General features: G+C 41.9%; 6 protein-coding genes across 12 annotated transcripts; 2 read left to right on the top strand and 4 right to left on the bottom strand.

Annotated features, from left to right (window-relative positions):
• Positions 1-3,727: 3,727 nt before the first annotated feature.
• On the bottom strand, positions 3,728-14,215 carry gpib (glucose-6-phosphate isomerase b). Its single transcript, XM_035160503.2, has 18 exons — positions 14,031-14,215; positions 13,707-13,797; positions 13,178-13,246; positions 12,841-12,960; positions 12,656-12,739; positions 12,416-12,562; positions 11,740-11,811; positions 11,600-11,644; positions 11,454-11,507; positions 9,283-9,343; positions 8,111-8,154; positions 7,814-7,966; positions 7,439-7,568; positions 7,159-7,235; positions 6,407-6,535; positions 4,909-4,984; positions 4,615-4,681; positions 3,728-4,158 (listed from the first exon to the last, which is right to left on the bottom strand). Exons 1-18 carry the CDS (start codon positions 14,147-14,149, stop codon positions 4,035-4,037), a joined length of 1,662 nt encoding a protein of 553 aa, XP_035016394.1. The 5' UTR covers positions 14,150-14,215; the 3' UTR covers positions 3,728-4,034.
• Positions 14,216-17,620: 3,405 nt separating this feature from the next.
• LOC118111678 (granule associated Rac and RHOG effector protein 1) lies at positions 17,621-50,487 on the top strand. Its single transcript, XM_035160490.2, has 14 exons — positions 17,621-17,707; positions 29,952-31,369; positions 39,266-39,478; positions 40,231-40,371; positions 40,594-40,689; positions 40,931-41,092; positions 41,413-41,571; positions 43,862-43,959; positions 45,778-45,903; positions 46,096-47,186; positions 48,104-48,269; positions 48,571-48,708; positions 48,827-48,902; positions 49,614-50,487. The coding sequence occupies exons 2-14, from the start codon at positions 30,866-30,868 to the stop codon at positions 49,959-49,961; spliced, it is 3,318 nt and encodes a 1,105-aa protein (XP_035016381.2). The 5' UTR covers positions 17,621-17,707; positions 29,952-30,865; the 3' UTR covers positions 49,962-50,487.
• Positions 50,488-52,416: 1,929 nt separating this feature from the next.
• On the bottom strand, positions 52,417-53,362 carry ss18l2 (ss18, like 2). The gene is made up of 4 exons (XM_035163542.1): positions 53,162-53,362; positions 52,926-53,002; positions 52,748-52,835; positions 52,417-52,665 (listed from the first exon to the last, which is right to left on the bottom strand). The coding sequence occupies exons 1-4, from the start codon at positions 53,228-53,230 to the stop codon at positions 52,606-52,608; spliced, it is 294 nt and encodes a 97-aa protein (XP_035019433.1). The 5' UTR covers positions 53,231-53,362; the 3' UTR covers positions 52,417-52,605.
• Positions 53,363-54,868: 1,506 nt separating this feature from the next.
• lsm14ab (LSM14A mRNA processing body assembly factor b) lies at positions 54,869-63,759 on the bottom strand. Of its 2 annotated transcripts, none has more exons than XM_035155375.2 (10): positions 63,418-63,759; positions 62,643-62,806; positions 61,173-61,338; positions 60,246-60,443; positions 59,828-59,908; positions 58,857-59,033; positions 58,377-58,533; positions 57,886-57,912; positions 57,314-57,554; positions 54,869-57,205 (listed from the first exon to the last, which is right to left on the bottom strand). In XM_035155375.2, the coding sequence occupies exons 1-10, from the start codon at positions 63,539-63,541 to the stop codon at positions 57,185-57,187; spliced, it is 1,356 nt and encodes a 451-aa protein (XP_035011266.1). In that variant the 5' UTR covers positions 63,542-63,759; the 3' UTR covers positions 54,869-57,184. The 2 variants fall into 2 exon arrangements, with proteins under 2 accessions (XP_035011266.1, XP_035011259.1); XM_035155368.2 differs by having other exon boundaries at positions 54,869-57,208.
• A 3,728-nt stretch (positions 63,760-67,487) lies between these two features.
• LOC118106253 (transcription initiation factor TFIID subunit 4) lies at positions 67,488-157,553 on the top strand. Of its 2 annotated transcripts, XM_035154652.2 has the most exons (15): positions 67,488-68,914; positions 71,288-71,448; positions 80,124-80,267; positions 82,109-82,261; positions 82,883-83,005; positions 83,493-83,582; positions 84,682-84,891; positions 90,293-90,368; positions 91,523-91,637; positions 99,489-99,658; positions 105,165-105,295; positions 109,370-109,492; positions 114,540-114,596; positions 130,914-131,036; positions 154,969-157,553. In XM_035154652.2, exons 1-15 carry the CDS (start codon positions 67,510-67,512, stop codon positions 155,134-155,136), a joined length of 3,249 nt encoding a protein of 1,082 aa, XP_035010543.2. In that variant the 5' UTR covers positions 67,488-67,509; the 3' UTR covers positions 155,137-157,553. The 2 variants fall into 2 exon arrangements, with proteins under 2 accessions (XP_035010543.2, XP_035010553.2); XM_035154662.2 differs by lacking the exon at positions 80,124-80,267.
• A 690-nt stretch (positions 157,554-158,243) lies between these two features.
• Positions 158,244-187,104, bottom strand: LOC118113378 (BTB/POZ domain-containing protein kctd15). Of its 5 annotated transcripts, none has more exons than XM_035163112.2 (5): positions 186,091-187,104; positions 183,233-183,345; positions 176,471-176,615; positions 171,004-171,309; positions 158,244-161,765 (listed from the first exon to the last, which is right to left on the bottom strand). In XM_035163112.2, the coding sequence occupies exons 1-5, from the start codon at positions 186,097-186,099 to the stop codon at positions 161,607-161,609; spliced, it is 732 nt and encodes a 243-aa protein (XP_035019003.1). In that variant the 5' UTR covers positions 186,100-187,104; the 3' UTR covers positions 158,244-161,606. The 5 variants fall into 5 exon arrangements, with proteins under 5 accessions (XP_035019003.1, XP_035018976.1, XP_035018967.1 ...); XM_035163085.2 differs by having other exon boundaries at positions 183,233-183,408; positions 186,091-187,103; XM_035163076.2 differs by lacking the exon at positions 186,091-187,104 and adding an exon at positions 185,732-186,012 and having other exon boundaries at positions 183,233-183,408.
• Between the last annotated feature and the right edge of the window lie 18,442 nt (positions 187,105-205,546).

The raw sequence follows: 205,546 nt of genomic DNA on the forward strand, positions 1-205,546 counted from the left end.
CTCCAGTAAGTGGAGGGGGAAAGATATTACAATACCAGATACTTTGAGTCACCTCACAAATCATTGCCCTTGTGGTGTTGAGCCACGAGAGATTGTTTTCAGTTGGTTTTCCAAAGTGATGAACTGTTCATCTGAGAATCTGCCTTCTCTTTACAATGGAGGAGATTGGATTCCTTTTGGCTCCTGAGACCACAAAAACAAATGACATAAAAACGGCAACGTGTTTTACTAGAAACAATGTCCTGGATCATATGGAAGCATATTTGGTTATTTGGTTCCATGTCAATGAAACTAAAGTTATTTTCCAACTACATTTAATTCAAAGATTTGTGTATATATATTATTAGGGATATATAGTGATGTCTTTATTACATGGTTGATGTTAGGGACATGACAGGGAATGAGGGGAGTGACAAATGGGGAAGGACATGCAACAAAGGTCCTCGCTCGACACGAACTGGGGACACTGCAGTTCATAGTCAGTGCACTGAAGAAGCAGTCCACTGACTAAGCATTGCACTCCTATCATCAATCAGTGGACAGGTTTGTAAAACAACTGTAATTTTTGTAACAGAAACAAGAGTCTAATTGTACTCCCCGAGATTTGTTTTCGTTTTCAAACTCGTAATCTTGATGAGCCTATTTGCAGCTCCCTCTGAAGCCACAAAAGGATTTATACAACTTGTGCTTTTTGTCACAGATACAGTACTTCTCCCAAACACATGAAAACACATACTAAACTGTCAAATCTGTGTATTAGCTGTAAAAAAATATAAAAGCTGTAAAAATATATTTATGCGAGGAGGGGTACCCCTTAGACAACAGTATTAAATTGCCAGACTACAATACCAGATATGAATAAAAAACTCACCTGGTCTGTGTCCCATGTATGGAGGATTGCGTCTTCCTGCAGTGACCCCATGTTCGATTCCAAACCAGCTCCCCACTCTCTCCCTGTTTTTTCTTTCCCATCAAAATAAAGGCTTGATGAAAAATATATGTAGCTGTTCCCCTTCATGACTGAAGTGTAGCAGTTTGTGGCCTAGTTGCTAATGTAGGTTATTGACATGAAGGTGTGTCTTTCAACCATAACAGACTATTCAGGTGCTACATAGAATAAAGCGATTATCAATTTTTGTCAATAAAAATGAGGAGGTGATTCATTCACTTGTTTTCTATTGGTCTGGAAGAAGCCTCAAACGACTGTGAAGGTTAAGACGTGTGTGTGTTCTTTGTCCACTGCTGCACAAAGAATACACTCATCAAAAAGCACACACCAGCCCTGTCTGACACCAAATATGTCTCCACAGCCAGAAACAGCCTTGATCTGAAACATGTGAGATACCAACTGTCACTCACAGTCCGAACTTTATGATATATTCATATCACCAGCAGAACAACATAGGCGGACATCAGTGTGGGAGGATTTCTTTGTTTTGTTGCTGAATAAGAGCCAGATGTTGGTCAGTATATCTGTACTTGTGCAGATTCAGGAGAGGCTGTACAGACAAAAAAGCCTTAACAGTGGATGTGGTCAGTATTGAAAAGCCCACACAGATAAGAAGATATGTGACCCGGAGCTGTGTCCAAGGAGCACAAACAAGTCCAGCTGTCTGCTAGTTTCCCCCAAGTTTAGGCGTTAAAAGAAAACCTCTGGCTGCTTTGTGAGGTCACATCTTAGAAAATTGAAAAATGCACATATTTTTAAGGTGACATCTTATATCAAAACAATAAAATGTAATGCTTTTCTTACTTGAGAATATTTCTAAAGTTGTTTTCCCTCGTTTTCCCTTCACCACGTGCTCACACGTCTGTTACCATGGGAGCTATAATGCAAAATCCATGTTCTTGTATTTGAATGGGCAAGGAGGTTTAATGTGTTTTGACTTCCACATGGATCCCAGCAAAAAATGTGTTTTAAGATGGATGCAGCTTAATGGGATCTGTGGATACTGAGTGGGGACGTGGAGCCGCAAGGGGTCAGCTAGAGCCCCCTGCAGCCTCCAGGGAGTACTACTGGCTTCCTATGCTGCAGTGTGACAACTTCTGCCCACGTACTTAAGATAATCTTTATATAACTCCAGTGGTCGTGGGAAAAAATGAAGCTGAGCATGACTTGGTGTCTGTTTTTTTTACAGCCTGCAGGGTTTCTGTGTCACTGCTGTCAATGGCAGCCTCAGACCACAGACTGGGAACTTGAGAGGCTCCATCCAGCGGGCTTGATATTGGGAAAAGTATGTGTTGTGTGTCGTGCTGTTGCAGGGCTAATATTTGTCTCAAGAGAGATATGTTCCCTGAAGGTTTCTGGGAGGAGAAAATACTTAGATGTGTGCATTATGAAAACTAAATCAAGTGAGAATCCAAACTGACTGTCGACCTGCGGGCTGCTCCTCCACCTCTGAGGCCAACTTTCCGAGCTTGTTGACATGCAAGGACGCTGACACTCACACTGCCTCCAGCACGGCACGGCACAATGAATGCAAATGTGTGGAGGACAAGCTCAAGAAGAAAATCCACATCACTTCTTAGCAACAAGGTGTAGTTAGTCAGTTCCTAAACCCTATCCCTAACCCTGCGTCTGTCTGACACAGCCATGACCTTGGGACTGCACAGTCAAAAAAGTGGCAGGGGGGGGGTGACGTCGTCATAGCAACCACCGGACCGGGGGCAGGTTGGGACCCCGATCGAGTCAGAGGGGCAGCTCTATAACAGGCCAGAGAGGCGGGGAGAAAAGAGTGACTGACAGTCCCAACCAATAAAGCATGAAGTGGAATGTGAGGGTATGCGATGCCATTGTCTGACAAACATCTCAGGAACGCACACAGACCTTTTCATGCTTTCATGCTACTATTTGATTCTTCCAATGAACCAAGGCAGGTCCTAATCACTTATTTCCCCATGCTGACACGCTGCCTGTTTATTCCAACCTCACAACTCAGGAGTTGGTTGGACTTCATTCAGAGATGAGATGTTGTTTATTTTGGACAGTTGTATTAATCATTTGCATCATCCTGACACTGACTGTGATGAGGCTCTCTGTCCTCAGTCAAACTCACGTTCTTCTGTATCTTGTTTCCAAGCCACAGATGAAAAGAGCAAGTTAGATTTGAAGTAAAGTTGTTGCCTGGCAACAGCATTGAAAACCCAGCAGTGTCTAGGGGTCTAAGATTTTTTTTTCCGAAACTTTCTCTTTGTCCTTATACACACTCTGAATTTGTACCCAGCAGCGAGTATGAAGAGAAAAAAAAGACGGTGAGCTATATTTTTGGTCGGCGTTGTTTGGTGCTTTGTGGTTAACAGCATCACATGTTGCCGTCTGCGATCTGTTAGTCTCTTGTACCGTGTGATTTTCATGTTTATAGGAGAAGTTCACACGCCATGTTTGGCACAACAGTACTAAAACATGAAGTAAATTCAGTTTGATAATATTAATGTTTAAATGTGCTGCCAGCATGGAGCGGCTTATAGTCCAGATGCTGTTTGTTTTTCTCTCTAAATGGATGATGTCTGGGGATTTGTGGGTAGGAACATTGCAGATGGACCGACCTTTGACCCTTTGTTCCACTGGATAAACAGGAGATAGTTGCTCCTAGTAACTAAATCTGGCTCATCGATGCCATCTAGTGGTGTCTTACTCAAACAGGCTCATTAAGGCATCAGCTCTTTGATGCACAGTGACACACATTTGTGAGCAGCTGTTGTGTTTGTGTGCACATGAGACACAGAGTATTGTGTGACGATATTTATTTCAGAAACTTAATTTCTTATGACAGTGGAGAGGCATATATCGTACGTCCATCCACGACACTCTAATACAAAAAGCGTTTCCCTCATAGTGATAAACTACTGTAACAAACATAGAAAAAAACATCACTGGAGACAGTCACGATATCAATAACGAGGCTGCAGCTCCCCTGTGTGGGAGTGACCGGCTGCCTCTGTGAGTCTCCTGTTCATGCAGCTCATGCAGCTCATGAGGCTGGTTAATGTTGTGGAGTTACGTGGACGTCATGGGGGGGAGACTGTGACTCAGCTCAGGAAAAGTTCTTCTTGAGGAAGTTGATGAGTCCGTTGGTGGAGGAGTCGTGGGAGTGGACCTCTGCCTTGTCCTTGAGCTCGGGCTCGATCTTCTTTGCGAGCTGTTTGCCCAGTTCCACTCTGATGATGAAGAGGAGGAGGAGAGCGGACACAGACAGAAGAGAGAGGAGGGGGTCAGTGATGTGGAGGCTCAAAGGACATGAAGGAGCTCGATCAAAAATGGATAGTTACAGCCACGTTAACACTGTGAGGGTTTTAATCATTCTGCTGGTCATGTGTCATGATCTTTCTTCCTCAAAATATGAATTTTAGAGACAACTTCACAGTTGAGGTGTATGATTGGATCTAAAATATAAAGTAGGGCACTAGTTTTTCAGCAATCATCATGCATCCTGAAACAGTTACTTACCTTTAGTCATACAAGTTCACGCAGTTTCTCCTTAACATCTTAACATTTGTGGCTATTAAACCTTCATATTCCACGTTTTCTAGCAGTATCGCATTTCCTGACTGCATAGCCTTGATATGAGAAAGCTGCTCAATGAAACCAGTAGATGTAGCTAAAACCAAACTCACCCCCACTGGTCAAAACTGTTGATCTCCCACATTAGACCCTGGACGAAGATCTTGTGTTCATACATCGCTATGAGACAAGACAGAATTATGGTTATTACAACAGAAATGTTACAACAGAGAGGCTTAACTAGTGATTCATTTTGTAGTTGTATTTCTCAGGTAACACAATAGTGCTGCACATAAACTATTCTCTTGTCTTACTGTCCCAGACACAAACAGACCTTTAACAGTAACTCTTATGAGACTTATGATAGAAGCCTCATAATGAGTCATGAGAAACAAACAGGACTTTACCTATAAGTGCTCCAAGTGTGTAAGGTGTCACTTTCTTGAAGATGATTGAGGTGGTTGGTCTGTTTCCCTGGAAGACCTGTGTTGAACCAGCAGACATGTTTCATTATACACAGTTTGCAGTGAGCATGTCATCATCACAGATCCTCTTCATAAAATCTGGATTACTGTGTTTGTTCACGGTCACTGGAGGGCACCAGTCCCCATGCTTGCTTTCTCCAGTTTGCTGGCTGCACTTCCTCATACCGGGCATGATTAATTTTTTTCGAAAAGTAACATGAGATGACTGCCTCTTGTCAAGTTCAGGTTTAAAGCTACACCTTGTTACGTCTACTGATCAACAGCGGCCTCTGCAGCCACAAGTGGTGATTCATTATTTTATGCGCTGAGGCCAAGGACTAAACACCGACTTGAAATAGATAAACTTGTGCCGCTTTTATTCCCAGTTCTCATCCTGAATGTCTGTTCTTGCTCTGTGTAACGTTGGAGAGGGGGTACGACCTCTGCGAGAAGTGTGTAACCGACTGATAGTTCAAGAGCAATGCTGACCTGTAGATCAGTTAAAAACACTAAAAACTAGTGTTTATCTCCAAAATTCAACAAGGAAACTTTTGAAATATGACGAATTCTAAACAGAGTTTGGTGTTTGTGTTACAGCAGCAGCTCTACTGGTTCAGGAAGCCGGGGATCGTGGGTAATATCCACCATTACGTTGTGTTTCAGTTCAGTGAGTGGGACAGACTTTGATTTTTCTCTACATGAAAACCACTGCGACACAGAGCCCAACAGAATGAATCACCATGTGTGGCTGCAGAGGGCGGTGATGCTCAGTAAAGCTGCTTTCAGACATGAAAGCACTGAACTCTGGAGATCCCCCGAACTTTCTCTGGAGGAGGCGCATGTGTGAATACAAATGTCCAAGTGAGAGCCCCCGGATTATCTGCGGACTTCCTCCATCTGGTCCCTAAGTATGAAGTCAGCAGAAACTCCACAAAGGAGTTAATACGTCACTTCCTGTCTCTGCCTGCTGCATCCGGCTGCCCCACCTCTCACCTGAATAATGTGGTGAATTTGTTGCTGTTGTGAACGCGTCTGTGCGGAAAACCTCCCGCTGTGTTGTGCATGTGTGAAAGACAAACTCTGGGTAAATTCTGGACCCAGTTCTTGCTTTAAAGTGCTTTAAAGTTACATAGTGTTGCTTTAATGATTTCAATGAATTGTTGTGACTTCCAGGTTGTTATAAATTATTTTGTTGGCAGTTTAAACCACTTAATTACCCGCTTACCATAGTTTCACACAGTGCAAGAACAGGTGTTGGAAAAGCAACATGGGAACGAAGTAGGCACCATTCTCCCTATTACGACTCATTGTACCATCATTGAAGCTGTTGTTTCCAGGTAAAACAGCTGCTTGGTTGCTTAAGGTTTGTTATAAATCTTATGAAAACTGTTGATTCCCTTCAAGTCAGTCACGTAAGTCATTGTCTCTTGATTCGACTCACTTTATGAGGCAGGATCTTATCCAGATCGGCTCCACTCACGCCGCTGGCCTCCAGCTCTTTCTTGGCCTCCTCTGTGGTCTTACCCTTCATCAGGGCCTCGGTCTGGGCCAAGAAGTTGCCCAGCAAGATCTACGGTGCCATCAAACACACACCTTCAGACACATTGCAGTGCACTGTGTGTTTTACAGTGAGTTATGTCATCTAGGCAAGGCATTAGACTCTATGTTGTACAATATGTTGACATTCTAAATTTCAGATTCTATTGAGTTATGCAAATCCCAATTTCTTAAATCATTTTTTTATGACTAAGAAAACATACTAAGTTAAACCTGTCAGCAAAAACATTGGAGCACTAAGGGAGTCAGATCACTGCTCCTGGAGCACATGAACACTCCAGCTGGCACCTGGGCGGAACAGCCTGTGACCTTTGTGATGATCCCTCAGGAGTATGTATTCCTCAGGTTTTCCAGGTCATTAATACACATGCATTAACACGTCCACACCACTGCTGAAATGGTGTAGGTCCAAATCACAATTTTGGGCCTAAAATTCCTTTAAGGTCACAAGAAGATGTTTTGCAGACTATGATTAAATAATATATACAGTACATTCTGTTATGATAAAGTGCTTTTAGTACCTGGGTTTTTCTACCATTCAATTAAACAAAGTTCCCTCAAGCTAGGAAACTGAACTCAGTATTTGCTGTGCCAAAGTATATATTTAAGTTAAATCGGTGTTCACAGCAGCGATACCTTGTGGTGCAGGTTGTCTCTGATGGGATGCTGGGACTGAGCAGGGATCAGGAAGTCAGAGGGCACCATACGTGTTCCTGAGGTGAACACAGACACACTGCATCAAAGACTCATGTAGACTCACAGCATGAGGTTAACCACTTAGCAAGGCTATCAGTAAAGCCGGGATAAGGGATAATAGAAGGATAGTAGAATATTTTGTTGGTGAATTCCAGTCACGCTGAATAACTGACTCACCTATATGATTCTGATATTGAACATTTATCTTTGCTGATTATACCTTGGTGGATGAGTTGGTAGAACGCATGCTGCCCATTGGTTCCTGGCTCGCCCCACACTATTGGCCCAGTGTGGTAGTTGACACGTGCTCCCTTGTTAGTGATATATTTTCCATTGGACTCCATGTCTCCCTATAGTAAACAAACGCATTTATCATCAAAAGTGTCTCAGACATTGAACTATCTCTGAGGAGTTTACACTAGTAACACAGACAAAGTGCCGCTCGATCAATCAATGACATATAACTATGTTCACAAGTCATTCTTCTCTTTGTCAAAGTGAAGGATTGTAGTGCTGAACAACTAGAATAAATAATACACTTGTCTTTTGTCGGAGGCCCACACAGAGACCTGAGATGCCTGAAGAGGTGTCAGACCTGTTGGAAGTAGGCAGTGAAGCGGTGCATGTACTGATCGTAGGGCAGCATGGCGTGCGACTCAGCATGGAAGAAGTTGATGTACCAGATGCCCAGCATAGCCAGCAGGACAGGCGCGTTCTTATCCAGAGGAGCGGTGCGGAAGTGGTTGTCCTGCAGGGGAAGGAGTGAGGCTGATTTACATTCATGTATTCTGTGTCTTCTCTACAGCAGGATGCAGCATATAAATAGTTGTTTTTAAATTAGAACAGTGGTTTAGAGAAGCTATTAGTTATCATCTCATTCTGCTTTACCCACCATCCAGTGAGCTCCTGAAAGAAGCTTCTCAAAGTTGTCGAAGCCTGATGAGGAGAGGAGACAGATGAGTTCACTGAAAACTTGATAATTAGCACAGCTTATTTGAATGTAGATGTACATGTACATGTAGAGCTGTACAGAAACCATCCAGCGTTGTATTGTAGCGCGTCAGGGTTGGATGGGCATTGTCTCCCATCATGCTCTGAGACAATGCTGTAGACGTATGTTAAATCGTGACCTTTTAGATTATAGATGTCACTTGGGCACCATGGGTGAGACTTTTGTTACTATATATAACACCCAGAATAGAAAAAAAATATTTCAATAAGAATAAGTAATTCTAAAAAATCAAAGGAAAAAATATATAAGTACTTCTCGTAATAATACATTTTGCTTGCATTGTCACTATTATGAAATTCCTGTTAATTTGGTAATCAGACTGTCACTCATGGCTATTATGAACTTTCAGAATTTCACAAAAAATTTAAGGTGTTCCCATTACATAATGTCGGATGTCTCATTATCTTAAGCTAACGATGGACATTTATCGGAGTAAAAATCTGTTCTGTGAACTTATCATAATCTTTTGTGCTTATTTAATAAATCTAAGGCAATCAGTTTCCTAAATTCTACTTAACAGAACTTGTTTTACTTAAAATGTTTCAACTAAGAACAGAAGCAAGATCAATGTGTCAGATTTTACAGTGAGCTAGCAGCACAGATCTAAGGATGACAGTGGTTGGTCCACCAGTTTAGTCCAGAATTATCACAACTATTGGATAAGTAACAACAAATCTTTGCACATAGATTTCTGTTCCTTTGGAGATTTGATTGTAAGGATTAAAATAACTTTGGTGATCCCCTGACTTGACATCTATCACCATCATTAGCACGATAGCATTGTGACGTTCTAAGAAGGTGGACATGGTGAATGTTATATCTGCTACAAATCAGCATTTTACTGTCATTGTCTTTTTGGCATGTTGACTATTAAGTATTTAGCACTACTGTGTCCAAGCACAACCTCAAAGAGCCACTGCTATAGCAACAGCCCCTTCTTCTTATGTCCCTATAGCATCTTTGATATTAGAAGTATGATGCATGAATTGCTGGAGTCTTTTTCATTCTAAGACTGGGAGGCACACGAGGCACACGAGGCTCACTGTACATACCAATGTGCAGGGCAATGGCCATGCCAATCGCAGACCACAAGGAGAAACGACCACCAACCCACTAAAAGAGAAAAATAAACAGAAACACTGAATATATACACTACCATTCAAAAGTTTGGGGTCACTTAGAAATTTCCTTATTTTTCAAAGAAAAGCACTGTTTTTTTCAATGAAGATAACATTAAATTAATCAGAAATACACTCTATACATTGTTAATGTGGTAAATGACTATTCTAGGTGGAAACGTCTGGTTTTTAATGAAATATCTACATAGGTGTATAGAGGCCCATTTCCAGCAACTATCACTCCAGTGTTCTAATGGTACATTGTGTTTGCTAATCGCCTTAGAAGACTAATGGATGATTAGAAAACCCTTGAAAACCCTTGTGCAATTATGTTAGCACAGCTGAAAACTGTTTTGCTGGTGAGAGAAGTTTACAACTGGCCTTCCTTTGAGCTAGTTGAGTATCTGGAGCATCACATTTGTGGGTTCGATTATACTCTCAAAATGGCCAGAAAAAGAGAACTTTCATGTGAAACTCGCCAGTCTATTCTTGTTCTTAGAAATGAAGGCTATTCCATGCGAGAAATTGCGAAGAAACTGAAAATTTCCTACAACGGTGTGTACTACTCTCTTCAGAGAACAGCACAAACGGGCTCTAACCAGAGTAGAAAGAGAAGTGGGAGGCCCCGGTGCACAACTCAGCAAGAAGACAAGTATACTAGAGTCTCTAGTTTGAGAAATAGACACCTCACAGGTCCTCAACTGGCAGCTTCTTTAAATGGTACCCGCAAAACGCCAGTGTCAACGTCTACAGTGAAGAGGCGACTCCGGGATGCTGGCCAGGCAGAGTGGCAAAGAAAAAACCATATCTGAGACTGGCCAATAAAAAGAAAAGATTGATATGGGCAAAAGAACACAGACATTGGACAGAGGAAGATTGGAAAAAAGTGTTATGGACAGACGAATCAAAGTTTGAGGTGTTTGGATCACACAGAAGAACATTTGTGAGACGCAGAACAGGTGAAAAGATGCTGGAAGAGTGCCTGACGCCATCTGTCAAGCATGGTGGAGGTAATGTGATGGTCTGGGGCTGCTTTGGTGCTGGTAAAGTGGGAGATTTGTACAAGGTAAAAGGGATTTTAAATAAGGAAGGCTATCACTCCATTTTGCAACGCCATGCCATACCCTGTGGACAGCGCTTGATTGGAGCCAATTTCCTCCTACAACAGGACAATGACCCAAAGCACACCTCCAAATTATGCAAGAACTATTTAGGGAAGAAGCAGGCGGCTGGTATGCTGTCTGTAATGGAGTGGCCAGCGCAGTCACCAGATCTCAACCCCATTGAGCTGTTGTGGGAGCAGCTTGACCGTATGGTAGCAAGAAGTGCCCATCAAGCCAATCCAACTTGTGGGAGGTGCTTCAGGAAGCGTGGGGTGAAATTTCTACAGATTACCTCAACAAATTAACAGCTAGAATGCCAAAGGTCTGCAATGCTGTAATTGCTGCAAATGGAGCATTCTTTGACGAAAGCAAAGTTTGAAGAACAAAATTAATATTTCAAATAAAAATCATTATTTCTAACCTTGTCAATGTCTTGACTATATTTTCTATTCATTTTGCAACTCATTTGATAAATAAAAGTGTGAGTTTTCATGGAAAACACGAAATTGTCTGGGTGACCCCAAACTTTTGAACGGTAGTGTATGTACGCCTCATTCAAAACCCCTTTTTAAACTAGAGTAACAAGCTTTGTGCACCATAAAAGCTGATGGTAACTACAATGCACTAAAATGTTAGCCACAAGTATTTCTATCATTAATTAGCAGAACATGAGCAGCGTAATACTCTGTGCACTTAACTTCTCTGGGTCATAAAGACCATAATATAGCTGTTACCCTTTAAATACCAACAATGTAACTGAATGCAGCTACCTGACCTTTGATAGAACCCAGCCTTTATAGTGACCTCTGCAAGAGAAAAGGTCGCTACCAATAATAACTGTCTGAGGAGATGGGCTTCTGGTTTCCCAGCAGCTGCTGTGCCAGAGTGTCTGTCCCTGCACCTACTTCACAGGTCAAAAAGCTTATTTATTTATAGCTGCTGCCTTCAGCCCCATCACAGACCAGGGGTGACGACTGCACAGTGTTTGCTGCGAGCACTCACATCCCAGAACTCAAACATGTTCTCTGTGTCGATGCCGAAATCCTTCACTTTGGGCTGAGGGAGAGAGAGAGGAGAGCATGATGGTCAGGATAGAGCAGAGGGACACCGAGGGAGGATTCAGCCTCTGATCGTGGGTTGTGACTTACAGCGTTTGTAGACAGGGCCACAAAGTGCTTGGCAACAGCAGCTTTCTGTTGAAATATGCAGAGGATATGTTTAGAGAACATGAATAATGTACTGTACATGAAGTCCAGTATCTAGTTTGCTGCTGTCTATTGACACTCACATCTTTGGCGTGTTCCAGGAACCATTCTTTGGCCGACTCAGCGTTGGTAATGGTCTCTTGGGTGGTAAATGTCTGTAGAAGGACATTCAGGTAAACACAATACATAGATACATACCAAATACTAATATCACATATACCTGAACTTATGCTGGAGAAATTATAGGCTTTCCTTGAAAAATGACATTATTTATATTTGCTAATAAAACAGGTATAAATGTTAGAAGTTAATGTGGTGAACTTTGCTCTGCCTCTTTGCCACGTCAGACGGCTGAAAGATGGACAATTTCACTTAAAGTTGGTTATAATAAAACACACCCTGCAGGGAAGTAAATCCAAATTCTACGAGGTATGGAGACCCTGTCTTACAGTATATTGATAAATTAAAATATATAAAGGATAGAATAATATAGAAGAATGCATTACAATTGAGATAAGTCCAGTTTGTATCAGGATTGTGTAAACGTAATTATTGTGGCATAAGGTGTGCTGTATGGTTTATTTATAATATTAGTTTAGATGTCTTGCTGTAGAGAAGACACAGAATACATGAATGTAAATCAGCCTCACTCCTTCCCCTGCAGGACAACCACTTCCGCACCGCTCCTCTGGATAATTTTGTAGTTATTTGCTTATTTATATTATGTTGGGTACTTATTAAATACCAATGAAAATCTACCTTGGATGCGATGATGAAGAGGGTGGTCTCAGCATTGAGGTGTGCCAGGGTTTTGGCGATGTGCGTTCCGTCAATGTTGGACACAAACCACACACGCGGTCCATCCTTAGAGTAAGGCTTCAGGGCCTCAGTCACCATCAGGGGGCCCTGCATGTCAAGTAAAGGTGTACTTCTGAACGGACTGTGCTGGGCAGCTCACAGGAGTGAATATGTAAAAGTGTGGAGCAGTAAAACACTCACAAGGTCAGATCCTCCAATGCCGACATTAACAACATCTGTGATGGCCTTTCCTGTGTAGCCCTTCCATTCGCCGCTGCGGACTCTCTGCAAGCAGATGAACATGATCATCACAGCTGGTATCAAACTGGATTTCGTCTACTCTTTTCTTCAAACCTGCAACAAAGCTGGTGCTGCGTTTGACTCACGTGGCAGAAGCCCTTCATCTTCTCCAGGACCTTGTTGATGTCAAGCATCACGTCCTTGCCACCAACCATGACGGGGGTATTGGAGCGGTTCCTCAGAGCCACATGGAGCACAGCCCGGTCCTGCACATGCACACGATCAAACACAGACACTTCTACTCAAGCAATTCAATATTTTCCAGCTGTTGCAGTCACTGCATTCAATGTTCACTTTCAAAAAAACTAAAATGAAGTTCATGTGTAGTTTTTAATGCCATGTGGTGTAAAAGGCACCCCTGGTGGTGTTATTATACCACACCAGGATACATGTGAGGAGACACTGTCAAGTTACAATGAGCACCTCAGTGAAGTTGATCTTCTCTCCTTTGAACATCTTCTCTCTGGCGGTATCAATTCCTCTGGACTTGGCCTGAAGAAGACAATACATGTTAGTCCTTCACAGGATCTTGTTCTAATTGGCAACCCAAGCTTCAAATTAAATTTGACCTAAATGGTAAATGGCCTGTATTTATAAAGCGCTTTTCTACTCTTGATGAGCACTCAAAGCAGTTTACAGTACAGTTTATTTATTGCCATTCACACACACATTCATACAGTGCATCTATGTGCAGCACTTTTCTCTACGGGAGGGGGCAATTTGGGGTTCAGTATCTCGCCCGAGGACACTTTGGCATGACTCTTCGGAATGGGGAAGACTGGGATCGAACTACCGAGCTTCTGGTTAGAGGACGACCGCTCTGAGCCACAGCCGCCCACTTAAGATGGAGTTATGAGTCAGATGAATGGGACGTTGATCAAAGGGAAGTATTAATTAAAGCCGTGGGGGCCATTTAAAAAGCCATGAATCATTAAGATAAACATGAATTTACCAGATCAAACAGCATCTTCATGACGTCGTCTGTGACCAGATTCTTGGAGTAATCCAGAAGAATGTCTCCATCCTTAGTGTTCAGTGTGAGGCTGTGCAAACACCAAACAACATCAGTGATGAAGATTTTAATTCTAAATATCAAAACTATAATTGGACAAACAGTGTGATTTGATTTGACTATTATATAATAAATTGTGTAATTTTAATGCATCTGGTAGAATCAGAGGAATCATACTAATAATGCAACCAATTTACTGACATGTATCATGCTCAGTGGTTCTGTGCATGCTGCATTTTTGCATGATTTGAATAGGATGTATACCTGAGCTTGTTGAATCTCTCCTTGTCGGCCTCGAACATGTGCCTCATGTTGAGTTGCAGGGCGTGGGCTTTGTACCACTCCTGCAGCTTGAGGAAGTTGGGGTCCTGTGTGAGTGCCATGCTGTCCAGAGGGGGTCTGCTGTGCTCCGCTGTGCTCAACAAGCCTGGCTGAGTGGGAGCGAGCAGGTCAGAGGGGAAGCTTTTTGAAGGGCGTCCAGTCCAGATCCACAGTAGCCCCTCCTACAACAGACACACTATACTCAGGACATGTGCTTGTCACACCTCCACACTGTCCTTCATGGCTGTAGTGCACGTAACCCCTGGGAGGGGCACACTGCAGTTTCACAAGTACTGCAACACCCATGAGTTCAGTCATGTCTTGTATTTGTCCTGTATCTTTGCTCTGTATCATGAAGCACATTGAGTCCATGCTTGTCATATGAAATGTGATATATATGTAAACTTGACTTGATTTGACTATAGAGCACTAGACTGCAGGTCATTTGCGCTAATTATAAACCTGTCTGAAATACACTGCTGCATGTGTACTGAAGTTGCATAATAATGTATGATACACTGGATAAAAAAGCATATAAATGAACAACTCTTACTATAATTAATATGGTAAGATACAATGGTAGTTTCCCATTTAAATAATATCTTTGCGGTCATAATGTTATATCCAATCTGGACTGACACACCCTCCTTCTTTGTGTGCAAACTGAAGATTTATTTACATGTTCATTTCATATTTTTAATGTGTTTGCATGGACCAAAGCTTGAATTCTCAAGTTGTATATACACTACCGTTCAAACGTTTGGGGTCACATAGAAATTTCCTTATTTTTCAAAGAAAAGCACTGTTTTTTTCAATGAAGATGACATTAAATTAATCAGAAATACACTCTATACATTGTTAATGTGGTAAATCTATTCTTGGCTTTTTAATGATGTGACGTTGTTTATGGCCAGCTGAAAACTGTTTGCTGTGAGAGAAGCTATAAACTGGCCTTCCTTTGAGCTAGTTGAGTATCTGGAGCATCACATTTGTGGGTTCGATTATACTCTCAAAATGGCCAGAAAAAGAGAACTTTCATGTGAAACTCGCCAGTCTATTCTTGTTCTTAGAAATGAAGGCTATTCCATGCGAGAAATTGCGAAGAAACTGAAAATTTCCTACAACGGTGTGTACTACTCCCTTCAGAGAACAGCACAAACGGGCTCTAACCAGAGTAGAAAGAGAAGTGGGAGGCCCCGGTGCACAACTCAGCAAGAAGACAAGTATACTAGAGTCTCTAGTTTGAGAAATAGACACCTCACAGGTCCTCAACTGGCAGCTTCTTTAAATGGTACCCGCAAAACGCCAGTGTCAATGTCTACAGTGAAGAGGCGACTCCGGGATGCTGGCCTTCTAGGCAGAGTGGCAAAGAAAAAGCCATATCTGAGACTGGCCAATAAAAAGAAAAGATTGATATGGGCAAAAGAACACAGACATTGGACAGAGGAAGATTGGAAAAAAGTGTTATGGACAGACGAATCAAAGTTTGAGGTGTTTGGATCACACAGAAGAACATTTGTGAGACGCAGAACAGGTGAAAAGATGCTGGAAGAGTGCCTGACGCCATCTGTCAAGCATGGTGGAGGTAATGTGATGGTCTGGGGCTGCTTTGGTGCTGGTAAAGTGGGAGATTTGTACAAGGTAAAAGGGATTTTAAATAAGGAAGGATATCACTCCATTTTGCAACGCCATGCCATACCCTGTGGACAGCGCTTGATTGGAGCCAATTTCCTCCTACAACAGGACAATGACCCAAAGCACACCTCCAAATTATGCAAGAACTATTTAGGGAAGAAGCAGGCAGCTGGTATGCTGTCTGTAATGGAGTGGCCAGCGCAGTCACCAGATCTCAACCCCATTGAGCTGTTGTGGGAGCAGCTTGACCGTATGGTACGCAAGAAGTGCCCATCAAGCCAATCCAACTTGTGGGAGGTGCTTCAGGAAGCGTGGGGTGAAATTTCTACAGATTACCTCAACAAATTAACAGCTAGAATGCCAAAGGTCTGCAATGCTGTAATTGCTGCAAATGGAGCATTCTTTGACGAAAGCAAAGTTTGAAGAACAAAATTAATATTTCAAATAAAAATCATTATTTCTAACCTTGTCAATGTCTTGACTATATTTTCTATTCATTTTGCAACTCATTTGATAAATAAAAGTGTGAGTTTTCATGGAAAACACGAAATTGTCTGGGTGACCCCAAACTTTTGAACGGTAGTGTAACTGTTTTTCATCATTAATCCATTAATATTTAATCAGAGGGATGTCGTGAAACATACAAAAGGGAAAAAGAACAAAATACATAAGAATTTAATGCTATATATACTTTGAGATACAAAGACAAAACTCTGGATAGTGAAAACAGAAAATCCCTCCAGTGATGCATGCTGTATAACTCGCTGCTATATTTTGTGCACATCATATTCTATGTGCAAGCCCATAATGAGAGAAGTTACCATAGACTCAGGTCATCTGAAGCAGCTTTCTCTGACTTTCTACCATTAATGTGACTGGCAGGAAGTGTAAGCTGTTTCTTTTAGAAACATCCTGGTCTTTGTGGGATCAAGAAAACTTTTCAGTCAGAGGTAGTGATGATGTCATTCAACTCTTTGTGCAAATCAACGCCCCCTATCGGCCATTTATCAAAATATGGAGCACAGGGTGTAATATTCTTTATCACACAGCAGAGGGCGACACAGCTTTAGCCTGAGACAGAAAATGAAATCTGTAACAATAACAAACTGTGTAAGAGATTTGACCAGAGATGGAAATCACCATAAAATTACCTGAATGGAACCAACAAATAAATGATGAAGATATTACTTACATGCAGCTCATATATTTTCTGTGAGTGCAATTTCACATCACGAGCAGGACAGTGACGAGTGTAGGACAAGCAAACCCAAGTAGATACTGTCTGATTACTTATACAACATATTGCAAGTACATATATTAAAAGACCTGCTTCCAATGACTAACACGTGTGTTTTATCAATTTTACCTTTGCACTGGATCAACTTGTATGCCGATATCAAAGACTCATAAAGCTTGTTTTTTTGAAGATAACTTAATGACTTTAACACCAAACACTGACATAAATCATAACTTCATACAGATTCATAAAGATTAATTTAAGAGTTATTAACCACCAAATAAATGTCTCAAATATGAAAACCATTTATGTTTTATTTTTTGAGGATTAAAGGGTTCCTATAATAATAATAATAAATATTAAAACACAAATATATATATATATAAAAAATACTAATACTAATATTATATTATATTATATTATATTATATTAAACAAATAAATTTGGATGTATTTATGGTTCCATTTAACTTGAATATGTTTTTTTTCGTAATAATCATGCAACAATTAAATCAAATAAACACGGTGTTAAAACAAAATATAAGGTCTTAGTATTATAAAGTCTTAATATTAAAGAGAAGCTGGCGCGTTGTTGTTTTTGACAAGTTCTTCACATATAAAAACAGTGAGTAGACGACGCCCAGCTTCCGTTTGTGTGGGGGGTTTATTGTGAAGGTCTCAGCGGAAGTGTCGGTGCGCAGTGCCGGACGCAGGGGATTCGCTGTCAGGAGGGTGGATGCCTGAAGCTGGTGAGCGATGCGCTGATTAACTGAACGTGTACTAACATTTTCCTTCAGTTTTCACGGACGCTGCTCGGTTTTCTCTCGGTTACCGGGCCCCTCGCCGCTGTTAGCCCGCACCGGAGCAGCTCCGGGCCGCTCACTCCAGCTTGTGCTCTCCGCCAGCGCTCACAACCGTGTCGCAGAGAGCTAGCTGTGAAGCTAAGGCTAGCTCACACTGCTATGTGGGTAGCTAGCCTGCTTAGAACCGAGGAATCACTGCTGCGCCCATCATCGGACGGACCACACTCTGACGTGATTATTACTCATTTTCCTTCGTTATTTAATCTGAGAGCCACATAGACAAGTGGCTACATGTTTTCAAAGATAGTCCGACATGCATGAGACATTTTTATGCCGTTACATGTCAGTATGTTGGAGTGCAGAGCCTGTGTGTGGTGTGGTGATGAAACGCTCCTATGGAGGCTAGCGGAGAAGGAGCAGCACTTGGCGGTATCGTCTATTTCTGCTCTCGTTGTCTGTCACCGGCTTGTGTCTGTGGGCGCTGCTTCAGATACAATCCACACCTTTTGTCAGTGGGCAGCAGTGTCGGTGCAGGTGACGGAGGACGTTCGTGGGCTACGAGCAGCGACCTGGTATGTCCGATAACGGAGCTGGGCGTTCTTGGTTTTTCAAGTTGCACGGCTGCAGTCCGTAATCGCTACGGCACAAAAATGGAGTGTGGGTTCATGTTAGCGACAGAGACGTGGTTTGCAGATGTCATGGCAGTGGGACTTATGGCTGTGGTTGGACTGCCAGCAATGGGAGGATGTTTCGGTGTTAGCTTGATAGCCAACAGGCGAGTGTCTGGCTGTCTGTGGCCGGCGGGCGAGCCTCGAAGTCAGGGGCGCAGCGGAGCCTGGATAACGGGGTGTCTTCCGTCCGTGTCACTCGCTTCTCTTACGTTTGGCGTGGTTTTCAACGCAGATGCCGGTGCAGCCTCACCGGCGACACCGCATTTAGAGCATTAAAAGGCCGTATTAATAGCTGCGACATAATGCTCCCATGACTCGGGCCATGTCATCCCGGAGAGTTTCGATGAAACCGGCAAACTGCGCTTGTGTGGATCCTGTTACGCCTTCCTGCTAAAGAGTGATCGGACAGTAAAATAATCCCTGTTCTAGCCCACTAATTAATGTTCTACCTTTATTTAAAGTTGTAATGTCAAGTAGCTAACATCGTCGTGTTATTGCATTAATAGTCAGTCACCGTGGAGCAGTTGTGTAATGTTTGATTGGGCATACAGAGTAGTAAAGCTGCCATAGAGGTGTTATTATATTATATCTAATACCATGGATCTGGTGATTCACTCCTTGGCTCATCAACCCCCATACATTGGTTGTGAAGCACCACACACAGCAGTGGGTCACACAGCCACGGTGATGTTGGAGCTTTCCTTTATCTGGCTCTACAGTGCACGGGAGGGATATCTAGAAGTGCATTAATAAATAACGTTGCCCCACTTCTCGAGAGGGGTGTAGGCATCTACAGTCTAGCCAGAGGTTTGTCTTTTGACATCCTGTGTAATGTGCTCCCTGTTCAGCTGGTGAGTAGAAAGTGGATCATTTTTTTGTTTGGTCATCAATAAGGAGATAGCTCACAGTCACAGGCAGGGATTGTGTGAGGGGAAAAAAAATATCCAGGGCTGCAGTGTTTGTCATAAACAGCTGATCTGAGAGCAGATCGAAATCTGAAAGTCAGCTTCCATTGTCCTTATCATATTTGATGGATCAAAAAGATGGATCTATTGTTAACAGCGTTGATACATTTAATGATAAACTATTACCTTTTTTTATAGGAAGTTGTTTGTGATGTTTTCATATCAGTTTGTATGTTCCTTATGACTGATGTTAAAATCTAAATCAAGAGGGATTTTTCAGACGTAGAAATTGACAACCACGTTACTGCTTTCCTGTTGAGTTTTGCAGGCTCACACTGCTTTCATTGAAACCGCCCTAAACCTACTAAACGTGTGTTGCCATCTGCGACAGCTGTGTCACTCTGGAAATTCATGTAGTGCTCGGCAAGGTACTCTAACTCTGTTTAAACTCAGTCTCTTCAATAGCTTATTGTGCCTCAATGGTCATCACAGTTGGCAGACTGGTACTAAGGCTCCAGTTGTTTTTCTTTCTTTTTCTCTCTGTTGTCAGTGTTTGTCCACATGTGATATGACCAGGAGTGACATTTTTCCTTAGTCTAACACTGAATCCGGATGCATGTGTGAGGAAGTCGACCTGCAGTCACAAGATTACTGTTTGCGCTCGCCTCGGGTGGAGTACACAGCCTGCGCTCTGCTGGCTCTACTCGATCTCCAATGTCTTGAAACATATTTCCTTCTACAAAGAAGCTTTCTAGTGTTTCTCTTGCTGCACAGTTGTAGACAACTCAGGCCACCACTGGGGGAAGGGATCAGTTGGCCCAGACGGCCGTGGTATTATTAGAACCTGGGAATTTAAATGTTTTGTGTATTGATTTTTTTTTAACTTTCTTCTCTCGTATTGGGCCAGGCAGATGGTTTTAAGTCAACACTTATTTGTGGGGTATCCACCGTCTACACCGGAAGCCCCAAAATATGGGCCTTTGCCCCCAGAGGCTAATTCATCGTCAGTTGATAGCTCTGAGATTGCCCCACAAAAAGTATAGGCTGTGACAATCCAATAAATGGATCATAGAACAATAACTTCAACTCAGGAGGAGAATTGGGTGACGCAGATTGAATACAAAAATTATTTACAAAATCAACAACTTAGACCTAGATACTGACTTAAGAAATAAACAGTATTGCTGTGTGATCGTAATGCTATGATGTCCATCTCTGTCCTACCAGTTACAATCATAGTATGGTTTGGATGCAGCTCCACCGTTGTGTGTTAGGTAATAAACACGTTTGGCAGCTCATGCCTGAGAGATATGCAGGCTTGTGTGTTTTGCGTTTCTATTGTGTGACAGGATTTTCATTTGGATGCACAGAACTAACACTATTTACACCGGTGTGAGGCGGGAGGCGAGGGTCTGTATTTTCTCTTATCCTGAGATGTTTCAGCTCCACATGTTTCAGCAGAGCTTATTTTGCACACCTCAATCAAATTTTGCCTGATTTCTAAGCAGAACTGAACAAGATGCCATTCCTCATCTGAAGGGAAATAGCCAGTGGGTTACCGATATGGGGGGAGAGGGCTTGTGTTGTGGCATGGGAAATCTAACCTTTGTTTCCTGGGAAACCAGTTTAGTCTTGGCTTTTAGTCAGTTATTTGCCCCTCAGTCAAATGTTCCCAACGCATGGATGCTTGAGATGATCAAAAGAACAAGAATCAAGGCTAACATGAAACTCTTGAGTAATGTGATGCCTAATCCTTGCAAGAAATATTTTTCTTGTGCTTTTCCATGATCAGGTCAGACACCAGGGTCCGCTACTAAACAGCATGGAATAGTGGAACTAATGCACCACCCAGATATATGTGGGTTAGGGGTATGTCCTGCCGGTTAACATATTTGAAACATACTCTCTTAAAGCCACCCCTGGTAAAGGAGACTTCTCTTTTGTTTCAGTGCAGTAGGTTGTTGTTTTGTTTGACTCATAATAACTTTCTAAGTTGCTACACTTCTTGGCGTATATGGCTCGATTTTTATTGCGGAAATCCACAGCAACAGTTCTGCTATTTGTGTGACCAAGCCTGACTGTCTGACCTCTGTGGCACCTCTATATCCTGCCTCATTGTGCCGAAAGTGGAGAAAGAATATATTCTCACTTTTGTCCTCGCTAAAAATACAGCGCCCTGGTGGCTGGCATGCAGCACAACCTGCAGCCTCAGTGTACAGCCTGCTCGATATAGGCTGAGGGAAGCTTTTTTATCCCCACAGGTTGCCACTAGCCTTTCATGAATGGAACTGACATCAGAGCCTTTCATCACCGCTCTCACTTGTTGAAAGCCACCAGTTGGGTACACTCTCTGTTGTTCACCGCTATTCTGGAGAGGATACCTGAGCTAATTTTGTTTGCGTACTGTCAAGCACTGAAAGGCATACTTTGTGCCACAGGCTCTGATTAGATCAAATTAGATGGGGCTTTTTTTAATTAACTAATGTGTGCATTTGGGAATAATTTTCATCTTGATTCCCTACAGTGAAACTTGATAGACTTGATTTTAGATTAATTAGTACAGTTGTTCTGGTACTTGGTATTGGCAGATATGCAAAGTCCAGATATCGGAATTGGCATTTGCATCAGTAAGGGATAAATGGTATCGGAACATTAATAAATTACATTGATGAGTAAATTCAATGTTTCTTTTGTTTCTGTGGTTGTTAGAGCACATTATCTGATGAAGACAAAGACGCATGTTGAAATGTGTGTTTGCATATGTGAGACAGACCTGTGGGGCCCTCAAGTATGTCCTTTGTTAGAGTGGCCTGTCTGCTATTTATATTGGAGCCATAAGCTACTTACAGTGTCTCTTATGACAGCACAGGTCAGCCTAATATTATCCAGCCCGGTCACCAACTGTATCAGCCTCTTGACTGATATGACTATTAGGTTTTGTCCTAACTTAACTCAACAGTGGTTTGCTTGAGCAGCAGGACAAGTTTTACTACTTCTTTAGAAAGTGCAGACTCTTCCAAGAACTGGCAACGATTTTACAGAAAAAAGTGAATATGAACAGCTTTTTTTTAATCAGAGTAATGTATTTTTAGTTTCAAACCCTCAGAACAAAAGTGGGACAAAACCAGGATTAGTTGTGTGAACAAAACCAAACATTACCCCCTAAACCACCCAAAACCTGCAGCTGCCTGCAAAATATTTCCCGGAGAATTGTATTTATGACGGAAAATCTATTCTTGCAGTTAATATTAAATCACAGCCAAGGCCTTTATTTTTCTCCTCCTTCCACAAAGTCATGCAGCTGCATGTGTGAGAGTTTTTTTCGGCCTGGTGGTATGAGGAGACCAGTGGCTGCCACAATACTCTCCTTGTGTTCTGTGGGCAAGAGGAGCCTGGCTCAGCTCCTGTCACACAGTTGCTCATGGCACTTGTCCTGTCATTTGGACTGACCTCCTCGACCTGTCTGCTGATTCTCAGACTTCTCTGCAGCTTATCTCCTCCGCGGAATGTCTTCAGGAGCCTCTCCTATCAAATACATACTGAACAACGTTGTTTTTACAAGTTGGATGGTAAATGTATCTGTCTTTCTGTCCAGCTGTTGCAAAAAAGCAGGTCAGGAATATTTATGTATTAATTTTCCTGACCTCCTTTTCTGCATTTGAACTCACATTAAGAGGGTTCTGGGGAAATGCATTCCTTTGCTTCATTGGCAACAGATGTAGAGGAGAGCATTTTTTTTTCTTCTTCTTTGAGCTGAACCTTTTGGAGTGTCTAAAAACAGTGCAGCGTGGACCGTAGGGCAGCTGTTTTGCCCATGGAGGCTGAAATAGACTTCATGAGCGAGCTAATGTCAGGCCTGTGGCTGGAGCGTCGCAGGGTCCCACGTTTGCCTCACAGTGGCAGATGGATAAGGAGCTGTCAGCATGGGTAACAGCTGCCCCATCCATGGCCATTAAGCTACCTTAGCTTGGATGTGACAGCCACACAAAGATGGCGGCTGATCCAAAAGTAACCGCTATTGGTGGCAGTGCTGTTCAAGTTACAGAAGTGGGCTTGTAACCGGAGGGATGGCTGGTTGAGTTTTATCAAAGCTGTTGTGGAATCTGTTTGTAGAAAGTGAATAAAATAAAAGACGAGTTCTTCTCAAAAACAGATGTGGAGGTGCCTTAGAGCTATGGCACTCGTATGCCTGAGTGGTGATGCTCAGAACCGATAGTAGAAGGGTACAGATGTACCGGGCCCCCTCCCAGGTGTAAATGTGTGTCACAGTATGAATGCAAAACAGTTTGTTGAGGAAAGATGCATGTTAGTTTAGTAAAGTTTCTCAGGATTAAAAGGGAATTTAGTTTTATTTTTGGGGGGGTTAGAAGATTTAGTCCTAATGTTACTGAAAGGTACAGTCAAATTTCATGCGAGTAACTGTAATGCTACCACTGTAAGAAAGGTCCTCTTGTTGTCTGTTGATTGCGGGTTAGGGTTAGTTCCAATTATTTGCTCCGAGGTTTGCAGGTAAATCCTAATCCCTATTGTGATTTACTACCCATACTCAGTGGCATACTTGGCCTGACGTTTTTGTTACTGGCGACAGGGAGCTTGCTCCAGGAAACCTAAACCCCCTTCCTGTTGCAGTGTAACAGCTGGCATGTACGGTGAGTGGGGAAGTAGAGCTAACATTAGCCCTGAGCTGCCCCTACTGAAGGAAGGACATTAAAGTGGGCTGGCACATCTCCAGTGCATCCGGAGGGACTCTCTTATCACATGTGTTTGTTTGGGTGCAACCTCTAATACAGTATGCCCTGCAACAGGAGGCTGGCAGCCAATAGAGTTACCCCAAGAAGCTTGCAGGCCTCATTAATATTGATGCCAAGTCTGCTTCTCTTGGAATAACCTTTGTTTACGGAGCATTATAGCCAGGAAGGAAACGTTGACCACTAACGCACTCTAATAACCCCACAGAGATAAATTATATCTGCCTGAAACAACCATGTAGACAACCATGTGAAAGTAGCCCACAAATGTCTCTACAAAAAATCTTTTTTTGTTGTTCAGGCTGAATGAACTGTGACTCACCTAATCGGTTCCAACTTCTGTTCCCTCTGAGGAGAGTGGAGCCATAAACTACATAAAACCATTGCAAGCTTTTCACCCTCAAAAAGTCAAACTCCACAGAACTAAAGCCACATGCCATGTTTCAGTAGCAGACTACATACTTATACCATACAGTATATCCTGTTTCATGAGGTTCTTTCAGTTAATTTATATAAAAATCCATTTAATTTAGCTTGTTTTACAGTTGATGCAGATGTCAAACTGTGAACACCACTGTTAATTAAAACTAACAAAAAGAAAATGTTTTCTCAGACTCAGTTAAGTGGACCAGCAACAGCTAATGAGGCTTGTCATAAATCTGACATGCAACCAGTCAACAGATAGTTCAAATAGTCTGAGCTACAGTACCTTTTTCCCAGAATGCCTTGCGAATCACCAGCAGGCCTGGAGAGAGACCCACAAATGTAGTATTTTCTCCATTAATAAGGATTTAAGAATTACGATAATTGTAATATTAATGTCGCATTTATTTAGCCTAGGATACTAAAACGAATACCAAAGCAGGAACTTTTTGGCAATGTGTGCTAAAAATCGACAAAGAGCTGGCAACCAACGCATTTCTGACCATATGATTCTTCTTCTTTGGGTCTCGCTTTGTGCTGGATTTTCTGAACCGCAATGTTCTGATCTCAACAAGTCCAGAAAAATTACTGAGTAGACACCAATCATAGGCTGCAAGCATTGATTTACATTTTTATGTTGTCATCACGTAGACGTCTCACAGAAGGTATTTAACAGTACAGTGGAAACCGCTTATAGTGATCACAGATATAATGATTGACCGTTTATATGGATTAAAAAGCTTGTGACACTTATTTTGATACAAAATATAAATACATTTTCTTCAAACCTATAAAATAAAAATTAAACAATACTATTTTGTATTTTAAATACATCTATTATCAATACTGCCCATCCCTGCTCACAGTGATATTATTTCCAGCTGTGATCAGATCCACTTTTTAACTCAAATGTCCGGACAAAGGGGTCCGGACTTTGTGCGGAGTTTGCCTTAAGCATATGAGGAACACAGAAGGAGATTGTCTGGGTCAGACGTGTTCACAATGACAGGAAAAACACTGGAGCGTTCAGGTGAGGGATGGCGTCTGATAGAACATCCAGGAGGGAGGACATTACGCATGAATTCAACAGTGGAGATCACATGTTTTTGTGTACAGCACATTGACACCAGTGTATGCCTTTATCAACAAAAGCTCTTGAATCATGTTGTTTTTTCCATGTTTACATTTTCGTCTGTGTCTTCTACACATATGGGACCTTTTTTTCATCTTGAGATGTCTATATTCTTTTAGTTTTTTATAGTTGTTGGCCGTTGCGTGTAAGAAACATCAAAAAGCCCACTAGTCCGCAATGAATCCTGCAGAGAATCTCTTGCTGTATTCTCACATGGGCTAATCCAGAGTTTTTACTTGGGGGCTGGCAGGAAAGCTACGGACATTGTCTGGAGGCTTGACTCGGACATTTATTTCACATGATTATTCAAATTCGATCAGATTTCATTGCATGTTCAAAAGCAGCTATAGAAATACAAAAATAGATGATTAAATATGACTATTTAAATAAAGTAATACAAATTAAAATAATATGGATAATATCAAGTTTTAGACCAGCACAAAGTTCGCTAATTTGGTTTCATATTGTGGTTTCACTGACCTGTTGAGTCTTCTCCAAACACTTTGATGCACTCACTGTGTTACTGTACCCGTCTCCTCCCTGTTATTTAGCCCAGCAGTGTGCAAGTGTGAGAACCTCAGTGGTGCTAACCCCAGGCTAGCTAAGCTCAGGTTTCCTGTTTACCTCGCACAAACTATTAACCGTGTCAGCTAACAAGCATTGTGGGCCACCTGGCAGGTTCTCACTGTGGCTTTAATCCCTGGGATTTAGAGAACTGCACCATTGCACTAGTTAGCTCAAACGGACTGAGTAACAAGTGGACAGTTTGTACGTGCTTTTCACACTATCACATGCTCCCTAAAGGAAAACTTTACTCTTGTTGAGCTGGCAATGTTTTGTCCCTTGAATGTGTCTGCCCAGTTTGTTAGTTGATGGTGTTTTTAGTTAACAGTGCAGAAAATAACTAATTTCATCACCTGATTGTTGCCATAAGACTATGTATGGAAATGTTCTCACTAGGTAATAAACTCATGACACCAGGATGCCTGATTGCACAGGACATTTACAAGGAAATACTTGTCAGCTCAAAATCTGCACAGCTCTTACTTTGATCTTTAATATTAGATTTCATTGCAGATAGGGTAGTGCATTTATAGGTGTGTGTTTGTGTCTGTGTATGTGTTACCTCCAGATGCTGCACATGATCTACATAATGCCACTATGGTTGTAATACTCCACATGTCTTGATATTGCTTATTCCGAGTATAACCCTATTCAACCCTATTATCTTTTGTTGAACCCTTGAGCAAGATAAATTCCCAGTAACTCTTGTATAAATGTGTATTTACACCTCTGTACCCTTGAGCACATCTTTCCATAGTAACCTTTTGGACTGTCCTGTAATGTAAGGGTTAAGCCTTTTTTGAAGCACGCCCCTTGATGAGGTCGCTAGTTTCCCTCAGCTCTGTCTCTCCACTCAGTGTTTTGGGACAGATGAGGATGGGATGATTTTTTTTCTGGGCGTACCCCTCTGTTTGTGAAAGGAAGTGAGGTTTGAAGGTCAGGACAATGTTGCCGGGATTGCGTAATGGAAGTTCTGGTTGTGAGGCCTCCACGCAGCTGCTTTGCGTACAATGTCAGCCGGCTGGATGGGGTTATCTAGTTGGGCACAATGTTTTTTTTCCCACAAGTTGCTGTTCCTGACTCATCCCAAAACACAGAAGCGTTCAGCATGGTGCTACAAGATAACACAGTGTGAATGTGCCGTAGAATGATAGTCCTGCTGTGTATGGAGCTGGTTATCTAACATATTAGTCTGCCATGTTGATGTTTGTTGCCCTGTTGAGTTTAATATAATCAGGAGTCTTTATCACCTTCAGTACAAACTAGCACGCTACATGTTGCAAAGGAGCAGGTTTGGTGATAAATTGTTTACAACTACAAGCCGCCAGTATAACATAACATTTTGAATATTAAATCCCTCAAAAAATGTTTTTATCTTTAGATAATTCAATATTATTCATGGCTTCCAATGTATAGCTGTTTTCTGACATAAACTCCAGGAAATGTCCGGAAGTTTGCCTTTCACATATGAACAACGCAGCAGGAGATTGTCTGGGTCAGATGCGTCACAACAACAGGAAAATGTCTAGAGGGTTCAACTGAGGAGTAACATCTAGGTAGACAATGAAGGTGGCAGGACATAATGTTATCGACAAAAGCTCCTGAATCTTCTTGTCTTTCCAAGGCGACATCCTAATTTGCGTCTTCTACTTTATGGCACCTCTTTTTCATCTTCCTCTGTCATCTGTATTATTTCAATTTTAACAATTGAAAAAAATTTAAATTTTCTTGTTACAAATACAGTATCTACACAAACAACTCGCTTGCTGGACAATCTCCTGCTGTATTCTCACATGGGCTCACTTGGACATTTTCTGGATATTTTACTAGGGGGCTGATAGGTAAAATTTAAACAATTTCATGAGCAAATGACTTGGGCATTGGCGTTCGCACAAATAGCCCCTCTGGAAAGTTTCAGGAAAATGTTCATTGCACGTCTGAAAGTGGCTAATGTTTCTTTTGGATGGATGGAAATTAAAAAAGACCACCAGCAAATTACTTTCTGGCAAAGTTTTTATTTCAAGTTCCTTTTAGCTTTATTGTCAGATGTTTGTATTGTTGCATGTTGCAATCAGTCATTTGCAGGTCATGTTTAGTATACCATGTTTTTGTTGTAACTATCATGTCACTGCCATCGCTTTACACGTGTCTTTGTGAAATGTGCAGTCACAAGCTAACCTTTCGCTGTCTTTGAGCTAGGTTACTTTTAGCTGTATTAAGAGATAAGTGAGAGGCCAAATTCCCTTTTGATTGTGACAATGTAAAATATTGTATTCATAATCCAGCGAAAAGGCCAAAGGGAGAAGGACAAATCACATAAAGTTTGGGTATTGAATGAGAGCATTGTGACTCCTACTATGTGCAGCGCAACAGAGTCTGCAGTGTCTTCCAACAATGGCTTCTTCCAGGAATTTCTCTGTGCAGCTGTGTTCTGCTAAACCAGACACTGCCAGAGATTCTTTTCAGAGAAGCGCTCTGTGAGGTATGGTGTTAGTAATCGTCTAGAAATGTGCAACTTTAAACCGCAGCTCTTTACCAAACTGTAGATGATATTACCACCAAGTTTTTGAGAAATGTAGCTGGAATCATCCTCTTCCAATCAGAACAGGAAAATAGCAGGTTTTTATCTGTCATGACAACAGATTATAAATCCAAAAACATCACAGATTTATGGTGGTTTTGGTTAAAAGTTGTCACAAGCACAACCATTTAATGTAGACTAAAACTGTATTTTAGTCTATGCTATACATAATTCACTAATGAGTTTCTCCTTTTTAAACAGTTTAATACAGATGTGACCTCAAATAATGTTGAACAACTCTTTCTTTCAAGGGAAACAGAATCAAGACAATCATGTAATACATAGGGCCTATAAGGTTTCTACATTCATTTTAAGTGTGAATTGCAGAATGTTAAGTAAGGAACACTGTAATTAATTATTAGAAGCAATTAAAAAAAAATAATTAGGAAGAGCAGGCTACACCAATACATCCCACTACCTCCCATCGGCCCTCTGGTCAAAGCTACGCTCCCAAAACACATGGGCAGCTGCTCAAAGCAGACCTTTCTGTGACTTTTCTCTAACTTATGACTATACTCTCTCCATTTATTGATGGCTATCAGGATGTGAAGAGGATTTCAACAAACAAGTGTTTTAGAAACAAATTACCAACCCTAACTTTAAGATAGTGGAATTGATGGCATGTCTTTAGTCTCGCATTGTGATGACTTTAACTTCAACATGTTCAGGCCTCATGTTCTCAAATGGTGTAATAAGTATCACTCAATTTCCTGCATGTCATTTCTCAGAAATGACAGTGGGGATACCGTTGGATTCTAGATGCACAGATAGATTCTTGTGTTGTGACATGTGAGACTGTGAACTGGTTTTACAGCATTATCTTACTTCAGGTTTCACTGTGAACAGCCAACGAAGTATCAATATTGATTATGCTAGGCTAATTATTGAAATTTTCAGTGGTGTATTGTTTGAATTCCTGTTACCCTCAATAGCATTCAGGCGTGTCACTAAAAACCTAACCATAGTGTTAACATGTCCTGATAATTGTATGAAAATGCTGAAGATCAAGTCAAGTATCAGTGTATCTGTTGGTCATGTGTAGAGTTACAGTGGGCAGTGCACTTTATTTTGGGTGTGTAACAGTAAAACAGTTGAAACAAAGCTCATCCTTCCTCTTGACATGATGTTAACCCTCATCTCTGTGTCTCTGCCCTTTCCTCCCTTAGGAAATGACCTAGAGGCCTTACAGATACATTTGTGCTTTTGTCGCTCCAATTCATGGGAGAACAGCAAGATCTGGAAGCGTACTTGGTTCCGCGGTGAGTAATATCTACCTCAGCCAGAAGACGAGGGAGAGACCAGGAAGCTGCTGGAGACTTGAGACAGGCAGACAGAGCTATCAGCTGGCCACTCGCTCACTGCCTACAGAGTCCTGCTATTTGAAGAGGATTTAAGACGGACTGGATCTGTCTGCCCTTCTCCCACTGCTCCTCTACCAGCCAGTGTTCAAGCCACATCCTCTGGTTCCAGCATCATTTACTCACTTGTTTTTTTTATTAGTTGTTTTCTCAGTGCTGTTGACCAGTTTCTCATTATCCTTGGATTCATTTTTCGTTTTTGGTTTCAGCTTTTAAAATTATTTTCTATTTTTATCAGTGCAGACTGGTATAGGTTTATATATGTGCTCGATAGATGCTCTATATACTGTATGAAGAAAGATTTTTTTTCTGAAGGAAAGTTAATGTGCTCGAGAGCTCAAATACTCTAAATGAAGTTGTGTTTTTGACTTTCCTTCCCTATTATGATAATTTTGTTTGAAGCTGGAAACAGAGAATCTGGAGGTGTGTCTGTGCTGTTTTTTTAAGCTGGGTCTGACGTATCTGCAGCAGGGCTGCATGTAAGAATTTCACTCAGCCTATCAGCCTTTTCCCATCGCCCCCCGACCTCACCCCTTTCTGTGCGGCCTCTCCACAGGGCAAACTGAGATGAGCTTCTGGCAGGTGGAATCCTTAGGCTGTCTTTTTACATAACTTGAAAGGTTTCAGGATTGATTGGTTTGGGTTTTTTTCTAAAAAGGACAAGAGCACTTTGCGGGGAAAACAAAGTAAAAACAGGAGCTTCCGGTGCTGTTGCACCACTTATGTATTGTTGTAGTGCACAGGAAAGTAAAATGGACTACAAGCGTCGCTTTTTGCTCGGCGGGTCCAAGCAGAAAGTGCAACAGCACCAGCAGTACCAAATGCCTGAGCTGAGCCGGACCCTGAGCGCCTCGCTGGCCTCCACTTGTTCGGCATCTTCGCCCATTGGCACTGGTGTGGGCATGCCTGGCAGCTGCCACCCGCCCCCTTCCGCTGCCACCACTGCGGTTGCAGACATCCAGCAAGGCATCTCAAAATATTTGGATGCCCTCAACGTGTTCTGCCGGGCCAGCGCCTTCCTCACAGACTTGTTCAGCAGTGTGTTCAGGAACTCTCACTATTCCAAAGCAGCTATGCAACTGAAGGACGTGCAGGAACACGTCATGGAGGCGGCCAGCAGGCTGACTGCAGCAATAAAGCCTGAGATTGCCAAGATGCTGATGGAGCTGAGCGCTGGTGCCGCAAATTTCAAAGACCAGAACGACTTCAGCCTGCAGGATGTTGAGGTAGGTGCTCGCACAGAACCATGCACCATCTCACTAATACTTGTAGAGCTTGTTCACACAGAAAACCGGTGTTGACTTAAGTAAAATGACTGTCCCATGTCTGCCACTAAACAGAATAAAGTATTGACATTGAGGTTTAGTGTTTGCTCTCCTGGAAAGAATTAGCTAAGCTCACAAGTTGAGGCGCTTCAGTTAAGCACCACATGACTTCCATCATATTCATTTACCGATGACTCGCCTTCTAACAGTGGTGCTAAGATGCTTTGCTGCTTTCTGTCAGGAGGCTGGCTCTATGAATCAGTGCTTCCTGGCTCAAATAGGATCCTCACGCCCAGTGTTAAGCTGGTGTCAGGATGTGAGAGTGAAGTGTGAAAAACACAGTGGTCATTCAGAATACCACACCAATTATTCCACGGGCGCCGGATTTGCTGATGTGTTAAATGTAGAACCCTGTAGCTGAAGTATTTTCTATGTCTTAATAGTGGAGGATTTGTAGTGGAGCACGAATTTAAAGGCACGGCCACGATGTTGGAAGAATTTTTTCTCTGACTATCTCCCCATTACACTTTAGATTTTGTCCATTTGTCTTTCTAGTTCTAGGATCAGACACAGGCATATACAGTATACACGTTTGTGTCTGAGCATTAGTTACAGGTTGGTTAACATGGGGTTGTCCCTGTTCAAACAAGAGGAGTCTGATATCTGCCACATCTTGTATACATATATTTGCTCAACAGAGCTGAGGAGAAGAAGGGAGAAGAGCAGAACATGACCATTATTAAGGAGAGTAGACATTATGGTTGAGAGAATTAGACACTACCAATAATCACAGCGTACTAATCCCATCATTGTTATAGAAACCCCAGCTCACTCAACCCCTGTCAGGGGGTTCATGAAGTCAGGCTACATAACTTGGGCCGACTCTGTCAGACATTTAAAAGCAGGTTAATTTCAGGTTATAGCTTAATTCTTAAAAAATCTGCACAAGGAAGAATTCAAAAAGACTTGAGTTTGTGCTTTGAGGAGTACTGGTCATGAATTGATAAATTCATTACATCATGATTATTATTAATACATTCGTGTTGTCAGTTGCTGTAATTGTGCTGTCCTAACTAATTGTCTCGCATGGTGCCATCAGCATCAAGTAGCATTCCAGCTGTGCCCACACCCAAACGGCCACCAACATGAACCCCTTATTTTCTTATGATTACGACAACTGCTTGTTTAGCCTGCATTTAATGAACAGATGAGTCTGTGGAGCTCCCTGTGAATCTGTCTACCCCTGTCTTCAACTGTTGTCTTGTGGAGGCAATGAATTGAGTATATTCATAGTGTGACTTGAGTTCAATAATTACTGGAATTTTAATTCAGTAAAAAAAACATTTGGAAGAATTAAAAAATTCAACTGAGATATATATTTTGCCTATGTACGTGGATAGTGCAAAATGTGAAGACGCAAACTAAATTCACCACAATTTTTCTGGATAGTGTATGACATAGAACGGGTTACTATACAACCACAAGAAACATCCCTTCTTCTTACTTCACATCTTAACTATTTATTGACTTACTTTTTATATGACCTCATAAATGTAATTGCTTGTTGGCATTCTGATCCAGATTTACTCACCTTTTTAAAATTCCTCTTTGCCACAGATTTATTTCTAGATTTTACATGTAATATATCTTCATATTTGTTATAGCAGGTTTATTTCAGGTTTTTTTGTTGTTTGTTTTAGTATTACATTTCATATCATGTCATATCTGGCATCAGTCACAGAACTGAAGCATGGTGCCACAGGTGGCTTCATATAGATCTAACACTGCAACATAAAGCAAAAACAATGGTCATCATCAATGCTTACATAGTAGTTATGTATGTAACAGGGAGCGGGTGCATGGCTGCAGCCAAGACACTGAAGGGACTGTCGGACCTCAGTGGATGTGGCAGAGCCCAAAACAGGAAACACTTCTGCACCACAGTCGGCAAATCTGACTCTCTGTGGTGGGATATGCACAGATGAATATTAGAGGAAGCCCAAGTCTGTGAAAGTTTAGACCGCACCGCTTGGCTCTTACATTTGCTGTCTGGCCCAAGGCATAAAGGGTTCATCTGTTAAAGCAGAGAGGGAAACACACTAATACTGCTTTACAATAGCCGTATTCCAACGTGTCAGTGGAATTAACCTGGGAGTAAAAACTGCATCAACACAAAAAATATTATGTCAGTCTAGTGTAGGTTGAATATGAGTAAATATGTTGGGGTTAAAGAGCACAGTAAGAATAATATGGTGATGGCAAATTGTAATTGTAGTAATTTTTAGATGCATTCAGACTAGACTCAAGTGGCTCAAATCCATTATTTTGTTTTGCTCACTTTTGACAGTTTTTTTGTGAACAGCACAGGTCACGTGGAATCTGATCTTTCATTTTCCCATTGGGGCCACTTTCATATCTGGTCCAAATCCAATATGGGTCAGATGCATGCGACCTTAATGTCACTCTAGAGGGACATTTCTCACAATACAGCACAGGCAAGAGTCTCTCGGTCAACATTGAAGACAGCAGCCTGTGCTAAAAAATGTGTTGACTTCCTCGGCACAATAACTTATACATGAAACCGAACATGCTGACTTGTTGACTTCCATGCAACAGCGGGCTGCGTGTGACGCAGTAGGATGTGTTGTTGTTCTTTTGTTTATGCTGATCAGTTCAGGACCGTTACCAATTCACACCAAAGTAGAGTGTTGTGAGACTGAAATGCACTGTGTGACTGTTTTGTATTATAATGGTGTTTTTTTTTTTTTAAAGAATCAACACTTATTAAGATATTCAGCGTGCATCCAAAATAATTCTAAACGAATGCTGGACAGAGCAAGTGCAGCGACAACAATAAAATGGAATATATTGGTTAAAGCTGACGAATCATCAAAATGTTGTTCACATGCACTGTAGTGAATTTAATCTACAACAGCCTGTATGCTTTCCTGATGACTCATCTATGACCCAGGTTCATTGAAGTGGTGCACTGCTTTTGATTCAGTATCTGAGCTGGTATCTCATGTTTTATTTTGGTAGACGAAAGCTCTGTGCACACACAGCTCAAACTTGTTTAGACCTAGCTTGTGATAATTGCCACTAATTCAGCCTGTCTCTCACGACGTGATGTATTTGTGACTGTAAAAGGTATCTTCCTTTGTCTGCATGAGTCGAGGAATGCTGTTTGGCAGCTGGATTTATTATGAGGTCTTCAAAAAGAACCAAATGCATTTGAGTTCGGGGAGTTGTGGTATGTGAAACTTTTCCACCTCCCCCCCTTGCTTGCGTCTCCTTCTCCTCTTTCTGTCTTTTGCCCAACCCCTTCTTATTCTTCCTCTTCTTTTTCTTTTAAGAAGAGCCCCCAGAAGTTCAAGTCAGTTCAGTCTGCAAAACAAACCACTTCTTTTTTCCAAATCAGCTCCTAGCTCCCTGGCTGCTCACAGTGACTCCTCTGCCAAATATACATTAAAAAAATGTCACGGTTTGTTTAGAGTCTGTTTGCCGAGCTTGTAAGTTTAACCACAGAGCAAAGACCAGTGGCAGACATAAAGGTCCCCACAACCAGAGAGACCTTCATGGCTGCTCAAGTCAGACAACTGGATAACCCCAGTGCACGCTGGAAAAACAACCCCTTGGTCTTCAGATGTTAAAAACACTTTTTTATACAGCTGTGGCCATATCATACATGGGCTTTATCTAATTACAGGGAAATATTTGATGTTTTTATCATGGGAGATATTTTCATTGGCTGTTTTGACTTGTGTTCTGTGGAAAGAGACACAATTAGAGATGAAAAGAGGCTAATATTTTTTAACTCTGTTAAATAAATGGACTTAGCTGGATTCAAACATATGAGATTTCCACATCTGTGGCTGACAACAAAGTGCCAACAAAATACGACAATAAAGTGAGGCTGAAGAGATGAGTAATAGTTGGTTTGTCATGAAGTAATTCCACTGGTTTTTGTAACAACATAATGTTCTTTCAAAAACAGCTCAATTTGAACTAAACTGAGATGTACTTTCCAATTTTTGACACTTTTATTCTCTTTTAGCTGATGAAGTGAATATAGAATATCTTTGTGTGCCACAGTAATTTCGGCATATGTAAGTGATTGGTTGGAAGACTTTAAAGGGTCAGGAGAGGTGTGACCTTCCTGTTTCAGAATGATGGTAAAAGGGAAGACCCAAAAAAGAAATGGAAAGAGTTAAGCAAGGACAAAGATTGACACTAACCAAACAAGATTAGGCCGCTTTTTGTTTTTCCCTCTAACAGCCTCACACTGGCTTTTCTTAGAAGAGGTGTGGATCTCAGGAACCCTGCTCTTAGAGATTTGGGGCACTGATACTGCAGGTGCTCTCAGAATATAAAAATACAAATGCTGATTGATTCACGATTTCGCCTTGTTTGGGCCTTAGAGGGACCCACTGTCGGCTTGGCTCTGCTGTGCTCGTATTTCTCATATTTTCCATGACTGTGTGGGGATACTGCACAGCCAATCACATGTGTTATCCATTATCTCGTGCTGCAGCCATGTCCTCATTTCTTCTCCCTCACTTGTTTATTGTAGTTGACTTTGTAGCATTTGGGTTAGTATTTGATCTCGTCAGCTTGTGTTCATGCTATTTTGCCATCTTCGTTAAGATTTAACACATTGTGTGATATCAGTTTGCAGTATTTGGCTGTATATGTTTCCTCCAAGCTTCATTATCAGGCTTTCTGTGTCTCCTGTTATCTATTACTTTTCTGTTTTGCACCGAAACTACGGAGCAGATCTTTCTCATCTTGTGTGCCCTAGATCTGAGTCTGTTTATCACTCGTCTCAGAGTAAGGTAGCCAGAGGAATAGGCAGCATGTCGGTTACTAAAGTTTGGCACTTTTGGCCAAATTACATATTTTGCAGAAAGTAGATAAAACTTTCTTTCTTCAACTATTAATACATGGTTCCTTTATATATTTCACAAAAAATATTCAAATAATTGCACTTACAAGAGTTTTGGCAACTTACAAAGTCTGTGCTATTGGCCACCTGTTCTTGATTATTGAATTTTCATCGACTCCTCAGAGGATAAATCCTACTGACTTTGAAAGGCCTGTTTTCCTGGTCCCACCTCGAGGTTTACATTTGTGGTTCAGAGTCTAATAGCTTTACAACTATGTCATCATTTACAATAGAATTTGCTATAAACTTTCAGGGCCCCCAGAGAATTCATTCTTTTGACTGTTTTTAAACTCTGACTTTTACTCTAGTGCCTCTTGCTAGTCAAACCTTTCATTTGTTCTGTGAAACATATTAACATCTACTTTATTGATTGGCACCAAAACTATGTGCACTTTTAAAACCAAAGACCTCGGCAGATATATCCCAGAAAAAGTATCCCACTGGCTTTGTTGATCCCCTGGCTTCTCTACCAGAAGGTTGACATTTTGTCTTTTGTTAAAATATCTTGACTACTATTGGATAGATTGCTGCAACAGTTGAGCAAAACAGTTATGATCCCCAAAGGATGAATTACACAAAACCCTACCTTTCAGCTCGGACCATATTTGGTCAAAATACCTGCAAAACTAATGGCATTCTCAGCTGTACTTTATTTTTGGTTCTAATTAGCAATTGTTAGTGCGCTAATATGCTTAACTAAGATAATAAACATTATACCTAAAGTTAAACATGCTAGCATTGTCATAGTGAGCATGTTGAATGGTGAACGTAGTGTTCCGCTCAAAGCACCACTGTGTACAACCTCATACTGCTGCTAGTGTGGTCACAGACTCTAAGTTTTGTTTCTTTCCAATCAACACACAAAACATCTCATTTCTTGCATTATAAGGAACTGATGAAATACAACAAAAATCACATGATACTTGGATTTTCTGAGAAACATACTGACTCAGAATCACTGAGGAGGCTGTTGTGTATTTTTTTTTTAACTTGTATTGCTTTCATTTCTCATGTAACACTGTCTAAAAGTATATATCTTTATGTCTCTTTAAGGCACGTACATAGATACTTGTATAGCACAGGGTTTTTGCACATTATGATGTTGACAAAGACGGTTGGTGTCAATCCCAAGACCTTTTGGGTTTTTGGGATAGTCTCTCTGGCCGGCTATCAGCAGAAAGAGAAAAACAACCTCATAGTTCTCTGCTCTGAGCTCGCTGCAATAAAGCTTTTATTTATCCGCTGGGCACAGAGGCTCAGTGAACGTGTTTATTTGTATAATCACATGTACAGTATATAGGGATCGCAGTCAGTAACTTGTTTGCTTCAAGTTCATACACACCTTGTTTACTAAAACATAGAGGATCTACTGAGCTACAGCATGATGAGAAACAAGAACTGTGAAGTCATGTTAAAAAATGCAACAAAGGACAACTCTACCTTTCAAAGATGGACTTTTTATATTCACTTCTTTTGAGCATTTTTCTTAATTTTCTTCACATTGAAAAGAAGAGAAATGACTGGAAATGAAGTGAGAATGTTGCAGCTACAGTTCAGTGTGTCTCAACCACTAGGCCGCAGTTAGTTTGACGTTCCATTATACCTGATATCCAGTACAAATAGTTTTTCAGTAGCCACTCACAGTGCTGCCAGGAGGTCAAATAACAAAACAGTGAAGCAGCCATCAAAATTCCAAAGTCATGGCTCAAACATTCCAGAGAGCAGCGACGGACTTGCCATCATGTCCTGATTTGTGGTTGTTATGAAACCAGTGAAACGTCCTACAGTCGGAGGTTTCACTGCTTCCGTCATTTCCATAGCGGACTTTTGGTTTCCATGAGGTGCGGAGCTGGAGAGTGAGAGTTGTGTCCAGTTGTTCCTGTCTGCCATCAGACAGCAGCAGCATGTTTCTGTCTTTACACCTCAGCCTCCCCCTTGAGATATTTTCAGCAGGTACCTGAAAAAGAAAACCCTGTGACCATGGTGGACCCTGTGGTGTCCTGTTGCTCTTATTTTGCTAACTGGACAACAAACAGCCTCTAAGCCTGGACTATTCTCCAGAGATGTTATTGGAGTATATAGGTCAAACTGAATCGCACATTTTCTTGTGTGTAAATATTTCTGACCTAATAAATGTTTATCATTTCAAAAATTACAGAATTTTGGGAAAACTGTTTTTTAAATTGATCATGGGATGTGGGAGGTACATGTATGCAGGTTCAAATATTTGATAAACCTGTGATAAATATTAGATAAACGATGACACAGGAATCATGTAAAAAAGGCTTTGACACCCAAAGACAGATTTGTATCTAGTCAATTCCCCTTTTATCTGGGTTACAGGAACTATATCCAAAAATAAAGTCTGGCCTGTTGGTTAAACCAGATTGTATTATGATCTCTTTGTTTTGTTTCGATGAAGATAACCAGAATAACCTCACTTGAATGTGCCTGGGGATCTACAGTCATCCCTCTTGAGCTACAATAGTCTTGCTTTTACTCCAGCCGTGATCACTTGGTCTTTTTTTGACTTAAAACTTTACGGAGCAAATGAAGTATAATGTGTAATTACAAAATATACAACTTACCCTAGCTTTGAAGAGAATAATATTTTTGAGATTTACATGTGTTATACTGCCGTGAAATAAATGCAGAGTTTTGTTAAATTTGTAATATAAAAGCTTAAAGGCTGCACATGCAGTGGAGGCAGCAGGTTGGAGTTGGTGTATCTCGATTCCATCATCCTGTATCACGATATGAGACTGTGGACATTATTCTCACAGTTTCCATGTCTGTTTCTGAATTGTTACATCCCTAGTATCCATATTGTTTAGTGTCTCAAACATATTGACTGAAGTATTCTAGCATGTTGATGATGGCTCTGTTATAAGAGAAATATCTGTCTGTGTTTCCAGGTACTGGGTCGGTGCTTCCTCACTGTGATGCAGGTCCACTTCCAGTTTCTATCACAGGCTTTGCAGAAGGTCCAGCCTGTCGCTCAGTCCTGCCTGGCGGAGGCTCTTGCCCAGGCCCAGGAGCGCTGCGCCAACGCCCGCTCCCAAGGCTCAGACCTCGGGCCCCTCACAGAGCTGGAGGACGCCTCCCGCTCATGGAAAGGTGCAGCTGAGGTATGCAGTCACAGGGCGCCCCAGGACTCTTCCTGGTCTGGGACTTTGTGTTTTTTTTTTTTTTTAAGGTTAAAGGCCGGCTTGTTACACATTCTTGAGAAATGACAGCCGTTTATGATTTCCAGCCTCAATTTCCTATTTCCTCTTTTTTGGGCTGCAGTTTGTCTGTGGCGCAGCGTTTCTGCACTCCTCTCACCACCACCCCTGGTATGGGAGGCTGTTTTGTAAGAGGACCTAACTAATCCCCAGGCTGATCAGTCCCTCTGGCCCATTTTGACCTTTGTTGTGTACAGTGAGGCAGAGAGGAGAATAGTGGGTAGATTGATCTGTTAAGCCCTGGCATGCAGAGTGTTAGCCCTGGAGGGGACTGGGCCTCGATAGATCCTAGTAGAATGTGCTGGGGGGTTGTTTAGGCAGAGGGAGGAGGTCAGGACTCTTTTCGTAAGCCATGTTTTTTCATCATCTAAAAAGTTTAGTTTCCAGTACATAGCATCTGTTGTGTTAAAACTTTCATTATTCCCTGAGATTTTTATAGCATAAGAGGAGAATATGCCTGTAAAACCTCAAGCTACCCACTATCCTTATTAACAAAACCCTTTATATGAGTTGTTAAATGTTGGACATCTAATTTTACAGAACAATCCGCTTATTCTGGAGTATGTATTGCTCTCTGTGAGATTGTTCTGTAGTTGTGTTGATGTTCCTGCTGTCGTTCTGACCCTCTGCTCTGTTGTGTGCTGCTGTGCCTTCAGGCTACGGCGAGGCTGAGAGAGAGGGGCCGGGACGGCTGCCTGGCAGGCATCCAGGTTCAGCAGCTCTTTTGCTCCAACAACACCATCATCCCTGAGCACCAGCTGAAGGATCTTAACATGAAGATTGACAATGCTTTACAGGTACAGTATCACCCTAATGACCACACCAGGGAAATACAGTTACTGTTATACCAATGGCTTGTAGATAGTTTGTAGATATAAATTCAAGTAAATATGGCAGTTTTAATTGAAGAATACAATGGAAACAGATGGTGTTATCTATGAACTTTGAGTACGAGACGAGTTTAAACCTATTGTTGTTGATGATTTCTTGATACTCAATCGTAATTTTCCCTTCTCCAGGCCTATAAAGCAGCACTAGAGAGCCTGGGCCATAGTGAGTACGCACTGAAGGGTGGCTTTCATCTTAACCCCAAAGCTGTGGAGGTAGCCTTACAGGTGAGGTCATTCTCAAAACGTCTATATTATGAAGGGTAATACAATCTTAAGATTCACTGATGTAACTAACTGATTTTCAAATTTTGGCTTGTTTATCGGGTGTTTTTTTCTTAAAATTGTGTGTCTTTGTAATTGTTTTAAGACGGTTATTCTTCCATTGCTGTGTATCGCCATCTCATCGCCTCTTGTGTCAGTACTTTTTGTTGTATATATGTTAAAATGTGTATGTGTGCATATGCAGGGCTGCTGCAGTGAGGCGGAGGCCCAGCAGGCAGGGAGGATGCAGACCACCTCCCAGCCTATCCAGTGTGAGCTGCCCACTATCCCCCTGCAGATCGGCTCACATTTCCTCAAAGGAGTGTCCTTCAACGAGTCAGCGGCTGAAAACCTTAAACTGAAAACGGTACGATCCCTGAACCCACTGGTCAGCTTCCTCACTTGCACCACCATTATTCTGCAGAAAAGATCAAATAGCCCTTTTAGTAATATCACCTCTGTTTCATTATTGTGTCATCAACATTCTCTGGGTCAGTAGTTTAAGTGAAAGATACTTTTTTAAAGTATATTTATAATTTTTTTTCATTGTGTATTAAGCAATAACCTGAAAAGATATGTGAGTTAGTTGAATTAATTCCTGTTGTGTTTGTTCATCTGTAGTGTAACATCAGCAGACACTGATGGCAGACTGTATGGTTGATGCTTTGTGTGTTTCGTTCTCCTCAGCACACAATGCTGCTGCTCATTAAGGAGGCGCTTGGCCAGAACGGAGTGACCCCAAGAGACGACTCTCCTGTCACTGAGGTCCTCAACCACGTCTGCCCATCCAGGTGGAGAGGAGCCTGCAAGACAGCTGTCCAGCTGTTGTTCGCCCAGGCTGGTCTGGTGAGTAATTTACTGTAGTATCACTACACTGTATCTTTTGATGACAGGACTTTCTCCCAGTCAGGTGAAATGTTTTGTTTTTTGCATGTCTTCATAAAATGTTAGATTCAGTAGAGTGCGCCACGTGTATCCTTATTTGGATAAGAAGAGATATATTTATTGCAGAATTAGAGTCTACATGTTGGTCATTTAATGAATGCTTTTAACCAGACCAGTTTCAAGTTAGCATAACAGTAGTAAAAGCCACAACTACTATGTCACTCAAATTTTTAGCAAAAGATAATAAGGTTTGCAGTCCTCAAAGGACACTCATGGAAATTAGATGGATTTGAGAGAAAAAATGTAAGAAAACTAAACTTTGAATGCCTTTTTGCCGGCACTAGCCAGGGCCGGAGACATTATTTTTTAGGTTGCCCATCTGTCCGTATGTACTTCACATTTTTGTGAAAGTGATGACATCAGGAACATCTGGATGGATTTTCATGTCAAAGGTTAAGAACACTGTGACATCACAAAAGAGGTTTTTGGCCATAGCTCAATAATTCATACGCTAATATATTACACAAATTACTCTCAATACCTTTTGATTAGAGTCCTTCAAAGTCTTTATTTACATATATGATGTTAGTGGAGGCAGAAATCCATGAGAAATAAGCTCAAGTTTCTTTGTTTCTTACTTGATTTTCCTTCCTTTAACTTCATGCTTTTATCAACTTAGACAAACTGTCAACAGAAACACTTGAAATGAAGTTGTGTTGTTAATTTATGCAGGTGAAATCTGTTGTTCTCGGTTCTTGTTACTGTCTCTTAAAGGAATATTTTAGTGTTTGTGTTAAATGAACTTATATAAACAGTTGTGTAGAACATGCTCTCCTTGATCCTCATTCAGTATTTTGCTCTTGTTAACGTCACAACACCACAGTGTAGTTGATGCTGCAGAGCAGTGGAAAAGGAGTTGGCATGCCAACGTGAACAGGCCTGTTGTACTTCACTTACACTTCTGCTGAAGTTACTGAATCCCCTCCCTTTGTGTGTCTTTGGGTTTGGCATCTTGGATCCCATTGTGTTTCAGATTTGTAATTGAGATGAGGAGATCTGTTCGCTTGCTTTGAGGCAGCCGAGAGCTGTAAACAAACACCGGAGAGACACAAAAGGGAGTAAACATGCCTGCAGCATGTGGCTGAAGGATGGGCTCATCTGGGTTGAAAAGAAGAGTCTGTCACAGAGAGGGGAAGGAGGGAGGGTCAGCAGCAGGACGCTCCTAAGAGTAACACCAGTGTGTTTATGTTTCAATGTTTATTTCCTCTGTGTGGTCTGCGTTGATTTGTGTGTCAAACCCAGGGAGGCTTCCCACTCTTCCCTGCCTGCCCCGTGTTAACTGTAAAGCAAGCCCTGGGTGATGGATGAGCGCTTTGCGTTAGCTCCTTATCTGTGCCTCTCGTCACATTTAACCCGAAATAGATCACACAGTGTGAATAGACATGGTATCTTCGAAATACTTTTTAAAACACATTTAAGAATATAAATACTCGTACACTCGCTGTCATGCACCATCCACACCCACATGTTCCTGGCTTTTTTCATACTCGAGCGAAGAAGTCAACCTCGGTTGTTTTGCTACTTGCTCCTCCTCCCTCCTGCCCCCACTGACCTTGTTATATGTGCTCCATAGTGCATATGTGCTCATAGACTTGATGTGTGTGTGCGGCTCTCACATGCGCAGCCCAAGGTTTCCAAGGATACACCTGCTTTTTAAATAACAATAGGGTAATTTCCTGCAATACAGGAAATAGACTCCTCCCACCTTCCCTCCTTCTTTGTGACCCAGCAGCATGAGGAGCCAAGGCCACTTTCAAAGAACTTGCAAATACATGGTAGCAGCAGGCAGGAAGGCCGGTCAGTTTGTCGTCACCGGCTGGTTGAATATGTTCAGTTTCCTCTCCTTGAACCGCTTCTTGCTCGCTTGGTGGGAGATTAATTCCAGACAGCAGTGATATTCTTGGTGAAAGTTTTTTTTTTCTTTTCATGTCACCTAGGCTGGTCAAAGTGGTAAATCTGACTGGTTTACATACTGTAGAGAATAAACCTATCAAGTGTTGTTGTAAAATAGATCCTCCCACTTGTTTAAATGCCTGTATGTGCACCTTAAATGTGTCAACACACAGCAAGCTATAAACTTTTGTGGATTGCTTGCACAAGCAGGATTCACAATAAACGAACAGATGGCTGTGAGGAAAGCTTTTCTGTCAGGACATGATGATGATGCAGGTTTGTTTCTGTGTCCCATCAGGTGGTTGTTGACACAGCTCAGATTGAGAACAAGGAGGCCTACGCTCCTCAAATCACTCTGGAGGGCTCCAAGGTTGTGGTCCAAGTTCCTTCTACATGGTGAGTACATCAAACATGTGGCAATTGGTATTAAAAATATATATTTTTGATTCGGCCAGTAGTGGCAGAAAAACACCTTATTCTTAATGAAATGTTTTTAATTATTGACTTAATATTTTTTGATTATTATCCAGGTACAGTTACATGCACCAATATACAATCATGTGGTTTTGTATACACAATGATAATGTGAAAAACACATGATATCATAAAGCATCGGACGTCTCGACGCTTGCTGGTGCTATTACCCTTTTGAAAAACATTTTTTCACCAAAGTGCATTGAATCCTGGCATAGATTTGAGCCGAGAAGGATCCGCCAGTTGGAGCCTTCGTCTCTGTGAAGAAAGGACACATTTGATGGCCGTATCTGGAGTAGCCTTCAAAATAGAGCAGTCTCATTGCGCTGCTGTGACAAAATTGGTCTTCAAATGTAAAAATAAGACACAGCTACTGAGTTTTTGTTCCCCTTTCCCAGTCTGTCATGCAATTCTTGTTGCTATGGCCACACTTTGCCTGCTTACACTGGTAACACACACGTGAGCAGATAGTGGAACCTTCTTCTTCTATTTTTAGATTGTTTCAACACAAGCAAAGTTTGTCACACACATAGAAGGCTAGTAGTGTTGTTAACTTTGACATCCACTGGAAAAGAAGTTGAAGCACCCGTGTTGAGTGCATGAGACCATTCTAATTAGTATTTCAAAATTTAAATGTTTGCTGTTTAGTTATTGTTCGGCCAACGTGACTGAACCCAGCCCCCGCACATCATTTCTAAATATCTCTCCGACTCGACCCGAGCCCGGCTGAGTATTAATAGAGCCTGAGCCGAACCCAACAGGTATTTAGATTTTTCTGGATCCTGTTGTCAAGTTCTTCTATACAACAGACTTTATGTGTAGCAGATTGTACAGACTGTATGTGAATCTACTGCACACAGTCGGATGAGGAAAAAGGCAGAGTAGACCTAAGGGAATGACGGCGAGTTGTTTATTCAGGGTTTAGTTGTACACTAATAATTTCCCTAAAGCAGGACATAAAGCTGTCAGGAAGTTCACAACACACTGAGGAGAATCTGGTTAATAAACTGGATTTAATTGACACTGATCGCTGCACCCTCTTAATGTAGTGTTGACACATTGGTGTGAACAATACTTCAGTGGTATATTATTAAACTGAGATAGTGCCATGACCACATCTTGAAATAGAAATGTTTTTTGTGATCCTGCTATTTCCTCTGTGTGGCATTTCACAGTCACTGCTCAGGACTGTTACAGCTGTAACAGTAGCACAAACATCCACAGATGACATCTTAATTTGGATCAGGTCAAACAGCCGCTGGTTTTGAACTAAAGTTGGGTTTGTAATGCACTAGATGACATAGTGAGCCAATATAGACCCTGTTTTGATGTGTTTATGACTTAAATCCACTTTAAATATACCATAAAGGATGCAGAAGTTTGGTGAAGAAACTACCTAATACCTTTAGCTGCTGAGTTCTTCCATTGAAATGGTTAAGTGTGATGAGCTGATAGATCTTAGGCCAAGGCAAATCAGTGTAATTTGAGAAACCAAAGTGTTTCTAGTTGTCATTTGTTTATGCTCAGTTCTGTGAAATTTGAATCGGCAGAGTCAGGTACAGAGACCAGAGCAGAAAGGTACCAGGTCACAGTTGTTTAGGTTCTTCTTGAATATTGCATGTCAAGTTTTCATCTGTTCAATTAAAGCTCTGTGGGTTTGTGTTAAAAACCTTGTATTGGAATTGTAGTTCATGTCCTGTCCGGTTTTGTGTTTTTTTTTTTGCCTGTGTGTGAGTACAGGTGTCTGAAGGAGGACCCAGCCACCATGTCCCTGCTCCAGCGGAGTTTGGACCCAGAGAAAACACTTGGTCTAGTTGACATGCTCTACACGGCTGTGTTTGACATCAACAGGTGGAAGGAGAGAAAGTAAGTGAAGGTTAAATAACATAACACTTGGTATTGTTGCACTATTCAACACTTGGTCTGAACCAAATGAACTAGATTGCAGGCAAAACACCCTGAATTCAGATTACAATATGAATATTTTTTTATACTCAACACAGTACTACTTAATTGTCAGCTAATAATATTTTACTGTTTGTCTCCTCTCCTCCATAGAGAGCAGGCCTTGCCCACTATTCAGATCCAGCTGCAGCGGGAGATCCCAGACTATGGCGCCCATGTAGACCTTCCTCTAGGCACCAGCTCCAAGACCTCTAGTGGATTGCCCAAAACTATATCCAAGCTGACTTCCAAGTTCACCAAGAAGGTCTCATCTAGCTCGAACAGTGGCGGCAGTTACTCCATCCCGAGCACGCCGTCTCGCAGCATGCTAAGCACCAGTAGCTCTGAGGATAAGGCCAAGAGTCTGGGCCACAGTGACGGGAGGCTACAGAGTATCCTGCAGATGGCCAGCCTGTCCTCCACTCCTGACCCTACACAGCAAAGCCAGCTGGCCAACGGCTTGGTGTCCGATGACCAGGGAATGAACTTGCCAACTGACCAAGAGATGCAGGATGTCATCGACTTTCTCTCAGGATTCAACATGGGTAAATCTCAGCAGGCCTCGCCCCTGGTCAAGAGGAGGAACTCTGTGGCATCTGCAAACCCGGCTGAACTGAAGCCGCCCAGTGGACCCCCACCAACGTCCCAGACTATCTCCCTACAGCCCCCAGCTCAGACAATGCCCCAGCCTCAGCCTCCAGCAGTGCAGAAGCAGCAGCAGCAGCCACAACCACAGCCACCTCCTCCTACTCCGCAGCAACAACAACAACCCCAGCAGCCTCCTCCTGCTCCTCAGCAGCCCTCCCCGCAGGCCCTGCAGTACTACCAGCACCTCCTGCAGCCCATCAGTCAGCAGCAGCCCCCTCCTCCTCAGCTTCCTCCTCAACAGACCCCACCACAGGTCCTGCCACAGCAGAGAGTGGCAAGCAAGTGGCTCGGCACATCCGGTCAGCAACCACCACCCCAAGGCCCCCCAGCAGGGCTGTCACCTCTGGGACCCATCGGGCAGTGGGGGTCCCCTGGACTGCCAGATCTGAGCTCAGACCTGTACAGTCTCGGCCTGGTCAGCACCTACATGGACAGTGTCATGTCAGAGATGCTCGGTCAGAAGCCGCAGGGACCCCGCAACAACACGTGGCCCAACAGGGACCAGAGCGAGGGGGTGTTTGGAGTCCTAGGAGACACGCTGCCATTTGACCCAGCAGGTGAGATCCACCTTCCTACATGTTTATGAGGTGTTTTGTGGATCATCCATATTGAAATGAGTGAAACATTTTTAAAACAGATTTAGTACAAAAGAAGATATAATAGAAAATATAGGTGAAAACTCTGTATATTCATGGATTACATCTGTAGGAAAATTGGTTTGAAACAATCTATCAATACTTTTGGAACCGTGATAAGATCATTTGTGCTGTAAAATGTTAATTTCTGGTTAATTTCCACTTCTGAGAAAGGTGATTTGAACTATATGAGTTAACTGTGTGTTAGGTTGGCCTACAAACTTTTATATTTAGAGACAACACTGACATCAGATAAGTAGATAGTGGATACATTGTAGTTGATTGTCTTGGTCAGCAAGAACAATAAAAACACATTTTCATTTTCGTACACAACAGTATTGTTGTTACCTCCTGGGTTCATATGACCCACGTGAAACATTCAAGATGTTTGCATTAGCAAAGCAGCTGACAAAGAAAGTTATTTATCTAAATTTAAATCCTTATCGACTGTGCAGAATGACATGCTGCCAAAATAATCTGATTAAGTATTTAGTTTTATTTATTATTTGATTACTATTTGAGCCATTCAAGCAGATTCCAGACAAACACATGGCTCTGATCTGAGTAAAATAATGAATATAGATAGTCTGAGCTGCTGGTTTCTCCTGCATTTGAGGGTTTATGCTGAATTTAATCTGTGTCGCTTTCTATTTTTACAGTGCAGCAGACTCTTTTGATTGCAGTCGAGGCCTATTGTGCAGAGTTGACTTACGGCCATTGTGATTTTTCTGCTTTGGTAGACAGTCTGGCTAAACGGATTGAGCCCCAGGGAGCCAAAGAGAAAAGCTGAGGGTGTCAGAAACTCATAGTTGTGTTTATCCTCCTCTTTCCATGCGCAGTCGGCTCGGATCCAGAGTTTGCACGTTACGTCGCCGGTGTCAGTCAGGCCATGCAGCAGAAACGGCAGGTGCAGCACATCCGTCGCCCTAGCAACACGCGCAGCAACTGGCCAATGCCCGATGAGCAGCATCGAACCTGGTCCCACCCTGAGTATTACAGTGAGGGGTAGGTATTCACACATGGCTTCTCCTTAACCTCTAATCCACTCAAGTACAGGAAACACACACACACACACACACACACACACACACACACACACACACACACACACACACACACACATACACACACAATAATGTTGTAGTTTTTGGAAAGACATGACATAACATGTTTATGATAAGACAGTTAAAGGAAATGATTTCATCACAGAGTGTAAGTGTCATCGGATTAATAATAGAATGTGAGGTTAGCACCATATTGTTGACCGTGTTATAGAAACTCACACCTCCTCTGGTTGTGTCCTCAGTGAGGCCGTGAACAGCAGCTGGTCGGCCAATCAGGGGGACTCGGCCAGCTCCAGCGATGAGACGTCCTCAGCCAATGGGGACAGTCTATTCTCCATGTTTTCTGGGCCTGACCTCGTAGCAGCAGTTAAACAAAGGAGGTAAGTCCCCAACTCGTCCTCTGTCGTAGATTTGTTGTTTTCCTTGTTGTGCTGGTTAAAATACCTTCTGGAGCTCTGTTTGTGTGATGAGGTTCATTGTGAATTTCTGTGTCCTCAGAAAACACAGCTGTGGTGAGCCGGAGGTGTGCACCCTGCCCTCCCCACCACTCCATCACATTGGCGATGACAGCCAGGTATGGACTTGATTATTTTTCTTTTGACCAGGTCACCCAACTTCTGATGATGGTTTTAGTCGTGATTATTTAGTGTCTTTATTTTTTTTAAAGACCTCTTTTGGGGAAAGATATTGTTCGAGATTTTTTTTAATTAATGATATTGTAGTGTTTCTTTAATTGGACTTCTAAAATATCTGAGAAGTTTGTTGAGGGTCTTTGACTGAAACTTTTGTGCCTCACATTTTCAGTTATAATCGTGTGATTTGTTTTTTCCTCCAAAAAATGTAAAGCCACAAAGTGTTAGCAGGTACACACTCTCGGACCAGTAGAGCTGAGGTGATAAGTCTGTTAACTGATCAGATAAAATAAACTTACAGTTGGCAACATATTTAATAATAGAATAATGACTAAAATAATATGTGCAATGCAATGCATTACTGCACACATAATAATTAATAATAGAATAATTCAAGTCTCTCAAGCAAAATTATAAAAAGTACACCGGCTTCCGCTTTTCAAATGTGAATTCTTCTGCTTCTGTGACAAGGAGCTTTCATTTTTTACCGACTGTCTGTGGACCGAACAACCCCAAACCCAGGAAACATCCAAATTAGTTTTACATTATAGAGTAACAGACAGAGCTTGTAAGGAGTTTAGTTTTTTATTTCTGTCTAAATTCTTGAGCATGACTTTCTAACTTGACTGACTTCTGTCTGCTGCGCTCCACAGGACAGCAAAACTAAAACCTGGCCTCCCAAAGCCCCATGGCAGCACTCCACCCACACCAACACCATGCCCAATCCCAGCTCTTCCTTGTATCAGATGAACATCCCTCCTTCCTCCCAGTGGAGCGACTCCATGCAGATGCTGCAGTCTCCTGTGTGGTCCACTGCCAGCGACTGCTCCCCCTCCACCTGCATCTCCTCTGGTTTTCCCAGTTTCACCCAGCAGCAGCAGCAGCAGCAGCAACAACAGCAGCAGCAGCAGCAACAGCAGCAACACAAACCCATGACTAAGGGCTTTAAATCCTTCCCCCTCAAACACGAGCACAGGCCCTCCTACCTTCACCAGTACTGACCAATCCGTAATGTTGAATGAGTCCACGGTGAAGTGCCACGGAGGGCCTGTAGCTCGTGTTCATTGAGCCACTGAGTGGGCCAAGCTGCAGCCTTTCACTCTCTACACCCACTGAATTGGAAGATTTCAAAGCCTCAGAGGCAAAAATTATGTTCACACACTGGCTCAACATTTTTGTATCTATATTTTTCCATATCAAACATCCCCATTGGAAAGAGAGAGAGGCGTATTTTGAAGTTTTTTCAACTGCCATGTTTTAACTACAGAAAAGGTGCATGTGTCATGCTGGCAGCAGTTAGTCTAAGTGGTTGTTTCTCTGTCTGTTGAGCTGACGTCTCCTCAGACAAGAGCTGGAGACGTGCACGGCCGTCACCCACTTGCTTCTGCAGCTTAACGTGTGAAAGCGTGTGTGTGAAAGCGTGTGTGTCTGTGTCTGTGTCTGTGTCTGTGTGTGTGTCTGTGTGTGTCTGTGTAAGGGCGCGTTTGTGTGTAAGGGCGCGTTTGTGTGTAAGGGCGCGTTTGTGTGTAAGGGCGCGTGTGTGTGTAAGGGCGCGTGTGTGTGTAAGGGCGCGTGTGTGTGTAGGCGCGTGTGTGTGTAGGGCGTGTGTGTGTGTGTGTGTGTGTGTGGTGTGTGTGTGTGTGTGTGTGTGTGTGTGTGTGTGTGTGTGTGTGTGTGTGTGTGTGTGTGTGTGTGTGTGTGTGTGTGTGTGTGTGTGTGTGTGTGTGTGTGTGTGGGAGAAGGAGAGAGGGGGGGGGTATTAACAAGGGGCAGGGGCTTGAAATGCTCTCATTTTGCCCACATTGATGAATATACTGTGTCTACATAGCTGTAACTGCCAAATCTCACGCTAGATGACTCAGAATACAGCTACCATCTACTGTTTCATAGCTTGTAAAATACTGAAGTAGAAATATAAATATTTAGTTCTTTTTATTAAGAGGCTTTGAGCAGGCTCAGCATAATTATAGTAAATCACTGCAGAGGTGTAATTTGAGAGAAATACACTACTTTTTTCAACAACTGACCAGAGTTATGAGTGATAGCAGTAACTGTGTGCCATGTTGGTATTGATAGCACTTGCAAAATAAAATTTCCAACCAAAGCGTTGTCGAGATGACGAGCGACGTTGACGAGATAGGAGTTAACACACCCCACTTCCCGAGACCGCAAGGGGGGCGTCTTTACACCCGCTAGCGCGTTCAATTCCTCCTCTCCAATTGGTGGTTGTTTGCTCCAGATTGACACTAACTCCAATAAACCTAAACCTTTCTTCTGTTTAATAATACAATATTTTTCTTGTACAACTATTGACAGTATTAATCTTATTTTTGTATTTTCTTACATGTTATACCATTACTGTATGTTAGTATTCTTGTAGCCATATTACATGAAAACATTTATTTTCCACCTCCCAATATGTGAAAAAAGCACATTTTTTTCCTACAACAGTTGAACTACACCATCTTATCTCTAAAGGTTACCAAATATGCCATTCTAAACACTAAACCAGTGTGTGATGAGGGTGTTTTCGAGCCCTTGTTTCTTTGGTTTCTATGGCGATGGGCTGCATTTAAAGAGCCCAGAATGTTATCTTTTTGTGATGTTTGCGGATGCCAATGTTGCCTGTATTTATGAAATGACACCATGTTTTCAGAAAACTAACATACTTAACATGTTTACAGAGAATTGTTTGCTGTATATACATATAAATATATATCTTTTTATAGTCAATGTGCTTTGCACAATCAAGATATAGGGTTTGTTGCTTTTTGTCTGTGTTATCTTCCTAACTCTTGCAGCCTTTTTTAAAGACATCATTACAGACCTTGGACTGTAACTGTTAGCTTCTCAGCTGTGTCAAATGGTTTACTAGTGGCTTCTACAAAAAAATAATAAAAAAATAAATAAAAACCATGTTGCCCTGATAGAAGATATGAAGGGGAACTGCTTGGCTTATGTTGCTTATTGTTCTCTTGAGCTGGCAACTGAATCTTTCCAAGTGTACCAGCAATGCAAAAAATAAATAAAAATGACTAGCAATTCAAAATGTCTCTGCGGTTATTTCTGTTAAAAATGTTGCTCACTATAATGTAAAAATGATCTCAGTTGCAGCAACAACTGTTTATGGGTCTGTATTAATGTAGCGTTCTTCTAGTCCTGATGACAATGCAAAGCACTTTACAGAACATTTTCACACAATTCATCACTTTATCCCACATCAGTCACGCACTGCTGGCACAGCCGTCAGGGGCACTTTGGGGTTGTCTTGCCCAAGGGCACTACAGCACATGGAATTGGGGAAACCGATCAAACTAACGACCATCTGATTTGTGGACAAACCGCTCTTACTCCTGAGCCACAGCTGCCCAAACTCCAAACAAATAAAATATTACTGAGCGTTTGGTGCATTCATACTGTTGGGTCTCAGAATTGTTTCAAAAACTCAACTCCAACTTTTTTAAAAAGGAAAACATTTTAATGTACATTTCAGTCTCAACACAAAATACTGATCTGAAACACCAGTGGTGATGAAATGTGTCACATTACTGAAACCAGCTCAGCATAATAAGTCCATGTCCTTGTCACATAGAAATTGTCTTGAGGGCGACACTGTCCCAGCTCGACTGACACCAGCTGCCTGCATCATGTGGGTCCAGCTCCATTCACCTCTGGTGTGGAGGCTGAAGCTTCCTCAGCTGCAGACTGGAAACACAAGAGTCAGGATCAGATCACCAGTTGTACCATCAGTGCAGAGGCAGCTTGTGCATCATGTGATGGAAATTACATTTGAGGAGGAGGGGGGCGTGTTGTCGGGGCTGGCGTCAGCTATGGTGGCCAGATAGACGATGTTGCGGTGCAGGATCTGCTGGTATCTGATGGGAAGAAGAAGAAGAATAGAAAAGGCCACATTAAACTACTGAGTCCCACAGTGTAATGAGCTGAATGAAGGGGCGGGGCCTCACTGGACACACTCCACCGCTCGGCCTTTCTGCATGTACTCTGCGATACATCTGATCAGCTGGTCGTTTTCATCCAGCAGCTGAGAGCAGACGGAACAAAAGGTAAACAAGTTCAAACAAAGCACCGTCCTCTCCTGATTAGGGCGTCAAACAGCAAGTGGATGAAGGGACAGCTGTGAGGGGGGGGCGAGCTAACAGCTAGTTAGCTGGATGCTAAACACCATTAGCTGGTCTCTCACCCTCTGTATAATCTCCTGGTTGATTTTCGCTTTTCCTCGTAGTTTCTTTGGCACAAAGACGATGGACATGTCGGTGAAGTCACAGTTAAAGTCGACAGCCTGTTTCCATTAGTTCTGTGTTTCCCTCAGGACTCTGCACTCACTGCTTCCGCTTCCGCCCGACGGACAACTGCTTGGCTGTAGTTGCCTTAGCGCCCCCCGCTGGAGAGTCTGTCATTTTATTTTATCACGGGTGGTTTTTATTCCAAGATAAACACGATGCTTCAATTTCAATGTTATTCATGATGTGGATGAGATAATAATAACAACATTAATTATAATGATAATAACGATAATAATGACATTAATGATATTGATAATAATAAAAATAATAAGTTCCTATCTCAACAAGGTTAGAAACGGTTAGATAAATAACACAGGACAAGACAAGACAAACATGAGAAAGATAACATAAAATTAAATATTTAAAAAAACAGACATCTGTTGAAACCAGTTAAAAACCAGGCCTTAAAAGGCTTCCCTATAAAATGTGTTTTTCTTAAGCCACTTTTTCAGTTGGCTACTACTGGCACATACTTCAAGTTCAATTTTCAACCATTCAAACAACCAAACTTTCAGAATGATTTGACTTTTTCTGCATTTTTTGATTTAATAGGTAACCTTTTTTATCACTCAGCACCTAACCACATTCTTTTGCATGGTGAAACCTAGATTTGATCAAATTATGAGTTAATTTTGAGTTTGAGTTGAGGAACAATTAGGAGGAGCATCAGATTCAGTCCAGCTCTTCTATTGTGAACACTTGTGCCCCCCTCAGGCCAAGTTTGTAAGAGTTGACCCAGGATCAGTCACACATCATTAAATACCTGCTCAGTTTAGTTAAACTTGATTTTATGCTCTCTGGGGGACATTTTGGACCCAAATGCTACATGTGTCCTCTTCCATTGTTTTAGCAGGAAATGTATTACAAAGCAAAGACTCTGTGATAATACTTTATTAAATGTGCATGTGTTTTATTGGTGGTAATGGGACTTTTCTCAGCAGGCATTATTCAATTCTCACAGTAAAGCAAGGTGTCAATAACATACAGTTCATCAGTCAGCACAATGCCAGGGACAAGTGGAGACCTTGTTAATCTTTATTGTTGATAACTATACCCACTAAGCAACGCAATACAAGCACTTTCTCTCACACTAATATGGTTAAGAGATAAACCCAGATTTACAATTGGGGACTTTGAGCGGTTTTTTTGCAACACGATTTAAAATATTTCTTTCAGATTTGTTATTAACTAAATAGACACTCAAAGAGCACATATCTCAGTTAATGCATCCTTAGGTCTCTTAAAAGGTTTCCTTTAATTCAGCCACGCGGCATCACATTTCACACACCCTTAGTTATCAGTCCTCTAAATGTAATAAAGATTCATGAATTATTCCCTGGGAAATAGACAAGAACTACAGTAAAGAAAGTGTTTCTGTTCACTGCCTGTTGTGCTTTAAGAAAAGTAACTTTTTTATGGTCAAACTATATACTTTGGAAGAATTGCTGTGTCTCTTCTTACTGTTACATCACCTGACGGCTGAAGGATCATTTAAACACATGACCAAATGCACAAACGCAAGGTATTTCTATATATGGCATTTCTGTAGGGAAAAATAAAACAAATCAGTGACATGTGGATTAAAAAGAAAACAGAGACATGGATATTGTACAACTCTTTATTTGATGTAAAAACTCAATTTTGCTGATATTCTCAAGAAAACGATTCCTGGTTTACAATTCCAGTGAAGCAGTAACAAACATATGAAAACATGTCAGTTTTGAATTGCTCAGTAATACTTATTGTTCCAAATTCAATGTTGCTGGTTATTGCGAAAGCCCATATAAAGTGGTGGCTCCTAAGGCTATCATGCAGTGATCTGCAATATCCAGTTAAACAGCAAAGATTTAACTGCGGCTGCTTTGTTTGAAACAGCCGCAGCTAAATAAAAGGTTCTAATCTCAGCGTGTAGTGCTATCATTACTTTAGTCAGAGTGTAACCTTTAAGTTAAAGGGAGCGCTGTAAAAATCGACCACTGTGAAGACACTCCCCAAAGTACTATCAAATCAGAGCCAAGAAGAAAAAAAGAATTATCCCCCCCCAACGCACTGGCACCTCATCCAGTTCTCGTCCCTTTATTCACATGTCTGTAAAAAATAATAGATTCACTCCAGAGAACAATCACATTGACGACAATGCAACAAGAGGAGCTACAAACAAGCCAGAGATCTGCTGTCATCTGTACCGAGACATCATTCCATCCATTTACAAGATTTTCTACCTCAGTAAACAATCCTCACAACACTGTAGGTACTTAGTGTTGCAGTGGATAACAACTGACTGTACAGACAACAAAAACATTGTACATGAGCCAACTGTAAGACGAAGGATGCGGTCAATAAAAAAGAAACAAGATGATGGCTCATTATGTTTGGACATAGATAGGTTAAGTTAAGAGGAATTCTGGGATTTGTCCACCTGGGCCCTGTTTATAAGTGTGGGTGTGCAAAATGAATGGTATTTAATAGATTAGCTACAATATAATCTTATTGGGCAACTGAGACAGTCCATAAAAAGGTCCACTAAAAGTTTCTTTTCAAATTATATTCGTGTGTCTTTGCTTTGGGACACAAGCAGGGGGACAGCGAGCTGCTGAAGTTCGAATGAAATTTCTTGTTCAGCGAGACATTTGTAATGTGGCCAGAATAACAATTTGGGCATTTTATTGGTTAGAAAAAGACCGTATTGGTTAACATTTTGTGAACTGTCGCAGTTGCCCCATAAGATGATATTGCAGCTATTGCCGCTGGGCCTTCAATCTTCTTTTCTTTAAGTTTTTCTAAGAAACAAATAATTTACACACCCACATTTATAAACATTGGGACGAGATTGAAAAATACCAGAATTCTCGTTTAAGAGTCACTAAAATGAGAAACTATGATATAACGGCCGATATTTTGATCTCAACCCTCATATTATTTTTGGCAAAAGTTGGGATCATTTTTTAATCCATATCTAACTTGGCCACGTTTGGAATAATTATCTCAAGGACATCCTTTCCTTATAAGTCCCAAAGGCGTTAATAGCAATGGATGATTTTCTTTTCAGACACAAATCATTGGAATGCTCGTTCTGTAGTCAACTATATAAACAGACCTGCTCAAAAAACTCTACAGTTAACAAATAATTCTAAAGCTATCACTGTTAAACCCCGTACACCATTTAAATGACTGGTTCCTCTTGATCTATGACGTCATCGAATGTGGGAGGTTTAAGGGGTCAAAGCATCAGCCAATGATTCTATCTACTGAGCACGTCTATAAAAACGAAGTGTGTCCGTCTGTTGAGCCATGATTGGTTGGGGGACCCTAAATATAAGATGAGCTAGATATACATTCATTTATTCATTACAGAATTCTGTTTAGATTTTTCTTTCAGCTGGTTTTGACCTCACTAATTCATAGAGAATAAACTGATGTAAAAAAGAAAAAGTCCTGCATTATGGACAAAACACTGAACACATGGCAACCCACCTAAACCTGAACAGAGAGAACTATGTTGCAACAGGCAATGCAATGAAATTTGGTGCCAACAAATATGATATAAGAGACCTGAAAGAAAAATGAAAAATAAAGCTATGGATCACATGAAGCGTGATCTGCTCACAGTAACAGTGGGCTTTCTGCATACAGCTTTCAATATCAAAGAAGCCTTCTATAAGAAATGAACTTGATCGATGCAAAAATACAGCATTACTCCAAAGCACGGTATTTACACATCATGTCCATCTGATGGCTGCTTATCAAACTAAACTTCTGCACTCTCACCCCCTGGTGTCAAACAGTTGAACCTTGTGCTGGTGACTGAGAGGATGTCTTCATTTTTCTTTCTGTCAAATGTAGAGACCAAATAAATTTCTTGAGCTGGAATCATTTCTTGATGAGGGGCTACAGTTCTTTGTGGATCCATCGCTGTTGTACTATGCAGCCACTTTGTTATCCTTCTGGAAAGAACCACTTCAGGTTAGAGCTGACATACTTCTTAACTTTCTATTGTACTTCAAGTATACTTAAATACTGTTCAGAGCACATGAAACTGATAAACTCACCCTGTATTCAAAATCGGAGAAATCCCGGCCTCCTCTGCCACCCCTGAATCCACCTCTGAAACCAGGTGGGGGACCCCGAGGTGGCCCAAAGGAACCTCTGCTCACTGGCCGCCCCCGGCCTCCACGGGGCCCCATGAAGCCTCGGCCACGGAAACCCCCTCTTCCACGATTGTGCCTGAGGGGGATGCCGAACGTCTCGGAATTCATTCTTCTCTCCTCTGCCCAGGTTGGCCTTCGATCCCTGACACACGTAAAGACTGATCAGCATCCATCTTTTTGAAACACTCTACAAAAATTGTTTTACTTGATGCTAGGCACCACTGGCTAAAATGACTATTTCGGCTCACCAATTTTACAAATCCTAAAAAAATTTGATATCGTTTTTAAAAAATAATATATATAGACCTTTACATTTAAACTATAGGTTAATTCTGATCCATAAAAACACTGTAAAATGATTACCCTGATGAGGCCAATATCCAAAAGCAGTTAATGTGTTTACTCTTCATGCCAAAAAAACTTTAGCATCCGAGATACCTCTTCAAACACATCAGAGAAAATGTGCAACTTACCTTGAAAATCCTCTTTCGCCCGATTTACTAAATTAGATAAAAACAAAAATCTTTCAGTGTCTTGAGTACAACTCACATGTTTAAATTCATGAACTAAAGCTTACTACCATGGTTTAGGTGATGTCAAATGTACAGAGATATCATTCAGACTGACAGTTACACTGTAAAAAAGGGAGACCTTAGGCCATAACAACCAGAGTAGTCGAGGAGAAGTTGGTCGTGAATCAGCGTTTCTGGCAACATAGTCCTACGTCATCTGGAAAAATTGTGTCTGCCAATCCCACATGAAAATACACAACCATGTGGAATAGACTAGTGGCAAATAATGTACAAATTATAAAATCCGGCCTTAAGTCTGATGAGGCTTCGAACTGGATTCTGGTTTTTATTTCATCTTCATAAACGGTTTTGTTAAGCAGTGGAACTATCAGTCCGAAGAAATCCCCCTGTATCAAAGGGGATTCATAGAAAACAACAACATAATGAGGTACCTTGGATCATCATTGGACAGGTTATCGAAGAAGGACTTGGACTTGTCATAGTAACATGAGTTGATCGAAGCCTCCTCCTCCTCAGTTGTCCCCTCAGTGACTGGATGTTCTGTGTCAGCAGTTTCCTCTCCATTCAGTGCCTTTTCAGTCTTGTCATCTGTTATGTTGAAAGAAATATTGTTAAAAACAAAACCCCTCTAACTTACAAATAAAGTGATCATCAGGGCTGACTGAAAGTTAATTTCAGCACTAATTCACTATCGTGTTACAGTTCATTCCTACCAGAGATTTTGCTTCATGGGATTTTACTGGCAGAAATGGTGACAGAATAAACACAAATGACATGAAAAGTATTGCCCTTTTAAAATTTGCACCAGTTAACTTTGGAATTTTTAATTTATTTTGGCTGATATAAACCGTCTCAATAAGTGGTTTAGAAAAGCAGTGCCTGTTTTGTCCCTTGAAGCGTTGAAGCCATACCTTTCAGTTTGAGCTTATTCTGAAGCTCTTTGTCGATCTCATCTTTTTGAAACTGGGCGTTGGCCGTCTCAAAGTCAAAGTCTTCTTCAAACTTCATGGTGCCATCCCTGCGCAAATTCACTCTGCCCCTGCTGCGGTTTCCTCTTCCACGGCCGCGGCGGTTGGACGGAGCACCACCTGAGAGACGACAGGGAAACCAAAATCACACAATGCTCGGGGAAGAAAACACACGTTGTACAACCGCATGTTGTATTCAATGCCAATGATATCGAAGTTACTTCATCTTTAAGTTGAGGTTGTTTACATCCACATATTGCACGGCTAATCAGTGTTTAATTTTAGCTTAATTAGGATTCTTACCCAGTTCAGCCACAAAAATCATCCTAATTTTCTTATATCTGTTACAACTACAGACCCTGTGCTGTTCTTGAGCACCATCGTTGACACTTTATTCTAAAGACAGTGTGCTGGTGCACACAACCAGAAAAGGAAAATAAACACCACTTCCAAAATTCATACTGACTGTGTAGATAGCAAACTAGAATTACCGCCCTGTGGTTGTTTATATCTGTTAAATGCTCAAGACTAAGTTTACAGTGAAGACTTAAACAATTTTTGTAATGAAAAGGTTTCCATCCCTGCTTCCCATTAATTACCTAGACTTTGGCGGCTTGCTATAAACCAATTTGTCATGCCATGCCATACTTCAAACATTTAAATGATTCTCATAATAACATAATAGGTGTTGCTTCATTGTAGAGCTGTGTGCATTGCACTTTGCAGAGTGGATGAGAAGGACTCCAACCACAATGAGGAAGTTGTACCTAAAAGCGGAGCTACTTCTGTCACACAAGTGTGATTTGGCTATGAAAACTGTTCTTTTGCAAACAGACACACCGTTATGAAGATGGCCCCAGTTTATACGGCTGAGAAACAGGAGGAGTAATGATATCAAAGTGCAAATGACTTACCAGCATGACGCCTGTTGGGATCCCTGTTTTCAAGAGCACCATGTTCAATATCAGGCTGGGACACTTTCAGGGCCTCAGGACCTGAACAGAGAAAGCATCTGTTTAACTCTGGGTAAATTGGTAAGGCTCTAATACAGTCAAACCGAGCAACACAAACATCTGAGCTTCAGATACGGTGCCGGTTCAGGAGGTAAGCAGGTTTCTCTTGGGTGAATATGTAAAGATTGGAACATAAGTGTCGTTTTGGGGCAATTTAGAGAATTTTGTGCTCAAGAATCTCCGATTAGCTCAGATATAAAACTGGAGTTACTTTTGTAATGTTTGAAAAATATTCATACACCTCTGGTCGTCAACACCAGTGTTTGGCAGGACTCAGAACATGATAATTTACCACAACAAGCTTGTGACATATCTTTACCTCTTCGCTGCTCCAGGAGGTCCGGGGGTTTTTGGCTGCCAGTGGCGCTGCTGGTGGGTCTGATGGGAGGTGCATACCCTGTGTGACTCCTCTGTCCTACAGGTGCAGGTGGAGCTGGGGCAGTTGAGGGTGGGGCCTGCATTACCGGCTTCAGGATGGGAATTTTTGCTAAAGCATCCAGCTGGGGACTAGTGCGTCCTGCAGAAACACCAAAATGAGATTTAGAGTTTAGGATTTTCTTAATAGCAAAGGCAGTTTGTCTTAAGCAGCAGATATAGACAATGTGAATTTAGTGACAGACCTGACAGATTAGGAAGGTTCTATTAAACTGCCAGTAGTTAAAACTGACATAGAATAGGGACAATTTCAGTTCTTAGTTTTTGTAAAAGAAATCTAAGAGTTTTTTTAACAAAGACAGAAATGCAAACTATCCAATTTGAATGACAAAATCTCTCTCTCGTGTTTTTATAACTGTCTCCTCCTGTGAGCACTTCTATATTCCCAAGCTCCAGCAGTTAAATAGAAATGCATTGTATAACTGTCTCCACTATTCAGTGGAGTTATATGGGGTTCAGGTGTACAAAAGGAAATCTGCACCTGTGTTCTATTCAAATCAGCAAGGATCAGGTGTTGCTCCAGATCTGCTCGAGAAACTCTTACAAAGCTTGTTTGAAAGATGGTGTTTCTGCAGTAAGTCAAATAGATCTAGACAGATAGTTATATTTAAAAAATCCCTGTTTCTCATTTTTACATGTCCCTCTGCTGACCTGTGATTCTTAAACAAAGTGATATGAATGTGGAATTTGAGCTTAGCAATACAGATTTTGTTTTGTCACACATGAAATCATTTTCACAGCTCTCCTTTAGAGTTCATCCTACAAATCCATACAGTGAATAGACATGTTTGAATAAGAAACTACTTCTTACCTCCTGCAGCAGCAGCAGATTCATACTGCTGAGCTGCGAGGGGTGTCACGCCAAACTGGCTGTAAGGTGGGACAGGGGGCCTGCTGAATGGAGCATAGGAGCCAGCAGACTGGAATGATGATGTTGGGGGTGCTGCAGTAGAAGCATTGGTGGATCCAACTGATGACTAGAAAAACAAACACACAGTCCACTGAAAAACGACGACAAGACCAACAAAAACAGGACTCTTTCCTGAACTCTCCAGTTACATGGGTGGGTTTTTTAGCTTTTCATTACACATCACAGACACCAGCAGCATTAATTATAGTTCTAAAACATAACTGCTATGACAACTTGTTGTGACTGTCACAGTTCCAAATGTTGTGCAGGGCTTCTACAAACAATATCCACTGTCATTCACAAGTTTCGTGAAAACCCTATTCTGTAAGTACGACCAACATGCAGGACAGTTTATAAATATTTTTAAAAAGTATGAGGTGCAAATATGAGACATTTAATTTAACCTACCCAATTTTTTTACACAGATACTAGACTCAGATGTGGAACAATGTTTTTCATTCAAAGTGTTGACTGCCTATGTTCCTAAGCTGTTGCGTGTTTGACTTAAAATTCAGTGTTTGAAATGTGTGTTTGTAGGCAGAAATATAAACATAGGTATTGTTGCAGCAAATATTTCTAATTTCATAACAACAAAAGCCCTGCAGTGATTAATAAAATTAATTATTGATTCAACTTAAGCCAGCCAGTTGGTTTACTTGACTTTAATGATGTATGTGTTTGGGTGTTGCAATACGACAGTATTTTGACAAAATTCTAACATTAAGAGATAGTGTGGTTTTGATTTGTCTTGTCTAACTAAATATAAAAATATAGTGCATAGTGCAAGATCTTAATTAGATTATATAACTTTATTAATCCCCAATGGGGAAACTCTGCTTCCAATTACAGACAAGGAGCATTACACATTAAAATAATAAAAACAATGAGGTGGTAGTGTAGCTAATTGAAGATAAATATTAAAAGATAATTGAAATTGCTAATATATTTGTGTTGCCCATCAGAACACCCCCCTTTTTTTAAATGTAAGCGGGAATCCTATTTGAGAATGGTAATGGTTTGTAAACCGACAGGAGCAGACTTTCTCTACAGCAGACATGTGTCTGGTGTGTAGGTAAAACACAGGTGTTACTAATAACATGCAACCAGTGTGCACGATGCCCGAGGGCTGACATCGAGCAGCTACACTGATTCAGTCATTAATAATTTATTCCACCTTCACTTTTCCATCTATGACGTCAACATATCTTCTGAGACAGGGGCTTTTTGCATCAATTAGAAACCATCTGACTGTGACCAGGCATGACCTAGGATGTAGATGTATGTAGTAGTGACTTTGTAGGGAAAGAACACCTTGGCTGACAAACTGGCACACGTGCAGCTAGTTTACAGTACAAAGACACAGGCGCTTACCTGAACTATGGCAGGGTCCTGAGGCAGGGTGCTAGTGGATTTGGGTGGCTCGCACACGGTTAGGTCTTTAATATCACTCCCTCGGAAGATGATGTACTCAAACACTTCCTCTCGCGGTGGAATAGGCCTGTCAGTGGGCCGATCTTCAGTGCCGAAGGAGCGGACTGTTGGGGAAATGCGAGGGGCAATGTGAATGACTCGACATTAGCCTTGTTATTGAAGCTGCTGTAACGATGCTATAGTTGCAAAGTCTGATGTTGTACAAAAGCAAACAGCCTGTGAGGCTGATCTATAACGGATTCCCTGTCCTAATGTTTAAAATGCTGCTTAAACTGCAATGTAATTATTTCATGATACTGATTTTTACCAAGCACTTTTTTCTCTTCGAAACAAACAAACATACATACAATCAGGGGGAGTATTAACGTCTTCGTACGCCGAGTTCACCGAATACGCGTTAACAATAAAAGCTAATAAAACTAAATTAAATTTTACTAATAACCAGTAGTTGAAACACAGATTCTTAAAATCAGGTGTGAAATAGAACAAGGTCTTTACTTCCTATTATATTCCATTCAGTACTAAGCAGTTAGCCCGAGCACGTAAACAAAGGACTAACTACAGCAACACTTAGCCGTTAGTTGGCTAAAAGGCTAGCAGGCGTTAGCTAACTACGCTCATATCGGTTTCAGTGTTTAAACGCTTTAGCATTTTTTCAAGCTAAGTAATAACCATTTGTGGTGAATGCAGATAATGTGTTGGTCATGAAACTTACCTTTAGCGAGAGCTACGGTCGAGTTCTCGGTATCAATGGTGTATAAAATTCCTTCATAGCGGATCTTGGCCTTGGAGATTAGGCTAATTTTGCTGCCGATGTACGGGGTCCCTCCTCCGCTCATCTTTACCTCCGTTTACTAAACTTCCTTCCACGAAATGTGTCTCCTGTCAAATGAAGCTGTCGGACGTGTACTATTCAGGAGCTTCAGTTCTCAAGGCTTCATTAAATGTGGCTGAATGTGAGACCGCGGCCCAGACTGTGGCTTCTTCCTCTGCTCTGCTCTCTAACACGACATGGCCGTTTACATTTTCCTTCGCCCGCCGCTAAGCATGCTGGGAGAGTATTTGGAGGAGTTGGGGGTGGAGCCTGACTGAGAGCTCAACGACGCTGTACACCCGATTACACCTTCCACCTGCACCGATTGGATGGTACCAGCTGTCAATCACACTGTATATTGATGGTCTATTTGACTCTAAATGGGACCAGAACTTACACAAGTGACAACTGACTTGAAAACTTCACCAAAAATCTGCCTGATATATGTGCATTCATAGATATTGTGACTCTGGAAGTTAAATAAAGTTCGACAGTACATGAACAAGTGCACTGTGTCCTTTGACAAGATTTTAAAGGGTTAGTTCACTGAAATAAATGATCTACATGGTGATCTTATCTAGCTCCTGTAGTGCAGATCCAGGTTTGGATATCTGCACACACAGATCAGATCTTTAGATACCAGTGTAATGTGTTGTGTTCAGATCCAGCAGGCTCGTCTGGAGGAGGCCTGCCTAAAGCTGGAGGTGTGGGAGGTGAAGGTGAACCTGCAGAGGGAAAAGGAGCAGATGCAGAGGGAGCTGCTGGGCCGACAGGAAGATAGAGCACAGCTCTGCCCTCTCTGAAGTCAGACACGAGGTACACAGCAGCCTGGAGGACACTGGATACGTATTCACAGGATGGAGCAGAGTTAAAAATCACAGGTCAAAAGCAGCTTGTTTATTGGGTCGAGCTTTGTCAGCATGTTTTTCAGGGGTTCGAGTCATTTTTATAAATTGGACTTCAGGTGATTTGGTTTGAATAGTTTGAACATCAGCAGACTCATCTCCTCCTTGCTGTGGCTGAGCGTCAGCATGATCAGCCTCCAATGATTCCTCTATTAATATTTTCATTGGGTCTTGTGTGAAAAGAGTAATCATTTCAAACGACCTGAAATTACCTTTGGCAGTGTGAAAGTCCTGCACTAACACAATTCTTTCAGCTTTTTTAGTACCATTGTATCATTCTTCATAGAACCACCAGAGGACAACAAAACATGATGTTTTCTTACTTCTTACCTGGATTAAATAAAACAATTTAATTTGTTTATTTTTGTAATATGAAAAAATCTTTAAAATTAAACATAAATTAACAAAGCAGCCCTGGTGGCACCTTTCACTGACATGTACGAATAACTGTAGGTATATTTATCATGGCAAAACTTACAAAAAAGCCTGTTGGACCCATACACTAAATTGAACAGGAAGTTGGTGATGTTGATTGTAATGTAAAATTTTTCCTTGGAATTTGCTATCTGTAGGCATTCTACTTTAATGAACTCCTCCAACAGAATAATCATATCAACTTCACCTTTGGTCAGTGCAACAAACAACGTGAACACTTTTACTTTAACAGCATGCCCGTGGCCGTATTGCCATGAAACAGGAAGTTTGACTACACTGTACATTGTCCAATCTGCACAAGACCTTACATGTTTGATGACCTGGCATGACCACATTTATATTTCAAAATTAAACATAATCATAACACCCGTTGACTCTCTGTCATGTCCTGAAAATTGAAGTCTGACTCACAATGGAGTAAATGAATATATATAACTGACAGGACTTATGATAAAGATCCTTAATAATAAAGTTTTAATTAGATATTCTCACTAAAATACAATTTACAAATTACTCGGGTCTGTTTTAAAACTTGGCATACATCTGATGCAGCAAAATCCTAGTTCATATTATAATGTTTATATCTGGGTTGGCTCAGTCACAGCACTGTGGACCAGGTGAAATTATTACATGCAATGCACACGTGCAGTATCTATCCTCATGCAATCATCCTGTACCACTGCAGTTTACCCAAGTATTCGTCTCTACCTGCAATAATTCTAGTATTGATACTCTCTAGTGTAAGGTGTATATTATGTACATGTTCTCTGTATTTTCTTATAAATATTTTTTATTGCCAATATTTATACTAATTGATACTTTCACATTTTCTCTTATCTACCTCGTTTTTGACTATCTGCTGCTGTAAAAAGTACATTTCCCCTCAATGAAGTTTATCTTATCTTATCCAAGACTAAGGGGGACAGAGAAATAAGAAATAAGAGCTTGAAGGCTCTGGAACCCCCACCTGATGAAGTACAGCAGACAGGGTCGGTAGCTTTCTTTAAATCAAAGCTTAAAACCTACTTTTATCCTACTGCATTCCCTGATTGGACCTAATTGTAGTTTTTATTATTGTAATAGGTGGTCTTGCTTCAATGTCAGTGTTTTGTCAAACACACATAAGCAGAACCAGCCCATCAACATGTTAAGGCCAGTTCACACAATTACATAATCCACATTAAAACGAATTCTTCAGGTTATTAATCAATTACACTCTTCAAGAACGCATTCTCAACACACGAGGGAAACAGTCGTGTAGCTGACGGTTAGCATAGCAACTCATGTAAACTCCTGAACCGTAGGACCCCACAGTATGAGCTGGGCTTACCAAAAAGGTGCCTGACTAAAATAACATTTAACCCACTGACAACATTAACAGGCGTTATAACAATAAACAGCAGGGACCTTACAACAGTCTTTATGGTAGTCTGAAACGACTCCCTGTTTACCCTGTACATGTGGGCTGTGTACCTGTTAGTATAACAATTAATTCCCATAGATTTGTGCCACTTTACGGGGAAGAAAACGACAGGAAACCAACTTCCGCTGCTAGGAACGTATTATGGTCTATTGCGCATGCGGTCGTGGAGTCCGGAGGTCCGCCATCTTGTCTGCAGCCAGGTACGGTTGGCATTCTTCAGAGGTGGACTCTTCTCCCGGAGCTCTTAAATGAAAAGGATTGCTTTAGTAAAAACAACACTACCAACAAAAAGTTTAAATAATAATGATAATTAATATTATAAATCTTTACGTTTGTTTTTTAAAAGGACGAAAATGAGCCAATGAATCAAGTGGCACTGGATAAAATCTTCACACGTTCGGTTACTACAAAGTGGAGAATACATGCTTATATGAAAAAACATTGACATTTCAAAAAACCCACTATGACCTATTAAACTTAGGGGAGAATACTTAGTAATTATATAATTTAAATTAAACCATATATTGATGCAAACATCTCCCTCCCACTATATTCATTCTTTTTTCTCATTGCGTGTACATATTTAAATTTTTTGTTGCACCTTTGTGGATGAAACATGTAGATAATAGATGTTTTCGACTCATTTTTATTTTCAGTCTAGTTCATGAACGTTTGTAGTAAAACATATTTTGAAAGAATTGTCATTTAATTTAGACTCTTTGAAGATTATTTGAAATTAGATTTCCTTCACATTTTATTTAATTACCTTTTATATTAATTTAACTTTTAAATTGTCTGACTTATGATTGTTGTGTCTGTATATTTAGATTACATTTTCTTTTCTTTTACTCTCTTGTCTGATATGTTTGATATATGTTATAGTCGTTTGTATTCTTCTATGTGTTGTGCATGTAAAAAAAGATGCGGAAAATTAGATATATACACACAATGTCTCCAACAAATTGAACATCATAGTTTTGTATCTATAAACTATGAGATGCTGACATCTAACGTGTTAGTTTGGGATGATTCTGAAATGACATGGTTATTACACTAGTATTAGGTGTTTTGTTTAAATTAAATTTGACTTGAAAAATATGATGGACGATACATCGATGGGGTACCCGCCCCTCCTCATCTAATGACGTCACAGTCATTCCCACAATGCCTAGTAACACGCAGGCGCACTGTAAAAAAATAAAAAAATAAGAAGGCTATCTGTGATCAGAGATGGCGGGCGCCTCCGACCCCCTGGAAGATATGCTCTTTTCAGAGGTGGACGAGAAAGCTGTGAGCGACCTGGTGGGCTCGCTGGAGTCGCAGCTCACCGGCCAAACGAACCCCGCGGCCAAGACGGACGAGAACGGAGGCGCTGGCTCCGAGACCCCCGCTAACCATCTCTTAGGAAAACCGCTACCAGCTCCAGTGGGCACCACAACACTGGAACAACAACAACAAGGACGGCGTAATAAACCCGAGATGCGCCCGGAGATCAACTCCAAAGACGCGAGTCCGGATAAAAGTGTCACAGCCGCTTCTCTGGGCTGCTCCCCGTCTGTCCGCGAGTCCGCCACCACCAACTCCTCGGCTGCCAGTGTGAGCGCAGCGGGCAGCAGCGGCTCGCAATCACATGGAGCATCCATCACAACACTGACGGCTCCTGGCGTGTCAACTTTGGCGTCTCCGCCCGCCAGCATCAGCACCACCCCCGCCACCAGCCGCGGCTGCAAGGGCTCCCCGGGCACAGGTGAGCCGTCCACGGAAGCCAGCCCGGCGAGAAAACGCTTCACCACGCCGCGGAGGAGCGCCGCGGCTCGGATAAAGAGTTTCAACGGCGCCGCTGTGACGACGCGGAGGAACAGCAACACGGTGGGTGGAGAGACCGTCAGCCCGGTGGATTCAAGTCCACCGAACCCCTCCACTCGGCCGCTGACAGCCGCTATCAACACTTCCACTTTCACGGTGTCTAACGCCAGCCTGCCCGAGGGTCAGTCCGCTATAGCCCTGGACCGGGGGACGCCCACCATCGCCCTGCACAGACTCCCCAGTCACATCGTGGCCAGTATCGCCCAGAACGGAAACGGGACCAGCGTCTCTGCCTTGGTCCAGCAGGGCACCCGCACAGGAGCCGCCACCTGCTCAGCTGCACAGGAGAACCACAGCAAAACGATCACAGACACTGGGGCTTCCAAAGCAGACGATTGTCAGTCCAAAATTGTAATGTCAAGCCAGCCTGTCAGTGTGAACTCTGTAATAAACTCCGTTCCCTCTGCACCTTCTGTTGTCACGCCAACAACAACAACAACCACCACCACCACCACAGCAGCAGATACAACAGCCACAACAGTAAAGCCGCCTCTGAGCTCTGCCACAGCCCCTGCTTGTGTCACAGGGGTGGCAACCAGTTCTGCATGTGGCACTGGTCAGACTACATCGGTGACCACCACCACCACCACTGTTTGCATGGTTAGACCCACTGCCCCCTCACCTGCACCCGCTGTGGCCACCCCCGCACAGTTTCAACCCCGTCCTGGACTCACAGCACCCCAGAGGATTGTAGCCCCCCAGCTGATTGTCAGACCACCTCAGCAGCAGACGACCATTCAGCTGCCCCCCGGGTTTACCATCCCACCGGGTAAGGTTTGCAGGAGGCGCAGGCGTGCAGGAACAAGGAGCTGTTGTTAGAACATCAACTGTTGCACCGTAGTTGTCAGACCTACCTGTCTTCAGTGTGATGGGTTTGTGTGTTTGTTTGAATGACATACTGGTTTCTGACGTTTGTGTGGATGTGCCAGGCAAACATTCCCTCTCCAAGTTATCCTGGTGCCTGCTCCCGAGGTGAAATATGGCCTTTTGATATATGCATTTATTCAAAGTAGCTTTACTGTGAGTTTCACCATGGGTGGTCCCAGGGAGAATCAAACACTTCACCCAGCAGTGTCGGTGCTATGATGTATCAACGGAGCTGCACAAAGTCTAAAACTCACAGCAAGCATGCTTGACAGCCCCAAAACATGACAGGAAGCCACATACTCAATAACAAAAATGACAAAACCTACACGAAGTTCCCAAAAAACAGTGTCAAATGGAATTTTTAGTTTTACATTTTTAGTAACGGATGCTGAACTCTGTGACTGCAGGAAACAAACTGTAATGTGTCCATGCTGTCACTTTTAGCTCAATGATTTTACAGGACACCACATACTACCAACAAAGTGCACATATACAAGCAGGCACTTAGAAGCATTTTCATCTGCAGCATAGTTTGTTGAATGTCACCAAAGTTGCAGACATGTGTGCTATTCTGAATAAGAGTAACCAACCCGAATCCTCTCATTAGCCAGGTACAAAACATGTAGAGCAATGTGTTTTTACATCAGTAGAAACACATTAACCAGAGTGGTACTGGGAGGAGTGCATGGCTCAGGAAAGGCTGAGCAACCTCACACATGATTGTCTAGTACTTATATTAGAATTATAAAAGAAATAGGAAATGGTCTGATATCCGAAATGATTTATTCGTCATAAAACATATTTATTTGTCATAAAACATAGTAAAAAAGTGTAATAAAAAAATAAAATAAACCACCTGACAAACCAACAGGGTGAAAACATCACTTCCCTAGTGGAGGTGGAGATGTGCACCTGTTGCACATACAGATATTTAAGTATGTACTGTGATGAGCATGACGTGCCAGGAGTTGTACAAAGTGGCAGATCTGAAGAGGGGGACAGATTTTTTACTTAAATCACTGTATTTCTCAGTACATTTAGATTTATATATAGTTCCAAGTCTATGAAGTGTATCAAAGTTCTTTAAACATTTATGGTTGACCAAATAAAGCACTGGAACTGTATTTTTTCAATTTTTTTCTCAGGGTGGGAATTTATCATGCAGTCTTGAGCCATACGCTGCAGCCATTGGGTATCCTACATTTAGCTGCCATATTTGCCACACAGCTTATATTCCTTAATGCAGTTAGAACCTACACACTCTCTTCTGATTAATCTCACATCAGGATTGACTGTTCAGTCAGAAAGTCAAGACATTTGTCAGAATGTGCTATGAGTCTTTCTACTGACCTAACTCATATCTTTTTCCCTTCCTGTAAAGATTAAAAAATGTGTAATAAAACGTTTTGTTAGGATCCTATAAAAGCTATTTGACGAAAAATGGCGCTGTTGTAATTTCAATTGGAGCCTTTTAGAAAGAGCAAGGACCCTGTGTATCGTGTGTCTTTATCTCATTATCACAGCTTCAATCAAATGTCTGGACCTCAGACTGTTTTCTCTACAGTAGTCTGACTTGCAACAAGGTCCTGTTCCTCTCTTGGGGGGTTAATATTATGTAATCAAATTGTAAGCACTGTTTTAGTTCAACTGAATAAGCCATGATACATGCCCTGATAGATGTTTTATATATACATATAAACTCGAGTGTTTTTCACATTTTAAATGCAGTGAGCACGAAAAAAAAGCCATGTTTCAAGTCCAGTTTGCCTGATTCAAAGCAGAATATCACACATGAAGTATGTTATATATCACAATGAGTGTGATCTCACACCTTAAACCATGGCCTCCCACAACAAATAAAACCCCTCAGATTGTTGTTTTGTCGTCAGTTTAACTTGTGGTTCTGTGTGTTTCACTTATGGTTAAAATGTGGTTCTTCGGTGGTTAACTGCAGTTTATTATTTCCTGATGTACCGATTTAAAACTGGTTACATGTGGGTCTAGGAATGATTGAGCTGTGTTGTAGAACTATTTTAACAGATCCTTTCCAACCAGTCAGATGTAAGCAGGCAAGGGCCCAACATCAGTCACCATCCAATTCCAATGCACAGAATATAACCTGATGAAGAGTTTCTAGTTGGTGTTTTCCATTTTAACTTGTCAGTTTAAAATTGTCAAACCTGCCTTATGAAGAGGATTTTGTCCGTGCAAGATACCCGAGTTTCAACCATATCCGAAACAGCTAATGAATGTTATGTTCCCTGTTGTTGTTCAGGAATGGTGTTGGTGCGCACAGAGCTGGGCCAGCTGGTCATGGTTCCTCAGCAGGCTTTGGCTCAAGCTCAGGCTCAAGCTCAGGCCCAGGCCCAGAACAACATCTCTCCTCGACCTGCGACCCCCACCACGGGAACATCCTTCAGAGTCACGACTCCACAGGTGAGACTCACACGGTTGCCTTAACCTGCAGATTGACATTAGCACGACCGTTACACACAGTAATCCTGCTCATATAATGTTTCTGTACAGCTAGACAAAGACAGGAGGAAGAAATGTGAGACAGGTTAAGGATTTGTGGTATTTAAATACCTACAGAATCTGGTTGTGTTTCATGGTATACCTGGATTCTGCATGTATTATAATTTACAGAATAACTGGTTGTGTTTAATTTTAGTTTCCAAGCACAATAGAAGATGGATCTTCCGATTTGTCTGTGTATGTGCACATCACACAAAGGGCTTCACTTCTCAAACATTCCTTTGCAGAGATTTAATCAGGATCAGAATTGGCTTTATTGGCCAAGTATGTGTACGCACAAGGAATTTGACTCCGGTTTTACATTGCCCTCAGTATACTTACATAGAAATAGACATACAGCCAAAGGGATGAGGACAACAAATAACTGAACAAATAAGTTAAATAATGGTACAAAAACAGTTAAATCATGGTGGTGGATGGTCTGGACTTTACTGAACAATAGCATGTGAAAAGAAATAAGGAGAATATATATTGGGAACACCTTAAACGTATACACCATGAGAGTATGTACAGATCAACTGGTTCTGTATGTTGTAAACATTACAAGTTTTCCAAAGAAGTAATAAGGTATTGATTTTCATGTTGGATGCTACCGTCTTCTTTGCATGTTACGTGAATTAGATGTTACCTTATTTTCCCTTACTAATTTTTTTAAGTAAGAAATCTCTGGCTGATCTTTGGATCAATTGTTTTGCTGCTTGTTGTGTAGCAACATTGCAGGACAGCAACATTTGTAAAAAAAAAAGATTTGAGATTATTTCCGAGATCAGTCTATTGCCCAGGCCACTTCTTAAAGCGTCAAAATTATGATTTGATATCAATTTCATATCAACATTTGATAATTCCACACATTTTATATGCAGCACAAACTTCGGGGACAGGAGCCTGTTTGGCAGAGCACATAGAAGTTTTATGTAGCCATTGCAATTTAATGAAAGACACAGGTCAGCGCAGATCCTGTGGACTGGCTCAAGGGATGTGTGACAGATCTATTAAACCAGTAATATTTATGCCACCTCTCTTTGTTTAGCCACCAGAAAACCTTGAAAGGAAGTGGTTGTCTTTTAAGAGGAATATCTCACAGTCTTAGTTTCCCTCCTCTCTAGTTGTATGCTCTGTTCCTAAATATAGAGTCAGATACATTTTATATCTATGATTTAGTTACTCGGTACAGCGGCTATAGCTCTATCTCCTGACAATAAGGTCTTGGGGCTCTTATGTGGAGTCCTTAAAAAAAGACACTGGCTTTAAATCGAAGTTGGACACTGTGTTGTAGTAGCTCACTGCTCCTAAATATATAGACTACATGCATTTCTCCATATGTATTAATAACATGTTACTGTGATGAGAACCTGTAACTTACAGACATCTGTAAAGGTGTAAGTCGTATTGGATGCCGAATAGTTTAGTTTGACGATAACTTTTTTCTGGAAGCCCCAAGTAAAAGAATATTTACCAGGTCCAGATGTTGCTAGTGAATGTCAGACAGGGAAGGAGGCATACATCTGTGTATCTTCAGCATGACAGTAAAAAGAGACTTTTTGCTGCTAAATAAAGTGGCCCAGAAGGAGCATGTATGAGAAACAGCATCACTCAGAAAACAAGACTGTTGTGGGACAGGATGTTATATTTAAGGTTTATAATTGGGGTAGAGTCAGTTTGCAGTGCAACGGAAAAAGTTCGATCGCACAGATAAGACTGTGAACAGCTCCTGGTGCTGAAATGAGGTATAATCCCACACCAGATGAATAACAGGTGAAAAAGTACATCTCTTAAATTGAACTAGGGCTGGATGATATGGCTTAAAAAATTATTTCAAGATGAAAATATATATTTCATATCTGTCAATATCAACAATTACAAGAATAAATGTCACATTATTATTTCTTTTAAGTTTAAAGACAGATTTTTGTTCCTGAGTGAAGCTTGTGCTTTTAAACTCTTCTTTATGAGCAGAGAATGACAGACACCTACAAATTTGAGGTAGATTCAACTATGTGTTATACATCCTCACTATGCCTAAACAATGCGTTAATCATATAATCAATATATACATTGGACTTTTGTTAAATTGCCATGATGAAAATTTTATTACGTTAATTATTTACATTATTATTGCCCAGCCCTAATTTATCAATACAACATTCTGTCAGATTTAGTTAATCAATATTAATAAATCAAAATATGTTTGTTTCAGTATATGAGAGTGAGATCACATTATTTTATAGCAGCAAAGTTTTGCTCTTACTTTGCAAAATAAGATGCACCTGTCTTTTGGAACAATTTCACAGCTTTCAAATTGCAATGTGGCAAATGTTTTGCCAAGTCAAATGAAAAAGAAAATAATTATAGATACAAAATCTTTTGTCTCCACTGCACCTGTAAACCAGTGCTGGTCCCAACAGCCCACTGTTCTACACCAGTGAAAAGCACATCAGCTTTTAAGGCTACTCCTGTCGGTCATGACCCTTTGGTAAGATGCTGCTCTTAGAACGGGACATCCCCCGCTGAGGAATCACTGCCCTGTGTGAGCTCAGTGCAGAAGGTGGGTTTTTACAACAAAATATTCTACTTAAATACAACAAAACTTAATAGAGTGACATTTCTTAGACAAGCACATGTTACTTTCTCAATTCACAAGTAGTTTCAGGCATCTCATTATCTTAAAGTAATGACGTAGAAGTTTCCAGTTCTTGTCATTAATAGATCTGGCAGTCGAGGGGGCTTTAGCCTCGGACCCGCTTGTTTGTGGAAATCATGACTGTGAGAGTATCTATGACACAGGACACAAATGTTTTTAAATTGTGCTTCAGAAAACTAACCAGACTGATGAAACTGGAGAAATCTGATCTGATCAACTGGATTTGTACAGTTGATGTTGGGCACGCAGGACCCCATTAAACGAATAGCTTAGTTTTAGACCCTAATTGGGATGTGATTGATATGTTTAACTGTGTAATTATAACAAATGAATAGTCTTGATTATTTTATGTATAGATTAAACTGAGATTAATAGGTGAATTAGTGTCTCGGGCCTTTTAATGACTCCATGGGGCACGCTCATCAAAATTTAATGAGCTACTGAAACATTAATTGGAATTTACTTATTATCACCTGTGGATACATCCGTCATGGTAAATGTGAGCGGGTGCTGATGGTCTGTGGTCCCACACCTTAATTGATTTAGATAATAAGACTACCAGACAGGTGCCCCCCCCCCCCATAGTTTCTCTGTAAGTAACTGAAATGGTGTTGACATTACAGTGCAAGAGGAGCACTAACAAACCAAACCTTCCACCACTATAGTGTCTCCCTTATTGATCTCAGAGCATCCAGTGCAGACATATCAGCAGGGTTCAAAAGTTCACCATGGTTTTATCGAAGAAGGCACTTCACAGTAATAGAAGTCATACAATCTCAGGTGCATGTGATGATTACATTATGAAGTATGGTAACGGTGAGCTTGAGTGTAAAAGTGTCAGTTTGAACATTGTGCAGTTGATGGATGAAAAAAAAAAGAATAAAATAGTTTTTTTTCTGATTTATTAATGTATTTTTCAGCAAAGGGGTCAAAATGTACATGACTTATGTGATGCTCATGATACAAAAGTATAACTCAACAAGATCCTTCATATTACTCATTTTAATGCAGGCGACAGGTGGATCTTCTGATATTCTCCACTTACATGGCAGTTAGCCCCAACATTCATATTCGACTCGAACCGGCGTCATTTACACCGTGTTTTTAGCCTAAATGTCCTCTGATATCCTCCTCTGGAGCCACATTCACGTTCGGAGGCACACACTGCACACAAGCTCTCACCCAAGGGCACGGGCGGGGTACTTGTTAGCATCACTACTTCCGGTAGTGGACATTTAGGCCAAAAACATGTTGTAAATGACACCGTTTCGAGTCAAATTTGAATGTCGGGGCTTCCGGACACTTGGATGACACAACAGGAGCAGTATATAGTATATACTAATCATAATAGTATGACTTTATTCTTGTAAATTTACATCCTTATCCATGTAATATTACTTGATTCTTGTAAAATTACAACTTTTTTCTCTGACTTTACAACTTTTCTCTTACATCAGTACAACTTTATTCTCTTTATAATACAACTTTATTTCTGTAAATTTACGACTTTTTTTACGCAACACTAAAACTTTATTGTTGCAGCTTTACAACTTTTTCCCTTGTAGTATTATGACTTTGTTCTGGAAATCTCAGATTTGTATCTCCCTTTTAGTGGCCTTAATATACTGGATCTGATATATATCTTTGAAATAAAATAATTTTGAGTTTTAATAAAGCAGCTAACCAGAAGTGGAAAGCAAATAAATAAATATATAAAATCCTGTTTACAATATTGAGAATTAGGATTCAGTGATGTTATTCTGTTCCCAACAGTGGGACAGGGGAGACTATGTCAGGTAGAGATGCAGCTAATGATTATTTTCACTGATTAATTTCTTGACTAATTTGACCATAAATATCGTAAAGAAAGCCCATTGCAATTTCCCAAAGACCAAACCAAAACATATTTACTTCATAATCACAGAAGGCAAAGAAAACCTTGGAAAGTTAAGCATTAAAGAGATGGGAAACTATTAATCGATTATATAATTAAAAATGTAAGTTACAGAAAAAGCACACAACTCTCCCTCAAAATCCCAATTCCCAGTATTTTGAAAGTCAAATTTGGTTTGGAAAGGCCAAGAGTGACCTAGGAGAAAGTCTGATATAGACTTTCAATTACTGTCCTGTCATCATCTACAGTAATCAATCACAAAGTATCATCTTCCTGTGTGGAAAATACACATATTTTAGTTGCATTTCCTATGCAAACAACTCAACATGAGTCAGATAATTTATTAAAACTTCAGCTCATGCATAAGGAAAGGAGGAAACAAAGTTTCTGCTCATAAGTAATATTATTCAAGCTGCTTGTAAACAACACTGAGTCATGTGGTCAGAATATGGAAGACAAAAAACCCAGTAATAGCTTGAGACAGAGGCCTGTTATTCATTCAAAGATCTCAAACGTTAACTTCTGTCAGCACAAATGTTTGATCTGGAGTTTGGAGTAAGAAAGTGAAGAAGCGCCCGTTTGTCTCATTACTTACTGCAATGACAAATGCCTGACACTAGAGGGAAGCATTTACTGTCTTTTTCAATTTGGCCAGACTTTAGCTCTGTATTATATAAACTGTCATATCTATTAGAAACAGTATTTGTGAATGTACAAAGAGTAGAAGAGCTGAGTTAAGCTGAAATAAAATAATCTAGATCTAATGATATATGTCCAAGAATTACAGCCTACATAATGGTATAATATATGACAGTGTGTACTGGATTAGTGTGTATCGTCATCTAGTAAACATGATATGATAGTGTGTATACCCTGTTAGTAGTAGTAGTAGTAGTAATAGTAGTTAGCAGTACTCTCTGCTATGTAATACTGCTTTTCAGATCCAAAATCAAGCTTTTGCTATTTAAGGAATTTTGTTTTTCTTTGAGTTACTTTGATTCTTCCATAGTATAAAAACTCAGGTGTAAATGTTACCAGTCTGGTTCTCAGACAGTCCATAGTCGCTCAGACTCCACTGTAGCCCACCAGCTTCCCTGATCCTAGTCCCCACCAGTTACACAACAACGCCCCCTCCCGCCGCAGCGCTCAAAGCCAGACAACCTGTTTCCATCCTGATATGAACCCCTCTCAAAAGAGACTCGCAGATTGTCATCGCCTTCTCACAAGTCACGCTGATGACAAATTAGCGGGCTGCGGCGTTGCCGTCTCGACAGGAAAAGCAGTAGCAGGGAAATGAAAGGGAATGGTGTTTATTCCCAGAGCTCAACCCCTCTGTCGGCCTGTCACTCTTCCCATGACCCTGAGGGGAGAAACGGAAGGCATCCTGAGCTTCCTTCCTTCCATACCTGTTAAATCATTCATCATCCAACTGCCTGATTATTTAAAAAAGCTAACAAGGCTTTGGTTCGTCAGTGTGTTTGTGTGTGTCTGTCTGTGTGTGTGTGTGTGAGAGGGTGAGAAAGGCAACGCTGGCGGTTGGATGCACCCCGTGGCTCTAACCCCCCCATTACCCCCTCCACCCTCATCCCTTATACACCCACTTCCTCCCAACTCCTCAGTGCACAGCAACATTCTTTTGGATTCTACAAAACTTTTGGAGGAGGGGGGAGCTCCCTCCGTCTGTTTCTTTTCTTATTTTTTGTCTCATTGCCTCCATCCTCCTGTCCTTGGTAGGGTTGTGTGTCTGTCTGTGTGTTTTCCATTTGTGCAATTTTTCATGTGCGTGTGTGACAGTTTTTTTGGCTTGTCTGTGAATAGACGGCTCAATGCCAGAGGTCGGGGTAGAGGCCCTCTTGGTTTGTCTTGGCCAATAGACGGGATATCAGCCAGGAAGTATGTATCTGTGTTTGTGTGCGTGGGTGTGTCAGTCTGTGTGTGTGTGCGAGATGAAACCCTGGGTAACAGTGTGGCTTTGTAGCAGTTGGCACTCATGGTCTTGCCCCCCCCCCCATTTGCTCTCTTACCTTTTACTGTACATGCTGATACAATAAGTAATGACAACTCTCACTGTCTACCTGACGTCTCAGAGAAAGACAATACTGTTTACTTTAAGTTTGTGCACAGATTACACCTAATATCTGAGAACCAGTATTTCCACACTATGCTCTGAACTGATCGATGAACAATACTACTACAGTACTACTTTGCATTATTACTATGTTACAGGACATTAGACACCTTGTCAAGTTGTGCATGAACTGCAAATTAGATAAATCACATCTGTCCAGGAATTATTTGATAATAATGGGCCGAAAATACTGGTGTAAATATCCTCAGATTATAGATGAATATCAACATTGAAAGCTCCCACTTGTGGAGTAAAGTGTTAGGAATACAATACAGAAAACTATCTGTCCCATTACTTGCACAGTTACAGTGATTTATTCTTTCTCATGCACGATGTGTTTGTACTAAATGTCTCTGCCATATGTGTTAATGTGTTGTTCTGTGAGGTGACAGCCTGAACCTGTTTTATCAAACCACATGACAGATGGTTTTCAGATTCACACCAGTGGTTATTATTATGTGTTATTCATACATCAGGTTATAACTTTCTTATTTTTGCTTTGCCTTGTTTTTTTCTGTGTTATTATTACGATGTGTTTTGTAAAGCACTTTGTAACCTTGTTTAGATTAGTGCTATAGAAGACATTATTATTATGATTATTATGATTATTATTATTAGGTAGGGGATTCTCCTTGATAAAATGTCAAATATTGCTGGATAAGAATGTGCAGTGGTGGCCTGTCCTGATATGCACACAATAACTATATATTTATGTTCAATAAAGTGCTAAATTAGGGACTTTATCACCTTCTAATGGTTCAACTAGTCTACAATAAATAGTGTTCGACCTTGTAATTTACTGTAATCGATGGGCCTCATTTTACAATACTTGTCTTTGCTCCAGTCAGGCAGTATCAGGAATAATACGTGTATAAATACATACAGTGCATACCGTATGTCTGGATAGAAGTGAGTCTTTTCAGACTATTTATTATGCTTATTTAATTGTATTATGATGTTTCAATAAAAATGCACACTAGAAAATGGCTTACTCAGAAACATAAACTTTATTTAACCTGTACAAACTAATCATCCTTTGTCTCTACAGTATTTTATAGAAAAAGCTTGAGACCTTGAATAACATGATTAGAGGCAGTAAAATTAAAACAATGTCACAACCCTACAGTCGTGAATGTGTTGCCCTCAGGAGTCAGTGGAGTAACAATCAGTCCATTTAATAGCTGGTCAGTTGACACATTAGATAATATATATAAGATCATACTCACAGGTTAAATCATGCAAAATCACGATTTGAAAAGTGGCATTTTATCAATCAAGTGACTCCCAGAGTTGGCCGCACTTTTTAGCCAGTACAGAAGTGGCCAGTTCCACCAGTGAGCCATATAACCTAATTTCTTATATGGTAAAACCTACTGGTTGGATGTGGCCAGAAGTCAAATAATTCACAGTGATTTTTCCCCCTTTGTCTTCCAGCTAATCACATTTTACACTTTGCAGTAATAGGAAAACAAGTGACAGGGCTTCACCCTCAGTAAAATCATGATTGTGACCTCACTCTGCCTCCCATCAGACTCCAGCACAGCCACCGTGACCCACTGCTACTAAACCACACGCCATGTTTCTGTGTCAGTCTTCAACATCACCAACATGCTGCCACATCCTGTCTTCTTTCCTGCTGTCATGACCTTTCCTCATCTCTCTTCAAGGCACGCTTCTCCTCCTTTCCTTCCTGCTCTCTCACTCCCACTGTCCTATATAGTCTTTTCTCTGCTCAACTCTGAAACAGACATGGTCTCACCTTTGCTGTTTTTCATTCTTTGTATCCTTGGACATCCTGTGTTCCCCCCCCCCCCATTCTCCCTTGCTTACCCACTTTCTTTGATGGCTTTTTGCTCTCTGTTTTACTGTGCCTTCTTCCTCTCTCTCTCGGTTGCTCTCTCTCTTTCCTGCAGTCTCCTGTGACCTCTCAGACCGCCAGGCAGTGTCCTGTGACCGTGACCAAGATGGCACCATCTCCCTCTCCCACTCCCTCCAGCCCTGCCTTACAGACCTCCTCCTCTTCCTCTTCTTCCTCCTCTTGTCCTGCGCTCCGCCCAGTGAGAAAATGTTCCTTTACATGCCAATTATTTCTGTCTTCTGTCTCCGACACCAAACTGGGTGCCACTAAAATGACACCCTCAGTCTTTTTGTTGTGTCAGCAGATTAAATAGGACCTCAATGTGAATACAAAGCTGTTCCGACTTAAAATTCTTGAATGTCACATCTCACCACTTGAAGATGAAATCATGATTAATTATTGTTATTTCTTTAAGTACCTTTTTAAATATATTATCTGATTTTAAAGATAAAATAGTGAACAGTTAAAAGATATAATATAAAACGATTCTTCATTAAAATGTCTAAAAACAACTGGACGTATGTTATATATTTTGTTGACTTGTTTTCAACAATGTTCAAACCCAGAGGAATCCCCAACTTTTTTAAAGATTATAGGACGTTCCATATTCGTTGACTTTTAATTGTGTCTTATTCACTTTACTCATGGCTTTGCCCGTCTCTGCTCTAACTTACATAGCAAATGTATGACGAAGGTAAAACACACCAGTGAGCCACTTAGGCAGTCGGCTGTTTGTCATTTCACTGTTTGTAATGGATCACGATTTGCCATTTGCTTCACATGCTGTTGCCAAAGCTGTCCCAGTAAAGTGCAAACGCAACGGATCCAAACGACCCAAGAAGATTATGGGACAAGAAATGGTGGAGACAACAACTCCCATGATCCCTCACTGCTTCATAAAGTCATCAAATTAAGTCTTTCGTTATCGTTTTGGTTGAGAGATCCTGCACGGCCGAAGTTACATACTGTTTCATACTAGAGTGTAATTAAAGACATTGATGTTCAGTAACTTGCAGAGAAAAAAGGGCATAATAAAAGTCCTGATTCCTGCCCGTTGAAAACAAGTAGAGCTGCTGACTATACATCAGAAAATCATGTCCAGGTACACTGACACTGCTGTTAATGATATTTTAACTTGAACTTGAACTAAAGCTCTGCAGGCTCATGGTCAGATCCAGTATTTCCTATCAAGACGATATGTATCCAGATTTCATTGAGGAACAGTTGAGTTGCTCCACAGATTTAATATCCCTGCTTGTATTTGTATGGGTGGGGAAGCAGTGATCATTGCTATACAGAAAGCATCTGCTATACTGTGTACATTTTGAAGAGGATTATTGTGGGTGTTTGGTGCCTTCTCCAGGCTTCAGTCTTGAAGCGCTTTACACACACTAGCCAGGCAGCCGTTCAGTGCAGATATATATATATATTTGGAACCACACAACACAGCACTGTGGACGTACATGCTGCCTCACGCCCTCCATCCATATGTGGCTTGATGTATCCTCTGTGCGTTGTGGGTGCGCTCACACCTGTATTTAGAACTGTCCACTTCATGATCGGTCACGTAAGATGTATTTTATGAATAGTGTGAACAGGCCCTGGGAGATTTGGTAAGAGGTCATGAGGGCTTCAGAGTGAGAGACTGCTGTTGGCACCTCTTCTCTAGAGCAAAATTTATATTTTGGATGTGAGATATTTTCTTGTCATTCATTCCCTAGAATATTATTATGATAAAAATAGACAATATGTAGCTAATGTTTAGAATCACTGGTGTCAAACCTCCATAGTTAGGTGGAAGTTTCCCTCGTCAGGTAATATGATTATTCAGTAAAAGCTTTGATGGCCTCCTGTCTTTCTCAGCCTCCAGCTTGTCACCACCTCCCCTTCCTCCTCCTTGTCTGTTAAGCGATGTCCACTGAAGTCAGGACACCAGATGTGACAGGAGCGCTGTGGCGCCTGCCTCCTGTTCTCTGTGGCCTTGCTGCGAGCGAGGCGTCACGTCCTGTTTATCTCCCTGTCTCTTCTTTGCTCTTGCAGAAGGGCCCCGTGGCACCGGCCATTGCTGTGACGGCTCCGCAGCAGACCCCCGTGGTTATGGCCCCCCAGGCCCCGGCCCAGGCTGCCTCTCAGCCAGTGCAGCCTCCGCAGACGGGCATCGCAGCGGCCCCCGGAGCTTCTATCGTGTCCCAGGTCCGTTCTCTCTCCCCCGACCGCCCACGCTTCACCCTCAAGGGCACGGGCACTGTCACAGCTGCCAGCAAGCTGTTTGTGTCATAAGCTCAGCCCTGGACCCACAGCCTCACCGCCGCACACAGCTGGACATGGACAAAGAGTCTCTCACATGCCCACACATTCATACATTCACGTGTTCATACATTCACGTGCTTAGCAACCGATGGACATACAGACGCAAGCATAAAAGCACAGATTTAGGGACGTAGAGATACAGCCATAGTTACAGCTATAGATACAGGTATAATGCAGACAGACATACAGACAAAACAAGAAATCTCATAGGGGCTACAGTTTGATGCCACCGGCTGTTTGAATGGACAGGTGCCATGTCTCATTAGGCTACAAAGATCACAGCGCAGAATGACAAGTGATAACTATGCACTGATAGTAATACTGTTAAGTATTACTTAAGAAAATACAAGACTAATACAAGCCACTCTAATTCCTACATCAGCGCAAAATATAATCCTTTGTTTACATAATAAATACTGTAGGATCTCACCGAGGAAGTTGTCAAGCCACTTTACAAAAATGTTTGGATGGAAGGTAGATCCTTTTTTTTTTGTTTTCTGACAGGAAATGCAAGAGAACGTAAAGAAGTGTAAGAATTTCCTGGCCACACTAATCAAACTGGCGTCTCACAACTCTCCGTCCCCTGAGACTTCCAAGAACGTCAAGTCTCTGGTTCAGGACCTGCTGGTGAGCTTCACAAACCAACACACAAACAAACACACACTGTTCAGATACCTGTTGACAGAATGGAGTTGTGCTATTGTTTGTGAAAAAGTTTGAGAAAAACTGTCATAGTCTTGACATGTTTTTATAGGACAACATTTCTGGATCATCTGAATGACGTGTTTCTTCTTATTCTTAGCTTTTTATGCACTTTGAAATATTCCCACAAGTAAGTCTAATTTGTCCCTCTAATAGTGTATTGCACTAAATTTTTTAAACCTCTAGATGGCAGCATGCAACTCTCTCCAAAACTCTCCCTTTTTGTGTCATGAATTTTCATCACAGAGTTATTATTGATGACTGGTGCCAGGATGAGAGTTGACTTGCTGATCATCGCCTCCGGTGATGGGATTTCATCTTTCTGTGTTTAGCTCACCATGGTTTACTTCACTTAACTTTCTGGCCTCTTTTGTAAAGTGGTGTTTACGCTTTACCCTTCTTCACCTGACAGGATGCTAAGATTGAACCAGAAGAATTCACCAGCCGGCTGCAGACAGAGCTCAAGTCGTCTCCGCAGCCGTACCTGGTGCCATTTCTAAAGGTGGGGTTCCTGTTCTTCTTTTTAAACTTCCCTCTGTATCAAATATGAGACTGCTTCCTAAGCTGACAGAATGTTATGGCTAGTCTTCTCCCAAAACACCCTACCTAACAATATAACCTACGCCTGCCTTATATCGTCTGAATCAAGGCCCTATTGTCTGATTACTGAACCCATAAGATAGGGCTGGACGATATGACTTCAAATCAATATCACGATTATTTCAAAATTTTACCCCGATTACGATTAATCAACGATTAATTTATTAAAATGTATAAACGTGGGTTTCGACAAATTTTCGGTTAATTGCCCAACCCTACCCTGAGCTACTTTCCACATTGACCCCTGAAATTGTTTCCTGAACTGCTCCGGAACGTTCCCCCTGAAATCATCATAGCCTATCCTGGCTGCTTAGGCTCCTCTCAAGTTATTTACCGGTGCCCTAAAGTCGTCCTGTCCCTGGCACCAGAGCCAGTGATGGCAAGGCCTGACAGCAGAATGATACACACACACACACACACACACACACACACACACACACACACACACACACACACACACACACACACACACACACACACACACACACACACACACACACCCCTCTGGTGCGACTTCTGACTTCTGTGTGTGACAGTGCCCCCCCCAGCAGTCTCTGTCACTAGCCAGCAGGTTTCTTCAGCAAACTGTGATGAGTGTCACATCAAGGCGCCCGACCGCCCAACTCGACCACAAACACATGTTGTCATGCAATGTTAGGTCGCTTACGTCAAAAAATCTGTCTGAAATATATGAAGCAACAGCCTCTCATCAGGTCAGCTGTGGGACATGTATGTTAATACACATGCTTGTCCTGAGATAAAATCAAACAAGTTTTTTTTTTACTAAAATTGGATGATCACTTTGTAAAAATTGGAACAGGTATCGTCACATGTCTCAGCAGGTGTTTCTTCAGCCGTGTGCAGCCATGCTTTTGTGATAACATTATTAAGCCAGTGACCACAGCACTATTTGTTTTTGCAGCTGTGTATTTGGTATTTTCTCATGCATATCTATTTGGCTCTGTGACTATAAACTCTGGCCTCTATCTGCCTGTCAACAGAAGAGCCTCCCGGCCTTGAGGCTGTCTTTGCTGAGTAGTCAGCAGTCCCTGACCCAGCCCTTGCAGCAGGGAGTCAAACCAGCACCCTGCGGGGTCCCTCCTGCCATTGTGAGTGGGCCAGCTGTCCGCATACGCCACCCCAACAGCGTCAGCACCACCACGGGTGCCAGCGCGCTGCCCGCCGGGACCCTCGGACATGCAGCTGCCATGGTATGTATGGAGCCACCAGCTGGAACTGCAGACTCAGTTACTACACAAATTGTATTTACAGTTTGTATTTAAACTTACTTTAAATATTTTTTTATTCCAGAACCAGTGCTGTTTAAAAAAAATATAATACAGATGTAAATCTCTAGATATGTCGCATTTACTTTACTGTTATTAGATAGTTGTTATTTACACAGAGATGTGTATGTAAGGTGAGGATGAAGCGAGTTCGAGCTAAACTGGGCAGGTAATATATGTGACAGATATTTACTTACTATATTCCTACATTCATGAAGAAGTGCTAGAATGTGATGGATGCAGAACTGTGGGGAGGGGTGGTGTGTGTGTGTGTGTGTGTGTGCGTGACGTTTCTTACACAAGGCTGAATTATCCGGCTTGAGAGTGTCACTGTGCCATGGCTGGGAGTCACACAGCCAACAGGGAGTTTGAGTCACACCCAGCTCACAGACTCTCTGAGGAAACTCACTTAGTTTACCCCCCAAAAAGGAAAAAAAGCTTTAGGGGACACTTAGGACTTAAAAACATGTGCAGTCATCTAATTGAGATTATTAAGAATTCAACCTGGACAGATCTCCATGCAGACACAGGAGGAAAACGCAGATTCCACATAGACTCATGGTTCGTCTTCAGAAACAAAAAGACTTCAATGAGACACAGACAAACCTTGGAGATGTTCACTCCTTGGAGATGCTCAGTGTCCTGTGCTACTGGCGTGGGACATCTCCACTGATCAGAACAGATGGTGGTCAAACACTTTGATGATAAATATTTCCTCTTGCTCATACTTTGACAGCTGATTAGAAGTATCTGAACGAGGAACTGTACTGTCTCTGCACGACACTACACTACATCACACAACACCACACCACACCATACTACACTACACCACACTACACTATGCTACAGTACACCACACCACACCACACTACACTATGCTAAACTACACCACACCACACCACACCACACTACACTATGCTACAGTACACCACACTACACTACACCACACCACACTACACTATGCTAAACTACACTACACCACACCACACCACACTACACTACACCACACTACACTATGCTACAGTACACCACACCACACTACACTACACCACACCACACTACACTATGCTACACTACACTACACCACACCACACCACACTACACTACACCACACTACACTATGCTACACCACACTACACTACACCACACCACACTACACTGCACCACACCACACTACACTGCACCACACCACACTACACTACACTACACTACACTACACTACACTACACTACACCGCATTACACTATCTAAACTACACCACACCACACCACACCACACCACACCACACCACACCACGCTACACTACACCACACCACACTACACCACACTACACTACACTACACTAAACTACACCACACTACACCACACTACACTATGCTAAACTACACCACACCACACCACACCACACCACACCACACCACACTACACTATGCTACACTACACTAAACCACACCACACTACACTACACTACATGTAGACTATGGCTAAGTATGATTAATAAAAATGACATCGTAAATACAAAGTTCACACGCTGTTATCAAACCCTTATGACAGAGACATGTAATTGAGTCTTGATATTCAAAGTTTACCTTCAACTTTATTATAAATATCTATAAAGCATGTTACTTAACTTTTCTAATTTGATATATATGTTCTTTTACAAAACAAAAGTGAAGAAAAACTTCTTGTAATGGAAATGTAGTTGCTGTCTTGGTTGATGCTCCAATGCTTCCAGCTAGAACATTTAAAATACTTCCACACACATTGTTTCAGGGTTTAAAATCCATATCCTCTACTTTAAAAAGACACTAATTGAATTCCATGTCATCTGCCCTTCATATTCTTGACATGCAAGATCACATAGTACCTGTGATCACATATAGGTTGTAAACTAGCATCAGTGTGGACATACAGCTGAAGTAAAGATAGATGACCTGCAGGGTTCAGCACTAGACACTCAGCAGCCTCCCTTAGCTCACAGCTGGGTCACATGACCATGGGTGTGTGTGTGTGTGTGTGTGTGTGTGTGTGTGTGTGCTTGTGCATGTGACCACACACACACTGCACAGGCGTGGGTCAAGTGAGGTCAGACTGTGGTCTGGTGGAGGCAGAGGGGTGGGCGAGCTAGAGGGTTGTCTCTTCTTTTACATGTTCTCTCTGTCGTTCTCTCAGTTTTGCGCCTCCTTACATCTCCCCCTCTCTATTTTTCTTTCTCACTCAATTTTTCCTTTCTAGCCTTTTTTCTTCCCCTTGCTCTCCCCCTTTTCTCTCCTTTCCCCCGCTCCTCTGCTCTCTCTCCATCTCTTTCCAACAGTTTCTCCCACTGTATCTACCCCCGCACACGCTCTCATCTCATCTCCCTCCCTCCCTCTATCTGTTAACTGTTAAAGGGTGAAGCGAGGTAACTAGGTCAGCCCCGGGTCAATTTTAAAGCAATGTGGCGGCCGCAGTCTATGTCCAGAACATGCCTCGGGTCTCTCTCACTCTCTCTAACTCCATCTCTCTCTCTTTCTGTCTCACGCACACACACACACACACACACACACACACACACACACACACACACACACACACACACACACACACACACACACACACACACACACACACACACACACCCACACACACACACACACACACACACGTGAATACAACACCAACATAAGCTATCACACAAAACATTAGTAAATGATCGCCCCTGGCACATCAACAGTTTGAAACCAGACATCTAGTTGAATTAGGCAAAAAAATCTGCTCTTACCACAGTAGCAGAAGTAAAGAAAATGTTGAGTTATATTATTGAAGCTTCTGCTGTAATTACACTTTCCACTGTTGCATTGGGATTTTTAATATATTATATCCATGGGTGTATGAGACACCATGAATTTAAGGTAACTGCAGTTCATTTTAGTCTGTCGTAAGACTACGTTGTCAAACACAGTAAAAAGTTGAAAATCTAATAAAACTGTAATTTGAAAATATACATTTTCATTTTAAAAATTCTATTAGGAAGAATAGACATTAGCACATGTCTTCATTTAGTACAACGTTCGGGTCAAAGACTTAATATATGTTATCACGAAACTGGATGTTAAACGTCCTCAGGCTAAATGATACATGGGATGAATGGACTTGATGATACAACAGTGAATGAATGGTGTGTAATAACTAGGCCACACCACTACACAGCCGTGCATTCTTCAATGTAACAATGTGTATAAATGTACAAATTTAATTACATAATTACAGTTATTTGTATATGAAGAGGTTACAATTATATTTTTATAGCAAGAACAAAAGTCATTAATTGCTTTACACACAAAAACGAAACGAAACAAAAACAAAAGTAGAGTGGAACTCAGCGGAGTACGTACCTCTACCCAACAGGAGATAAACAAAATGTTTCAGTTTGTTTATCTTTAACACGACATCTGCCTCTTGTCCGACACATCTATAGCCTACTCCTAATTCTGTACGATAAAACGAGTTGATTTAAACTAGTTTGCTTTGATTATCTGAACAAAAATATATTTTATCGACATTTTTATTAACATTTATAATACATGAATTCCATACTATTTAGATACATTTAAATGTTTCAATTTTAATTCATGAATTTTCACAGACTGCTTCAGATGCTTGGTCCATAAACTGCATTTAAAGACGGACAACATAACAAATATTAGTCTCTTCAAAATCAGATTTTCTTCACCAAGATCCATGAATTATTTTCTGAAAAATATAATTAGAATGTTCCATCTCGTGATGTTGAAGATCCGTCCCCTGATCTGTCTCTGCACCAAAATTGATTGGCTTCCTCTCTAACTCACACCACATCCTTCCACCAAGTTTTGTGCCAATCGGTCCAGTAGTTGTTATGTAATCCTGCTGAATAACAGACAGACAAACAAAGAAAAAAACAAACACAGAGAAAAACACAACCTTCTTGGTGCAGGTGGGGTTATCCACACAAAGCAGAATATAAACAGATACAACCGAATAGTTAAAATACATCAGTTAAATGTTACAGCATTTACACATATTTGTGCCAACATGTTTGTTTGATAAATCTTGATGTATACACAATACATACTTGTACATATATACTTGATTACTTTCAATAGGCAGGGTCACTGAGTGGCAGAAGCTTCTCTTCTCTCACCCTGGGTTTTGTGGGAAATCGGAGTAATGACTTTACCGCACGAGCCAACACTGCTTTACTCAGAATGAACGTGCTCTTTTTAGACCAAATACTTTCTGAGTTTCATTAAAAAAGCAGCGTTCTTTTGGAACATCACGCACACTCGCACAGTCTCACCAGTGTGTAACGAATGTTTTCAATCATTCAAAACATGTTTGCTGTACTTAAGAAAACACCTTGCATTTAATTTCACTCTTCTGATTAATGTTTAAAAGCAGGAAAATGTTACAAGCAGTGGGTTTCACTTTTTTTCTCATTTACCCCCTGATTCCCAAAACGTTTTTTTCCCCCCCTCTGTTAACTGTGTCGCCGGCTGGCCACAGGTGCTAGCTATCTCTGCCTGTGCTGAATGTGTTTCCCCCCCCTCTCCTTTCCATTCTCACAGGCCCCTGAAGTGGATCTCTGGGAAAAATGGCCTCTGTCTTTTTTTTCAGTGGCTTGAACAGTAATATAGCATGTGTCAGGGAATGGAAAACAAGGCTGAAAAATATGCAGCAAGTAGCAAACTGGTAGGAATGGATGGCTGAGCCCGAGGCCCGGCCTGTAGCTGCTACCAAGGAAGGAAGTGACTCTAATAGCCCAGCCCGGCCCCTTCACCCCCCTCTGCTCCTTCTTCTACTTCTTCTTCTTCAACTAAACTACTTTTCCACTGCGGTCTTGACTTCTTATTGCCTTTGTCTTATCTGGAAATGCACACAAATGTAGGTCACACGCAGTGACAGACATCCATCCTCCTACTGCAATTAAATTGATCTCATTCTGAGTACAGTGTGCAGAGATCGCCAGTGTCGAATTCATCATCCCTGATTCATTCTGCATCTACTTCTCCCATCTATCCTATGTTACAGTAGAATAAAAATATGCACACTGTTAAAACTCAAGTGGCTCTTGACCAGCGTGTCCTTGGATCTCTAAGTGGGCTCAATAGTTAGGTTCTCCTTGAACAATTTCCCTTGAAGATTGTGTGAAGAAAAATGGAGCAGTTCTCGAGCAGGCGCGCAATTTCATTCTTTCTAATCTCCGCTCTCATTTTCCAACTGTTTCATCCTTTGAAAAGCTATAGCAAAGTACATAATCTCTGTTTTCTGTTTATTTATTTATTTATTTATTTCCTCGCTTCCTCAGGGAATCAAGACAGCGGGCGCTGTCGGTGGCCAGGTGCGGATGCCTGTGGTGATCACACAGTCTGTCAGAGCACAAGGTAGGACATCTGCAGGCCCTTTCCAGACACTTTTGATTGAATCTCCCGAAGTCACTCACACGTACACTATTTGCCATTTTTGTTTTCGGCGTTCGTTTTTTTCTATTGTACAAAAACGTAATGCGCTTGGTCAAAGACAAAAAAGACCAAACAAAGACGTCTGTACATGTTTTTGGAAAGTTTGAGCTTCAGTCCTCTGACTCACACTTCTCTTTGGTTTTCTGGCCTGCCCATTTTCTTTTACACTTCTCATTGAGGCTGCGTTCCCAGTCAGGTTTTTCAATGTTTTCCAACTCGGCTTGATGTTCTGGTTAAATAAAAAGCCAGCGATAAAGGTTAAACAGAAGATAACTGTTAGCACAGCTCTAAATGTCCTCTCAGTCGGCTGTAAGATGTGTAAACAGGCAGGAGCCACAGAGAGAACAGGTGTTTTTTTCTCTGTCTGGTTATAAAGCCTTCTCAAACATTTGTGCTGCTGCTTACTCACACTGATTCACAAACACTCATCCCACAGAAGCCCACAAATATCGCCCCCAACACCAACCGGGCGTAACACTCCCCTAAGAGAGCTGTGTGCTCTCAGGTGGTGTGTGTGTCTGTGTGTGTGTGTGTAATATGTTTGCACCTGTTTGTGGATGTGTGTGCACGCTTGTGTGCATGTGTGTGTGTGATCGGAGGTGCATACAAATTTGATCTTCCCCCCATCCCCAAGATTGCCTGCAGTGAAGAATCTGTAGGTTGTTTTATGCCCATAAATTGGAATGCGGGGATAGTTCTAAAAATACTTTTCTTTGCCTCTTGGCGAGGAACATGCCTGTTAAAATCAAGTTTAAATTCACTCTGGCAGTCCTTGTGCCTCTCTGGAAAACGTGTCTCGGAGCAGGATGCGGTTTAGGAGTGTAAGGAGAGCCGGTGAAGCGCAGTGATATTGACAGAGCGACGCTCTCCGCACCAACCTGGGGAGAGCGACAGTACCGCTTCCCCCTCTCCCCCCCCTCAATCTACGCCTGCGAGGAAGACAGAGATGGTCGAAGGTAGTCGTTAGACAGGAGGATATTTGACACTGATAGAAAGGGACATTTCAATGATAACATTACTCCCTTCCTGTTTTGCTTAGTGTTTTATTTTTTGTTTTTTGTATCTGTTCTTATCAGGCACAATGGGGAAGGGAGTCGTCAACCAAGCGGGGAAAAGTCCCATGGGCTTGGCCGTTCAGATCTCTGGGAATCAGAAAAACAAGCTCAACGACCCCGGAGGAGGCTCTTTCAGGTACAACTCCACTCGCCAGGAGACCCAGCGACACAGTAACTGTTGTTCCCTGCAGCCATCACATGGGGGCAGCATTTCACTAAGATGCCTCGGCATGACTACAGGCTACACTCTCAGCTAAGGCTGTAAGTGTTTATCCCAGTTGCCTGCCCAGCCACCTGGCCGCCTGCCTGCCCGGCTGGTTGATCGGTGGTCCTCTCTCTCCGTGCCCACCACATAGCAACACACTGCCAGCCAATAGATCTCCCTCAGCATCGCCCTCCTTGTGTCAGTGTCACAACTCATGGACAGGATTAGAAATGAGCTAAATCTTAATTTAGCAATAAGTTAATTGTGTCCAGATGGCTGGAATTTCTGGATGTGGTTCTGAAAATACCTTTCGGTGAAGTCAAACATACGGTATTTAGCCCGCAGCTTCGCTTTCTGTCTTTCTTTCTTTCTCGCTCTGGTCTTGTCTCTGTTTCAGCTGGGCTTTTGTCTCAAAACATAAAAGGTTCATCGCCCACATGCTGGCCTTTGTGGTCCATGTTAGTATGAGTCTTTGTGTATTTATGTGTGTGTGTGCAGCATTTACATACTTGTATGTAAGTATAATGTTTGCAAGTATATGTATGCGCCTCTCCTCCTCTGTGTTTGTGTCCCTGCTTGGATGCACATGAACATACAGTATGTGTATATGATCCTGTCTAAGATTATTTGTGTGTTTATGGAATCTGTGTGTTTGTGTGTATGTGTGTGTGTGAACTGTTCATGCACTGACAGGAGCTGGGGTTTAGGATTGCCCCGGTATGACCGGGCTGGGGTAAGAAGAGTCTGGGTCACATGGGCCAACGGGTTCATGGTAATGGCTCCCATCTCCTGAGGGGAAAGGCAGCGCCCGGGGCTCTGATTGATAAACCGATAAATCTTTAGCTGCGTTGGTAATTAAGCTGTCAGGCTCGCTTGTTACTGACGACCTTTCCCCCCCTGCGGTGATCACAGTGGCCCTCCACATACACACAAAAGCACTGGTTTCAATATAAGTCCAATAACGCACAGCACCACTGTCACAGAAGAAACACGTCACTGACATTTTGTTGCATTTTTGTCCCCGTCTGTCCAGGTCAAGTTAACCTGCTCTGCACTGAGCACCATATTTGCCTGCATCCATGTTTTTGTCATGCGGGTAGTTTGAACTTCCACAACATGCAGTTTTAAGTCAAATGAGATATCGACGAACCTGACATTGATTTTAATGTTTAATGAGAGATGGACCTCTGTGGAGATTTATCAGCTATAAAAATGATGGTGTTTTATTCTTGGTATCTGCTGCAAACTCTTTGTTAAGGTTGCACCTCAGTTGGCTCCTGGCATCTGAAGCCTCTTAGCTTCCCTACACTGTTTATAGTTTGCTGTTGTTGTTCTTTCCTGAGGATATAAACATGTTGGAACAGAGTCCAGTGTTACAAGGCGATGTGTTGGGTGCCATTACAAAAAGTGTGAAAGTAAAAAAGGCCAACACATGCTTAAGTCAGGTCAGATTTGTTCTTAAAAGTCTTTTTAACAAATGTGGAGACGTACTCGCATAGCAACGAAGTTTGAGATGCAGAGGAAGAGAATATCGCAAAAATATTAAAGTGACTGTATGAACCTTAAAAATCAAATCAAGTTTATTTATGAAGCACATTTAAAAACAAAAATTAAAACATAGAATAAGAGAAGATAAAAAAACATATCAAAGAATGGTAAGGAGGAAAAAAACGAAAATCCACTGGCCGGACTGGTCAGTCAGATTCCACCAGCTCTCTCCCACCCAGCCTGCACTGTGCTTGTTCAACTGTAGTTGGGGACTGATGGTGTGTGTCTGTGTGTGTGTGTGTGTGTGTGTGTGTGTGTGTGTGTGTGTGTGTGTGTGTGTGTGTGGCTGTCACTCTGAGCCACTGGTCCCAGCGGGCCAGCTGTAGCACAACACACACACACACACACACACACACACACACACACACACACACACACACACACACACACACACACACACACACACTGCAGGGCTTGTGGGGTTTCAGTACAGCTACAGCCGTCTGTGTAAGTGCTTGTGTCAGTGTGTGCGTGTGCGTGTGTGTGTGTGTGTGTGTGTGTGTGTGTGTGTGTGTGTGTGTGTGTGTGTGTGTGTGTGTGTGTGTGTGTGTGTGTGTGTGTGTGCGTGTGTGCGCGTGTGTGTGTGTGTAGTTTACAGTACAGAGTGAAAGCAGCTGTCTCTGTGCAATCCCCCTCCTCCCCTCCTCATTTCTCTGTAAACACTCAACATCCGCTGTAATCACAGGCGAGCCAGCCGAGGCCCTCAGCCCTCTGCCAACCTCTGTGCTCAGCCTCAGCCTCTCAAATCCAGCCCCGTCTTACATGCTGGACACACATCTGTGCACCTAAACACACAAACACTTGCATATTCACGTGGAAAATACACACAAGCCGGTACGCATACAACTAAGGAACAAAAGTTTCTGTTCACCAAAGTGGATGTAGCAGTCCACCAGCCCTTTCCCATCATTTACCAGCAAAGGGAGTGCGTTCTCTCTTTGTGGTTACATCCTTTGTTGCTCTGTTAATTGCTATGTGATGTGCAAAAAAGGGGGCTTTATAAATACATTTGACTCAATTAGGACTTAAAAGTGACCTTCCATAAATTGTTGATGCAGAGACTTGGAAACACGGCAGCCACATGATTAGATTATGTTGAGACTGGGTGTTCCAAGAATCCACAAAGGAAACAATGCTGGGACTGAAATGTTAATGTAGTGTAAGTTATTGATTGACCACGTTAAACAAAGATATTTTGGTATATGCCTTCATCAGAACATCAGCTACATCCTCTTAAATTGAATTAAAAAAAGTAACTTAGTCCACTTCTAGTATTTTATTGACCCCTCTTGTGCCACCAGTGCTGTCCTCCATTTGGGTCATGAGCACATATCCCATCACCGGCCATTGGACCCCAGGCTGCTCTGTGGAAAATTCTCCTTCAGTGGGTTCATGTCTCTCGGTGTGGGCACAACACGCCTGCATGGCCTGGGTGTTAGTCACAGAGATCAATCAGGGGCCCCCTGCCTGGGCACAGAGACCTTTACCCACAGGGTGGGGGTGTGGTGGTAATGGGTGGTGTTGAAGCGGGAATGAGAGGGGGGTTGCTGGAGATCTGGATACACCTCCATCTATCCACACACGCACACACACAACAGCCTCTAAATGTTAAGTGCGGTCCTCCCCACCACCTATGGCGTGCCCTCGCTGAGACACAGGCTTGATATGGAAACGACATGCATATGTATTCATGTGACTGCCGGCTCCAGGTCCCCGGGCCAACCCAAACCGCCGCTCTTTTGCTTTCTGTGCAAGCTAATTACATCTCTGCTTTATTAGTGCAGAGGTATAGTCAGGGAATATTTTGCATTTCAGATCTCATTCCCTCCTTTTAATATCAGACCTGTCTTCTGCGTTCTTATTTGATTTGAGTGATCTTGAATATTCCAAGAAATCAGACCATCCAAGAAAAAAAACGTTATTACATATAATATTACCAGTGTTCTTGGATCCTGGTGGAGGGTTTCGGGCCCCATGCTGTTGTAGCTGCTGGATTCATATTTTGTCTCTATATTACTGCAGACGACTGGAATTTCTGTATACTGTAATTAAACGACACATAGTTTCGTCTCAGGAATTTATTTATTTTGCAGCTTCCAGTGCAATGTAAAAAGAGGATTACTTCTCCGGCTTCATGTAAGCTTTACCGATTATTTGATACAGTGACCTTCATGCTGAGATCTTGGTTTAACTAGAAATCACATAACAAAATTTACAGTAAATTACATTTATTGTGTTTTTTAGTTCCTTCACACTGGCAGCAGTCTGCGCTGGAGGGTTTATGCTTTCAGTTTGTCCGTCCTTCTGTCCCGTTAACATTAACTCAATATCTCAGGAACGCCTTGAGGGAATTTCTTTAAATTTTGCACAAAAGTTTACTCTGACTTTAGTGTGAGCTGATTAGAATTTATTGGTCAAAGGTGAAGATCATTTAACCTTGCAAAACCAGTTCATATTAGAATTCATATGCTAATTGATTTAATGTAAAAAATATGTTTAATATCTTTCATTTAATTTGTTCAAAGTCTTCTTACGTACAGTACATCATATGTATTATAGGTATGGACAGATATAGATGTAAACTGCAACTAATATGGTTGGCAGAGGTGTACAACTGCAAGGTGGCAATTTGAGTTATAGGAATACACTACCTTTGTTTGAAAAACTCATATACTGAATATAAAGATGGACAATGTGTCTCCACTATCCAGAAATGAAGCTTAAACATCCCAGGTACCACCGCTACCATCTTGCACCGATACACACGCTTGACTAATCTCAAATCAGTCTCAGCTGTCAATCATGAGGTTTCACTGTTTTATAGCACCAATTAATGAATTAAACAAAACATATTGGAAAATGAACACTTGAACAAACACCAGAATGATAAGAACTACCAAAATGACAGAAAGCATCTTTGCCTCCACCACAGAGGTTATGTTTTCATCTGAGTTTGTTTGTTTGATAATTATCAGGATTATGGAAAGACTACTTCATGAAATTTCCATGAAACTCGGCGGAAGGATGCAGGATGGATTAGGAGAGAACCCACTGAATTTTGGTACAGATCAAGATCAGGGGAGGGATCCAGGATTCTTTTTCCCCCCATTTCTTCCACCATTGCGAGATAGGGTGTTTTTCAACATTTTCATTTATTTCTCAGAGAATAATTCATGTATTTTGATGAAAAAAAAATCGGGCACATTTAGGGGACTGCTATTTATTAGTGTGTGCAATTTTGGTGCAGATCCAAATAAGAATACAGATCTAGCGAATTTAAATGACGTTTCATAAGGCAACTGTTGGGCCTTAGCAGAGGTATGCACTCGACTGAGTGCTAATCTATTTGAGGAAAAATGATTTAATGTGTATTTAGTTGTTTTAGTTTGATTCCAGCCCCATCCACTTACATGGAGGAGAAAGGGTTTATAAACTATACTGCAGCCAGCCACCAGGAGGCGATAAAAACGCTTTGGCTTCACTTTTTGAGAGCTGTCATGCCATCAATCTTTATTTACAGTCTATGGAGCAAGCAGGTCATATGTGAGAGAAAGAATTAGTTATAATAGAAACATTTGACACCGTTCACATACAAATCATGTAACCCTGATTTCTTGATGAGATTTTTTTTATTCAGATAATCTAAACTAACTTGTTCAATCAGGTTTTCATGGGACACAAGTTAGAGTATATGTAAAAAAAAAAGGCAGATGTTGTGCTCAATAGAAACTGTGAAATATGTTTGTTTATTTCCTCAGACCTGGGGAGATTTGCATATCTTTAAAGAAATTCAGAGACTTCCTGTTGTATTTCTTTAAAATGAATGTGCTGCTGCATGTTGGTTTCATAAAAACAGGGCTGTTACATTATATGGTAATTTTTGCTCCTGTTACACAGCCCTGTGTCGGTTCAGTATCACATAGATAATCATATTACTGCTTTAGTTTGAAGGGATCTTATGTAATCAATCACTTTTCCTTAATGCACATTATCCATCGAGGCAGTTTTAAGCTGTGGAAGTAGCAGCTTTTTTTCGCCTGAGCGAACACAGCCTCAGGCATGTTTCATTTCAGGACAGGTCAAGTTATCCATGAGGACGTGATGAAGAAAGTTGCACAGCCTGAGGTGCAGCAAAGGGTATAATCCTATGTATCCATGCTTGTGTTGTTGTGTAGATTCTCTCTGTGAAGTCAAGTCATAATTACACCGAATGGTAGAAGAGAGGGAGGAAGAGAGGAGAGAAAGTCGAGGTGTGCGAGGTTCAGAGAGCTGCTCTAATCGTCTTTGTCAACCTCCTGCCGTGGTGTCAAGTTTCATATCGGCTCTCTGCGGCCGCACCAAGGAGCAGGAGGGCCTCAGCAGGGTGGAGTTGCCTGACAGTGTGCGTCTGCACTCAGGCGCTCGAAAAGAACTCAGGGCCCCCGCACCGTGCACATGCACACACACACACACTAAAGCCCAAGCAGCACATGCACGTGCTCTGTCGCAACCAACAACGGTGGCACGGACGCAAATGACTGTGGAGGTGAGCCAGTGAGTGGCGAGAGGCCACTCTGTGTGTGTTCTGTGGTTCTTTGTTCCCTCCGTCAGAGCCACTCAGAAAAGCCGCTGCTCGCTCTGGGCCAGTCCTGTAAGCATGACACATCACCGCTCCGCTAATTCAGGCCAGAATCCGAATCATTACTTGCCAAGTACAATAATTGTGGAGGAATTTGTCTTTGTGACAGCTCCCACAGAAAGTCCCTGCCTTGAAAGGGTGCGCGGACCTTGTTGACTCTCAGATGCGATGACCCAATCACAGTTTCTGCATGTTTTCCCTGTTCTCCGCTAATATGCAAACAATATAAAGTCAACATTATAGCTGTGAGAAATGACCAGTGTATCAAGAAAATACATTAAGTGTGGCACAGCAGTGCGTAAATAGAATTTGCTGACATTAGTGTATAGCTTGATTCATCACAGCTCAGTGCCAATCCTCTGGAGCATCCTCGCTCCATCCAAACGCTCTTCATCTCCCCGCTTCTCCGAGTGTTGACACAAATAGACCCTGGAATGGGAATTTTGTGCCATTATGGTCAAAGCGTAGCCCACTGAAACAAAACCAATGGACAACTTCATCCAAGAAAACATTCATGAATAAAAACAGGATATCCAACACATTTTCACATGTTCGAAAGGAATATTTATCAGGATAATTTCAGGACGTGAATACTGATGTGAAGTAAATGTTTGAGTACAAGGCTCAATGTTGCTCCATGCCCAAACCAAGTTCTGAATTCTTGTTCTATGGATAAATTCTCTTTACTTAGAAAAATTAAAAGCACAAATGCACCCTTTGTGGATGCACATTTTTTTGCCGGTTTTCTTAAAGATTGTGATGAACATTTGCCCCTGCAGTGCAGCATTTGTTTCTGCTAATGAGGACAGAATGAGACAGTGTAGACGGACCAACCAGTAGGAGTCCAATACTTCTTTTACACCTACATTAGCAGGTATACGCAGGTTTTTAAACGTGGGTAAACCTGCCCAAAAAAGGCGATTGACTCCTTTCCAATTGCTTCCAGAGGAGTTTGCCCCTAACAACACAAGTGCACTAAAAACAGGTGCTCTCTTACCTCGTTGTTTTGCCAAATGAATGTGTTCATAAGGGTGCCTTTTTTCCATCACCGCCGATCGGAGCAGGAACCGATAAAAACCCGAGCCTACTGCAGAGTAATTTGACCCTTGAGTGAATACAGATTGCATCCATTCCCTTTGCAGACGAAATCCAGATGTTAGTGGGTGTTAGTGGTTTTTTTTGACCAGTTGAAAAGTTCCCCTGCGTTACCCTGGCTACCTTAACAGTGTGCGACAAGGAAACAGTCCCTAAACACACCTTCCTGAGTGTGCCTATGTTCCCCTTTGTTCCCCTGGCTCCCTAAACAGTGTGAGACGTTTTACAACTTTATCTTTATTTCAACCTGAACTGCAAGTCTTTACAAAAAGTACAAGTTAGTCTGTCTTGTAATCTATTGTTGCATGATCAAAAATCTCAAATCTCAAATATCAAATGTACCATATTTGTCTGTTTGGAGGTTTGTAAAAGATTTGAGCAAAAACTGGCCTAAACACCAACAAAACCCTTACTACACATAGACTGTGCCCTATGTAGGTGGCTTTATAATGTATTTTGTTTTAGTAAGTCATAATTTTCATTGTATGTATTTTGCTAATACCCTGTCTATGATGTTTCAGGGATGATGATGACATCAATGACGTGGCGTCCATGGCCGGGGTGAACCTCAACGAGGAGAGCGCTAGAATACTCGCCACCAACTCAGAGTTAGTGGGAACTCACATCCGCTCATGTAAAGACGAGGCCTTTCTCCACCCGGGACTGCTACACCGACGAATACTGGAAACAGGTGAAATATATCTACATGGCCAATTGAGCAATGTAGATCTTCAACATATAACTCAAGGACGTCTTAGCTGCAGTAATTGAAAGCTGGCCTTTCAGAAAACAATGTGGTTATTACAGCGACAGGAAGAATCTTAATGTCATCTCAATTTCTCCTCCACCTTCCCACTGTGGAAAAAAACAACAATCCAGAGCTGAATACCCAGGCTGCAGCAGTGATGAAATCCCGATCTGTTGTGTTTTGTGTGAGGAACATGTTGTTTCTGTGTTTATAGTGTCATCACTAAAGACAGTTTTGATTTTCTCTCCGTCAGTGGCTCGAGCCGAGCCTTTTCTTGTTTGGCCTCGGTTTAAATTTGATAACGCTTAACAATTCTTTCACCTCCTTTAATGAATTCTTCAGTGGCTGTCTGAACTCACTGGACCCCAGGCACACACATAAATACTTTATGGGTTTGTCTTTTGAAGGCTGGCTGTCAGATTGTCCTCTGGACTAAAGGAACAGAGTTTAGAGGAATGAGACATGGCAGCGAGATTTCTTTTTAGTGGATCTTGACACTCTGAGAGCACACGGCGTTGCACGTGCTAATCGATGCAGGCGGAAAGGTCTTGGCTTTTCATGATCACATGATAGTAACAATGTCTTCATTACTTCTTTTTGCTGCTGGCAGTCATATTTATTACTTGCAACATACTTTAGGCTCTCGCTGCATAGTGAAACCTGTGAAAACGGATAATGAGCGTTATTACTCAAAATAAACCTGTGCCTAGCTTTTCGCTCCTGTGCATCAGATCAAAAAACACAGCGTAATTCCACGTGACGGGGAGTCTAGCGCCCTCATCTCGTTTCATCTCAATTAAAGTATCCTCAGTGTAGCACGGAGACCTGCGGGTCATGTTTCGTTATGTGGACTCGTGGCGTGGTTGTTATCCCGTCACCTTGGGGCAGAGGGGTTGTTTAAAGATATAAATCTTTCCTGGGGGGGGGGTGCACAGCGTGATGCAGGGCAGGAGGCTAGGGCGCCCCCTGCTGGGGAAGTGGCACTTGTGCAGCTTTGTTGTGTCAGTGATTGGCCTCTCTGCGCTCCCAGCTGACAGCAGTCCGAGGGAGGCTCCCCCGGCCTGCCAGCTCCACTCAATCAGAAAGTGTTGGCTGCTCCTCTTTACTGTTCGGCCACCAAGTTTCCCTCCGCTCTGCCTTCTCATTTACCGCTGACCACCCTGCTCTACATCTTCACTGTGACCTCTCCTGCTCACTTAATGCTCTGCAAAGGGCTGGTCCTGTGTCTTCTTCTTTTTACTCAGGTATTCAATCATAGGACATAACAGTTCACTTTTTATTCATCTCTATCACCTTTTTTATTCTTAAGGAGACGTCCTGATTGCCCATTCTTCACCCCCTTTCTTTTCCTTTTTTCTTCTTTTTTTGAATTCTGATTCCAGGAGAGGATGTTTGCTGCCTCTTTCTATCTTCTTCTGCGTCTTGTTTCTCCTCCTCTCTTATTTTATCCCCTCCGAACAAACACTTGTGCCACCCTCCTCTCCCAAACCTCTCACTCCCCATCCCCTCATAATGCTCAAGGCTTGTCCTTGAGGTTGGGGGGTTGGTTGCGAGGTTGTGAAACCTTCACCCCTCAGTTTCAGGAACCAGGCACAGCTGGAGCTCTCTAGAAAAAAACTCCTCAATGTAATGATAGTCCGCTGGTACCTTTAAGTTCACAACACACGCTCACACACACACACACACACACACACACACACACGCACACACGCACACACGCACACACGCACACACGCACACACACACACACACACACGCACACGTCGGCTGATTACATATACATACGGTGCAGACACAAGGCGACAGATAAAACACAGGTTGTTAATGCTGCTGAAAATCCATACGGGGAAAATTACCTCAAAATTAATCACATATATATTCATAGCACAATTTAATTGAAAATAAACCTGGCTTGTTCTTTGGATTTGGATTTTTTTTCCTGTTTTCAAGTCACTGCTCAATTTGCAACCTTTTAGTTTTTGCTGTGTTTGCTCTTTTTTCGCTATTGCATCTTGAATACAGTTCCTGTTGGCAAATCAAGCCAAATCAAATTTATGAAGCCAAAAATATAAACAGTAAATGTAGGATTTAAAAAAAGACAAACAATAATAACCATACCATATACATATGCTTTGGATGACGTAGCATTTTAAATGAATGTTAGCAATATTGCCTTGCAGGGACTGGGGGAGGAATCATATTGCTCAGGTTGCTTGGGAGCGCTGGCAGGGAGCTTGAACGGAGCGTCGTCTGGTTATGAAACTTCTGGTTAAGGATCATCTCGGGGGTTTTTAGCATTTGATAAGTCTTCATACAGATGGGTGACAGATTTGAGTGTGATGGAGGATGTTGTCTAACATGTCGGTCCAAAATCCCATTGCGGTTCAGTTGGGTTCAGATCTGGTGACAGCGATGGCCACAGCAAACAATTCCCATCATTTTCATACTTAACAAACCATTCAGTGACTCATCATGCCCTGTGTGGAGGCAGCTACTCTGTTTCCCCTGGTAGTTGGTCCGTTCTGGGCCACATATGAAGGATCAACCACTCAGCTGATGTCCTCTGACCCGCTACAGTAGAATCATTTTTGTAGTTTGTAGCCAATGCCACAATTTTAACACTGACCAACACATACTGATTGATACTTTTCTTAAATTGGTCAAATCTTTCTTCAGTAAAACTGTGCTCATTCATTCATTCAGTCCCTCCTGACTCCACTCGCTCTCTCTCTCTCTTTCTCGCCCCGACACACACCAACATTGTCATCGGACATATCTGTAAACAGTCGTGATTATTTGCATATAGAGCGGAGAAGTGAGATCTGATCACATGATCACAGGATACACATCCAGGACTCATCGTAACGTCAGATGTGAACAGACGAACTTTGGATCAGATCTCTCATGACGGATCTTAATACCAATTCCTATCAGGGTCTAATTTGTCCAGCTTTTTCCTCTTATTTGTCTGTAGGTCGACATGTGTTTTGACTTCTGCAGAAATCTTATGATCATGTCAATCACCTTTGCTTTGGGAGTATGTGGTTGCTTTCGTGAGCCATTTGTTTTTGTTTGCTCAGAAAAAGAGCTGCTTTATTCTTGGCATCGTGCGAAGCACATCTACAGTAAGATGGGTGTGAACTGGAACAAAGATATGACCTGGGGCTTTGGCATTTCGGCTTTTTGAACATGAAGCGTGGTCCTTGTGGCTTTATTGGACCTTGACTCCTGATGTGCAGTTGATAAATTTACCATGGTCAGGAGGGATGAAGGTCAGGACCTGTATGTCTGAGATCACGGTGGTTTCTCAGGAAAAAAGGTGCGTTGCTTGATGTCGGGGAGAGAAAGAAGCTGCCCCCAAGTGGAGCTCAGTTATCTCAGGGTCTTGGGTTATTATACGACTGCGGGCAGAGCTTAAAGCGCACAGTGAAAGTTATGTGAAAAGCAGCAGCAATGAAAGCTACTTTAAGAATCACATAGTTAAAGGTATTGTAGACAGACACTCATTCAGACAGCTCATTCAGGACCTTTTCCGTGTTTACTGCCAGCTGCTCTTCAGGGGGACCCTTGTTGCTATGGATACCAGTCAGTTCAATACTAAATAAATATTCAAGTTATCAAGACTCAATGCAGATTGTGCCTCTCCATGTGATTGTGTTGGAAATGATGGGCAGGCTGCTGCATAAGAATGTATTTTAACATTATTTAACACTGTTTTTATATGATGTTTAAGCCACCATGCAGCAGAGGTGACCAAATAAACATTGACCTGCCTATTACCAACATTTCTTCCTCCAACTCTATGTGGTTCTTTCTTCAGAATGGACACAGTTTGTTTTCTGTCCTGGTATTTATGATATGATTTTTTATTTGTTCTTTGTGAAATGTATACAAGTGTACCTTAACAAGATGCTCCACATCCCTCATTCTAACGCAGACAGGCAGATCTTTGATGATATTTCCCCTCTCAAATGACACGGAGCCTTATTCTCTGAAATTTACAACTTCATTCCTCGAAATCTCTGATTCTTTTCCTCTTTAAAGGCCCCTGTTAAAAATGTTAATATTATGGGTATTAGTTCAAAATAGAACAAGCCACACTACAACACTACTCCTCTGTGAGGTTAAACTGATGCACAGTGGTAAATTAAGCTGAAATACAAACATCATTGTGCTAACATGGTCACAAGCTGATGTGAAGCAGGTATAACAGTATTACTAGTTTAGTGTGATAACATGCAAACATTCACTGTTAAAAAACTGCCCATAACTGGAGACGTTCAGCCTTTGATGAATGTCATTCCTGTTCTTTTCTCTCTTTCGAGTATGAATTACACTTAATATTAAAGCTGTCCAGCTCATTAGTCGGTTTCTAGCTGTGCCGTTTTTTTTCAGATTTTTTGTATCGTTGCATGTTGAAGAATGTGTTTTTTGCTCACAGAAATGTGCCCGTCTCTGGTTAAATCCTCTTAAACTTTCTCTGAAATATTAATGTCCCTGAAAGATCTTATTTTTGAAGGAGGCAGCAGCCTATTAGTGTTTTTCTTTGACCTTGTGACATTGCCACTTGTATTGCCACTGTAATTATAAGGCTAACAGGGCTCCCTCCATGTATTTCAAAGCTGGAGCTGGTGAGGAGTATATGTATTGTTCAGCTGATTTAAATAATTGGTGTGGTTTACTTAAAAGGGTGCCAGAGAGAAAATTATGTTAATGGAATAATTTAAAAGGAAGTTGGAAACAGATAGTAACACTACCAAAGTCTGTCCTCCTCTCTTTTGTTATGACTTCAGATGAGTTTTGCTCCAAGGAAACTAAATTATCCTTCTCCTCGCGAAAAAGAGATGGTCAATGTCGTTTACACACTCGAAGGAGCTCAGCTTGTAAAACCACTTTGGAATTTGCACTAAGACTGTGAAACAAATTAACTTTTCTGTGTGATGAGTCCTATTTCTGGGAGTTAATTGCACACAATAATCCAGACAGTTTCTCTCTGTGAATGTGTGTATGAGTACAGTAAGTGCGTATGACTGGAGGTACTGAATGACGGCCTTGGTATCCTGTTGGCTTGTTTTTATGAGTGGTATTTGTGTGCGCGTGTGTGTGTGGCTCTCAAAAACAATTACCTTCTACCTGCTTAGTTGTTGTTTTTCTCTAAAAGGCAAATTGTGAAAGCGAGAGAGGCAATAATGAAACAGTCACGTTCAACCTCTTTATTCCTTCAGGAAATCAAAAGTGAGGACAGATGCTATAAAACTTGCGGATGGTGAAAGAAGAAGAAGATCACTGTTTTAATCATGACACAATCAGTTTGAGAAGCAAGAGCACTGACTGTACCTGTTACATGAGAGAGAAGTGTCAAAACTAATGATGTACTGATTTCGAAACTGTCGTCTTGTCCTAAATGTGTGCATGTCTGTGTGTGTGTGTGTGTGCGTTAACTTCACAGCTAAGAAGTTCGGAGTCACAGAGGTCCCCATGGAGGCAGTGACATTCATCTCGCACGCCACACAGTCGCGACTTCGCACCGTGGTAGAAAAGGTTTCGACGATCGCACAGCACCGGCTGGACTCCTGTAAGGTAGGCTGAATGCATACACACATGCACATACAGACACAAACAGACACACACACACAGGGTGCTTTCAGACATGCACTGACATGAACTCCAGACATTTTCCTGAAATGTTCCAGAAGGGCTGTGTGTTGGAACGCAAATGTCTGAATCAGTTGCTCCGGACATTTTCCAGAACTTTTCCTGTCAGCCCCGAAAATGTCTGAGTGAGCTCAAGTGAGAACAGAGCAGGAAATATCAGAAAAATTCACAGCGAGGGAGCGGACTTGTTGATGACGTTTCTAACACAGACGCATAACTCAAAAAGACCTAAAGTAATACAAATATCTCAGGAAGAAAAAGTGTCTGACACCCAACTTAAGCTAGCTGATAGTTACACACTTGGGCTAATACTTTAAAAAAATAATTGTTCAACCCTTGAACTTGATGTGAAAAACGTTCATAGATTTAATTTGCCTGGCAAGTGAGTCCACTAATTGTGTAGTTTCCATTGGAATGAATTGAAAATAATTACCTTTGCCCTTGAGCTAACAGCAGCTAATCAGCATCCCCATATGTACTGCCTGTACTATTCCGTTATGTGATAATATAATCAACAATGATTAAAAACAAATTTGTGTCGCAGGTCAAGTTTCAATCCGATTGAACAGGGTCAGTTTGCGAGCAGCAGTGAATACATCTCACTCTGTTCCTCTCTGAAAGGAACAAGGAGTGAGATGTGGTGTTACTGCAGCCACACCCTGTGGGTTGCATTCAAAATATAACTTGGAACAAGTGTATTAGCTGGGACTCATTAGAAATTGATTGGATCATATAAACACATCCATAGTTAATAGCTTTTGTAAAGAAACACCATCAACAACACTTGTGATTTATGTTTCTACTTCCAAAATCCTGGAAACCTCTTCATTAGAAAGCCAACATGCTCACTTTCATGTACTTGACTCATTTATAAAGCCGGTGCTGTGCTGTTGAGTGTCATCGGGAAGCGAGTGCTGCCATCTTGCCCTGATGATGTTATTTTGAGCCAGAGTCTGCAGAGTAGTGACCGTAGAGTGGAGTCGCAATATCTAAATCCTGCTGATACACACATTCGACCAATCCCAAGTCAGTCTCAGCTGTTTCAAATGAAGTCAGAAAACAACTTAATTAAACCAAGCATGTCCCATTCACTAACATGGAGAAGGCAGGGTTCATGACCCATACTGCAGCTAGCTTCCAGGGGGTGATAAAGATGGTGTGCATGTCATTCCCCTACTCTCACCATTTCTTGTTCCACCTTTACTGACGCTATTATAAAATAAAAGCATAAAATAACCTTAGAAGTGAAATGTAAAAATATGAATCTGTTATTATGAAAAATGTGTGGCGAGCACTCATTTACATACAGCAGATATTTATGTGAGAAAATATACAGTAAATATTGGATTAAAACTTAAAGGGGAAGTTAAGTCACTCGAGTTGGAAAATAAACTTTATTACAGTGAAGCAGGCAGATGCATAAATACATAAACTGGAATATGGACACAGTTTTATGCTCCGATGTTCAAACACAAAAACACAGGGGCATGAAATCCACTGTTTACTCTCTCGCACATAAACTCATGGAAATGTACAACACATGAGAGTTAATATGAGAAATTGTCTTTACTCTTAAGTTGATAAACAGGTGAGCTCAGACTTTTCAGTCAGTCAGTCAAAACTTGAGGTATGAAAGTACTTCTGAGTCGCGCCTGTGTACACCCGCGCACTTTTCTCATTATCGGTGGCTTTATCTCTCATGGCTCTTGAATGTAACTATATAACCACATTTAATTGGCGTACATTAAAGCGCACATCCATCTCAACTACAAGCCTAAATCTTGACGTTGTTGGGAGAACTGGGGGGAAACTTTGAAAATGTGTTTTTCCCTGATGTTAAGGCGGGAGGAGGGGGAGGAGGAGGAGGAGGAGGAGGGAGGAAGAGAATCGCTCCAGCTGTCCCCATCTTGTTTTGTGCGTCTTCTACTTCCTTCTGTTCGTTCTTTTCCTCTTTTGTGGTTTTGTAAATGAGGTGTGTGTGCGTGAGGGAGACACGGAGCTCTGTGAAGCCACTCTGTTGACATCAGCGGAAAAAAAAAGAGAGAGAGAGAGAAAAGACCAAAAGACGAAGCGGCCTTAAAGAGCAACCGGGCTTTGGCAGCGGCGGCAGGATCTACGGCAAGAGTGCGGGCTCAGCGCTGCAACAAAGGGGGGACTGGATGAGAGAGAGAGAGAGAGGGAGAGAGGGGGTTGGAGGGTGCTGGCGATGAGACTCCTCTGATGTGTCTTTGTGTTCTGTGCCACCCAGCTTCTCTCATCCACACACACACACAGACCTGCCACACACACGCAGATAGAAAAGAGAGTGATATAGAAATCAAGCGCAAGGAGAGAACAGAGATGCGTAGGAGACATACACACACAAACACGTGAAATAAGCAATTATCCTATTAACTTTTGATGACCTACAAAAGTTGTTTTTACATTTGCCTTTCCTTTTCCCAAGTGGGAGGTGATGCTCCACATGCAAAGAGAAGCGTCGTCTGTAAATAGGAAAAGTTAGCGATCGGCTTGGGATGTGTTCAGACTGGTGATGTTCCACTCAACCTGTGTCCTACAGTTTAACCACATGTGCTCTTTATAATAAAGAGTTATTTCCTGTATTATAAATATATATTTCAATGTGGGTAGTAAACCTTTGTGCTTTTGTTGTCAGCCATAGGTGCAAGTTACACCTGTCCATTAGATAATGATGAAATGTAACAAAGTACATTTACTTAGTTACTGTACTTAAGTAAATTTTTCATGTATCTGTACTTAACTTATGTGGATTATTTTGAGGTATTTTTCACTTTTAACAAATATCTGTACTTTCTACTCCACTCCATTGCATCACCTTTTCACTTTTTTCCCATATTTTTAAAAAGCAATCAATCGTTAGAGTAGAATTGGTCCGTTGATCCAATCCGAGTGGGCAGGTCACTGCAGCAGCAGCATCACTAGTGCAGAAACATCTAAACTGGATTGAAGGATGAAGAGGCCACTGCCGAACCTCAGCCGTAAATGAATGACAATAAAAAAAGTTCAGTAGCATCATCTGCAGCATTTTGTATTAATATGAGTCTGTATTATTCTTGTATCAGACAAAATATACAGTCGATACAGTTAATGATGTAATAGACAGTTGCATTAGGATATAGGATACACTCTGCAGGTACTTTTAATACTTTAAGTATATTAAAATATAGTTCTTACTATTACTTGCTAACTAACTTTTACTCAAGTTAATGTTGTACTTTTACATTTTTATCTATTTATTTGAAGACTCAAATTATTGTCAAAAAAAAGAGCTTCTAAAGAAATGTCCATAAATGATTTTGTAGTTGTATATAAACATTTGTAAACCTGTAAAACAGAAGTTTGTTTTTGAAATGACATTAAACCTGTAAAATAAATTTTAAATTGTGAAGTCACACAAAGACACAGTGAAAAAAGAAGATGAACATTGTGTGTAGATACAAAGCAGAAAAGTGTGTCTGCACAAGTATATTGTGAATCAATTATTCTAAAAAAGATTCATCGATATGAAATAGAAAAGATATGAAAAAGAACAAATATGAAAATAATTACTAGGTAGACTTAACTTCTTATCAGAACTGTTTATCCATCAACTATTCAGAATTCTGATATTCATATACTTAAGTTGTGAGAGCAGCAATTACAATTATTATTATTACTACATACACTAACAAACCATTATTGAATGGACAGACTAGTCGGGATCACATGACCTATGATGTCAAATCAGTGTCCACATTTTCATTGTCATTGATGTCAAGCAAATATTCAACTATGCTCTGTTCTTTCTGTCAAACTTGATATTTTTTTTACAATAGGGTTACATAGTTTTTCTTTATTGTTTTTGATTGTTCACTGGGTATAGATGTAATAAAAGCTTTCATAAACTTCTGGGGGAGAAGCAGCCACTGAACAGGACTCTGAGCTTTTTTTTCTCCAACTGTTAGCGTTGCAGTGATGTTCTCTCTATCTGCCTGTCAGGATGAGTGCTACGAGCAGTCTGCAGACGTTCGCTCTCAGCTCCGCTTCTTCGAGCAGCTGGAGAGAATCGAGAAGCAGAGGAAGGACGAGCAGGAAAGAGAGATCCTGTTGAAAGCCGCTAAAGTAAGTTATTGTCACCTCACCATCCTGCTGTGTGTGTGCGTGTGTGTGTGTGTGTGTGTATGAGAGAGACTTGTTATGTCCCCACGCAACAGTGTGCGCTTGTGTACTGGTGTGTGTGTATGCGTGTGTGTGCATGTTGCTCCTGCGCAGGCCCTGACAGATGAATTAGAGTGTGACACCAGTGGATGAAGTGACCTCCCTGTGTCCTCCCAGGCTCCTGGCCCCAGGGCTCCTCTGTCCTGGCTCTTCCTCCCTGGACACAGCAAGGAGGGGGGGTGAGGGGGTGGGGCATACACTATACACAACTCCCATGCACCGCGCACTGGCCGCACACTCAACCAGCCCCACGTACAACCTGCAACACATCCCTGTATCACACAGCCTTGACAGCTCATCCGTTTCTAAAAAGAGATTTCATTTTTGGAGAAGCCAGCGAGTGATGTCTCTGTCCATCCATCTATGAGCTTACACAGTTGTCCTTATATTGTCCTCAGCATCTGGTATTGAGTTAACTGGAAAGTCCATTTAATAGAAAGGAAAACTGCATCATTGAAGTTGTGGAGTATGCAAAGCATTACCTTGCCTAATTTGCACGTTCACCTATTGTCACGTTTCCATCACTGCAGATCCGAACACAGATTGTATCCAATCACATTGCAGACAAAAGCCAAGGTTTTTTGACCAGTGAAAAATCTTTAATACCAAATATATTGTACGAATATTTTTTAAATTGAGAATTTTACAGATTTAAATGGTTAAAAAAAAAAAATTTAACGACATTTTCTGACACCATTTACCCTTCCTGATACCGATTCCAATACCCGGACTTTGTGTATCTGCCAATATCGAGTACTGATCTGAAACCAGTGCAACGACTCATATATGTATTTTAACAGTTACTAAACCTGTATGGTTTTTGGTATCGTTGTCATACTTTAAAGAAGTGGTATCGGATTGGTATATAGACTCATGTACTCGCAGATACCCTGACCCGGCATTTTTGTCAGAATTTGAGGCATTTCTGATGCTGGTATTGGTATCGGAACATCTCTTGAAAAAAAAATATCTTAATTTCATCAACAGATGCATCATTTGCCCAAACCTTGTTAAAGTAGGATGGGTGGGGAAGAAGAGGATAGATACTTGGTGGTAGTAAGTGAGCTTCATCTTCAAACACAGTCTACAAGCAATGCTTTTCACTGCACCCTGAACGATGGAGAAGGCTATTGAATGGACTCATAATTAGTTGGGAAATATGTGAAATATAACAGTCTGTCATCATTTCATCAGTTAGCAGCTGCTGCTAAGTCACTGAGTTATTTAAGACGTCTGGATTAGAGCAGGGTCTAATATCCAATATTAATCTGAAATCCTTCTTTTTCTTGGCCCCATGTCATGAGCTTTTTGCTGTTTTATTGTTATTTAAGCTTTCAGATGATTGTATTAATTATAGAATCTAATCATACTCAAGTGGACCTTACATGCAATGCAACACTATAACCTTTTTCAAGCACATAAAAGACCCTTTGGAAAATATCATAAATTGTTGCAGAGAAGTTTTTACTTATATACTGATCATTGTTACAACAAGCTCATTATAACTTGACACAAAAAAAAAATACAGTAAACAAATGGAGGGCATGAACAAGCTTTATAAGACAGTATTAAAACGACGTATTTCAAACAGCGTCTTTGCATTGTTACCTGTCCACTATAGTGATCTCAGTCCTTTGCATATTGAGACATTTGTTTATCAGTAAAAAAGAGGTCCTAAAATTGGAAAAGATAACCACGGACCAAAAATAAAAAGAGCGAGAGAATCTTTTCTAAATGAAAATGCCCCGCAGTGCAACATTAGCAGAAAGCTAGGTTAATTTAATTAATTTTGAATAGAGCCAATGTCCCACAGTAAAGATTCTCATTGCTGCACACCTCACCGTCTTAATTGCATTATTACGCTCCGGTCCTGCCATGCAGGATATTAGAAAATGGCCTAGTTGATGAACGCTGGCCACCGGACCTCATGACCTGTCTGTTTATTCTTTTAGGAGAAGCCACATCAGGAAACAACACTGTAATGTGTGTTGTTAAAAAAGGAATGCTGCAGCTTTTCAGATCCCCTCTGTCAGTTTTCAGCTCTGCATGGCTGAACAGTGTGATCTTTCTTTTTTTTTTTTACCGTGAAGAGCTGTTTTTAGTAACAGGATTAGTGGAGAACTTTTGCAAATTTAGCCAAGTTCCTGCAGGAAGGGCTCACCACGGGGCTATTTGCATTGCACAAGCCTCCATGAGGAGAGTTGGACTTCACCTCAGAGCCATGTCTGTGGCTTTTTGGCTCCTGTTGCCATGGCGTTTCAGGTCAAGGAGAAGTTTGGAAAGCAAATTTTTGCCTGATGAGTGTAAAGTTTATTACACCAACACACTGCCTGACAACATGCTAGTCACATTTCTATGATTTAACTCTGTGTGCTCAATCTTTTTCTGACTTCTCCACATTATCATATGTAAGTAAATATATTTATTGCATCTGTTGAATTACTACACATTGTTTTAATATCTGTCAATGGTACAGGCATATTGAAAGGAACACTATTTAAAATAACTGTTAGTGTTACTTATGATGCAACCGTAGTTCTACTATTTATTTAATTTTCTTGTTGTCCGTGTTAGACTTTTTTTAATTCCACTGCCAACTGTCCAAACCCTAAATTTCATTCTTGAATAAACTTTTAAATACAATCTCTATTTTAAACCAGTGTTCAACCATCATACAGACAGACATCCATCAATCCATGGACACTATTACTCTCATATTAAACCAGATGAGAAGCCGGGCTTGGTGTTGATGATTGGCTATTTCATGGTTATTTATTTTGTTTATGTTTATGTTTATTAATTTGTGAAACAAATGAAAAAAAACACATTTATAATTATATGTGTGATTACTACAGGAGGAATAACAGGTTTCAAAGGACTTGAGGATGGTATTTAGGAGAACATGTCGACAGAATATCCAATATTCATTTTTACTTAATAAGTTGAAATGCTGATTTTATATTTTTTTATTTATTTATTTATGTCCCATATTTGTGCCTCCACCAAAGAGGTTATATTTTCACTTCTGTCCATTTTTGTTTTTGTTTTTGTTTTGTAAGCAAGATTACGCAACAAACACTGGATGAAGCACCACACAACTTGGTGGACAGATGAAGTATGGGTCATTGAGGCCCTCATTAAATTTTGGTGCAGATCCAGGATTTTTATTTTACTTTCTCTAACATTGTGAGATGTTTTTTCACAGTCTTATTGATTTCTCAGAGAATAATTCAAAATTTTTTAGGAGACTGATATTTATGAGTTTGCCTAATTTGATGCAGATCTAACAAATAACAAATAAACGTTACTCTTTTCCCACAACTAAATGTAACAGAAACAACCCTCTGGTGGTTTTCATGAATCATTCTGGGCGACACAAGAAAATCACACTGCGAAGTAAAAGTAGACAAAACTGGTTGACGTAAAACAAAAAGTTGCACTTCATCCCCAAAAAACTGTAGAGGGCTGCGTACTTGAGTGAGGAGTTTTTCTTCATTATTTCAGTACAGCACGCTGCACCCAAACCCAGCAAAGCTTGTCAGTGTCTACTGCCCAGTCCCCCCCACCCTCTGTTCTCTCCTGTAAGTGGGAAAACCAGGGCAGCTGACAGAGGAGATGTAAAGCTCGCCAGTGGCACCGCTGCCCTTTGTAAACAGTCCATCTGTACCAGCCCCTCCCACTCCTCCGCGCCGCCGCCTCCCACCTCCCTGCCTGCCTCTCTCTACCGATCAAGCGGCTGCTTATTTGACCTCTTGAATAAGAAACCCACGAAAATAATCCTCTCAGTCTTCTTCTCTCCTCCTCCTCCTCCCCTCACAGCAGCACCTCCCCTCCACTCCGCCGTCCATTTCAAATATGACTCAGATCTTGAGGGATGCTCCGGCCGACCGGAGGGCAAACACATTAGTCTTATTTGAGATACCGACCAGTACGTGAACCGCCTGATATATTTAAAGCCAATTAGCAGGAAGAGCAGCTCTTGGTGCACAGGACATTGAGGAGAAGAAGGGGGAGGGGTTGAGGCAGGAGTGGGGTGTCCTGTTTTTGACGGTGGCCCTACACCTGACTTGATGGATTGATTTGATTCAGATTGGATGTAGAAGAAATTATTTATAAAACTAAAAGAGATTTTTAACTAGAGTGTGTCGTAAAATATTTTCAAGGCATATTTTTACGGTATCATCCTCTCACAAATTCTTCACACATAGGCCTACATGATACACCGTTTTAAAATGTATCCGTGAACAAGGATATGTTAGCACTAAGTGTTAGAGGGGTTTCATGCACCTGACCTAATTCTGGCTAATCCAGTAAAAACATAACTACACAGATTATGTCCAAATTCACAAAGTAACTGCGTTCAGTTAGTGTGCACAAGCGTAATCCACCGTATTGCCTGCAGTGGTCAGCCGTACATGTACATTTAGCTGTGGTGAAGGATTCCCAGGGACAAGTACATCCACCCAGATCTTGGCTGCTGATTAAAATAGAAGTGCTGTGTTGTTACGCCAGGGACAGGCACACACACACACACAGTAATGGGTAGCCACTGTGACACACACATATACACACACTCAGCCACTGCCACTGATACTCACCAACATCCTTTGCCCTGTGTGTGTGTCTGTATGTGTGTGACTGTGTGTGTGCTGGCTCGTGCAGAATTTTTAATAACCTCTTTTGATTAGAATCCCCCTCCAGCGGCTTATTTAGGGCTGGATCTGGAGCGGGTTTAAAGGCCACCACCCCCCGGGGGGCGCTCCATTGCACTTCTCTGAATTCAAATACGATGTCCTTGACACCTCTGTATCCTGTTCCCATTTTGCACTATTTTTGCTGCAGCAGCAACAGATGAGTGGCGAACGAAGGGGGTGGCGGCGGAGGCAGTGGGGTGGGCTCCCCTAAACCAGCTGTTAACCTGTGTCCCCCCCCCCCTCCTTTTACTCCACAGAGTCGCTCCAGGCAAGAGGACCCAGAGCAAGCTCGACTGAAACAGAAAGCTAAGGAGGTAAGCTGCTGCGGAGATCATTACCCTTGACATTTCCCCGACACTCCAGCGTATTAATTTTTCATGCCTCGCTACATATGTAATGCCATTTAAAGTCGGACTTAAAAAGTTTGAGGAATAATTTGCGCCGATTGATGCCCATGTGTGTAAAATGATTTTCTGCGCACTAAAGAGACTCTGCATTTCCTCCACCCCCTCGTTTTTTTCTTTTCCACATCTATTTCAGCCTCTTCATCTAACACCATCTTGGATTTTGACTAACTGCTGTTCATTTTGCTCTGCCTTATTTTGATAGATTTGCTATCAGGGGAAGGCTATACAGGGGCCACAGGAGTGGCCTTTGTATCTTTAGGCTACATCCATACTACGACGTTTAAACCCCAGTCACACACCTGAAAACAAATATCCCGTGACCACGCACAATGGGCATGTGCGAGCCGAAGTACGTGGGAAGCATTTGGTTGTCAGCTGCAAAATTGTTACTTGTCGAGTGCTGGAATAATAGCTTTTCTCCTACACATGTAAGCAGTCGTATTATTGTAAAATGCAGAATTTAACAGCACAACAGCTGTTCGCAAAGACAACAAGGTCAGCGACGCTTGTAATTGATTATCCATGTTGCGTTCTACACTGGTAGCTGAAGCTAATGCCGGTTGTTTTCCTCCGGAACGGGGTCAAGTTATAGGAGCCTGACCAATCAGCCAAGGCTAAGCCGTGACCGAAGAGTGTCAACGTCATCATTTCCAAGCATCTCTGTTTCTGCTCGTCCAGACCAAAATGTAACCCTGGAGTTTTTAAACCTAAAATGGGACCAGGAATGTTTTCAAACTTCTCAGTTTTAGCGGCTGTAAAACTTCTCAACTTCCATAGCAGAGTTGATGCCTTTTCAAACTAAAATGTAGTAGTATGGATGTAACTTTATTCAACATTATTTTTTTCCTCTCAGTTACCTTTTGGCACATCTCTTATACACATTGGTTCTTTTAACTTGGTACAACAACACATTGTGGCTTAAATGCGTAAAAGTCCAAATGCAGAAATACATGTGTTGCATAAAATTAGATGGAGAATGAGGGTTTCAGATGTACCAATCCATGCTCTGCATTAACTTTTACCACTACAAAGTAAAAAGGTATAAAAAGACTTGTTTTCCTTTTCCAAGTAATAGGCCGAGGCACAACACGTAGCTTTGCAAACTGTTTCATCTGATGTAGTGCTCTACTCTTGGTTGTGCGGTGCCACATCCTCCTTGTTTCAAGAGCAGGTCTTGTATATAATGAAATTCCCAGTGGATCTCAGAAAGTAGACCACTCGTCTTTCAGTGGTTGGTTAATGTTGTTTACGCAAATGAAATAGTTCTGTCACAGTGGAAGTTTGCATTTGTTTTTTCTTTGTTTACTCCAGAATAACTTCACGGGTGCTTTTAGTCCTTGGCTCGCTAACAAGGATCAAGAGGATTGTGTGGAGCCTTCATAGAGCAGTCTGTATAGGCAGGGGGATAAAACAAGCACCATTCACCTGTTGTTGATGTAGAACTTAAATACCAGATGTGGTTTCATCTCAGACACTTGCGCTTTGTAAAATAAGCCTTTTACTCATCCAGGTAAAGTTTACTGAGCAGGTCTGCACCAACGTTGTAATTTATTTCCTCACTATTCGACAGTTTTCAGCTCCCCACTGTCTTTTAATGTCGGCCACTCAGCCATTTATATTAAGGGGTAACTGTAACTGCTTTGCTGAAAGGCAATTCAGTGTTTTTGTTTGGCCAAAGTATTTAAATTTGAGGCTTTTCCCTAACAGTCTGTGGTGCTGAACTTGTAACCTTCAAGTGACAAGACCACTTCTCCTACCTCTGGCTACTTGGCAGCATTGTGTCTTTTCTCTGCTCCTCTCCCGGACATTTCTTTCTAGCAACAGAGAGCCTCGCTGCAGTTTAAAACATTCACACTAGATCTCAGCTTACCCATAAGCCCCACATATGCAAATGAAGCGGCGTAATAGGCAGCGCGATAGGTTCCCCCCCAGGGGCCAAGTGATCAAAGTGGATCTCCTCCCTGTTAAGTGGCAGTCCGCTCGTCATCTGGATACGGCCAGATTAGCGCCTCGCAAGGAGACGCGGCGTGTGCACTTCTGCACATTTTCATTTTCAGCTGGAATTTTAAGAGGGTGGTTTGGAAATTGTTACTTTATGTAATGCTTTCTCCCGCTAGATAGAGATAAGGGCTCGCAACCCACCCACAACTGCCCCCCTCCGCCGACCCACACACAACACAACGCCTCTTCCACCCTCCCTCACCTCTTTCTTTTTTGCTTAATGGCCGTCGTTTCTCAGCCCCCGTGCCTCTCCGGTTTTCATCACCTGACTGGCTCAAGGGGACAGAGCTGGCTGTTTGTGTCACTGCAGAGTCTGTCGGCAGCTCACACATCTGCGCAAATTTCATCAGGATAATGAGCCCAAGCGACTCTTCCAGGCAACATGCAGAGGAGCCGGCCTCTGTTTAAGCCCTTCTCCCTGAGCACGCATGCACACACACACACACGCACGCACGCACGCACGCACACACGCACGCACACACACACACACACACACACACACACACACACACACACACACACACACACAACCACAACCACCAAACCGTCACCATTTTGGCGAGATGGACTTATACAGCGTGTGTGTAGATTAAATTGAGCTGGTGCATGACTTGTTTTGAAAAAGGCAGGTGCAGTGTGTTTAAGTACCACTGAAGAGCTGAGTCTCGTGGGGAAGCTGATGATCAGGAATTAACTCATAAGCACTAAAGTAAGGTCAAGCTCAGTTTGAATGTCAAGTCCAGGCAATTTCTTTTACATAGCCCAAACTTTTTGCCTCAGAGGTCTCTACAGCGGGTAAAACACGCAACAGCTTCATCATCTTAAATCATCGGTTTTGAATAATTACACAAAAAACGGAAGAATCTCTCCTCTGGTGTCTCCATGATCCATCATCATACCCAGGTTAAAGTGGGTGATGGAGTTTTTGGTCTGAGAAGGTGATATCTCTATAGCTAAACATTGTTGGTGCTTGAATAGCCACAGTTAAACATTGCTCACAGGGTGTCTTTTTAATCCTGATAACATAACAGTATTATACATATGTCACACCAAAATTAGTGGGTATACATGGGTTTTTCAAGTGCGGGTAAATCCCATAAAAAGGCCATTAATTCCTTACCTATTGCCAGTAGAGGAGTTTCTTCCCCCTGTTGCGTCGAGTTTGGTGTCAGGAACATGACGAAAACTGAGGTGCTCTCTCACCTTGTCTTGCCAAATTTGTGCCTTCACCTAGGTTTCTTCTGTCACCCCATCCCAAACTGTCACAGGTTCTGATAGAACACATTCATGCTCCTTGGTGGATGAACCCTGTCCCTTTTTGGACAGTCCATGAACTTTCAGCTTGTGCCACCCTCAGGCCAAAATGTTAACTTTGTCCACATCTCACAATCTAACAAACACATTGCCATGAAAACTGCAAAGCAGATTTGTTCTGATGAAATGCTCTTTCCTGATCTCAGGAAAAACCGAACTATAATGTAACCTATAGACCAAAATACAGTAGTTAAGTACTCTAGGGTATAATATATAGCATATAGCAGATTTTAAGTACTGTATATTTATGTCACCATGCCTCTAATTGTGTATTTTTGTTCGCACCAGCAACCTAACCCACAACCGCTGCTCCGATAATCGCTGGCAGAGGTTTTGCGTGAGAGAGGCAGAGCAGTCTAGCGCCTCTGTTTCCTCCATTCACTACCATTTGGCCGAAAGGTCAGATGGGCTATTTCAGAAATGCCCCGAGTGAAAATCAATGGGCAAATCGTGGAGCTCAGTTCCTGTTTGTTGTTGTTGTTAGTGGTGGGTCTGTGTGTTCTGCCTGTTCCATCACAGAGGCAGGAGGCCAGGCAATGCCTAATCATTGGGAGTGAGAGAATGAGAGAGAGCGAGACAGAAAGAGAGAGACACAGAGGGGACGAAAACGAGAGACAGAGACAAAGAGACGGAGAGAAAAGGGGACTTGGGGGTGAGGGTGGAGGGGGAATGTAGAGAGAGAGAGAGATAGAGAGGGAGTTAAGGCCAGTGGAGATACATCACGATGTCAGACACACAGACGCACTGCAGCCAAAGATTCATCATCGCAGCTGCGTCTGCAGGCACAACTGGACGCAGGAATCAAGTGGAGTGGAGGGAGGACAGGCGAAGAGGGGTGAGGGAAGAGGTGGAAGACAAATTGGTCACTACAGTTGGACAAAAGCTCCTGTTAGGTTCTGTTCGGCTGCAGGAGCAAACCATGTCAGGCCGAGAACTCGAATATTAACACTGTAAACCACAGCTCATGTAAGCTGCTTTATCATATTGTCATCAGCGTGCACTTCAAGTGGTGCAAATTGGGATGAATCAGTTATGGGCCCCCATTGGAAAGTAAAGGAGTATATAGATTTGCAGCTACAGGTGAACAACAATGGCTACAGTGAGGATGAACTGTGTCAGCTGATTTATTCACCACCTTAGTCAAAGTAATGTCAGTGCCGGAGATTCTCTTGAAAGTGTCCGGAGGGACTGTATGTGAGAACGCAAGTGTACGAGTCAGTTGCTAGATATTATCCAGAGTTTCTCCTGTCAGCCCCCTAGTAAAAACTCTGGAGAATGTCTGAATTAGCCTATGAGAAAATACAACAGGAAAATGTCAGAAGAATTCACCACAAGTTAAGGAAGTTGCCAGGTGTGCCACACACGTAGAAGACACTGACAAAGATACCAACTTGGAAAGACAAGATTTGGGAGCTTGTGGTAAAGCGGGCCGTGTCAATGTGCTGTAAACAAACGCACATGATTTTCTCAGAGAAAGTCATGTCCTGCCTCCTGTGTGCTGCACCACCCCTCGTCTGAATGCTCCTCAGATTTTTCTGTTGTTGTGAACGCGTCTGATTGCAGAATCTCCTGCTGTGTTCGAAAATGAAAGTCATATTAAGGCTTTAGAAACCAGCTAGATTTGCCATTATGGGAAGTGGCACTTGTTGTGCAATTTTCTCCCTCTGCCCCCCTTATCTGGCTTTGAATATATTATAAACCATTTGAATCCACGTTTATTCATTAATTTATTAATTAATATATACTGTTTATATATATCCTGTAACCTGCAGTTTAGCACAATCAAACCACAAGATCACATGATACTGTATGATTTTAATGTTACACAGGAAGGGATCTCCTCTCTCTCCTCTCCTCTCCTCTCTTCTCTACCAGGTACAATTTTTTCACCTTTTGGCAAAAATCACTGCTTCAAATCAAATATAGGTCATTTGCGTCATTCGTGAGGTGGGGGTGTGGGGGAACAGAGTTGCAGGAAATTAATGAGAACCAAAGTGTCAAAGTTATATATATATATATATATATGTGTGTGTAACATAGAAATATTTATAATTTATCTTGGCACATGCAACTCACCTGAGAGGAGGGAGGACTGAAGAGGGCTGTCTCAGATCAGTTGTTGACTGCCTGCATGTAATCTCTATTATAATCTATGTATCTATCCTATTCGTTTTAGTGGTTGTGAAATAATATAATAAACATTATAACTGAGTTCTGTTTTTTAATTGAACATCCCTCACCACTCTCACCACCACCACCACCACCATGGAATGAGGTGGTATTGTTGTTCAGCCTTAAAGCCCGCAGTGGACAAAGATTGGGAGAGCTAGCTTGGTGCGTCAGACGCCAATGCTGTTGTGGTACACGTCACGCTTGTGATTCTGGGTTCCAGTATGTTATCTAACAGCACACATGAGGCAGACAATATGCAAGCTTGTTTGGTTCAGTGTCAACGTGGTGTGAACAAGTAAAGTCGGCACAATGAGGGTAATAGCAACAGCAATACGGCACAAGATCTCTGCATGAACGAGGCTTTTGTCACCTTTTCACTCCAATGATTGCAGCTCTTCTCCCCTCCTCTCCTCTCCTCTCCTCTCCTCTCCTCTCATCTTGTCCTTGAAGAAACACTTCACTTCTCGCTCAGAGTGATTCCAGAAGACTTGTGTGAAAACCTCGAGCTGTCTAATGGGATTCTCAGAGGTTTTGTCAGAATAATTTTCTTCAAATATTTTTTCTTCTTCAGGCATTAAGAGTTTTTTGTCCATTTTGATGCAGCAGCACTGAAATGTCTCGAACCTCTGTACTAGATTAATTCTGCTTGAGCTCAACTTTGACCCTTGTGTGGCTCCAATTAAAAGTCTGCAGTTATCGGTCCTTCCTTTCTCTACAAACATAAATGTTAGATTCTATGAATGAATGATGTGAAATATGCACAACCATGGTCAAATTGAACACACATAAACCTCATTTATACATGTTATTTATGCACCAGGCCTAAATGCTAATGTACACATTCCTTGATTGGCCCGACATCCTCCACAAGTGACCAGGTCACGGAGAGACTGGAATCCACCCACACTGTGAGCCCAGTCAGCCAGAGAGGAGCGGCTCTATGCAGTGTGTCAGAGGACAATGTAGCAGCCCCTTGGTTTTTTATCAGGCCAGTTATATCTGCAAGTTCATAGGCTCTCATCCTCTGGCCTTCCACAAACTGCTCTGCTCAAAGAGCCAGTCTCGCCCGCTAGGCAGGCCCAGGGGCAAAAGCCTGCTACCCTCCTCCACGTCCTCTCCCTTTCTGTGCTGACTTTCAAAGAGAATTCCTGCTGTTTTGTGTGTCCCACTTCATACTTGTTATATTCTTGTCTTCTGGCCTCAGAGACACACAATACCTTATATGAATAGAGGAGGCAGCATTCATGGTCAGCCTGTGAGTAGAACAACATTCTGCTTTTTTTTTTTACAAATTAGGTTATGCATTACTTTAGCAGGTGTCCTGTTATTTCATATATGTTCAACTGGATGTTTTTTGAAAGATCATACAAAGGGTTGATGTGAATAATTTAATTATCACTTAAGAAAGGTCTTTGTTTTTTAGGTCCTCAAGATGTTCGGGCTACTAAACAGTACAATGTAACCCTATTTTTATTTGTTGCTTTGTTGTCGGTAGTCTCAACTTCTGTTTTTTTCTTCACCTCAAGACATATTACAAGAAAAAAAAAATAGAAGCAGGCTTTAAAAGTACCTTTGGTGTTCCTGTGTGTTTTCGAATATTACAAAGTGCTGTAATGAGAAGGAAAACAACAAAAAAGGAGATTTTTTTTTGCCTCAGAGGGAGATAGCGACTCGTCTCCTCGCTGCAGAAGCCTGTAGGTTCACTTTTCTCTTTGTGCGCCGGAGCACTCCTTGGGACTCGAGCGACAGGGGAATTGGGCGTACTGAGCTACGCTGGTGGCGAGGTGCCAGCCTCCTGTGCCTGGGATGTAAGTGAGAAGGAGGCAGGTTTCAATTAGGCAACAAACACCACACACACACAGGATATTCGAAGGAGGGGAAAAAAATACCTCACCCTTACCAGCTATAACTTCTCCCTTCTGACCTCTCCCAAAAACACACTTCCCTGAACCACTCTGCCCCCTTTCTCCTTCCTTTTTCATTTTCGATTCTGAGGTGTCATTTTTGTGAAATTCATGTGGGAAGGACAGTAGTGGAGGTCTTTGTGAGGTGATGCTAAGTGTGCCAGCTCGGCCTGCATGTTTCCATTAGATTGTCATGTTGGCTAATTAGAGAGCAGCAGCATGATTCACCTTGTTAATTAGGAGGACTTGCACACCATGTGCCTGGGGGCGGTGTGGAGAAGAGGAGCCCAGCCTCAGAGCCTGCTAGTCGCCTGCTGCCTATGAAGATTCCTCCTTCTCATCTACCTTCCTTTCACTCCTCTTTTTTTTTGATTTGGAAATGAATAAATCATTGAGATCGTCCTCTCTCAGAGTGTGAATATCTGAGTTCTCATCTTTTCCTGGATGCAAATTAGACGTGATCAATAGAAGGTGACGAGCGGCGAATCTAAATCTAAAAAAAAAAGAGAGACAGGGGGAGAGAAGACTGCTAGACGAAGCACGGCAGCATAGAATGAGACAAAGCGAGAGAACATTTAAAGTAGGAAATTTTCCCTTAGATAAGCAGTATTTTTAATGATCACCGCTTTCCCCTCTTCACTCCGGTGTGACACCGTCAGAATCTGCTTAACACTGATTTCTGGCTCCTTCGTTAAACACAGTTCCTTGGCAAAATGCGCAGCGCAAATGTTATTATTTATCCAAAATAATACTCGCTCCGAAGCAGCGGCATCAAGTCTTTATTTATGCACATATTTCACACAGTTTCCCTCTACACGGTTTAATTCCTGCAAATAAGTTGCAGATGAAGAGGAACCACAGGGTCATGATAGTGACACTCACATAATGACCTTAGCTCCAGGGACGGCTGAGGGCTCGGAATAATTGGTCCTTGGCCCTGGAAACACTTCTGACATACTCGGCTTCAGAGGAAATGGAACACTCTGAGCCAAGACTATTAGCTCATGCATGTATTTTGAATTCATCTACATAGGTAAAATAATGTAATCACAAACAGATTCACTAAAATATTCAGATTTATGTGTTGGACAATGTGATGAAGCTGAACTTCAATCATGATTTGTCTCTTCAAGACACTTTTAAATATTTAATATCTGTCATTCTGTATTGGTAAAATAACGCAATCCATCAATATGTATATAGTCGATATGTAGATTCTATGCATATAACTGTAAACCATACACATATTAAAGACTGAATGCAATACAGTGTAACTTTATACCTAAAAGGGCAATGAAATATGCTTCAGCACAAAATATCATCTAAACATTACACATGTTTTTATATACAAATTAAACATTCAAACTTTTACTTGTGGAACACTGCCATATCTAATTGTTGGTGGTGATGATGTCATGCATGTCTCTTAACACAAAGACTTGAGTAGATTATCAGGTCGAGGCTGAACTCTTCTCTTTGTACTATATGAGTGCAGATGGAGAAGTGAAACCTGATTGGTTACTGCAAATGGCCTTTCTCCCTGCGGCAAACTAACTAGCAGGCACTTCAGATGAAGAAAGGCCTCAAGATGCAGCTCACAGATGTTCATGTAATGTCGGCCATGTGGGTGTCAGGTGAATGAGATCCATGGTTAACAGACACGCATAAAACACATACATAAAATGTCAACACACACTCATGTTAAGGGATAATTCCAGTATTTTTAAACCTCAGGCCTATTTCCCTTCTTTTTTGGTCTAAATGATTAATAAAGACAGAGATGTTTGGATTTATTGGTCAAATATTGTGTGAGAACAAGACAACCAGCATCCAAACGGCTGCAGTGTAATCCCATGGGTCCTTTGTCTGCATCAAAGTACGTTGACTGTTTGTTTTTGCCACTGACAGGTTCAGATTGTTTTATGTGTGCGAACACATTATGGATTCTAACCGAAATTGACGTGTGTCGAACCTGTAACAGAAGTCTTGCTGGAAAGTGAGTTGTTGCAGGAAGAAACATTAGTGAGAGTTGGAGGGAACCGGAAAAGATGGTTCGTGTTTGCTCATTTCAGAATAAAAGCAACAAAATGACGCAGCACACCTCACAAAGCTTTAGGAGACTGTGACACTCTGAAGTTGTGGCTAGTTGTGTTACAAATGGATGAAGACACTCCTGTCCGTACACTGTGTTTTGCAGACCATCGTGTGTACAGTGACGCTTTTGACAGGATGAAAACTGCCAGTCAAACAGGAAACGGAATCTTACACCAAAATACTTTTTCCTAAAGAAAAATTATCTTTGAAGATCGGAGAGACCTGCTGTAGACAGAGTGGAGATAATGATATAAGCTAAAGTTACTTTACTTTACAGACCTGGCATCAGCACATACAAAAGCATGGCAGGATAACGGCTAATGGACAGAAGTATCAATTGAGTCATGACAGATTAATATATGATCCATTTCCCCTTTTTCACAGGGTGACAGTTATAATTATGGAATAATTGATATCAACAACTTACACGATGTGAGTACATCGTGTAAACAAGTCATATATAATATTACATTGCTGCTGTTTCACAGTTGCTTATTATAGAGTAGGAATGTGCGGTGCTATGGAAACCTGCGACTGAAAATGGTATTTGAAATACAAAGTGAGAAAAAAGTATTGTCTCCATTCATGAAATATTTGATCTTAATTTACACCCAAACTGAGACATTTTATTGAGATTAATAATTTTTTATAATTTTTTCATGCATTGTCATCGACAATAATACTACTGTGCACACACCTTTTGTGTTTTGCCTAGTTCTAACTGACAAAAATAGTTAATTAAGTGTTATTATTGTGAAAACATGAGTCTACTACCTTACCATCTTTGAGAAAAAACATTTGACGTGTATTTTGACTTTTCATAACCGATACTGGAGCCAGCCACCAGGTGGCAATATAAATGCTTTGGCGTCACTTTTTGGGAGCAGTCATGTCATCCATCTTTATTTGCAGTCTATGGGCTGTACATATACACAGCTAACATCAGCATGCTAACTTTCTCACGGTGACAATGCTAACATTATGATATTAACCAGGTTACAAAGGATCACTAATGGTGACCAACTCACCATCTTAGTTTAATTAACTTCAGTATGCGAATGTGGATTAATTAACACAAAACAAAGTACAGCCGAGACTGATGGGAAATTTGCTTGAGTAATTGGTTTTGGACAAGTTTAAATTTTGACCCGATGATGGCTTTAGGGGGAAGGTCAAAGGATCACCAAAGACACAGGGAAATCCATCCAGATCTAAAAACAAATAAAATTAAATATACTTGTTATACTCCTGTGGTCCTAATAGACCTGATCTAATAAACATGTTTCTGGTTGTTCATACAGTGAGTTTATACAATAGGAGTGACACCCTTCAATCCTTTCTCACACACTGCTGACTATGAATACTATTATTACTGGTGTTTAACATTGTGCTAATGTGAACATTCTCCACGACAGTGTAGTTAGAGAACAAAATAATTCCAACAGTATTACTTTAAGAGACTGTTAGATTATTAATATATTTATCATACATTAAGAAAACTGTGGTCCTGGAGACACCTTTTGTAGTGAGAACTCAACAGACGCAGATTTGAGGTGGTGTTGGGTGTTATTTCTGTCTGATGTGGACCGATTTTTGTTGCCCTCAAATAGAACTTGTTATGACATGGTAAGTCGTGAGAACACTGCTGCTAGGCAAAGACAACATGGACACTAATATTGACTTGACTTTGGTGTCTAGAAGTCACAGAGGCTAACAGTTTAACAAGCTAGCAGTCACGTAACATAAAGCAGGAAATGCAAAGAAATAATGAGGGAAAAGACTAGTTTTGGGAAAATCAACATAAATTAATAAATAGAAACATCACATGTGACTGAATTTACTTCTGTGGCTACTGCCATTTCTGAAATGTCATCAATCACATCACATCTTGTGAGCTCTGAGTTTTCAGAAAACCAAGCTACAAGGTCGTGAATACCACACAGGGTGGCGTTGATATGGATTCTGGTAAACACGGTAAACACAACCCCATTTGAATGCAGCATTTGTCACTGGGATAACATCAACTGTGCAAGATGTAGTGTGCGGAACTTTACAGGTGTGTAAAATGAAGGCAGATTGCTCATGTAACAATGTAGTTATAATTATTGAATGCACGTCTAATGAAATGAGTAATAATAATGTAGTAATAACTGCTGAATACTTAGTGATCAGGCAATCAACACTAGTGTGATCCCATTGCAAGGTGGACTGTAGTTAAACTAATGTCTGCCCAAACACTAGAACACATCAGTAAAATGCAGAAAGTGCAATGTTCAGCCTGGAGACAGCTCCCCTCAGCATTCGGCCAATACTATTGTATTTATGTCCTTTATCTAACTCAGCCTATAGGCGAGCAGTGCAAAGGTTAAAGCCATGGTAAGGGATTTGATTTCCACTGGAGCCACCTTGCCTTGTTTAAAATGTATGAACTGTCTTTGGGGAAATAACGGCATTCACCAAAGTGACATATGTCATGTCTATATACCGAGAAGCTCCCTGCTGTGTCTTGTTGGACCAGAGCTGATTAGGGGGAGGGTAAAGAGACAGACCAACGCAAAACCCATGGTCTGGCTTTTATACTGTGGTCTTTGTAGAGCAGAGAGCCCTCAAGCTTCCTCCACTGCCCCGTAGCTACTTGTGACGTCAAGCAGAGCGTGTTCTGCTCTACCAAGGACATCTGTCTGTAAGCGTCTGGGGGGCCATGAGCAGCCCCTCAGGCCAGGAGGAGAGAGGGAGGGAGGAGGGAGAGAAAAGCCTTTGTTAAAAAAAGCAGAGATGGAGAATGGCAGGTTGGCCATCATGGCTCCCGCAGCTTATCCTCCTCTTCACTCCAAGCATATCAGATGGCTCTAAGGTTCTTGCTGTATTTGAGACGTTTTTGTAACATAAATGAACACGCTGCTCTTTCTCATGTTTTTGAGGAGAAAAAATCCTATCTTCAGTCATGACCGACATTTTTACCGATCTATTAGGGTTACAGAACTGTAAGTTAGACTTTTTATTGAAGATGGACATATTTTTTTTTATATTTAAATTTAATGAAGTGAATTGAGTTTGCATTTGCGACCGAATCTGTTGAGTCCACGAGGTAGCAACAAACATTACTAATGAACAAGAACAGGAAACACCATTGCATTAATGAAACATTATTTAACTTTTATTTTTATAAATAGTTTGTTAGCATCAGCTGTACTGATTAAGCCGCTGTTTTAAACAGGCAAACCAGCCGTCAACGATGCAGATGAACAATAACATCCATTTCCCTTTAAATAGAGGTTTTTGTCTTTTGACCTTAGCCAAGGAGTTTATGTTTTATTGCTGTTTGTCTGTCAGGATAAGGGTGGAGTGTGGAGCAAGGAAAAATCCATTCACTTTTGGTGCGGATTCAATAAAGGGGTGAGATCCAGGATTTCTTTAGCATTATGAGAGTGTTTATAGGTGGTTTTATTTTTAACTTTTTCATGATATTCTCAAGAAATAATGCCGATACCTTTATGGAAAGAATCAGGCATATGTATAGTGCTGATATCTATAGAAACAGGTGAAGTTCTGTGAAGATCTGAATTAGGATTTGTATTAGTATTTTAAGGGGGGTAATCTTTATTCAGTTACTGTACGATAACATACAGTATACTTAAAAGGACTTTTCATACCTGGAAAACAGTTACAGTATTTTTGGAGTAGGTGGCGGTTCATGTCACCTTGTATTTCTTTAATATTTTTACGTAAAACACTGTATAGTGTCATCGCAGTGTTAACTGCATTCAGCAGGCCACTCGACATCTGTTGGAGACATTGGTGCAACTGCTACAATCGCTTCCCCAGAAATGTACTCATTTCTATTTCCATACACGTCCCATTTCCACGCTGGCCATAACATAATCACCCAACACTGTGCTTTCTGCATTAAGATTAAATAAAACCCCATTCTAACAAAGCCACAGATTGGTTCTGTGGGTACCTGGAAAATGTTCTACATCTCCTGACCTTTGCTAATAATTTGACGTAACAAGTCCCAGTTCTCTGCTTCAAAAGGGCACACAGGCAGACTGGAAGCACTGGTATTTATGTGACTTTGGAGCAGCAGATATTTACTCATGTGGTACAATTGATCAGATCTGACAAATGTATGCATCCTGCCAGCCAGCTGGTTATTCTTCCAGTCTGGGATTAATCTCTGTAGTGACCTTTGCATTTCTCAGATATGATTGTACCTATTGCTGACAGGGGAATTCAGAAAGAAGAGAGAGATTCTTTGACGTGTTGGAAAGAGTTTTGATTTCTATGTCTGTCTCAGTGAGATCCAGATACCTCAGAACGATGTCCTGATGACAGATACTGCAAAATCATTTAATGTTGCAACAAAATTATTTCATTTAATAATGAGTAGTTTTACAACAGACAAAAAGATTGTAATGGGATTACTAACAGTAGGGTTGCTTAGCGCCTATATATACATTTGTATATATATATATATATATATATATATATATATATATATATGTATGTGCACAGAGTGAGAGTGACAAGAGATTATTACATTATACATAAACAAACCCTGTACAGTTCAGGGCAGTTGATAACAGTAATCTACATGGTTTTGAAGGCAACATGTGTCTATATTCCTTAATACTGCTATTTCTACTCTTGTCTGTGTCCACATAAATGCTCTCAATGACAATGTTTGAATTAAATGATAGTTGGAAAAAACATGGGAAAACAAATCTAGCAAAGTCTGGTCCAACTCTAGCTTGTATCAATCTGCAATCGTCAAAGGAAGGTGGACTTGGCGCACTGGCACCAGATTGACATCAGAAATCCGTCTCCCAGTGTCATGGCGGCCTCTGTACTGACAGGAAACGGAGACTGGAGGGTTGCAGATGGTTAAATGAAGTCTTCATTTATCATACAGTCATAAATCTGAAAATGCAGGCAGTTGCTGTGGGCGCTGGGAGCCCATGCCTGGTGCCAACTGCCAGGCAGAGATGCCGGCATCCTGGTGCCATCAGTGAGATAGCGGACATCTCTCTCTCTCTCTCTCTCTCTCTCTCTCTCTCTCTCTCGCTCTTTCAGGCCTGGAGAGATTTGTGTGTTGTTTGTAGCAAGGCCTAATAAGGTTAGCAATGATAACGTTAATGCTACATTTGCCATGAGGACAGCAGCAATATTCATCTCCACCCCAGTTGACCACATCCAGTCATGATCCCCAGTTGCTGACTGTATTTGCATCGTGTTAAGAGCCTGATGCTCAACTAACTCCCTGAATTCATGTCATGTCCGTGTCATTGTTATTAGTTAGCATTAGTTTAACAGGCAGCATCTCCATTTTTTACCAGGATCCATTTCAAAATGGACACGTAAATGTAGTTGAGGTATTCTGCTAGTTGCTACCACTGCTATTATTTCCCCTATACTTTGTGTTGTCAGCGTGTTTTAATCTTTCGACAGTTCCACCGTGCTAAATGTGAAGTGGCAACACCCTAAAGGGCATGCCTCGCCAGCAGGGTTTTAGGAGAAAATCAGAGCCAACTGCATGCTCATTTTAGAACAGACTTTGTACACCAAAGCAACCTTTTACAGAGCGCCATCTGAAAGTAACATGAAATTTTCCCCTGATCAGACAACAAACATGCCTCACACAAACACAAGCGCCCGGCGAACACATGCTGAGCGATAACATAAAAGAACATGAAAGACATGAAAGCGCACATTGATTGTCCCTGTTCGCTCCAACCCAGGCCCCTCTCCCCCCAGCGGGCAGGCACGCAGGCAGGCTGGTGGGTAGGCATTCCCTGTGCTCTGGCCGACATAGGCACGTGTGTGTGTGTGTGTGTGTGTGTGTGTGTGTGGACTGTGTTTGCATGTTGGAGGGAGTGTTGACACCCTCTGTGCCATGGCCCCGGCCTTCACACATCCAACCAATAGAAAGGGCAGCTCCAAGCAATGCTGGGTTCCCCTCAGCCCTGAGGCAAGACATGACATTACCTTGGGCAGTGCCTCCACACAACCTCCCCCGTATACATCACAAACTGCAAAAATCACAATGGGACCATGTGATTGCACACACACACACACACACACACACACACACACACACACACACACACACACACACACACACACACACACACACACACACACACACACACACACACACACACACACTAGCTTTGACAGGAGCTCTGTTAATGGCTGACAAAAGGCTTCCATTTTGTTCAGCTCAGAGAGCTTATACAACACATGAAAATATATTTACTCACTTACATTTGATTCACTTCTTACCATCGAGTCTTTTAAAATGTGACTGTAATTCAAATCCAGTATCTCTTGGATTAATTGTATGGCTCCAAATAACTGACATGGTGTTTGGTTAACACATTCAGAGAGAGGAAGTTGGGTTTTGAAATTTAAGACCATCACTGCTACCAACAAGGAAAGTTTACATGAAGCAGTTCTTTACCATAGATGGTTTTGTTTTATGCAGACTGAAGCTTTGTTATCCTCAAAGCCATCACATTTAGGGCGTAAGTTATGAATATGTATGTGGAAGAAATATGAGTATATAGGTGTGAAACTTCACTTTTTTCAGCAGATGTTAAATGTACATGAATCAGTGGTGCATACTGATACCTGATTTCCTTTCTTACCCAAACAGATGCATTTAATATTGGTGCTACGCTACACTACATAGAGCGTAGAGGGTAATTTTCTAATCTTTGTGTTCTTTTTTCTTCACCAGATGCAACAACAGGAGCTGGCGCAGATAAGGCAGCGAGATGCCAACCTTACAGCACTAGCTGCCATCGGACCCCGCAAAAAACGCAAAGTGGATTCACCAGGAGCCACGCCATCAGGGACCGAGGTAAGAACCAGACTCACGTATTGGCTATTTTATCTCTTTTTTTTTCTTCTTTTCCCTATCTATCTATCTATCTATCTATCTATCTATCTATCTATCTATCTATCTATCTATCTATCTATCTATCTATCTATCTATCTATCTATCTATCTATATATATATGTATGTATGTATATATATATGTATATATATATATATATAAATCAGGTAACTCCAAAAGTGGGAACTGTCTAACTGGCAACTTTTTATCTCAGTTTCACTGTGTTTATCTAGGAAACAAAATGGTGTAATAAGGAACATGTTTTACCCTTCCTGATAGTTTTATAGACACACAGAGCATATTGACAACCTACCAACTGGCATTTCCTCAGGAGAATACTGAATCCAAAGAAAATATTTCCTTGCATTCTTATGTAGGCAGGTTTCAGTAATTTTTCTTGTTCTGTCTTCCCCGACTGTGGTAAGTTCAAACATTCAGGGTTGTTAAATGGTATGCAAGAAATGACTCACTGGATATCTTTCTGCAAGACAGTGAATAAGAAATAGAAACGCATAACTGCAGGTGAGGCGATGGTCTCCTGCACCAGCAACTGGTCAGGGTACTTGTAATTCATCTTAATCAAACCACTTGACGGGGAGTTTGGTTTCAATGTGGGATGTTTGTTTTCCTCTTTCACATTTCTGTCAGGTAACACTTGAGGTTGTGCATCACTTTCCGTATAATGCTTCAAACTTGTGATGTGTCAGTATCAAGGTTTATTACATTACATTTAATTTAGCTGACGCTTTTATCCAAAGCGACTTACAATAAGTGCATTCAACAATGAGGGTACAAACACAGAACAACAAGAATCAAGTAAGTACAATTTAATTGCTTTAAAAAAGCCAAACTGCCAAAGTGCCACATGTAAGTGCCATTTTAAAAAAATATATAAACACCAGAGTTGACGGTGGTTTATTAGACATCATCTTCTTAACCAAGGTATAGTTGGAAGAAATGTGTCTTTAGTTTGCGGCGGAAGATATGTAGACTTTCTGCTGTCAATTAGGAGCTCTTTTCACCATTTGGGAGCCAGGACAGCAAACAGTTGTGATTTTGTTGAGTGGTTAGCTCGCAGTGAGGGAGCAGCAAGCCGATTGGCAGATGCAGAGCGGAGTGGACAGGGTGTAACGTTTGACCATGTCCTGGATGTACACTGTGCAGGATCCGTTCACAGCACGATACGCAAGTACTAGTGTCTTGAAACTGATGCGGGCAGCCACTGGTAACCAGTGAAGGGAGCTGAGTAGTGTGAGTGAACTTAGGTAGGTTGAAGACCAGTCGAGCTGCTGCATTCTGGATGGACCTAGCAGGTAGACCAGCCAGCAGGGAGTTGCATGAGATGACCAGAGCCTGGATCAGTACCTGCGTCGCCTTCTAAGTGAGAAGGGGATGTATTCTGCTGATGTTGTGCTGCATGTATGTACACGAGCGGGTTGTTCCAGTAATGTTGGCAGTAAGGGAGAGTTGACTGTTGAGTGTCACACCCAGGTTACTAGCAGTCTGGGTGGGGTCTACCACAGAGTTGTCAAAGGTAATAGTCAGGTCATGGATGGGAGAGCCTTTCCCTGGAAGGAAAAGTAGTTCAGTCTTGTCGAGGTTGATTTTCAAGTAGACAAGTACACCAGACTACTTTATTAGTAGTCAAAGATGTGATACTTGATAGTTGTTACACGCAGTGTCCAACTTAATCACTAACCATAAACTGTTGCATTGCAGTTCGTCACTAGGTAAATGTTTTCTTACTACTTTATTCTAGTTGTCTGCCTATGTTATTTGTTTGCCTGAGAACTATTGTCAGGGACTCTTGTACAACAACTTGTTGTACCTTTTCTTCTTTTTTTGATTTAGCAGCCGATGTGGCTCAGTCATCAGGGCCACTTTATGTTTTATTAAGGTTTTCACCTCAAGCTCTGATGTGATCGGTCAAAGAAACTCAGACATCAACAGGGATTCTAAGATTTCATTGTTACACTGTTCCTTTCTTAAAAAATCTCTAATGGTTTACCTCTGTTTACAGTTTTTTGGCCTCCAACACATTTTGTTTCTCTCTCACTGCTGATAGATAAAAAATTGGTTCAAGGTGTGATCACATCACAGTCAACCAAGGACTCCACACACATTGTTCAGTTTCAAGTTCAGTTAAATTCACCCAAAATCACATTTGCTCGTGCGTTCAAATCAATATAAGAAAATATAAAATGGAGATTGGAAATAAAAGTAAAACTCCCTGAGGGAGTATGACAATAAATTCCCTGGCAACATTCTTTTTGGCTGGATACTCAGTTTATATGTGGAAAAACCCTGACTGGGTGGCATATTATAGGCTCTAATGTTTACTGAGGTGAAAAATGTGAGATAATCAATGATGGAGATACCACTCATTTATTTTTTTATGTGACTGTGCAAAGTTGTTCCTCTACCAAAATACTTTTGTTTAAATCTTCAGACAAACAAAAACAACAAAAACTTCTCCCCTATTTTCCGTTGTATTCTGTTCACAATAAAAATGTGGACAAATGGCTGTTGATGAGTGATAGATTGACTTCATTTTTAATTGTGAGTTTTTACATAATAGATAATAAGAATCTATTAGAATTCAGTTTCCATTAAAAGCAAATTTGAGAACAGTATGTCCACTAAGTAGCACTGGAAAACCATTAATAGTAAAAAGCTAAATAAAAAAACATTTTTTATAGTCATAGATTGCGTAGGAGAAAAAAGTAATATGATTGTAGCACCCAAATAAAATGTAGATAAATAATATAAGAGATCAGTAAAGACAAAATAGATTGATGGTGTGAATGATTACATGATCTACAGCATTTGGCACATTGGCTGGTCAATGGGTTACCATCATTATGCATTTAAATATTTTACTGATATTGATGAACCGGATGTCTTGGCTTCATTTTATTCCATATACACGTTCTTATATTTACATTTTGCCCAATTGCCCCATAGCCAGGATTGATTAACAGTCCAGTTCCAGTGTGCACTGCATGCACAACAAAAAGGTTTTGGTGCTAAGAAATGCATTGCTGGTAATGAGTTACTAAGCTGTTGTCATGTTTATTCATATACCATGTGAGTGAAGATGATCAAATCTGAAATCAATGATAAGATTCATTAGCCAATACCTTTCTGTGGGCTGCAAGGAGCGGGTTTGTGTAGTAGAAAGGTTCTTTGTATGTCTCTCTACACCCACGCCTTCAGTCTTAGAGCCATTACATTCAGGATCCTCCTCATCCTTACCCAATTATTAGCATTATTCAAGTTTAGGAATGTATCTGATCACTCTCCCCAATCTAAGTCAGCAAACATGACAAAGATAGTACAAAATATCATGTGTCACATGTGCCATACACATTATGTGACCTGCGCCGTCTGTTCTCGATTGAACTGAACGTCTCCTGTTCCATAAGAAGTAACTTTAATGTTCTATTTCTCTAGCATAGGATCATACATGAACTCATGCACAGTTGCTGTACCGAGTCACATTTTCCTTTAGGCAGGGGAAACATTTGAATTCCACATATTCATCTGTAAATATGATGAATGTAAAATAAGCCAGAATTTTGAATGTCAATTGGTCATTTTAATAACCTACTTATCGAGTTGCATCTTCACATCCTTCGCTTAGCAGCAATATGCTGCAGAGGAGCATAGTAATGCACCCGGTAAAAAAGCATAAATAACAAAATAAAAGCATTACTTCTGGTCCTTGAGTACATTGCCAACCTCTTTCAGAATGTTTTACCCTGATGGGTATTAGCCTGCGACCTTCTGCTGCGCAAAAAAAAAAGCTTTCTGAAACCGCTTTCCCAAATACAGTTATACAACATAAACATTAATATACATTATGCTGGAGTTGTTGTCTTTTTTCGACTCCCCCCCACCTTCTTTTTAATGTCCTGCTCATGTTTAATTAGAGGGGCATAATGAAGTGAAGTCATAAGGTGCCCCTCCTCTGGAGTGATTGCAGAGGGGGCGGAGGAGGAATCTTAACTTATTTTCACTTCGTTTTCACCTCCTCACATTTCTTCATTTCACATGGGCTTGAAGCGCCTGCGGCGTTCTCTTTCCCTTCTCCAGAGCAAAGTGAATGTGACTTTTCTAAGGGGGTCACAGGATGCCTGGAGGCCTGTGGGTGTTACTGGACTGTTGCCTGCTCTCAGCTTCACTGAGGGGCTTGTCATAGATTTCATCTCCACAGAAATGAGCCGGGGGGCCCTGGCCAGGAGCACAAGCAGCCAACGTTATGAAGGGCCCATGCTGATTATTTCCCTCTGACATCGCATCCTGAGCTTTCCGCATTAATCCCAGACAAAGGCAGCCCTTCAGTGCTGTGCCAGAGCTCAAATTAGGAGCCAGATAATGGCCTTGTTGAGATCCTGCTCTGTTCACCGAGAGGCAGAGCTCCAGTTAAATTCCTCCTCTTCAATATTCCTTCCCTCCTGCTTGTTCTTCTCCTTGTTAGACCACCTTTCCACCATGTTCGGACTGTGACGGAATTCAGGTGACACAATTTGACTCCATACCCCCCGATCACAACCCCCGCCCCCACCCCCACTCACCCACATTTAATTTGATGGTGGCTTGGCCGAGCTAGGACCTGCACGTGGAAGAGGATGGCCACGGGCTGTGAAACTGATAGCCAGTCAAGACTGGGGAGTCTCTCTCCAGCCTGGTCTAGTCTGCAGGAAGGAACAAAGAGGGCCTTACAGGGCTCCGCAGGGTGGATTAGTTCCAAGGAGCCAATGGCTGGGGCTGCTGGCTGACTTTCTAGAAGAGGTCCTGCTGTGGTCCCAGCGGTGGGTCACTGCATAGGCACACTCTTCGAAAACCCCACTCCGGCTAACTAGTCCCCATCCTACTGCCCTCACCCTCCAATCAGCACACACGGGCTTTTGAAGTGCGGCACAAAAGTCAGGGATGGGTTACCTTGAAGAAGGTCGGAGGGAGCTCAAGGTGGATGGAAATATGACGACGGCACAAATGACCTTTGCCCTCAAGCCATAAGCTTGAAGTTGTGGACACTTCCACTTTGATGCCTGCCTAATAAGTGTTGAGTTATTGGAAAAGGAAATCTTAATTCCCAGTGAATATTTTCTTGTTAGGCAACACACCTAATTCACTTATATAGTAAAGAAGTATTTTAGCTCAGTGTGTCAAATTAGATCTTTATTGTCGAATTATTGTTTGATCACACCCTCAATATTCAGTCTTTCACACTTTTAACAGGATTTGACTGAGACTGTTTCATTTCCTCCCATCGATTTCGATGATGATCTCCTCTCTTCACGTCTGGTGCATCCTTGGCTAAATTGTGTTGCTACAGTCTCTTATGAGAGACTGATAGAGACTTCAGAACATCTAAGGTTAGCATTAAAGCTTCTGCAGTGTAAAAAATTTTCTCCGCACTCAATGTCCTGCAGTGTGAAACATGCTTAGAGCTTCGAAACATCCTTGACACATTTATGAGCACAGAGTTATCATCTAGGCACTAAGGCCATTTATCACATCAAAGCCAGAGCTTTGTTTGTTGACATAAAAATGACAATAGCCGCAAAATTGCCATGGTTTCGTACAGCCACGCCGCCTTTCTCCTATCTATCTCGACCAGGCGCAACGCTAGGGACAAAGGTAGGTGAGCGATTTAATAGTGAGCACAGTCTATTTTTCCATTTGAATTCATTTCACCTTCTTTCTTTGAGGCTGTAGATCAGAAAGAAGGAGTGAGGCAATAGAGTGAGAGGCATGGGGAGAGAGGGGGAAAAGCACAAGGAAAACTGATGCCCTTTCCTCCAGCTAAATTAACAGGAATCACGTGGAAAACAATCTGAGTCTCCAATGAAGGAGGGAGGGGAGGGGGACCATTAAAATTAGCCCCGAGCTATGGACTGCACCCAATATCACTAAAGCTGCACTCACTACAGATGTGGAGGCTGGCTTACAGGCAAACTATGCTCTGTTCTATAGCTACAATTAAAATCAACCTCGCTGCCAAAAAATAGGAGGGGGAAAGAGGGGGTAGAAAGGCAGACATGGAACATCAAAGACAGATTGAAATGTGTAGTCAGTAATAAGAGTGGTCTCCCAGCCCCGAGGTTCTCCACGGTCCCCTTGTTAATGAGAAATTTTGACCTCTGGTTTGTAAGTTAAACTTGTAATCTCGGTTAATGAAGTAAATCAATCCCAACTCGGGAGTGTTCAGTGTCTCTCCCTTTGCCTTCTCCCCGCCAACCTCCCCTCTGTCCTTATGTCTTGTGCTTTGCTCCTTCTCCTGCTTCTCCTTGCGTCCCTCCCAATGTGCCGCCTGGGAGTAAAAATCGGCCAGGTCTTCAACCAGACAAACAGGAAACTCGCAGACTGCGGTGGTTCCGGAGCCAGAGGGGGGGGCGTAAGGATTCAGAGGACTAGGACCAACCAGGCTGTTTGGTTAAGAGCCGACCAGCTGAATGCTAGTAGAAGGCACCGCGTGGAGGAAACCACTCACTCCTCCTCCTCCCCCTGTCTCTTCTTGCTTTCCATCTTTCCCCCTCTCTATCCAGACTCTGAAGAGAATATTATTTGGTTAAAAACTCTTTCCTGATTGCTGGTACAGTGGAAGTAATGTGCCTGTGCACAATTCTTACTAAAACTTTCTCATGTGTTAATTTGCATAAAAGCTCTCTTTCTCTTATTTTCTTTTACTTCTCTCTATATCCAAACCATACACTACACACAGTGTTTACTTTTCGCGGAAAAGACAGCTAACTTAACCTTCTTTTTTTTTTGTTTCCTCAAACAGCTACACTTTTGCTGTGAACCATAAGGGGGCCTCAGTTAACTCCACAGGGTGCACTGACATTAACCCCTGATTAGCTGTTGCGTTTATACATTTATTTCACCACTCAAGTCTTGCAGGGTGGAATATGAAGGAGAATGACTTATACCGGGCTGTAATGAAGCATAAGGATTCCTGTGTGGATTCCCTTCTCTACATCCTACATAAATATGATTAAAGAGGGCACAGAGAGGCTGCTATTGGTTTCATAATGTCAAGAAGATTGTAATATTAGTTTGACTTTACGTCTCAAGGCGATTGTGCATTTCCAGCGAGGACACAAAGGAGACAGAGTTGAGTCTTCAGAATGGTTGCAGGGGCTCCTTGGCCGGATGCCTTGCGTTCTTAGAGCTTTAACACAGTGCACTTTGCCAACTTTCCCTTCCCCTGCACAACGCAGAGCACAGTGGTACCCACCAGTGGTTACTGCACTATGGACTGTGGGTTAAAGCATTTAAAATGCAGCTATAGCATTAGCATGAAAAGATAAATACATTCCTTTTTTTCCTTCAGTTATGTGGAATACATTTATACATTTATCCACTTCCATTTCAGATTGTACTGAAATGTTAGACATTTTTTAAATTATGTTTTGTTAGTTGCTCTTTTAGAAAATATGAAAAACACATAAAGTAGCCGATAATGGCTTTGTCGCTTTTTCTCTCTCTTCTCATCTTCTTATCTATAATATTCAAACTGTATAGAATTAATAATCCATTCCAGACTATATGGTATAGAGTAGTGTCACCTTCAGGATCAAAGTGACGATGTGCAGTTGCGGAAGCGAAAGAGGATGCACTTCTGCTCAATGCTGCCTGTAGCATTCATATAATATTCCTTTAATATTTCTATGATCATTCAGTAGCATCCGAATTATACCCCAGAGAAAGCCATCTCTATAGTATTTTACAGAAGACATGACTGTAGATACAGCGTTATAGAGATTATAGAGTTCTAGAGATATAGACCTTTACTATATTTTAATTTAACGTGGAAGTGGAGCTGGTAACGTCTCTGAGGGAATTAACCCACACTGACAGCACCATGTTCAGCTGTAAAAACAGTTTGATAATTAAGGTTTAAACTGTCAAAATTTCAGTGTGTTTTGAAAGATAAGTTATAATATATAATTATTGTAATGCGTCATGTCCAGCAAAAAGAGTAGTCCTACATAAAATTTGTATTATTCTAATAGCAGTTCTATTAAAATGAAATTATAATTGCAATTATAGAATTTGAAATGTCATAATTATGTTTATGACGTCCTGCAATTAAGTCCTTTGTGAGTGTGTGTGTTAGTGGGTGTTGTGGGAGCAGGGGGTTGCTCTGATTGGGCCGTCTCCCCTGTTAAAGAATAGCAAATCAGCTACTGGATACGGTATGTGTCAAATAGCAGGGAAATTAGTTAGGCCTAAATAAGTAAATCACAGCTAAAACTGAAAATAACTTTAACTTCCAATTAAATGTTGACCTGAATAGTAAATACTGGTGTAAATAAGAGTCTATGGCCATACTAGCAGCTCTGTATGGCTCTTCTTACACACAGCATGCTAACTTGTTAATTGTGCTTTAGGCATTGTTAATTTTTTTAGGGTTGGTTGCTAACATAGACCTGAGATGTAGACAAATGTAGTTCAGCACATTAGTAATTTAGAGAATCACTGAGTAGCCTGAACTGAATGAACTATGTATAGAATGAGGGAGGAGAAGAGATGCTGGTAAGTGCATCGCATACTAAATATATGGTAACTGTCAAATTGACTTGCATCATGACTTTAATCCCTTAATTCACTTAAAATTGCTGAAAGGGTTTACACACACACACACAAACACCCACACACCCACACGGGCAGTCCAGCACTCAGGTCATTGAGGCTTCAGGTTCCTGTGAATCACACTCAAAGAGATAAGACAGTCTTTAAACATTGTCAATGAAGGAGGTGGATTCTCACCTCTCATACGTCGTTCCACCATATCTTAGTCAGGTCACACCATGAAAGAGAATGTATATATCACTGATTCTATATGGCTATATTTTGTAGATGGACTTCACACTGACATATCAATGGATATTGATAAATTGTTTATACCTGATGATGCTCCAATGAAGTAGAAGATCAGACGTCATAACCTCGATAAATCTCAAATTGCCCTAAAGAGACAACAATACACACTTACACTAAAGCCTAAACCCCAGCTGTAAGGACCATTGTTCCATATACATTTTTAGGAATTCATGCTTGACAGCATTTACAAACCTTTTTAAGGAAATAGCTAAATGGAATTTGTTATCTTTAACTTCCAGAACAGGTGTAGGAGCATTTTGGACTCCTGTCTTATAATTCAGTGTTCTGATCTCACAGAGAATTTGTTAGAATTACGTTTCATTCACTAGAGCATCACTCTTTCTTTCTTGTCAGGACTCCCTCCTGAAAGGGCTGTTGGTTCAACGCCTTGGAGAGCTTGGAGTTCAGGATGGTCTTGTTGTTAATTCAACCTTGGCCTCGACCTGGTACTGGTTCACTCATCTAGGAAAGGTTAAGTCAGAAAGATGAAGAGTTTAGCTGATGCAAAAAAAATCCTTAAAACTGTTGAATCCGTCCTCGTGAATATAGATTCAACAAATTATTTTAAATGTAGTTGACGCAGGCCATTTTTGAATAGTTCCTAAATAAACCGTACATTTATATATGTACATAAATGTGAACATTAGTATTAACACTGTAATCTCTTTATTTAGATAAGAAGCTCCTATATATCCATATTCATTGCAAAGCAGTGATCCCCCTCATTCCTGCCTCTAAAACTTTGCCCTGAAATAATGGTTAAATATACAGTTTTGACAACAAAGTTGAGCCCCAGGCACTTAAGAGATACCCATCTTAAAGAAATTAATTACCTCCCTTGTTAATCTTGATATAATTAAATTTCTGAAGAATGAAATTTGCTGCCTTTTTTTTCCCACCCTCCGCCTCGCTGCTACGGAGGCGGGTCGATCATGGCTGGCTCTCTAGCTAGCCTGCTGGCCAGGGACATGGGGACAGCCTAACATCCTGGGCCCCCATGCTGTGCTATATACCACACTGTGCAAACCCACTCTCCTCATCCTACGCCTTCACCTCTCAGGGATAGGCAGAGAAAACGCCTCGATCGCTGCTTTGCCGTTTGGCGCCTGCTTGTGTGTCCCTCCATCCTGGAGGAGATAGAAACTATGGGCCTCCAAATTCTTACTCTTAACATGTGATAATGTTGTCGAACGACTGGAGAGTTTAGAGCGCGGGCGCTGCTAATGAAGTTGTCAACACTGAGCCTCTGAAACGTACACGGCGGAGCCCCGGAGAGCTCTTTCTGTTATGGCTCACTTAAGAAACTCCTGTGTCTCTGTGGTTATTTATAGGACCTCCTGCAATACAGTTACATTTAACCCTGATTACTTTCAGGGAGCAGTACATTCTCTTATCGCTATGTGTTTAAAATTGTTTTCCTTTTGACTTTTTAAGTTTTATGTCAGCTCTATTGTCAGCTGTCAGGTCCTGAGCCTGGGGAAAGAAAGGAGGAAAAAAGATGGAAAAGATTTTTCATTAGGTGCTGGCAGGGGGGCAGAAGAATGCCAGGCAGGGTGGATGAGAGGGGGTAATATGTACAGAGTAGGCAAAATACTACAAGTCGATGGCAGAAATGCCAACACAGAGTAGTTTGAGTTTTCCAGAATCTGATTCAGGACTTTTCATTGTTGAGTAGTGTATCATGTAAGCAGCAGTTCTCTGCTTTCCACTAAATACTAAATAATTGAGCAGCATGTGTACATTTACTGCATCATGGCTGATCTTTACTAGTTTGATTTTTTTATGTTAAGTTGCACTCACGCGTTTCAGCTGCAATTGTCTGTCTTGACTACTACCCCTTTTTAATAATGTATGTAGGAATGGCATTGGAAGTGAATGTTGTGTATTTCAGTAATATTGTGCAATTTGTATTGTTGTAAATATTTCAAATGTCTATTGAATGATCCTGTATGATAGAATAATTATCATTAATTCAATTTTAAATTTAAATGTAAAAATCACTCACAAAATTAGCATCAGATTTAAAGCACTGATCTAAATTGCTTATTTATATTTGTTGTTAAGAGCCATGGTCAGTTTAAATTTAGCCACGGTTAAGGTGAAACTGAGCTCCGTTTACTACTGGATTTATCAGCGAGTTGATCATTCTCACCGTTAAAAACTACTGCTGTTAACTACACCCATTACTGCCCTCTCTAAGCTTTTTCCTACAGAGCTCAGAAGTTCATTTCATCTCCCGCTGGGAGAGGTCCTGCTTTGGCTTCCAGTTACACTTACGCTACCCCTCGTAACCTGGACCGACCACCATCTGCTTTACTGAGCAGAGACGGCCCATGTAAATGAGTTGCTCAAATAATAATACATTTCTTTTCTGCGATTCTGTCGAAAGACCATTTATTTAACTGTTTTGTGCAGAGATATTGTTGTGATACAGTGTCCTCTATTTTGTCTTTTAACAGAAAAACAGAACATCTAAAATTAGCTTCAGAAAATCGTGAAAGAGAACAAACAAGGCGATCCATTAGTGAGGATGGGTTATTGGCTGACTTGCCTCTTCTCATGGCGGCCCATTAAAAGTGGTAATGTCTGCCTGCAGCAGTGCCTGGGGAAGAAGAAGGAGGCCATGGAAGGCATATTTCACATGCATCAGACACTAGAATTAAATAGACCAATGTTCCCTAAAAAGACTGAAGTACATCTCTTTCTGATGTGCGTCCCGGGCAAAAATTCATTGATCTTAGAATGTCCCTTGGCAATTATAAAATATTAAATCCAAGTCGCACTTTTCGGCTCAGCTTAATTTTTTTCCCCCTCGCTTTCCACTGCTTTCCATTTGACCAATTTAGAAAAAAAAGTTGGAAACGGATGGCCATGAAAAAAAGGCACTGATAATAAAGACTGTGCCCACTTTTAGATATCTTTTGTTATGTTTCTGTATTGTTTTTGCAGAAAATCTCCGATCATTAAGTGGGATGAGGTCCCGGCAAAGCAGAGAGCGCCTGAAACATGTCGTGTCTCTGCGTCGGAGCAGTGTTATCCAGGAGCACAAAGCACCGGGAGTTGAGCTCACAAGGGAGCGGAATTTTGTGTGACATCTTTATTTCTGAACACAAGGCTGATGCCCGTTTCATTTCTCTGGGGGTGACAAATATTTGTCAGCTGCTTTCCATTAGGTTTGTGGCCCTGGTGCTCGCCTCCCTTTATGTCCCTCAGAGATTACGGAAGGGGTCCGCAGTTAATTGCCCGAATCATTAAATTTAACATATATCTCAATAAATATAATGAGCCAGCTGTTTGACAAGGTACACAGTTCATTAAGTGTCCTTGCTTGTTTGTCGTTTCACTAATTAAGATTTAGAATCGATCATTGAGTGTGTAATGTACAGTGCAGCTCGGCTTGCACGGGGAGTCTCTCTGCTCAAAACGAAAAAAAGGAATGGCATCCGCTCGCTAAAGCTTTACCATTTAGCACACTGACTGCAATGGGAATTAGACATCCTATGCTAATTAGGGAGGCCAATTAACTGTGAAATTCAGGCGTTTTTTGACAAATAATCTCAGCAGAATTCAGACATCACCATGCACATGAGTGTTATCAGTCCTGGTCTCCTACAGGGAGAGGATAAAGGCTACTGGCTCCCCTTGTGTTTTATATGTATATATAAATATATATTGATATGTGCTGTCAGTTAGAGTGCAGTCTACTATTGTCTCAAAGTGCCTGAATTGGCAGACTTGTTTCATGTTTAAACAATAGGGTCGATTTAATGTGACTGTAAGTGCGCTAAGAATCTGACCAATAATATGTCAGTGTTTTCCGAGAGAAGGATTACTGCGATAAGCCCAGATTCCTGTTAGTATGAGGTCTGGCTATTAATCACTAGTACAACAATATTGCATTTGACCGCATTTGACAGAGCAGCTGTCCAACATTTGACCTCCGTTCACTTCCTGAAACAAAGAATGGGCATCACCAGAAAACCTCAATGTTTCTGTGTCTCTCATTCCCACTTTGATTCATGATCACATGTATTTTTTAGATTGTATAAATTATGTATTTGTTGGACTAATGAAAGCCCTCCACTGATAGAACTTTGGAAGAGTTGTGAATAGCTAAATGTGGCCTCTATCACCCGCATCATGTCACGGCAGCTCTGAGCAATAGATGTGGTTTGGCTGGGGAAGAAAAGTCATGCCTGGCCTTTTGGAGCGATCTCTATGTTTACATACAAGGTCCAGAGAGCCACAAAATGTAAACACACGTCCTCGACTGGTCTCGGTCCCCACACAATGCTGCTTTTTGTGTGTGTTGAGATGCGTGCAGCGAAGCAGTGTGTGTGTGGTCTGACTCGTTGACAACTATAAAACAGGCCCCTGCTGTCTGTATAACCTGTATAACCTGTCCGACCTATCTCCACTGCTTTGTTCCTGTAGTATAACACATTTAACCGTGCTCGGGTTGGCGCTCTCTGTTCAGTTTCTCATAGAAAGCCGCCATTGCGACATGGAAGGCAATGGCTTTGGGTATGTGCTGAAGCTGTTTGGATACCAGGCAGCGCCGGAGGTGTGTTTGCTGGGCGCCGGTGGGCAACTCCTGCAGCTGCCCGCCTCAGGTTCAGGAAGAATTGAGTTCTTCCTTTTACAAGATGTGTAATTATTATGGCAGACAAGGGTGTGGATATAAACCAAGTCAATATGTAGATAAGCGTTATACACACACACTCACACACACATGCACACACAGCTGCCTGGAAAATAATGCTGTTGTATGTGGTATAATAAAGCAGGTTGCCAAAATGCTGTGCAGGTAGGAAGGAAGCCTTCTGGGCCTGTGGAGGAGGAATCTGATGGGAGGAATGAGGCCTGCAGGAAAGTGCCAGCCAAATCGTAATGAAGAACTCCTTCACTGAGTCCAAATTTTACAATGCTGCCTGCCATTTTTACCCCAACCCACCCCAGATCCCTAATTGACAGCATGTATTGTGCCATTTTAATTTTGACCTTGTTGTGCCAAATGTGCTACATTTTGTAACAACTCGACTCCGCTCTGTTTTTCAGCAGAGCTGCTTGTAGTTGTAGCGTAGTGTGTTTTTATAAAAGTTGAATTAACATCATCATTTTCCCAGAATGCTGAAGGAATCATTTATTACTGAATAGCTGTAAAACCTCTGTCATCCGTGCAGCTTGTTGGATGAAAAACTGTGACACTGGGGGTCACAAATGCTCACAAAAGCTCTCTTTAAAAAAAGAAACTCCTCCAGTGAAGTTATGGTTTCGTCTTTCTGGGCCATCTAAATTTTACACTTTCCCCAGAAGAGCCAGGATCTTAATCAGACCTGCTCTTCAGACAGCCGTTTTTCCTGCCTCTCGTACTTAGCAGGCGTCGCATCAGGTGCGTGGGGACCAGTGACGGCGCCCTGGAACGGATCCTGTGATGGCTAAATGATGTCAGAAATGGCCCCATTTATGTCAATTTGAGATCAAGGACCAATTCATGGTGTGATCCCGCTGCCGTAAATGTGCTTTCTAATCTCCTCCATCTGCATATCCACTGTGGCCCCTTGGTGCGTCTCTTTTCTTGTGAGGGGAATGTGTGACTGCTCATATGAGGATTTATGTGAAGACTGACAGTTCAGGGTACTGTGTCTGCGGCGGGTGCCTTTTCGGTCTCTTATCTCATTCTCAAGTCAGCGTGTGTTAGCGCCCGTGTTGCTGTGCTATTCATTGCCATGCTATTTTGCTGGATAGCCTACTCTTTTCCCTAATTAGGCCATTTGTAGGATGCGTTCCCCTCAGTGTGGTCATTTATGTTCAATACCAGTCTGAACTGATAGGCTTTTGTTAACTAGTTGTTCCTATTTGGAACGTTTCACAAAGACATCAAAGCGTGGACCACAAGCCTCATTTGGCAACTTCTCCCAGCTATCCATCGGCTGCAAAACACCCCAGTGCCTTGATTATTAACTCAGTCACCACCCTCTCATTCAACTTGAATTAAAAATTAAAAACCGGCAGAAATGACAGTGCCACACCATTGAAAGTAAAGCGTGCAAAACCAACAAGGGCTCATTAGTGAGTAGTTCTGAAGACAAGCATTCTGACTTGAGACTCATTACACTTCTCCTATTTTAACTCTAATTGGGTTCATTTTATATATGAAACGCTTTGAATATTTAATGTCGAAAAAGTTCTACTTCTGGTACTTTATGTAGGCAAAGATACTTGGCCCACGTTAATTGTCCAGGTTATCGGGGAGGCTGTTACGGGTCCCTCATTTCCCCTCGCTCTCTCTCTCGCTATAGAAAACACCAAAGCAGAGAGAGAAAGACTCTGAACGCATGGCGGCATGGTGGATTGTTGATTGGATCACAATCTTTAGACAAATAAAGCCGATTAACAAGTCCCAACAACAACAAAATCATCGTCTGGATTGTTGTGATATTGGCCAAATGTAGACAGTTGGATTTATTCAATAGCCAATAATAACCAAAATGTTATTACCCACAATCCTAAATGGTGTTGCCAACTTATAGTAACTTACAAAGATCCAGCTAACAAAGCCTCTGCAGTATTTTGTTGTAGTTGTTCAACTAGCCAGGCTCGGAGCATTTTAATTAAACAGATTAAAAACAATGTTATGGTTTCTTCCTCTGCTTGCCTTCACATGATCTTTTGTTTCTCTCAGGTTGAAAAGAAAGAGAGGAGGGGGTGGTGGTGGTAAGATTGTGTTCCCAGGCAGGAAAGTTTGAAGTTCTTTGTTTGGAAGCGAGGTTCCGGGTGCAGCACACTGTTTAGCTCGGTGACCCTGTGACTGTCTTCTGAGGAATTGTATAAGCAGCCCTGCAGAATAGTGCTCCGGGGTCGGCTTTCATCTTCGCAGTAACCTGTGGACTTTGAAACTCAGGGCGATGGAATTGCAGCTTTGTCAGTACACTACTAATTAGAAAATTCCTGACCTCGAGCAAGATGTTTTAATTATGTGTTGTGTCAACGAGTTTGCAGATTTAATCCACCGTTGATACACACTCAAGTGTGCAAACTGTGTCGCACATTGTAGTAGACAAAGTGAAATGGTGAAGGGGCATCTTACTCCACGTTTCCCTGCCCCACATACCCTTACGCCTTCACTGCAACATGTTTGTTAAGAGCCATCACATGCTTAAGTAGCCAAATTAGACGTGGAGTTAATGTGTTAGCTCGTGGAAAAGCTGGTCTGATTTGCCTTGGTTTGTGGGAGGCTGAACAATGTGACAGTATTGTGCTGGGTGTGAGAGCTCTCTGTTGCAGTGAGTCAGTGTGAGGGAAGGCAGGAAGGGGTTAAACAGAAATTGAGCGGGGATGCTGGGGGCAGCAGTGCTGCAGAACATAGCAGTGTTCGTGCGAAGGCAAGTCATTTCCCGAAACACTGCAGACACATGGCCTGCGGCACTCTAAAACCTTTGGAGACCAAAATGGCTTGCAGGAGTTAGAAGTAATAAGGTGTTTTTTTGCCTTCTTTCTCCTTGACTGAAATTCTGCACGGTTGCTATGCATTGCCATGGAGCTGTGTAGCTGTTTTTATGGTTTATGTGGGTATTAAGATGCTCTGCAACTGGCCATTTTTGAGATTTGTTGTTCTTTAGTTGTGAAGCAAATGGAAGTTGTTTGTTTGGAAAGTAATTCCCTAATTTTTTTTTTTTTTGCCATGATCAGAATGCTCGACCTCACTCCCATCTCTTTGTATTTTCCCCTTTTTTTCTCTTTGCAGTACAAAATGACAAATTAAAAGAAGCACATATAAGACTAGTAAAAAAAAACTGGTAAATGTGATACACTGTGCTCCATTTTTTCTAAAAACACAGTCACTGTAGCAGCTTCTTGTTTAGAGTTTACCACAGAAAAGGAACCTGCGATAGGAACAAAGCCGTCTGTGTCGGTGCATGAACCTAAAGCTGTGGTATTAGTCCATCTTGACCTCCCTGATTATCGGTGGACTGAACCAAAACCCTTTTCATCCTCTCCCCTGGTTCTGTTAATCTTTGCTGCCTTGCCTGCTTCAAAGGGAGGCTCCGGCATATAATCTGGGTATGTACATCTGTGAATTATTATTCTAATTCTTTATACGTTTATTAGAGCTGAATAAACTCCACATCAAATACATCACTCGGGCGATGTCAGAAAGCCCGGGGCAAATCAGCCGACATCTGTTAACTCTTTCAAAATGGCCTCATCCAGCATGTCTGTGGGCGTAGAGCAGCGAGAGAAAGGAGAGGCGAGAGAGCGCGAGCGAGAGAGAGAAAGTCTCTGTTGCTGATTAATGGCGGCCGTAGGAGATGCGTTTCAGGCCGAGTGTGGAGATGAAGTGGGTCTGCACTCCCACGGCTGGGCTCCGCACTGTAAACACCGCAAAGGGACGGGGCAACGTTCCCCGACTGAAATGTGGCGTGGAGGAGAACATGTGGGAAAGCTTTGCTTCCTGGCACCTAGTCAGTCAACCAGGCAGTCAGTCAGTCCTTCAGTCAGTAAATTAGTCAGCCAGTCAGTGAGTCAGCCGGGCCCTCAGCCAGTTAGCCAACAAGCCGTTTTTTAGTTAGTCCATCAGTCAGCACATCAGGCAGTCCTTCAGTCATCCAGCATGTACTCCAGTTTGTCTGTCAGGTACTCCTGATGAGAGCACGCCCGTCACGTGTACCTGACTAACCACACGCCTCTTTTTTAAGCGTCTACCAGCCAGTTTGCACTCAGCAAACACAATCATTGCCTGCTACCTGCCAAATTGGTACACAGAATCTCTGACTAGTGGCTGCTGTTAATTTCCACCCTGGCTTTAACTTCATAAAACAGCACCTGGTTCAGCTTTTGCTTCACTTCTTTGTTTAGCTTGTCAACAGTCTGTCTCTGTTGTGCTATATATGTCGTCCTTGCCTGGAGCGCAGACATCAGACTATAAACGGATTTTTTCGGCATCAAAGTCCCAACAACAACAATAGAGTAATGTTGCATCACGAACAGCTTATCTGTTTCTCAACCAACATGGGGCTAGCCTCTATCTTTCAAATATGAATGCTGAGCAATGCTTTTACCCCATGTTGCAGTTTTAGTTGACACAGTGTGTTAGCTGCTGTATCGTACACGTGTCTGTGTGTGTGTGTGTGTGTGTGTGTGTGTGTGTGTGTGTGTGTGTGTGTGTGTGTGTGTGTGTGTGTGTGTGTGTGTGTGTGTGTGTGTGAGATCTCCCACTATGTCTGCAACTTCGGCTGTGAGGAGTTGAGTGCTGAGACAGCAGCTTGGCCCTGTGCAGGGGCCGAGCAGCTCTGTGTGCCTGGCAAAGTGGGCCATTAACCCACCGCCCTGAGGTGTGACCTGGGCCAAATCCAATATTGGCTCCGGCATCAAGGCACAGGTGCCATTCAGGGTTCAAAGCCACAGATCAGCAAGAACCCCAGCACCGCTCCTGCCCCACATCCCTCCCCTCGTTCTCAAAGAATAAAGGACCGAATGTAAATTCCTCAAGACACAGGCATCGCTGCTGCCGCTGCACATTTTGAAAACAAGGAGTCAAAAGCTCGAGTGAGAGAGAGGGTGAAAACATACATTATTAATCAGAAGTGAATTTAGCAAAATACCAATTGTGTGACCTGCCAGAAAATTCTGATTTATTTTCTCTACATATGAGTGTCATAGATGTACTGAACAATGGATGAAGTGTCTAAACATAGTGGATCAGCCATTCCAGTATAGGATAATGTGACTATTCACAATGTGGTTCTGAATGTGTGTGATGTTCAGCAGCATTTCTTCATATGAGCCTCACTGGAATCATGTAACCATGAATTTTGTCACAAAACTAATATATGACCACCCATAAAAATACTGTAGGTACCGTATAATTTTTTAAATACTCACTAGAGCCTCAACTGCATATCAATTCACTGAAAATATAATAGTTCAAGGGGGGGGCTTGAGCCAATCCCGTGTGACGCCAGGTGAGAGGCAGGGTACACCGGTCAGGAACATACAGAGACAAACCATTCATACTAATGTTCAGACCATACGGTCAATTTAAAATCTCCAATTAACCTAATCCCCAATCTGCACGTTTTGTGACTGTGGGAGGACGCCAGAGAAAACCCATGCACATAGAGGGCACACGTGCAGAACTGGGATTCAAACCAGGAACCTTCTTGCTGTAAGGCAGCAGTGCTAACCACCACTGAGAATGAGTGGGCTTGGCGGTTTTTAATGGATTTTATAGACAGTAAGGAAAATAAAGGATAGTGTTAACCTTCTCCTTTAATTTGATATATGTTGTGGATTACCTCTCTATTGGCAAGTTCCATCATTTATAAATAACCTTATTAAAGTTGCTTATATTATGACTACAATACTGGTGACACATGGTTAGAGTTATGTTCAGTTCATGCACACAAGGGGTTATTGACACTGGAGTATTGTATTTGTCTGATAATGTGAGCATGGGCGTAATCTGTCACAGGTCTCTGGTTTTCTTTAGAAGTGTGTCTTTTATTCCATTCTATTGTTTTCCATACACTGTGTTACACTAATTGTCTGCTACACAAAACAGACTCACGGCCCCTGCTCTTGTGTGCATGGACATGTGTTTGTAGAGAGTGAAATAGTGTAAAACAATGTCAGGCCCATTGGCACTTTGTCATGGATTTCAACAGAATGTGGCTGAAGACCAGAGCCAGTGAAGAGGCCTCACTACAGATGAGCCTCTCCTCTCCTCTCCTCTCCTCTCCTCTCCCTCTCTCCTCTCCTCTCCTCTCCTCTCTCCTCTCCTCTGTTTTTCTCTCTGTCCCTGGCTCCAAACAAGTCAAATGTCTGAAGAGATGTATCGAAGTATCCCTGTGCGTTCTGTACGATGGATATGTCATATGACATAATGCCTCCGAGCACCCATCACAGATAAAATGACAGATGCTGTTTTTTGCCTCATGGATCTTTCTTGGCCAAGCTGATTTTGAGACTTTCAGTTCTGCTCTCCTCGTCTCTCTCTCTCTGTCTCTCTCTCTTTGTGCCTCTGCTCTCCTGCTTTTTCTCTTTTTTATTTTCATCCAGCGTAACCTTACAAAGCCTGCCATTTTGTTTTCTCATTGAATTTGTGACACAATGACTGTGTGCTGGCGACAGGGAAAGTGTGGTCGTTGATGTTTCGCTTTCCTTTTTAACTGACACTCAGCCATCTGCTTTAGAGGGATGGGTCTGCATAGATACCAACAACAACATACCGGTGTTTGGGCGGTTCTGTACGTTCAGCACGTGGAGGGCATATAAAGACAGACGGATGAGGAGCGGCTGTGTTGAGTGAATCGCTGGATGAGCGTTGACCTTTCTGCCTGTGTTTGGATCACTTAAGGCTGCCCCGGTGCCTGAAAGGAACGAGGCATTCTGGGAGCTGTGGCACACTACCTGTGCGGTAATGTCTGCCTGTACTCCCATCATCTCCACTGTGGCCCTGGCACCATACCCAACACTGCCCGCCTGTGGCGACTACTGCCCATCCGTCCAGGTGGATGGATGGCTTTGATTGGTAAAATCTGTGGCCCTGTCGCCGGGCTCGCTTGTGAGTGGCAGTAATTGGCATGGCAGTAGGCAGGCCCATCTTTCACATGTGGTCAGCCATGATTGACCTGATAAGGCCGGGGTCGCCCCCCCCCCAAAGTGAGGGTCTGGTGTGCCCCAGGGTGACGAGGAGCTGGCTGTACTGGCTGCCTCAACCCGACTCCCTCCCAGCACGTCAGTATGACTGACCGGAGGTGGTGGATGTCGTCGAGGTAAGTTTGTGGGAACAGCGGCCTGGCAATCGTCACTCGTCATCCCGTGTCCCGGGGTCAGAGAGTGTACAGAGGGAAATTTGAGACAAGGCATCGTCATACAGTGTACACAAAGACAAGCATATGAGGGGGCGGGTGCTGTTGAGACTTCAGTTTGGTTCTTGCTTCATACGCATCATATGTTTGCAATTAAGGCCTGTCTGTGCTGTGTGTTTACAGAGTGGTGCAATCAATGTAATTGTGAGAGGGTGTTCCTGACTGGAATGTCTGTCTTATTTCTCTCTGCCTGGGTTCAAGTGGGCACTTGCTGGATTTGTTTCCCAGTGTTTCTCATTTACAAATGTAAATGCAACTCTTGATTTGTATCAGCCTCTGTATACTCTCCCTTTTTTATCGTTCTCGTTTTTCCTGGATCAAATACAAACAACAAGGGCTCCATTTCAGAGTGGGACGTCAGCTCAGATCTATGTCAGCAGCGTTGTTTACTTAGAGGGAAAATCTGTTCATATTTCGGGGGATGTAAAGAGCCATAAAACACACTTAAATAAAAATGATGCTTTCCTTTGCTGTCGGAGCTCGTTGCCAGTGTTTTTTCTCAGTCTCGTGTTCTGCCAGTTTAGAAAAGTCTAAGAGCACTCAGCTGCACCTGAAGATCTGGACGTTATTAGTGCGTCTTTTTGATCTTCTTATTGCTGCTCTGCCAGAGGGATTATTTTTCCAAATAGGAGGTGTATATTTGTTTAGAGGACACAGCATTGATATTGTCATTGTGTTTGCCATTCAACATTAATTACTTCATTTAGTGAATGGATAACATAATGTTGCTTACTCTTTAGGAGTTTCAGGGGTAAACAGCGTTGCAGCCAAATCCAATAAAATTGAAGTAAGTGGGGACCACTTCTTCAAACGTAAAAAAACAAACAGAAAAGGCCTCCATACTGCTCCTGTGGTGTCGTCCAAGTGTCCGTAAGCCATTCAGACATTTGACAAATTTGACTTGAAACGGTGTAATTGACAGCGTTAAGAGTCGGATTTGAATGTCGGGGCTGACACCACTGGAGCAGTATGGAGGCATTTCATTTTTTTTTCTGTTGTTTTATTAAGTCTGAAGAAGAGGTCACCAGTTACTTCAATTATATTGGATTTAGCTTCAACGCTGTTTACCCCTGAAACTGCTAAAGTGTTTTGTGGACTCAAAAGTTCACCCACCCCTCCATCGGCATAGCGGTGAGTAGATAATGAGGGAATTTTCATTTTTCTGTGAACTATCCCTTTAACACTGTTGTGTTTTGCCATGGAAAATTTCCTTTCTGCTGTGGCACTGAGACAAACATCCCTTTAATCACTCAAGACAAAATAAGTACAAATTCTTAGGAACACAGGAAAGGAGAAAATCCAGTTAATGAAACCCGAACAAAATATTAGTAATTTAATGCTTCAATGAAGTGCATACTTATTTAAGCTTTCAGTTCACAAGAAAACACATGAAGAAACATAAAAATACATTCATTCATTCATTAGTCAAACTGTCTTTGAGGGTCATGGTCAACTGACATTGGGCGAGAGGCAGGCTACATCCTGGACAGGTCACCAGTCTGTTGCAGGGTCAACATACCACATACAAAGATACACTTATTTAAATAAAGTGAGGTCAGAAAGTTCAGAGGGTTTATAATACTGTGGGTAACTTTAGCAGTAAGTTTACACACAGTAAATGTGACCTCTGCCTTTAACCCCTTCCTGGTCGGAACACACACACACACGACACACACACTAGGAGCACTGACCACACACACCCAGTGGGAATGGTGGGCGGCCATGCTGGTTAGTTGCCTTGCCCTAAGGCACTTCAGCCGTAGATGTTGTTCATTTACTCCCTCCCCCATCAAAATGTCTTCCCGGAAGTCCAGGGATTCACACTGGTGACCTTCCCTGTCCCAAGCCCACTCCTGTAACCTATAGCTGGAAAATTCGGTTCTGTCACTGGTTAGTTCCAAGGTTTGTTAACAGTGTTGCAAGAGTTTTTGAAATTAATTTCATCATCTCCTTGTCTGTGAGAATTTTAGAATTGGATAGACACAAGACAAAGTTTACAGTCATGCTAGAGAGTCTGTGAGGTGCTGTAGCTAAATGCAAACATCATACATAACATACATAACATACTGATGCCAAGCAGGTGTATTTTGAATATGTTCACTTTATTGGTGTAGTGTGTTGGCATGCTAACATGCAACAACTAGCACAAAACAAATAAAAAAAGAGGATGATGAGAATGTGATTGTTTTTTAGGTTGTTTACACATTTACATATTTATGTGCAGGTCAAATTTGAGCTGGGGAAGGAGCTAAAAGTTACAGACTTAGAATTACAATTCATCCACGGAAACATAAATGCCTCTGCCAAATTCCATGGTAATCCATCCAGCAGCGGTTCAGACATATCACCAAACAATCCAACCTTGTGGCACTGCTTGAGGAAAAATCAGGGGATCGCCAAACTTTTTAGGATTCTTCATCTGGGAACGATCAACGTCAACATGTAATGGTGATCCATCAAATAGTGGTCAATTAGTCCAGCTAGGTCATTCTCGACCAGTGATGGACCTGCTGGCAGATGGACATCCCCAGTCAGGAGGCAATTTGTCAGGGAATAAGGGCGGGGTGCAATTCCCTTTAAACCCAAATCATCAAAAATTCATCCCCCTTGACCACCTGTCGATTGAGCCATCCCCTATGAGAGACACAGACACACTAACTGTCTGTCACAGTCAGATTGACCATCAGCAGCACTGGGAGAAATCGGCTGCCATTAAATGATCCATAAGTATTTTACCATCTTCGGCAGGCCGACAGGATTCAGCATAAATTCTATAGACAGAGCCATGACTTAAAATCTAGTAATTTTGTGATATTTATGGAAATGAAAAAAGAGCTGAAAATTCATCTCCCCTTAAACCTTGGACCTTTTGGTTGGTTCAGTAGAATTTGTCAAAGTGATGCCGTTTGTCTGCTTGGCCTCGGCCAGCTACCTGGCACTGTTTGCTGTAGAAAAGCCATTTTGCTGCTGCCAAAAACAAGCTAGCAATAGGTTGATGGATGGTCAAATTTTGAAAAGTGCAAAAGTGAAACTATTGGCATTTTTTGTTATATAAGTATTGAAAACTGTTACAGTTTCCTGAATGAATTCCTCCATCTCACCTTTTGACCCCTTCCTTTGTCTCCAGGTTTCAGGCAGCACGGCGGGGTCCCCAGCCAGCTCCTCCGTCCCGTCCACCTCATCACGTCAACGGCAACGCATCACCCGCGTCAACCTCAGGGACATCATTTTCTACATGGAGCAGGAGAGAGAGACCGCCCACTCCCTCCTCCTTTACCGTGCTCTGCTCAAGTAGCCTCAGCTCCGCTCAGCACCCACCTCAACCTCCTCCTCCTCCTCCTTCCCAGCCACGTGCCTTCAGATCAGGTCTAATGTTACAGCTCTGTGTCTCCATATGTACTGTAGTGATGTTTGATGTAGCGTTTAATAAGAAAGAAGAGAGAGAGACAAAAAAAAACATACAAAAATAAAACAGTTGTTCTGTGTCTTCTCTGTTTAGCCTCACGGTGTGTAGTTTGATCATTCAGTTTTAAGACCATATTTAAATTCTTTCTGTTGAAGGATTTGTTAGAGGAACAATGTTTTTGTGTCGCAGGACTAGACACAGAACATATTCCACGTATGTTGGGTATTTATTTGACGTCACTGGCAGTAGCTTCGATGATCCACCTCAAGGGAAGGATTGTTTTGAAGGAGAGAAGAGAATTACAGTATGTTAGCACCTCGATACAGCCTACGATATTCTCCACGAGCTATTTGTTGAACGTATGTTGTTCAATAAATGTAGTTCAGCTGAAATCAATAAATGAGCCTTTTCCAGATTTCCTGCACGGAGACATCATTTTTCAAACATTAAGATTCCAAATAACAGCATCGCGATCAAGTTCTTTACGTGTAAATAGTTCTTTTTGAATTATTTAACGGCATGTATAATTTTAACACATGTACGCTTTGTAAGAAAAAGGAATAACCCATGTGGCAGTAGTATAAAAATCTGATGTTTTGTAAAACCATGTGCTTTGATTGACTCACATTTCGAAATTTCACTCAATTACACCTGTTGTGTATTTGCTATAGACGCAAAGGTCATTAAACAAAGCCACAGTCTGCACTATGACACCTGTTTGAGAAGGTGTGTTTTGGTTCTGAGAGGTTTATATTGCAGGTGTTGTTGTGAAACATTTGTTTATCTTTCCCTCTCGTTGTTCTGTCTGCACATTAATGCTGTTTGAAAAAAGACTTGAGTCATTCTCATGGGGAGAATTCAGGCCCTATTGAAGAAAAACTAAATTTGTAGATATGGAAAATAATGTTGCAGTATTACGAGAATAATGTTGTAATTGAGAATAAAGTCGTAATATAACAAGAGTGAAGAAAAAAGAGGCAACTTCCTCAAAGACCATATGGTTCTTTCTTTGGAGTGGACAGTTTCTTTTACAATTGTTTCAAAGTCCTGATACCGATGATAATGTGGTGCTGATGAGCCAAAAGAACTGTGCTATTTTGTTATTTGTGAAACTAATGTGTAACTTAACAAGATGCTGTCCTCATTTTAAAGCAGGTAACGGGCGGATCTTCTGATATTTCCCCTGTAATCACGTAGCCTAAAATAATGACTTTATTCTTGAAATGTTACGACTTTATTCTCAAAATCTCAGATTATTTCCCCCTTTAAATGGCCCTAATGCTCTGTCGTACCTGGAGCCCTCTTTAGCGCCCTTCCACTTTAATAACGACTGAATGTCGAAGCTAGATCATGAAGAATTGTAGTGCACAGCCCTTACACTAATTTGTATTTTGATGCAAAGTTAAATATCACAGTTGTATAGTAAAGTGTAACTGGAAAAATGCAGTTGAATGACTCCAGTCTAAAACTGATTTATATGTTTCCCATTTCTTTCTCTCTTTGTGTCACTGATGGAAGAGAGGAGTAATGCCTGGTTTTTACATGTTGTCCTGCATTGTCGCCTTGTTCATTATTTTTTACAATCCTTATTGTGTTTTACGTAATATTGTCCAGTATGTTTCTGTTTGTTTCTATTTAACTAAATATCTCGGCCTCTATGCAGCTTTTCTTGTCATATTGAAATTTATTTAAATATGGTTGACATTTGGAACAATTGTTGTGCAATGTACATTTTGACAGCACTTTTTTTTATACCTATTTTATCTGACAACTGAAAGCTGTCACTGTATAATAGCAAAGAAATGACCGATAAAGGAAAAACAGTATTGCCAGTTTCTGTCAAAAGACACTTATTTTTAAACAATTAATATATGAATATTTCTTGGTTTTCTTTATTTTTTTTATTTTTTTGGAATTGGCTGTTATTCTTAACACGTTTTCATAAATTTGATCTCCGATATACCATGTTTTAAAAGCAAGCACAACAAGGATTGTTGAGATTTGAAATTATTTTAATAATGGTTTCTATGGTTTCTTGTGGTTTCACAGGAGGACATTTCTACTACTACTACTACTACAGCTTTTTAGCCAAAATATTAGGACTGATGTAATTAGACAGAGGAAATAACATTTCATTATAAGAATGATTTGTAAATATTGTTTACAAAACTGTGTTTATTAGAACCACGTTATTTTTGGTAAACTCTTGTACATATCTTGAGAATTTCCTGTTTGTGTGAAAAAAACATTACTTATGTATTTGTACCTATTTTGTAAAGGAATAAATAAGCTGTTTACTAAACTGAGCAGATTTTGACGTTGTGCATATCTTCTTCAGCTAAAATCAAGTAGGTGGGAATCTTTGTAAGAAATTCAAAAGATGTGAACTCTAGTCTAAAATGATTTAATAGCCAAGCAATGTGCCCCGCTGTTCATTCCTTACTCTTCAAAAGAAAAAATGATCTGTTATGTTTTTGCAGACAGGTTTTACCAAAGTCAACGACTAATTCAGCCTGCTTCATTTCCATTTCTAACATTGCACATGCTAAGTACAAACTGAGTTAAGCGCTGCTGCTCAACTATGGAAAGTCCCCCTAGGTTTCTGCTGCTAATTAAGCAGAAGCATTTTTGAAAAGACCAAACCGTTTAACTCAGTGCAAAATATTGGGGTTTGGGAGCATATTGTTTTTTACATTTTTTTTTTAGATCTTGGCCTGTTCCTCAGTTCCTCTGGAGCTTTAAACAGCTGATCTCGATTCAGTAGAGTACATTAGGCTGCGGAGCCTCATCCGGCTTCATTAGTACAATTACAGGACGCTGGGTTCAACCTCCCGAATACGTCAACCATAAATGTTTTTCAAGCTGGCTTCATCCGCGACAAACCCACCAGCAGGACAAGGAAAAATTCAGCATGATCAAATCAAAGCTGCTCAAACCAAGTCTTGTCCTTCCCTTTTTTTAAGGATAATGAAACAACACAGGTGCAATGAGACGCATCAGATTTACAGTACATCCTTTTATTATCGCAAATATGCAAGAAAAGTCAAATGGAGACACTGTAAATGAACACATGCCCTTTAATACCACAGTCTAATTGTTTTTAAACACTTTAAATAATATACATTTGCACCTTATTATACCCTTTGAAATGTTTTTAATTCATATGTACACAATGTAATGCTTTGAATTCTTTTCATTCTTTTTCGTGGAGAGGACTAAAGAGGTCTCTTAAAAACACGAGGGTCCCGTGAAACCCAAGAGTCTCGATAATTCAATTTACAATAACTGTACAACTGACCTGCCTCGGAGGTGGTGTGAATACCATGTGGACTGGCTGAACACTGGCCAGTACCATCTGGGAGAAAAAAAGGGGGGGCGCGTGTGTGAACATGTCTTGGAAGTTTCCAGTCCTGTCAAGTTTGACTAGTTAGCGTGCCGTTTATACTCTGAGTCCCTGGTTTGTTAGCACAAACACAGAAACTCACACCTGCCATCTTTGTTCCCGGTCACTTATGTTTTCATTCAAAAATGCACAACTTCTCAGCTAAAAGCCCATTCTGTGATTTGAAAATGCCACATCAGTAAGAAAATAGGCCTTCGTTCGCTCCTCCCTGAAAAAGAAAACTGTAATTCTTGCAGATGGGAGGTTTTAGCATAGCATGGATTTCTTTCATCGAGAGCTAACCCAGATGAGTTTCCACACCTCGTATAAACTGGATGAAAGATGTCAGGTTCGGCCCGAGCCAAGTCGCCTGGCTGCATGGTGTGTTCTGAGTGTGCCCAGATTTGACTCATCAGTTTGTTTGGCTTTTGTTGTGGTGTGGTCCGGTGAGCCACAGCATCACAGGGCGTTTTAAGAAACCAGGGCATGGGGATGACACAGCAGCAGGGGGTACAAGCCTGAGTCTCTACTGGCACCACTGAGCCGGGAGCCTTCGGGCAGGCAGAGGGGGGCGAGGAGCGCTGTGAAGAGCCCAACATGCCTCGGCACATGAAAGGCCTGGTTGACCATTCCCTTTGAGGCGACTGTATGCAAAGGCGCAGGCCACTGGCAGGTCAGAACAAAGATGGGCTTGATTGTGAGAGAGAGAAAGAGAGAGACCCCCAGGGAGGAGTGCACAGGACTGGGAGCTACACTTACTCTGAGCTCATCTTTATCCACTCATTGGCCTTGTTTAATCAGCCGCCATCCGCAGAGAGCAGATATGAGGACAACATGGTCAGAGGAACTACTGCCCATTTTTAATGAACAACTAGTTTATAAACACAAACCCCCAGTTTAACTCAAACAACTGCCAGCGCCCACAAAGATCAGAATGAGCTTCTGTTTTTTTTTTTTTGTGTGTTTTTTTTCTATCTCTCTGTCTTTTGGAATGGAAGAAACAGCATCTGTAAGTTACACACAAATATAAAGCATGAAAACTTGGCCTTTCTTGTTGCTGTCTTTGATCCAGAAATGTTGAGAATAAGACCAAAAGAATGAGAGGAGGATCGAGTAAATGCCGCCCACTTGCCTCTTTGTGAACAACACGCAGATGCTAGGAGTACAGTTCACTTGGGGTTCTGCCACGCATACATGTGAAGAACCACTGAAATAATCTTGGCTTAGAAGTGACAATATACTGAAAAAACAAACAGGGACGTTGTCTCTCAAACTTGAAGATGCTGTGAGCTATCCTCAACAAACCTGTCAAGACCGGAGGCCGACAGGAAAGAATGTGGGCAGCCTTCATACACGTCTGAATAATGCATTGTGTCACCTTTTAGCTATAAATTGTAAAAAAGAGATGACGTCTTTATGTTTGTACAATCAACAGAATTGGCACCACTTCTGCTTTGGTACCTACAGTATTCGTTCTCTTGGACATTTTGCCTTTGGGTAAAGTTTTAGTGTCCTTGGCGTGGCACTGGTCTCTGGGATCAAACAAGTGTTGTTTTAAGGGAGCGGGGCAGGACAGCTATGTAGGTAACGTTTAAGTGCAAAAAAACAGTAAAAGCATTTAGAGTACATCTCTTGCTGATCACGAGACATACTGGTAAACGTCAACTTTCCACGTTGGTCCTCAAGTCTTTAACATTCTATCCCATCAGAGCTGCAGTACACTTTGAGCGTGTGCAACTTCAACCTGAATTTTATATTCACCAACCTTCTTAAGTTTCTGCTAAATACGAACAAATATCTGTGCCCGTGTGAGAAAATCCGATCAGTGACCCGAGATATGTTTTTAGGGCAAATAAGCACAAATTCCGGAGCACTTTTTTATGTGTGCTACACATTTGACTATAAACAATGTCGAAAACATCCAGGTTCTCTTCCATCACCGTTTGAACAATGGGACTTTTCCCGGCTCTGAATGCATTGCCAGGCAGATCGCTTTAGCCACATAGCCCGGAGACATCTGAGTTTCTGCAGCGACTGCCAAGAAATGCTCCCTCACAAGCTCTCGAAGCCTAATGAATACAATGTTCATACATCCTTCATATTGGAGAAAGGAAAAAAGAGACATTAAAAATAATCCTATTAATAATAATTGTTTACACCATGTCATGATAAGAACAGCAAAAAGAGCAAGAAGAACATACTTTAGAAACAACAATGAGAAATTGTAATAAACAATCAGTTTGGCAAATCGATGCTGTTTTTGGCGAGGCCCTGGCCTCTTCAGCCCGGCCTGTGGGGGGGTGCGGTGGGACGGAGTCGGGGGTCGCGGGGCTCTTGGAAACTTGGGCTTGTCAAGGGATTCGCAAAATCAGATTATGTCTTCTTTCTGTCCTCCATAAAAAGCGTCCTGTCTGCCAAAGCTTTCTTGTTCCACAGCAGGCCACACTTGTCACCAATCAGACAAGACATGGACCTCACACACACACGCAGAACTGGATGACACTGGTGAAGGGGGGCAGCGGGTGAGTGTGTCAGTGTGTGTGTTGAGAAGCTTGGTGGATGGAGGCTCACAGAGGGGGGAGAACTTTGTTTCCCCTCGGAAGGTTCAGGACACCTTTTTGTTTAAGAAGATGAGGGAAAAATCAACCAGTCATGGTGCTGAAATGGTTTAAGTGTGCTGCTGTTGAGTCTATTTGTGGTTGTTGCTGTTTTCATCACAGTCCCAGATTCTTTGGGCGTTATAATCAAAAACTTTTGTTGCTGATGCTTTTTTTCCCTTTGTTTGGTTCTACATTCCCCTTCGAGTTCTGCAGGGCTAGCGAGGTTAGAAAGCCTCTGCTAATACTTCGGTATGCTTGGGGGTGGTTGTGGTCCTGATGGGGCACGGAAGGGGCAGGAATAGGCAGGGTGGGGCGGTGTGAGAAGATTCATGGAGTAAGGGGGGGTTGTGTTTCGGCAGTCCCTCTCCCAGAATGCTCTAGTCCAGGGGTTCCTGTTTTATCCTGATGGGCGTGTTGATGGACAGACTCCGCCGGTCCTCGCGACACAACACGTACTCACTGAACTGGGATGAGTCCACGCCGCCTCCGCATGACGCCGCCACGCTGAAACCTTTCTGGAAGAGACGCTCCATAACCTGAGGGGAGGGGACAGAGGAAGAGAAGGACATTAATAACAGAAGCTCTAACTGAGTAGTACTGATCATAGACTGGAAGGAAAGAAGGAGAATTCATCTCCACTTCCTGCTCGTATCCAGAAACGAAGCTAAAATATCACAGATATGAGCGCAGCCATTTTGAACCAGAGCGAGGGATCAATCTAAAAGCCCGACGATAAAAATGCTCGATCATTCACAAGCCAGTCTCAGTTTTCAATTGTGAAATTAGCACATAAACAAACATCAGTGTGATAAAACCTAAAATGACAGAAACCATCTTTGAGCAAAACTTATTTTATGTGTATTTTGACTTTTAGATTGGTCCATTTCCCAACCATTAACATGGAGGAGGTAGGGTTTATGATCTATACTGGTGGTGATCAAGACAGTTTGGCTTCACTTTTCAGGAGCCGTCATGCCGTCCATGTTTATATGAAGTCTGTGGTACTGATAAAAATACAGGTTCCATGTTTCATACTGTTTTGAAGGTAAAGTTTGACATTTTAGAATAATACACTTATGCAGAAAGTGAGTGTGCTAAATGTGAAGCTATTGCTAGCAGCTGCATAACTTAGCAAATGGTTGATTTGTAGTTATTAATTGCTACAGTTTTATTTTCAATAAATGATTATCTGTAAAAAAACTCTTAGATGCTGTTGCAGGTTTTTTGATATACAGCACATGCATCCTTTCTCCGAACATCAACCTCAGATCTTCATTAGTCTCAACATGCACCATGTGTCATTAACCCTCCACCCTCCTCCAATCATACGTAGCGATGGAGCGAAACCAGGGGGCACTCCGACATCACACCACCTCTGCAATATTCATACTGCATGCGCTGGATTGGCAACTGAACCGAGGGCATGAGGCCCAAAGGGCTGAGGAGAGCGGAGAGCGAGCGAGGTGTGTTAAGGGGCTGAGTGGAGCTCAGCTTGGTGATTACTGGAGCCCCTAATTTGAGTAATGAGGGCTAGGGTGAGAGGAGGAGTGAGGTCCGTGAGCGAGGGAGAGACGACGTGTGGGGAATGAGGATGCAGAGTTTCTCGGTGAGGACAAAGTGTTGGAGCTGCAGGGAGAGAACAGGGGACGTGGATGCATGTTAGCCCCTAAAATTCGGGGCATTGAAACTCACTTTGGTGAACTCCAGCATCACTTTTCTCTTCTCATCCACTATAATCCTTGTGGGATGTTTTGTGTATTTTTTGTAGGGGGTATATCTAAATCCCAGTTAGAGGAGTGCTGTGTGTTTACTTATTCCCCGTCCTTTTAATGGAGTGAGCAGTGCATGGAAATGAAAGGTCTCGCCGAGGGCTAACCCTCCTGCCAGATACAGAGCCAGAGAAGTTCACGCAAAACAGATTGCTTTCTCACACATGCACATACAAATACACACACATTCATGGCAAAGGATGACCTCTCTAATTACAGGGGCGAGGGGCCCCATTCCAGGACTAAAGAGGGGGTACTTAGGCCATTGAAGGACTGCAGCCTCCCCTGACTGGAGATTAGCACAACCCAGAGGGGCAGAAAAATCACACAAATAAACACACAGAGTTATCGTATGTTCATAAAATACACTCTTACAATTGAAAATAATAACACACATTCACAAAGAACGTGATGAGCAGACCTGATGACCCCCACCTCAAACGCACACATCCTGATGTGCTAGCACACAGGACCAAAAGTTAGCCAACACACCCCCCCCCTGCACTTCTCATCCTCCGGCCATACGACGACGACAAACTCTGTAATTTGTGAGACAGAAGTGGTGGCAGACAGCTGATGTTGAGGATGGCTAATTAAGAGACCTGCCCAAGCATCAAACACTCCCAAATCCATGGCAGACGACAGAGGAGCCTAACGATTATGGAAATGATATTACATTGCCGTCTTTGATCATTGCATCACATTGCATTTTTCCTCATCATCTCTTAACGCATGTGGGACTCTGTCATGTTCGGCAATGAATTTGGTCACAGAGGAGGATGGCCTGATCAATAAAGATAGTCTGAAAACACTTTTATCATTAGCGCACGGCAACACAAAAGACTTAAGGATATTATTACAGATAGTTGTAACAGGCTCAGGGATACTGTAATGACTATAAGAAGCCCCCCCCCCAAAAAAAACTTCACATTCAGTTTGACACAGTGAATTAGTGCCACAGGGGAATAAACAATACACTGAATAATTAAGATGTATCCAAGCAATAGGTCTCAATGTCCACAGGACAATGTCCTGAAATCAATCCCAGCTGAAAACAGAAAGTAATGCAGCCTCTTCAAAAGCTGAAACATGTCCTGGTGGCTCAGTTTAGTGCTACATACTTGTGACCGCAGGCTCTCAGATCCCAGCTTATGTTGTACTTCTGCAGATTTCCCTGCTAACTTTCCTGACTCACTTGAGCGAAACCAAAACAAAATATTCGAACAGTGAGTTGCATGTGAGCGAGCGGATTGGTTGGAGTCTAATTCCAAGCATGATTATTTCCATGAAATGGAATTATTGCTAGTTAGCTGCCTTCGTATCTTTTTTTTCTTCCACGTACACTGTTATAAACTTAAAGACGACCTACCCTCAATCCGGTATTGCTGTGACATGCTTATTATATATATATATATATATTAAATATATATATATATATATATATATATTAAATATATATATATATATATATATATATATATATTAAATATATATATATCACTGCAATTATAAAAAAATAAAAAGACTGAAATCAGAATACACACAGAAGGTAGGACAACTCTTTATCGACTCAGTAACACATTACCAAAGTTTGCTATCCTTCCCTGAACTTGATCACTTCATCTTGTCTTTTCCTGTCTGTGTGATGGAAGCAGAAGCTGAACAAAAGCTTCTCCTCACCCACTTCATCCCCACTGATCCCTAAACATCTGAAACATAATAAACCATTCTCACTGTTGCAGGGTCGACTTGACTGCACAGGGATCTGCCCCCCAAACACACGCACACACATACAATTTAACATATAAACATCTCTCTGTGCTGCCACTCAATCTGGGGTCGCCATGGGGACCCCAGATGAGGAGGCGATACATCAGCCTCACTCCTCTCACCTCCCAGCTCTGTATGTTCCCTACACAGTGAAAGATGGCAGGGCAGGAATCAAAGTAGATGAGTCTCAGGGCTGGAAACCAGAGCACACTGTAATATTGATGGCTACCGGAGCACGCACACACACACACACACACACACACACACACACTTGCTACAGCTCTCAGGAGGTGCTGGAAGATACTTGCTCCTTGTGGCACAGGGCTCAGGGTTGATTGACACGTATGACACACACACACTGGAGCATGTGATGGGCGCTACACTCAGGGGGTCGCTTGTGTTTAACTATGCACGCACTTTCATATGTGACAAGGAGCGCTAACTGCAATCTCTGCTTATCTCAAGCATCTGGCATAAAACAGATGAGAAGCTCCAACTCTTTCTAATTCTCTGAGCCATCTGCCAGCATTTTTTTTTTTTTTTAAATCACAAACGACGAAAACTATTTGACATTTTAATATATTCTTAAAGTATCTGCAGCACTTTGTCAAGTTGCAGCGTTTGTCGAAATCACAAGACTAATCTCATGGACACACATTTAAAGTTTCTTTAAGAGTGTTTGAGTTTAGGTGACCCCATATTGGGAATGTGACCATCTAACCCCGGCAGTAAACACCCAGCAAGTTAGATGAGGAACAGAAGTGACATGTAGGGCTGCATCAGTCCTCTGAGGGACTACGAGCAGTTCAAACTAACCTGAACAGACTAAAGTTATGGTTTACAGAGGTGTGACGTATCTAAATTACTTTTTTAAAGATTTGAGATGGTTTTACTTTGCTTGAATCTTTTCATTAGATGCCACATTATACCCCTCGTCCATTTCCTAAGCGAATATTGTGTTTTTTATTTACAGTGGAGACAAATTTGCAGATCAATATTTTATACACAAATCAGCCGATAAATTATGATCCACTCTAAGAGAATAAACTACACTAGAGTGTATGAAGTTGTTAAAATCACATTGTCAGCACTAATAATCCCACATAATAATACTCACAAGGTCGTTTGGCATTATACTTTTACTTTTTTTAAATGTACTTACACTGATATATTTGAAACCCTATTCGACTACTGATTGACTGCAAAAAATGTTATACTATTTTATACAATTGTAATACATAACACTGATGAAGGCTGTTACCCTCTTTGATGGCGTAAAAAGGTTTTTTTTTCGTTATATTTAATTTGAAATAAAGTTGATTTCTTCCAATTAAATCCTGTAAAAACCTCTGATTTATTATTTTGTTCATGTGTATCTTTAAAAAATGGTGGTTGCTAAGGTAACACACCACCTGCAGAATCCACCTAGGCTGCATCTGACAAATAAAAAAAACAATGATAAATCTTGCTTTCGAGCTGTCAATCAAGTCTTTCTCCTCTGTCCTGCAGGTCAATCCACTGCCTGTTGAGCCTCGGTGCCCGATGCTGTGGTCTTCCCTCACTGATCGCAGCGGAGTTTGCCTTGTTCTGCCACTCGATCTGGGCGACTGAGAAGCACCACTGAGGTGTTTGTGTGGCCTTGTCTGCGCTGATGAGCTGTGCTTTCTCTTTTTATCCAGCGCAGGATTGATGGAGTGGCAGGGTGACATGTAAGAGAGTGTTGCGGCGTGTTGCGTTCCCCGCCTGGGCAGCAGGGGGACAGGGGGCCCTTCTCTACGACTACCTCCGCTGTCACATTGATGAAGGACAGATTGGCTCTGGTCTGATCTGAGTGCTTCATCATGGTGATGTATGGAGCAACAGGCCCGGCTGCAGCTCTGGGACGAGTGTGTGTGTGGTTGTGTGTGTGTGTACACCTCTGTGGCTCGTTGGCTAAATGTTTTTCCTCTGTTAAGTGCCTCTGCTGCTCTCTGTTTTTCTCCGCTGGATCTACATCACAGCGCAGGTGGTTTGTATTATTCCCTAAATTCCTCTCATGACTTCATGGAGAATCACTCGCCAAGGTGGAGTTGTTTATTCCCACTCCCTCACATTGGAATACACAACATGAAAGACGAAGGACTGAATACAATGTAATACTGTTTGTGGTGGAAGAAGTATTCAGATCCTTAATTTAGGCAATGTAAAAATAATCTTTTAAAAGGTAAAGTCCTGCATGAAAAATCCTGCTTAAATAAGAGAATATAGGTATTAGCAGCAAAATGTAGTTAAAGTCTATACGTGAAATTCCCACTAATCTTTATTGAAAAGAAACAATGTGAGAAGTTTAGAGTGAAGAAAAAATCTATTTTTGTTAATAACTCTTCTGAAATATAATCGTGACTTAACAACAAGACATCAGAAGCCGAAAAGGTTGAAAACTTCAGGTTTAATTTTTAATAATGTGTAGTATTTTAAAAGCTTGTTATATTATATTATTATATTAGTCTATATTATTATATTACGGTCCATTATGTACATTTCAATCTTCAAGGTAGGTGGTCACTTAAGCTGTCAAATGACTGTAGTGTAAGTATGTATATTTCCTCCTGAAATGTTAATTCAGAGGTTGAGTTTAAGCTAAAAGTTGCATAAAATGGATATAAGTACAAGTATCTCAAATTTGTACTATGGTACTCAAAATTGCATTTGTTGTACTTGTGGTTGTTAATTGTATTTGCAGTTAAGAAGTTCAGTACTGTACTGTGAATGTACAAAGTTACTTTACTCCACTGAATAATGTCAAACTTTTCATCCAAACTACTTTCTGTAGACTGACACAAAAAGTTATTTAAGTTATATTTTTAACTGTAAATAGAAAATGATGATATAATAACAAATCAGAAATAGATACTATTTTGTCACAAAAGGAGATATTTAAAAAAAAATGTATGTTGACTATCAGAGTGAGGTTCTGTATAAAAACAAGTATATGTTCTACATATTGTTACTTTAAGTGAGTAAATAGAACATTATAACCTGAAATAAACACAGGTTGCTGCAATTAGGGTAGAGTAAAGTACTGAGAAGTCTCATGTTATCTCGTTGTGACCAAGTATCACAAGGTCTAACAGTTTCCTGCCTTGGGCAAGACAGCAACAGTAGCTTGGACTAAAATAATTTCATACTAAAATGAGCTCTCTGTGCCAGTGTACATTTAAAGGTTGTCACATATCCATCTCCTCCTGCTCAGAACCTCTTCAACAACCAGTCCAGTCACAAACACTCTGTTCCCGACAGCAATGTATCTGCCCCTAGAACAACAACACCCCCACCCCTTTCCCTCCATGGCCTTTCTCTGTGGGCAGGGTGTGGCCCTGTGTGTGTTCCCCTGGGTTGGGGTCCAAGACTGAAATCAGAGCAGAGGCTCATTGTCTGGCGGCTAAGACGAGGATTATTATCCTAACCTTCTCATACCTTCACGCAACAATGAGAGAGGACAGAATGAGTAAGTTGTTTAGAAAAATCTCCCCTTTCGCTGAAAAAACACCTCCATCTGCTCCTTGTGTCCTCATCTACATCGACTCAATGAGCCGGACCCCTTCACTGTGCGTGCATATGTGTGCGTTAACAATCTTGTGTATGTGTGTGTCTTAAAGGGGCCAGCATGAGAGGAAAAAACAGCCGCACACCACGACGAACGCCACCTTAACCGAGAGAGGCCGTACAGTGAGACAAAAGGGAGCGTCGCCTGCAGGAAACCTGGAAGCTCCAGCTCCTCTTACTGTTAGCGATTCGTCTGACACGAGGACTCCAGCTCACCTCAACATCAGAGGAGCGGCCTAATAAAAGCCCAAACAATAAAAACTCCTCTCAGACCATGTTAGTCAGATGTGCTCACATCCCATAACCAGTCTCACTGGTAAACAGAGTGGGAAAATGTTGTGTTAGTTGATGCGGCCAATTAATTATATTGCAAGTCATTTAAAAATCTATAAAAGAAGTATAAACCGGTTTAGGCTGTTTGAGAAATTGTAAGTATGGTATTAAAAAATGCAATACGTGTATTTCAATCGCCTTGAGCAGTGTTATATTGGAGTCTTTTTAAAAAAAGGAGCTGTGTCTTAAAAAGGAGTAAAGCGTAAATTATGCATATCATTTTCCCCCCCTTTCCATTTCTCTTCTTCATTTTTTCGCAGCAAAACATGGCCGCAGTCCACACGTGCTTTGTCCCGCTCGCTCTCGCTCTCCTCCCTGGAGGTGGTCTCTCGCACTGGCAGGCGGGAGGTGGAGGTGTCAGAGCGCAGTAGCCTGCCTGGGAGAGGCTCTCTGTGGATGCTGCAAGGGGCGAGTCTCCTGTATGTGTCGGCCTGTTCGTGGCTGTGGGCGCTCGAGTGTGTTACATTGAGCCTGCGGTGTGGGGCTGTTATGTTGCCCCCCTGTCCTTCCTCTCACAGACCTCTCCGTGTAACACAACTGTAAAACTAGCTTTCTTGAAGTTGTTTTTTAACGTCTCACAGCTTTACTGCAGCCCGTGGTCAACACTGCTGTAAGGATGGATATTGTTAATGTCAGTCAGACGGCCTGTTTGAAAATGCTATAACACGCCACAATGCAAGGGTAATATATTCTATTATAACAAAATATATTTACTTACTTAATATTACACCTACACCACAAAGAACAGAGCGGGATCAGATTCCACATTATGCTACGGCCACATGTGCAACTTGCAAGCTGTGACTTTCTACACACACACACACTCTGCACACCTGCCATTAGCTCTCGTGATCTCCTGACAAACCGACTGTAACTCCATCAGCGCGGCCATTATCTCAGTTAGTGACAACAAGCTATTAACTTTACAGCTGGAAAACGCTGTATAAAGGGCCACAAATCATGGCAACTGTCTGAAAGCAAATAAAGTTTGGAGGTGGAATTGCAGGTTATAGACACTGAGGGGGAAACAAAATGAGTGTCTCTATACCAGCCTTTATTCTGGGCAATGACCTGAAAATAAAATCCACAGACTGACACAGAATTTCGGAGAGCGAGAGAGAGAACAAGTGATGGCTCATTGGAACAAGCTAACACTGCACAGACGCCATCACAGCCCTGGCTGTACGGTACAAGAGCCAGCCGGGTGATTGTGAATGGATGTGAGGGGAAAATGGTGATGATGAGGTGAAAAGATTTGTAAACAAAACCAACTCTTAGTAAAGTTCCTCTGTGTAACCCTAACCCTAACCCTAAGGTGGACAACCGCACAGATGAGTGACCACACCAACACTGTCAAATTAAAGTGAAACACACGTCCGACTACAGTGTCAGGCGAGTGGACACAAGGGTTTCATTCTAAAATCACGAGCAGTCGTATGTTTTAAAAAGACTTATCTTCAATTCTTGATGGAGGAAAGATCTTATCCTTATTATACGTATGTGTTACAGGAGCTATTACCTCCGACATGCAGGTTATGTTTTCATTGCCATGTGTTTGTCAGCATGATTACTCAAAAACAACTAAATTAATTTCCATGAAATTTTGAAGAGGGGTGGGGCATGATCCAAGGAGGAAGCCATTCAATTTTCTTTTCCAGATCTGGATAATATTGGGGCTTCAGGTATTTCTTTCACCTTCTTTAATTTGACGAGTTTCAACAATAGCATAGGCTGAAGTATGCACTCTTCAAGGGCCCTTCTAGTTAAACCCTGTAACCTGCATATGTATGTATTCATCAGCTTAGCTTTCCTGGGTACTAACTACTGTATGTGTGTGTTTGTTCTGAAATGATCCTGCTCTTAGTTTCATTTCAACAATCTCAACATTCAGGACATTTCTCTGTGTGCCTCAAGCACAACTATCCATTTTTGATAGTTGTGCTGCATCAAGCAACTTTATACATCCAATGTCTGTGTCACCATGTGGCCTCTGGTTGGAAACTGATATTATCAAAGTTAAACCTAACATTATGTCACATTAATACAATCTTCAGTTCATCACAGCCTCAATACATTCAGAACAATGAGACCTTAAATGACTTTAACACCAACGAAACATCTCACTTACAACTGTAAAATGCATCGATAACTGTGTGATGTGATATTTTGTTGTTGTCGTGCTATAGCTCAATATTTTCCAAATAATTATGAAACTATTTTCCAAATTGTCTCCAAATTGCTTATAGGCAACTAATCAAGCATCGTGTTACCAACCTTTCCCTACTATAGAAACAGGAAATGCTGTGTGGTGCGTTACCTGGACAGAGTTGAGCCTGCAGTAGCCATTGAGGGGGAAGCGAATGACGTGCGTCGGGTCCTGGTTCCAGCCGGCGTTGACTGAGTTACACATAACATCTCCAGTCTCGGGGAAGATCTCCTCGATGAGGACCTTCTCCCCGCTCAGGGCGATCCTCTCGCCCAGGTCGGGTGTGACACGAACCACCAAGCAGTCGCAGGGCTGCATCGTCCGCCGTTGCTCACGCTCCTGCTTCCAGCGCTCCAGCTCTTTAATCATGGGCATTAGCTGGTAATAGCGCGCCTCCTCGTACAGCAAGTGGAAGTCCTGCAACCGAGAGAGCAGAGTTTGCATGTGTGCCCGTTCCTCTCGGCTAAATGTGTGAGTAACAATTCATTACATCTCATCACCAAGGTTATCAGGACAAAACTCGACACATATTGTGTAACATTAAGATGACAGTGGAAGGTATATTTGCAGGGACTCCTGACGACTTCCCCACAGCAACGAATGACAAAGTGTCCTTGAATAAGACACTTAACCTCTAATTATTCCCGAAGAGCTGTTGTTGCTGCATCTGCTCCTTGACCCTTCTTCTCTGAAGCATCAACTGTGCGACACAGACGGAGAAGTGTCCTGCAATACTTGCAGAATATATTTAGGAATAATATATTTACCGTATCTATGCTTTAGAAACCACTAGTGTCCTTTGTCCTTGCTGGCTGTTATAAGCAAGGCACCATGTTATTGAACCGTGCACTCAATACACTGACTTCTCATTAGTTGCTTTCAGACATGCACTGAACTCAGGACATTCTCCGGAGGGGCTGAATGTGAGAATGTAAATGTCCAAGACAGACGTCAGCAGACTTTTTCCAGAGTTTTTCCTGCCAACCCCTGGAAAAAACATGTGATCTCTCAGTGTTACTGATGTCATTATGTCCTGCCTCTGCCACCTGCACCACCCCTTACCTGAACGCTCTGGAGATTTCTGTGTTGTTGTGAACGCATCGGAGCGGAGGATCTCCTGCTACGTTGTGCATGAAAAACCCGGAGAAAGTCGGGACCCAATTGTGTGTCTGAAAACGGCTATAATGTCAGCAGTGTAGTAGTTTACACTGCCTTGCTCTTGTTGTTAGTTCATCTCCATAAGGAAGAGACAACAACAACAAATTGCAAATGTGAAATTGACCTTTCTTTGTCCTTGTGAAGTTAAAGCTATTTAATAGCAGCAGAATCTCTCACTTGTTTCCATGGAATACTTCTTCTGGAGAGAAGAACAATAAACTAAGCTCGGCGATGGCCTCTGACCAGCAGGACAACGCTCTCAATAAACAAAGCGTAGCCATGCTGCAGTGCTCCTCCACAGTAGCTCTTGGCAGCGCTGCTCTTGCCTTTAGCATGTTTTAGCGAGCGCACTCCAGAAAAGGCCGTCAGTGGGGCTCCAGTGAAGTGGGATGGTGCATTCCTGTGTGCAGACAGTCTGCAGCAGATTGCCGGCCTCTCCCTCCCGGGCAGGGCTTGCTGGGGGCCATTTGCCCCTGTGCTCTTGCCTCTAATTTCCCATAAGACCAGATGGCACCATCATTCACCGCTACCATAGAAAAAATGGGGGAGGCTGAGGTTCGCCATTGGAGGCAGACGGGAGGTGAGGGAAAAGAAGGGAACATGAGGACAATTATAAGCTGAGGATGATTTTAATGTATTCCTCACATAGAGGGAGTTTTATGTTAATGAGGCTTGTGGCCCTATGTTAAGCTCCTATTAGAACAAGATTTAATTAGGTTACACCTAAATGCTGCAAATCTTTCAGCTAAACAATTAGTAATTAATAAATCTCTGTTCTGATTAGTGTTGCACAGTGACAAAGAATGACAGCTTAATTCATTCATAGTTTAAGACCTGCCATCGCTGCCATTCTTACTCTACCTTGGCTCCTGGCAATAGATCATTTCAGTGTAGGGACATTGTAAAATCACGGCAAAAAAAACTGATTCCACATTTGTTTAGCAGCTCATCTCATATTCTTAACACACTCACAGTGAGACTGTTTGTGGTGAATAAACAACAAAAGCTTTATACAGTCTGCATCATTGTTGGCCGTGCCATGGCCGCCAGGGAGCCCTCATCTAAAAAAAAAAAAAAAACTTAAAACTTTCCCCCCTCTCCGTTCTGTACCACTGTGTAGAAACAGAGCAGAGCAGCAGACCTCATATTCATTAACCCTGCTGCCTCCGTTATGATCTTCAGCCTTGAAGAGCGGCCCGCACTGGTTTGACTCCCTTCATCTTAACGGTGCCTTCATCTGAGGCGCATGGACGACACCCAAATACAACTCCATCTGGACAGAGTGTTGACGCAACACATCTTAAGCTGATGGTCTAATATTTAAGATTTCAGAATGTGAAAGAGGAGGAGGGTGGGTTTGTCCTTTTTTCCCTTTTTCTCTCCCTTCCTCCCTGTCTCTTTCTCTCCTGGCCTTCTTGCTGCAGCTGACAAAACTCATACTGAGACACTCCCCTGCAGGCGGCTCTCTGTATCAAAGTGTAGCTCCTCATCCTTCACAGGTCTGAAGCCATGGATGGATATGTTTTTAACAGGGGTCTGTCTGCGAGGCACTTTAGTCATCCTGAGCAGTGCAGAAAACAACAGAGTAATCCTAAGCGCCGAGGTGAGGATGAGAGGGAGACGGGGCCAACAACTCCGTCCTGGCTGCTGGAGCCGCTGCTGCTGCTACCGCTGCCAGCTCTACCAGACAATTCATCCCCCAATCCCGTGTCCAGACAGCCCGTTTGAGCTTCAAAATAATGATCCGACCTGATCGCCCACTGGCAAGGCAACATCTCAGGAAAGGACAGAGGGAGAGACAGAGAGAGACCGAGAGAGAGAGAGAGAGAGAGAGAGAGAGAGAGAGAGAGAGAGAGAGAGAGAGAGAGAGAGAGAGAGAGGGCAGACAGCGAGAAGAAGAAAAATGATGGAAACTGTCACTGCCAGGGAGTCGGAGGACTGATAAAGACCTACCGTATGTTCTGGACAAAAAAAAAGTGAGCAAACCCACACAGGTAGAGGTTCACAGGTTTTTGATTGAACTTGCCAATGATGGAAAAATCCCGCCAATGCTTATTTAATGGTCGAAAAAAGAAAAACTATTATTTTTAGCCTTTCATACCTGAAAAAAGAAAGCGTTATTGATTTAAAGTGCAATTCAAAACGCCTGAATAAAGTGATGCAGAAACCGCCAAGTCGTAATGGTTTATAACCGTGCCCTCAATGTGACTGAGCATTGCTTACACTCTTGTGATTAATTGTTGTTTGAATAATGAGATGAGGAAGGATATTAATAGTGAATATTTTGTTCCACTGATGTAGGCTGAAACATTTCTTCTCCTTTTCTGCTCAGACTTTCACATTGATTTAGCAAAACACACAGCGCTGCGGCTGCCAGCAGCAGAACAGACCCAGCCCTCGGGCGACGGCAAGCCTGATTGTGTTCAGATAAGGACATGCTCAATTCCGCCTCTCACTATTTGCATTTTTTTTTCTTTCCGGGCTCCACGCAAATTGAAAGGTATGCAGATCAACACAGGCTTATGTGAGGGGATCGTGATGAGTTGAAACAATGAAGTCCAACGCATTCTCTTCAACCGTGGCGCCTGATTGGACTGTCAAGATTTCACAGAGAGGAAGAGGGGGGGGGAGAAAGCATGAATAAGAAGGGAAAAAACTAATCGGTTGTGAGTCAGGCCATCTTTTGCCAAAATATGCAGGGCTTTCATGTCATGTTCTGTTGTCTGAGGTTTGGCTCTCGTAGAGAATGATGAACAAGCGCCAGCCCGGTGGAAAGGTCACGCAAGTTAAGGTGGAGTAGAAGTGAAGCGTAGAATACTAGGAAACAGTATCACTGAATAAAACCTTGAACAGGAAGGAGCTGTAGGCAGAATATATAAAAATTCTGACAAAGCCACATATGGCTGTGTGGATTCTTGTGAGGTCAGACTACCTCACTAGTAACACCATCAGTTTGGTTTGAAGCTGCATTTTGACATTTGGTCCAATCACTACGTGTAACGTAGAAGGAGTCGCTCGTGTGAACTCCACAGCTCGACAGGACATTTTAGAGTCTTTTAGCTCATTGTTTTGGGTTTTCTGGCCTCAACTTTACTTTTTTTTAGCAAAAACATGTTATCTTGAACCAAACAGCCAGTAAACAAAGTTAGAGACTAGCGGGTGAGTTTAGTGCAGAATTTAGAAAGAGATGTTGGATTGACTGGATTTATATTTGACAGATTTCCACAAGCATTGACATGAATACATATGTGTGATGGATGTCTAAATGAGCAACTGTTTGCTAACATGTTTTCCTTCAACATCAACTTTAACTTATACTATATACTTATAATCTATAATAGTCAATTTAGGATTTTAGTTTTTAATTTGGGAGATAAATGGGCCAATTATATGTCCAACAATTCCTGATTCAGTGTGATGCACATTTAAGTAATTCTTTGTTTTCTGTTAGCTCTATAGCTTTAAGCAAAGACACACATCATTGCATATGGTTTGAAATTGGTTCCTTGTTACATTGTGTTCATCTAAAAAAAAAATCTTAACAAATGATCATATTTATTGTTAGTATTGCCTTTTTTAAGACCACTGACAGGACAGGGACTCAAAGGGGGTCGATCCGATTTCATTTTGGGCCAGTGCCCCCACTGGCCCCACCCTTGTTCTGCCCCTGGCTATAAAACATGTTTATTTACAGAAAATGTTTTTTTAAATTGTGGCAGTAACAAAGATTTTTGATACCAAGCCTGACAGCATTTGTTTTGATAAAGCATGGAAACATTGGGTGCAGAGCCTGCTTGTATTACTGCACCAACATTCCACAGTGTCCCTTCCCATTGAGGCCTTGACTGTTAGGGGCACCTCCTGTCTGTGGGGGAGTCGGTCATCAGAGCAGAGGGCCGTCAGAGCGGTTTCACCTGTGCTCTCCTCTACGTAAACCACTCTGAGTGTAAAACAACAGCTCAGGGGTTCGGAGCACACACACACACATCATCGGGCCTTGCTCCAGCTAGCTGGTTAGCATCTCCACAGTGAAAACTCCCAATGAGTCGCCTGCATGTCTTCTTTCCAGCAGAGTTTTGTAATTACTGCGTATGCTTATATTGCAGGTATACTAAGTGTTAAATGGAGGGGAGGGGAGTCTAAGTTAGGCATTGTGAAAACAGTTCTCTGTTGTGGTCTCAGGTCTATTTTGATGACTTTCGACCCCCGAGGCAGCAGGAAAACATTTAAAATACAAACATATCCACACTTAAGTGTTTTATCTTTAGGAAAATCATGAATTCCACACAACACTAAGGCATGTCTGGGCAGATGGCTTTACATACTCTCAGCTTTTTATGTTGTTATGTTGTTCAAATGGAGAGAGCCGATGGTGCAGACAAGTACACTCGATACAGTATGTTGTGGTGCAGATATTTACCTTGAAGTCATCTGGAAGGAGCAATTTGCTGGTCCTGAGGAAACTGAGAATGTAGCGGAATATCTCGCCGTCCCGATCTATGAAGTAGTGCTGCTTCAAGCTGTCCAACACGATGGGCTCAGTGCCATTGAACAGACGACTGATTCTGAAAATTGAAATTGACACACAAACACGCACGCATGCAGGCAGCCACACACACACACACACACACACACACACACACACACAGAGGAATGAGCCAGCTCCCTTCAAATGCATGAAACAATTACCCTCCATTTATTTTTCAATTTTATTAGCACTAAGCTTGAAATGCATTAGCATCCCAGGTTGAAACAAGGGGCTTAAGGCACAGTTCCTCCATTCCAGACTTGTTTGAAGTGTCCCTTCTGCAGGAAGATTACAACAACACACACGCTCGCTGCTTGTACTTACAGAAATTAATGGCATGAATGTAGCATTACAGCTCTATTATTCCATCTGTCAGAGGGGTGGAAATGAGAGAGAGACGTGGTGTGGTGGAGGGCCACATACGAATGCAAGACGGACGTCTGGAAAAAGATATTTCACTTTCGTTTTGGTTTTGTTATGACTATTTGAATCATTTGAACAGAAGACTGTGCAACTGTGTTTAATACAGAGTTCCAGTTTGTGGATAGATAAATGGGATAGGAAGATAAATTCATAACATCTGCATTGTCTATTCAGAATGATATTTAACTTTAAGAGTTTGTATATAATGTGGAGTAATCCTTAATCCTAATCTCTGATACATATTTCGGTGACTTTACTGTTAAATACATTTACTTGTTGGTCTAAAAAGGTTAATATCTATTGTCAGGACTCATTTTAGGAAAATAAACCGATTAGAATATTCATAATGTTCTCTTTGGTTTCCCCAAATTATATATATAGATTAGCCTGAATTATTTTTTGCAAGGCTCAAATAACGGATAAAAGGCTAAAAGACATAAATTCAGAGTTTTGAAAGTTTTTAAAATAAGATGAAAAATATAAATGACATCAATAATATTTCCCTATTAAGAAACAGATTCATGAATTATAACAGTAATTAGTTGTATGCGTTTAGGTTTTCACTAAGTATGGACAGGACTTCGGTGTAATGATAAGACACTTGTTGCTGCCTATAGCGTCCCATGGTTAACTCCTTCCACTGAAAGATTAAGGGCTTAGTTGACGTTGGCTAGAGGGGCTCATCAAGGCTAAGAGTGGAAATTGTTGTTATCTTTAAACTTTCATCATCATGTTGTCGCCGTGCCTCCAGATACCCTTGGACAGATAGTCGTTTCCCCCCTGTCCCTCCTTTGCTGTTCTAATAATCTCATCTTGGCACCTCCACTCTATCTGTTTGTTCGTTTCCAAATCCTAAATATCCCTCTTCCATCATAACAAATAGTGTTTTTTAAGCATGCTTTAAAATAAGTGCTTTTATTTTGTGAAAGCACTGCTGGAGCAAGTGGAATAATTTGCTTTAATTTTGTGACTCATTTTAAAACAAAGCTCACAGCTCCCTCAGCAGAGAAACCTGGAATGCCTGCGCAGTGCAAATAAGCCGCACTAGTGATTTACACAAGAAATCTGTTGCACGTACAACCTCCTTAACGGTTTCACTGCACATTTCCATCGTCTTTCTCCAAAACAGCTCTTGGCAGGGCGCTGCGTTGCTGTTATTATCATCATTTTGATGTAATCAGCTCTTTAATCACAGTAACAGCTTCGAGGTCGGCTGACAAAGTTGTCTGACAAAGAAAATTGTAAAACCTATTTGCAAACACGTCAACCGACACACACACATACTCCCAGCACTGCCTCAGCACTGGCATTGTCAAACTCTATTACAAGACAGTGGAAGGGGGCCGCAGTGGGAATGTCAGTGAACAAACAGCAGGACTGGATTCACTCACACACTCATTTTACTGGATTTACAATCACAATCCCCCGCTTGTGTGAGTATGTGTTTAATGGTTGGATCAGGTATCTCCTGACCCCGATGTGTCGGCACAGCGAACTGAAGCTATCACATCAAATCCGCCCTGTTTCTTTCTCTTTGACTTGACTGGGTGAGGGAGCAAAGCAAAGATGCTTCTCCCTCCCTCCCTCTCTCTCCCCTTGCTCCTGCCATCCGTTCTCTCTTTCACTCTCTCTTTCTCTCTCTCTCTGTCTCCATCCCTCTGCCTTACTCGCTTTCTCTCTGGAAATCGATGCAAAATGCTTTATAAAAAACCAATACTCATCTCCCTGTTTTGCCCGAGGTGTTCCTTTCTCATATGGTCTTGCAATTCTTCCAGCTAGAATTTCACCATACCCCTCCAGGCTAACTCTGTTTTTCATCTCCACTTTTTTAAAAAGCAATTAAAATGCTGCCTGTTTTTCTTTTTCTTTCCCTCTCCTCCACTCCCTTCACTCACTCCCTCTCTCTCTCTCTCTCTCTCTCTCTCTCTCTCTCTCTCTCTCTCTCTCTCTCTCTCTCTCTCTCTCAGCCCCCAACCCCCCTGTTAAATCCCTGAATTGGAGGGGAGGTTGTCCTTAACAGGTAGGGAGAGAGAATATGGTGGCAATAGAGAAATTAAGACAGGATACACAAACAGACAAGGACGCCGACAGACAGAAAGGGGGGGAAAGAAAAATAGAAACAGAAGCAAAGAGGGAAAATGAAAGAGGCGGACAGAGAAACAAACAGATTACAAGAGGAAGACAGAGAGATGGAAAGAGTGTGAGAAAAAAAAGCTATGACAGAACTAAAGACAGAGAACGAGTCAGGGAGAGGGAGGGAGGTGGTGGGTGTAGGAGGTTATCAAGGACAGGAACAGCTCAGATCTCTCACTCCAGCGGTGCGGAGTGAGGGCCGGCATGTGGGGCAGTAGGTGGGCAATATCTGGCAGGATGCTGGCTGCAGGAGCTACGGCCGACCAGCTGCTGAGAGCTGCCAGAGACGTGTCTGCAGGAGGTGGGAGGACGATTTAAGCGCAGATATCACTGATTCTGATAGAGCAGATGCTATAATGGATGTGTAACACTATTGGATGCCTAATGGACGCAAGACACCCTGCAGCTTCCTGCACAGTGAAACAAACACTAAGATGTTGATGAGTTTTTTAAGTCTGGCTCTAAAGGTCGTTCCACACTGACTTCTGAGGAGTGCAGGTCAAAAAAGGGCGAGTTTAAAACCAGATTACTATTGTCTCTGGCTCTGATTCGCCGATTCCAACTGTAAAATACCCAGTCAATACAAATGACAGAGTCAAGCATATAAATGTGTGTGTTTGTAATGTGTACAGAAGTTTTGCATTTGTAGAAATATTTGGTGCATGTGTGAAAAAGATCTGGGCATTTTGTAGCTATAGAAATATTGTGTGTATTAGAATTTGTTCAGAAATATTTTTGGCAAAGTCTGATTCTCACACAGGAATGTCCTATCTGTGAATTTCACTTAATTTACTAGCTAAAAGCAAAATGCCAGAGCTGACCAGCCAATCAGAACGTTGCCCAATGTCCATCCAACAGGTGACGTCCAATAGGGAAGAAGTCCCTCCTCTACCCTGCCTCTGATTGGCTAATCCTTTCTAGGTGTCTGCTGAATGCTAGTATTAGCTTGGCTTTGATGCTAACTGATATCTCATCAGGTGGTTCATCAAATTTAATCTGCAGATGTTACTACAGCATGTAATGTATGTTCACAAGGAAATAGATCTTAATATTTCCTCTAAAATATATTTACATAACATGGCTTAATAGGCTGTTACCAGTTGCAAAGCCAGTCTTATCCAACAGCTTAGTTTTATTTTAGATGGCCATATGTTATCGCTATACAGCCTGTGTAAAATCCTTTTTTAAAAAGCCACTTGAGGGCATGCTCAGATTAGCTGAGAGGTTTAACAATGACGTGATAAAATAAAAGGAAAAATCTGTTTTGTGAAACTTACAGATAGTGGAGAAAGAAACCAGTAAAGGAGGATAAAGCCATGTAGAGATCCATCATGTCTGGACACAGAGGACTCATCTTTAAAGAGAAAAGTGTCCAGTGGTCCTTCGTTTCACTGTGTCTGGAACATTTGCCCTAATTTCCTCAGCTTCTGTTCAAGTGACTGCTGCGACTGTCCTCTGTGAGAGATCCGCAGAGTGTAGCATCAATGTTTCATGACCCTTGTCCCTTAATATGGCCGGGCACAAAAGAAGATGAATAACCACACATTAGTTACTAGACTAACTTTCTCTTGGCACGCTGCATTATTTAGGGGCCAATCTATTAAAAGTAATCATCAACTTTAAACTCTTTAACCCTGCTCTTTTAGTCGTCACAGAGTTCAGTTCATGCCCACAGCTCGACCGGACATGGCCGAACGCAGTGTATACGGCTGTGCCAGTGTAATTGTTTTGCTTTCTGCTGTCGGCCATTATCCTAATTCACACAAAAGGGCCCCTCCTTCCACTGGCTCCAGTGGAAAGTGGAGCCCTGAGGCCAACTGTACACTGAGGAGGCTGGGAGAGAGAGAAACAGTGAGTGTATGCATGTAAGAGAGAGAAAGAGAGAGAGTGAGTGTGTGTGTGTGTGTGTGTGTGTGTGTGTGTGTGTGTGTGAGAGAGATCCAGAGTGAGAAAGACACAGAAAGAGAGAGAACAGGGGGCAAAGGAGCATGTGTGAAAGAGAGACAGAGAGAGAGAGAGAGAGAGAGAGAGAGAGAGAGAGAGAGAGAGAGAGAGAGAGAGAGAGCTCCATCCAACACTCACACTGGTATCCGGTCTTTACTCTCACTGTACTAACACTGTTTGGGTGCTCTGACATGACTCTGCCCCATTTACACGGTGCCCTGCGCATGTCCTCCTATGAATCACTTCTCTAAAGTGTAAAGCTGCATCAGAGCATAAAAACAAGTACAACACAGATACGAAAATATCTAAGTAAATATTAAAAGCTAATGATCAGATCCAAATAATATAAGCACATTTAAAAGAAAAGCGCTGTAAAAATCTGACGAATAACTTGTGCCCTCTGGCCACTGGATTGAAAACAATATGACACTGAAACTAAGCATCTTAATAACGAACACAATCATAAAGCCTTGTCTGGGACGAGCTTTATTTTTCTCATGACATGTTAGAGTCAGGAATAAAAGGAGAGTTGTCAGGGATTTCCTGTCAACGGACTCTGTGAATATCAAGACTTTATTACCAAGGGATTATGTGGATTGTTTCCTGTAGCCAATTTGGCAGATTTTCTAACAACCCGGTGTATGTTTACATTGGCCCACATGGGACTCTGTCAGCTGACGCACAATCGAAGACTGTATCATGTAATGAATGACACACTGTATTATGGGGGGAAAGCAGGGGGCCTGAAAACATCCTGTACTTTCAAAAGGGAAAAATTCAAACAGCAGAAGAGAAGAGATGTTTTCTGCAGTGTTTGCTTTCAGAGCTTCCTCTGGTGCTGTCACCTTGTTTGTGGATGGAGCTAAATACGTGAATAAAGTGGGAGAGTGGATTACTAACAGTTCTTACACAATCTGAATCCTTATGACTAAATCTATCAGTGGAAGGGCATCAAAAATAAAAGCCCTGTTTGTTTTATGTATGAGGGAATCTAACTCACATGCCTGAGAGCAAACAAGCCCTTTCTGTTACTGTTCACACAAATATTCAACAAATAGAAAGTCACTCTTTTAGTTGGTAACGATTTAAAATGTGACCGCAATATCATCCCCAGTTCTGGGTTGTTTGGAAAATTACAGCGACGATTATGTTGTCCCATAAAATAGGAATATACAGCCTTAAAGTTATACACGTTTTGTTATCGTACAGTTATTTCTTATATCTTGAAAAAAAATCCTCTGTCTGAACACTTATAGGAACTAGAAAGCAGATGATGGTAAATGCTGGTCCCCAAACAGCCAAGAAAATCAATATGTTATGAGACAAAGAGCCAGATATTAATCAGATCTGAAGTCGACCAACGTCAGCTTTGATGAGGGATCCGGACATGTGGGCCTACTCTATGCCAAGGATCCTTATATCACCCTAATCCACAGACTGTTTGCAGGTGTGTGTGTGTGTGTGTGTGTGTGTGTGTGTGTGTGTGTGTGTGTGTGTGTGTGTGTGTGTGTGTGTGTGTGTGTGTGTGTGTGTGAGAGAGAGAGAGAGAGTGTGTATGCCTTAGAAATCAACAATACACCACGTGAAAGTAGTTGTCAGCTTGGCAGCAGCTGAGTTTTCGAGCACAACTACCGTGTGAGAGGAGATAAAAATTAAAAAGCCTTGGAGGTATTTATTAGACAATTAAAAACAATCACTGGGCGAAACAAAAAAAAACAATCAAATGCGTTTTAAAGCTAAAAGAGGATAATAAATAATGAAGGCATGAGAAATGAACAGATATTATAGAAGGTTTTGAGGGAAAGAAGTTCTATTTATGCCAGTCAGCTAAATGACTTGTTAACATCAAAAATCCAATTAGTCTTAATTGAGACAAACAACAGTCAAATGATATAATAATTGATTCCATGTTTGAAATGCAATATTAAGTAATTAAATAGAAATAAAAGAAGAAACGCTATTTCTCTATTATTAAAAGAAATATATATATATATTATATGGTTGAATAAGACACTTCGAATCTCTAGATTTATGACATTTAAAACCAAAGAAACAAGATACCAGTCATCTCCTTCCCTCCGATAAATAGAGATAAATGGTATTGATTAATAAACTAACTCCGGCTATGAGGTTACAAGCAGGGACGGGTCTTACCTGGAGTCTGGGTACTTGGTGAGGGTCGCCAGGCTGCTGGTGTACATGTGTCCCCCGACGTCAATGTGCACCGGGGCGTTCGCCTTGGTCAGCTGAGCCGGCAGAGGGATACCCTGAGTGGCCAGAGGAGAGACCGGGGACCGGGTCAGAGACAACCGTGACATGCTTCTTCCCTCCTGAAAGCAAGTGTAGAAAAAAGCCATGGGAATAAAGGTGGAGACGGAAAAAAAAAAACCCCGACCAGAGTGATCCTACACAGGGGAGCAGATAATATGCCCTCTGAATGGTATCAGATCACTTCCATGACTGTCTGGTCGCGTTTAGCCTGGAAATTATTGCCACCGCTCTAATTAAGTATGTTTGCATCTTTTTCATGCGGCACCGGAGGCGAGGATAGGAGGATGCCTTATTAGAAAAAAAAACCCAGGCTGGGAGAGAGATAGAGCGAGATAGACAGACAGAGGGAGAGAAACAGAGAGAGAGAGAGGGAGATGGAGGGGGGGTGCTAGGTGTCAGCCTCCAGGGGAATAAAACAAACTGCTGCTGCAATATTCTAATTAAAGGTCGCCTTATGTGTTAGACGTGATGCGCCCAGACACACCAAGCACCAATCTAAGAGCGAGGGAGGAAAACACGGCGGGGAGAGGAGGGAGGGAGAGAGGGAGTAACTTTTTCCTTTTAACACACACACACACACACACACACACACACACACACACACACACACACGTTCAACACACCAAAGATTGAGGTGATCGCCTGTCATGTACCGACACACACTTGTGACTTGTGCTGTCACGCTGCTGTGGCACACGGAGGGAGAACTTCATAAACCCACGCGTGCGTCAAAGCGCAATCATCCACACTCACAGGCCAAACGCACTCCGCATGTGAGGCTCAGTGTGAGCAGATATGTTTGGAATAAAATAAGTGTAAGTGGAGATTACCCGGAGCGCGCCGGTGCACGCAGAGGTCAGTGCGGAGCTGGGTTTGATCATCTGATAAAATGTTATAGAAAAATATTTGTAATTCGCTTCGATACGCCGCCATTAGACTCCTGTGCTGCTGCTGGACGAGCCGAGGATCCGTTTATCTCCAACTTACTCGCGCATGATGTATTTGCCAACAGCTGCAGGTGAACCACCCAACCTCAGTGTGGCCACTTCATAATGGGACTGAGTGTAAATAAAGTCCGAGTGGTTATGGTTATATTTAGGGACCTGGGGACGCAGAACTAATTCAGGTTGTTATGGAACTTTATCAGTTGTTATTTTTCTATATTTCCCTGCTGATGAAAGGTCACAGTCTGCCCACTTTACGCGTCGTTACGCATCAGTTACCCTGCAGCCTCTGGTGGAAACGTAGACCTTTCCTGGTGCACTCATATGACAAGAGTTCAAATGATACTTGGAGCTCCACACTTGGTTTGAACAGATCCTAATAACGGACTAATAAAGCATCAGCATCAATTTGTTGTTGAACTCTTTCACTGTCACGACCCTGAAACTGGAGGCCGTGTGGCTGCTCACCCCCGCGGCCCTGGGAGAGAAGCGCCACCGGGCAGAGTGGGAGAGACTGGAGCTTTGTCTTCCTTTTTCCAGGGTGGTGTCCGCATCACAGCAGTATCATGTTCCCTTAATACGATTATAGGAGGACGGGATTACATTTCAAATCCCAGGAAAAGAAAGAAAAGAAAGGGGAAAGAAAAGGACAGGAAAAAAAAAACTTGGAAAGACTTGAGAAGTTTGAGGTCCATACCAAGCGCTCTCTCTCTCTCTCTCTCTCTCTCTCTCTCTCTCTCAACCATTCAATCAATTAATCAATGAAATCACCATATAAATGGGCGCAATCTAAAAAATGTATCTTCCTAAAATACATCTTCTAATTTATAATATAACTTATAATGGTCCTATAACTTTCAATCGTTTCGTCTTTCTTTAACCCTCACTATCTTCAACGCACGCACGCACACACACACACACACACACACACACACACACACACACACACACACCGTCTATGATAAATTCCTCCACAAAATCCCAGCAGCTGTAGAGGCATCAACTTTCACCTCAGAGCTGCTGCTGCTGCTGCTGCTTCGCTCCACTGACCCTGTTCACACACCGATGCCATTCGCCTCACATCATTCCGAATTAAAATATCCACATGAATCCAAAAGCATTTAAATGAGAAACGTTGCGATTCAACACCGCGCTCCACGGGGAAAAAAAACACGAGCCCGCGCCTCTGCCTTTAATTCTGCCCAAAAGCACAATATGGCGCCTTATTCCTGCTTTACAATTAAAAAAAAAAGGGCATCATCTCGACACGTGTAATTCACATGACCCGTTCGATTAAAAACCCGCACGTGTGAACTGTCCGGTGTGTGAGGAAAGAGGGGAAATCCCTTCTTCACAATCCTGCTCAAAGTAAACCTTTACAGCGCTGCGCGTAAAAAACCCATAAATCTGTCTGTAATGGTAAAATGTGTCACCGTACCGTTTCAAACATTGTAGGCAGTCCAGGAGAAATCCGTGCCGGCGTTCTGTCCCAGCTCCTGTCCGCTGTAACCCCCCGAAATGTCTTATATATTTTCTCCAAATGCCTCCCCCTCGATACCACTACGCCAACATCCAGCTCCGGCACGAACCTATTCTGCCGCACGGCAAAGCCAAGTGTTCGGAGCCGGAGTCTGTATCGTGCTCTAAACTGCTCTGAGAAGAAGAAGGAACACTGGAGGTCGTGTCCGGGATGGACTGCTCGGAGTCTCTGTGGCTTTAAAAGGCTCTATTGCCAGGCTGCCTCGACCTGTCCTCACCAAGCTTCTTTGTACCAAAGCGCACAGGCAGCGTCCTTACCTTGTACATAGATGAGCCGATCTCCTTCCCCTTCTTATATGGATACGCGTAAAAAATGTGCGCTCCCGGTTGGAATCCTGCTCCGCGCTTCAGCTTGTCTGTCTGTCTGTCCCCCCCCCCCTAAATGAAGCTGCCCCTGTGGTTTGTTATGAGAAGAAGAAGAAGAAGAAAGCTCAATAATCCGTCTCTACATAACAGAGCAGAGCTAAAAAAGAAAAATCTCGCTCCGGGCTGCCCGAGCGCCTCTGGGCCAGGGATTAGGCTACAATTAGCTCAACTCCACTCTCTCGCCCAGGCAATTTTCTCAAGGAAGAGAACGTGATACCCTCTATTATGGCTGCACAGATATAATAACTTCTCTTATTTTGAAAGTAGACGCTTTCCCCTCTAACGGTGTGAAGTTGGGATTCCAGAGGGTGCAGAGGGAAACCTAACAGGCAACTGTCAGTCTCTCAATAGATTTCGAGCAGCAAAAAGCAGATCTCTCATTGTCACTTGGTCTGATGTAACAGCTCCGCGGGCAGTTCCAGCTAGCAGGCACACATTTCCATCTCCAGCAGCTCCTGCAGCGTGAATGTAAAGTTTAAAGCCAGGCGGGCTGCCATGGTCCTTCACTCAGGCAACGTGAAATCAAGGCGCAGGAACTTGTTGATAAAGTCTCTGTAGAAAAAAAGAGAATATGTTGAAAATGAAGAGATATCCTTGAACCAATATGTTTCATGCGGTGATTTCTCTCTCTCTCCCCCCCGTGTCCCTGCTCTCCTCTCTTTCTCTTCCTCTCGTCTCTCCCTCTTGCCTTAATGTCTGGAGTTGGAACGCCAAATTTCCTGCAGGCCATTAAAATCAAATGACGTCTATGGACATGCATGCATGCTGCTGCAGAAAGCGCCCTCACAACCTGCCTGCAGCCAAATGCGCCATTTCAATTATAGCGCAGGGCTTAGATGGAGATATCTGCTCAGATCACCCCCCCTAAAACACACACACACACACAGACACAGACACACACACCTCCCCTCACTCTCCAATGGAAGCAGGCAGCCTCCAGACTTTTGGGGGAAAATAAGATTGTGGCAGATTTTAATTCTTTTTGTTATATTTCGACACAGAAAAGACCCAATCCAAGTGATGGGGCGCTAAAGTGTTGCGCCACTTTTGCACAGAGAGAGAAGAGGGGGGGAAACAGGAGAGTCGAGCAGGTGCTCACACCAAGGAGACGATTATTTATTTATTTGCATGTTTGTTTATTTGAGGGTAAATATCTGTGAATAATTGATGCAACACTGAGCCCAGTAATTACTCTGTACCAGCATCCTGAGAGGGGCGCAGGGCTCGTTTCTTGATATTTGGCGCCAACCAGTGTAGGAACGTATTATTGGTCCACAGGAGATACATGGATATATAGGGGAACTATTTAGGAAACTTGACTATTGTTTACCCTCCACCCACCATTCCATCCATTAATCCACCTATCCATCCACCCATCCACCCACCCATCCATCCATCCATCCATCCATCCATCCATCCATCCATCCATCCATCCATCCATTCATCCATCCATCCCTACTTAAAGTATCTTCACAGAGCTCTTATTTTACTTGAGTGAGTATAAAATGAAAATAAATCAACATGAAATACCACATGTATATGCTGGTGATTTGACAGCAGACTGGTACATGTATGAGTGTGAGAAAGAAGTCATGGTAATTAGACAGACCCCACTACGCCTCAGAGCGCTCCATCTCCCCCCCTGGCACAGATTTGTTGTTTCCAGGGGTACAAACTGCAGGGGAAACTGGGCTTTTTTTCTCATTAAAGGAAACAAGCCTGGAGTTAGTTCAATTACATGAAGTATGCAGGGATGTTGTAAATTTAAAGATTTAAATAGCTTACAAAGTGGCCCCGGGCCCCATCAGTTAATTTCCTTAATTTATGGATTTTAGCGGAGTGTCTATGTGGAAGGGAAGAAGTAGGTCATCTTGAGGATTTGCATGCAGCTTTGATATTTCACAACACATCCAAAACATCTGCACCCCTGACCAGCAGGTGAAAGGACCGGCACACGTTTCTAATTCTGTAACCACCTCTAAAAAAAGACACAACACTGAAAACAGATTCCTTCAGGCGATGAAAAAAATGCAGATCTGATTGTAATATTTGACCCAAGTAACGAGATTATTGATGTCTGGTCTCCCCGATGCACATGCACACAGAGATAACAGCTCTGTGCTCATCCTCATTACATGATTGCTCCACAAAGTTCAAATGTTTACCTTTCTGAAACTGCGCAGATCAAGTTAATTTAGGTTTTTCTTTAATTCTGAGTTAAGCTGTTGAAGCTTCAGTAAAAATGTCAGAGTCTCCTTCAGACAGCACATGTTAATGAGGTGTATGAATTCATGTATGACCCTATGAGAATAATAACTTTGCCTTTAGGTTCAAAGGCAGGGGTTATTAGTGGTGTTGCCTAAAGGGGCACAGAGGACGACAATATTGTGTCTCTCTCTTCCACAGCTTTGTCCTTTCACCAGTGGGTGATTTGCAAAATGCTTTCTGACATGTACTTTATGAAACACACTTTCACTACAGAACGACGTTGTACTGTCTCTGAGGATAATAAATATGATATGTTCTATTGAAAATCAACAAAATAATTCCTTCTGCACATTTACTTTTACTTTGGTATAAACACACATTATAATAGTATTTTGCCTCATTCATTCACTATTCATTTAATGCTTCATTAGAGTTTAGAGTTTATTGTAGAGTGTATTCTTAACTATTAATAAGTAACTATTTATGTTTTGGATTTTCCTACTTGCATCATGTGCATTGTTATACAGCACTTGTTTTTATATTTATAATGACACCACCATCTACTGGCGTAGCTATCATTAATAACATCACATCTACATTTGTCCCTATTATTTTCATTATAACAACCAGTCTGACTGAGCTTCAATCTGATGGTTACACAGCTGTTCCTGGTCTCTCTCTCCTCTTTCTCTGCCTCTATCTCTCCCCTGTCAACTCTTTTCCACCCACCTCTCCTCTCTCCTCCATGTCTCTCCTCTCACCCCAACCCCAGGTATTATTTTTATGGGTCAGGGGTCCCACCCTGAAGAGTCAGTATGTTCTGCTCTCTCTATCTATATGTATACATAATGGAGTTGGACTGAAGGAAGTTTGAACATAGTACCATCTGCTGGTTGGCAGCAGCACTGTGTATGAACCTTCACACTGATGGATCACCGTACACGGAGGTAGTCCATAAACATACTTCACACAACAGTTATGTGAGAAAACATTTTGAAATTGAATTCAGAAGCTTCCAAAACATCCATTACCAGAAAGTATGAGGCCAAGATGAGGAGTTTTATTTTAACCTTATAATCATCAATTTGCTGAGAAAAAAAATCTATTCCTCATGTTCTTTTTAACTCTTCCATTCAAGGAGTTTCCATTGAAGCCTGGGGTCATCTGTCCAATGGATTCTTCCACGTGACCCAGGTCACCTGCACACTGTACTCATGCACTGAGGTGAAAACAGCAGCTACAATACAGTCACACTCAGCCTCCTAAATGTGAGCATTGGCAAGAATCCCTTTCAAGCATTTCACATCAGATCAGCACCCTTTCTTCCCCCCCCGGCGTGTGGAGAAAGTTTGAGAGGAACATTCAGAACTTGCTTTTAGTAATCTGCATGCCTCGTGGAGCCCGGCTGCTGTCAATCGCTGCGCTCTTCCAGCCATTTGACATTCTGCTTGATGTTGGTGTGTGTCTGAGGTGCAGCAGCGACACTTATTGTTCATTATTTCAGAGAAAGAGAGAGAGGGGGGGAGCATGAGAGAGAGAGAGGGAGAGAGAGAGAGAGAGAGAGAGAGAGAGAGAGAGAGAGAGAGGGTAAGAGGGTGTCAGTTTATAAATAGAACGTGTGGGGTTGTGTTGCACATAAACACCTAACAAGCACAGCGAAGAATTCCCTCAAGTGCCTAATGCCAGCAATTAAGTTTGTGAAAAAGCTGAGCACAAAGCCAGTGTGTACTTTCTGTGTACTTCTGAGACTCAGTTAGGAGTCAATTCCTCTTCTACAGGTAAAACTGCAATGACCACGATGCTGTCAGGTATCATCTGTTTCATGTACTCAGGTTATTCAAATCCGACCGCTTCATACATTCAGTAGATACGATCAACTGGAAAAAGGCTGAGTGATGACCTTTAACCTTTAAATAGAGCAGTAGATCTGATGTGCAGACTTGGAAAGTAACATTTTACTCAAGTACAATTTGAGGCATCTACAAAATTCAGAAGGAAAACTACTTTTTTACTTGTCTATCTACAATTATTACCTCCGCCAAAGACGTTATGTTTTCATCTCTGTTTGTTTGATTGACTTGGTGGTTAGAAAAGAACCCATTTAATTTTGGTGTGAAAACGGTTCAGGAGACTAATCCAGGAACCTTTTTTCTCTTTCTTTGACATTGTGAGATGGGGTGGTTTTTTTTGTTGATTTCTCAGAGAATAATTCATTAATCTTGATGAAAAAAATCTGTCATGTTTAGGGGACAGATATTTATAAGTGTGTAAAGTCTGGTACAGATCCAGATTAAAATACAGAAGTTAGATGTGGTTTCATTAGAGGACTGTCAGGCTTTGGCGGAGGTATGTGCTCTACTAATTTAACATCTGTGTTTCCCAGTAACTTTACAAAATATTTTTAAGACATAATAAGCTAACAAAATATGCTTGTTATGGATTAGATTGTCAAAGTTCACAGAAACCATATCAACCATATCATTGCATCACTTGTCTAGTTTTACAGAACATCAACATCTGTGGAAGTCAATGAGATTTCAACATAAGAATCTGTTTTGCTGCCATCATGTGGTCTGAGGCTCTAATCACAGAATATGTACAAGTTGTTAGTGCTCGATACCTGTGAAGACGGCCTCCAGGTGACAGAGGCCTTTCTCCATGTTTTTGGAGGATGACAATCAGCAGTGTAAGCCAATGTGTTTTCTGTTATTTGTTGTTGTTACAGGAGTTATGAGATGAAAAGGTAAATAATTAATTCACAAAATGGCAAGAACATTTATATTTTCTCTGTATTGTCAGTGGAGGGGGGGGGGATACCATTGCTTCGTTTGGTGTCCTTTGTCCTATCCATCACCAGACTCGTTTTCTCTCAGTGGAATACAGTCTTAAATTCTTTAAAAAAAAAAGTCCTCTGAAATGTGTTATTTGGCTTCCAGCTCAAACCAGTCTTACACACATCCAGCATTGTGCCGTGAATGTGTGAACAGAGGAAAAATGATCTTTTGCTTTTTGTTGCAGCTACTATTTGGTTTGCAGTAACAACGTGAACAGTGTGATGTCTCCAATCACATCTGGTATGCATCACATACCATTCCCCCCCCCACTCAACGTGCCTCGGGGGGAAGTCCCTGGCACCGCGGAGCACCCACAGTCCTCATTAGAGTGCATGTGTCACGATGGCATCAACCCACAGCCTTGACTTATGCTTTATATTTACAATCATCCATCACAGCGCTGTCATCACAACAGTCAGAGAACACGGATCTCATCTTGAACGGTTAGAGCTCGCATCCTCCGGGGCCTGTTTCTGTCTGTGGCCATGTTGTTGAGACTAGTTATGGCCTGAGACTGAAACTGGAGTCCCTGTCCTTTTGTTGTGCACTGAGCTCCCTAACAGCAGAGAGGAGGGACAGGGTTTGATGTGTCTTCTGAAGGCCCGCTGCTTTGTCAACACTGAGGCCTGTGCACTGACACTGTGGAAGCTGAGCGCCTCGGGGGGACAGGGAGGGGAGGGGTGCGGCTGGGTCGGGAGGGAAGGTTGGGCCGTCGCAGCCTGGTAAAAGGGAGAAAGAGAGAGAGAGGCGAGGGGGGGAAGGGTGCCAGCTAGTGTGGCCAGCACCCAGGGCTAGAGGAGAGTGCTCTGTGCAGCAGACTGCCTGATAGGGACTGAGGCTGCTGGCTGATGACATTTTATGGTCACAACATGCAATCCCACCAACTTTAGTTGGTGAAAATCCAGTTTTCGTACACTGAACGGTGGTGTCCCTTCGTTTTGTTGTTTTTGTTACAGACACACAAAGAATGATGAAAATTTTTTGCACGTCATCTTGTCCTTTGAGTTTTACTTCTTTTACAAGAAACACAACAATGGGTGGTTAAAATCATTTCTAAAATCCTTCCATATGGAGAAGTCACGTTGTAGTGTTTATGTTGCAAAAACAAGAGCTTGAAATGATTGTGTTTACTGTAATTGCACTTCATTGTGGACAGTTAGTTATAAATTGGAGCATATACTGCTCTCTGATGGATAACAGGGGTTAACACAGTGATGGAGAGTACAATCAATCAGGTGTTGTGCTGACAGACACTTTCCAATTCATCCAACATTATACTTCAACTCCACCAGACTTCAGAGGGAAACATTGTACTTTTAACTTCATTACAGCTTTTAGTTCCTTTTCTGATGAGGAATTAAACATATATTAAGTTTATTGAATACATAACACTGTATAGTGTTATAACAGTGGTATCCAACATCTGGGATTTTAGCTCCCTTACAGAGTTTGTACCCTTACGTGTCATCCAGTCCACTAAAGAGATGATTTTCCTTCAAACTTCTCGGGAAATTTAATCTAAAGAAATGTTTGAGGCCAAAAGATACAAAAATAATCAAACAGTCTATGAAGAGTTAAGAAAAGAGATATTATTATAAATGTGTGTTGCAGAACTTTGAATATCACACATGAATCCCACGACTCAATTGAATTTCTAACTGGTAACAGACCAGCTGTAGCAGTAAAATGAGTAAAATGAGATTTAACACAAAATGATGTTGAACACAGACATAACAATTAAACGCAAAGTAAAATATTAATAAAGGTTAAAACTCCTCCTTTGTTGATTTTGGCGCTTCTGTGGACAATAGCGGTACTGTTTACAGACAGTAATTTTTCACCGATTGTTTTATTTGCTGCTCTAGGTCATAAAGAGGCAACAATATTGAAATGAGACTGTTTCATAATCAGTTAAAAACTCCTTGTAGGGGCTTTAACATGAAAATAGAAAACACACACACACACACAAACACACACACACGCATTTACGCACACGCACACATCTCTCTTAATATGTTGTACAAAGATTACCAACAGCGACAGCAGTAGTGCATGTGCATTATATCCACAGGTTTAAAGTGCATTGTGCCGTTTCAGTGCGAGTTCAATGGAATGTGTATCGGTTCAACATGATCAAAAATCAGCTATACAGTATATCATAATATTACTGTAGCAGGCACCATCTCCCGCAGGACTAGAACTTAAAATTTTGATATTTTCATTTGTTTCTATCGATAATACTCTTGTCCTTTTTGTTTTAATGCAAGGTTCTTACCCATTGTCAAGTATTTTGAAGTAAAATATTTGAGCCCATTTTTTACCACTGGTTATACACTAAATAATAGTGTAACCATGTACTTGTGGCTGACAACATGTCATACCACTTCCTCAAAGTAGTATTTATCAGCCCACATAACAACCAAAGCCAACATCTTGTTGTTTTTGGATATGGTATTACGGGCCTGTTAACCTATGATATATCTGTTTTGTGCAGTGAATCACAGTCTGAATGTGTTTGCCGTCCTCCAGAGGGTGAGGCAGAGCCGGAGCCCGGGCTCGCCTGAGGCATCGTTCTCTTCGAGGCTGCTGATGCAAGCGGAGGAGCCAGCGTCTCACAAACACACACACACATGCACACACACACACACTGCTTTCTTTCACCAACACTTTGCGTTAAGTGGCCATAAGTAACACTGGGTTTCCACTGTGCATGCAAGCAGAGAGTTTATTCTCTCAGACACCATTATGGTTTGGTTTGTGTGTGTGTGTGTGTGTGTGTGTGTGTGTGTGTGTGTGTGTGTGTGTGTGTGTGTGTGTGTGTGTGTGTGTGTGGTCTCAGTGTTGCTTTCCCCTCTGTTTCAGCTCTGACCTCATCCTCTCAGTTTATAGCTCTAATATGGAGCATTACTTTATTTCTGTAAAGCCACTGTCAGCCATGACACAGTTGAAAGCATGTATTCCAAACATACTACATACTATGTTTTCTTCATTAAACATCATTTAATAGATGTACTAATCAATATTTTGATATTTACAATGGAATTAAATGACAATGTATAATATGCATGGGGGTCACATGTAGCGATGAGTCTGGAGTAGAGAGTATATCATGTAAAATATTAAATTCAATTAAATTTTATTTCCATAGCGCCATACATTATCTCAAGGCAATTTACCTACACTCTAAGAAATAAAGCTTCCAAAGGGTTCGTCCTAAAAGTCTATCTATCCAGAACCATTTACTTCTGAAGAACCCTTTTTTGAACAAATAATTATCAAAAGTTCTTTGTAAGACTAAGGGTTTTATTGAGAACTATTTTCATAAGAAGAACTCTTTATGGTTCTAGTTAGCACTGATATTTGAAAGAGAGTAGTGAGGTTGAGACCTTAAAATATTATAGAGAAACCCAACAGTTCCCACAAAGAGCAAGCACTTAGTGACTGTGGAGAGTAAAGCCTCGCTCTTAAATGGAAGAAAACTCAGCAGAACCAGACACGATGTGGGCGGCCATCTACCTCGACTGGTTGGGGCGAGAGGAGAAAAATGGGGAAGAGAGGAGAGATGGTTGGAAAAGAGGGGAGAGAAGAGAGAGGGAGGGTGTCGAGGGGGAGAGGCCAGGAACAGTTGTGTAAGCCTCATATTTAAGCTCTGTCAGACTGGTTGTTATAAAGAAAATAATAAGAGTGTGATACTTGTAGAGAGAGAGAGAGAGAGGGTGCATGAAGGGAGTTCCCCCAGCAGGCTAGGCCTACAGCAGCATAACTAAGGCATGGTTCAGGACCCACCTGATCCAGCTCCAAAGCTGCATCAAAGAGGAACATTTTAAGTCTAACCTTAAATGTAGAGATTGTGTCTGCCTCCTGAACCCAGAGTGGAAGCTGGTTCCACAGGAGAGGAGCCTGGTAGCTGAAGGCTCTACCTCGGATTCTGCAAAACCCAAGTTAGAAAGTTGCTGCGGAACGTAGTGTTGCATGTAGCAGCTGAAGAGCCAGTTACGTCCCTCAGGAGGGAATGAAGAGAGAGCCGAGATAAAACCCGTCAATATTCACATGTTCAAAAGAATGCTAACACTGTTATGCATGTAATTAGAGCTTTGTTACAACATATTGACCAAATCAACCTCACAAGTGAGGATATGTTAATATTGTGTTTACTCATCTGACTGATCTGCTGCCCCCAATTAGCTAAAAATCAATACAGAGGTTTAAGAAATTTATGTGAAGATTATAATTTCTTCCTGAAAAAGCTTTTAAACAATTACTGAAAATTTTACATTTTATTGCTATTGCTACTTTGCTTTTCGAGCCCAGTTAAAAACTTCCTTGTGTAATCATGCTTCTTTCATATATATATATATATATATATATGTATATACACATACATAGATGCTATACTTCCACATAAACTCTTTCCTTAGAAACTCTCGGGAAATATCATCACAAGAGTCTGATAAATATCAGTGCCGCTCTGTCCTGCCCGGGAATGAACCGCTGTGAGTCGGCGTGGTGCACCTGCCTTCTGCCAGGCAGCCACAGTGCTCCAGCCACGCCAGCCAGCCTACAGGCACTCCTAGATAACTCCTGTCTGATTAGCTCCTTAGGAGGACATTGTTCCAATGGCAATTCACTAGACTCCCAGTATTAATTTAGTCCCGAGAGAGAGGCCCATCCATCCTAGGTAGGACGGGCCGTGCTCAGGGCCTACCCCACGGCCTGCTAATAGCACGGCACCTCCTGGCCTGTCACTATAAGTGATAGTCTCTGCAAGTTTGTTGCCTCGCTGTGTGTTTCTCCCATCAGGCAGTGCACCTTCCTCCCTCCGCCTCACTCCCTCTTTTCTCTTCCTCTCTGTCAGCGGCGGTTCAGGGCAGGTGTCTCCTCTGTCACTTCCATCACTCACACTGCTTGACGAAGGGAAGACACAGTTCAGAACACGACGGGAGCAGGGGGTGATTCATTGAAAGCTCACCTTTCTCCTTGAAAGAGGAGCGGGGAGAGAGAAACACTGGCTGCCTTTTTATTTGGCTGTTTGTGAGAGCTGCCAGCCACGAGGAAATGAGAGGAGAATGTGAAAATGCTTTCAATATTGTGCGAGGTACTCCAAAGTGAATAAATAACTCTTTAAAGCTGAGAGGTTGACACGTATCTCTGATGTGTGATGCAGCTTTATTGATAAAGAAGCCAGGCAGGTTTGAACTGGCAGGGGATCCCAGTGTTTTTCCCCTGACATGTTTGCTCCTCTGTGTGAGAGGCAGCATCATGTCGTCGGGGAAAGTTGAAGGAGCCTGTAGCTGTGCATCTCTGTTCTAGTCGAAGAAAACATGAAAATTAGACGGATTTCTGTAGGTGAAGTGGCTCAAGGTAGGTTGAAATCTGATCTCTAGTAACTAACAAACAATTTGGAAGTAAAGTGTTCTTGAGCAAGGAACAATTTCCAAGATCTATTAAATAGTGTGTGTCTTCGCTCAAAGCTATAGAGCTAACAGTAAACAAGTAATGACTTAAATGTGCAGCTTACTGAGTGAGGAGCTGTGTATGGATGATGTACATGTAATTGGCCTCTCTGTGTCAATCTTGGGAAAAACCCCACAGGTAAGTTAACCTGCTGGGTTTTTACACACAAAGGAACAATTTAGTTTAAGATGCACATTCAGACGTGAGTAGAGTTTCTCATGATAGATGGAAAGATCAAATGCAACTAAGTAGCCAAAGTAATTGACTGTAATTGTAATCCTCCTATGCATTATTTTCTCCATTAATTTCCAGACTCTTTTGCCAAAAGAAGACACTGTCGATGGATTTTTTAACAGTGTTTGGCAACTTCAGTTCTCAGCAGCAGCCAGTAACAGCTACTGTTTTTTAACCATCAGGGAGCATTTTCAAATCTTGGCTGTTACACATTTTGGGCAGTACATTATTGTTCATGCTGATCATTTTCTCTTCCACACAAGTAGATTCATCGCACTTCGACATATGGAACATACTGGATTACAAAGTGGAGGGTGTGATGTCATACTTACTTTTCTTCACAGCCAAGAGAGTTGGCGACACTGTGGGGGGGGGCAATAGCAGGAGCCAATCCCAGCAGACACTGGGTGAGAGGCGGGGTACACTCTGGACTGGTAGCCAGCGTATCACAGGACATACAGAGACAAACAACCATTCACTCTCACATTCAAACCTACGAACAGTTTAGAGTTTAAATGACAAATCTGTATTCTTCTTCTTCTTATTATAATTTTGTTCAGCTTTTCAGACTCGTAGGTCCATATCAGTATTCAAATGACATTTCAAAAAATCTCAAAATTCAGTACTGTTTGCAAAAAAGTAGTGTTTCCAAAAACAAGATTAGTATCACTTATTATCACTCCGTTCACTCATTATCATTATCATTATCGAAATAATTTTTTTGTGGGGGTTAAACAAACTGAAGCCAGACTCAACAAAACAACACAACACACTATGCCAGTCCTGTAGCCAGCATAGAAAATGTAGCCTCATTGTGACTGTGGCAACTTTAATGCCGTTTGCATTTTCTTCAGAGGGATGTTTTAGGTCTCGCAAAACAGCAAACAGGTGAAGCAGTAAAAGACATTACTGACACCACATCCAGTTAGTCAACTGTGTTTCTCATGACACGAGCGGGAGGAGCCCCGGGTCTAAGCTCGTCCTCATCACATGCTGCTGAATCTGTAATTCAGGACGGTCCAGACCGAGCCCCTTTATGCTCTGTTTGTCTTGTTGGGGTGTATTTGTAACGACATTGACAGATTTAATGCAGTTCCATTTGAAGTCACCGTCTGTTTACCGGTCAGCTTGGAGCGGACGTAACCCAGTGACGTCGGACGTACCTGAGATGGTGTCGAGGGTCGACCAATCACATTAGATAAAAAAAAAAAAAAGGAACTCAATACCTATTGGCTGGGGGAAAAAAAGTGGGAGTGTGCGGGGTGCAGAGAGTTGCGTCCTGAGGAAAATCTGCAACAACCAATTAAAAAGCAGCCTCAGGTCCCGTGGTTGACAAAAGTTTCAGGACCCACTTTCACATCCACTTGGCCGGCGCCAAATGAACCAAATACATTTTGAAAACAACTTACATCGAATGCTCACAGGTGCTTACGGTCTACCAGGAGCATTGTATGAGTAAAATATTATTATATAATAAAGCTATGTTTAACATTTTATACAGGCTTTTTTGTCTCAGGATGTTGGAGGGGGCGGCGCCCCAACACCCCGTATTGACCAGCTGCGACTGATCACAAGTAAAGTGGAGTTAAGTAGGTTCTAAAAAGTGCTATTTTAACACCATGTGTAAACATAGACCATTTGTTATTATCTTTATTATTATTATTGTTATTATTAGTATAATAATATATATACTAATAATACTACTATAATAATAAGGTGTTTCAGTGTTGTTGTCACAGACCACTGTAGCTAAAGGTGCTCAAAAAGATGGGTATTTTATTTTTTTAATTTCTTTTGATAATTTAATTTAAAAAAAATCAAAAAACCCCACAACAATCTTTTACATTAATGCATGGTATATATTTGCATTTCCTCGTCTGCTCTTAACACCCTCGTCTCAGCACACCTCCTTCCTCCTCCTGTCCATCAGCACTGACGCCCAGATGTTTGCCTCAGCCCTCGATGGGTTTTTACATTAAAAATACATCCACAGTATGCTGTCATTAGAGTTGTGGGGGTGGTGGAGTTATGAAATGAGAAAAGCAGGAGTGGAGAATCATTTTAGTAGCCCAAATGTTGCAGCCGTTTCCCGGCAGTAATGTCGGCCTGGTACACATACAGCCCCAAGGTTAAAGAAGCGCCTACAGCAGCTTGTGTGACTGGCTTCATTATAGATCCTGTGTTTATTGATTGGAGTTCATTAAGGCTGCTGCATAATTCATGTCAATGCCAGTGTATGGCTTAATTAGACGACTGGCAGTGGCTTTCGTGGGTGTTTTAGTGTCAAAACAGAAACATGACAGGTGGCAGCCACAAATTGGAAACGTAAGTGTACATTACTATACGACACATACCTCCATGTGCATGAAAGCAGTTAAAAAGAGGGCATCCTTCTCTGACAAGAAAAACCTGGGGGTTGTAATATTTCAGATGCAGCACTGCCATCATGTGGTGAAGTTAAAGAGAACACAACAGCAGTGAGACCAGTTCTTTTTACTAACGCACACAGATTCATGACATTGAAAGTTTCTGCTGGAGCACACAGAGCAAAAAAAAAAACATGACAGATTGAGATTTTATTTCCTCGAAAGCCATTCCCAAAATATTATCACCGGCTCCTTCCTGCCAAAAACCAGTGCTTGGTGCCAGAGCGTAGCACGTGTTGTTATAGAAGAGCCAAGCCAGTTAATCAAATGGGATTTTGGGAAGGACGTGTCCCCACCAGGACTCGACTTTTGAGATTCCCTCCAAAACATTATTTCCCCCTCGTCCTTTTTGCTTTGCTTGATTAATAACAGAGCTAGGGCAGATGATTTTAATGATGTTCGTGTCTGGCGCGTGCTGCGTTGCACTGCCAAGACAAACAAAGGATTTCATGTGAGAATTAACTTGGCATGGATCTGAGAAGTTCTGTATTTTTTGACATTTGAGGAAATGTTTTCTGTGTCTCAATTGAAGACACAGAATCGAGGACTCCCCTTCTGGCACAGGAAAATTTGCAAAGGTACTGATAATTGCAATTGAAGAACTGTACGTAAGCAGCTGTGTCGTACGTCTCAATCTGGGTGCATACGTGTATATGGGCTTTTGAATGCATGTGTGGTAGAGCTCTCTCGTCGGAGAATCAGCAGAAACCTGTCGTCAGCCATGTTAGAGCCGGCTTGAAGGCAAACATGAGGATTAACAGAGGAACTTATAATAATGATTCTTGAAAAATGGAGCAAAGACTCTTTTTTTACAGACCTCCAAACCAAAGCGAGGTTGTTTATCACTTTGGGAGGATGTTTGGTTGCCTCCCTTGTACGTCTGCTTTGGGCCCTTAAGCTGACTTAGCTACACAAGCACGTTCTCTTCAAAGCATGTCAAGATTTTCCACGCACACTAATGAGGTAAATGGATGGCTTTTGTTTTCTCCACAGTTTTAACTCCCCCCAAAGTGCTCTCATGACTTATACAAGAGCTGTTGCGGAAATCAGCCTTGAGCATTTAATCAAATTTCTGACTCTACAGACTGATCAACTTGTGTTGCAATATTCATCTTCCTCGCATTCGCACAATCGCACAGGCATGCACGTGCGCACACACACACACACACACACACACACACACACACACACACACACACACACACACACACACACACACACACACACACACACATTGTATATACCAGCACCACAACAAAAGAAACAAGACTGCCATTTGTTTTTATTAAAACAATGTCATTTTGGAAGGCAAAATGCTTGTATAACATAAATGCCCCCACACACACACACAAATGCAAATCACTGTATATATCAGGCACCATGCTTCTCTTATCTAACAACTGAGTGGAAATGAAGCCAATTCTTTCCTGGAGAACAGCAGAACAATACACAACTTTGTGTGATGGAAGAACAAATTGAAAAGCACTTAGATCTCAAGATGAAGAGTTTTTATTCTAGTCACAGTTGACAGTTCTTTCCAAATGTGTAAAATCTGTGAGGTGTTGTGAAGATACTTACCTTGAGTTACATTAATCTGACTTCCAATCCTTTTCTTATTTACTCAGTATACGTTTGTCTAGATACGGTAGTTGGCACCGTCGCCTCGCAGCTTCAACGTTTGCTGCTTCAACTGGGGTGGTTTTTTTTACATTACTTTACATGTCATTTGGAGGACGCTTTTTATCCAAAGCGACTTACAATTAGTGCATTCAACATCTTTGAGGGCCCCTTTAGGGGTTCAGTATCTTGCCCAAGGACACTTCGGCATGCAGATGGGGAAGACTGAGGATTAACCCGCCGACCTTGAGCCACAGCCGCCCTCAGCGTTTCAGAGTTTGCATGAATGTTAGTGTGAATGGTTGTCTCTATATGTCGGCCCTGCAATGCGCTGCTGCCCTGTCCAGGCTGTAACCCGAATCTCGCCCAATGTCCGCTGGGATCAGCTCCAGCTCCCCCTGCGACCCTGCTTCTTGTGTAGTTAAAGATTTAGGAATACCTGTAATACCTGTATTACTTGAAGATACTGTAGCAGCTAAAAGATGTGTCTGATGAATAGTTCTTGTTGGTGAAATGTTTATCAACCAGTAAATTGCAGATCCTGCAGTGGAGCTGTTTTCTATCTGTAGCTCTTTGTTTTGACAAATTAACCAGTTAAACTCAGTGGCTGTAACTAATTGTTTCCATTTTTTATTAAGTTTCTTGACAGGTTGAGCTGCTGCCTCAAAAAGTGCATGTGACAAGAATGCTCATGATAGTACAAGTTAAATGTATGGGATCTGTGGAATGGAAAATGGTGAAGAGCAAAAGTAAAGGAGCAGGTGGGAGAAATTTAAACATACTGTGAATCAGTTTATTTTGAGAAAAACACCAGGCATTTACATACTATTAATTTAATTAGTATTACCTTTTATTGTCACAAGCTTGCAGTTGGAAATTGCTCTCTACCAGGCTGAACTGGTAGAATCATAGAAATCAGCTTCATGCAAACTTTTTTATAATTAGAATTTTTCTCTGTCCAGTGGAAGTAAATTATATCATATTAATGTCTGTGTCGGATCCTTTCTGGACCAATTGATGGACTGGACAACTGTCTGTCTGCTGAATCTGGGACTCGGAACAATTGTTCTAAAGTTCTTTGTTTGCAAATTGCTATATATGAAATATGAAGTCTTAGTCCTAGGAGACCCCTCAGTGGCTTTTGTGTGTCAAGATTGTCTCCATATGTTGTCTACCAATTTTTTTAACATGCGTGTTGTGTGTCTGTATTTATTGAATGATTTTGGTCCATTTCCAGCACTTGCAGATACAGGAATTTAGTTCCACTGTTTTCATCCTTTTCACGGCAGCATAATTGGCAAACTGGCTAGATGTTCCCCATCCAGGAAAGGAACCCGGGCCATGGCGGTGAGAGCGCCGAATCCGAGACAGTAGAGACAACGCCAGAGCTAGACACTGGTGGTGGTCCATTGGTCAATTAAATTGTTTGAATGGGCCATATTCATGAACATTTGTCCAGGACGGACAAAAGTGCAATAGATGCCGCGTGTAATAGGTATATTGTGTCAGGCAGCCTTGTTGAATTTAGTCCGCGATGAGCTGCCACCATGATCAGATGCCGCCATAATCCACAATCCATCACACAATCATCAATCAAGATCCAACATCGTGATCCATGATCGGCTGCCAACACGATACAGGATTACGATCATGATCATTTGAGGTCCGGGATCCGGATGAGGTGATGATGATTCTGCTGAAGACTGGAGGAAATTGGGGTGGAGGAGGGTAAGGCACTGACTGACTGCTGACAGCGGAAGAGAGGAGAAGGGATTTGAAGTTTGACAGCTGCTGAATGATTGGCTGAAAGAGACTGATTGGCCATTTAGGAACGCCAACAATCAGCTGATCAATAAGGAGGTTAAGTCTTCCTGACTGAATGTACGCTGAGCTTCATGAGTGTTCATAGGGATCTATGAATGTAGTTGTTATAATAAGCCTTTACAGTAGATCATTGTTGGCGAGTAGAGCGCCTCCAAGGCTCAGACATAACCGTCATTCTAGGTGAATTAACAACAAATGGCAAAGGTGAAAAGGCTTACTAAAATTTACTAAACTTGAATTTTTCACAAGGGGACTGTTGGGCCTTAGCAGAGGTATATCTGAATATATCTGAGTGCCATTCTAGTTAAAAATGAAACTGCACAATTGTAAGATGTGAATCTATTGTAATAGCTCTCTTCTCTCCTGCATAACTATGACAGAAGGGATTTTTAGAAAGCCATTCTGGGAAATGTTGGATGCTACATGAAAGACAAGTAGGTGAGACGGACTGAAGGAACTCACCCCAGAAATGTAATTTTCACAAAATCACTGCTGGCAAATACAGAACATGACAGAATGCTGACACATAAGAGTGAAAGAACATAAGACAGAGGATTTTTTCTCCCTTTGAAAGCAAAATAAACACCATTCTCTTGGCAGTGAGATAACTGGGAGCTTGTCTTGCCAACATTAGTTATTGTGCTCTATCATCCTGGTTATAGCTCTTGATAGAAAAACCCATTGACCGGTTGCTGAGAATAAATGTGGAGTATTTAGCTCACTGCTACTGACTAACGATGCCATGTTTTATGTGATCTCTTTATGATGGCATTTTAGAGTTACCCATTGCTGCCATTTGGGGCTGTCAGCAAATAAACCTGCACTGTGTATCTTTGTCCGCTAAATTCTCAGCTACTCAGTACAGCTAAGTGATAGCTCAAGCTCTTAGTGTAAAAACAAGCAGGTTGAACAGGGTGAAACGAAACTAGGACAGGGGTGGGAAGGGGGTTAAGGCCATTGTATCCTCACATGTGGTTCATTAAGCTCATCACTATCAGTCTTCTTGTTATTAGCCTTGCTTACAGCTCGATGGACAATGCTCCACCACTTTGGTCCTGACTGGACTACCACTGCGTTCATGCTCCCCTTAGGATGGACCTTCGATGATCCCCCTAATTTTTCAAAGTTCCACCAAATACACCACTTACACTTGGATCAACCATCATCACGTTGCAGTTCCGTCACGGCAGCCCAGGTGAGCTGCTGCCATTCTGTGTGTGTGTGTGTGTGTGTGTGTGTGTGTGTGTGTGTGTCTACATTAATCACGACATGTACCTGATCACGACATGTCACGCATGAATCTTATTCCCCATTCCGATTTTGTGGGAGCAGCTTGTGTAAAGGTATCTAAATGTTTAAATGTGTTGGCAATTGACGTTGAGTTCATATTTAATGATGCATGGAGATTGCTCATTAAACCGATGTTCAAGTCCCTCTCCACTCTCTGTTATCAACTGTTTCATTGCAAACAGTTGCAATAGATACTTTTCTGTTCTCAAAATTGACAGAAATAAAATATGCAACTATGAAATATGTAATAGAAAATAATATTGTATTTACCCTATTGTATTGGCATTTACCTTTGACCAAATGGAAACTGGTCAAACATTTTAAGAAATTCCTTAATACAGTTCATGTGTGAGTCTAAGTGAACACTTGTGCCAAATTTGAAAGAATTATGCGTTCTTAAGATTATGTGTTTCAAGATTCAAAAATTTGTGTTGTGAGGTCACTGTGACCTTGACCTTTGATCACCAAATTCTAATCAGGTCATATACATATATGCATGGATTGATAGTAACCATATTGGTTATCGGAGGTAGGGGGGTAGGGGTATGAGTCTGGGTTGACCGATATGCCAATTATTATTAATCAAGGGGACCGATAACCGATATTTGAAACTAATATAAAAATGAATATCTTGGTGTCAAAATATTGAATAACACACACCTGGTAGGTAAGTGACGTGCAAGATATAACGTTATAACCTATGATTTGTATTTGCTAGTTAGCTGACTGAATTATAGATCAGTGAATTAACTGGTTGACGTTCGCTATCACATGAATCTGGATCACTCATGTCACTTTAACACAGAGTCTTGGCTGTGTCACGTCTCGTGTTGTACTGAGCACAAAATGCTGACGAGTCATTTTTTCGTTATGTTTAAATGCAGCCTCATAAACTCTGGAGCGAATCAAACAATCACTAAGTAAACTTCCTGTACTGATCAGGTCCTAATTACTTGTGATGAGTGTTGGTGTTTATTAGTTAAAGTGAGAGGAGGTCAGCAGGAGTGTGGGGGAAGACACAGGAAACTCCAGCATGGTACAAACCAACCTTCTGATCATTGTCCAGCAGTGGACCAGAGAGAAACTCTGCATTTTAACTGTTTCTTACCCCTGTTCTTCAACAAAGCTGCTTCATGTTAACAGCTTGTTAACAGCGACACGCAGCAGAACAGCGGCGCTACCTTTGAAACACAGCTCCGCTCCGTCACCAAAGTCGCTCCATTCTGAAATGCGTTCCTCTGCGTTGGTGTGTAGCACTTCAGTGGCCTTCAGTGTTGACACAGAGTGGTGATAATATACAGAGAAAGGCGGCTGTATCTGAGCCAAAGTAGCGCATTTTAGATTGTATTAATATTATTGGCAATCAGATAATTAAATTACAGATATAGATAATCAAAAAAAACGGCAAATATATGCCCTGATAATTGCCCAGGTCGATAATTGGTCGACCCCTAACCTCCG

This window comes from Hippoglossus stenolepis, chromosome 1 (genome assembly GCF_022539355.2).
Source record: "Hippoglossus stenolepis isolate QCI-W04-F060 chromosome 1, HSTE1.2, whole genome shotgun sequence".
In the NCBI taxonomy this organism is placed as follows: Eukaryota; Metazoa; Chordata; class Actinopteri; order Pleuronectiformes; family Pleuronectidae; genus Hippoglossus; species Hippoglossus stenolepis.

Excerpts from the sequence above, each read along its gene's own strand:
- lsm14ab (XM_035155368.2), bottom strand. The coding sequence starts at position 63,541 with ATGAGCGGAGGAGGGACCCCGTACATCGGCAGCAAAATTAGCCTAATC. Across the intron at positions 58,534-58,856 it reads GAATAAGCTCAAACTGAAAG|ATGACAAGACTGAAAAGGCA; the intron begins GTATGGCTTCAA and ends TCAACATAACAG. Across the intron at positions 57,555-57,885 it reads GGCGAAAGAGGATTTTCAAG|GGATCGAAGGCCAACCTGGG; the intron begins GTAAGTTGCACA and ends TACGTGTGTCAG.
- ss18l2 (XM_035163542.1), bottom strand. The coding sequence starts at position 53,230 with ATGTCCATCGTCTTTGTGCCAAAGAAACTACGAGGAAAAGCGAAAATC. Across the intron at positions 53,003-53,161 it reads ACCAGGAGATTATACAGAGG|CTGCTGGATGAAAACGACCA; the intron begins GTGAGAGACCAG and ends GTCTGCTCTCAG. Across the intron at positions 52,666-52,747 it reads CGCCCCCCTCCTCCTCAAAT|TCTGCAGCTGAGGAAGCTTC; the intron begins GTAATTTCCATC and ends TTGTGTTTCCAG.
- LOC118106253 (XM_035154652.2), top strand. The coding sequence starts at position 67,510 with ATGGCGGGCGCCTCCGACCCCCTGGAAGATATGCTCTTTTCAGAGGTG. Across the intron at positions 83,006-83,492 it reads CTCTGGTTCAGGACCTGCTG|GATGCTAAGATTGAACCAGA; the intron begins GTGAGCTTCACA and ends TTCACCTGACAG. Across the intron at positions 131,037-154,968 it reads CCACGCCATCAGGGACCGAG|GTTTCAGGCAGCACGGCGGG; the intron begins GTAAGAACCAGA and ends CTTTGTCTCCAG.
- LOC118113378 (XM_035163068.2), bottom strand. The coding sequence starts at position 183,435 with ATGGCTTTTTTCTACACTTGCTTTCAGGAGGGAAGAAGCATGTCACGG. Across the intron at positions 176,616-183,232 it reads ACCAAGTACCCAGACTCCAG|AATCAGTCGTCTGTTCAATG; the intron begins GTAAGACCCGTC and ends TTCAATTTTCAG. Across the intron at positions 171,310-176,470 it reads TCCTTCCAGATGACTTCAAG|GACTTCCACTTGCTGTACGA; the intron begins GTAAATATCTGC and ends TCTCGGTTGCAG.
- LOC118111678 (XM_035160490.2), top strand. The coding sequence starts at position 30,866 with ATGTATTGTTGTAGTGCACAGGAAAGTAAAATGGACTACAAGCGTCGC. Across the intron at positions 41,093-41,412 it reads AAAACCTTAAACTGAAAACG|CACACAATGCTGCTGCTCAT; the intron begins GTACGATCCCTG and ends CGTTCTCCTCAG. Across the intron at positions 47,187-48,103 it reads GCTGCCATTTGACCCAGCAG|TCGGCTCGGATCCAGAGTTT; the intron begins GTGAGATCCACC and ends TTCCATGCGCAG.
- gpib (XM_035160503.2), bottom strand. The coding sequence starts at position 14,149 with ATGGCACTCACACAGGACCCCAACTTCCTCAAGCTGCAGGAGTGGTAC. Across the intron at positions 13,247-13,706 it reads TGAAGATGCTGTTTGATCTG|GCCAAGTCCAGAGGAATTGA; the intron begins GTAAATTCATGT and ends TGTCTTCTTCAG. Across the intron at positions 9,344-11,453 it reads ACATGTTTGAGTTCTGGGAT|TGGGTTGGTGGTCGTTTCTC; the intron begins GTGAGTGCTCGC and ends TTTCTCTTTTAG.